Genomic DNA, 288,358 nt, shown 5'->3' with positions numbered 1-288,358 from the left:
AGAATATATTTTAAAACTATTCAAGGTATAAAGGCAATAATATACCCAATATTGCGTAAGAAAAAATTTAAGACATTTGGAATAAAAGTGTTTCTAAAGGAAAACTATGAATTATTTAGGACAAACCCTTCCAATTTATTTGATCCTTTTAGGAACTCTGTGCCTTTCATTTACTTAAAAGTTATTTTGTAACACTAAGTTGTAAATAACTGATATCAATGCAAAATAATTCCTGTGTATAGGTATGCAAACAAATTCTGTGGAAATTCACTTGCGTTCCCTCCTCAACTGCATTAGAAGTAAGTTTTGCATCTGTTTGCAGATTTATTCAGCATTCCAGATCTATAAATCACTCTTCTTTGGATTCTTCTTTGAACCAGTTGTAGCTTATTTCCAGTACTCTCATTTAAATAATGACTTAAATCTTTGATCTGTGTTCATTTTATTAATATGTGAGCCATAATTCTTACTTGAAAATTATTTTTTATCTTAGGTACATTCCAGAATTATATTTTCAAAATTATAATAAAACTAGACATTTAGATTTGAAGGTAGTAAAACAAAAAACATAAACAAAAAGTATTCATACACCTCAGTAAAGTTCTAATCACCAAAAACACACTGAGTAAGAAGGGAAGACAGAATTGGGATGCAAGAAGGAGCACTTTTGGATTTCTTCCTTTGATTTGTTTAAATCTGCCAACATGTTCCTTATCAGTGAACTGGAAATGAGCGATTGCTCTCAAGTAGATGCCTGAAAGGTTCAGAGATCAAAAGAACACTCATTTTGTTGTTGAACATGGCAAAACAGAATTGTAAGTAGAGGGCTGCAGACAAGACAACATGTCAAGAACTGGGAGGCAAGAAAAACTTGAAATTGAAAGAATCACATAAAGAGAACAAGGATAGAAAAAACAACATGTACTACTAAGTTCAAGCATCAAGGGAACATAAAAAATTAGATGGAGAGTTAGCATCTGGACATTCCATTCTTGTATTTTATTTTATTTTATTTTATTTTTGAGACAGAGTTTCACTCTTGTTGCCCAAGCTGGAGAGCAATGGCAAGATCATGGCTCACTGCAACCTCCGCCTCCTGGGTTCAAGCAATTCTCCTGCCTCAGCCTTCTGAGTAGCTGGGATTACAGGTGTGCACCATCATGCCTGGCTACTGTTTTGTATTTTTAGTAGAAACGGGGATTCACCATGTTAGCCAGGCTGTTCTTGAACTCCTGACCTCAGGTGATCTGCCCACCTCAGCCTCCCAAGGTGCTGGATTACAGGCATGAACCACCACGCCCGGCCCCATTCTTGCATTTTTAACTTGTTTCAGTTCAGTCTTCAGATGCAAATGAAGAATGAGCAATGGTATTAATATGCAGACATCAAACCATCTGAAGAAACATAAACTCTATCATGTTTCAAAGTTTATCTTTTTCTCTAAAGTTCCCTTCCACTTTCTAGAAATAAGTGAGCATTAGAAAATGGTCTGCCCTTTATTTCCTAAACCTGTGGTCTTCATATTAGACAGCAATTTACCTTTCCCAGAAGACTTTCTTATGGATACCCAAGGATGTAATTTAAAAATAATCAATTTCTGATTCCTCAACTTCCACTTATAGAAAGTGATTTGCCTGCGAATGTGTTTCCTGTAGGTTTTCCAGGTCTAATCCTCTTTCCTAAATTTTTTTTACTTAGGAAGGCATACCTTTTACTCAAACTAAATTTTAGCATTGTGTACGGACCCAGGGTTAAGCACCGCAAGCCTCAAAGAAAAGGGCACATTAAATTACTCAAACCATCTGATACGGTTTGGCTCTGTGTCCCCACCCAAATCTCATCTCAAATTGTACTCCCATAATTCTCAAGTGTTGTCGGAGAAACTCAGTGGGAGATAACTGAATCATGGGGATGGTGTCTCCCATACTGTTCTCATGGTAGTGAATAAGTCTCATAAGATCTGATGGTTTGATAAAGGGAAACCCGTTTCACTTGGCTCTCAGTCTCTCTCTTGCCACCACCATGTGATGTGCCTTTCACCTTCCAAAATGATTGTGAGGCCACCCCAGAGACATGGAACTGCAAGTCCAATAAATCTCTTTCTTTTGTAAATTTCCCAGTCTCAGGTATGTCTTTATCAGCAGCATGAAAATGGACTAATACAGTAAATTGGTTCCAGTAGAGTGGGGCATTGCTGAAAAGATACCTGAAAATGTGAGAGTGACTTTAGAACTGGGAAACAGGCAGAGGTTGGAGCAGTTTGAAGGGCTCAGAAGAAGACAAGAAAATGTGGGAAAGTTTGGAACTCCCTAGAGACTTATTGAATGGCTTTGACCAAAATGCTAATAATGATATGAACAATGAAATCCAGGCTGAAGTTGTCTCATATAGAGATGAGGAACTTGTTGAGAACTGGAGCAAAGGTGACTCTGGTTATCTTTTAGCAAAGAGACTGGCAGCATTTTATCCCTGCCCTAAAAATTTGTGGAGCTTTGAACTTGAGAGTGATGAATTAGGGTATTTGGCAGAATATATTTCTAAGCAGCAAAACATTCAAGAGGTGACTTGGGTGATGTTAAAGGCATTCAGTTTTAAAAGGGAAACAGAGCATAAAAATTCAGAAAATTTGCAGACTGGCAATTTGAAACAAAAGAAAATTCCATTTTCTAAGGAGAAATTAAAGCTGGCTGCAGAAATTTGCATAAGTCAGGGGAAGCCGAATGTTAATCACCAAGGCAATGGAGAAAATGTCTCCAAGTCATGTCAGAGACCTTGCAGCAGCCCCTCCCATCATAGGCCCAGAGGTTTAGGAGGAAAAAATGATTTTATGGGCTGGGCCCAGGGTCCCTCTGCTGTGCAGAGTCTAGGAACTTGGTGTCCTGTGTCCCAGCCACTCCAGCTGTAGCTAAAAGGGGCCAAGGTATAGCTCAGGCTGTTGCTTCAGAGGGTGGAGGCCGCAAGCCTTGGCAGCTTCTATGTGGTGTTGAGCCTGTGGGTGCAAAGAAGTCAAGAATTGAGGTTTGGGAACCTCCACCTAGATTTCAGAAGATGTATGGAAACACTTGGATGCCCAGGCAAAATTTTGCTGCAGGGGCTGGGCCCTCACAGAAAACCTCTCTAGGACAGTGCAGAAGGGAAATGTGGGGTGGGCACCCCTACACAGAGTCCCCACTGAAGCTCTGCCTAGTGGAGCTGTGAGAAGACTGCCACTGTCCTCCACACCCCAAAATGGTAGATCCACTGACAGCTTCCACCATGCTCCTGGAAAAGCCACAGACACTCAATGCCAGCCTGTGAAAGCAGCTGGGAGGAAGGCTGTTCCCTGCAAAGCACAGGGGTGGAGCTGCCCAAGACCATAGGAACTGACCTCTTGCATCAACATGACCTGACCTGAAGTTAAAGAAGACCATTTTAGAGCTTTAAGATTTGACTGCCCTGCTGAATTTCAGACTTGCATGGGGCCTTTAGTCCCTTTGTTTTGGCCAATTTCTCCTATTTGAAATGGCTATATCCACCCAATGCCTGTACCCCATTGTATCTAGGAAGTAACTAACTTGCTTTTGGTTTTACAGGCTTATAGGCAGAAAGGACTTGCCTTGTCTCGGATGAGACTTTGGACTGTGGACTTTTGAGTTAATGCTGAAATGAGTTAAGATTTTGGGAGACTGTTGGGAAGACATGATTGGTTTTGAAATGTGAGGACATGAGATTTGGGAGGGGCCAGGGGCAGAATAATATGGTTTAGCTCTGTGTCCCCACCCAAATTTCATCTTGAATTGTCTTCCCATAATCCCCATGTGTTATGAGAGGGACCCATGGGCAGTTTCCCCCATACCATTCTCATGGTAGTGAATAGGTCTCAAGAAACCTGATGGTTTGATAAGTGGAAACCCATTTCGCTTGGCTCTCATTCTCTCTTATGCCACCACCAGATGAGATGTGCCTTTCCCCTTCCACCATGATTTTGAGGCCTCCCCAGCCACGTGGAACTGTAAGTCCAGTAAACGTGTTTCTTTTGTAATTTGCCCAGTCTCAGGTAAGTCTTTATCAACAGTGTAAAAACGGACTAATACATCGTCATAAATTTTCCTGGTAGCTATCATTCCTGTCACATATGTATTTCTGTTAGGAATAAAGTATAGCTTTAAATCAACGTCATGATCTGTGAGGATATTCTCTTTAAGACTTCAAATATTATGGAATATACTTAATGCGAACTGTGGAAATAAAGAGACTGGCTTAGGAAGTCTTCTACTTCTAACTAAATTTTATTTTTCTTTTCTCATCCCAACATTCTTCCAACATATCTCATGTTACATTTTAAAATCTTCATTTGGCATTTTAAAATTCTACTTTCCTTGTAGTTTAGTTTTGATTGACTTTTTGAAGCAGTGGGCTGATACTTGAGTAAGACGTTTCTTATTGAGAAAACAACATACATTTGGATAATTTGGTTTCTGTTTTATAGTTGAATATCAGGACTGCATATGTCTGTGATGTCTGTGTGTAATATGACATTTTAAATGCCTTATTTTACTCTCTATTCTGGGTAGGACTTTTATTTCTAGAAGATGATATTTTAACACAAATACATTTAGTATTTTAAGCTTATCATTCAAGTTATAGTTCTTCCCAATATATCATTACAATTCTTTTAAAAAAACTACAACAATACATAATACTAAGCTTCTCTATAGTGCTAGCACATGGGGGATTGTTTTAACATCTATCAGACAAAAGATGAATTGTTAAAAATGGTTTTGTTAGGTATAAATGTTGATGCTTAAAACAGAGCAAATATGCTAATCAAAAGACAGCCACAATATATTTCATTTTCATCTATCATATTCCCCTGAATTCAGAGTTGTGAGGTATATAAAATCAGAAAGTTATACTCCAAAGGCATTGGTTTCTAAGGGCACTGATTCAGGTACCTGTGTTATCTGCACTTCATCCTTTCCTAGCACATCTCTACATCCATTTGTGATTCAAAATGCCCACAGAATATGGATAAGAAATTAGGAAATGAAAATCATGATTTTGGTGGCGGATTTTAAAAGTTGTTCATTTAACATTAAGACCAGGGTTGGGATAGGTATAGTCCTGATAATTAATGTTTCATGTTGAAGACCTTGGTTACTTAACTAGAGAAGCTTATGCTTAAATTGACCAAAATGCAGACAATAAAATTATGGAATAATCTTAAACCTGGGGAGCTAAATTCGATGATAATTTGTAGGCAAACTGAGCAAGTGTGAGAAACTTCAACCTGTACTCCAACTCTGAGTTTGAATGGGAAACTAATATCATCCAGAGAACAGTGAGTAGGGACAAACATCATTTTAAAAAATAAATAAATAACAAGTCTGAAAAATCTTGCCTTGAAAGATAATCAAAGGTAGGAAATCAAAACCAGCAATAGGTGGACTATGAAAACAAATTCAAACATTACGGAAATAGATTATGGATCATCTATATGGCTGAGAGGAAAAGGATATAATTCACCCTCATTTTGGTTGGAAAATCAGCCTCTGTCTCAACTAAAAAGGAGCAGAGATTTTGGTTTATTTGTTTTAGTTTTTACTAGTCAAGTGAATCAGTGAGAGCAAAGAAAAAAAATCTGTAACTGGTTGTGATAAATTAGTTGTAAGCATTACTGCACTTGGATAAGCCAAAAAGGCTCTAATTTACTTCTCTGAAGAAATATGGTGAAACCATTTATATATCCCAGATATTTACCTGGTGAAATATGTTGACATGTTTCAAATATATATTGTCAGCATTTTTAATATTTACTAAGTTAACATCACTTCTGTTTCTGACTATGGAAAAACTTTATCTTTTCTATAAGAGCATCATGAGATTCCTCCTTGCCTACAGATAACAAAGGATAGGTTAGGTTATGTCTGTTTATAACATAAATCTTACAATTTTAACGGGTTTATACAGAATTCAGTATGATAAAGGAGGAGATGAAAGAAACTACAACTCTAAGACTTATCTTGGATACCTACAAAGCAGAATAATGCAGAGACACAAAGCAAAGGCATGGAGAAGATGTTGTCTGTAATGTAAACAATAAAACAATGAAATTGGGAACGTGAGAAAAAATGTGGTGGATACAGAGAATAGAGAGAACTAAAGCTAAATGTCAAAATTTTACTTCTGGAAATGGCAGAATAGCTTCTGTCAAAGTAACTTTACTGCAGATAGCAATTATTAAATCTGAAAAAGCATTTTTCAAAGCAACAGTTTGAAAGCACTAGAGAAACCAAAATCAGGCCAAAACTAGAGAATAGTTGACTCTTTAAAGAACAGAACTGTGTGGGGTGAAATTAATGTTTATATGGCTTGCCACTGAAGTCACTGTGAGTCCACTGGCTGCAGAGTTGCTACAACTGAAAAAGAGACACACAGCTCCATGGATAAGAGGATGAAGTACACCACTACAGTGTCTGGAATGTGGTGTTTGGTAGGGAGGGGGAGGGTGGGCATAGAGAGAAAGAGACACCCAAGATATATCCCACAAAATTTCAATTCTAACTTTACCTAAATCCTTGGCTGGCCCCAGAACAGCACATGTGTGGTCAAGATGCCAAGAACACTAGCAAAATCAAATGTGGGAGGCCTGAAAGAATGACAGGAGAAACAAGTTTGGAATTTGAGTCTAGTTAAATTAACCATCTGTTTGAAGAGATATTAATACTCTTCAGAGGAAGATACATAAGCCTAAATTCTTTACACCATATCAAATATGGTACCAAGTATAGAAGAAAAGAATGGTAATATTGCAGAAAAACCAAGAGAATGAAAATCTTGGAAGCTGATAGAAAAAAATTAAATACATATTAAATGTGAAAGAAGCCATAGACACAATGGCTGACTTCTCATCAGAAGCAATAAAGGAATGATGACAAATGTAGAGGAGGAAAAATTTTGTTTCTCCCTCATCACTAGGTTCATGGCTGAGATCCCTATAATAACAAAAAAAGATTAACAAGAACAAAGATTATACATTTATTTAATATAAGTTTACTTGACTTGAGACACACTTTATAAGGAAATTAAGACCTAAAGAAACAGAAAAATCTGTGTATTTTATGCTAACTTTTATAAAGAAGTGGATAGTTGTGGAGAAGTATGGTTGGAGAAAGAGAATGTAAACTAATAGTAATAAACTGGGGAACACTTAGAAAAGCCTATTTGTTCATATTCTTCTCTATGTCCCTGTGTCTTCTGAAATAAAGACATTCCTTTCCTTTGCATAGAGGGTGGGTACCACTGCAGTGAGAGCTTTATAACCTGCTGCATGGTAGAAAGGCAGGAGGAAAGTGAGAGTGACCTTCCTGCTTCTAGGGTTTTCTTAAATACAATGGTTCCATATTTGGGGGTATCATGTCCTAAATCCCATTACAAAGAAAGCACATTTTTAAAGTGCCTAAATACATTTAAAAATAAATAAGTAAAACCTATCAACCAAGAATCTGGTAACCAAAAAAGTCTTCCAAGACCTGAAGGCCAAATAACAACAATTTTAGGTAAGTAAAAATTATATTAGTTATGAAGGACCTTGCACTTCAAGAAATGATAATGATGATCTGTAGGCTGAAGGGAAATGCCAACAAATGGAAACGAAGATCTACAGGAAGAAAGAAAGACCAGTAGAAATGATAAATATGTGGAAACATATATGCTTATCCAGTTAAATTTGTAGGTCATGTCAGGAAATCACACGCTTCTATATTCTCTTTGTAGGAAGAGGAAAAGCTAATGAAAAAGTTTGAAATAAATGATATGCAGAAATAAACTCTTGGGAACAGTGTTTCTCTGCATTGGTTGCTTAGTTGAAGTTGGAGAAATTTATGGTGTTGGTCAAAATTTTTCCAGGAGTACTCAGCAGCCTTGATACAGGCAGAAAGGTCAACAAGTAGAATTTTCCAGTAAGGGTGGGCAAAAGAAAATGAAATCACGAATACTGTCAAAAGAATAAGTAATGGACTGCAGAATCTAACTGGACAGTAAAGGAAAGAAAAACAGGAGAATTTTGATGGGGAAAAATGGAAAAGTGGTCAAGGAGTTCCTGTGAGGTCCAGAAACACAGTTAGTTGTTTGGCTAACCTCCATGCCCAATGAAAACATCTTCAGTGGTAGGCAGGTTTGGGTTAGAAAGAACTACGTGCCATAAACAAGATGACACATTTTCACAGTACAAGGGATAGGAACCAGGTCAGTAAACTACGATTAGAAAAAGAGATAGAATGAGGCATAATCTTCAAAGTGGGAAACTTAATCATGAGGGTACATGTGGAATGCTTAGTATGTAGCAGTTGGCACATGGAAGAATATTAATCTTGAGAACTCTAGTAAGGGGAAATAAGTAGTTTCCATCTCTCGGGGTTCTGAGCAAGTATTAATCTCAGCAGGGAGATTTTTGTTTTGGCTTTTTAAGTTGGAAAATGGGGATTCCTAGAAGGTATACTAAAAAGAATTCAAAGGGAAGAGAAAATTGGACATTAGTATCAGGATGAGAGTACAAGGGCTCACATCTTGAGTGGTGACCAATAATAACGGAGTTGTGAGACATGGTAGGTGCAGTTGTTCTTAAGAATCCTTCAAGATAGGCCGGGCGCGGTGGCTCACGCCTGTAATCCCAGCACTTTGGGAGGCCGAGGTGCGCAGAACACGAGGTCAGGAGAGAGAGACCATCCTGGCTAACACGGTGAAACCCCGTCTCTACTAAAAATACAGAAAATTAGATGGGCATGGTGGCACGCATCTGTAGTCCCAGCTACTCGGGAGGCTGAGGCAGGAGAATGGCATGAACCCGGGAGGCGGAGCTTGCAGTGAGCTGAGATCACACCACTACACTCCAGCCTGGGCGACAGAGCGAGACTCTGTCTCCAAAAAAAAAAAAAACATATCCATCACAATAAACCTATTGGGTAGAGGATTGCTGTCAGGGCATGGAGGTTCAAGGGTGTGAGCACTGGTCATTGCCAATACCAGTCTGGGCTCTTTGAACTGGAGCAGAGCCTTCGCTTGGCTGTATGCTTGAGAGAATATAGGAGTAAGGTCAAAGTGGTGATGATGGTAAGGACATTTTGGAAGGCTGTTGTGTGGATTTCAGTGTTAGGCAAAGCAGAGCCATCTGTTCAAACCTACTCCAAATACATGGAGACAATGCTATTATGATTGTGATAATGTCACAATCTACTTATTTTAGATCAAGGGAACATTTTTCTAACTCTTCTGCTTTATTTCTTACGTCTCTAGATAGAAACTGTCATTAATAGTAAGCTTGTGACTCAAAGTTTAGGACTTTTTCTGTAATGCTAAGAATTTAAAAGATTTTTTAAAAAATGAATGACATTCCCTCAGTGTTTTTCTGACTATTATCATTACTTATCATTACTTCTTTAATGTATCTCAGGAGTAATTTGCTAAACAGATACCACAAAATTGACCTCTGAGTCAGTTGTTGGTGGTTACTATTTTTCTTGATTCAGTCTCTGAATATGCTTCTTCATGGACTCTCCTCCCCTTTTTCCTTTCCCATCCTTTCCTTTTTTCATTTCTTATTTTTCTTTTTAGAAATTTTCTTTGTCTTTTTTTTCCCTGATTTTCTTCACCTTTCTCTTTCTAATTCTTTTGGGGGTATGTGTTTCACAATATCGTTTGGGCTAAAGTGTCAAGTAGCTCATGTTTTGAGGTTTATAAGTCCCTTGTACAGTAAATCGGAAACTCATGAAGATGGAAAAGGAGGAGTATTCTGATAAACTGGTGAGAACAATACTGAAAAATAAAGTCAGGGATAAAGAGTGACATATGGCAACACAGAACAAAAACATTAAAAATGAAGAATTCATTTTTAATTTCTATAAATGTGTATATTAAGTACCTCCTAAGAAACAGAAATCACTCTATAGATTGAGAGTAAAATAAAAACACTGCCATAAAGTGGCTAAGTATAATCCAAAATAGTAGGTATATTTATTTAGTCACAGTCCGCTTGGCATGTCTCCTTACCATATTGTATTATAAGTATTATTTCTTATCTAATTACTTGATTAACCACAGTTTATATCTTGATCTGTTCTTTATACTGAAACCTCCTAAAAGTTTATGTTGTTTGGCAAAGTCACAAAAGCCTACTAGGAGAAAAATGATTCTTTCAGCTGAACTAGCAGAAACGAGAGAAACTATTACCCCAGGGACAAAAGAAATAAAGTTAAAAGCCAGAGGGGAGTGAGCTTACTATATACAATATACCAAAAGGAATAACTATTTTGAATCTGACAACAGTGGGAATTATTGGTAGTCACTTTGTTGAAAGTTGAAACATAGATAAGCAGAGAGAAATACCCGTAGAAGATAAAGTTAACAGCTAATTTTTTTTATAATTTAGAAAATTTTCTGAAAATTACTTTCTATATATTAAAATTTTACGTAGCATATTTGTACACTCATTTGAGACTAAATTTTAGCTTCAAATATATTTCTCTACACTATTATAATTATTTGACATATATGACATTATTTTCATTATAATAGAATTGTAAAGCAAAAATACAGTTTTGATTTTGAAGGAGTTAAATTGAATACCAATACTCTGTTCATGATTTCCTAGAAATTTCAGTTACAAATTTCTGAATGGTACTTCATTAAATGATAATTTTAAAATTCAGAAATGTCATTGAACATACAGATTATATCATTGAAAGGGATTAAATATCTCTTTAAAATTCTTCTCCCATAATATGAATCTTCTGCCTGTTCTCTTCTCAGAAAATGGCAATATGAGATTTCTAATATTCAGACCAAAACCTTGAGAATCTTCTAAGACTTCTCTCATTGATTTACCTCTCATTTCAACATTTCGACAAGTTATTGAGAGTCCATCTCCTAAACATCTCTCAAATACATCTCAGTTGAAAATTTAATGATGAATTACGTTGGAGTATATAATTAAGGGCATGTCCTTGGTAATACATACTGTCAAAGTTCTTTTCTATCTTCTTCTACCTTTCCACATTGTCAAGTCTACTTTAACCCCACAGTGAACAAGTAACCACCCTATACTCTATTTATTATAAATATTTGTCATTCAATGAAAGCACATTTTCAAATTTATTGCAAATGTCGATGCTTGTGCCTATTCCTGTAGTATCTATTCCTCATGGTTTTGGCTTTCAAAATCTTAGACTTTTTTTTTTCAATTCTCCTTCATAAAGCTTTCCAGGATGGCAACAAATCCCTGCATACACCACGATATTCTGTGATTGGGGCATTTGGTATATGGCAATAAAGGAATGCACAGTGCCAACTAAGTCTAGGACAAATAGGAAGAGAGGGAGGACAAGAGATATGGAAAGGAAGAGAAATAGAGAGAAAATATGTAGAAGAAATGTTGGCTTCTTGATACAGTTCATTGAAGGTAAGGAGTTTCATCTATCTCTAGAAATAGTAAGTTGAATTATTGAGAATAAGCTCAAGGTCCATATCAGTTTTCAATTTATTTATTTATTTATTTTTTGAGATAGAATCTCCCTCTGTTGCCCAGACTGGAGTGCAGTGGTGCAATTTTGGCTCACCTCAACCTTCACCTCCTGCGTTCAAGTGATTCTCCTGCCTCAGCCTCCTGAGTAGCTGGGATTACAGGTGCACACCACCATGCCCGGCTAATTCTTGTATTTTTAGTAGAGACAGGATTTCACCATGTTGGCCAGGATGGTCTCGAACTCCTGACCTCAAGTGATCCACCTGCCTCAGCCTCCCAAAGTGCTGGGATTACAGGCATGAGCCACCGTGCCCAGCCTAAATTTATATTCTTATTGGATCATTCAACATTCATTTGCAATTATAAGTAGCATTATAGAGATATCCAGTGTAAACTTTACGCAGTTTCACACAGTAACAATTACAAAAAACTGTAGTACAGCTTCACAACAAGGATGTTGACATTGATAAAATCTACTGAACTTATTCACATTTCTAGTTTTGTATTCATTTGTGTCTGTGTGTGTGTGTGTGTGTGTGTGTGTGCATGAGTGTTTAGTTCTAAACAATTTTATTTCATGTGTAAGTTTTTGTACCCACTACCACAGTCAAGATATGGAACAATTCTAAAACCACAAGGATCCCTTCTGTTACCATTTAAAACCACATAAACCTCTCCAACCCACCCTTGTCCCTAACCCCTGGGCAGCCACTAACCTATTACCCATTTCTAAAATATCATAATTTCAAAACATTGTATAAATAGAATCATAAAGTATGTAACCTTTTAGAATCAGATTTTTCCACTCAGTATTGTCTGGATAATCATCTAAGTTGTCATGTATATCAATAATTTGTTCCTTTTTAATGCTAACTAGTACTAATATGATATATATTATGACAGTTTGTTTAACCATTAGTCAGTGAAGAACGTCTATACTGTTTATAGTTTTTGGCTATTACGAATAAAGCCACTATATACAGTCATATGCATGTTTTTGTGTCAACATAAGTTTTCATTTCTCTGGGATAAATCACCAAGATTAAAATATCTGGGTCATATGCTATTTGCATTTGAGTTATCCAAGAAACTGCAAACTTGTTTTCTATAGTGGTTGTAACATTTAACATTCCCATCAGCAATGTATGAGTAATTTAGTTTCCCTTTATCCTCACACATTTGGAATTGTCACTATTTATTTTTTTAGTCATTCTGTTAGGTATGTAATGATATTTAATTATGGTTTCAATTTGCATTTTACTAATGGCTAAGGATGTCATACCTCTGTTTATCTCCTTATGTGCCAACTGTACAGCCCCTTCAGTGAAATATCTATTTTTTTTTTTAGTTTTCAGAGTTCTTTATATATGCTACTTACCTATTCTTTGCCAGATATGTGGTTTGCAAATATTGTTTTCCAATCTCTTGCTTGTTATTTCATCTGCTTAACAGGGTCTATCACCAAGAAAACTATTTTTCATTTGGATGGAGTCTCAACTTACTAATTTTTTCTTTTATCAATCATGCCTTAAGATCAAGAACTGTTTGCCAGTTCTAGATCTCAAATATTTTCCCTAATGTTTATTTCTAATAGTTTTATACTTTTCCATTTTACATTTGTCTTTGTTATATTTTCGAATTAATTATTATAAAAAGGCTTAAGATTTATGTCGGGGGTTATTTTATTTTATTTTTTGCCCATGGATGTCCAGTTGTTCCAATACTATGTGTTGAAATGATGTTGAATTAAATTGAATCAGATTTCTCTGTTTGTTTTTTAGACCGTTGTCAAAAATTAGTTGAGAGTATTTGTGTGGGTCTAACTTCTAAGTTCTATATTCTATTCCAGTCTGTTTATACCTCCTCCAATAACACGCTGTCTTAACTACCATAGCTATATAGTAAAACACAGTATCAGGTAGAGTGCTTTTTCTCACTTTATGCTCCTTTGTCAAAATTATTTTAGCTTTTATAAGTTCTGTGCCTTTCCTTTCTTTTTTTTTTTTTTTTTTTTTTTGAGATGAAGTCTCGCTCTGTTGCCCAGGCTGGAGTGCAGTGTCGTGACCTTGGCTCACTGCCACCTCTGCCTCCCAGGTTCAAGTGATTCTCCTGCCTCACCCTCATGAGTAACTGAGATTGCTGCGTTCCACTGCTCCCAGCTAATTTTTTGTATTTTTTTTTAGTAGAGATAGGGTTTCATTATGTTGGCCAGGTTGGTCTTGAACTCCTGACTTCAGGTAATCCACCCATCTAGGCCTCCCAAAGTGCTAGGATTACAGGTGTGAGTCACCATGCCTGGCTGTCTTTCCATTTTATTTTTTGGACTAAGTTTGCTTGTATTTACTAAAAACTTTGCTGGAATCTTAAAAGAAAATCAATAGCTCAATTTTGAGTGAACCAATACTTTTGCCATGAAGAATATTCCAATGCATGAATGCAATATATCTTTCACCTAGTTTAGGTCTTCTTTGACTTACTGGTGTTTTATAAGCGGCATAGGGATGCTGTATATATTTGTATTAAGTATATACCTAAGTACTTTTTAAATTTTTTATTTGGAGTAACTGTTATTTTATTTTTAAAATTTTATTTATTAAAATAATTTCCACTTTTATTTTAGATTCGGGGAGGAACAAGCCTATGTAGTCTTCCTTCTATTGGTAGGTTCTGGTTTTGGAAACACTGGGATTGGGTCACTTTCTTCTGTTGGGTAACATGCAGGACACTTTGCTGCTATACTGTTTCTCTAGTTCCGTGGTACTAAATCAACTCACCTTCCTCTTACCAACTTTTCAAGCTCTCAAGCCCCCTTTTGTGTTATCTCTAAGGTTTTTAGTTATATTTTGCTGGGAGAAGCTGAGAAAAGTGAGTCTACATGAACTTGTCCAGATTCCCATATCATTTTAATTCCAGGAAAACGTCTGCCCTTGTCCAGAATTTAATATATGTCAAATAGGTTGCAATAAATTTATTTAAAATCTGCAAGAAAATATGTTTGGTTTTGTAGACTCAATAATGGACATGGCCTGTATATTTCAAAATGGAAAAGAAAATACCAGCTTTGTGTTTTTATTATTTTATAAACACCTCTTTGATTATAGCATTCACAGCTGAACCTAATAGATGGATGAGCAGGCTATTGCTTCTGTGAGTATCTAAATGGCAGTTAGTTCTGAAGTTTAGAAAATCAAGAATAGGCAGAACAGGACTCTACTTGAAGATTATTTGTAAATAGGGACCCCAACAAGGTGAAGAGTAATTATGAGAATGTAGATGAAAAAAATTGATATGATTTAGTCCATTTTTAAATGTCATAAACAGTGAAATGACCATTTTTATTTAATATTCATTTTAAAAAATATATTAGTTTGACAAATTTATTTTTTGTACATTGTGGAGGTTAAAAGCACATGTGTGCCCATTGTTTTAAATGGCAAGTTTTTCAATAATAATACAGAGGAAACTGAGGATGTCATCAAGATTTGAAAAATTAATGATACCTTGATAAAAGCAGTTGTGGCAAGTATAGCTCAGTAAATTAGGACCTCTTTACTGCCAGATACTAAATTTGAGAGTTGAAATCATTCACACAGCTCACTGTTCACATTATCAGGATGTCACTATTCCACTGATTTTATCAACATAACTTTACTGTTGCCCAACGGAAGTTGCAAATAAGTGTATTGTACATTCCAAGAACTTCTTGAAACATGCTATATTTAACAGAAATTATCAAATGCCAATTATACATCAAGACTCTGAACGCTCACCTCAAAAATTTCTATCTTCCTATGTCTGTCAATCCCTAAATCATTATATCACGATTCTTGCCCAATCTTAACAAAGCCATCTTTCATTGAATGACCTGTCTTGAACTACATTTAAATATCTTAAAAAGTATCCCAATTTTTTCCTCTTCTTTCTGAGATGTGAATAAGCATATTTTGCAATGGTGTTCTCCCTTTCTAGAGTAGGCAATAAACACAGATTTGTCTTTCCAAGGAATTGTATTGGTGATATTTGGTGTAGCAAACACTTGACAATTAATATTTAATAGTGGCTATAAATAACCATTCAAAAGGATTAGTAACTATACTTCCACTGTAGGAGTGTTTCTTATGCACACATGTACTCTAGAACCTGCCATGGATCATAGCAATATAATTTTTCCAGTGCTAACTGTGTAGCAGCCATCATGCTAAGTGATTTATAGGAATTATCTCAACTATCCAGTGAGATATGTACTGTTATCATCATCATCATCCACATTTTCAAAAAGTGGAAACTAAAACACAGAGAAGTTACACAACAATAGTAAGTTTATGTCGTGGGTAGCAGTGGCAGGACTTGGTCTGAGTGTGTCAGGTTCCAAAGCTTGTGTTGTTTCTTATTTATTTTCTACTGACATTCTTCTCTGTTTTATGTTATAGTTCTAAATGTTTGATTTTATTAAATCCTAGCCATTATCTCCATTTCACAGATGAGGTCTGGAAGGATTTAATTACATAGATGTAGTTTGAAAGACTACAAAGATGTAGTTTGAAAAAGATAGAATTTATGGGAGGGGCCAATATGGCAAACCAGAAGCAGATCCTGTGTATTGCTCTTCCAGAGAGGAAACAAAAGGGCCTGCAGAGGAACACTGACTCTCCAGGCCAATCATCCGAGAAACCATATTGGGATACATCACAGCAGCAGGGGACCACACAGAGCAGAGAGAATCTAAGCTGGGCATCAGTGTGTCTGGGCTCAGTGTGGAGCCGGGAGAACCTCTCCAACATGGGAAAGGGTGAATGAGTGAGAGCCACTAGGGGGATTCATGCTCTCAACAGAAACCTGTGCAAGACCGGAAACAGGAGAATCTCTCTGCCCCCAACTCCCACACCTCACCACTGCATTTCTAGACTGAGACAGAGAGCCACCCAGATGTTTTGCCTCTTGAGTACAAGGGGACCTCTACAAGCCTGGGGCCCCAGAGGAGACCAGTGCCATAGTCCAAATAGAGGCTGCAGTTGTGGAGCCTGGGAGTAGTAAGATTGCCCCATCCCCTCTTGCCAGACCGGAGTCAGTGCCAGCTTCTGGCCCAGTGGTCCCACTTGGCCTGAACTTGGCTGGCCACTCCACCTACCCTCACCACTGGTAGCCACATGGGCAACACTTGCTAGAGCTTCTAGCCAAACTGGCTGTTTCTATGTAAACTCAGCTGGAGGGCACAGTCTCCTGTTGTTCTGGGCAACACTGGGATGGCAGAGTTCACAATCCCACCTGCCTATGTCACTGGTAGTCAGGTGGGAAATAGATGTTAGAGCTTTCGGTCCAGTGGTCCCCACTTTTGTGAAAAGTTAGCCTGCGGATATAGCATCCTGTTGTCCCAGAAAACACCTGGATAGCAGAGCATGTGACCGCATTCTCTCCTGTAATTGACTACCAGGCAGGCAACACCTGCTAGACCTTCTGCTTCTGTGTAAACTCAGCTAAAGGATGCAGCTTCCTGTTGCCCTGAGAAATACCCAGAAGGCAAGGCAGGCATCCTCAGCCACCCCCATTTCTGGCAGCTAGGCAAGCCATGCCTGTTAGAGCTTCCAGCCCAGCAGACCTACTTCTGCCTGAATTTGCTGAGGGCCACAGCCTTCTGTTGCCCTGCAAACACCTGGATGGCAGAATGGACTTCTCCACCCACCCCAGCCTCCTATAGCCAGATGAATCACGCCCATTAGAGCTTCCAATCCAGCAGTTCTGCTTCTCCCTGAACTCTGTGGGCAGGCACAAATCTGTGTTTCCTCATGAAGCACATGGAACTGCCAACCTGAGAAGGATTCAGCTTGTCTGACAACTGAGGCACCTGCCTGAAGGTGCCCCATGGACCAAAGCACCCAAAAACAACAACGACAACAAAATAGGCACAGAGACAGTAATCAGAGGGGGCTCCTCCAAGACCTAGGAGTGAAATAGAATCCAAGCCAGTTAATCAAACCCAACTTATACCACAATTATACCCTCAGGGGCATCAAAGAAGAAAAAAAGAAAAAATCCATCCAAAGAATAGTGACTTCAGAGATTAAAGGAAAATCAGCCCACACAAATGAGAAAGAATCAGCACAAGAACTATGACAATTCAAAAACCCAGGGTGGCTTCTTAATGCCAGATCACCACACTAGTTCCTCAACAATGGTTCTTAACCAGGCACAAATGGCTAAAAATGCAAGAAATAGAATACAGAATGTAGATAGTAATGAAGATCATCGACATACAGGAGATAGTCAAAACTCATTCCAAGAACTCTAAGGATTAAAATAAAGCAATATGGGAGGTGATAGATGAAATGGCCATTATAAGAAAGAATCAAACATCTTATAGAGCTGAAAAATACAGTAGAAGAATTTCATAATGCAATTTCACGTATTAACAACAGATTTGACCAAGCTGAGAAAAGAATCTCAGAGCTTAAGACTGACTCTCTGAAGTAACTCAGTCACACAAAAATAAAGAAAAAAACAATAAATAATAAGCAAAACCTCTGAGAAATATGGGATTATGTAAAGAGACCAAATCTACAGCTCATTGGACTTCCTGAAAGAGAGGGAAAGAAATCAAGCAACTTGGAAAACATTTTAGGATATCATCCATAAACATTTCCCCAACCTCTCTAGAAAGGCCAACTTTCAAATTCAGGAAATGCAGAGAACCCTTGTGAAATACTGCACAAGAAAACCATCCCCAAGACACATAAGTCATCAGATTCTCTAAGGTCAAAATGAAAGAAAAAATGTTACATGCCGCTAGTGAGATGGGGCAGGTAACATACTTAGGGAACACCATCAAACTAACAGCAGACCTGTTAGCAGAAACCCTACAAGCCAAAAGATACTGGGGGCCTGTTCTTGGCATTCTTAAAGAAAAAAATTTTCAACCGATGATTTCATATCCAGCCAAACTAAGCTTCATAAGTGAAAGAGAAATAAGATCCTTTTCACACAAGCAAATTCTGCGGATATTTGTTACCACTAGGCCTGCCCTATGAAAGGTCCTGAAGGGAATGCTAAACATGAAAAAGAAGGACCATGTCTGGCCACTACAAAATCATCCTTAATTACATAGACCAGTGACACTATTAAGCACCCACACAAACAAGTCTGCATTAAGAACCAGCTAACGGCATAATTACAGGATGAAATCCACACCTATCAATGCTAACCTTAAATGTAAATGGACTAAACAATCCAATTATAAGGTACAGAGTGGCAAGCTGATGAATAAAATGGTATGCTGTCTTCAGGAGACCCATCTCACATGCAATGACTCCCCTAGCATCAAAGTAAACAGATGAAAAAATATTTACCAATCAAATGGAAACAGGAAACAGCAGGGGTGCTATTCTAATTTCAGAAAACACAGACTTTAAGCTGAGTGTGATGGCTCATGCCTGTAATCCCTGCACTTTGGGAGGCTGAGGCAGACAGATCACCTGAGGTCAGGACTTCGAGACCAGCTGGGACAACAGGGCAAAACCCCATCTCTACTAAAAATACAAAAATTAGCTAGGCATGGTGGGGTGCACCTGTAGTCCCAGCTACTCGGGAGGCTGAGGCAGGAGAAATGTTTGAACCTAGGAGACAGAGGCTGCAGTTACCTGAGATTTCCCCCCTGCACTCCAGCCTGGGCAACAGAGCAAGGCTCCATTTCAGAAAAAAAAAAAAAAAAGAAGAAGAAGAAGAAAGAAAAAGAAAACAAAGATCAAAAAAGATAAAGAATTATATAATGGTAAAGGGCTCAAGTCAATGAGAGGACCTAACTATCCTAAATATACATACACTGAACATAGGAGCACCCAGATTTATAAAGCAAGTTCTTAGAAAACTATGAAGAAATTTAAACTCCCACACATAATAGTGGGAGACTTTAACACCCCACTGACAGTATTAGACAGATCATCAAGGCTGAAAACTACCAAAGATTTTCAGGACCTGATCTCTGCACTTGACCAAATGGACCTAATAAGCAACTACAGAACTCTCCATGCAAAAACAACAGAATATACATTCTTCTCATCTGTACATGGCACATACTCTAAAATCAACCACACAATTGGGCATAAAACAATCCTCAGCAAATTCAAAAAAACCAAAATCTTACTAACCACATTCTCAGATCACAGTGCAATAAAAATGGAAATCAATCCTAAACAAGTCACTTAAAACTATACAATTACATGGAAATTAAACTATCTGCTCCTGAATGACTTCTAGGTACATAATGAAATTAAGGCAGAAATCAGGAAATTTTTTGAAACTAATGAAAACAACGATACAACATATCAGAATCTCTGAGACATAGTCAAAGCATTGTTAAGAGAGAAATTTATAGCATTAAGCATACAAATAAAAAAGTTAGAAAGACCTCAACTTAACAATCTAATATCACAATTAAAGGAACTAGAGAAACAAGAGCAAGCCAACCCCAGGCTAGCAGAAGACAAGAAATAACCAAAATTAGAGTTGAACTGAAAGACATTGAGATGTGAAAAACCATACAAAAGATCAGTGAATAGAGGAGCTCATTTTTTGAAAGAATTTATAGGACAGATATACTGCTTGCTAGACTAATAAATAAATAAACAAGTGAGGTGCCCAAGATGGTTGAGTAGAAGTAGCTAGTGTGTGTAGCTTTCACGGAAAGGAATGGAAAACATGAGTAAATATAGCATCTTCAACTGAAAAATCTATGTACTTACATTTGGATTTATCAAAGAAACAACTTGACCCAGAGATAATGGAGAAAAGCAAGGAGGACAATGGGCCACCTGTGAGTGATACAAAGCTAAGGAAGCGGTGAGTGAATATGCAAAACTATGCTGCTCCCATGGATCTTTGCAACCCTTGGGTCAGGAGATTCCCCTCACAAACCCACTTCACAAGGGCCTTCAGACTCCACACATACTATGTGGAGCTAAGTGGAGTCTCAGCAGAGCAGCTGCTCAGGCACATGCAGAGACTGGGGCTCTCCATGCTCCCCAGCAAAAGTAGCTGCAACTTTGACAAAGTGAGAGGTTAGACCTCAGTACATACTCTAGGAAAGAGTCTGAATCCAGGGGGCTGAGAAGACAGTCTGCAGGCCCAACTTCCATGGCACCTCACAGGATAAGACCCCCTGGCTTGGAATTCCAGCCAGCCACTGGTAGCACCATTGTATCTCCCTGGGATGGAGCTCCCAGTGGGAGGGGCTGGTCATCATCTTTGTTGTGTGGGCAACTTAGCCATTTCAGCCTTTGGACTTTAGAGAGTCCAAGCCAACCAGGGGAAGAGAGGACCCTCTAGCACAATACAGCTGCTCTATGAAAATGTGGTCGGACTGCCTTTTGAAGAGGGTCCCCAATCCCATTCCTCCTCACTGGGCAGGATCTCCCAACCACAGCCTCCAGCCACCACCATCAGTGTTCTCTAGTCAACAGAGATTTGAAACCTCCCTGGGATGAAGATATAGAGGGAGGAACACACTGACATAATTGCTGTTTGGGCAACTTAGCCGTTCCAGCTTTCAGACATTGGAGAGTCCAAGACAACTGGGGGGTGGAAGTAGTTCCCCAGCACAGCACAGCTGCCCTATGAAAATGTGGCCAGACTGCTGTTTTAAGCAGGTCCCCAATTCTGTTCCTCTTCACTGGGTGGGTTTTTCCAACCAGAGCCTCCAGCCACCACGAGAGCTATCAAGCCAGCAGCAACTCAACATCTCCCTGGACAGAGCCCCCAGAGGTAACTGAAAGCTTCTCTGACCCTTCTTCTACAGCAGAACTGTACTAACAGCTGCTCCTTTGTTAGTGGACTAACAAAGGAGCAAAAACCCTATGTGATTTATCCACACCTCCAACAAGCTGCAGTTGACCCAAGGAGAGGAGGCCAGTTTGTCTCCCATGGGTCACACACACACCCCCAATTGCTCATCACCAGACAGGAAATTCCTGCCTTGGGCCTGCAGCACAAACCTTCCATCCTGGGATGACTGCACTGAGCAAATGCTGACCTACATGTCTCTGGGATGGAGTCCCAGGAGATAAGCAAAAGACCCTGCACCACGACTACAATGAAGGTAGTCTCTTCCTCTGCTGCCTCCAAGTTTGGGAAGGAGCATAAACACTGAAATCACCCCAGAGCTGCAGTGGGCAGCCCAGGAGTTTTAAGCTAGCACTCAACAGGGAGAGGAACCCACACTTTCAAAGCATTGAGAGAGAACATAGCTGCAACTGTGAGGAAACATACAGGAGACACACAACTGAGCAAGAGTCTACCAACTGACCAATAAGCCTAAGTGCCACCTACTGGATCACACCAAAAGCTTCAACACCAAAAATATCACACCAACATATCTCTCTCTGAAACCAGAGACAGAATGTTAGCTCCAGATAAGGACCCTGCACAAAGCCTCAGCCCAGTTAAAGCATCCGGAAAAGATGTCTATTGACCGCATTCAATATACATTGCTGTTAAAGGAGTACCCACACACAAAGATGAGAAAGAACCAACATAACAACTCCACTAACTCACATGGCCAGAATGTTGTATGCCCTCCAAATGACCAGAGCAGTTCTCCAAGAAGAATTAAGTAGGCTAAACTGGCTGGAATGAATGAAATAGAATTCAGAATATGGATAGAAACAAAGATCATTGAGGTTCAGGAGGATGGCAAAACCCAATCCCAGAAATATAAGAATCACAATAAAGCTATACAGGAATTGAAGGACAAAATATTCAGTATATAAAAGAACTCTATGGGTCTGACAGAGCTGAATAACACAATACAAGAATTTCACAGTGCAATCACAAGTACTAACAACAGAATAAACCTAGCTGAGGAAAGAATCTTAGAACTTGAAGACTGGTTTTCTGAAATAAGACAATCACAGAAAAATAAAGAAAAAATAACAACCATATTTCAGAATATTGTCTATAAAAACTTCCATAACCTTGCTAGAGAAGTCAACAGTCAAATTCAGGAAACACAGAGAACTCCTGCAAGATTCTACACAAGAATATCATCCCCAAGACACATAATTGTCAGATTTTCCAAGGTTCAAATGAAAGAAGAAAATGTTAAAGGCAGCTAGAGAGAAAGGGCTGGTCACCTACAAGAGGAACACCATCAGGCTAACAGAAGACCTCTCAGCAGAAGCCCTACAAGCCAGAAGAGATTGAGGGCATATATTCAGCACTCTTAAAGAAAAAAAGTTTGCAACCAAGAATTTTATATCCAGCCAAACTAGGCTTCCTAAGCATAGGAGAAATAAGATACTGTTCACCTGGGCAAATCTTGAGGGATTTCATTACCACTTGATGTGCCTTAGAAGAGATCATGAATGGAGCACTAAATACAGAAAGGAAAGACTGCTATCAGCTAATACAAAAACACACGTAAACACACAGACTAGTGTCACTGTAAGACAACCCCACAAAAAAACCAACATAATAACCTGTTAACAACATAATGACAGGATCAAACTCACACATATCAATACTAACCTTGAATGCAAATAGGCTAAATGCCCCACTTAAAAGGCACACAGTGGCAAGATGAATAAAAAGCAAGACACAATGATATGCTGTCTTCAAGAGACCCAACCTCCATTCTTGACTTTTGTGTACCCACAGGCTCAACACCACATGGAAGCTGCCACGGCTTGGGGCTTGCAGCCTTTGAAGCCACTGCCCAAGCTGTACCTTGGCCCATTTTAGTCACAGTTGGAGCAGCTGGGACACAGGGCACCAAGTTCCTAGACTGCACAAAGCTGAGGAACCCTGGGCCCAGACCACAAACCATTTTTTCCTCCCAGACCTCCGAGCCTCTGATGAGAGGATTGCCACAAAGCTCTCTGACATGCCCTGGAGACATTTTCCCCATTGACTTGGTGATAAATTTTCGGCTTTTCATTACTTATGCAAATTTCTACTGCCGACTTGAATTTCTCCTCAGAAAATGGGATTTTCATTTCTATCACTTTGTCAGGTTGCAAATTTTCCAAACTTTTATGCTCTGTTTCCCTTTTAAAACTGAATGCTTTAACAGCATCAAAATCACCTCTTGAATGTTTTGTTGCTTAGACACTTATTCCACCAGATACCCTAAATCATCTCTGTCAAGTTCAAAGTTCCACAAATGTCTAGGGCAGAGTTAAAATGCCACCAGTCTCTTTGCAAAAACATAACAAGAGTCCCCTCTGCTACAGTTTCCAACAAGTTCCTTATCTCCATCTGAGACCATCTCAGCCTGGATTTCGTTGTTCATATCATTATCAGCATTTTGGTCAAAGCCATTTAACAAGTCTCTAAGGAGTTCCAAACTTTCCTACATTTTCCTGTCTTCTTCTGAGCCCTCCAAACTGTTCCAAACTCTGCCAGTTACCCAGTTCCAAAGTCACTTCCACATTTTCGAGTATCTTTTCAGCAGCACCGCAGTTCTGGTAACAATTTACTGTATTAGTTAGTTTTCATGCACTGATAATCAAGACATAGTCTAGACTTGATAATTTACAAAGAAAAAGAGGTTTAATGGACTTATAGTTCCATGTGGCCGGGGAGGTCTCACAATCATGGCAGAAGTTAAAAGGCACTCTTACATGGTGGTGACAAGAGAGAGAATGAGAATCAAGTGAAAAGGGTTTCCCCTTATAAAACCATCAGGTCTTGTGAGACTTATTCACTACCATGAGAACAGTACTGGGGAAACTGCCCCCATGATTCAATTATCTCCAACCAGGAGATAATTCCCTCCCACCTCATGTGGGAATTATAGGCACTACAATTCAAGATGAGATTTGAATGGGGACACAGACAAACTATATCAATACCCAAAGCAATTTACAGATTCAATGCTATTTCTATCAAACTACCAATGACATTCTTTGAAGAACTAGGAAAAAAAACTATTTTAAAATTCATACGGAATGAAAGAAGAAACTGGATAGTCAAAGCAATCCTAAGCAAAAAGAGCAAAGCTGGAGGCATCATGTTACCCAACTTCAAACTATACTACAGGGCTACAGTAACCAAAGCAGAATGGTATTGGTACAAATACAGGCACATGGACCAATGGAAGCCAATAGAGAGCCACAAAATAAGACCACACACCTACAACCACCTGATCTTCAACAAAGCTGACAAAAACAATCAACTGGAAAAGTATCCCTAATCAATAAATGTTGCTGGGATAACTGGCCAGCCATATGCAGAAGGCTGAAGCTGTACACCTTCTTTACACCATGTACAAAAATCAACTCAAGATGGATTAAAGACTTAAATTTGAAATCCAAACCTATAAAAACCCTGGAAGACAATCTAGGCAATAACTGTCCTAGACAAAGGAACGAGCAAAGATTTTATGACAAAGACACAAAAAACAATCACAACAGAGGCAAAAATTGACAAGTGGGATTTAATTATACTTAAGCATTCCTGCACAGCAAAATAAACTATCATCAGTGTAAACTGAAAACATACAGAATGGGAGAAATTATTTGCAAACTATGCATCTGACAAAGGTCTAATATCCAGCATTTATAAAGAACTTAAACAAATTTATAGGGGAAAAACAACCCCATTAAAAAGTGGGCAAAGGACATGAACAGACACTTTTCAAAAGAAGACATACCTGTGACCAAACAAGCATAAAAAAAAAAGCTCAGTATCATTGATCATTAGTAAATGCAAATCAAAACCACAATGAGGTACCACCTCTTACCAGTCAGAATAGCTATTATTAAAAGTCAAAAAATAACAGATGCTGGCAAGGTTGTAGAAAAAAAGGAACACTTTTACGCTGTTGGTGAGAGTATAAATTACTTCTACCATGTGGAAAGCAGTATGGTGATTCCTCAAAGAGCTTAAAAAAAATCTAAAATTTGCCCCAGCAATCCCATTACTGGGTATACAACTGAAATAATATAAATCATTTTACTGTAAAGACACATGCATGCCAATGTTTGTTGCAGCACTATTCACAATAGCAAAGACATGGAATCAACCTAATTGCTCATCAGTGACAGACTGGATGAAGAAAATGTGGTACATATACAGCATAGAATACTACACAGCCATAAAAAAGTACAAGATTTGCCAGGCACAGTGGCTCATGCCTGTAATCCCAGTACTTTGGGAGGCCTAGGTGGGTGGATTGTCTGAGCTCAGGAGTTCAAGATCAGCCTGGGCAACATGGTGATACCCCATCTGTACTAAAATACAAAAAATTAGCCAGGGGTGGTGGCATGCACCTGTAATCCCAGCTACTGGGGAGGCTGAGGCAGGAGAATCGCTGGAACTTGGGAAGCAGAGGTTGCAGTGAGCCGAAATCATGCCACTACACTTCAGCCTGGGTGACAGAGCAAGACTCTGTCTCCAAAATAAACAAAGTACAAGATCATGTCTTTTCTGGGAACAGGGATGGAGCTGGAGGCTATTATCCTCAGCAAACTAATTCAAGGACAGGAAACCAAATACCTCATGTTCTCACTTATAAATGGAAGCTAGATGGTGGAGGTTGGAGGGTGGGAGGAGGGAGAGGAGCAGAAAAGATAACCATTGGGTACTGGGTTTATTACCTGGATGATGAAATAATCTGTACAGCAAAACTTCCTAGTATGAGTTTACCTATGAAATGAACCTTCACATGTACCACCAAACCTATAATAAAAGTTTAAAAAAATAAAGTGATAGGAAAGACCCAAATAAATGCAACCAGATTTGATAAAAGGAGTGTATTAGTCCATTTTCATGCTGCTATAAGAAAACTGCTCAAGACTAGGTAATTTATAAAGGAAAGAGGTTTAATTGACTCACAGTTCTGCATGGCTGGGGAGGCCTCAGGAAACTTACAATCATGGCAGAAGGCAAAGGAGAAGCAGGCACCTTCTTTACAAGAGGGCAGGATGAAGTGAGTGCAAGCAGGGGAATTGTCAGATGCTTATAAAATCATCAGAACTGGTTAGAACTCACTATTGCGAGAACAGCATGGGGAAAACTGCCCCATGATCCAATTACCTCCACCTGGCCCCACCCTTGACACATGGGGATTATGGAGATTACAATCTGAAGTGAGATTTGGGTGAGGACACAGAGCCAAACTATATTAGGGTACATTCCCACTGACTCCACAGAAATAAAAAAATAATAATAATAATCCTCAGGGACTATTGTGAACACCTCTATTGCACACAAGCTAGAAAACCCAGAAGAAATCAATAAATTCCTGGAAACACACAAACTCTCAAGATTGAACTAGGAAGAGATTGAATCCCTGAAGAGACCAATAATGAGTTCAGAAATTGAATCAGTAATAAAAAGCCTACTAACAGAAAAAGCCCAGGACCAGATGAATTCACAGCCAAATTCTAACAGATGCATAAGGAAGAGCTGGTATCAATAATACTGAAACTATTCCAAACATTGAAGAGGAGGGACTCCTCCCTATCGCATTCTATGAGGCTGGCATCATCCTGATACCAAAACCTGGCAGAAACACAACAAAAAAAGGGAAAACTTCAGGCCAACATTCTTGATGAACAGAGATGCAAAGATCTCAAGAAACTATGAGCTGAATCCAACAGCACATCAAAAAACTAATCCACCACCATCTAGCAGGCTTTATCACTGGAAAGAATAGGATTTAAATTTTACAAAAAATTCACTAATTTTCCCAGACCCACACAAATAGCTAGGATTTGAAGCTAGGATTTTGAATTTTAAAGTCATGGATTTTTTCACTAACCACTAGTAAATGAATTAGATTTATTAACTTCTGAAGCATCCTAAATGGTGATTGAACAGTCATATGTCTTCTTCAGGAGCCTCTGAGTCAAAACAATGCTTTTCTATTTGAAAATGTAAAGTTGGTACTCTACACTCTGCTGCTTATACATGCATATATTTTTTAAAACTATTATAATAAAAACTTCTAGGTTTTCTTAATTATTCTTTAGTTATAGCCTTGTGCTCATATTTAAATGCACATCAAACACTGCTTTGCTTTTTCTTGATTTCTTAAATTTCAGAAAAGAACATAAAATGGTATTTAGTCATTCACAGAGGCAATGCCCCATTCATTAACCTATTGGGTGCAGCTAACAATGCTAATAGGATTGACTGTAAAATAGCTTAACTTGATATTTCTCTCTTCACATAGAAAATGTGAGCTTAGTAATAACCTTGTATGCCTCATTTAGCAGACTGGCCAGAGAATAGGAAGAGATTTATTAAAAAAATTTTACACGGTAACAGTGGAGGTGCCTAAACTAAAGATCTTCTGTTCAGCTCTTGTATTTTATATGCTATACTAGTCCCGCTTCTGCCATTCCAAATTATTTCAAGACTTCACATGTATTAAGAGAGACAAGTTCTTTCCTACAGTTTTTTTTTCTTAAAGCATAACCTCATGCTATCATATTCTTTTGATATGCTCTTTTCTTTGAGCTTGTCATGAGTCCACCTAGCATCTTTTTCTTCAATTTGGTGCACTTCAAAAATGGTAAAACATTAGTACGTTCTGAGTGGTGATCTTCCAAATTTAGACACATTCTAAAGAGTCCAAGATGGGTAAAGAAAAAAAGAGCAGAGAGAACACCTAAATGTCTTCTTTCCTTAGTAAAAAAAGACTGTTACTTTCTACCACAAAAATAAAGTTATAGATTCCACAGTGGCATAGATAAATATGGCAGAACTTTGTACTTTCTTCAAAAAGCATAATTTATACTAAAATAGGCACATAAGAAGTGGCCCACAGTGAAGTGAAAAGTGTGGGTCTTGACAGCCATGTGGCAAGTCTTCCAAGGGAAGCAATGCACTGCTTAACTCAGCAGAATTCCATGTGATGTCATTTTTCTTCAACAAAATGTCCTCTAAAGTTGATATATTCATCTGGTAATATATCCATCTAGATTTAAAGCAGAACAAAATTACTATGCTTCTGAAACAAAACATAAGTTTGGTGGACTTCCATTCCATTTTGAGTAGCTAGAGGTAAAAGACTTATATGAGCTATGCATGTCAGATAAAAGAACTGTTGTTAAGAAGAAGGCAAGTTTTAGAGTTTGGGATTTAGAATTAGAAACATTGGAGTTCAAGTGTCCATACCTTTACTTTTTTGAAAATTTTTTTTATTCAGCTCTGGAACAAAATGATTTAATAATGTAATAACACTTACATCATGGCATTCTAGTAATAGTACAATGAGGTAATGCACGTAAAGACACACAGACCATGCTAACCATTCGATAATCTACCTGTATTTAAAGTACAATGTACCTTGTCATAATTAATTACTAAATTATCATGAAATTCTTATAAGATACAATTACTTTTTCAGATAAAACAATTAAAAAATTAAGTGAGGAAGCTTGCCTTAGTAACAGCTTAAGCTTATGACAATTAAGAAATTAGGTTCTTTTTATTCAGCTGTCAAATAACACTGGAAGTTTTTATTTCCTACAGTTGATTTAACAATGATTCTAAACACTCTTCATCCAATGAATTGGTATTTCTTGATTATAAGGATGGACATTTTATTCACCTTTGAGGATATATAGCTTCTTAAAAAAAGTAAAAGTCGATACCTGTCTTCAGGCTTTGTATATTAGAGTTGAGATTAGACAACAGACACATGGAAAAAATCTGCGTGGTACAGTGGTAATGTACAGGACAAGTGAGATTAACTGTACAGCTGTGGAAGAGGGGAAATCATGCAGCAGAAATTGCCATTTGGGGTCTGGACTAGTCGCAGACCCATAATGTTTAGACTTATGATGAACTGCTAAAAGAGAGATGATGCAATTCATTCAGACAGATAACAAAGCAAGGCTGATTTTGGGGAAGACAATACATCGATTTTTTTTTTCTGTGCTTTTTGAGGCTCTAGCTCATTCTTGAAAAGACTTTCTTCAGTCAATAGGCATTTGGCTTTGCTTTATGGAGAATGAGGATTTGATATGATTTGAGCCTCTATCGAAAACATGAGAGATGAACCATAAAAATGTAAAAACAATGTAGAAAAAGGAAAGGTAGAGCCCTAAGATACAGCATAATGCCATACATACAGCAAATGATCAATACACATTTGTTAATAAAATAAGTGAGAGACAGGACTACCTAATGTTACTAGTATGCTCTAACAACTACTAATCTTGCTACCCCTACTGCTATTGCTACTGTTTTTACTATTACTATGTTCCTATTACCTGTTTTTCCTTGTCACTTAAAATGGAGAATCATTTTCCCTCCCTGAGCCTATATCTTTGTGGAAGAAAAAAACTAAATTCAGGGCAGACCTAAGTGGCTTAAGATAACTTTCCAGACATGCCTTTGGGCTATTTTTCCCTCCCAAAGACTAAGTAAGACCAAGACTAGGGAAAAAAAATGGGACCAAATGATCTTTAGTCACTGGAGACTAACAATATTCGCAAAAAGTATTTGACATTTGATATACAACAAAAATGATGGTAATAGCATCTAGAATAACTTGAATAGGAATGGGAGCACATGGGGGAGCCTCTATTCACCATCGAGGGGAATTGAACTAAACTAATAAGGCAAAGACAACATGACTTAGTATGTCAGGCCATGGACTGTGGGGCTGCCTTTCTGTGTTTGAATGTTGCTGTTTGAACTGTATGGGTTTGAATGCTGGTGTTGCTAATTATAAGATCTCTAACCTTGGGCAAGTCATCTGACCTTTCTGTGTATGCCTCACTTTCCTCATGTTTAATATGTAAATAATGACTCATGAAAGTATATAAAAAATTAAATGAGTTAATATACTTGGAAGTGTGTTAGCTGATGTTCTTTACACACTGCTTCATTTATCCTCAGAAGAACCCTATGAGATTCCCATTTTGCCCATCAAGATATAGGCTTAGAGATGTAGTGTAACTTGTTCAAACTTATTTATATAATAACAAAGAGCCAAGGCCAGCATTTGAAACTAGGGGCATATTTAAAGAGCAAATATAGAAAAAACAATACCAACAAATGCTGACTGTTGATCTCCCAAAAGACCACCAGAAAACCTTGTGGATAAAACAAAACTGAGTTTATTAGATTTGTGCAGAAAGGTAAAACTCCACTTTGCAGAGACTTACTTTAGATGTACTATATTTATAGGGTTTTAGAGCCTAGGCTATATGATTTTTAAGGTGTATCTTGACAAACAGGGAATTGATTGGACAGAGTTTATGACCTAACACCTTTGGGTTGGTGATTGCAATGAGGGAGTGTCATGAAATTATCAATGAGCAAGCTGTTAGCCATGATATATGAGCCATTAGCTAGTCCATAATCTTATCTTCTAGGAGCAGGTATTTCTTGGAGCAAACAGTTGGGATATTTTTGCTTGATTTTAGTACATTCCTTCACGCATAGAAAAGGAATTATGTTGACTTCAGTTCGCTGAAAGAAGAAGCAAAAATAACAGGAGGAGACCAGCTAAAAGAGTGCCACTAAAGGTCATCTGAAGAGACTTATGCTGATTTATAAATATCCAGCAACAAGATGGACAATATTGGACATAAAAATAAAGGTCTTACAGCACCATTTCTTTTTTATTATTATAAGACTTTATCTAGAGGCACAGGATATAAAAATGATTTGATTTTTGCTTTAATGTAAGAGTTCAACTCAAATTGAAACATGTAAAAATGAATGACTTACAAAAACCTTCAATAGCAGAATTCTGAAAGCCAATTTAATACTAACTTCTAAACTACCAGTACAGTACATAAAAGTCCATGTTTTTACCAGTCTTTCTTAATCTTATTATTTGATTCATCATTGCTGCCACTTCTTACTCTATTTCACATACAATGAACTTATTGTCAGGAGTAACATTGTTAAATATATTTAACTTTATATTTGAAATGCTTAGAAAACACCAATTAAAAGTATTTCCTTTTTGAGAAACTTAGACAAATGAACCCATTTGGAGACTTAATTAAAAATGTGCACTAATTACTCATGTCACTGAAGCACAACAACTTATCTCCATGAATGCACAAATGGATGAGGCCTGCACTGATATGGGCAACAGATGGGGGTGAAGGGAGTGAGATAGAAGAGGGGGTATATGCTGGATTCAACTGTGTTACTAAAAGTTATACAGAGAAATTTGAAATTGATAGAAGAGCTTTGATATGCATAAAACAACCAATGGTTTTTATTTATTTAGTAAGTTAGTGTTTGTGCATGTGTATGTATTTACGTATGCATTATGTTCAAAATATTGTATGTTAAATACTTGGCTGAGAGGGAAGCAGAGATAAAGATCTCTAACAATCTCTTTCCTCTAGGAGCTTACCATCTAGTGGGATCTTTTAAGTATGTGCACAAATAACGTTTAGAGAAAGTAGTGTTTGAAAAGCCCTGAATGAATTGCTCAGATAACTGTTTATTAGGAGTCCAAAGATCTAATAATAGGTAATTTCGAAGTTTAGGAAATACTGGGTAGAATTTCTATTGATGATACTTTTTAATGTTGTACCCCAGTACTTAGAATTTAATGCTGTCTATCCAGCAATGTACAAATAACAAATGTTATTAAATATGCTGCTATAAGTCCAGCGAATATAATCATGGAATAATCAGTAGTTCATGAACCTTACCACCAGATGAAAAAAAATCAGAAATTAATCAATAAGCCACACTAAATAAATAAGACATTGTTACTGTAGAAATTTCAATGAAGAAGAGAGACACACAGTGCCAGGAGGTATTGGTCGTTAACTTCATTTGGGAAATCAAGGAAGGATATCAGAAAGCAAGTGTTGATGAAGCTAGAATATGAAAGAAGAATAATAGAAATTAAGTCGGCTGGGGGAGTTAAAAGATGGGGAAGGTTGGAGATGAAAAGATGATTCCAGGAAGAATAAGGGAGTATGATGTGTTTCACAGGCATAGGAAATCCAGAAACCCAGAGTGGTCTAATCACAGTGAGCAACATCCCCAGCACCCCCCTCCCCCCCACACAAAAATGTTAAGACAACGAAGGAGAAAATGGTTGTGACAGGAACCCTTGGGTTTAATTTTTAACTTGCGTAAGTATTTTAAGCAGGGAATTATGTGATTGGATTTACATTTCACAAGATCACCCCAGCTGTAGTTTAGATAATTGATTGGAGAGTGTCATGAAGGAAGGGTACCTGTTAGAAAACTAGAGTATTTGCCCAGACTAGAGTAATTTGGACTGTAAGTGCTGGCAGTCGGAATGAAGGAAAGTCAACTTGTTTAAGACATGTTTAGGAGGAACTGGTGAGAGATTTGTTACGCCGGGGCAAGTGGAAAAAAAAAAACATACATGATGACTCTTATATTTCTGATTTGGATAGCAAGACAATAGTTCAAACACTCACTGCAGCAGGGGACCTGGTTTGAAGAAAGCTCATGAATTTGGTTTGAAAATACTGATTTTCAGGTATATTTGAGACATTAACTGAATGCTTAATGTAGACACAAATGCCTTTCTTGTCAAATTTGAAGATGGCATAAAAGCTTTAAAAGAGCATGGAATAAAAATCTTTTTAAAATTAGAAATAAATACTGACATCAAGTACAGCGAGGTTAGTTTTAATAGAGATATTCAAACTTATTTGTCTTAAAAGCAAGTTAATAAACACAAATTAGTGACGATATCAAGTATAAATATTGTAAAATTTAAATGGGAAATACACAAATAATTACTTCAATGATGTAAAACCTAATAACTAGTTGTTTAAACTGGTTTAGTTTCAGTTTTTAAGCTCTACTTGTGTTATTTTTATGTGCCTACATTTTACTCCTAATTAAATTATATCCCCATGACATATCTCTATTTTGAATATAAAAGTTTGTTAAGTACACAAGATTTTGAAAAATATTAAAAAGCTAGGTATGTAGTAGCTTGTATATTTACTTTTCATTAGTCTCTAAACAGCATACAGACATGCCTTTTAAAAATTATTTGGAAGAGTGACAAGTCGCCTTTATACTTGCATAGTGTATTTCATACTTGCCTTCTCAGCAGTTTTCAGCTAACAAAGCTTTGTGGTTCTGTTTGAAAGCTGGCTCCAGAATACTGATAGCATTTATTCTTATTCCTAGAATAAAATGTGGTACACAAATGGCCTTATTAGAAAATACTAGTCCACCCTGCTTTCTATATATTTATAGATGAGGTGTTCTTTTCAACTAATATTATGAGTAGATATAATACTTTTTCCTTTTCTGATTCATAATTTATGCACATAGGCTGATGAAATATACCCTTTACTTAAAAGCTACTGCAGTTCAGGTGAATGCACAGTTAGTCCCACATGCAGATAGAGTAGATATTTAACCTACCTGATATTAGAATAAAGATTTGGGGACAGCATATATATTCTAGAATGTATGCCTTAAACAATCCTACCCTATCACCACATGTGTTTAAAATTCTAAAGTAAGGTATTTAATTATTTGAGCAAAAACTTTAACAGTAGTAGCCTCCTGTTAAAGACTGGAATTTCCTTCATAATTTATTTAGAGTCATTGAGCTATTGTTAGTGATAAAGAATATAATCTAAAGCACAACCCTAGAATTTAGGGGTTCTGCCCTAGGCAGAACAACAATATGAGAGTTCAGAAAAGCCCTGGAGCACAGGAGAGAACTGGAAGAGGACTGATATGGCTTGCCTTTGGGTGCCCATACAAATCTCACTAGGAATTAGAATCTCCACTGGTTGTGGGAGTGTCCTGGTGGGAGATGATTGAGTCTTGGGGGTGGACTTGCCCCTTGCTGTTCTCCAGATAGAGTTCTCACGAGATCTGGTTGTTCGATAAGTGGTGCTCCCCACCCCCCCTCCAACCCCCTACCCTGTTTCTCTCCTGCCACCTTGGAAAGACATGCCTTGCTTCCTCTTTGCCTTCTACCATGATTGTAAGTTTCTTGAGGCCTCCCCAGTCATGCAGAACTGTGACTCAATTAAACCTCTTTTCTTCATAAATTACCCAGTCTCAAGTAGGTCTTTATAGCTGTGTGAAAATGGACTAATACAAGGACTATCTTCAGCAAGGGAAAAGACTCTGCTAAGAAATTTAAAAGGGCTTTAAAGGGCAAACTGCTGACACAAATTTTCCAAAGAAGTATTGCATTGAAGCATAAATCCAGTGTAATCTTCTAACAAACATCTTGGGAGCTGTATATTGCAGACTTTATGCTTTACATTCTCTTAAAAAAAATGCAACAAGACAGTATGAGTTTTTTTTTCAGTTGTAAAAATGTATAAGCCCATTTGATCCAAAAAAGACTTGAAGTGTGCAGTCATATATCAGCTGTACATTTGTATATTTTCTAAATATGAGAGGACCGTGCAATCTTTTTATTCAGCCCTCTCACATATATATATATATATATATGTGGATATATATATCCACCTTCCCCTCATATATATATGTGTGATATATATATGGACTATATATATGTATATGTCCATATATATCACATATATGATGTATATGTCCATATATATATCATATATATGATGTATATGTCCATATACATATCATATATATGATATATTGGATATATATGATACATATCATATATATGATATATTGGATATATATGATACATATCATATTCATATATATGATATGTATCATATATATGGAACATATATATCTATATATATGGAGAGAGAGTGAGAGAGGGAGAGAGTATGTATTTGTGATATTTAATTAGTTTTCTTGGAGATAAATCTTCTGCTTAAAAAATTGTCTTATTGTTCATGATAAACAAATTCAAGGTGTCTGAGCCTTTTTTATGATTTCGATGCCTGTATTTATATTAGTGTGTTAATCATAAGTGATTATCTAAGTGCCAGTGTTTAATTTTTAAAGTTGGGGAGACGATTTCTGTTTGGCCTTAGGTTAATATAGACAAGTTTCAAAATGACAGAAATTCTCCTGCACCCACTGTTGAACTCAAATTATGTTGTCAGTTATGAAGGCCAAAATTATATGTACAATTGCAAGCAATTTTCATAAAAAAGATTATGATTTCTGAAATTAGTTAATAAACTGAGGCTTTTATTTTACCTCACAATAGTGATAGGCAGTGCTTTGTTTCCAGTACTATCAAGACAAGGACTGAGGTACAATTAACATGCAAATGTACACCAAGCGAAGATGAAATGTGGTCAAGACATTCCGTATTAATAACAGTTTTTCAGTAGTTAAACTGGATAATAGCAGTGGGTTGTTTGAATTATAACCCAACACACCATAGTGTGTCTGAGGCATTAGAGCAGTATTGGTTAAGAAAATACAACATTGAGCTTGGTTTCTGTACTTGAGTTTGGATAGGTGACTTCACCTTTTCCTGTGTAAGCTTCCTCAGTGACAAATTGAGGAAATATATACGTTCTGCATAGAATTGTTATGAATACTAAATGAGTTAAAATGTGGTTAAACAGTGTCTGGAACATCATAAGCACTGAATAATGGCTAGACGTTATTAATACTAGTAGTAAAACCAACACATGCAAAATACTGTGCACCAAAAGAGTTCCCACAAGATACCCATGTTGTGGGTATTAATTTCAACAAAGTGATACCATCTGCAACATTAAGTTAATATTGCTGATATGAATGTAATTGGTTTAATAATTTCATTTATTAATATTTACAAGTATTATTATTAAATTTATTAGAATAGTGAGTAATTTATGGTAGTGACTTACTTCAAGTCCCAGGTGAGAAACTAATTAACTGTAGTTTACATCAAATTCACTTAACCATTGTACTCTATTTATTCTTTCACAAATTGAAATTTGAGCTAAATAATCTTTGAGGTAGCAGATCACAAAATGTGGTTCTTTGACCACCTGCATCAGCATAATCGAAATTACTTTGTAAAAATAGCGAGTTTATTTTTTTAATTAATTTTTTTTTTAATAAACAACAGAAATGTATTGCGCACTAATCTGGAAGTTGGGAAGTCCAAGATCAAGGGGCCAGCAGATTCAGTGTCTGGTGAGGAGACACTGTCTGCTTCAAATATGGTGGCTTCTTGCTTCATCTTCAAATGGCAGAAGCAGCAAACAGGTTCTCTCAAGCCTCTTACATATAGCGAGTTTCTTTTTAAACATTATGAATTAGAATTATAGGAGATAGCATACTGCAAACTTTATTTTTAACTAGTTTAATTTCAGGCTGACTGATGTTTAAAAATTACTTCCTTGAAATCAATTGCAGCTCCAAATTTATGTTTCTTCTTCAGTAGTTTGCTGTCTAACTCCAGGTTAAAGCTTATGATGACGAGCACTTTATTACCTCAGGAGAACACGAGGGAAATTTGCAGGCATCTTTAATTTTTTCATTTACTGAGCCAAAAATTGTGTTTCTATACTTTATATCCACTTAAGGCACTCATAAGTGAAATTGTTTTTTTTCTTTTAAAAATTTTTGTTTTATTTTTTTAAATAGAGATGGGGTTTCATTATGTTGCCCAGGCTGGTCTCAAATTCCTGGGCTCAAATGATCCACCTGCCTTGCCCTCCCAAAGTGCTGGGATTATAGGCATGAGCCACCACACCCAGCCAGAAGTGGAAATTTACAATAATGATGGCAAATAGAGCACTAACTGACATAAAGACAGTGTGACATTTTGTGTTCAAAACATTTATTCTAGATATTAATTAGAAAGCAACATTTTGGAATATATGCATTATATATGTAAAATAAAGCCATTGAATTAGAAGAACAAAAGCATGAATCCTTTCTAAAAGTTAAGTGGAATTTAGAGTCATATAGTGTGAGAGGATAGTAACTTGTTTTTACTCTTAATAAAATAAGAGCAGCTAACATTAATGAATGCTTTCTCTTTGAATTCCATTTAGTATAGGTCATAAATTGTTTTTATAAACATAAAAGATTATAAATAAGTAGTCTTTTAACCTATAATAAATCTTATACTCTTTAGGAGATTTATTCAAAATAAATGTGTGATGTCTACTACTTAATGTCAGCAAGAAATTTCTTTTACCTTAAAAGACTTCTGAATTACTCTTGAAAACACCATTTTATCCTCTAGAATATGAAACTAAGAAAGTGTATAGAGAAACTTAATTCATATGATATCAGTAACATGTTTTGAGTATCTCAGAGGAAATTTTTAATTTACGAAATAGCATTTTATGTAATTAATGTCATTATTGGTGGTTTTTAACATTTAAGTGTCTCTTTATGTTCAAAATATTATAAAATTAGATGAATTTAAAACACATTGAATATATTTATTTTAGGGAAAAGTGAATTCTCAGGATAATAACTTTATATATCTACATATTATTTTATGTGTATATCTATATTATTATCTATATATCTACATATTATCTACATAAAATTGATATTTATATCAATTTTCTATTTCATTCATCTTCATTTTAATAAGTATTTTTCATGTTTACTAGAAGTTATTAATTACATTTCCATTGTTATCCTCATATTTTAATGGGACAAATTTCAATATTGTCCCTAAAATATACATTTATATTGTTCATTATATTTGTAAAATTTTATGTTAATTAAATCAGTAAAAAAATTACTTATTATTGGTACTCAATTTAATGAGCTATTTATTCACGCAAAAATAAAAATTGTGTGCTCTTTCAGAAGAAACAATTTCATAGTATCAGTTCTCCCCCCATCCACTTGTGTAATATCTCTCATCCTAAGGGAGAATAACTTGAAAGAATGACCTCCATTATCTGAAATGTCAACCACTTGGAAAGTCGTGTGTTTCCCACCTTCTACAGTTATGACTCTTGACCCACTGGAGCTGTTAGAGGCCTCTAGACTATTTTGTAAATTCAGGTTTGAATGTTTATAAATGAGATAGGAAGTAAAAATATTCTGTGACAGCATAATCTTTGGACCTATAGTAAGATGGACTATTAATCTTAAAATAGGTTTTCCTCATTCCTGTTTGTGCTTTCCTGAAAAAATTATCTGAACGATACTATCATGTACTGTATTAGACAATAAGATTTGTTTCTTACCCTTGTAAATGGACAAAAAAAAAAAAAACCTCAGGGATTATAAATCAAACTTTTTAAGTCAGAAATTCAATACCTTTATTGTTTTTTACTTTTTAAAAAACACAGCATATAATTTGGATCATATTTCAAGTTATGGCATAATAACAGGTCTTACTATTTGCTCTGACGAAGCGTTTATAACCTGGTAATAGAATCACTGAAAGAGATGATTGCAAAAACTACCAAAGTTACAAAATATTTACATTTCTTGAGGTATTTAGGCTTTTGAGAGTTTAGTATGGTCATTAAACTTGGAAAGCCAAGACCAAACCAAGTTTTAGAGCTCCTCTCATGACACTTTCTCAAATACATTAAATATGACTTTGCTTAATACTTTTTTCTCAATCATAATATACTAACCCTTTCGGATGAATGAATGTTGCCATCTTTGCCTTCTAAAAATTATATGTTTATTTGAGACCCAAATAAGCAATATTGCATTGAAAATGTTGGCCCATATTATTCTCAGCAGGGTCTGAGGCAACATCTCGTAATCAAACATATTGGTATTTCTTTGGAAAATTATATCACTAATAAGACAATATGATATATCTATGAAGATTGTAGGAAATAGATCTATCTATTTGGATAGAACTATTTAAAAAATAACAACAACTCTAATTATCTGATATACATTTGAACCGGTGAAAATATTATTCTGGTGTCCAGTCACAGTATGTAATAACAAGGTAGGGGGTGTGGGGCGGGGATGATGCCTCAGTGGAAAAAAATTATATTGTCTTATTTTATATATAGTCAATATGATATAAATTATCACATATATCATATATGTCATATATCATATTGTTTTATTAGTCATACTGTGTGTGTGTGTGTGTGTGTATATATATATATATATATACACAATCTAATAATACACCCCTTCCTCTATTGGTTCAATGTAAATTCTACCACCAAATGAATTTGCCACAATCTTACCAAATTGATACTTTGGATTTTTAGAAATTTTGTGGTTTCTAATACTGAGAATAATGGATCATGGTGGTGGTATTCCAATATGGTGGTGGTATTCCAACATTTTAGGAATCTTGATCTTCCCTGCATAATAAATTTGCCTCCAGGGAGGAACTTTGACACTGTGGAGAGTCTAGATACTTCTTGGATTTCTATAAATAGTTGTACTTATTGGGCTGCACTTAAGCAGAAGGACATTCTCATTACACAGTGTCCCCCATATATCATAGTCCTAGGATTCTGGTTCTTTCTGTCAAAGTAAAACATTATTTTGGGTAGGGTACAGTGTCTCAACGCCTGTAATCACAGTACTTTGGAGGTGGAGGCAGGCAGATCATCGGAGGTCGGGAGTTCGAGAATAGCCTGACAAACATGGAGAAACCCTGTCTTTACTCAAAATATAAATTAGCCAGTCATGGTGATGCATGCCTGTAATTCCAGCTACTCGGGAGGCTGAGGCAAGAGAATCACTTGAACCCAGGAGGCGGAGGTTGCTGTGAGCTGAGATTACGCCATTGCACTCCAGCCTGGGAAACAAGAGTGAAACTCCGTTTCAAAAAACAAAAAATGTTATTTTTAACACAAGAAACATTTGATTTGCTCCTGCATCTCTAGTGACTCTAGCACAGAGAAGCAAAGCTTATTATTACAGTGCAGAATGAAGAGAAACTTGGAAAGTTCAAGTAAGTTAAACATGTTTCTATTGATTACAACACTACTGAGAGGAGGATGGGGTAGATAAAAACCAGAAAGTTGGAATTAGTTAAAAATTCTCGCTCTAATGATTGAGCCCTTTGGAAAAAGCAGTGGATACGTTACAAGTTGCATTTTAATAACATTCAAGCACAAAACTGTGAATGTACTATATATATGTTCAGAAAGAAAAACAATTGTAATGTTATTTAAATACTTCTTTTGATATAATCAGTAGATTTTCTAAGGAAAATTGCAAGAAATACCTTGCAGTTACCATGGGAGCAGAGTCAATATGTTTTGAATGCAATGACCTGAACTACTGAAAAAGAAAGAAAATATGTACCCCTGGTGCAGTTCGGGAACAGCGCTGTGCATGCAGCTTTCTGTGATTATGCACATATGGTAGCCACTAGCCACATGTTGGTGTAGAGCTTTTGAAATGTGGCTCCTGTGACTAGGGAACAGAGTTTTTCATTTAATTTTATTTCAGTTTAGGGGTAAATATATGTGGGCAGTAGCTACCCTACTGAACAGTGTAGCTATGGAATTTAACATGTACTAAACCTGTGAGCTTTTTTCCCTGCCATCTTAAGGTTGTAAAGATTGTAGGAAATAGATCTATCTATCCCTATCTATTTGGATAGACCTATTTAAAAAAATAGCAACAACTCTAATTATCTGATATACATTTGAACTGGTGAAAGTATTATTCTGGTGTCCAATCACAGTATGTAATAACAAGGTAGGGGAGGGGGTGGGGATGATGCCTTAGTGTAAATATAAATCTTAGTTACATAAGTCTAAAGTAAGTCAGTGCTCCTCAAACTTGAAAGTATGTAAGAACCAGATGAAGAACTTGTTAAAGCCCAGAGATTCTTATTTGGTAAGACCAGGATGGGACTCAACACTTTCATTTCTAACAAGCTCCAAGTGTTTCTGCTTGTGGTGATCCATAGACCAAACTTTTAATAGTACTTACTGGTTACTTAGTGTAGTTATCCTCAGTGTAGATTCTAGACTACAACCTTTACCAGAAGAATTACTTTGGAACTTGTCAGAAATGCAAATTATTACTATTAGGACTTACCCCAGATTTATTAAATCAGAAACTCTAGGGCTAAGCATAATGTTTTCACAAGACTTCCAGATGAATACGATGCATGCTAAAGTTTGAGAATCACACTGACTTGGTGGATTGGGATGTCCTAAGAAGCAAGAAAATGTGACTAATTACTTATTAATATAGCCAGAGCAGATAAAGTTACATTTCTTATATTGATTCTAATAAAAATCAATCCATTGCTTTGCATTGATTTATTAAACTATAACATAGTAGCAAAATGTAGAAATTTAATAGAAAAATTATGTTGTGATGAGATTTTGAGATTTCTGTCAATTACATAAAATGATTATAATATGAAATCTGCACTATAAACTATGAAGTAAATAATTTTAATATGCAGTGACTTATGACGTATTAACATACAGATGGTACACTTGAGGCTCTTTTCCAGGAGATTTCAATACAATCAACTTAGTTCTATCTTTTTTCTGCATTGTCAACATTGAAACATTTGCATCTGGAGAATGTGTAAATCTCAGAAAGATTTACTTTTACAGGGGAGATAGGTGATTCTCTATACCCAATATCCTGTTTTGGAAGAATTTATGGTATAATAAAAAAGATATTTGTTTTTCATCCCTAGTACAAAGCTCCTAAGAGGCTTGTAATTTGCTGAGTGATAAAGGTGATAAGAACATGTTTTGTTCTAAAGAGGCAAATACTGGCAGGTCCCTAGAGAGCTTCAGGATAGGAGCTGATTGCCAGAAAGACCAAACTTTAATTAGAAGCTTGGAACTTTTAGCTCCTCCTCCCATCCTTCAGGAAAGGGTGGAGGGGATGGAGAATGAGTTAATTATTAATGTCCACAATTATGCCTGTATAATGAAACCATAAAAAACAAAAAACCAAACCAAAAAAAGAAAAAAAAAACCCTTTAATCAAAAGGGTTTAGGAGCTTCTAAGTTGGTGAACACATCCACATGCTGAGAGGGTGGTACAGCCCAACTTCATAGAAAAGAGAATTGGGACCCTTCCAAATCTTATCCTATGTATCTCTTCATCCGGCTGTTCATTCGTATCCTTTATAATAAACTATAATGGAAAGTATAGCATTTTTCTAAATTGTGTGAGCAATCCTAGCAAATGATCTAACCTGACAGGTGGGTTTTGGGAACTTCCAACTTTGTAGCCAAGTAGGACAGAAGTTTATATTAACCTGGGGATAGGGAGCTGATACTTATGACTGGTGTCTGAAGTGAAGGCTGTCTCATGGGACTGTGCACTTAAATGTGTAGAGTCTGATGCTAAATCCGGGTATTTAGTGTCAGAATGAAATTGAATTGTAGGACATTCGGATGGTGTTGGAGAATAAGAGATTTGGTTGGTGTGGGAGAAAACTTCTCAGGACTGTTAAACAAACATGAACTAGCACTTAATGACTTGGCAAATTGTTATCCTATTTATATATCAATGAATATAAGAAATTTAGGAGATTAATTATTAGGAAAGCATGCTGTGGGAGACACGGCTAAGGGTGTAGCTGTGCAATTTTTTACTGAAGAAATTAGGCATATGAATAAAGGGTATATTTAATCATTTCAGTGGAAGTGAGAACTAAATGTGAGTTTTTCTAGGAACAACTGCAGGACCTTCTTGACTAATGGTGTGAATTCCTATGACATTCACAGGAGTTCTGTAAGGTTTCTGAGAGTGTTACATCATCAGGAACATAGTTTGGAATGAAAGAGAAATAGGGCAAAATGAAGGAAGACTATGAGACTTGGGGGACTCTATAGGCAGGGGGAAAAAAAAAAACTGTTGGAACTTCTCACCAGCAAACATGTGCTATCCTTCAAGAAAGAGGAAGAATTACTCCAACAGCAGAGCTTTGGGCCTAGAGAATAAAGCTGTAGCTAAAGAGATAAAGGCTGGGACACCCAGGAGCACAGAGGGCAGAGCCAGAGACCTAGAAATAGAGCCTCAAGTGATAGGGGATGATTCTTAGGCCTTGAAACCTAATGAAATTTTCCGTGTTGGATTTAGAACTTGCTTGGGATCAATAACCACTTTATTATTCCATGTTCTATTTTTAAAATGGAAATAGCTGTGACTGTTATATTAATCCTGTTGTACCATTTTGGAAGTAGACAATTTGGAAGTAGATAAATAAGCCTTTTGGAAGTAGATAATTTTTTCTGGCTTCATAGGTCCACAAATGTAATAGAAAAACTTTGCATGAGGATGGATCATATCCAAAGTCCTATCCATACCTGATTTAGATGAATTATATGATGAAATTTGGCACCTTTGAACTTATAATATTTAGATGAGATTTTGGATTTAGCATTAATGCTTTAAATAGGCTGAGTATTTCGGGGAAGTTGGGTTGGGGTGAATATACTGTGAATGTGGAACAGATGTGAATTTTGAGTAACAGAGGGCAGATTGTAATGGTCTAGATGGTGTCCTCCAAAATAAGATTATTACCTTATTTTGTAAATGACGTTTGCATGTGGGGATTAAATTACAGGTCTTGAGAAGAGAAGCTTATCCTGGTTTATGCAGTCAGACCCTAAATGCAATCATGTGTATCTTTATAAGATAGAGGGAGATTAGACTGAGAAATACAAAATGAAACAAATACAGAGAAGAGGAGGAGGTCATATGACTATGGATACAGAGATTGGAGTGATGTGGTCATAATCCAGGGAACACCTGGAGCCACCGGAAGCTGGAAAAGGCTAGAAAAGGATTCTCCCGCCAGGGGTTTTACAGGGAGTACAGAGGTGCCCACATTTTGATTTCAGACTTCTTAGCCTACAGAACTTTGAGAGAATAAATTTATCTTGTTTTAAGCCACCCAGTTTGTGTTAAGTAACACAAAGAAACTAATGCATTTAACAACTAAACAACTAAATCTAATTTTACCTCTCCAGAGAAAGCTGGCATACAGAGAACTAACTGGAAGATTCATATGTTTGCCTTTTCCTCTGTCTTTATCAGTGACATTTATCCTCCTTTTGCTGCTTATCAGGTGGTAGTAGAGGTAAAAGTTGCTATGTAAGTATAGAAGATCTTGTGTGCATAGCTAGGTATTACCTGCTAAGTTGAAACATCAATAAAAATGCTGACAGTATAATAAGATTTGAACTAATATTTTTATAATAACTCTTTCAAAATGAAAACCTCTCATAATGGCAAAAATAACTTTACCTTTAAAAAGCTAAAAGTATAATTATTTCTTTCTCATTTTTCAAGTTATTTTTGTTACCACAATTAACAAGTCAATCTTAATAAGTATAATCAGTCAAAAATAGATTCTAAAATTGAGTTGTTGACAATATTAAGGCAACATAGTGCATACAACAGTACATATTTTCTAAGTTGGGCATGTAGAACTATGAAAAGTTGTAGGGCCAAAACAATGATTCTCAAATGGGTTTAAAGTGATGGAGAAAATAATAGAGTTATCTGGCCTCTTTAATCTGCTTATGCCCTCTGAGTATCTCATAGATGCCCTTTGGGAAAACATACTTTTTGCCTTGAAGAAAATTACTGTCACTATGAGCTGTTTACTAGAGATTTTGTAATTTTCCTCTGGTATATTGCAATAGAAATCAAGTATTAGCTAGGGTTTAGTGTTCTGCTTATAAGTCAACATCATGTATGTAAAAATGTATGAAAAAGTATTCATCCTTATTTCTATAATATGTGTCTTTACACACACACACACACACACACACTTTATAAAAAATTTGCCATTCTTAGGTTTTACAAGACCAATACTAAAAAAGACTGCTTATTTCTTCCCTGGCAATTTGCCTGCATTTTTTAAGACAGGCATGTCAGTAATATAAGACTATGACTTCACTGTTACAACAGTTAAGGTTACTATGGTTTAGATATGGATTCAGGGTTTTTCTTTTTTTCTTTTTTTTCTTTTTTTTTTTTTTTTAAGACGGAGTTTCACTCTTGTTGCCCAGGCTGGAGTGCAATGGCATGATCTTGACTCACTGCAATGTCCGCCTCCCAGGTTCAAGCAATTCTCCTGCCTCAGCCTCCCAAGTAGCTTGGACTACAGGTGCCTACCACCACTCCCGGCTAATTTTTTGCATCTTTAGTAGAGACACGGTTTCTCCATGTTGGTCAGTTTGGTCTTGAACTCCCAACTTCAGGTGATCCACCCACCTTGGCCTCCCAAAGTGCTGGGATTATAGGCGTGAGCCACTGTGCCTGGCCAGATTCAGGGTTTTTCAATGAGTACTTCACAGAATCTTTAGGCATCTTGAGATGCCATTAGGTGTTCTGAGAGATCTTAAGACTAAAAGGAAATAATTTTGAACTGTGTGGTGCACAGTGTTAGAGTTCAGAGTGATAGACAACACCTCTACCAATTCTATTAGCATCTTTCAGTCCTATATAGCAGTGCACAGTAGGACACCATAATGATTTGGTTGAGCCTTTTGTGTATGTTCTCAGGTTTTGACATTAAATTGGGGTCAGGTAAGGGGGTGGGGGAACATTAAAAATCAGTGAGTACTTGTATTAGTCCATTATCATGCTGCTATGAAGAAATCCCTGAGACTGTGTAATTTATAAAGAGAAGAGGTTTAATTGACTCACAGTTCAGCATGGCTGGGGAAGCCTCAGGAAACTTACAATCATGAGGGAAAAGGAAGCAAACACGTCCTTCTTCACATGGCAGCAGCAAAGAGAATTGCCAAGCAAAAGGGGAAAAGCCCTTTATAAAATCGTCAGATCTCATGATTATTCACTATTATTAGAACACCATGGAGGTAACCACCTCCATGATTCAATTACCTCCCAAAAGGTCTGTCCCACAACACGTAGGGATTATAGGAAATACAATTCAATATTAGATTCGGGTGGGGACACAGACAAATCATATCAGTGCTCTATTGAGAAAGAGGAGGATAGTAGGCTGATAATGTCACCCTCTATGTATTTTTACCTCTTTAAGCCTTCTCTTAAGCACCACCTATTAAATTACAGGAGCAACTCCCACACGTATCATTGAAAATGCTTCATCTGAAAACAAAATTTTTATGCTCCATGAATCGGGAGTCCTCCTGATACTTTGCTATTATTGTTAAGTGCCGCAGAATATGAATAGTGTAGGTTGGAAGAGTTGTTAAGTTTTAACGTTTTTTGTTATTTTCTTTTTAAATTATTTATTGTCCATTTTTATGTTATTCATATTTCTGTTTACAAACATTTTTGCACGTCCATAATGGTGTTTCCTTAACTTGAAATGTGAGATGGAAGAGGATGATGTTAGACATGTTTCTACGGATATTTTGATAAGATTGGTAATACATGATTAAGATATTCAGTCATTTCAAAGTAATTGGCACCATAGCAACCAAGAAAAATACAAAAACTACAGCAACAGCAACAACAATGAAACTTGTCTTTAACATAAATGTTAATTATTAATTAGTTTTACATGAACTAATAATCCAAGCTGTTATATCCTGTTGCAAATAATTTCTAAATGAAGGAATACTTGCAACAAATTTGAAAATACACTTAAATAAACTACATTTGCCCAGCAAGTAGAGGTGCTATAAATGGTACTGGAATCATCAATAAATTCAATGACGTTTTTGTAAAAAAAAAAAGTCACATTCAATAAAAAGTCTCAAGAACCAAGTTATTTAGTAGCAGCAATTATTGACCAAAAAAGGAAAAGTTAAATAGTTGATGGGAACATAATTATGCCAGCTTGTAAAACTGTAGTGAAAAATGGTAGGTCAAGATGTAACTGGATAAATTGAAGACCCCACTGTCTAACAGTATGACAGACTGAAATATTGAAGGCACCTGAAGCTTGAAGACATTTCAGGGTAACAAATGGAAGAACAACAGTTTGTCCTTTTAGACTGATGAGTTAATTCATTTTAACATTAAATGTCAAACTCTAGCATTTGTAAAAGGTGTAAATGTTGGTGAAATTCATGAACAATGTTTCTCTGCTGCAAAGTACTATCTAAAACAAGAAAATGCCAAGATGTATTTAATGTTTTGTTTTCATATCTAGAAAATTCTGTTCAGGAGAAATTGTGTTGGCTTCTTTACCTATGTTATCCCATGAGTGGTTGGCTCTATGAGAGGTTTTGTCTATTGTATAAAATAAAATCTTGAAACTGTCATATAACACTTATTTATTCATAGAGAAATACTGGTGTCAAAAATACTTTAAGAGGAAATGAAAACTAAAGTGTCTGGATAACGGCACAAAATGATTTACTTTATTAAATGATCAGTTTACTTGAGAAAATTTTTTAAATATATAAAAACTTGGACAAAGAGTACATAAATCTTTTAAAACATAAACAAATCTGGATTCATAACAGAGGGAGAGCTCTCGGGAAAAACTTTGGAGCTGAAAGGTGAATTTCAGTGGTATATTTGTGGAAATACTAAACCAAATTTTGTCGAATTATTTGAAAATGATAAATGGTCACTCAAACTAACCTAATTAGCAGGCATTGTTTCTTCACTTGAACCAGTTGAATATGTCTCTGCCAAGTCCTATACTGACAAAATTTTTATGCACAAATGAAAACTATATCTTTGAAAAATCATGTTGGTGAAGAAAATCTTTATATGTTTCTACTTTGGGCTAGGCTTGAAAATGAAGTATATCAGTAAATTTCATCTCAATCCCACATTAATTTAAGGTGCTATTAACAGCTGGCCAGAAAAAATTTTATTTAGGAAAAACTTAATAATACAAGAGCCTCTACTGATATTATAAGGTTCTTAATAATATTACAAATCAGTTTTATCAATGTCTAGTTCTATTTGGGCTGCTATTAAAAAAAATACCACAGATTGGGTGGATTATAAGCAACAGAAATATATTTCTCACATTCCTGGAGGATGGGACATAAAGATTAAGGCCCTGGAAGATTCAGTGTCTGATGTGGCCCTATTTCTCATAAATGGTGTCTTCTCACTGAGTCTTTATATGGTGGAAGGTGTAAAGCAGCTGCCTTGGGCCTCTTTTATAAGAGCACTCATCTTATTCATGAGGGCTCCACCCTCATGACCTAATCACCCCCTAATGACCCCACCTACTAACAACATCAAATTGATGATTCAATTTTAACAGAAATTTTGGGAGAACACAAACATTGAGATCATAGTAATCAAACAGCACAATGCAACAATTGAAAATATAGGGAAAAAAATAGAAAATGGAAACAGATCATTAAGAAAACAGATTTAAAAATAATGTTAATTCATATAGTCAAAAATACAGAAAGATAGAGATTTGAAATCCGCCAAAGATAATCAAACAAATACTCTAAAACTGAAAAAATAAATTAATAAAATTAAAAGTCAGTGAACATTAATAGCACACTAAACAGAGCAGAAAAAAGTTAGGGAAGCAAAAGATAGTTTAGTAGAAAATACCAAATTGAAGTTCACAAAGAAAAAATAATTGAAAATGCAGAAAAAGTTATAAGAGCTATAAGGTATATGGAATAAAGTCTAATATTCAGGTATATTGGAGTTCCAGAAATAAAGAGGGAATAGGATAATCTCAAAAACAAAGAGAGAAAAATTTTTTAAATAAGAATTTATTTCAGGCATATATTAAAAAAGATATCATTACAAATTTGACTTAATCTACAAATTCAAAATAGGTTCAGCATTTGTATTAGTTTGTTTTCACATTGCTGCAAGGAAATACCCAAGATTTGGTAATTTATAAACAAAGGAGGTTTAATTGACTCACAGTTCTGCATACCTGGGGAGGCCTCAGAAAACTTATAATCATGGTGGAATGGGAAGGAGAAAGAAGTACCTTCTTCACAGGGTGGCAGGAAGTGCGTGACTACAGGAAAAACTGCCATTTATAAAACCATCAGATCTTGTGAGAATTCACTCACTATCAACAACATGGGGGAAACCGCTCTCATGATCCAATCACTTCAAACCAAATTTCTCCCCTGACATTTAGGGATTATGGGGATTACAATTCCAGATGAAATTTAGGTGGGGACACAGAGCAAAACTATATAAGCATTTAAAAATTTATCAATGTAATTATCTACATTAACATAGTATGGAAGGAAAATCATCATATGATTATACTAATAAATGCAAAAAAATTGTTAAAATTCACCAACTATTTAAAATTTTAAAAAATATCAAGCAGACTAAAAATAGAAGAGAGTTTACTTAATATGATATGGGTATCTACCAAAATCTTACAGCTAACATCCTATTTAATGGTGATACATTGTAAAATTTCCCTGTGAATCCAGGAATGAGATAGAGAAGATTTCTAACATCCTTTCTATTCAATATTTTATCGGGGAGAGTTTATTGATGAAAGAAAAATAAATAAATGGTATAGGTATTGCAAAGGAAGACATAACACTGTAATTATTCACAGAAAATTTTAGTATATATGAAATTCAAAAGAATATTAGACAATTAGAGTCAATATATGACTTTAGAAAGGTCAATGTATTAAATGTTGATGTAAAAAAGTTTTTTTCTTACAAACAATAACTAAGAAATACAATTTTAAAAAGATATTATCGAGTTATTGGGTGCAGCACACCAACATGGCACATGTATACATATGTAACTAACCTGCACGTTGTGCACATGTACCCTAAAACTTAAAGTATAATTTAAAAAGAGGTATTATTGATCAAAAAAGTAAACTGAGAAACTTGCTTAAGGCTTCTACCACAAAGAATATTAATTAGATAAATTAAGAAAGATTAATCAATGGAGAAGACTCTTTTGTACACTTGTCACTTCTTCTGAAATAATACTATAGATTCAATGCAATCTCAATAAAAATATCAGCACTGTATAATTGATGAGCCTATTTCAACTCATATAGAAATGAGATAACTAAGAATAAGGACAATTTTTAGGAAAAGAACATTGTTGGAAGATACAATTCCCAATTGTCATCAAAGCTTCTAGTAAAGTCTCACTTGTTAAAACAGGTGTATTAACTCAAGGATAAGCAAATAGACTAATAGTATGTAATAAATAGCACATAAACTGACTTGAGTAAGACAAAGATGTCTCTGCAATACAGTAGGGAAAAATGCTGAGTAATTGTATATCTGCATAGGAAAACAAACCTATTTACATCACATTGTACACAAAACCAGTTCCAGGTAGACTGAGATATATTTGACTGTTAAATAAATAATGCTTCTAGAAATAATATAATATCTATCACTTTGGGGGTAGAAAAAGAATTTTTAAACTAGCTACAGAAAGTACTAACCGTAAAAAAGATTGGTAATTGAACTCCATTAAAATTAGAAATTTGGTTTATCAAAAGAAACCATTAAAAGGGAGAAAATGCAAGTCACAGAGTGAGAAAAGATATATTTATATTCAACAAAGGACTTATATATAGAATAAACAAAGAATTCCTAAATAAATAAAAAAGAAAACACAAATTTTATAACATCTATAAAGTTTGAACTGGTCCTTACAAAAAGTAATCAAATGATCAATAAATCAATGTAAAGGATTTCAACATCAGTAGTTATGAGGTAAATAAAAACTAAAGCCTAAAATGAATGTCATAGCTTCATCACAGCAGTGGCAATAATTAATAATAATAATAAAAGATGATTTTAAGTGTTGGGGGAGATATGGAGCAAATAGAATGTTCATTCACTATTGGTTAGAATATAGATTGGTACAACTGATTTAGAAAACAGTTTTATAATATTTACTAAAGTTTAGCTTATAAATACTTAATGAGTTATTAAACGTAGACCAAGATTGTTCATGGCAGTTTTTCCAAAATCTTCAAACAATGCAAATGTCCACCAATAGAATGGTAAATTCTATGGGGCTCTACGAAGCATGGAAATCTCACAGACACAATGGTGAGTGAAAGAAGCAAGACACAAAATAATTTGTAACATTTTATGTCATTTATACAAAACTCAATTACAGGCAAAAAAAAATTATGATGAGAGAAATCAAAGTAACCACTCTCTTTGAGATATGGTAATAACTGGGAGGGGAGGAAATGGAGACTTCTGGGATGATGGTAAGATTCTATATCTTCATCTGAATTGTGACTATGTCAGTGCGTTATCACTGAGCTGTACAAATTATAATCTGTGTACTTCTCTGTATGTGTGTGATACTTCAATGGGAGCAAATTGAGATTAAAATAAATTGTGAGGCTGTAAGAAAAGAAGAAAATGGGCTGGGCGCGGTGGCTCACGCCTGTAATCCCAGCACTTTGGGAGGCCGAGGTGGGCGGATCACGAGGTCAGGAGATCGAGACCACGGTGAAACCCCATCTCTACTAAAAATACAAAAAATTAGCCGGGCGCAGTGGCGGGCGCCTGTGGTCCCAGCTACTCGGGAGGCTGAGGCAGGAGAATGGCGTGAACCCGGGAGGCGGAGCTTGCAGTGAGCCGAGATTGCACCACTGCACTCCAGCCTGGGCGACAGAGCGAGACTCCCTCTCAAAAAAAAAAAAAAAAAAAAAAAGAAAAGAAGAAAATGAAATAGTTCTATGTAGCTAAGATTGTATTTGTGTTTGATTTACTGTTTTATGTGCATATTAGATACTAAAACATACTTTATTTTGGACAAAAAAAGAACCAGTCAAAATTATTTCAAAAGAAAATTATTGTTTAAAAATATTATAATCCCATTTTTGTCAAATACATGTCTTTAATATGTACTAAATTAATTGTTCTTAGATTACTAAATAACTTTGTAATTAACTTTTATCTAAGTGCCAATTTGGGATATAGCAAATCTGTCTATCTTTGGACTCTGTTTTTCCATTGATTCATGAGGCTATGCATGTTCAGAAGTTCAATTATGTTATTCATTTTATTTTTAGGATAAATTTAGAATTAGCTTGACTATTTCCAGTAAGGCGTAAAAACAATATTGGCGTTGTACTGTGGTTATATTTTCAAATTAGACTTCATTGAATTAATATTGTTTTCCTAGCTAATGATAGAATGTGTATTACCATTTGTTCATCTTTTTGAAAATGTTCCACGATGGTGTTTAATAATTTTTTTATAGAGATTTTTTCTTATTTCTTACATGTTTGTTTCTTAATATTCTATCTTTTTCATTGCTTTAGTAGATGGGATATTTGATATTTCATGGTGTTTTCCTCCATAGACTATGGGAAAACCACTTTAAAAAATAAATGATCTGATAAGCAGCTACCTAAGCACATTCTCTTGTAGTATGAAAAGACTGTTGTTGTTTTTCTTGTGTTTCTAGTACCCAGTTTTACCATCTGTAAATTGTGATAATTTTATTTCTCTCTTTCCAAGTTTCTGACCTCTAATTTCTTGTTTCTTTTTTTTAATTGCAGTGGCCCACTCTGCTCATAAAAATAATACAAGCTTTATGAAGTTTTGATTAGGGATCCAGCATGATTTGCTCAGAATCTGAAGGGAGGGAGAATGGATGGTTGACTAAAAATAACAAATTTGGTGTTCATAGTCTGCAGTCTTCTTAAAAGACATTATATGGGGAGGAAGAGGGAAAAGGAGAACTACAACACTTATAACAATTATTATAGGGCCAGGTACAGTGTCTTACACCTGTAATCCCAGCACTTTGGGAGGCTGAAGTGGAAGGATCACCTGAGGCCAGGAGTTCAAGACCAGCTTGGACAACATAGCAAGACCCCATCTCTTAAAAAAACAAAAATTAAAGTTAGCAGGGCATGTTAATACATGCCTATAATCTTAGCTACTCAGGAGGCTGAGGTAGGAGGATCACTTTTGAGGATGAAGTGAGTTATAATTGTGACACCATACTCTAGCCTGGGTGATAGAGAACCTTTCTCTAAAATAAAAATTTTTAAAAATTATTATAACATTTTCCATAAGGAATTGAAGTAAATTCATTTATTATTATATATATTACATATAATACTCTATATGTATATTTATATACCCTAGGCTTCTAACAGATCATATCTGTTTTTGACAAATGGGAACAACATTCAAATAATCACTCAAATTCAAGGTGTGTATATTTATAATCTTTAAATACATAAGTCATCTTTTTAAGCTCATTTATAAGAGCTTACATACTAGTCAGTGAGTGGACAAGGGTTAGTGCAGAAAACTACACTTGGTTGGAGACGAATTTTGTCATAAAAACACGAAGGCAGAGCCCTAATTCCACTGTGCAGTACTTATTTGCCAGGGAAGGAAATAAAGATTGTCATCCAAGTCATTACCAATGATGAAATAACTTCTCCCTACCTCATATTCCACCAATAGTACCTTCTGGGTTTTCAAACATTTCCTTTTAAAAAGTTCTAGCAGCAAAGGGGGATTGAGGAATGGAAATCTCTAGAGGCTCTCCATGTATGTGAACTTTCTGTTAAGCGTTCTCTTTTCTGTAAAAGAACCTCAACATTTTTTCCTCTTTACTGTATCTTATCTATATTTGTTTGCATATAAATATAGTTTTAAAAATATTAAAATTACTTTCCTGAGAGATGTGCCAGTTTGTTTTGTGGCTTCCACGGAGAGAGGGCTGCCATTTGAGAAACACCTAACCTTTATGGTAGATTGTAATATTCCATATGTGACTCCCAAGCCCTGAGACAGTAGAGTGGCTGAGGCCAGTACAAACCATAGAGTGTCATTAGTATTTTCTAGCTTACATCTACATTTCCATCTTTTATTTCAATCTCTGAATAGAGCCAGGTGACTTACCATCAAAAATACATTTCAAGAAATCGTTGCACCCTGAACAGCACCATTCTGCAGTGTAATAAATGAAGCATGTTTGTATTTGCCGCATTGTCATATTTGTTAGAGCCAGTGGTGGTATATATGCCAGAATTACTTTGTATGAATAAATAAAAGCCTAAAAATTATGCACTTTTATAAGTTCTTGAATACTACATAGGATGAAAGGAGAAATAAATATGAACAATACTGGCTTTAAAAAAAACAGTCAGGCTCTAGCAACTATTTTGAAAGGCTAGCAACCTTACTTTTTATTCATTTCAATCCCCTTAGCTATTCTGAATTATTTAAATGATATATGTTTATACTATGTAGAACCCATTTGTGTGTTTATCCAGGGGCAAATTATAGAACAATGTGTTTCGTATAGAAGTCTACTTTGATGTTCTATTTTTCACACTAAAAAACTTGATGCAGCATAGGTCAATGGGCTGAAACTTGTGCCAGTTCTTTTTATTGCAACATTAAATTTGGAATCTTTCTCTGGAGTCGGCAGAAGGCAAGTAATGTATTAGAGTGTGCACAAAAGTTTTTTTCTCCTATGACAATTGTATTTCTGTTTTCTACACATGTCGTTACTCTTATTATTCTATTATTCTGTGACAAAACAACATGTAATTGTGTGTATGCACATTTGTATGTATGCATATGTATATCTGTGCATTGTGTATAATATAACTTATTAAATTGAAAGATATAAAATGGAATATAATAGTGTTTAAGAGAAATATTTATGGAGTAAAAGTAGATAGCTTAAACCCAGCTGTATCATTACCTGAGTGATTTTGAAGTTGTTATTTAACTCCCTCAAGCCTTAATTTCCCCATCTATAAAGTGATAAAACAAAAATTTCTATTCCATACAGCTGTTACCAGAATTAATCCAGGTGACCCATGTAAAATACTATGCAATTGCTACTTGCTAACTCCTATTATTACAATTAGCTTTCAATAAATATTTGAATACTGGCAATAGTTTTTTAAAGCCATTTAGTTATAATTATATCATCATCCTTCAGTTCCAAAATTTACTGTTATCTCAGGCAAGTTATTTACCCTCTCTGAGCCTCAGTTACTCATTCATAAATAATGATAATAATATTACCAATTTCATGTGGTGTCTCAAAGATAAACAAGATGAAACATGGAAAGTGTTCAGAACTGGGTGGCACATGCTAAATGCTCAATAAATATTTGTCAACATTATTATTATTGGCTTTTCTACTAATATTATATTTTAATTAAATGAACTAAGATTTAATATTTTACTTAATTTCTCTTGTTCTATCTTTTATGCTCCTTTCCAGTTTCAAGAAAATCTCTTATATAAAACTTCATTCTCTATAAATTATATATGTGTCATATTTTTTTTTCCTTAAATCAGTAACTAAACTTCCTTTGGAGACAATTAAATACAAAATACATATTTATCTTTATTTTCTACCTCAAGGCAAAGAAATCACCTTTTATATTATTTGATGATGAATGGCAAGGTTGTTTCTCCTCCTCTGGTACCCTCCACCAGGGCCATATTGTATAGTAGAGACACATCAGTCAAAATACACAGAAGACCATAGTTCTTAGCAAGGGCTAATAAAACATAAATTGCAAGCAGACTATTTGATAGTTATTGCACTTGTCAAACCAAACAAGCTATTGCTTGAGTGGTATGACTTAGTGGAAAGCCTTGCAAGTAAATCCCAGCACTTGTCTGACCCTGCTGGACTCACGAACTTTCTAATGGCAGCAACATTCCACTGCCTGAATAAAGTCATTGCATAGCATCAATGAGCACACCTCAGAGGCTCTAAGGACAACCCCGGCATAGCTAAAAAAAAATGGAATTATTGTCTAAAGATACAGAGGTTGCTGTTAGTACCTGACAAATCTATTCATACCTAACTTAATACAAAACAAATGTATCTTCAAGTGATAGTACCAAAGCCCATTTTATGTGTCACTTCAATCTCCAAAACTCGGCATATTACTACTTGTTATGTTTTATGGATCTTTCTCCACTATTACATCTTTCATACATAAGAAGGTATAATATTTAGGATTCTTATGCAAATTAAATAATGATTATGTTAGAACTTGTATTGCCTTCTAAACCAAAGCCAAGAGCTCTGAACATAGCAGCAAGTAATGTTTCCCTTCAACCTATTTATTTTTGGAGGGGAGAGTAGTAAAAGAAACATACAATTTTGTTTACCTGAAACTAATTTATCATGTTTCACTGTTTTTATGTTTATATTATTTCATAAAATAGTGTTTTCCTAGTATTTTTATGAGTTGCTTACTGTTTCACATTGTTATTGCATATTGCCCTAATAAGTACTTAAAGGGAAACATCCAGATTTCATGCAATGTACAGTTTAATTCAAATTGACAAATATTTTTTCAGAAATTAAGATTGTCAGAGGATGTGCCTGACTATGATGGTAGAGTTTGCAATTTCAATAATTTTTAATCATGTCTCTTCATGTTGTTAAATGTTGCTATGTGCTATCATTTATGATATATATTTTTCAACAAAATACATGGACAGCATATATTTTGGAAAATGAGTTAATTTGGGCAGTGTTTCCTTCTATTTTCTTTTGTTGTGTTCTTTTATATCTGAAGCACTTGCAAATTTCCTGTGTAAATATTGAAAAAAATTAGAAACTACACATGTGCAAATGAATAAAAGAAGCAGATGACAGTTACCCCGTTACTTGTAAATATAGTACCTTTGTTTCTTGGCAGGAGCAAGATGGCATATCTGTTCTTCCTACCTTCCACATTCCCTTGTCCATTTAGACACATTTCTTGACATCTATAAGTCTCAATATCTTCACCTGTGTAAAGAAAATAATACTTCCGTATTCTTAGGTTTGCCCTGAGTCTAAAATGAATGACGCATATAAAATGCATAACACAGGAGTCGGGGGAGGAGCCAAGATGGCCGAATAGGAACAGCTCCAGTCTACAGCTCCCAGCGTGAGCGACGCAGAAGATGGGTGATTTCTGCATTTCAATCTGAGGTACCGGGTTCATCTCACTAGGGAGTGCCAGACAGTGGGTGCAGGTCAGTGGGTGCGCACACCGTGCGCGAGCCAAAGGAGGGTGAGGCATTGCCTCACTCGGGAAGCACAAGGGGTCAGGGAGTTCCCTTTCCGAGTCAAAGAAAGGGGTGATGGACGGCACCTGGAAAATTGGGTCACTCCCACCCAAATACTGCGCTTTTCCGACGGGCTTAAAAAATGGCGCACCACGAGATTATATCCCGCACCTGGCTCGGAGGATCCTACGACCACGGAGTCTTGCTGATTGCTAGCACAGCAGTCTGAGATCAAACTGCAAGGCAGCAGCGAGGCTGGGGGAGGGGCGCCCGCCATTGCCCAGGCTTGCTTAGGTAAACAAAGCAGCCGGGAAGCTCGAACTGGGTGGAGCCCACCATAGCTCAAGGAGGCCTGCCTGCCTCTGTAGGCTCCACCTCTGGGGGCAGGGCACAGACAAACAAAGACAGCAGTAACCTCTGCAGACTTAAATATCCCTGTCTGACAGCTTTGAAGAGAGCAGTGGTTCTCCCAGTACGCAGCTGGAGATCTGAGAACGGGCAGACTGCCTCCTCCAGTGGGTCCCTAACCCCTGACCCTCGAGCAGCCTAACTGGGAGGCACCCCCCAGCAGGGGCACACTGACACCTCACAAGGCAGGGTACTCCAACAGACCTGCAGCTGAGGGTCCCGTCTGTTAGAAGGAAAACTAACAAACAGGACATCCACACCAAAAACCCATCTGTACATCACCATCATCAAAGACCAAAAGTAGATAAAACCACAAAGATGGGGAAAAAACAGAACAGAAAAACTGGAAACTCTAAAAAGCAGAGCGCCTCTCCTCCTCCAAAGGAACGCAGTTCCTCACCAGCAATGGAACAAAGCTGGACGGAAAATGACTTTGATGAGCTGAGAGAAGAAGTCTTCAGACGATCAAACTGCTCTGAGCTATGGGAGGACATTCAAACCAAAGGCAAGGAAGTTGAAAACTTTGAAAAAAATTTAGAAGAATGTATAACTAGAATAACCAATACAGAGAAGTGCTTAAAGGAGCTGATGGAGCTGAAAACCAAGGCTCGAGAACTACGTGAAGAATGCAGAAGCCTCAGGAGCCGATGTGATCAACTGGAAGAAAGGGTATCAGCAATGGAAGATGAAATGAATGAAATGAATGAAATGAAGCGAGAAGGGAAGTTTGGAGAAAAAATAAAAAGAAATGAGCAAAGCCTCCAAGAAATATGGGACTATGTGAAAAGACCAAATCTACATCTGATTGGTGTACCTGAAAGTGACGGGGAGAATGGAACCAAGTTGGAAAACACTCTGCAGGATATTATCCAGGAGAACTTCCCCAATCTAGCAAGGCAGGCCAATGTTCAGATTCAGGAAATACAGAGAATGCCACAAAGATACTCCTCGAGAAGAGCAACTCCAAGACACATAATTGTCAGATTCACCAAAGTTGAAATGAAGGAAAAAATGTTAAGGGCAGCCAGAGAGAAAGGTCGGGTTACCCTCAAAGGGAAGTCCATCAGACTAACAGCGGATCTCTCGGCAGAAACCCTACAAGCCAGAAGACGGTGGGGGCCAATATTCAACATTCTTAAAGAAAAGAATTTTCAACCCAGAATTTCATATCCAGCCAAACTAAGCTTCATAAGTGAAGGAGAAATAAAATACTTTACAGACAAGCAAATGCTGAGAGATTTTGTCACCACCAGGCCTGCCCTAAAAGAGCTCCTGAAGGAAGCGCTAAACATGGAAAGGAACAACCGGTACCAGCCACTGCAAAATCATGCCAAAATGTAAAGACCATCGAGGCTAGGAAGAAACTGCATCAACTAACGAGGAAAATAACCAGCTAACATCATAATGACAGGATCAAATTCACACATAACAATATTAACTTTAAATGTAAATGGACTAAATGCTCCAATTAAAAGACACAGACTGGCAAATTGGATAAAGAGTCAAGACCCATCAGTGTGCTGTATTCAGGAAACCCATCTCACGTGCAGAGACACACATAGGCTCAAAATAAAAGGATGGAGGAAGATCTACCAAGCAAATGGAAAACAAAAAAAGGCAGAGGTTGCAATCCTAGTCTCTGATAAAACAGACTTTAAACCAACAAAGATCAAAAGAGACAAAGAAGGCCATTACATAATGGTAAAGGGATCAATTCAGCAAGAAGAGCTAACTATCCTAAATATATATGCACCCAATACAGGAGCACCCAGATTCATAAAGCAAGTCCTGAGTGACCTACAAAGAGACTTAGACTCCCACACATTAATAATGGGAGACTTTAACACCCCACTGTCAACATTAGACTGATCAACAAGACAGAAAGTCAACAGGGATACCCAGGAATTGAACTCAGCTCTGCACCAAGCAGACCTAATAGACATCTACAGAACTCTCCACCCCAGATAAACAGAATATACATTTTTTTCAGCACCACACCACACCTATTCCAAAATTGACCACATACTTGGAAGTAAAGCTCTCCTCAGCAAATGTAAAAGAACAGATATTATAACAAACTATCTCTCAGACCACAGTGCAATCAAACTAGAACCCAGGATTAAGAAACTCACTCAAAACCGCTCAACTACATGGAAACTGAACAACCTGCTCCTGAATGACTACTGGGTACATAACGAAATGAAGGCAGAAATAAAGATGTTCTTTGAAACCAACGAGAACAAACACACAACATACCAGAATCTCTGGGACGCATTCAAAGCAGTGTGTAGAGGGAAATTTATAGCACTAAATGCCCACAAGAGAAAGCAGGAAAGATCCAAAATTGACACCCTAACATCACAATTAAAAGAACTAGAAAAGCAAGAGCAAACACATTCAAAACCTAGCAGAAGGCTAGAAATAACTAAAATTAGAGCAGAACTGAAGGAAATAGAGACACAAAAAACCCTTCAAAAAATTAAGAATCCAGGAGCTGGTTTTTTGAAAGGATCAACAAAATAGATAGACCACTAGCAAGACTAATAAAGAAAAAAAGAGAGAAGAATCAAATAGAAACAATAAAAAATGATAAAGGGGATATCACCACCGATCCAGCAGAAATACAAACTACCATCAGAGAATACTAGAAACACCTCTACGCAAATAAACTAGAAAATCTAGAAGAAATGGATAAATTCCTCGACACATACACTCTCCCAAGACTAAACCAGGAAGAAGTTGAATCTCTGAATAGACCAATAACAGGATCTGAAATTGTGGCAATAATCAATAGTTTAACCAACCAAAAAGAGTCCAGGACCAGATGGATTCACAGCCGAATTCTACCAGAGGTACAAGGAGGAACTGGTACCATTCCTTCTGAAAATATTCCAATCAATAGAAAAAGAGGGAATCCTCCCTAACTCATTTTATGAGGCCAGCATCATTCTGATACCAAAGACGGGCAGAGACACAACCAAAAAAGAGAATTTTAGACCAATATCCTTGATGAACATTGATGCAAAAATCCTCAATAAAATACTGGCAAACCGAATCCAGCAGCACATCAAAAAGCTTATCCACCATGATCAAGTGGGCTTCATCCCTGGGATGCAAGGCTGGTTCAACATACACAAATCAATAAATGTAATCCAGCATATAAACAGAGCCAAAGACAAAAACCACATGATTATCTCAATAGATACAGAAAAGCCTTTGACAAAATTCAACAACCCTTCATGCTAAAAACTCTCAATAAATTAGGTATTGATAGGACGTATTTCAAAATAATAAGAGCTATCTATGAGAAACCCACAGCCAATATCATACTGAATGGGCAAAAACTGGAAGCATTCCCTTTGAAAACTGGCACAAGACAGGGATGCCCTCTCTCACCACTCCTATTCAACATAGTGTTGGAAGTTCTGGCCAGGGCAATCAGGCAGGAGAAGGAAATAAAGGGTATTCAATTAGGAAAAGAGGAAGTCAAATTGTCCCTGTTTGCAGATGACATGATTGTATATCTAGAAAACCCCATTGTCTCAGCCCAAAATCTCCTTAAGCTGATAAGCAACTTCAGCAAAGTCTCAGGATACAAAATCAATGTACAAAAATCACAAGCATTCTTATACACCAACAACAGACAAACAGAGAGCCAAATCATGAGTGAACTCCCATTCACAATTGCTTCAAAGAGAATAAAATACCTAGGAATCCAACTTACAAGGGACACGAAGGACTTCTTCAAGGAGAACTACAAACCACTGCTCAAGGAAATAAAAGAGGATACAAACAAATGGAAGAACATTCCATGCTCATGGGTAGGAAGAATCAATATCGTGAAAATGGCCATACTGCCCAAGGTAATTTATGGATTCAATGCCATTCCCATCAAGCTACCAATGACTTTCTTCACAGAATTGGAATAAACTACTTTAAAGTTCATATGGAACCAAAAAAGAGCCCTCATCTGCAAGTCAATCTTAAGCCAAAAGAACAAAGCTGGAGGCATCACACTACCTGACTTCAAACTATACTACAAGGCTACAGTAACCAAAACAGCATGGTACTGGTACCAAAACAGAGATATAGATCAATGGAACAGAACAGAGCCCTCAGAAATAACGCCACACATCTACAACTATCTGATCTTTGACAAACCTGAGAAAAACAAGCAATGGGGAAAGGATTCCCTATTTAATAAATGGTGCTGGGAAAACTGGCTAGCCGTATGTAGAAAGCTGAAACTGGATCCCTTCCTTACACCTTATACAAAAATCAATTCAAGATGGATTAAAGACTTAAACGTTAGACCTAAAACCATAAAAACCCTAGAAGAAAACCTAGGCAATACCATTCAGGACATAGGCATGGGCAAGGACTTCATGTCTAAAACACCAAAAGCAATGGCAACAAAAGCCAAAATTGACAAATGGGATCTAATTAAACTAAAGAGCTTCTGTACAGCAAAAGAAACTACCATCAGAGTGAACAGGCAACCTACAACATGGGAGAAAATTTTCACAACCTACTCATCTGACAAAGGGCTAATATCCAGAATCTACAATGAACTCAAACAAATTTACAAGAAAAAAACAAACAACCCCATCAAAAAGTGGGCAAAGGATATGAACAGACACTTCTCAAAAGAAGACATTTATGCAGCCAAAAAACACATGCAAAAATGCTCATCATCACTGGCCATCAGAGAAATGCAAATCAAAACCACAATGACATACCATCTCACACCAGTTAGAATGGCAATCATTAAAAAGTCAGGAAACAACAGGTGCTGGAGAGGATGTGGAGAAATAGGAACACTTTTACACTGTTGGTGGGACTGTAAACTAGTTCAACCATTGTGGAAGTTAGTGTGGCGATTCCTCAGGGATCTAGAACTGGAAACACCATTTGACCCAGCCATCCCATTACTGGGTATATACCCAAAGGACTATAAATCATGCTGCTATAAAGACACATGCATACGTATGTTTATTGCGGCACTATTCACAATGGCAAAGACTTGGAACCAACCCAAATGTCCAACAATGATAGACTGGATTAAGAAAATGTGGCACATATACACCATGCAATACTATGCAGCCATAAAAAATGATGAGTTCATGTCTTTTGTAGGGACATGGATGAAATTGGAAATCATCATTCTCAGTAAACTATTGCAAGAACAAAAAACCAAACACCGCATATTGTCACTCATAGGTGGGAATTGAACAATGAGATCACATGGACACCGGAAGGGGAACATCACACTCTGGGGACTGTTGTGGGGTGGGGGGAAGGGGGAGGGATAGCATTGGGAGATATACCTAATGCTAGATGATGAGTTAGTGGGTGCAGCGTACCAGCGTGGCACATGTATACATATGTAACTTACCTGCACAATGCGCACATGTACCCTAAAACTTAAAGTATAATAATAAAAGAAAAAAAAAAAAGAAAAAGAAAAAAATAATGCATAACACAGAATAGATACTGGACAAATTTAATTCTTCTCTTCCTTTCTCCTTTGGTTGAAACTAGTAATTAACAGTCAAAAATGGATCTCTTAACTACACATTTAATTCGAGATGCAATTACAAGGATATGTTGGCTTCTGAATGAGAAATTGATGCTTGATGAAAGTGATTCTTACTGGAATGAATAGAAATGAATTGAAGATTAGAGACTTCACAGCTATGAATCTAATGTGAGCATATAGGTCTTTGCACAGACAAACTGCATGGCAGTTAGAGATTAAGATGCAAAAACTAGATTAAAAATAGATTTTAGAAATGCTTCGAAGTAAAATAATTATAGTTTTTATATGATAGAGAATAAGAAAAGAAAGGATTACCTTTTCATTCTAAATTTGATTAAATAAATAATACAGCTTACAACAGCATTGGCAAAATTATAATTAAGGACACTCAGATTGTCTCAAAAGTTACATTGGTTTTTAGAAGAGAAAGCTATGGATTCATATTATCCAGCAATAAAAGTGTTAGTATGAGTAAACTAAGAGTGACACATATACCTATTTCAAGCAGGTATAGTTATGAAATCAATTATGAAGTTCAGACAAAAGAGCAGTACATGGAATCATAATGTATGTTCCAAAAGGAAACACAGTATTTATGACTATTACTATACATAATAAGAGGTGGGGCAGAATAAGTTAGGATGGTAGAGGGATAACTAGCTGATACACAGCTCCTCCATCCCCTAAAATGGAAATTTTGCTTCAAAGTGACAGGCCAAGACCAATCCTTGGTAAAGGCCAAAAAGAAGGAAGGCCTCTGCGAGTTAATCATTTTGAGCTGACCCCAGTTGTTCTTCATGCTCCACTAATGCAGAGACAGGGCGACAGCATTTCTTTTCATTGATAATTGCTGACTGAGTTTGGAAATACTGAATTTGAGAAGAGAGGAGGAGAGGTAGGGAAAACAGCTTTTTATTCACTGCATAAATGCTGCCTATTCAGCTGTAGCAAGCAGGAAGTTGCCAGTGAGAGAGGAGAATCACTGGGTGCCTATTAAATTCAGTTTCTGCTCTTGATTCAGTTTTATCGCTTGGTAAACAAAGCTTGGGTTTAAATGATTTAGGGTTCATGAGTCCAGACCAAGTTTCTTCTACTCAAGGAGCTGGGTCAGTTTGTGACCAGCCTAACTAAAAATTCATAAATATAATTGTTTAATCTGTTGTGTAAATTGAGAGTCGCTCTGGATTTTTAATCCCCATTTACTTTTCATTCGGCAATGCTCTGCTGTCTCCAGCCTGAGAGGAATCTGACTCACACACAATGGGAAGCTCTAGATGTTTTTGCCTCTGAGACAATACTCAGTTTATTGTGGTTTCTCCATTCATCATTTTATGCTGCCCTTGACTGAAACTGGACTTGAACAGAACTCTCCTGAGTTACCTCTGAACAGAAAATCTTAGTCTAGTCACTATTTATTAATGCAGACAGTAATACATAATGAAATGCCATTAATTCACAGATGCAATATTGGTTTCTAATTTGAGGCATCACATATAATTATCAGTAGATTAGTTACTCAGATTCATAGCCTGGAGACTGTGGGGAAAATGTGCCTAATTCTACTACCTGAACTGTCAGAAAATAGAATGATGTCTATTTCTTATGAGGGCGACTAGGAAATCTCTGAAGCCTTCACATCGTTATAAATTTACGGCTCAGTCCGTAAAGAGAGCTCCAGAAAATCAGCTCTGCTGCTTGTTATTTCTCCACAGCTCTCATCTCAGACCGTGCTTGCAAAGAGCTTCATCTTAGAAAAAGCACTTTATTTCAGTGCAACAGTTAGAGGCCATTATCCTGCTGGATTTGGGGGTAAAGGGCATCAAAACATGGCAGCCGTATTTCTAAAGCCCTGACTTCGGAAAGTTTAAAGGAGTTCAACGTTTGATCAACCTTTTGGGGGGCATGCTTCTTATTCATGGCATGAATTGCTAACCTCTGACTTTGTGTTTGCTTAGCTAATATAAAGCATTTGCACCCCAGAGCAACCCTGGTTATGCTCACATCTATTGTTCAAGACTAGGTTCAGAAAGTGCTTTTCTATTCTGGGAAAGAGGAACAGGCATACTGAAGCTTCAGTTATATATTCACAAAGGCTGGCCTTTTTGCAAGGAAGTATAAATGTTTGTAGAAAACATTGTCTATCTTGGCTTTGAGGCAAACACAGTCAGCAGGGAAGTGTGGGGATGTCAGGTAAACATAATCAAGCCATTTGTGGGAAATATGAGAGGAGAAAGAGGGAGATTAATGAAGCCTGGATTCAGCCGAGTTGTTTCGCAGTCTATTTAGCTAGATTGTCTTTCTCTAATTGTTTTTCTCCCAGGATCTTAAAAAAGAGAGAGGCAATTTCAATATTATAAAGCTAAGCTTTATTATTAGCAACTTCAATTCTTTCACAAAGAAATATGTACAGTATTATGGTAGCAACCAGTAAAAATTCTAGTTAAGGATTTGTCAACAATTCCAGGATAGACTCTTGTTTTGGAGATTTCTATTTCAAAAGTTAAATATTTGCTTTAGGGTAAAATGGCTCAAATATTCTCATCCCAAGAGCATTTTCCTTTGCCCAACATTTTTTTTTAATCTTCAACAAAGTGATCTTTGTCAGTGCTTTTCTGAAGACTTTTGTTCATAATTTACATGAATGTTAATAGTGTGAAGACATAAAATTAAGATTCAACTTAGTCATTGAGAATAGAATTATAAACAGTAGTAATCATCTCAAATTCAAAATTATTTTTCTATTATGGTGGATCTAGCTGAATGTCAATCATCTATAAAAATGGAAAATAAGGATGGGTAAATTAAGTACCTAATATATTCCTAAACCTCATGTAAATTAATAATTTTCTTCATTTCTTCTTAGTGGTTCCTACCAACTATCAATCAGACCAATAAATAAACTTGAGCAACAATGGCACTATTTTTTATCAACTTTCAGAGACATATATACATTATTAAGCAGGAAAATGGTCATATAAGCAATAAAAAAGAAAGATAATTCAACAAAGATCTAGAATGAGACTTGTGACTCATAGACAGACTTTGAGGAAATTCATGGATCCCAGATATTCAACAGGTTTAGTGTATGTGCATGCATGTGTATGAATATGCCTATATAGGAATATGCATACTATGTATATACCATGTAAATGTGCTTATTTTTTCTGACAAAATCAATTTAAGTGTGAACTAATTTAAATAATTCCATTTATTAATTTATGAACAATTAATATATGACTGTACTATAGTAGAACTGCCCTAGCTCATCTTAGTATCTTCTGTTGAAGTATCTAGAACCTCTAGGAAAATCTAATATAGCCTGAAATGTTCTTTCAAATATATGCTTCATAGCTAAGCATTCATCATTTTATGCAAGAAAGAAAATGGTGAGGATAAGAATGTAAAACTTAATATATTAGGTAAAGCACTAGTGCACAAGAAGCCGGGAAGAGAAACATTCATAAAAATTGTAGTGAATGGAAACAAAAATGGGTGATACAAGAAATGCATGTCTTTGTCCCAACAATGTGACCCTGGGCAACTCACTGACTTTTCAGCTCTCTTTGACTTCATGTGTAAAATGAGGCTTCTTATGACTCTAACAATATATGATTGCATGATTTCTTTTCATCAGTGAACAGAGATATTCATTTTTTTCCTATCCAATTTTGGGTTAAGAGAACTTCAAAGAAAAGACTGATTTTACTTAAATTTCTTAGAAATGTTTGGGAAATTTTTAATCATTTTTATTGTAAATTCTAATGAAGGTTGGGATTATTTTTCTTTTCTTTGCCTAATTTTTGTCTTATTTTTTCCTTCCCCCATAATCACAAGAAAGCAAAACATAAAGAACTTTTTCTCTTTTTTTCTGCTAAGATGACTGGTAATCCATAAGTGGCTACAAATATCTGATAAATTTAGACACAAAGATATACTAGACCTGAAAGACCTGCCTGTTAGTCCTTAAAAGGTCAATACTGAAGCAGTACCAGAATATGTTGGAAAGTCAGTGGGGTGGTATTGGATGACATTATAGCAAGATTAAAAAAAAGATGAATGAATAGAAGCATTAAATAAAGCTGTGTTACTGTGGGCAAATACTTAATCTTTCTATTTTCTAAAATTCTAAAATGGGAACATTAACAGAATCTAAATAACAATGTTAACATGAAAACAAAAATTATAGAATAATTACATAATTTTTAGCTACTATTTTTGTTATTAATAACAAAGTCGACTCACAAATGATTATTTGAAGCACTGAAAGGTATTGAAAGAACAGACTTTGCAAGTATATACTGGAAGAGAACTAAAAAAAAAAGTTTGCTCTACTGGGAGCATCTTTGAAATAAGGATGTGCTACCTGTTCTTCTCTCCTCTCCTCATAATGTTATATATTAGGAAACTACTTCAGTGAGATATATTAGTTAATGCATATTTGTTATACAGCTCCATTACTTCATTAGTTATGTAATGATACTTCAGATGCTTTATATTATATGTGCATTCCAAAGCACATAACAATATGATAATATTTTTTTCTGAGCAAAGTATCATCTTCACACTGACTTAAAACAGTTTTTGCATTCTGTACGGTGGTGTTTTGAATGTTTCTTTGTTCATAATTATATTCCAGTCTAGATATGAATTTTAAGAAAATTTTCCAATATTTATGAAGGCACAGAGTATTGTAGCCTAACAGATCAATGATCTCAGCATTGTGAGTTATTTCAGCTCCACCACACAGCCTCTATTCAGCACTATTCTAAAACTCTTAAAGTAGGAGCCATAAAAAGTACATTAAATTTTTATCAAATGTTGATTCTGCTTTTAAGAATATATTTCAAGCAGTTTAGATATTTATGGTAGCTTATACTTTATTGAATTTATTTAATACATTTAATCAATTGGCAGAAAAATGTATATTATTCTCTGGGGTTTTCATGAAGAGTAGTCCTTAGTGTCATCATCATTATTGTATTATTTTCTTAAGAAACTATTCATTATCCTTTTCTTTCTGTTGTTAAATCAAAGAACACATCACACTAACACAATATTTTGTTTCCTTTACCTCAGTTTTGTTTCCTTTGTGCATTTTCCTCCTACAACTTCCTTTCATCTCTTTTAACTCTCTTTCTGACAGGATATGGCCCTAAGCTATATATCTATATAACATGTAGTATATATTATAACGAAATATGTATATACATAGTTATACATGCCAAAACACTCATTTAAACATACATAATGTGATTAAGCATTCAGCTATTTTACATTCTTACCAGTCAACACCTTGATGTCTACAACTTCACTAAATTATCTGTTGCTGCATAACTAATAACACTAAAATTAGGCAGCTTGAAACAAAAAATATTAAGTACCTCACATAGTTTCTAAGAGTCAGGAATTTAGCAGCAGCTTAGCTCTGTAGTTCTGGCCCCAAGTCTCTCTTAGGTCAGTCAATCTGTTAGCCCAGGCTGCATTTATCTAAAGGCTTGAGTAGGGCTGGAGAATCCATTTCTCAGTCTGCTCACATGGCTGTTGAGGGGAGACGTCAGGTCCACATCACGTGGACTGTTCATAGAGTTGTGCACCATATGGCTTGCTTCCATAGAGAGATTGAAAGACAGTGACCATTCTAGGGTTTTTATGGTTTTAGGTCTAAGGTTTAAGTCTTTAATCCACCTTGAATTAATTTTTGTATAAGGTGTAAGGAAGGGATCCAGTTTCAGCTTTCTACATATGGCTAGCCAGTTTTCCCAGCACCATTTATTAAATAGGGAATCCTTCCCCCATTGCTTGTTTTTCTCAGGTTTGTCAAAGATCAGATAGTTGTAGATATGCGGTGTTATTTCTGAGGGCTCTGTTCTGTTCCATTGATCTATATTTCTGTTTTGGTACCAGTACCATGCTGTTTTGGTTACTGTAGCCTTGTAGTATAGTTTGAAGTCAGGTAGCATGAGGCCTCCAGCTTTGTTCTAGGAATCACTTGGCGATGCGGGCTCTTTTTGGGTTCCATATGAACTTTAAAGTAGTTTATTCCAATTCTGTGAAGAAAGTCATTGGTAGCTTGATGGGGATGGCATTGAATGTATAAATTACCTTGGGCAGTATGGCCATTTTCACGATATTGATTCTTCCTACCTATGAGCATGGAATGTTCTTCCATTTGTTTGTATCCTCTTTTATTTTCTTGAGCAGTGGTTTGTAGTTCTCCTTGAAGAAGTCCTTCGTGTCCCTTGTAAGTTGGATTCCTAGGTATTTTATTCTCTTTGAAGCAATTATGAATGGGAGTTCACTCATGATTTGGCTCTCTGTTTGTCTGTTATTGGTGTATAAGAATGCTTGTGATTTTTGTACACTGATTTTGTATCCTGAGACTTTGCTGAAGTTGCTTATCAGCTTAAGGAGATTTTGGGCTGAGACAATGGGGTTTTCTAGATATACAATCATGTCATCTGCAAACAGGGACAATTTGACTTCCTCTTTTCCTAATTGAATACCCTTTATTTCCTTCTCCTGCCTAATTGCCCTGGCCAGAACTTCCAACACTATGTTGAATAGGAGTGGTGAGAGAGGGCATCCCTGTCTTGTGCCAGTTTTCAAAGGGAATGCTTCCAGTTTTTGCCCATTCAGTATGATATTGGCTGTGGGTTTCTCATAGATAGCTCTTATTATTTTGAGAAACATCCCATCAAATACCTCAGGACATAGGCATGGGCAAGGACTTTATGTCTAAAACACCAAAAGCAATGGCAACAAAAGACAAAATTGACAAATGGGATCTAATTAAACTAAAGAGCTTCTGCACAGCAAAAGAAACTACCATCAGAGTGAACAGGCAACCTACAAAATGGGAGAAAATTTTCGCAACCTACTCATCTGACAAAGGGCTAATATCCAGAATCTACAATGAACTCAAACAAATTTACAAGAAAAAAACAAACAACCCCATCAAAAAGTGGGCAAAGGATATGAACAGACACTTCTCAAAAGAAGACATTTATGCAGCCAAAAGACACATGTAAAAATGCTCATCATCACTGGCCATCAGAGAAATGCAAATTGAAACCACAATGACATACCATCTCACACCAGTTAGAATGGCAATCATTAAAAAGTCAGGAAACAACAGGTGCTGGAGAGGATGTGGAGAAATAGGAACACTTTTACACTGTTGGTGGGACTGTAAACTAGTTCAACCATTGTGGAAGTCAGTGTGGCGATTCCTTAGGGATCTAGAACTGGAAATACCATTTGACCCAGCCATCCTATTACTCGGTATATACCCAAAGGACCATAAATCATGCTGCTATAAAGACACATGCACACGTATGTTTATTGCGGCACTATTCACAATAGCAAAGACTTGGAACCAACCCAAATGTCCAAAAATGATAGATTGGATTAAGAAAACGTGGCACATATACACCATGGAATACTATGCAGCCATAAAAAATGATGAGTTCACATCCTTTGTAGGGACATGGATGAAATTGGAAATCTTCATTCTCAGTAAACTATCGCAAGGACAAAAAATGAAAACACCACATGTTCTCACTCATAGGTGGGAATTGAACAATGAGAACACATGGACACAGGAAGGGGAACATCACACTCTGGGGACTGTTGTGGGGCGGGGGCAGGGGGGAGGGATAGCATTAGGAGATATACCTAATGCTAAATGACAAGTTAATGGGTGCAGTACACCAACATAGCACATGTATACATATGTAACTAACCTGCACATTGTGCACATGTGCCCTAAAACTTAAAGTATAATAATAATAAAATAAAAAAAAGAAAAAAATAAAAAAAAAAAAGAAAGACTGTGACCATGATGGAAGCCATGGTATCTTTAGAATGTAATCTTGGAAACCACAAACCGTCATTTCTGCTGTGTTTTCTTGGTCCTATGGACAACTTATGTGGAAATGAACTACATAAGAATGTAAGCAGATGACAATTTAAGGTAATCATGAAGACTACTATAGCCAGCATTAAAACTAAATATTTGGATAACAACTGGGTTTTCATTAACATTTTCTGTCTCACAGTAATAAAACTTCTAATTTAGTAGTGTGTGTGTATGTAAGTTTTATTGAGATATAATTTGCATGAAATGTATTCTTTTAAAGTGCATAATTTGGTGTGCTTTGTTTTATGTTTTTGGTATATTCACAAAGTTATGCAGCCATTACTGCTATTTAATTCCAGACAATGTCATTACCTTAAAAGAAACTCTTTGACAATTAGCAGTCAATTACTGTCCTCTCTCCTTCCTACATTCCCTGAAAACTAGTATTCTATATTCTGTACCTATGGATATGGTTATCCTGGGCAATTAATATAAACTGAACTATATAATATGTGGCTTCTTGAGTTGATATCTTTCTTTCATTTAGCATAATTATTTCAAGGTTAATTTATGTTGTAGCATGTATAAGCACTTAATTCCTTTTTGTGGCTGAATAATATTCCATTGCAAGGATATAACACATTTTGTTTATTCATTCTTCAGGTGACAGACATTTGGACTATTTCTACTTTTTGAATATTATGGATAATATTGCTAAGAACATATGTGTAAGTTTATGTATAAGCCTATATTTTTATTCTTTTGTGTATATACCTAGGAGTAGATTTTCTGGGTCATTCCCCTGGTTTTAATACCCTCTCCCACTACCTGATCTTAAGAGAGTGAAAATATTTACTATTCTGAGGAACTGCCAAGATGTTTTCCAAAACAGCTGCACCATTTTACATTTTCACAAACAATGAATGAGTTTCAATTTCTCCACACTTTCACCAACACTTGTTGTTATATTTTTTATTTTAATCATTCCAGTTGATCTATCTTAGTGGGCATAAAGTGATACCTCATTGTGGTTTTGATTTGCATTTCACCTTAGTATATGTCTTTTCATAAACATGTAAACATCTCTGTTGGAATAGTATGCAGTCTTGGAAGGAAGGAAAGAAGGAAGGAAGGGAAGGAAAGAAAGGAGAAAAGGAAGGAAAAAGAAACGAAAGAGTACATACACCCACATACCTATATATATATGCTATATATATACATATATATTCAACAAGAAATCCTTTAAAAATTGAGGTGATTCACGTATTAAGTTTCCAAGTAATCAGCATCAGATTGGCATTGGTATTCAATGTATATTTATTGTTTTAAATTATATGTGTTAAATACAAGAAAAAAAAAGCTGTTATCATTAATCCTGAGTTATAAGCCAAAATCATAGTTGAACTCATCAGGTTCCAGTAGATTCCGTACCAACAGGAATCCACAGATAGATTCTTGTGTTGTTGTCCTGTTGTGTTGATTCCTGTCATGGTGCTACAAGACAGGGGTGGTAGTTTCAGATTTAAATAAGCCATGGTAAAACACTGGAGAAAAAGTATAGTCAGAAAGAACAGGAAGACCCTCTTAAGATCAAGTAGAGGGGGAGTATTTCAAAATCGAGAGAATAGGACTGTGGTTGCTTAATGTGTAGCAGTCTGTGGGAGCCACAGAGGCACATTTAGATCTACCCTCACAAAACAACTAGATTGTCAGATTTTCAGCTGTGAGGAGTTCAGTTAGCTGACACTCTCCAGTACCAGTGCCTTAAGGATGTGACATGGCATTTGCCCAAAGCAATGTGCCTCCCATTCTTTGCGGACAGACCTTGCCAGTGGCTGGGCATGGTAGAGATACAAAGCCTGGCCATTCTGGCCTCATTCAAGACTCCTGTTCTAGCAATCATTGTGCTTGAGCTTTGGGTTAGGCTAGCTGGGACTTTTTCAGAGCTGCAGTGAGGTGCAGCCTGAGACTTTTTCTACCTAAACTTCCATCATTACCCTTTTCTTTTGCAGGTGTCAGACCCGTAGCACTGTCTGAGAATTTCACCACCTACTCCTGCTAAAACTGTTCACCTTTATCTCTCACCAGTTTTCCTCCAATAAATTTCTTACAGTTCTAACTCTGTCTTGACATGTGTGCTAACTGCAGGACCCAACAGACACAAGAGCTGTCAGTTCTTCGATTTGAAGCCCTCTAAAAATGTGCTGTGTCTCCTGTGTGGACAGGGGAAAGAAGGGCTTTACAGTTACTTAAGAGTATGAGCACATCATAGAAAGTGTGCTTGAAATACTGCAGAACGCTTATATTTCTAACATCACCATATAATTTTATACCATTTTAAAACTTTCATGTAAATATTCTTAAATGTAATATACCCCCAAACAACAAAGAAAGTAGACTTTTCTTAAAGGCTCTGAGTCTCCTTTAAATTTTGTATTAATAACTAAAAATATAAATTATACACCTATAGGTTATTAAGAGCTGTGACACTCTTTTCTCACAATATCAATGTTTGTAGGCTGCTAATGTCTCACTTATTACAGGCATGCGTTTCTCTTCTGGTCCTGCATGTCTAAATGGAAATAAAATGTGTGTCTGCGCTATCACAAGTCTGAACACTCAAGAATTGAGTTTATTTTCTGTTGTTATTTCCATCCTCAACTCATGGGCTAGTTTTGACTATTGATTTCATTCACATTAACTCCTTCCTCTTTAAGTGTATTAAGTTTACTATAATAAAAAGATAATACATTAACACAAAAATGTATGTCTTTGTTAAGTTAATGATAGATGGATCCAGAAGCAGTGTGGTGAAGTAGTAGAAAGAACACAGGTTTCGGAATCTCATAAAATCTTATTATCCATGTGTCCATGAGTAAGGCAAGGCCTTTTACTGTTCTAGACGTCTCCTTTAGCATCTGACACATTTAATAACACTACAGATACTCCATAAGGCTGCTGTACAGATTAAACAATATAAATATTTACAAAATTTATCAGTATGTAGCACAACTCTTGGTACATAAGTAATAGACCTCTTTAACTTCCTTAAAAAACATGGAAATTCTTTGGAAGTTAAGCAGAGTTTTTATCAAACTGATATTTTTTAGCCAGCTGTGCTATAGCAGTTTTTCTGCAGGTTATGGCTATATGTGATTCATAAAACATGTTAAAAAAAACTTTTATTGAGAACACATGGACACAGAGAGAGGAACAATACACACTAGGGCCTGTTGAGAGGTTGGGGGGTGAAGGGAGGGAACTTAGAGGACAGGTCAATAGGTGCAGGAAACCACCATGGCACACGTATACCTATGTAACAAGCCTGCCCGTTCTGCAGATGTACCGTGTTTTTTTGTTATTGTTGTTATTTTTACAAGAAATAACAAGAAGAGAAAAACTTTAGATAAAATAAATATAGTAGAGTTTACTTGAACAAAGAACAACTCATGAATCAGAAGCTCACAGAAAGAGAAGAGGTTCAGAGAGATCTCCTGCAGCAGCATGGGCAGTGATACAATAAATGCGATACATCACATCTACAGAATGAAGGATGAAAACCATGTGATCATATGAATAGACCCACAAAAATAAATTGATAACATTCAACATTCCTTCATGATTAAAAATTCTAAACAAATTATGAATAAAAAGAACATACCTCAACACAATAAAGGTCATATATAACAAACCCACAGCTAACATTATAGTGAATAGAAAAAAGCTGAAAGCCTTTAAGAATTGGAACAAGATGGGGAAGCCTATTTTCACCATTCCTATTTGACTGGAGATCCTAGCCAGAGCAATTAGTCAAAAGAGAAAATAAAAGGCATTCAAATTGGAAAGGAGGAAGTCAAATTGTCCCTTTTCGCAGCCAACATGATCTTATATATAGGAAAACTTCAAGGCTCTGCCAAAAAAAAAAAAAAAAAATCTTAGAATGAAAAACAAATTCAGTAAAGTTGCAAGACCCAAAATCAATATAAAAAAATCAGTCATGTTTCTATATACCAATAATGAACTAGCTGAAAAAGAAATAAAGAAAGCAATTCCATTTACAATAGCTACAAAAAATAGTAAATTTAAGCCAGGAGGTGAATGACGTCTCAAGAAAAATAACAAAGCATCAATAAAAGAAATTGATGAGGACACAAACAAATGGAAAGACATCTCATGCCCATGGGTTTAAAGAATTAATATTCTTAAGGTAATCATATTACCCAAAGCAATTTACAGAGTCAATGCAATCCTTATCAAAACACCATTGATATTCTTCACAGAAATAGAAAAAAATCCTAAAATTTGTATCAAACCACAAAGAACCAAATAGCCAAAGCAATGTTAAGCAAAAAGAACAAAGCTGAAGGCATGACATGACCTGACTTCGAAATATACTACACAGCTGTAGGAACCCAAACAGCATAGTATTGGTTTAAAAACAAACACATAGACCAATGAACAAAATAGAGAACTTAGAAGTAAATTCACACATTTACAGCCAACTGATTTTTGACAAAGTTGCCTAGAATATAGTTTAGGGAAAAGATAGTCTCTTCAATAAATTATTCTGGGAAAACTGGATATATACATACAGAGGAATGAAACTAGACCCCTATATGTCAGCATATATAAAAATCAGTTCAATATTAATTAAAGACTTAAACATAAGACCGAAAACTCTAAAACTACTAGAAGAAAATATAGGAAAAATGCTTCAAGACATACATCTAGGCAAAAATTTTATGGTTAAGACTACAAAAGCACAGCCAACAAAAAACAAAAATAGACAAATGAGACTGTGTTAAATTGAAGAGCTTGGATGCAGCAAAATAAACGTTCAACAGAGCGAAGAGAAAAACTTTATAAAGGGAGAAAATATTTGTAAACTCTTATTTGACAAGGGACTAATATCCAGAATATATAAGAAACTCAAACTCAACAGCAAAAAATAATAACAATTCAATTAAATTGGGGGTAAAGTGTCTTTATAGACATTTCTCAAAACAAAACATGCAAATGGCCAACAAATGTATATCAAAATGTTCAATATCACTAATCATCAGGGAAATGCAAATCAAATCCACAATTTCACTCCGGTTAAAATAACTATTATAAAAAACAAACAAAAAATAACAAATGTTCACAATAGTGTAGAGATAAAAGAATGTTTATACATTGTTGGTGGAAATGTAAGTTAGTACAGTCATTATGGAAAATAATGTAGAGGTTTCTCAAAAAATCAAAAATAGAACTACCATTCAATTCTACAATCCCACCACTGGGTATTTATCCAAAGGAAAAGAAATCAATACATCAAAGGGATATCTGCACTCCCATGTTTATTGTAGCACTCTCAATAACACCTAAGATATGGAATCAACCTAAATGTCTATCAAGAGATGGATGGATAGAGAAGATATGGCATATATACACAGTGGAATACTATTCAGCCATAAAAAGAACAAAATGAATTCACAGCAAAATGTTATTCACAGCAAAATGAACGAGTCTAGAGGACTTTAAGTTAAATAAGTCTGTAACAGTAAGATAAGTACAGCATGTTCTTATTCATATGTGGAAGCCCAAAAAAATTGAGTTCATGGAAGTAGAAACTAGAATTGTGGGTATTAGAGGTTGGGAAGGGTCAGAGGGAGGAGAGGATTGGGAGAGGTTGGTTAATGGATACAAAATCAAAGCTACAGCGGAGGAGCCAAGATGGCTGAATAGGAACAGCTCCAGTCTACAGCTCCCAGCGTGAGCAACGCAGAAGACGGGTGATTTCTGCATTTCCATCTGAGGTACCGGGTTCATCTCACTAGGGAGTGCCAGACAGTGGGCGCAGGCCAGTGGGTGCGCACACCATGAGCGAGCCGAAGCAGGGCGAGGCATTGCCTCACCTGGGAAGCGCAAGGGGTCAGGGAGTTCCCTTTCCGAGTCAAAGAAAGGGGTGACGGACGCACCTGGAAAATCGGGTCACTCCCACCCGAATATTGCGCTTTTCAGACCGGCTTAAAAAACGGCGCACCACGAGACTATATCCCACACCTGGCTCGGAGGGTCCTACGCCCACGGAATCTCACTGATTGCTAGCGCAGCAGGCTGAGATCAAACTGCAAGGAGGCCGCGAGGCTGGGGGAGGGGCGCCCGCCATTGCCCAGGCTTGCTTAGGTAAACAAAGCAGCCAGGAAGCTCGAACTGGGTGGAGCCCACCACAGCTCAAGGAGGCTTACCTGCCTCTGTAGGCTCCACCTCTGGGGGCAGGGCACAGACAAACAAAAAGACAGCAGTAACCTCTGCAGACTAAAATGTCCCTGTCTGACAGCTTTGAAGAGAGCAGTGGTTCTCCCAGTACGCAGCTGGAGATCTGAGAATGGGCAGACTGCCTCCTCAAGTGGGTCCCTGACCCCTGACCCCTGAGCAGCCTAACTGGGAGGCACCCCCCAGCAGGGGCACACTGACACCTCACACCGCAGGGTATTCCAACAGACCTGCAGCTGAGGGTCCTGTGTGTTAGAAGGAAAACTAACAAACAGAAAGGACATCCACACCGAAAACCCATCTGTACATCACCATCATCAAAGACCAAAGGTAGATAAAACCACAAAGATGGGGAAAAAACAGAACAGAAAAACTGGAAACTCTAAAACGCAGAGCACCTCTCCTCCTCCAAAGGAACGCAGTTCCTCACCAGCAATGGAACAAAGCTGGATGGAGAATGATTTTGACGAGCTGAGAGAAGAAGGCTTCAGATGATCAAATTACTCTGAGCTACGGGAGGACATTAAAAACCAAAGGCAAAGAAGTTGAAAACTTTGAAAAAAATTTAGAAGAATGTATAACTAGAATAACCAATACAGAGAAGTGCTTAAATGAGCTGATGGAGCTGAAAACCAAGGCTCGAGAACTACGTGAAGAATGCAGAAGCCTCAGGAGCCGATGCGATCAACTGGAAGAAAGGGTATCAGCAATGGAAGAGGAAATGAATGAAATGAAGCGAGAAGGGAAGTCTAGAGAAAAAAGAATAAAAAGAAACGAGCAAAGCCTCCAAGAAATATGGGACTATCTGAAAAGACCAAATCTACGTCTGATTGGTGTACCTGAAAGTGACGGGGAGAATGGAACCAAGTTGGAAAACACTCTGCAGGATATTATACAGGAGAACTTCCCCAATCTAGCAAGGCAGGCCAACATTCAGATTCAGGAAATACAGAGAACGCCACAAAGATACTCCTCGAGAAGAGCAACTCCAAGACATATAATTGTCAGATTCACCAAAGTTGAAATGAAGGAAAAAATGTTAAGGGCAGCCAGAGAGAAAGGTTGGGTTACCCTCAAAGGGAAGCCCATCAGACTAACAGCGGATTTCTCGGCAGAAACCCTATAAGCCAGAAGAGAGTGGGGGCCAATATTCAACATTCTTAAAGAAAAGAATTTTCAACCCAGAATTTCATATCCAGCCAAACTAAGCTTCATAAGTGAAGGAGGAATAAAATACTTTACAGACAAGCAAATGCTGAGAGATTTTGTCACCACCAGGCCTGCCCTAAAAGAGCTCCTGAAGGAAGCGCTAAACATGGAAAGGAACAACCGGTACCAGCCACTGCAAAATCATGCCAAAATGTAAAGACCATCGAGACTAGGAAGAAACTGCATCAACTAATGAGCAAAATCACCAGCTAACATCATAATGACAGGATCAAATTCACACATAACAATATTAAATTTAAATGTAAATGGACTAAATTCTCCAATTAAAAGACACAGACTGGCAAATTGGATAAAGAGTCAAGACCCATCAGTGTGCTGTATTCAGGAAACCCATCTCACGTGCAGAGACACACATAGGCTCAAAATAAAAGGATGGAGGAAGATCTACCAAGCAAATGGAAAACAAAAAAAGGCAGAGGTTGCAATCCTAGTCTCTGATAAAACAGACTTTAAACCAACAAAGATCAAAAGAGACAAAGAAGGCCATTACATAATGGTAAAGGGATCAATTCAACAAGAGGAGCTAACTATCCTAAATATATATGCACCCAATACAGGAGCACCCAGATTCATAAAGCAAGTCCTGAGTGACCTACAAAGAGACTTAGACTCCCACACATTAATAATGGGAGACTTTAACACCCCACTGTCAACATTAGACAGATCAACGAGACAGAAAGTCAACAAGGATACCCAGGAATTGAACTCAGCTCTGCACCAAGCGGACCTAATAGACATCTACAGAACTCTCCACCCCAAATCAACAGAATATACATTTTTTTCAGCACCACACCACACCTATTCCAAAATTGACCACATAGTTGGAAGTAAAGCTCTCCTCAGCAAATGTAAAAGAACAGAAATTATAACAAACTATCTCTCAGACCACAGTGCAATCAAACTAGAACTCAGGATTAAAAATCTCACTCAAAGCCGCTCAACTACATGGAAACTGAACAACCTGCTCCTGAATGACTACTGGGTACATAACGAAATGAAGGCAGAAATAAAGATGTTCTTTGAAACCAATGAGAACAAACACACAACATACCAGAATCTCTGGGATGCATTCAAAGCAGTGTGTAGAGGGAAATTTATAGCACTAAATGCCCACAAGAGAAAGCAGGAAAGATCCAAAATTGACACCCTAACATCACAATTAAAAGAACTAGAAAAGCAAGAGCAAACACATTCAAAACCTAGCAGAAGGCAAGAAATAACTAAAATCAGAGCAGAACTGAAGGAAATAGAGACACAAAAAACCCTTCAAAAAATCAATGAATCCAGGAGCTGGTTTTTTGAAAGGATCAACAAAATTGATAGACCGCTAGCAAGACTAATAAAGAAAAAAAGAGAGAAGAATCAAATAGAAACAATAAAAAATGATAAAGGGGATATCACCACCGATCCAGCAGAAATACAAACTACCATCAGAGAATACTACAAACACCTCTACGCAAATAAACTAGAAAATCTAGAAGAAATGGATACATTCCTTGACACATACACTCTCCCAAGACTAAACCAGGAAGAAGTTGAATCTCTGAGTAGACCAATAACAGGAGCTGAAATTGTGGCAATAATCAATAGTTTACCAACCAAAAAGAGTCCAGGACCAGATGGATTCACAGCCGAATTCTACCAGAGGTACAAGGAGGAACTGGTACCATTCCTTCTGAAACTATTCCAATCAATAGAAAAAGAGGCAATCCTCCCTAACTCATTTTATGAGGCCAGCATCATACTGATACCAAAGCTGGGCAGAGAGACAACCAAAAAAGAGAATTTTAGACCAATATCGTTGATGAACATTGATGCAAAAATCCTCAATAAAATACTGGCAAACAGAATCCAGCAGCACATCAAAAAGCTTATCCACCATGATCAAGTGGGCTTCATCCCTGGGATGCAAGGCTGGGTCAATATACGCAAGTCAGTAAATGGAATCCAGCATATAAACAGAGTCAAAGACAAAAACCACATGATTATCTCAATAGATGCAGAAAAAGCCTTTGACAAAATTCAACAACCCTTCATGCTAAAAACTCTCAATAAATTAGGTATTGATGGGACATATTTCAAAATAATAAGAGCTATCTATGACAAACCCACAGCCAATATCATCCTGAATGGGCAAAAACTGGAAGCATTCCCTTTGAAAACTGGCACAAGACAGGGATGCCCTCTCTCACCACTCCTATTCAACATAGTGTTGGAAGTTCTGGCCAGGGCAATCAGGCAGGAGAAGGAAATAAAGGGTATTCAGTTAGGAAAAGAGGAAGTCCAATTGTCCCTGTTTGCAGATGACATGATTGTATATCTAGAAAACCCCATCATCTCAGCCCAAAATCTCCTTAAGCTGATAAGCAACTTCAGAAAAGTCTCAGGATATAAAATCAATGTACAAAAATCACAAGCATTCTTACACATCAATAACAGACAAACAGAGAGCCAAATTACGAGTGAACTCCCATTCACAACTGCTTCAAAGAGAATAAAATACCTAGGAATCCAATTTACAAGGGTTGTGAAGGACCTCTTCAAGGAAAACTACAAACCACTGCTCAATGAAATAAAAGAGGATACAAGCAAATGGAAGAACATTCCATGCTCATGGGTAGGAAGAATCAATATTGTGAAAATGGCCATACTGCCCCAGGTAATTTACAGATTCAATGCCATCCCTATTAAGCTACCAATGACTTTCTTCACAGAATTGGAAAAAAACTACTTTAAAGTTCATATGGAACCAAAAAAGAGCCCGCATCGCCAATTCAATCCTAAGCCAAAAGAACAAAGCTGGAGGCATCACACTACCTGACTTCAAACTATACTACAAGGCTACAGTAACCAAAACAGCATGGTACTGGTACCAAAACAGAGATATAGATCAATGGAACAGAACAGAGCCCTCAGAAATAACGCCGCATACCTACAACTATCTGATCTTTGACAAACCTGAGAAAAACAAGCAATGGGGAAAGGATTCCCTATTTAATAAATGGTGCTGGGAAAACTGGCTAGCCATATGTAGAAAGCTGAAACTGGATCCCTTTCTTACACCTTATACAAAAATCAATTCAAGATGGATTAAAGATTTAAACTTTAGACCTAAAACCATAAAAACCCTACAAGAAAACCTAGGCATTACCATTCAGGACATAGGCATGGGCAAGGACTTCATGTCCAAAACACCAAAAGCAATGGCAACAAAAGACAAAATTGACAAATGGGATCTAATTAAACTAAAGAGCTCCTGCACAGCAAAAGAAACTACCATCAGAGTGAACAGGCAACCTACAACATGGGAGAAAATTTTCGCAACCTACTCATCTGAAAAAAGGCTAATATCCAGAATCTACAATGAACTCAAACAAATTTACAAGAAAAAAACAAACAACCCCATCAAAAAGTGGGCGAAGGACATGAACAGACACTTCTCAAAAGAAGACATTTATGCAGCCAAAAAACATATGAAAAAATGCTCATCATCACTGGTCATCAGAGAAATGCAAATCAAAACCACTATGAGATATCATCTCACACCAGTTAGAATGGCAATCATTAAAAAGTCAGGAAACAACAGGTGCTGGAGAGGATGTGGAGAAATAGGAACACTTTTACACTGTTGGTGGGACTGTAAACTAGTTCAACCATTGTGGAAGTCAGTGTGGCGATTCCTCAGAGATCTAGAACTAGAAATACCATTTTACCCAGCCATCCCATTACTGGGTATATACCCAAAGGACTATAAATCATGCTGCTATAAAGACACATGCACACGTATGTTTATTGCGGCATTATTCACGATAGCAAAGACTTGGAACCAACCCAAATGTCCAACAATGATAGACTGGATTAAGAAAATGTGGCACATATACACCATGGAATACTATGCAGCCATAAAAAATGATGAGTTCATGTCCTTTGTAGGGACATGGATGAAATTGGAAACCATCATTCTCAGTAAACTATCGCAAGAACAAAAAACCAAACACTGCATATTCTCACTCATAGGTGGGAATTGAACAATGAGATCACATGGACACATGAAGGGGAATATCACACTCTGGGGACTGTTGTGGGGTGGGGGGAGGGGGGAGGGATAGCATTGGGAGATATACCTAATGCTAGATGACGAGTTAGTGGGTGCAGCGCACCAGAATGGCACAGGTATACATATGTAACTAACCTGCACAATGTGCACATGTACCCTAAAACTTAAAGTATAATAAAAAAAAAAAAGAAATAAATAAAAAAATAAATAAAGCTACATAGAAGGAATGAATTCTGGTATTCTGCAGCACTGTGGAGCGAATATGGGTAACTATAACTTATTGTACAATCTCAAAAGGCTAGAAGAGAGGATTTTGAATGTTCACAAAACAAAGAAATGATAGATGTTTGAGGTAATGGATATGCTAATTACCCTCATTGGATCATTACACATTGTACACCTGTATTGAAATATGACTTCATATTCCATAAATATGTACACTTATTACATGTCAACTAAAAATAAAGGGAAAAATTTTAAACGAAAAAAACAAAAAAAAAGATACTTCTGCAAGTAGGTCTCATAAGTTGCATTAACCAGATTAAAATTTTTATACAGTCCAGAGAAATGTCGATATACTTGAAAAACTTTTAAAAGAGAAAATAAGGTGATGATAATATTCAACTGAATGTAGAATTTTATTTATTTGTGATAAAAGCTATCCACCAAAACAATGTACTATTTGCAGAGAAACACAAGCACAGAGCATGTTGAAGCCCTCTAGCTTCTTTTGTCAGTTAAAAAATAAAATACATACACTTTCATAAACACGCACACATAAACACATAACTATACAGATACTTTAAGTGAAATGCACAAATTCCAGTAATCTAATTATGAAGGTACATTTACTTCTATTTAATGTTATAATGTATATACATTATGTTTTAAATTGACTTTTGGTATAAAATATTGTAAACATACAGAACTAGGGAGAATTTAAGATAATGAATATCTGTATGACAACTGTCAAACCATATTTATATATATATATTATGTGTGTCATGTATTTTTAACCAAGTAAAAACTAAATACATAAGTAAAACTACCTCTGGATCCCTAACTACATTCCTTACCTCTTCCCTTAGAGATAAGTTTTCATAAATTTGCTAACATTATTTTCATGGATGTGTTAATACTTGTGCATTCGTATATAATATATAACATAATTTTGATGTTTTTTTAATTTTGTATATATGAAACTATTTTCACCTGTAGCTGTAACTGATTAATTTTAACTCCAGTACAGTACATTGACTTAATATCACTCTGTGTATTTATCCTTTGTCTTATCAATGGATATATAAACTGTTTCCAAGTATTCATAATTACAAACAGTACTGCAATCAATACTCATATATTTCTTTATTTGAGCACATGCCTGAGAGCTCTTTAGGATAAACCTAGCAGTGGAATTGCTATGTAGTACGGGATATTGCATAGTTTTGTCAGTTTTGACATTCACCAGTAACACATCTGTTACCTGATTTGCACAGTCTCATTTGGTATTGTCAGTCTTTTAATTTTTTCAATTTGATGTACGTGAAGTATTATCTTACTTTAATTTGCATTTCCCTGATTATAAACTACTATAATGAGATGGGTCATCTTTTTATATTTTCATTATTATTCAGATTTTTTATTGGACTTTGTCTTAGATTTATCGACTTGAACTCACTCTTCTATACTCATCTAAGTCACTGGCCTAACATTGAAAGCCTAAGATAGAAATATATGACCAACTGCAATTTAAACCCAGGCATCCTGTAATTAAATACCTTGTTTACCATTTGTTCACATTTAATAAGTAGTATTGCCCATAGTATTAAAATAAATTTTGCATGCCAATTGTTAATAATATCATAATAAATAAATTCAATTTTAGCATGCCATAAAAAATAACAGAATTATTTAAAAATTTCCTAAGTAGATTCCAAAACTATACATTAAAGCAAAAATTGTTAATGAGGCTGGGCGCAGTGTCTCACGCCTGTAATCCCAGCACTTTTGGAGGCCGAGGTGGGCGGATCACAAGGTCAGGAAATCGAGACCATCATGGCTAAAATGGTGAAACCCCGTCTCTACTAAAAATACAAAAAATTAGCCGGGCGTGGTGGCGAGCGCCTGTAGTCCCAGCTACTTGGGAGGCTGAGGCAGGAGAATGGCGTGAGCCAGGGAGGTGGAGCTTGCAGTGAGCTGAGATCGCGCCACTGCACTCCAGCCTGGGTGACAGAGTGAGACTCTGTCTCAAAAATAAAAATAAAATAAAATAAAATAAAGTGTTAATGAATCAAAATATGAGAAATAATTATCTAAAACATTCTCAAAGGAAAAAAGCACTTGGCTTTACTTGTCTGCTTATTACCACAACCTTTTCTTCTCTATTAAAAAGAAAAAGGAAATTGTCAAGTGTTATTTAACTCTTGTTGAGACTTCTCCCTGGAGTTTAGAAAAATGGGTTATTGCATCATGTTTATTTTTTCTTTTCTATGTTTTACAAGCATTCTCTTGTACTTTGATTTTTTTATTCTGTAATAACACATTAAAATAAATTACAAAGTACAGTCCAATATACTTTATTTTGTTCCCATTTCTTCTGAATGATCTCTGTTTAGATGCCTCCTCACTATATTGCTTCATGTATTTCACCCTGTATGCCTGATGTCTCTTCTGATGGCTAATTTTTTCAGGCTTGTTTATAGTTACCAATTACACAAACAGACATTGTTTGAAGAGTTAAAAATCACAGCTCTCTCCACAGGGTCAAAAATGAATGTGCTTAGAATTAGGTTTCATTTTAATTATCAAATCATTAATATTGATGAGACAGCAGGCTCTTTTTATGATTCTAAAGCCAACATTGTGTTTGCTATTGGTTTTATTGAACAACTGCATGATGATGCTACTGATGAAAGAGGATGCAGACTTCAGAGCTGCTAAAAAAATTTGCTTTAAAAATTGAAAAACGCAGAAATCTGGATACACTCAATAGTTTTGAGTCCTGAGAGGATTGATAGCTAATATTAGTGTTAAAATATTATCATTAACATACCTCTTGTAGGATTGAAACATAAATAATGGTTGGTAGACTCAATACACTTACTGGAAAGTTAAGGTTGCCTATAAGCCATTATACTATATTGTCTCTGAAGTTACATAAGTAGAACTTCAGTTCTAGCATAAGAAAATATAAACCTGAGCTGTGTGCTGTCGGTTGTTCCTTTAGGTACACACACACACACACACACACACATAATTCATACGTACATTTTTTTTCTATAAAAAGGAAGTTCAATTGGATGCCATCACTGAGGCACTGAGGTATAGAAGACTGGCTAGTTCAAAACTCAGTGCTAGAAAAGGATATAAATTTACATAGGAAATGTTACAAATTGGTTACATGATTCTGAAAGCTCTCACCCCCTTTGAGGGTATTTAGGGATAAGAATTTGGGAAAATATGGTTTCTCTAGAGAGAGCTGGGCTATGCTATGAGTCTCCACCCCTAATCTCAGGAATAGAGTTGCCCGCCCTTTCCTTCAGTCTAAAGAGGAAGACTTCCATGAGATCTTTCAGAGTTTGGGATCTATTCTCTGAAGCAGGGTGGATGCAATGATCCAGGGCTGATGGCAGAAGTAAAGTAGAGGGGACCACGTTGCTTGGCAAGTCCTTCCAGAGTTTGTTGGACATGTGGGTTTTTCCCATGACTTGAGTTGTGCTCACAGGGCTTAAGAGTGGAACGGAGAGGGAGAAAATAAAGGGAAAAAGGATGAGAAAAGAAGAAAGAGGGAGTAAAATGGGGAGAGAGAGAGAGAGCATGAGACTCTAAGATTTTGTCCAGTAAGTTTGCCATTTGGAATCTGAATAAGCCTCTTCAGAGACAAGGTGAAGTTTTCCTGGGATTTCTATTTACATCAGAAGAAATAAATTTTGAGCTATGTGGTGGCCCTCCACTATATCACCTTAGTAAAACTGGATGTATGTTTCCTAGAATTCCCTTCTCTGTATAGTATTAGGCTATGTTGGCCACAGGAGAAATCTGAAAGGCATCGGGAAGGGAAAAGTAAAGCTTAACCATTGAACTCTGAAGGTCAGTAAAGAGATCAGACATTTTACAGCCATAGTTGCGGGTTTTCTAGCTCACCTAGTTAGCATGATGCCAAATCTGAACCCATAACTCTTCCACATCCCTTCAGATATTCTTTAGCTACTCCAAGTTCTTGGTCAAGTGTATGTGTGCAGCTCATGAGCCGAGTGCCATTTTTTCAACTGCAGGTGTGAACAGCAACAAAGTTGGAGGCAATGAGACTCTGACATGGGTCATTTTATTAGGCCATTCTCACACTGCTATAGAGAAATACCTGAGACTGGGTAATTTGTAAGAAAAGGAGTTTTATTGACTCACAGTTCTACAGGCTGTACAGGAAGCACAGTGGCATCTGCTTCTTGGGAGGCCTCAGGAAGCTTCTAATCATGGCAGAAGGCAAAAAGGGAGCAGGCACATTACATGGTGAAAGCAGGAGCAAGAGAGAGAGAGGCAGGAGGTGCCATACACTTTTAAACAACCAAATTTCACTAGAACTCACTCACTATGGTGAGGACAACACCAAGAGCATGGTATTAAACCATTCAAAAGAAGCCACCCCCATGATGCAATCACCTCCCATAGGCCTCATCTCCAACACTGGGGATTACATTTCAACATGAAATTTCTGTGGGGACACATGTACAAACTATATCAGGCATAGTTTGTCCTGAAGGTCCCACTTTGTCCATGCTAATCCAGTTTGTCTCTGCTTCCATCTGTATCCAGGTTTCCTTTTAGACTGCTTGTCTGGCTGACCTACAGTATCTACAGGTTCCTCATCAGATGCAGAGTAACTGACTGCTCTACTAGCTCCTCTAATTGTGAGATGCCTATGATGAATCCTTATTCTGTATCTCCCTTGGCAGTTTTGCTTCTCTGATCAAACTCAGGCCCATATAAGTTATAAGAGGAAGAGGGTACATCACTAAAAATTAAGAGACCCTCAACTATGGGTAGAAGGATTAAAGGGAATCCCCAAAGAAACCATAAGAGTGCCCTGCCCTCAGGCAGTCAGCTTTCTCCTTTAGCCAAGCCCAGAAAACAGTTTGATTGGCATAGTCTGTAACCACAGGAATCTAGGCTTTCCACCTACAACAGAGCCTGACTGGAGAAAAAGGCGTACCTGTCATTTTGCCTGAAATTGGATACTTTGATTTTTAATATACAGGTGTGGGCATCCATTGCACCGAAATAAGACTGATTTGTGACTTAAGGTGATAGCAGCTTGAATTAGCTAAGAGGAAGCAGAAAAAGCTATGGGCTGCCTAAATTTTTATCCCAGCTACAGGTGAAAAATGTGCCCCGCTAACAAAGTTAAATGTGCAGGAAGATAAGACACAAATGTGATTCGATTGCATCTACTACTTGTGTTTATTCACTACATTCATTGCACCACTATTTTTGCTTTATTTCCCAGGTATGTGTTTGCTTACTTCACTGTTCACATGTTCAACTTCTTCCTCTTTTCCAGTACTTTGTTGTACTTCTGTGTTTTCTGCTTTGCACTAACATCATCACCTATTTGTAAATGTCTCTTTAAGCAATTCTGATTCTATATTCAGCACCTGTTTCATTTTTGTTCAGTGACAAAACAAGCAAAGTTGCAGCATCAAAGAAAAATTACTAGTCGAAAGGTTTGAAATTGTTTCCCCCTAGAATGAGAGGGAAATAACCACAATCGTTTTTGGAAAGCAGCAGGGTATAAGGCTGATTAGAAAAAGACACCTGTTTGCAATTTAGCCACTGCAGGTCCATGAAAATTGTGCTTATGCAATATTACTGAGGACTTTTAGAGAACATAGCCTGATAGAGGATGAGAATTTATTTCCTAGTGAAGACTAAATCCCAAGGGAAAATGAGCTAAGAAAATGCCTAAGGGTGGGGGTTTTTTAAATTCACAATAAACATTATTATCCAGAGCATCAAGTAAAAGATAAAATGAATAACAATAGAAACAAATTATTGATATGAAAATAACACTAAAGGCATGCAAAACAACCTCATCTTTGGCCTGCTTATTTGCTATATAGACTGGTAAGTCTGATGGGATTCCATTCCCACTTTTAGTGACTGGTTTATGTTGGCTAAATTTTCTCTTTCTTTCAAAGAAATTATTTTGAATAGAAATTAATTAGAGAAGAAGGCACAGAAAAATGTTATGTGCAAGTGAAAAATAACTTTGAGAGGAATTAATGTTGGTTTTACTCCTATTGCTCATTTGGGCAGCCCAGTCCTGTCCTCTAGGGCAGTAATAATGACAGAGAAATAATCTAAGCCCATAGGTTGCTGTAGATACTCTAAGGCAAGGCAAACTTGAAAAGTTACCAGAAGAACAAGGTTCTCCGACTCAGTAAGACTCAATGAGCTGCCAGTGCTAATATTTGGCATAACATTGAATGCACAGTATTAGATAGATGAGGAAATCTATAAATAAAGGGAAAAGTGCTCATGTTCAGTAGCAGGTAAGAAAAGAGTAAGTTTAAGAGAAAATCAACAGGGCAGATACACTTTGGGGGTGGGGGAATCAAACAGAGAGTGAAAGAGGCAGAAATTGTAAACTATTCACAAAAAATTGAGTGGCTGTTATATACAGTGGAGGTTTATTCAAGAAAAGTTAAGTTTTCTATAAAGGCAGCAATGCCCATTCTCCACTCTTGTTACCCTGGCAACACAACTTCTTTCTTATAATAATGTCATTATAATAACAAAAAATGAACGAAAATGATATGAGAAGTGATTAGAGGGCAGGTCTAAATCCACCGTGGAAAATGCTCTGGAGAAGAATATGAAAGCTATTTGTTCCATAAAAGAGTGAAAGCGTGAGGAAGTTCACTGAATTGAACGAAGATAAGTTGAGTGGATTACCTTCAAATGCTTGCACTGACATACATGCCACACAGTTCTATGCTTGAATTGAGGCAAATGGAAATCCTGCCTGCTTGCCATGTATTTCAGAAGGCCACAGTCTAGTCTCTTTCCAGCAGTATTTCTGTGCATGGGGTGAGCTGTTCCTGGGTCCACTGGGATATATGTAGCCAAAACCCATGCATCACCTTCCAGACCATGGTACTGGTTCCAGTTCCCTGGAATTCCCTACTTGAATCACTCCAAGTCTGTTTTCACGGCCTACAAGTGTCCTCTTTAGGATAGATTACCCCATTGTTGTGGGTACTGCTAACCCCAAGTGTTGGCCAGGGGGAGGTTGTCTGTGGGAACTAGACAGATTTAGAAGTCCAGGCTGCAATGTTTAGCCCACAGTGTGGGATTGAGCCAGGGAGGAATGAGCAATGGGACACTGTGCAGTCCCATTAAAGCACTAAATTCTTTATTTCTAGGTAATTATGAGAAGCGGCTTTTTCAAAGTAAAAGATTAGATAGTATTGGCCAGGCGTGGTGGCTCACTCCTGTAATCCTGGAACTGTGGGAGGCCGAGGCGGGCAGATCGCGAGGTCAGGAGATTGAGACCATCCTGGCTAACATGGTGAAACCCCGTCTCTACTAAAAATACAAAAAATTAGCTGGCTGTGGTGGCACACACCTGTAGTCCCAGCTACTCAGGAGGCTGAAGCAGGAGAATTGCTTGAACCCAGGAGGCAGAGGTTGCAGTGAGCCAAGATTGTGCCACTGCACTCCAGCTTGGCAACAGAGTGAGACTCCGCCTCAAAAAAAAAAGAGATAAGTTAGTATTTAGCTCTTTGTTATTTTGAGTTTTATGTGATATTTAAATAGTTAGACATATGAAATATGAGCCACCATTTCTGCTATCATCCTGAACTTGCAAATGTTAAGCGTAGACCTGATGTTGCATGTCATAAATAATTACACTTTAGTTTGTGCTGATTATTTTTTTTTTCTGTAAGTGCTTTGAAGGCAAAGATGACAGTAACTGAAACACATTATGAATACTTTTGGAGTATGATTTGGATAATCTGTAAATACAGAATTAAAATGATTCATCTTAGTTTTATATATTCATGAAATTGCCAAAGGCCTTCTATGCATGCTCTCATCAAAGACCAAACTAAAGAAAAAAAGAGCAGATCAGAGACCAAGGGAGAATGTCTCTGCAAAGTTAGCAACATGGGCTTTTAACTATGTTAAAGAGTAAAGCACATGCGTTAGCATTATAATTCAGGCAAGGTACAGACTTTAAAACTACATTATGTTCATACAACACACTTATCGTGTTGGTAACTTTCTTATTTTTTGACTAAATATCTACTCATATTTTATAAATATTATAAATGGGATGAAATGGATGTGAAATGGATGTGAAAGGATTTTGAAATTCTATTATATGCATATAAACATTTTTATATATGTTAATTATAGAAGTAAAAATACATATCTATATATAATATACAGTGAAACTGTACTCTATAAATATTGACCTAATTATGGCAAACATTTAAGAAAACGCCTTTGTAATACATATTGCACCATTAGTATTGATTTTCAATAGATTATGTGGCAAATACTGTTAAGAAATGTCTAAGCACAAGCTGGAAGATCAAACCTATTTCTCCCTTACATTTGATTTTAGTATTTAGTATAATCTTTGCACAAGTTATTTGTGTATATGTGTAAGCTCTGACCTTTTAGAGTCAAGTTCCAAAGCATGGTGACAGTCACCAAAAATAACGTTGAGTAGCAGGTGACATACACTGTGCAGAAACCTGGAAATAAGCAATGAGCAAGAAGAGGAGATCCCTGCTTCAATGGAAATGGCAATCTAATCGGAGAAAGGTAATGAAGAAGCCCAGTGTGTCAGTAGACATGTATAATTTTACTTATTATAAGCACATTATATGAAAGGAAAATGGTTTAAACGGGCATATCATTAAGCAGTGGTTCTTAAGCTGTAGCCTGCATTAGAATCACCTGGAGGGACAGTTGAAACACAGATTACCAACCTAACTCCATGATTTTGCATATATAACTACTTCTCAAGTAATGTTGATGCTACGGGTCCCAGACCAAACTTTGAGAAGCACTGTCATGAGGAAATCTCACCTGAATTGAGAGATGGCAATTCTTACATTTGGATCCAGTACTCAAAACATCTTGACATCAGCAAGGGCTGAATAAATGTCTGTTGATTTAAATTATGTGCTTCCTGTAACATATCCTACTTACCTGGTATTTCATTCTTCTCATGACCATTTATTCAGTGGCAATACCAAATTTATTATGACAAACACAATCAACTGTGGCAGAAAATCAACAGGTGGAAGTTTTATGACCGGAGCTAAAACCTGAGCTTTTCTCTTTGATAACTGTTGCTTATAAAATTATATTTTAAGTAATAGGAAGTTCAGGAAATTTTCTGTGAGAGAATGAAGAATGGCAATTACTGTAAGTAGAAGCAATAAGAAACTGTAAAAGAAAAAAAGGCAAATTATACAAAAAAGTAAGTTAAATAAAATGTTCTGCCAAGAAGAATTGGTATGCAACCTGTCATTTAGTTTAAACTGGGAAAATTATATAAATGCAATCATTAGAAGTTACATGTATTTGAAACATAGTATGTCAAAATTGCATAGCTTGCATGCAAGCTACACCAAAGTAGTTAAATGCTGGTTAATTTGATAAATCACATTCTTAATATTTTGTTCCAAGCTACTCTGTTTTTGTGATCTGAAGAATAGAATTATATATTTTAAAACAAACTGAAAAATTAAGCATTATACAAATATAATACTGTATTGAGGCTTTATGGCTGTTCTTACTATAAAATAATTATACAGATGGAAATACAGAATTAAAATTCAATGTGTTTATACTTTTATAATAGTATTTACTTTATAGATATTTTAATATTAATAAAATGAATGATTATAACAAAGAAATTTTAGAGATAAAGTTGTACATGTGTTGATAAATTATTCATTATTTTCCCTCTAGGCTACAATTACACAATGCAAAAACACTATAATATTTGAGTAATGAAAGAAATGACCTTTGTATGCATATAAAAAAAGATATTCCTATATGTTTCCTTCAGGCTATTAAGTCAAATCAAAATTCTTCAGCCTGACGTTTTTGAGGATTCTGCCTGCATCTGTAAAAATCAAGTTGTTTATTTTTTAATCCTAAAAAGCAATTCTAAACAAATATGAGCTAATGCTTCTCAAACAAACTTTTGCTCAAAAGATGTTGGCTTAAGAATAAACTGAAAGTATTAAATGTGAGTTAGCTGGCAATTGATAGATTGATTTATCGTAATCACAATACGTAAACTAATGTCATTTGTGTCTGCACTGGATCACTGGATAATTTCTTTGTTTTTTTTTTTTTTTTGAGACGGGGTCTTGCCCTGTCACCCAGGCTGGAGTGCAATGGCGTAGTCTCAGCTCACTGCAACCTCCGCCTCCCAGGTTCAAGTGATTCTCTTGCCTCAGCCTCCCTAGTAGCTGGGATTATAGGCACACACCACCACACCCAGCTAATTTTGTGTATCTTTAGTAGAGATGGAGTTTTGCCATGTTGGCCAGGCTGGTCTTGAACTCCTGACCTCGTGATTCTCCCATCTCGGCCTCCCAAAGTGCTGAGATTACAGGAGTGAGCTACTGTGCCCAGCCTACACTGGATAATTAATTAGAAGCAAAATTGTAAATAATTTCTGTGATCTTCTATTTTCCATTGTTACATAAAATTATGGGGAAAAAAATGCTTGAACTAATAAACGCAGACTGTCTGATTCTGACTTGATTTGTCTTTTCTATATAACCGTACCCAGGGTAGTTAGGGTGAAGAACAATTAGAATTCATAAGAGTTAAATTACGATTAATTTTAACATAAGTAAGTGAAACTACCTTGGCAAAAATCATAACTGAGGAAATTACTACAGTGAAAGATATCTGACCTAACCAATTCTATTTTGTCCGTTCCAGGGCATAAGCTGAACTAACTTTGGGAGGAACTTAGTTTATAGTTTAACTTTGAAACAAAGACGGTAACAGCCCTTTCCCAGAACAAACCCCCTTCCTTTCTGGGGACTAGACTGCCTTTACAGGACTAATAAATTAGCCACAAGTTTAGAAAGTACGGTTTAGGAGCCAAGCACCCTCTGGCTGCAAGAGTCTGAAACTCTCCAAATTGCTCCTGGGAAAAACATCCCTGTTGTGTAAGTGCTTGAGATATTTTGCAGATCTGTATTCAAGGAATCAGCTGGCACCACCCAGATCAATAAACTGGCTCATCTGTCTTGTGGCCCCCACCCAGGAACTGACTCAGCACAAGAGCAGAGCTTCAGCTCCTTATGATTTTATCTCTGAGCCAGCCAATCCGTACTCCCAACTCACTGGCCCCCTACCCACCAAATTATCCTTAAAAACTCTGATCCCTGTATTCTCAGGGAGACTGATTTGAGTACTAATAAAACTCTGGTCTCCCATACAGTCGGCTCTGTGTGAATTAAACTCTTTCTCTATTGCAATTCCCCTGTCTTGATAAATTGCCTCTGTCTATGCAGAGAGCAAGGAGAACCCATTGGGCAGTTACATAAGTGTCCTGAAAAAAGAGCAGAACATACCCAAATCATTTAAATACTGGTTAGAAGACTCAGCTACACTGCCATCTCCAGAAAATTCCTTCTCCGCCCAATCTGCTGGGGGTAGAGTGCATTAAATGTCTCTCCATCATTCATTAGTACCCAGTCCTTGACTCTGCTGTAGTCTAGTTTACTACATGTTATTGATAATATTCATTTACTTGTCTGTCTACTCATTTGTACTGTGAACTCCTCAGAGACAATGAATGTGGCTTACTCACTTTTGTAACCCAACACTCAGCACAGCGCCTGGAAAAAAGTAAGTGTCATCATATTTTTGTTCAGTGAATAAATGAGGAATCTTAGTTTGTATTCACTTCCTAATTTTTAAAAAATGGTAGTTGACAAAAATGTACACTAAAAAGTTAAAAAGTGATCATTTTGAAAGAAAAAATATTAGAATGTTAGCAAGCAGAAAAAATATAAATTTTAGCAATTGCTAATTCTAGGTTAATGTTCAATTATTGGCATCTTACTGGCTACTTTAAATAAGAGAATGCTATTGGTAAGAATGAATCCTATGATAAATAAATGCAATTACTAATTTGAAGAGAAATATGGTTAAAGTTAGTGCCCAGAAAATATAACAAAAAAAACTCTGAAAATATTGTTAGTTCTAGGTAAAAATTGAGCTCTAAGATTGTCAGAAACTAAAGAGAGAAATATAATCAATTTTAATATTCAAAGTAATCATAAAAATGACATAATTTTTCTGATTTTCCAAAACTAAAATTCTAGAGGATTTTCCTTGATGTCTCCTTAAGGGAACACTGTGCTATAGGGCAGGGGTCCCCAACCACTGGGCCGCGGACTGGTACCAGTCTGTGGCCTAATAGGAACCAGGCCACACAACAGGGAGTGAGCAAGAGGTGAGCCACTGGCATTACTGCCTGAGCTCCACCTCCTGTCAGATCAGCGGCGGTGTTAGATTCTCTCACAAACCTGAACCCTATTGTGAGCTGTGCTTGCAAGGGATCATCTGGGTTGTACATTCCTTATGAGAATCTACCTAATGCCTGATAATCTGAGGTGGAACAGTTTCATCCCAAAACCATCCCATCCCTTCCCCCAGATCTGTGGAAAAATTATCTTCCTGTCAACCAGTCCCTGATACCAAAAAGGGTGGGGACAACTGATGTAGAAGGCAGTATGCTTTACAAATCCATATAATGATCATCAAGGCAAATTTAATATAATAGGTTCTACAGCCTTCCTCAATCCAAGTTGAATATATGATGCCATAGAAAATTCCAATAAAAGCAACTGTTCAAGATATAAAACATGGAAGTCCAAATGCAGTTCCCAGTCTGGCTTGCTACAAGAATAATGCTCTCAACATCAAGGGTGATATATGATTCAGCACATCCTCTAAGGGTAATACCATTAATGGCAATCATAGTTTTTATTTGTTCATTTTTATTTTTCTTAAAATTGAGGAAAAAAAGTATCATGTTATAAGACTTGATAGTCATTTTGTTGATTAAAGGTAGGCCCACATGTGTTGCAGGAAGTCAGGGACCCCAAACAGAGGGACCGGCTGAAGCGATGGCAGAAGAACATGGATTGTGAAGATTTCATGGACATTTATTAGTTCCCCAAATTAATACTTTTATAATTTCTTATGCCTGTCTTTACTGCAATCTCTAAACATAAATTGTAAAGATTTCATGGACACCTATCACTTCCCCAATCAATACCCTTGTGATTTCCTATGCCTGTCTTTACTTTAATCTCTTAATCCTGTCAGCTGAGGAGGATGCATGTCACCTCAGGACCCTGTAATAATTGCATTAACTGCACAAATTGTGCAGCATGTGTGTTTGAGTAATATGAAATCTGGGCACCTTGAAAAAAGAATAGGATAACAGCAATTGTTCAGGGAATAAGAGAGATAACCTTAAACTCTGACTGCCAGTGAGCTGGGTGGAACAGAGCCATATTTCTCTTCTTTCAAAAGCAAATGGGAGAAATATCACTGAATTCATTTTCTCAGCAAGAAATGTCCCTGAGAAAGAGAATGCGCGCTTGGGGGTAGGCCTATGAACGGCCCCCCTGGGCATAGCCATCTCTTATGGTAGAGACTGCAGGGGTGAAATAGACCTCAGTCTCCCACAGGGCTCCCAGGCTTATTAGGAAGAGGAAATTCCCGCCTAATAAATTTTGGTCAGACCGGTTGATCTCAAAAACCCTGTCTCCTGATAAGATGTTATCAATGACAGTGGTGCCCGAAACTTCATTAGCAATTTTAATTTTGCATCCGTCCTGTGGTCCTGTGATCTCACCCTGCCTCCACTTGCCTTGTGATATTCTATTACCTTGTAAAGTACTTGATGTCTGTGACCCACACCTATTTGCACACTCCCTCCCCTTTTGAAAATCCCTAATAAAAATTTGCTGTTTTTTGTGGCTTGTGGGGCATCACGGAACCTACCGACATGTGATGTCTCCCCTGGATGCCCAGCTTTAAAATTTCTCTCTTTTGTACTCTGTCCCTTTATTTCTCAAGCTGGCCAACGCTTAAGGAAAATAGAAAAGAACTTACGTGAATATCGGGGCCAATTCCCCAATACACATGCTTTAAAAATCAGCTACAGATTGCTGATATTTGGTAAGAAAATTAGTTTTCAAAACAAGAAATTTTGTCTTAAGAAGTGGCCACATCATCTTTGAATGAGGATAGCAGGAGAAAGTGTTCAGGGCCTGATATTTCCTTGGCAAATAATTCACGTCTGCTCCAACATAAAAAGAAATATATCATTGAGGTCTGGAAGATTTATATCATCCTGGATAGCCTCAATAATTGTAGCCTCAACCATTTTCATAGCAAATATTATCAATCATTCTCCAGGGCCTATAAAACATAGCATTTTATGCAATTTGACTTCCTAGTGAACCAGTAAAAGCTAAATTAGTTGTAAAATATACCCTGAGGTAACTAAACATGTTAGCATGCTGGATTCGGTTGTTGGAAATAAGCCAATTAGACATTGGAGAACATGTACCAAAAACTGATTTGAGTTTTATAGTTGATCCTGAGTTATCCCGTCAAACGACAATGTATAGCTACTAGACGACAACAACAATAAAGTCATGTCATCAACATGTTGCAGGATATGTATCTTTTGCTTTTCCATAGTAATAGTACATATTCATTCAGTTCATGTAAGAGCTGTGGTTATTAATCCAAAGTTAAAGAGAAAGAATGTCAAAAATTATGATTTTTGAGAAACTGGGTTTTGGTGTGTTTTTCAACGGCATATCACCAGCAGTTTCATAGGTAATAAAATTATGTATCTTTATATTACATTAATCTACATTGTTTACATTATAATTAAACAGAATTTAATATACTGCTTGAAAATTAAGTTTATACATGCAATGTTATAATGGTATAAATCACTTGAGGTCTATAATTTTAGACAAAAGTTAGTATAATCTATTTTGCTATTGTTCAACCATCCTATTCTTAGTGGATGTTTACATTTTGTCATGTGTCAGCAGAAAAAAATGGCAGAAATTTTCCTATGATTGACTATGAGAAGTAATACTAGCAAAGTGCAATATCTAAGTTGTACTTTTATCATTGTAGAAGAAAAAATAATGTAATCTTAGTACTGAATTATTTCAATAGTACAGAATGAGACAATTTTGCTAGATATTCACTTTCTTATGACTCCTTTTGATAATTTAGAGCACATAACATTCAGCAAAAAGGAATAAAAAAGTCTAGACTGACATCATTTTCTGCAATAAACTTAACAAATTGTACCAGTTGCTGCATATTATTCCTCATAAAAGAATATTTGGAGAGCTGAAGTTGTATAATACAGGCATAGATTACTCATGTTGATGATTTAGGAAACTCTCAAAATAGCTCATCATTTTCTAATCCTTTATACATTAATCCTGGACAGCTATATATAACCGACGAGTTTTGCTTAAGAACATTGGTACCAAGACAGTTAGTACTGAATAACATCCTGACTGGACCACATTCCAGACTTAGTAGGATGAGGGGAAGTAAGTAAATGGAAAACAGCATCTGCTCGGTCTCTTAAATGAAGCTGGTGTAACAGAGGTTTTTATAAAGAATGATAACATCACGGAAGCATTTAAACATAATTGGATTACTCTTGGTACAATTACCCCTATAAATGTGCTTTGAATCTTCCTATGACCTTCTACATCTAATTGGCAAAATTTAGTAAGAGGATAGAAAAGCAATAAATACAGGATGTTCATTTCAGTGTTTCAGCAGCATAATTGCTACTTATCAATAATAAGTACTGCTTTTCATCTTTTTGGACTTCATTTTTGAGTTGCTAAAATATTCTTATAATATTTATAACCTTTATGCATATATTCACACACATATATGAATAATATGTATTTCATTTGAATTTGTATCATTGAATAACAAATTAAATTACTTAGTACTTAAAGAAATAAGTATTATTTCTGTATCATTTGTCTCTAAAACCTTTAGTGCTTTTCATTAAATTAATGTAGAGATATTCTAAGATTCTGTTGTTAAGCTATTTAGGAGACCTAGTAGTAGAGCATGGCGGGAAATAAATACATCAATAAGGACTTTTAAGGTTAGGTGTTCCATGTGTTTTACTAATATGCTGTCTTTCCTCAGAATGGTGTTGATGCCTAGCACACATACCTTTCATATAAAAATCGAGATTAGAAAGACTTAGTTGAATTATAATGTCAAATACAGCCACGTACTGCATAATGACATTTCAGTCAAAAAGACAGACCACATATATGACAGGGGTCCCTTAATATTATAATGGAGCTGAAAATTCCTATCGCGTAGTGATTTTATAGCTGTCATAATGTCATAGTGCAATTCATTACTCACGTATTTGTGATGATGCTGGTATAAACAAACCTACGGAACTGCCAGCCATATAAAAGTATAGCACATTCAATTACATATAATACCTAATAATTGATAATGGTGATAAAGGACTATGTTACTAGTTTATGTATTTACTATACTATACATTTTATTGTTATTTTAGAATGTTTTCCTTCTACTTATTTTTTTAAAAAGTTAACTGCAAAACAGCCTCAGGCAGGTCTTGCAGGAGATATTCCAGAAGAAGGCATTGTTATCATAGTAGATGATACCTCCATGTGTATAATTGCCTCTGAAGACCAACAGTGGGATAAGATGTGAAAGTGAAAGACAGTGATTTGATGATCTTGACCCAGTGTAACCCTAGGCTAACATGTGTGTTTGAGTCTTAGATTTTAACAAGAAAATTTAACAAGTATAATCAAATGAAAAAAAATAAAAATAGAAAAATGCTTATAGAATACACATATAAAGAAAGAATTTTTTGTATTACTGTAGAATGTGTTTGTGTTTTAAGCTAAGTGTTATTACAGAACAGTCAGAAAGTTAAAAAAATTAAAAGTTTATGAAGTATAAAAGTTACAGTAAACAAAGGTTAATTTATTACGGAAGAAAAAATCCTTTTTTATAAATCCAGGATAGCCTAAGTGTACAAGTGTCTACAAAGTGTACAGTAGTTTTCAGTAATCTCCTAGGTCTTTACATTCACCCACTGACTCACCTAGAACAACCTCAAGTCCTACAAGCTCCATTCATGGTAAGTGCTCTATATAGGTGTACCATTTAAACGTCTTTTATACTATATTTTTACTGTGACTTTTCTATGTTTAGATACACAAATACCATTGTGTTATAATTGCCTCCAATATTCAATGGAGTAAAATGCTGTACAAATTTGTAACCTAGGAGCAATAGGCTAGGTGTACAGTAGCTTATACCATCTAGGTTTGTGTAAGTACACACAAAATCACCGAAGGACACATTTCTCAGAAATGTATCCTCATTGTTAAGCAATACATGACTGTATTAGAGATTCTTATTCATGCGCAAACTCAACAAGTAATAGCAAAGTTCATCAAATAGTCAAATAGTTCTTTGAATGTTATACTTAAATTAAAATTTAGAATATGACTGATTTGGCAAAATGTATGCCCATTTTTTAGTTTAATTTTTCAAATAAATAAAATTGCTCTATTTAGTAAAAATTACTCTGGGGACCAAAAAAAATCATCTGTGTAAATTGTTTGGTAAAGGTAGTTTTAATATTTGTTTGTTGGTTTGTTTTTTGAGACAGAGTCTCACACTGTCACCCAGGCTGGAGTGCAATGGCACAATTTCAGCTCACTACAACCTCTGCCTCCCAGATTGAAGCGATTCTCTTGCCTCAGCCTCCCGAGTAGCTGGGACTACAGGCGCCCACCACCACACCCGGCTAATTTTTTTTATTTTTAGTAGAGACGGGGTTTCACTATGTTGGCCAGGCTGGTCTCGAACTCCTGACCTCGTGATCAGCCCACCTCGGCCTCTGTATTCTGGAAAAAAATATTTTAGGTTCATATTCAACGAGAACAAGAACAATTAATACTGTACATCCCTGCTAAAGTATATTATTCTACTTTTGCTATTTTGATGCTTCTAGCAACTTTCTTTAACATTTGAAGTTATCTGATACTTAATAATCCTCTTTATGGAAATTCTACATGTCTTTTTTATTCACAATTTTATCTTTATATACAGCACTTTCAGCACTTACACAGAACATGCTCATGCAACAAAGAAGTTGATGCCATTACCACTATTAAAGGAAATATGAATTTCAGACACAGTTACAATGTCAATTACAGGCATGGTTAGAAACGGAATTTACATAGAAAACTGGGGATGGATATAAATAAATGGCCATTCATTCTTTGTGTAATTTTCTACACAAAAACAATAACAGACTCTATATGAAAACTATTGTGCTGAACTATAGATCTATTTTTTTTCTCCTTATATGTTAAAACATCCATATGGTTTTCTATCCTAGGCTTTGAAACAGTGACCACTGGGAAATGTGATATCTTAGCTGACAAATTATTAACATAGAGGATCTTAACGTGTTGTTGTGAATGAAATAATATTACATATTGTATAACTTTATAGCAGTAACATTATACATATAACAAAAGGTTCACTTGTATAAAACAGGGATACAGTGATTTTTCAGATATAGTGAAGCAGAAATTTTTTCAATGCACTGGAATATGCACATTTGAATTCTGTCTGAGTGAGCTTTCACATATAGTCAAGTTTTCTGCCAAGAACAAAACAGTATTTGTAATACAATGGCTATCCAATGTTTTAAAAACGATCTGATACATTTTTTACAAAAGAAAAGCTCAGTTTTCTTACTTATTCAGGCATGGACAAGATGAACTACTTTGAAATTTGTCATCATTGGACTATTGTCTGCTGAGCTAATTATTTCTATGAGCTTTACTTCTTTACAAAATGGCAGCAATACTAACACTAAAGCACTGTTATAAAAGCAATTAACACATGTGATTTAGAAAAGCTATTAAAATGTTTTTAAGCAATATTTATTTTGAATCCCTTAAATAGGTCAGAAGGTGCCACAAACAAAACTGATTTCAGGAAAAACTACCTTAATTAAAAAAAAAGGGAGAAAGGACAGTGTAGAGAAAAAATAGCACGAAGTCCCACACCGTATCTTTCTATGTAACAAGCCAATATGGCATCAGCATTGCATTACAATATAAAAAGTATAGAAATAAATATTAGAGAAGAGGGATTCCATATTATCTTAAAATAACTTCTAAGAATTGATATGGGCCATTTTCTCCTTGTTTTACAGGCAAATATTAAGTTTATCTATGTTTTTTAAATATTATATACCACATTCCATAAACCCAAAAATACTTGTTTTTTAATATATGAGAAGTTATTAAAACAACATAATACATTCAGAGGTAGCATGTTACTAAGAAAGTATCATTGGAAAAGCAAATATTTTCTTTGAAAATCGTTTATGTAACTGCTTTAGCAAGAGAGCTTGTATCTGTCAGGACAATCTAGAATATGCTGATAAAAAACAACCTAAAAATCTCAACAAAGGTTTATTTCATGTCCCACGTCTATCAGGGAAAACTGGGGCCCTGCTGCATTGCTGTTCTCAGTCTTGGAAACAGACTGACAGACTATCCACTAACTAAAACTGTCACTGTGGCAGAGAGAAAGAGAAGACAGTGAATTTATACTGTCCATAAAGCTCCACCAGGAAGTGATACACACTGGCAAAAGCAAGTCACATGGTGACATCTCACTTCAATACCACTGGGCATTGCAACTTAACAACTATTTGGGAAGAGAGGCAGAAATACTTGGTGTATAATGTTGATGACTAACACAAGAGGATTAAGAAATCATACTTGAGCGGCAAAATGTACTGCCATACCCATATGGTTAGTAGATTATAGGCTATATTATGTTACTATATACTGTAGGCTTAAGCAAAAAAGCGTACTGCTAGTTTGATACTATTTATAATTTATCATTGAAAAGTATTTGGGAAGGATCACAAAATAAGTCAAGAGAGACTAACAGTATTAAAATATTTCTTTAACAACAAAGACTTATTTTTTACTTAGTTTTCAATTAATGAACAAGGTGTTTTGCTCATCATAGTCATTCAGGTGCATTGACTGATGGAATCTCCATTACCTTGTATGTCTATCTGAATATCCATCTTTTCGGCTTGCCTCTTTGAGGGAAGAGAACATGGAACCTCACTTATTGAATCGTAAAAACTTCTGTCTCTGAGTGATAATTCTGATACCCCAGATAATAAATGCCCCACGTCTTGGTAAGTCTGGGCTACCTCCATTAGAACTTTGACTGGTGTAGGCTAAAGTCCCAGTAGTTGCCTTTGGAACAGTTTCACACATCTTACTCCCGTTATGATCATAGTCAAGTTAGAAACTAAAGGTCTTCTATACATGAACTACTGCTAAGTCAGATATTCCTTATCCAGTTATATTTTTGTCTTGAATGTAAACCTTTATATTGATCTATAGTCAATTGTTTTTGTTCGTTTCAACTAATTTTTCTAAGCAATTGAAAATTTTCTGTATTTGAATTCTGTCATCTTGCATATATATTATATATTCATGTATTAGTTTTCTATTGTGGCTATAACAAATTCTTATACACTTAATGGCTTAAAATAAGTATTATATGTATTATATATTCCTGTATTAGTTTTCTCTTGTGGCTATAACAAATTCTTATATACTTAATGGCTTAAAATAAGTATTATATGTATTATATATTCCTGTATTAGTTTTCTATTGTGGCTATAACAAATTCTTATACACTAAATGGCTTAAAATAACAGCAAAAAATATTTCACAGTTCTGTAGGTTAGATGTCAGACATGGATCTAACTGAGGTAAAATCAAGGTGTCTTTAGGGCTGTGTTCTTTTCTAGAGTTTCTAGAGGAGAACCTTTATTTGCATTTTCCAGAAAGAAAATGGCTTCTAGAAGCCATCCACATTCCTTTATTCGTACACTCTTTCATCTTCAAAGCCAGCAACATTGCATCTCCCAGACTTTTCTGCTGTCTCATCTCTCTGACCATAGCTGGAAAAGGCTCTGTTATCAACTCAACTGATTAAAATGAATCCAGTAGGATTTATCTTATAAAATTTCCCTAACCTTAATGTCCTTAAACATAATCTTTTTCTCATGTAACATAACATATCCAGGGTTCCAGAATTTAAAATGGAGATATTTTGGAGAACACATTATTCTATGTAATACAATTCCTTATTAATTCACAATTATGGATGAATGAATTTAATTAATTATATAAGCCAGATAATAATCAATTTCTGAGGCAATATCATGTGTCTGTATAAGTGCTAGACAAGTTTCTAGAATTACAGTCATCAGTTGAAATTGGCTCCCATTATAGACGTGTAGCAGTGACAGCTACAACTCTTAAAAAACTGTTACAGTGGCATAATGAAAATGTATAACGCATATTTATTGCTCATAGTTTGGTGAACAAAATAGATGTAGTCTCCACCTTCTTAGAGTTTATAATGCATGAAAGAGATAAACATTAAAAAAACATTTCAAAACTTACAAACCTGTAAATATACTATGAAGGAAAATGCAGAGGGCCATGAAAGTGAATAACAGGATGGGATCTGACTTAGTTTGGGTGGTTAGAAAATGTTCTCTGCTAAAGATGCCTTTAAACTGAAAGCAAAATATGAATAATTAGTTAGGGAAGGGAAGTTGGGGTGCTGAGGAGTATTCCACATAAATAAATAGGCTGAAGTAGAGCATTGAGTGGGAATGAGCTCAGTACTTTGTGGAACTTAAAAAATACCAGCTGGGTTGAATTGTGGTGAATGAAGAAGGCAGGTGGGAATGCATAAACCTAGGAAGTCACTAGTGGATTAGCAGCCTTGGAGAACACGTTAATCATAGCCAAAGTAAGAAGTCAAAAGAGAAATTTAGTTTTTTCATGTTAGTAAAGGAAAGGCATATGTGGATGATCTTAGAGAAGGATTGACTTTGGAGTATTTATCAGACACACAAGGAAAACAATGACATTCTAGATGGAATAAATAACATGCATAGAGGCAAAGACGCAAGAAACAGCAATTTTGTGCCATGGTAAAAATTTTATGAGCATGCTTTCTCAGTTGTAATTCATCTCTTCAATAAAAAGAAATGGAACATCAAAAAAATGAGTGAAGAGGCTGCATTACTATACTAGAGAAACCTGTATAAATTGACATTAATCCATTAATCTCCCTTCTTTATGTAAACTTATTTATCTATAATTGAATTTACTGAACTGAGCAGGAAATTTCAGAAAATAAGAGCCCCAAGTTTGAACTTTTGTTTTGCTAACATATTTAATCAACATATTTAATATCTTTGGATGCATTTTATAATTGTGTACAGTCTTACATATCTCTTGTGGTGATACTATATGTGGAATATTACCAATATGCAGTCCACGTTTACCTTTTTTGTTTTTGAACCTCTATAAACATTTATATTATATATGAAAAATACTGTGCATTTTTGAAAAATACAAAAAAAAACCAGTTCTTAATTTTACGAGTTCATAAGGAGTCAACCCTTAGATAAAAGAAACTACAAGGTTTAGATCAGGAATACTTTATAATTGGCTTAAACTATTATTGCAATCCATAATAATAAAAGGTTAAATATTATTAAAATTTTAACAGAGGTACTGGCCTCAGACAATGGGAAGAATTTGGGGTTTTTGAGGAAAGGGTGTTAGCAAAAATAAAGATCTAAAAGTGTAAAGGGATGGTCGTGAGTCTTCCACCGTGGCTGGAACACCAGGAGACTCTCATATTTATACAATTCATGAGGAGAGCTGGCTTCTAAATTTTCAGCCTTGCTCATAAAAATGACACGAATCAATTTACTCCCTCTCAGGAAGTTTGAACATGAAAAACTAAGAAAACATGCTATTTGGTGATGAAGAACAGACCCCCAAATCATATTATGAGAGGCAGATATAGGGACATAATAAGGTATAAAAGAATGTTAACAGAGAGAATGCAAAAAGAAGTGGTAGTAGAAGAAAACGTGGCTCTGAGATGTGGAGAAAATGGCTCAAATTCTTGATCTGCTAGAACCTATTTTCATTCACTTGAGAATTATCTATTTACTGTTTCAACATATAGGAGATCCTTGAGATCTTTGTATTTTTTCAACCCTTCTACTTTTATCTAAGATAGTTTGAATGGATTACTGTTGCAAGCAAACAAAAGCCTTGAATAGAACCAAAAAACTTTACTTAATGACATTTTCTCTCATTTCAAAAATTTGTCTTCATTTTTGTTTAGTTTAAGAATGTTGCATAATTATTCACCCAGCTTTGCCCTCTCAACCTGCCATGGTGGCAGACCAAAGGACAGGGACTTCTGAGAGTTCCACGGCCCTGCCTATGACTTGGGAAATCATACTTTCTAGTTAACAAAGGTCAAGCATAAATCCCAAGGCCACCACTGCAGCTGGCTTCCTCCTGCAAGCTTCATCTACTGGCTGGGAAGTCTACCTGCACAGTGCATTACAACATCTGCTGACACAATTGCCAGCACTCTTGAAAGAGAAAAGCTTTGTACAACCTCAGATACTACAATTGCCTATAACACCCCAGCTTCTCAGGAGGCCTTGAGCCCATTCACCCACCTAGTACATTACAATTACAGTAGACTTTCGAGAAAGCCATCATTAAGGCTATTTATAACTAAGGACGTCTCACAGAGTGACAGACTCTATGCCACTCTCCTCTAAGGGCTGGTGCTTGCACCTGCCATAGGAGTACAAGAGGCAGGCTAGCCTAATCCAGTTCTACCCAGCTTTGCCCCCATGTGCAGTTGAAAGTGGAACCAGTTCTCTGCAGACAAGTCCGTGGCCTGAGGCACCATAGAACTGCATGTAAACTAAGATCAACCATATACCATACTACTACCACCTTAGTCAACTCTTACCTGCAAGGACCACCTACTGGCCTGGAGGTTGAAATGCACAACCCAATAAAAAATCGGCTGACACAAATGCACAGTGCTTAGGAGCAAGATAAGTTTCTTGAGACCACCACCTCCCCATTTCTGTAGGAGGCGGAGAGCCTACTCACACACCCAGAATGCCACTACTACAGTTAGCATTTGAGAAAACCACAAACTTAGGCTATCTATAACCAAGAAATTCATACAAAGTTTTGGCTTCCTGAAAGCACACAGAAACAAAGCTAAATAACCTGACTTAACACATGTTACTGTTACACCCTTAAGAAGTAAAAAACTCTCATCTAGACAAAAGCAGATTAAAACATAAGAATGACAGTTCCACCAGGTAAGAGGGAACCAGCATAACAATTTCAGCAGTATGAGTAAATAGGGTGACTCGAAGAATCACATGACCTCCCTAGCAATGGATCCTAACCAAAATGAAAATCCTGAAATGCTAGATAGATAGTTCAAAATATGGATTGTTAGAAAGCTCAATGAGATCCAAGATAAATCTGAAAGCCAATGCAAAGAAATCAGAATATCAATTCAAGATTCAGATTAGAAATGTACCAAAGAGAGAGTTATTTTAAAGAAAAACCAAACAGAATTTCTGGAAATGAAAAAATTACAGGAGTAATTACAAAATACAATTGAAAGCTTCAAGAATTGACTAGACCAAGCAGAAGAAAGAATCTCAGAATATGAAGACAGTCTCTTGAATTAATCTCGTGAAATAAAAGCAAAGAAAAAAGAATTTTAAACATCAGAAAGGCCTTCTCATAGCAGGAGACTATGTGAAATGTCTGAACCTATGAGTTATAGGTATTCCTGAGGTAGAAAAAAAAGAAAAAGTCTGGAAAAACTATTTGAGAAAACAGATAAGGAAAATTCCCCTAGTCTAGCAAAAGAGCTAGACATACAGATACAAGAGGCTCAAAGACTTCTGAAAAATACATTGCAAGAAGGATCTCATCAAGACAGTCATCATACTGTCTGAGGTCAACATAAAGGAAAAAAAATCTTAAAATCAGCATGGTGAAAGCATCTAATTATCTATAAAATATTCCCATCAGATTAACATGGGCTTCTCAGCAGAAATTTTACAAGCCTGAAGAGATTGAGAAATTGTTTTCAAAGTGCTTAAGGAAAAAGAAACAAAACAAAACCTGTCAAACCCAAATTTTGTATCCTGTCAGAATAAGCTTCATAAATGAAGGGGAAAGAAAACTTTTCTCAGGTAAGCAAATGCTGACGGAATTTGTCAGCACTAGACTGACCCTACAAGAATTGCTCAAGGGAATTCTAAACATGGAAATGAAAAGTCGATTCTTACCAACACAAATACACACATACATATAAAACTAACAGGCAGTATAAGGCAATTAAACAAATAAGACTACAAAGCAGCTAGATAACAATTAACATTAAGACAGAAACAAAACCTCACATATCAATATTAACCTTGAACGTAAATTGATTAAATGCCCCACTTAAAACATGTAGACTGGCAGAATGGATTAAAACAAACAAACAAACAAGAAAACACAACATGATCCAACCAGATGATGCTTATGAGAAATCTACCTAAATCGTAAAGACACTTATAGACTGCAGATACAGGGGTGGAAAAAAATATTCCATGCCAATGAAAACCAAAAGTGAGCAGGGCTAGATATATTTATGTCAGATAAAACAAATTTTAAATCAATAACTGTAAAAAAAGACAAAGAAGGTCACTATATAATGATAAAGGATCAATTCAAAAAGAATATATACCTGTTTTAGATAAAACAGACTTCAGTAGCAGTAAAAAAAAAGACAAAGAACGTCACTATATAATGGTAAAAGAATCAGTTCAACAGGAAGATATATTTTTATCTGATAAAAACAGATTTCTAATCAATAAAAGTAAAAAAAAGACAAAGAAGATTACTGTGTAATGATAAAGGGATCAATTCAACAAGGTATAAAAATCTTGAATTTGCACACAACAAGAACTGGCACCAATCCTACTGAAACTGTTCTAACAAATAGAGGATAAAGGAATCCTACTTAACTCATTCTAGGAAGCCAGCATCACCCCAATATTAAGTCCAGGCAAGGACAAAACAAAAAAAAGAAAAGTACAGACCAATGTCCCTGATGAACCTATGTTCATCCTCAAGAAAATACTGGCAAAACTAATCTAACAGCACACTGGAAAGTTAATACACCCCAATCAAGTAGATTTTATTCTGGGGATGCAAGGGTGTTTCAATATACACAAGTCAATAAACATGGTTCATTACATAAGCAGAATTAAAAACAAAAATCATATGATCGTCTCAATAAATATAGAAAAAGCATTTGATAAAATTCAGCATCTCTTCATGATAAAACCCCCCAACAAGTTAATTAGTCATAGAAGGAACATACATGAATATAATAAAAGCCATATAAGACAAACTCATAGCCAACATCACACCGAATAGAGAAAAGTTGAAAGCTTTTTTTCTAAGAACTAGAAAAAGACAAAGATGCCCACTTCCACCACTCCTACTCAACAGAGTACTGTAAATCCTGGCCAGAAGAATCAGGCAAGAAAAAGAAAGAAATAGCACCAAATTAGAAAGGAGAAAATTAAATTATGTCTGTTTGCTGATGATATAATTTTGTACCTAGAAGTTCCTAGTCCTCCAAAAGACTCCTAGATTTAATAAATGAATTAATTAAGTTTCAGGATAAAAAATCAACATACACTATTAAATGCATCTTACACCAGTCATAATGGTTATTATTAAAAAGTCAAAATATAACAAATGTTGGCATGGATGTGGAGAAAAGGGAACACTTGTTCACTGTTGGTGGGAATGGAAATTAGTACAGCCTTTATGGTAAACAGAATGGCAATCTTTCTAAGAACTAAAAATGGAACTAACATTCCACCAAGCAATCCCACCACGGGGTATCTATCCAAAAGAAATAAAATTATATCAAAATATATCTACACTCATATGTTTCATCACAACACTATTCACAACAGCAAAGTCATAAAATCAACCTAAGTGTCCATGAATGGAATACTGAATAAAGAAAATGTGGTATTTATAATGGAATACAACTTAGTCATAAAAAAGAGCATGAGATCATGTCTTTTTGCAGCAACATTGATGGTAGTCACTATCTTAATTGAAACAACTCAGAAAAAGAGTCAAGTAATGCATCTTCTCACTTATAAGTGGGAGCTAAATAATGTGTACATATGGACAGAGGGAGCGGAAAAATAGACATTGGAGAATCAAAGGTGGGAAGGTGGGAGGAAATTGAGGGATGAGAAATTACCTAATAGGCACAATGTACACTATTCAGGTAATTGTTACACAAAAAACCCAGACTCCCATCACTACCCAAAATATATATGTAACAAAGCAGCACTTATACCCCCAAATCTATTAAAAAAAAAAAAAAAAACCATAAGAAAGCCAGGCACAGTGGCTCATGCTTGTAATCCCAACACTTTGGGAGGTCAAGGTAGGTGGATTGCTTGAGCCCAAGGGTTTGAGATGAACCTCAGTAACAAAGTGAGACTTTGTTTCTAAAAGTTTTTTCAAAGATTAAAAAAAAAAGAAAAAAATTCAAAGATGTACCAAGTTAATAATCTTCATTTATGTATTTAAAAGACAACCAAAGTATGCAAAGGTATTAAAAAGGTAATCATTATAAACAGTCATTTTTCATCAACATTCTTTAAACCAAACACTTGCTTTGTGATGTAATAATGCATCATAGATATTCCTTTAGGTCAATAATTAAATATTTAATTCAATATTTTTTAAAATCAGCGTAATATTCCAAATAATATTTATCTCACAATTTGTTCAACATTTTCCTCCCTTGAAATTAATGGAAATAAATGGTGAAATTCAAAGAAATTGAAATTATATATTAAAAGCTGGCTTTCAAAAAAGCACAATAAAAGAACCTCTAAGCAGCTCTGATTAAGGTCAAAAGACAGAGTACTAGTATAAATGGGAATGAGGCAAAAGATAGAGTCAAAGTTAAAAACGATTATGAAAATATTATTGCAAAAATTTTCAGAATCACAAAGAAAATGATGATACTGTAGAGAACTATTGAAGCAAAATCTACCTCTGTGAAGTAAAACACATCAAAAACTATACAAGGATCAGAAAACAAATTTAAAGACCTACAATTTAAATTTGCAAAGATTCCATGCGGCTTTAGAGTTAAGCTGATTCTCTTAACAATATGATAATTCCATTGTCATTTAAATTAGTTCAGAATAATAAAACATATGAAAATTTACAATACATTTTATGATGAGAGCATAACCTAAATACAATCACCTGATTCAGCAGAAAAGACTACTGACAATACATATTAGATGTGTAAATAATCCAAGAAAACACTGGAATTTCATATCGTATTTTTAGTGTTTAGCTCCTCTTTGTCCTGAAGAAATTTGCATTGAATGGAATATACCAACATGAAAAAGTTTATTTTCAGCTCTTATGTCTTCACAGAATGCCACGGTTTTTGGAATCTAACATAAATTTTAAAAACAACTATATGTTTTGTAGCTACATAGAAAATATAGAAGCAATAATTACTTCTGCACAAAGGGATCATTTCAGGTGGCAAAAAAGTAAAAGCTTTATATTTTTTCTTACTATTTTTTCCCAGTTGATGAAACCTGTTAATGTCTGATACAATTACAAACTCAGGGATTTGGGATTTTATGTCAAATTTTATGTAAAAAATGTGCATAAATTTTCTTATACAAAAAAAGCACCTGCTAAACTTGATATATAATGACATTCAGATAGAAATTAGCAAATGATAAAAAACTAAGGTGACAAGATTTGAAACTGCAGGAAGACCAGGACAGATAGTAAATTTTTACTCAATACTATTGGAGTACTTTAATACTAGAGCCACCCGGCATGTTAATTATTTTGTGGTAATTGTTTTACAGATGATTGTGATTTAGGTTAACTTTAGTAAATTATAGCTTATTCCTAATTATCAATTATTTTTTAAATGGAAGCTTAAATAGATATGCAGTCTTACTTTGAAATTTTATTATAATATTCTATAAAGTCTAACATCAGTTAAATACTTCTAAAGCATAGGTTTAATAAAGCTAATGACTTTTGCTTTTCCAGTCAGTTTACTTAAAGTATTACATTAGCAATTGTTTTAATTTTTCTTAGGAATCTCTTTTTTATGTTAGCATATATGTATGCATTTTATTTCATTTGATCTATTTAGTTGATACTATTGTTGAAAACCCCAGGATCCTTGTGGCCTTGACACATTTTAGTATTTAGAAGAGTTAAAGATAAATTATTTTTATTATTCTCTGTTCATTATTTTTGTTTGTGGCTTATTGGGTTTTATAAGAAAAATATCTTTAAATTATAAAATTCATATTTATTATATTCTATATCCCAAAGCCATTTGCATAATATAAATTGCTAAATAAGTTGTGAAATCAACAAGTTAAGAATGATACCTTTAATATTGTTTAAATGACTAAAGTAAAATCAGCTTTTACCTTATGATAAAATGTATAATTCCCCCAGTAAATATGATTTAAATGCAATTCATATTCTTAACTCTACCAGTGACATTGAATATTAAGACTCTAGAGCTTATAATAAAGGCACTCAAGTCATATTGATTACTTATAATGAGTCTCTTAAATTAATGGGTCACCTGCTGCTTCAGAAGCTAGTACAGATTTCAAAGTGGGTAAAAATGAGTGGTTTTAAGTTGATTTATAGGTCCTGAAATCAATGATGAAAACAATTATGGTAACAAAACTTTCAGCAAAATTATTTAACAAATACAATCAAACATTAAAATTATGAATATTTCTATAATGACTAGGTTGCTACATCATTTAGTGTTTGGTAACTGGGTTCATTAATAGCTATTTCATTCATAAAGATCTTTTTTTTAAATTTTTTCATTAGTGCTTCATTTTGTAATAGGTCAGGTGTCAATAGTCTGGCTTATTTAAATATAAGACAATGCAACTGACTTAAAAGCATGTGCACAACTGATTCATTTGCAGGTTTTTACTTTGTAATAACTCCAATACCAATAATAAAAATATAGCTTATAGAATTCCTCCATTTGATTCCTTCATTTGGATACCTACTCAGTTCAAGTCAGTGTTCAAAGCAATTGGATAGAGTGGTGAACCAGACAAGCAAGATGGAAAAAAACAGTTTCAACAGTTATAGACCAGATATTTTCAGATAATCATAAGTAATATAAAATTCCATTTGGATGGCTATAAACAGTTTTCAAATCATTTTCATGTATATTGATGTCATTGATATTCACAATAATGTTGATATTCACAATAATGTTGAGTGAACAATATTATTATAAAGTTATATCTGGAATTGTGGAATACAAAGGGGCTAGAGCCCTGACTTAAGACATGGAGAGGGGAGAAAATAAATTTGAACATTTAACCTTAACTATAGAATGGAAAAAATCAACTGAAACATATAAAAATAAACCCACTTTATAAAAGCCATAATTCTCATGCTCCAAATAAGCTGAGTGTATATATATATATATATATATAATACAGATTTCACACATATATATAAAAAACAGCTTATTGAGATATAATTCACAAACCATGAATTTCATTATTTAAAGTATACAATTCAGCATTTTTTTTGTATAGTCACAGGATTGTGCAGCCATCTCCCCCACCTAATATTATAAAGGTGTCATCATCCACACTTAGCATTCATTTCCCACATCTGCCTTGCCCCAGGCCCTGGTAACCATTAATCTACTTTTTGGACATTTCATATAAATAGAGTTATACAATATTTATTCTTCCGTGTTTGGCTTCTTTTACTTAGCATAATGTTCACAAGGTTTATCCATGTTGTAGAATGCATCAGTACTTAATTCCTGATACATTTATGGCTAAATAATATTCCATTGTATGAATATAAAATAATTTGTTATCCATTTATCAGTGATGGAGATCTGGGCCGTTTCCACTTGTTAACTATTATTTATGATGCTGATATGAGTATTTGTGCACAAGTTTTTACATGAACATAAATCTTCAATTTTCTTGGTGTATACCTAGGAGTAGAATTACTCAGTGATATGGTAACTCTGTTTAAATATTGAGCACCTTTTGAAGTGTTTTTCATAGGGGCAGCATGAATTCATATTCTCATCAGCAGTGCATAAGAGTTTCAATTTATCCACAACCTCATCAACATTTGTTATTCTCTGTCTTTTCTAGTATATCCATCCTACTAGGTATGAACAATAGCTCATTGTTGTTTTGATTTGCATTTCACAAAGGAACACCTTTTCATATGCTTATTGGCCATTTGTATACCTTCTTTGGAGGAAAATCTATTTAAGTTTTTTGGCCATTTAAAAAATTAAATAGTCTCTTTATTGTTGAATTGTAAATGTTCGTTATATATTCTGGATACAAGTTCCTCATCAGTTATATAATTTGAAAACATTTCCTCCCTATTTGTGGGTCATCTTTTCACTTTACTGATGACATCCTTGAAACATGCATTTTTTCATTATAATGAAGTTCAATTTATGTCTTTATTTGTTGCTTGTGCATTTGCTATTGTATCTAAGAAATCATTACTTTATCTAAGGTCACTATGATTCACCCCTATGTTTTCTTCTAAGAGTATTATAGTGTTAGTTCTTACATTTAAATCTATGAATGCTTTGAATTAATTTTTGCATATGGTATGAAGCAGGGGTCTGATTCAATTCTTTTGCAGTGGATATCCAGTGGTTCTATAACTATTAATTGAAAAGACTATTATCCCCATTAAATGTTCTTACACCCTTCTTGAATCACACTCCAGTTTTACAGACAAGTAAACAGAGGCTAAGAGAAGTAAAAATATTAGGAATATAATGTCATGTTAGTGATAGAGATAAGTTTTCAAGCTTGAATTGGCTGGCCACAAATCCTTGCATCATACCAGTGTTCTCGGCTCTGGATCCTGGATGGGTAAAGAAAAAAAAGCCATGTACTTTGAATTATTACAGCATCTTTGAATCTATGTTCCATCATTTAAGGTCTGTAGACTGAGTGTATAAGAGCAACTACCATAATATTAAAAACTCCTGATATTTTTTGACATTCAAAAGGAAACTGAGTGTGTGTGTGTGTGTGACTGTGGTATATTATATCATACTGTTTTATTTTCTTAAAGAAAGATTTAGACATTTCAGGAAATTACATTCTAAATAGTGAAACATTTGCCATATACTATATACATTCCTAATGACTTTACCCTTATTCAGAGTACTACTACAGAGGAGAACATGTTGGCAGACCTCAAACAGACACGTGTTTCAGTGAAGGGTTGTAAATGCTCTCAATAATTGGAGCTCATAAAATAATAAAATATAGTAATTCCAGTTTTATATTCCTGGTATATAGAAGTTAACAGTGTCCACACTACTTCCTTTGGCAAATGAAATATGACTACAAAGAACATGTGTAACTTCCACATAGAAGCCATTAAGAGACCTTGAATAACATGTTCCCTTCTCTCTGCCATGGTGACCAAGCATATTTCAGACAGAGGAAGCTTCATCCACCTGTGTCCCATTTTGTGGAAAACCTGAGATAAACATATAGTCAAAATGAGAAATGTATATCTGTGTATTTATTTGTTTTGATTCATTGATATTCATGGTTTGTTTTTATCACAAGATAACTTAGTCTTTCCTGCTTAATACCATAGCTTACAGTCTTTAGAAAGGCCTCAGATACTAGTATTTTACTTAACATTTAAACACTGTGTTAAACAAATATTCAACACCAACATATGCACTCCTATACTCATTCTTACAATATAGTCACATAAATTATGCATGATTTGGAAAGTTTACAGGTACTCTTAAGTTAAATTCTTAATTTGGAGGAGCATATTAATAAGTTATATGATATGAAATGATGTTCTTTATACAATGTGTTTATGAGGAAATGTGTTATTCAATACGAAAACATATGTTCATTACCTGGAATACAGACTTCTTCACACATTTGTTTCATCACACCTAGATATAGTTTATAAAACTGGAAAAAAGACGGCTAGTTTAAATTAAATAAAACTCACTATTAATAAATGCTATTTTCTCTACTAGATAAAGCAAATTACACCAGTGATTTTTTTCAATCAGATAACAACCACAGTCTCTTGATTTTATTTTCGTTACACATATCATATTCATATCCCAGAACATTCAGGCACAATTTCTATCACAATTTAACTAAGTTAACATCTCAGTATCTTCCTCCTCTTCTTGAGTCTTGTCTCCATTTTTTTTTTTTGTTTGCAAAAATTGGACTTTCATTATTCCAGGCTCTGTTAAATTTAAACATAAATCTCTGTTGACTGCAAGATCACTTTAAACTCTTTACCCCAGTGCCACTCTGTGTGGCTCCATAATGAGTCTTCAAAGTTCTTTTCCAGGATTATCTACTAAAAGTTTCCTCCAACCCTGTCAGCCTGGGGCACTCACCATCTTCAAATATGGCTGGCTCATTTGAACTTCTTATTCATACTCTGTTTCCTCCTTCATATTCATTTCCCTGAATGTTATCCATTGAAGTACTTATTATTTATACAGTAAATTATTATGTGTATGTGTGTATTAGTCAGGATTCTCTAGAGGGACAAAACTAATAGGATATATATATCCTATTAGTATTATACATGTGTATGTATATACATAAATATATATATATACATGTAAAAGGGAATACAGTAAGTATTAACTTACATGATCACAAGGCCCTACAATAGTCCATCTGCAGGCTGAGGAGCAAGGAAAGCCAGTCCAAGTCCCAAAACTGAAGAACTTGGAGTCCAATATTTGAGAGTAGGAAGCATCCAGCACAGGAGAAAGATGTAGGCTGGGAAGCTAGGCCAGTCTCACCTTTTCAAATTTTTCTGCCTGCTTTATATTTGCTGGAAGCTGATTAGATGGTGCCCACCAAATTAAGGATGGGTCTGCCTTCCCCAGCCCACTGACTCCAATGTTTATCTGCTTTGGCAACACCCTCACAGACACACCCAGGATTAATACTTTGCATTCTTTAATCCAAGCAAGTTGACACTCAGTATTAACCATCACAAGTCAACTTGAACCCATACACATCTCCAGAGATCATAAATAATCTTCAGATAAACACAATAATAGCATCATAATTATACCTAATATAATACAACTATCCTTCGTACAACCAAAACACACCAATCCCCAGCCCAAATACGATTACATAAAGTTAACAATACTTAAATGTTGATATGAAGTCAATAAATCTTATGTCACATGATAAAAGAAAAGGAAATAAAATGAAGACATTTTCTTAGTACAATTGTATACATACACAGACATGTTTTTAACAAAAGAAGGAGGAAACGCTAATGACAGTTACAGTCCTCATTTCTGCAGTTGGTCCCATGGTCATAGCTGGTATTGATGATTACCTTCTTCTACTACACATTCTATATTCCCTTTCCCTTCAGAAAGCACCTCAGCAGGTCATGTTTTTTTTTCCTGGTGGGGTGACCCAAACCTTCATTCCTGAGGGGTCTGGACAATTTGTAGTCCTGCCTGGATTGAGCTGTTGTAGTTTCCCATTCACCTTAATCACAGGGCATGGTAATACTAAGAGATGCCCTACTGGACCTCCTGTATTCCATGCATACTCTTCCTTACCTATGTTATGGAGTAGTAGACTGATTTTATCTTGATAGTCATGGTAATACTAAGAGATGCCCTACTGGACCTCCTGTATTCCATGCATACTCTTCCTTACCTATGTTATGGAGTAGTAGACTGATTTCATCTTGATAGTCAAGGTCAATCACCCCAGCCAACACTGTAACTCCCTTCTTAGCCTGTTGACTTAAAGGTAAGAGGAGCTCAAAGTGTCCAGGTGGCAATCTTAACTTCCATTTTAATGGAATCATTGTTGTGTCTCCTGGTGGCAGCATCCTCCCTCTGGAATTAAGAACTCTAGGCCAGCAGAACATAATGTCTTAGGAACATGAAGCAAAAATTTTGTTAGTGGATCACTAAGGGTGATGGTGAGTGGTGCCACTTTCACTTCCACCCCTTGATTCCTGGACCCATCAATCCTGGCTATGGGAGAAACAGGACCGTATATTGGACACTGATTCAGAGTATACATGGCCTTCTGTAGAACTTTACCCCAGCCCTGCAAAGTATTGTCACCTAGTTGGCATTGTAATTGTGACTTCAAAAGACCATTCCATCATTCTATCAATCCAGCTGTTTCAGGATGATGGGGAACATGGTAAGAGCAGTGAATTCCATGAGCATGAGCTCACTGCTGCACTTCTTTAGCTGTAAAGTGAGTGCCTTGGTCAGAGGCAATGCTGTGTGGAATAGCAAGATGGTGGATAGGGCATTCCATAAGTACATGGATGGTAGTCTTGACAGAAGCATTGCATGAAGGAGAGGCAAACCCATATCCAGAGTAAGCGTCTATTCCAGCGAGGAAAAGCCTCTGCCCTTTCCATGATGGAAGAAATCCAATATTATAAACCTGCCACCAGGTATCTGGCTGATCACCTCAAGGAATGGTGCCATATTGAAGGTTCAGTGTTGGTTTCTGATGCTGGCAAATTGGGCACTCAGCAGTGGCCAGAGTCAGGTCAGCCTTGGTGAGTGGAAGTCCACGTTGCTGAGCCCACGCATAACCTCCATCCCTGTCATCATGACCACTTTGTTCATGGACCCATTGGGCAGTGACAGAGGTGGCTAGGGAAGGAGGCTGAGTGGTGTCCACAAAACAGGCCATCCTGTCCACTTGATTATTAAAATCCTCCACTGATGAGGTCACCCATTGGTGAGCACTCACATGAAATACAAATATGTTCACAGTTTTTGACCACTCAGAGAAGTCCATCCACATACCTCTTCCCCGAATTTCTTTGTCACCAATTTTCCAATTATGCTTCTTCCAAGGCCCTGACCATCCAGCCAAACCACTGGCTACAGTCCATGAACCAGTATATAATCACACATCTGGCCATTTCTCCTTCCATGCAAAGTGCATAACCAGGTGCAGTGCTCAAAGTTCTGCCCACTGGGAAGATTTCCCTTCACTGCTGTCCTTCAGGGACGTCCTAGAAAGGGGCTGTGGTGCTGCAGCTGTCCACTTTTGGGTGGTGACTGCAGAACCATCTGTGAACCAGGCCATAGTCTTCTTTTCCTCTGTCAACAGATCATAGGGAACTCCCCATGAGGCCATCGGTGCAGGCTGGGGGAGAGAAGGCAGGGTGGCAGGAGTAGAGACCATGGGCATTTGAGCCACTTCCTCATGTAACTTATTTGAGCTTCAGGACCTGCTCGAGCCCAATCATGTATATACCACTTCCATTTGATGAGGGAATGCTGCTGTGCACAACCTACTCTATGGCTAGATGGGTCAGAAAGCATCCAGTTCATGATAGGCAGTTGAGGTTGCATGGTGACTTGATGACTCACAGTCAAATGCTGTTTCCACCAAAGCCCAGCAACAGGCCAGGAGCTGTCTCTCAAAAGGAGAGTAGTTATCTGCAGAAGATGGCAGGGCCTTGCTCCAAAATTTTAAAGGCCTCTGCTGTGTTTCACCTATGGGGGCCTCCCAGAGGCCCCAAACAGCATCCCTATCTTCCACTGTCACCTCAAGCACCATTGGATCTGCTGGGTCATATGGCCCAAGTGGCAGAGCAGCTTGCACAGCAACCTGGACCTGTTGCAGAGCCTTCTCCTGTTCTGGACCCCACTCAAAACTGGAAGCTTTTGGGGGCACTTGATAAATGGGCCAGAGTAACACACCCAAATGAGGAATGTGATGTCTCCAAAATCCAAACAGGCCCACTAGGGGTTGTGCCTCTTTCTTGGTTGTAGGAGGGGCCAAATGCAGCAACTTATCCTTCACCTTAGAAGGAATATCTCGACAGGCCCCACACCACTGGACCCCTAGAAATTTGACTGAGGTAGAAGGTCCCTGAATTTTAGTCAGATTTATTTCCCATCCTCTGGCATGCAAATGTGTCACTAATAAGTCTAGTGTGGTTGCTACATCTTGCTCACTGTATGCAATCAGCATAATGTTATCAATGTATGAAATGTCTGATCATTTTCCTTTCCCCAGTGCACAGCCACCCTGGTAAAAGGCCGGAGGTCTCCTTGGGGAAGAATGGAAGAAAGATTCACTGCATAAATTGTCAGTAATGTAGCAGGGTTCAGCTTTCCCTTCATTCAAATGGTTCTAGGTCTGTAAACTGGCTCAAGTCTGGAAATTGATTGAGGGGCCGTGATTCACTGTTTTTATAGGGCAAATGAGTCTTTTGTCCATTTGACCTAAAAGATTTCTGCTTATATAAATTAAGTAAAAATGCAGTAGGCTTCCTATCAATTTCACTTCTAGGAAGACCATAATTAATTAGCCAATGCCAGAACTCTATAAGAGTCAGACTATTCTGACTGTTGCTTTGCCTCTGCTGTCCATGATGGTAGCTATGCCCACCTTGCCTTTGATGGCTGAGTGCTGCCACTTGGCCCCTGCCACCTCAGGATCCAATTATTCCCATTGTGTTTAAATTTGTAGTTGAGTGACTGTGATTCCCACTGTTAGATCTGACACACAGAGAAGAGCAATTACAGGACTCTCCAATGATGCAGGTGCTGCCCTCACAAATCTATTTCACAAGGCATTGGTCAAGGGTATATATTCTGGACCCTCCCAGCTGGAATGAGTAGGTCTAAAGTGGCTAATCCACTCCACCATCCCAATCTCCCTAAGCCTATGCATCCCTTTTTCTACATTAAATCAAGGGAGATCCAGTATTTCCAGCTTGCTCACAGTGGGCCATGTTTTAATCCACATTTCAGCTAACCAAGCAAACAAACTATTAAAGTTGTAACATTAAAAGAATCCCTACTTAATGGGTCCAAATCAATAAATTCAGCCTGATTCAACTTTATGTTCCTCCCACAACTATCCCACACCCTTCATATCCATTCCCATGCATGTTCTCCAGATTTATTTATATAAATTATGAAACTCAAACAGTTATTTTTGAGTGTAGCACACCTCCTCATGGGTCACTCTCTCAACCTCACCTCTAAGGGCCAGCCGGGATTTTAGTCTAGTTATAGGTCTAGAAATAAACACGGGTGTTGGGAGTAGCTCCTGAGGAGAATCAGCATTATTTTGCTTGGCAATTGCCTCAGGGGAGGCCATCACTGTTGCCTCAGGCAGCTCAGGGTTTATCTCCTCAGACAAAGGTGGAAAGGCTGAGGGTAGCATGGATCATGGAGGAGATATTGCCTTGGGGATCGGGAAGCTGTTCCTTCTGGCAAAAAAGGTTAATCAGAGTTTACAAACTCAGTGTCCCCAGCTTCATCAGGGTGCTACCACATATCCCCATTCCAAGTTGCAGAGTCCCATTCTTTTCTAATCAATGCTCTCACTTTAACAGTAGACATCCGGAGAGGCTGTGTATGTACCTTTTGTTGCAGGTCAGCCACTCGCATGATAAGATCTTATGTTTGTTTTTCCACAGTTTCACCTCTTTCTCTACAGGAGATAAGACTCTCACTCAGGGCAATCTTAGCAGGTTTGAGGCTCAGTATCTGCTTCTGAAGCTGGGAGACAGAATCCCTGAGTTCATCATTTCTTTAAATCACTTTGTCCACTGAACTTAGGGGCAACCAGCCAGCTTCATTATGTTCCTTGGTTCTCCACATATGGTCAAAGGTATTATATATAGAGTCACTAAACTCCTTGACACTCAGGAGCAGTGAATCAGGGGTGTCAAATGTATTTATTTTGCATAACTCTTTAAACAGTTTACTCCAAGGACTATCAGTGTTCTCCATACTACTAGAAGTAGAGTCCTTAGCATTCTGGGGTCTAATCATATTAAGCACACAACTCCAGAAACCCAAAACCAACAAAAGAGCGTCATCCTTAATATTCTGTTTCTCTAGAACCACTCCTGGTAGCAAAACCTGTATTAGTCAGAGTTCTCTAGAGGGACAGAACTAATAGGATATATATATATATACACACACACATATATATATACACACACATATATATATACACACACACACACACACACACATAAACACACTCACGTATATATACATACATACATACATACATATATAAAGGGGAGTTTATTAAGTATTAACTTCCACAATCACAAGGGCCCACAATAGGCTGCCTGTAGGCTGAGGAGCAAGGAGAGCCAGTCCAAGTCCCAAAACTGAAGAACTTGGAGTCTGATGTTCGAGGGCAGGAAGCATCCCGCATGAGAGAAAGATGTAGGCTGGGAAGCTAGGCCAGTCTCGCCTTTTCCCATTTTTCTGCCTGCTTTATATTCACTGCAAGCTGACTAGATGGTGTTCACCAGATTAAGGGTGGGTCTGCCTTCCCCAGCCCACTGACTCAAATGTTAATCTCCTCTGGCAACATCCTCACAGACACACCCAGGATTAATACTTTGCATGCTTCAATCCAATCAAGTTGACACTCAGTATTAACCATCACAATGTGGTTTTAAAAGGTACATGGAAATATGCAACATTTTTTACCTTTTTCTTTTGCTCCCATTCCCCAAGGACTACCACTGTTTACTGAATTTGTTTTTTAATCTGTTGATTATGACCAGTACAACATTTTAAATAAAACATTAACTTATTAGGCTCATTCTACTGTAATAATTAATGCAAAATAAATGAATTTTTCATTGTTTTTGTTTTTCTTTTGTGACATGTTTGCATCTAACTTCTTATTCTTTCATTTGTTTCTATTTACTTTGTTTAAAATAAAAAGTGCATGTGTTCTTATGATAACTGAAACACTACAAAAATGATGTAAGACGTTAATAATCTTTTCTAACCTTCATTCCCACCCCTGTGGTGTAATCAGTCTAAGCAGATTGCTGTATTTCTTTGCCCATTTATCTCCAGTCATATGATACTATGAAACATATGTGCACATCCACAGGAGTGGCAGACATTGTTAGTCACTCATCCAATATTCATTTTTCTCTTCTACCTTACAAATAGAGCCCCTAATTCATAGTTATTTTTTTTAGGGAGAAAGTTTGCCAATGTGCCCTGTTAAAATATTTACCGTCATAGTTTTCCTTTCTGATAGGGATACAATGAGACACAATTCTTGGCAATGAGAAGAATGGAGATGTCACTCACTGGGTGGGCTTTTGGGAAAGTTTTTAAAGAGAAACAGGCTCAGCTGTCCCTTCTTAAGCTTGGTGAGCCTTGTCCTTTCTATCAGTTTGAAACATGACTATGAGAAGTGGGATGTGATGAGCCATATGCCTCTAGGACTAGTGGAACAAAAAATAGAACAAGGTTTGGGCACTGAACGTCTCAAGAAGCCACTGCACCACTCATCATACACTGCTTAATCTGCAAACTCTTATTTTGTTAGGAAAATAATATCCTTACCTTTGTTGTTTAATAGTAAATAACGGGCATTCTTCAAAGTCAATAACTCTACATCTGTTGTGTTACTTTGAGGAGTTTCACATCATCAGTAATATTGATATAGTACCACTTGTCTATTTCCTAACCCAGCTATTTAAAAGGTTGCTTCTAGCTTCTCACCTACAAACAATATTGCAGTAATCACCCACGTAGGTAAGTTCTTAAGTATTGGTGTTTTGTGATCATTACAACATAATCTCCCACGTGACTTTGCTCAAATTTTAATAAACATTTTCTGATTACTTTCCAAAGACGTGTAGAAATTCACACTGCCACAGTGTGAACTCATGAGGAAATGTATGAGTTTCAGTTCTCCAAATGCATATTGCCATTGAATATTATTTAATATCACAAAATTATTAATTTTTAAATAAAATTAATCAAGGACTCAAAAACTTATATGCCATCGTCATTATTTATATATTTGTTGTTCATCTGGGTTACCCTTTCTCTGGATTGGTTATTATATCCTTTAAATAACTTCCCTTTGATTTGTCTTTTTCTTAACAGTTTCTAAATTTATTTGTATGTTAGAGTTATTATCCCAATATATTTACTATATGTTGCAAATATTTCGTTCCAATCTATTGTTTGTCTTTTGATTTTTTAATGGAATGTTTTGCAATTAAAACATATATATACTTAAATAAAATACTTGCATATGTTTCTTGATTTGTCATCCTTATGTAAGACTAATTAATGCCTGGTCTTCAGGTACCAACACGACTTCCCTGCTCTCTTAGCAACTTCACTTCCAAAATTTAATTTTAAATAATGCACTTTTCCATCTTTTTCTTAGTTTGTCAACTACAATAAATTCATTGATTCCATACCACAAAGATTTTTTTAATTAGCACACTTTTATGTCTTTCCATCTTTTCCTATTGTTAACTACCTGAATTGTTGCTAGGAATATCATTATTTTTACAAGATCTAGTTTACATCACTGTCACAGGGACACCATCATAGCTGTGCAGGAACATAATCACTTTGGGTCTTCCGGAAATTCTGCAGAGTGTGGCAGCATTACAATTATAATATAATTTTATGTTATATTTACCATTATAAATAATAGCTCATGCTTTCAGTACATTTTTTAATACAAAGACTAAAAACAGATAAAGGTAGTTTGTACAGTATAGATAAATTTTATTCACTCTTCTTCCAGGCATTTCCTATTCTTAGGAACTTACTCTGATCTTATGTGGCAATAAAGCGACTACTTGAGATGCATGAATATTGAGAGAATGCTGCAGGCCACTTCATGGTTATCCACAGATATAATGGTTTATTTAAGATTTTCAGTGCTTTCTATAATAAACAATGTTTTGTATCTTTTTTCTTTATTTAGGGGACTGGATGCCTAGTTCCTAAGGACTGGCTATTGAATGCTCCTAGATCTTGAATCTACCTTTGGATAACTTGTCCTTTAGACTTTTCTATTATCAGAGACTCGGAATAATTTCCAGTCCATGGAGATGTCTTGAGTAAACTTTTGTCAAATTGGTGGACTATTCAAACATTGACATAATATTTGCAAAATTGTTAATAGCAGTGAGACAAGGGCATTAGCCCTTCAATCTTTCTTAAATACAAAGATTGATATCTGCCTAATACAGCAAAATAGAACCCAGCATGTTCATTAATCAAATCTATCAGCTTTATCTACAACCTTTATGTTGTAGAAAAATGAATCATAGATGATTAGAAAATATAATCTTGGCTGATATTTTTTATGATTTCTTTGGATTTAAAGTTAAAAGGCCTTGTATCTTTAGCCATTTCTTGTTCCAACTGTCATTTATTTAGGGAGCAAAACTGTATCTTTGCTGTGTAGAATTTTTTAAATGATGTTATTGTAGGGTGGAATATTTAATGTTGAGGTCCTGTTTGATGCCGAATAGATTAGCTAACTCTAGTTTTCTCTCTTCTAATGACAACTTTAATAAATAAGCACAAAAATTAATGCTTGGTTTGGTTTGATAATTATACTTTCTTAAACTAGATGTATTCATCTCTATTTGCCTCTAATTTTCCATCTCTTTTCCTTATGATTAGACTTACATTTTCTATGTGAAGCACAATGTAAATTGTATATTTTTTATTATAGTAATTATTACATTTATGTTAGCAGTGGCATTTACCACTCTACATTCATTTAACATAAGATGTTCTCCTTGAACTAAAGCCTAATGACAGTATAATTCAGTCTTTGCAATCAAGTGGTTCTTTTTCTTTTTTCAAAGAGTTGTTTTTAATGTAGTGGTGAAAGGTAAATGTAAGCTAACAATAGCCTCAGAGAATTAGGAGACCTCATTTATCAGGAAGGGAATGCTATATCAGATAATTTTTAATTTCTAAAAAAATGTGGCTTGCCAGTATTTACGATTCACATCCAGCAAATTGCAAATTGATATAATTGTGAAATAAATTCAGCAATTTTTAATCTAAATTTAGTAAATTTTTTTTTCTTTTTCCATCTCGGTTTTGCTGACATTTGTTTCTAGCATAGTTAGCATTGTTTTCTTTCTTTTTTAACTTTTTCTTCTTTTGGTTTCTACTCAGCAGCTATTATTTTTCTACTTTATACTTTTATCAAATCTCCTTTTTAAAAAAATCAGAAGCATAGGTATGAATTTTCAGAATTTTAGCAAGGTAAAGTGTTACTGGAAAGGGATTCCAATCCAGACCCCAAGAGAGGGTTCTTGGATTTTGCACAATAATGAATTCAGGGCGAGTCCCCAGTGCAAAGTGAAAGCAAGTTTATTAAGCAGGTAAAGTGGTGAAAGCACAGCTACCCCATAGACAGAGTAGGGCATTCCGAAAAGTAAGAGGAGGAACGCGTCCACCCTAGTACAATAATTTATATATAGGGTTAAAAAAAGGATCATGGGGAAATGTACTCCGCTACAAGGGTTTGTGATAAAGGATAAATGTTCTTAATCACTATATATTGCAAGAATCAATATTATTATCTTTAAAGCAAAATTAGAGATGCTTCTGTTCTCAAGATGTTGGGATATCAGGACACTCCCAAGTCTGGGTCTATTTAGTAAATGTTACCAATCTGTTCCCCTAACCATAAACTTCTAGAGGCTAGGAATACCGCACTTTCTGGGAATGCAGCCCAGCAAGTCCCAGCCTTATTTTTCCTAGCTCTCACTCAAGATGTAATCACTGTGATTTGAATGCCTCTGACAAAACAACAACTTTTATTTTGCTTTTTTGCACTTGGCAAGTTAAACCAAAATGAGAAATAGTTGACTTTCTGACCTTAGCCAACCAAACATTGCATAGAGACAACTGTCTGGTCATTCTAATTGGGGAATAGTAAAAGAAAAATAATCACAAGGCTTCAACTAACTCTATGCTAAATTGGGCAAGTTACTATTTAGCTTTTGAGCAAAAGTATTTGTATGAATGAATTAATACTGAGACAGGTAACCTGGCTGGTTTCTTGTTTTGAAGTGATTTAGAGCAAAAAGAACAAAAGCCCCTTACTCAAGCTGTAGCTCACCTAACTTCCAGCCAGTCAAGCATCAGCAAAAGACCCAAGAACTATTAACAGTAAGTTCCTGGTTTAGATGACTAACGACTTCCACAGGACCCTGCATGCACAGTCTGACTTAAACCTCAACTTGTAGTTACCTCTTACTCATCTTAATGCTAAAAGTCATGACCAGGGATGGAGATTTAAAATGTTAATATTATACGCAATGTATGAAGAATCATGTAAAGCCACTGCTCAAGTGCTAGAGAAATCCCGCCTATACATAGCCTGGTGAAACCTTTCCCTATAGAAAGACTTGTAAAACTAACCCACATACTATCTTCCAGGGAGCAACTTGCCTCGTCCTTTCACGGCGCTGACTTCCTTGTGCACAAGCTTTAAATAAACTTTTCTGTTTCTCTTTGCTGCTATGTCTGGTGGTCTCTCTTGATTTCTATCCTGGGGGATTATAAGAACCCAGGAGCACTGGTAACAATACCACTAAAATTTACTGAATTCTTGGAAAGTAGAATTAAAGAAGTAAAATAACTACATAAAAGTGCTTCATAAATTAGAAAATTCTTTTTATAGTTTAGGTATTAATATTATTATTAAGGTGATTGGATTATGCAGAAAAAAACAAATAATGACAAATATTTAGAAAACCAGCCTACACAGGCTGACCAGACTTCTTGTTCTGGTAAGACAGTGTAGTACAGTGACAGATGCACCGCAAGACTCCAGAATGAGGAAGTATGAAACAGTTCACCTGACAGATCCCAGGGCAGTAAAATGCTGTCATATTTTCTCTTGCAGTGAGTAGATTACTAAGATGGCAGTCTTTGAGTGCAGTAGAACCTGTGACTTGTGTCTAGCCAATAGAAGGTGGAAAAAGTAGTGAGATAGTCACTTGAATGATTAGATTATACATTCCATTTTTAGCTTACTTGAGTGAGAACTTCTATTGGCTTTGAAAAAAATAAGTAGCTATGTTTTTAATGACCCCTAAGCAGGCCACATAACAGGCAACAAAGTATAAGGGGGTTCCTAGGATCTGAGAGCATTTCCTGGTTGATAGCCAGCAAGGAAGTAACAATTTCAGTCAATGTAACAATAAGGAACTGAATTCAGCACAACAACCACATGAGTTTGGAAAAGAATCCGGAGTACCAGAAAAGAAAGCGGTCTGGCCTGTATTTAGATTGCCACCTTGGGACACCCTGAGCAGAGGACCTGAACTTTTGACTCCAAACCAGAGAGATAATGAATAGATGTGGTTTCAAGCTGCTAAGTTTTTCATCGGGTGTTATGATGCAACATAGAAACTAATACACCTAGTAGTGAAAGGATTCAATCTATCCAGTAAGACTAAAAGGTTTAACTCATATTTTATAGACAGGGAAGCATTTTTATCCAGAAAAAAAATCTTATAATGAGAGGGCTTGGGGCTAGTCTATAAAAACAAAAAGCAAAGCGAAAAACACAAAACACACAAGCAGTAAGAGAAATAGCAAATGAATTGCAATGTTATGTTGACAGTCTATATAGTTGACTTTGAAGGAATCTATTAAAGAGTTATTTAGTTGCTACTACAACATAAATTGCAAGCTTTTCTCTTAAAGGCTACCACCATTTAATGCAAAAAAAAAAAAAAATCCACTAGGAATAGAAAGCTAAGGAAACCAAACACGAATGGCTATTCTGCAGGATAATTTTATTAATCTTAGACCATGTTTTATTTAGGAAGGTCAACATTTATTATTATTACTTTAATTTTGCTTTAAAAGTATGAAATAAAAGTTTACACATTTCTTTAGAATCATCATAGGGTGTTACTTTTTTGTTGCTAGAAGTAGAGAAGTGTTTGCTAAGTTTCTTTATCAAATTAATGGAAATGTTTTCACATCAAAATACTCTGATCAGAATACTGTAGATTGAATATGTTCACAGCTTGCTTATATAATTATAAGAATATCTACAGAAAATATCTGAGTAATACATATACATGAAGTGGCATGAATAAAACAAATCAAGCCCTTTGAACTAGTTATTCTACAACTGGGAATCTGTCCTAAGGACAGATCTCAAATTTGCAGAGCTTTATTGCAAATACTGATTATTGCTCTATTATAGCAAAAAACTTCAATCAATCTAAATCTCTAAATGTAAAGAAGTTATTAACTCTACCAGACATTAAGGGGATTTGGCAAATAGTTTACAATTAGTGAGTTTCTCACATCTCTAAATCTAACTCCTCAGAGGAAGCTCTGGGAAAGAAATTAAGTCCACAACCCACTGCCTTTCCATTTCAGCACCCCTTGTTCTTTCCATGCCCTGCTTTGCCCTTGTCTACAGAGCTATCTCCTCCTATAAGAAAAGCTTGATTTAATGATTGTGAACATTTCTAAAGAACATAGCTAATTTTCAAATCGCATATGTGTAAGATTAGACCCTGAAAGTGAGAGTACATTGCATGTGAAAACTTCAAAAAGATCTGTGTGCTTTGGGAGGAGATTTTGTTCAAAGTTAAAGATTTCATTCTCTTCCCAAGTAGGCCAGAGAAAAGAAATCACAGTTACAGCTGCACATGGTAGCAGCTGAACAAATCCCTGGCATCGGAAAGTGAAAGTAAATGGTGTTACTTGCATGTTAGCCTGGGAACTGCAAAACATCTCAGGTGGTTATCTTTGAACGAGTGTCTGAGGGAACCTCCTTTCTTTCTTCATTCCAAAGTTACTATCTCTACGCCATAGCTCCAGTGAATTTCTATGTGTTGGAGTCTCTGAGAACAGCCCATACTCCCAGCTCCAAGCCATGAAAAGCATAAGCAGTGGATAAAAAATGAGGGAATCCATGCTCCCTGGATGAAGAGAAAAAGGATGAGAATTGTTCTCCTACAGTTTCACGTGTATTTCACCTATTAGGTTGATTAAGCAGTTGAGTACTCCAAGAAGACAGAAATAACTAAATAATTACATCTAGTAGACTTACTGCTTATTGATCAAGTAATGATGCATCTTCTTTCCAAAACATGGAAATAGACTCCAACTGATAAAATGCATCTGAAACACCATAAAAAATACCTGTGAAACTTATTATTTTCCTTGAAAGTAAAATCACTAATTTTTATATGAATAGCATAGCCCTTTAAATTTTTCTGTCATGAATAGCAAGCTTAATTCATAATATTTCATGCTTTCTAGCACTCTTGATGATTTTTCAAAATAAAAATTTAAGCCTTATAAATTATTTATTGGGAATTTAAGTATATACAAAATACTGGGAGAATGCTATTTGTGGTTACATGTAATATTTATGTATCAGATATGGATTTTTATATAATTTGAATCAAATGCATGTAACTTTTTTGCAAATTCAAAGCTAAACAATGCTATTCTGAGGCAAATTTTCAATATGTTAAAAAGAAGTCTATGCATTCATTGGTATTTACACTTGAGGAAAATTGGTCAGAAATAACTTAATGCACTCTATATAAGTGCGTCCCTCAAGTAAAAATAACTCTAGCTTTATTTAATCTAAATATAAATCATAAATACTTTGATCTCAAAGCGTTCAAATACTATTCCTTTTACATTTGCCATTGAGATGGTAAATACTATTTACCAACTGTTTCAGGAAAACATGTGGCTTATTCAAGTATTTATTGTAGGGATAAAAATTCTCTTTGCCATTTAAAATTTAGACAATAGGTCTAACTTGAACTGGTTGATTTACTCTTTCAAAGTTGAGAATTAACATATCCATTACATGTTTTCTAAAATTAATTCATTGGTTTATTTCTTCATTCAAGTATATATTTAGTCTGGCCTTATATGAAAGGGACAGTTTCAGAAACGTCTTGGTATCTGAAGAGGAATAATGTCTCTAGGTATACATATTTGATCCTCAATCTATTTATTAACTATATCCTTTTTGTATGGATAGGTGTATGGAATACTAAGTGGTCAATGATGTATTCTTGATTAAAAATTTAAAGAACATTTAAGTCTCTTTAGGATTTTGAATGTTCCCACCACTAAGAAATGATAAATGCTTGAAGCCATGTATATCCTAATTACCCTGATTTGATCATTACACATTTTATACATGTATCAAAATATTCTATACCCAATAAATATGTGCAATTATTACATGTCAAGTAAAAATTATTTTAAAAGGTAGCTTAACTGTGTGTTTTCCATTCCTAAATAGCTTTATTTAGGAAATGGTAACATCAATCAATGTACCATGTGATATTCGAGTCCCTTTTAAAAAAGAATAAAAGAGAGAGACTTATTTTTCTGGAATGTGATCTTAGAAGATTCCATATCGGAAACCCCATCAAAAAGAAGTCTAAGTGCTTAACATAATTTGCATTCATCCCTTTACTTGTTTATTATCTGACTTCCCACCAGAGGGCAGGGCGTTCTCAGTTTTGTTAATTGCCATACACCCTCCTGGCAGTTAGTAGGTGCTCAAAAAAAAAAAAAAAAAAAAAAAAAGGAATTGATTAATTATGCAATCCAACATTTCTGGATTCTATGTTAAATGATATGATTTAACTGTGCTCGTGCTCACATCCACACAGAACTTTACTGTTTATGACACGTATAACAGGAAATTCCTGTCTGCCTTATGAGTTTGTGCTGTTGATATGAACAGTTATCAAGTTGCTGTGAAGTTGAAACATGAGACAATTGCAAACACCTCAACTGACTCAGCAAAAACAAAACCTTTGTGAAAGCATTCTGGCTGCAACTTCTGGGTTTACAATCAACTAGGTTTTATCCACACTGTGATGTGTGAGCAGCAGGTGTCTGAAAGCATCAATTGTCCAGTCAGGCCCCTGTGAGGATGGCAAGAAGCTGTATGATTTCACAGAAACTTATAGTGAAGATGGTGCTAAAAGAACAGGGAGTCTGTTCAAAGGATGTCTTCTGTTTTTAATACATTCTATTAAAAAAAACTGCCATTTTAAAAATTGCTAGAATTTTATTGCAAACTACTGTTTCCATTAAAATTTCCTGTAAGGACACTGAAAGAATTTTAAGAAATTTTAAATGCAGTAGTGAACTACACATAGTCTTTTATGAGATTGTACTGACCAGAAAATAGCTGAGACAAGCAACATATGCATTTCACAATTTTAGCATTTCCTATGCATGTAGCCATGTAATCCTGTGTATTCTTCTCTGTATTTTGCCTATATGATAAGCATTGGATCAGAGACACTAAAAAAAATCATTGCTAAATGGGAAAATGTCAAACACTCACAACCAAAATTAATGAAAATTCTAATCTTGAAATATATGAAAAAATATAAATCATAATGAAACTATCAGATAGTTATATTGCTATATAAACATAAATACTTGCTATTAAAATAGTACTTGTGCTTATTATGTTCTCACATGTTCGAGTTGTTTGCCTTGAAATTAATATGCATACGTCTTAAAATTACATATGTGTGTAATTACATATAGAAGCTTTATATATATGTGTGTGCATAGATAGGTGGGTGTTCAAACTATATAACATCTTTTCAGGGAAAAAAACAATATCATCCATTTCACGATGTAATCATCACCATAATTTTGTCAGGTTTTTGTTTTAGTGGATTAGTTTATTTCGATATATCAAGATCATTGGAAAATCAGACATGTCAGTTTTATATGCTAACATCAAACGTGGCTAATAATGCTTGAAAAGACACATTTGGGAAAATTAAAGAAAATAGTATCCAAAGTTAATCAGGCTGCCATATCAATTACCCTAAAATAGTCTAAACTCTCCCTTAAAGCTCTCCCAAAGACTAAGCTACAATCAGGTTTTTTAAATTTTTTATTTGTTTATTTATTTATATCATTATGTGTTGCTGAGAGAGCAGTAATTACTTATAAGAGTTTTTCCATTAGCACACTCAGTGAGATTGTAAAAACCCTGAAGGTGAGGGAATAAGCTGAATTCGGTTTTGAAAGAAGATGATATTTCATGTAGAGAGAACAAGGAGCACAAGGGCCTGAAATCAAGCCTGTTGTGTTTGAAGTACAACCAGGGGACTAGGGAGCAGGAGCTGCTCAGCAAGATGGAAAGGGTAATGCACAGAAGAAAGAGGGACCAAATTACAGAGTTCTGCAGGCCATATATTCCAGGTAAGGTGGGGCAACAATAAGAGTTTTGAGCAGAGAGGTGATTATCTGCTTATTTGTTAAGAATAATCCAAAACTCAGTAAGGTGGAAGTTGGAAAATCAGTTAGGAGGTGTTGTTATAATCCAGATAAAAGATTTATTTCCAAATGTCTAGCCAGTTACTCAATAGCATTTGCTGAGAAAAAAGAAAAATCTGTATTTTCTCTATTGATATTTAATGCTTTCTTCCCTTCTAACTGGATAGGATTACTATAATAATAAAAATAGCTGGATACAGACATGTATACATAATCAGAAATACATCTAAATTTTATCACATATAAAAATAGTCTGTTAAGATATTGATTGTAATTGTGTTGAATTAAGAGATCGGTTTAGTGAAAATAGGCAGCTTTATAATATTGCGACTTGTCACCCAAGAATGAATCATAATCAATGCTCTCTTTTGTGATGAGCCACCACAAGAATGGCTAACCTTTTACAATAAATAACTAACTTGTTTTTGAAAGCTTACTATGTGACAGCCCTCATTCTTTTTTTTTTTCTTTTTTTTTTTCTTTTTTTTTTTTTTTGAGATGGAGTCTCACTCCGTCACCAAGGCTAGAGTGCAGTGGCACGATCTTGGCTCACTGCAACCTCCACCTCCTGAGTTCAAGCAATTCTCCTGCCTCATCCTCCCAAGTAGCTGGGATTACAGACACATGCCACCATGCCCACTAATTTTTCTGTAATTTTAGCAGAAACAGGGTTTCACCATGTTGGCCAGGCTGGTTTCGAACTCCTGACCTCAAATGATCCTCCCCACCTTGGCATCCCTAAGTGCTAGGATTATAGGCATAAGCCACCTGGCCCAGCCACAGCCATCATTCTAATCATTATATGCTTTAATTCGTTTAATGCTCACTCCAACCTTATAAGATAGCTACTATTACTATTATTTCCATTTTATAGATGAAACACTGAGACTTAGACAGATTAAGTGATTTGTCCAACACCGGACAAAATGCAGACAGACCAGAGCCTTCTGCCTCTCGTAGAGCATCTGTTTGGTCTTCTTTCTTACATCTTATCTGACATTTTGTTAATACATCTTCATTTTCTCTTTTTGTTCTGTCTTTTGTTATACAGTCTGTTGCCTCGGAAAAGTTATAATCTGTTATTATTCTCCTAGAAATAATCATTTTTTTACTTTAAATCATAACTTAAACTTTTTTTCTCTGCTTTAATAACTTTAGATAAAAGTATATGGTATTTTCCTTCTGTGGAAGGTGAGAAAATTGATGAATTAATGAACACTTTCTTCAACCTCTCTTCCCTCACTTTTAATGTGACTGGTGTGTTCTATGGTTTTTGTGGGTTTTTTTTATCACAGCCAGTAAAGATAGCTAATACTGGTTATTTTTATATCACATAGTATGTCTTCTCTGATAAATAAGTTGTATTATTCTTTTCTCAATAAAATCATCAGTTATTTAGTTATGCCTATATTTTAGTGTATGTACTTATCTCTTAATCCCTTCAGATCCTATCAGGTAATACGTTTTAGAAAAAAATTTTATAATCCCCAACTCAAGTTGCCTTAAATTTTTAGAAAATGCATCTTTCATAATTAGAAGCCTACAGATGGTATAGGACCCAAGACCAATGCAATGAACATCAGTCTCAATATCATTGAGGAGCAGATGTGAGGGTGATCTGGCCGTGACATCTGTCACCCCATTGATTGCCAGGGTTGACTCAGCTGATCTGGCTGGCTATGAGGGTGTTCCCTTCCTCTCTCACTGCTCCATGTATGTCCCTCCCAAAGCTGCACGGTTGGTTGAAGAGGACGACCATCCTCGATAGATGAGGACTGGTCTTTGGTCAAGTGTATACGAGTAGCTGCGCTCCCCTGCTAGAACCTCCAAACAAGCTCTCAGTATCATTGGGGACCAATGTAAACTTTAACCTCAGACTGACAGCAAATAGCTGGAGAGATTCCGGATACCACAGCAACATCCAAAGACAAGGAGACAAAGAGGAAAATAGCTAAGTGAAAAAGAGAGTTTCTCTTTCTTCATTCTTAGGTATAATGAAATTTTCTCAGAAACCATTAGCACACTTTCCCTCATGTAGTATTGGAAGTCCAATTTCCACTATTGAAATCTTACTGAGAAGAGAGATGAAATGAACATGTAGATTAGCTTAGATTATCTGGGTCTAGAATGCCTGAAATTCTATCAAAAATGCCCCTAAATACTGTCATCTCCACAAGTAAGCTATTTATTTGGAGTCATCTTTTGAACATCTAGAATGTTAATGAAGAACTATATTTCTTGTATTCTTCCACAAGGATACAAGATATTCTTGTAAAATAAATATATCTTAATATGTCTATAAATATGTCTTCCTGATGCTTTTATGTATGAAACACAACTACTTCCTGCATATGGAATTCAGAATTCAAAATATTTTCCTTCATGTCCAATGTCATATAGTTGGGATTGCACAGTATGCAGCTTTCTCAGATTGGCTTCTTTCACTTCCTAATATGCATTTAAGGGTCCTCCATGTCTTTTAATGATTGGATAGCTCATTTCCTTTTGTTCCCCAAAAATATTTTATTGTTTGGATATACTACCATTTATTTACCAGCCACTGAAAGACATCTTGGATTTTTTCAAGTTTTGGCAATTATCAATAAAGCAGTTATAAACATCCATTGAGATGGAGAAGAAACCCGTCTACGGGTCTACTGGGCCACTCCTCAAGAATGGAAATTAAGAAAAATCTTGAGGTCCCTCAAGGGAAATTCCAGACACCTAGCTAGCCTTGAGAAGTACATGAGCCATCTAATAAGCAAAAAGGTAATAATAGCTTAAAACAATAGCCAAGGAAGTGGAGCCACAAGATGTTTGGTTTTCTATAGAAACTAAAGATAACATCTTATCGTATGTCCCCAAGTTGTTTTACAGAAACCAAAGAACACAGATGGGGGGCACTGAAGGTTGAACTCTGACCACAATGATCTGTTCTAAATTTCTCCCTGAGGAACATGGAGAGAGTCATGCCCACAGGCCAGACTTTAACTTTCTGTTGACCTCAAGTTTTCAGACAAAGCGTTGCTTCCTTAACCAACTGCAAATCAGACAATCTTTGAATCCACCTATGACCTGTAAGTCCCTGCTTTAAGAAAGCCCACCTTTTTAAGCCAAACCAACATATAAACACTATGTATTAATTTATGATTTTGCCTGTAACTTCTGCTTTCCTGAAATTTACTCCATCCTTTAAAAACCCTTTCATGTTAGCCAACAGAGAGGTCAGGTCTCATGCAGAAGCTGCATGATTCTCTTGCTTGGCACTCTGCAAATAAATGCCCTCCTTTCTTTTACTGCACAACCTTGGTGTGGATGTTTCACTTTACTGCACTAGGCAAGCTGATCCAGGTTTGGTTCAGTAACACCATGTGCAGGTTTCTTGTGTGGACATAAGTTTCATCCCATTTAGGGAAACATCTAAGAGTGCGATTTTTGGCTTGTATAGTAAGAATATGTTTAGTATTGTAAGAAACTACCAACCCGTCTTTCTAAATGGCTGTACCATTTTGCATTTCCATGAGCAATGAAGGAGAGTTGCTGTTGACCCACATTCTCTCCAGCATTGGGAGTCCTCAGTGCTTTGGAATCTTACCATCCTAATAGGTGTATAGTGGTATTTTATTGACATTTTAATTTGAATTTCCTTAATAAACAAGTTGGGACATCTTTTTATATGCTTAGTTACCATCTGTACAACTTTTTTAGTGAGGTGTCTATTCAGGTCTTTGGTCAACTTTTTCATTGGGTTGTTTCTTTTCTTCTTGTAGACTTTAAGCATTCTTTGTATATTTTGAATAAATATACCTCATCATATATACCTTTATTAGATATGTCTTGCAGAAGACAGCCTGTGATTTGGCTTCTCAGTCTCTTTAATTAAAATGTCTTTAGCAGAGCATAAGTTTTTAATTTGAAAGAATTCCAGTTTATCAATTATTTATTTCATTAACAGTGTCTTTGATGTCGTATTTAAAAAGTCATTGCCATTTCCAAAGTCATCTAGATTTTCTCTGATGTTATCTTCTAGGAGTTTTATAGTTTTGCATCTTATAGTTAAATCTGTGATCTATCTTGAGTTCATTTTTGTGAAGAGTAAAAGGTCTGTGTCTAGATTCAGTTCTTTTCATATTGATGTCCAGTTTTTCCAGCACCATTTGCCGACAAGAATATCTCCTTCTCCATTGTTTTTGCCCCTTTCTCAATGATCTGTTGACTATGTTTATGTGGGTCTATTTCTTGGATCTAAGCAATATTGTTTAAAAGACAAATTTAAAAGACAAATTTTCAGGATGTTTTTATAATCTGCACAAACCTACATCCCCTTCTAGTTGAAAGGGATAAATGAAGTCTTACCTACTGAATCCCCCTTTTAAATAGAACAGTAAGTATGCCAAGAAAATTGTCTTGATAAACTATTTGTTTCGCTCAAATAGAACAGTAAGTATTCCAAGAAAATTACCTTGATAAACTATTTGTTTTTAAGTTGAAATAAGATATACAACACCCACAAGCACACTCACTCACAGTCACGGACACTTAACATTTCAGATTCTCATTCTTTCTCTAGAGCAAAACGAGATAATTTAATCAGCTGTGCAAAATTATCTAGTGCTCAGAATGTAATGTTCATGTTCGGTCTTATTTACCTCAAAAGGTAGTGCTCTGAGTAGTGCTAGGATGATCCTCAAATGGGTTCTACTCCCAAAGCTTGAACACAATTCTTAAAGTGTTGTTCATTTTTTAAAAATAACTGTTAGTATGCTGTTCTTCATCAATTAGAAAGTATGAAAACATTTTTAAATGTGCTGTCATCTTCACTATAACAGTTAGGTGGATCTCTGTATATCATGATTAATTTAGATTAAATGGAAATCGGAAATTTCCAATTTATATAAACTGGTGGATTGAACTACATTTTGGGCACCTGAATCATATAGGCTCAGTAATTTGAATTTTAATCAGTAAGAAATTTCTATTAGCCAATTTGAAATCATTTGGCTGAAAATCACCAACAATAATCATTATTAATAATAGTAAATTATCATTATTGTATCCTCAACAATTTGGCTTCAAGTGATTTTGACTAGAATTAGAATAAAGATAAAGACTGCTAAAAGTTTCTTGAATATCAAGTCTACAGGAGACAGGGAGACCAGGGAGTACACATTAATAGATAAAGTAGAAGAAATCCTATTTTTTAAGCGGGTCAATGCAGGTAAGACTAAAGAGGTAATTGTTTTAACCAATTTCCTAGGTTTTCTCTATATCCAATTCGGGAAGTTATTGATGTGGGGTTCAATGTTTAAGAGGGGGTCCCAAATACCTTCTGATTATACCATCATTTCATGCTCAAGCCTACCCTGGGTGATTCAGAGAAGAAAAGTAACATCAGGAGTGATATGTGAACCTGTAGGATTGTGGAGATTCTAGGACATAAGTGAGAGGGTGATTGGATAAAGATGAGAAAAAAATCCAAGTCTAATGTAATTTGCTAAACTATGGAAGCACAAATTTGGTAAAAGAGAATCTCATAGTATCCCATAACTACGTTCTTTTCAAATAAAATGAGGAGAGACACAAATTGATTAAAACAATTGCCTTCCTAATCTTACCTTTATTGAGCTACTTAAAAGTAGGCTTTCTTCTTTACTCTTTAATATGTAGCCTGATCATTCTGTTCCTTGTAGATCTGGTATTTAAGGAGCTCATGGCATTTGCTATCCTTATTCTAATTCTAGTCATAATCACTACCAGCCATGGTAATTGTACTTAATGTCTATCACTAGCCCTCACTGCAAAAACAAAACAAAACAAAACAAATCCTCAGTTTTAGAAATTCCTCTTTTTGTTATGATTCTGATTTCTCAGCCACTTTAGATGACCACAAAATTTAAAAGCAGAATCAATGCAAGTTTCTTCGCTTATCCCCTTCCCCATCAGGGGTGGCATCTTTTTCTGAGGTTGTTTGGCAGCTATGATATGTGACGGCATCTAAGCATCTGGCCTGTGGTTGGCATTTGGTGCTGTCTGATGCATCTAGTCATGTCTACAGCACAACCATTTTTCTCAAGTCCTCAAAAATCTGAAATTACTAGTTATAGGCAACTTTATATGGAGATAACAGTACTCCTTACTTGTAGTGGTGGCGTGTTAAATGAGTTCATATATAGGAAATTCTTATAATAATGACTATTATGCACAAAGTCTCCTGAGTTATAATCATCATCACCATCATTGTCATTATTATTTTAATTTCAACTCTTATTAAGCACATGTGATTTCTGTTCATAAATTTCCGTTCCTGCTACTCTTCTGTGAAGAAAATCCAGCATATCTGTTTGTGTTGGTGGGGAGAACAAGGAGGACAGTGGACAAAAAAGGCCAAGAAAACAAAAAGCAACATTTCATCTACTTTGACATGGAAACATGGTACTTAACTTGATTTTTTAAATATCTGGAGAAAACTGTCAAGAACTGTGAGTAATTTGAGATTTTATCCTATATACAAGCTAGCATGTTAGTCTCTTACAGTTTTATACATGTCAGAAGACACTAGAGGTAATGGACTGTATTATGCATAGCACAGCAGGCAGCCTGAGCTTTATGTTCTCAGTGGTCCCCTGTTGTTTTCCAAGTCCCACAGGGATGATACAGAGACAGGCATTTGTGAACAAATGCCATTGAGAATGATCTCCCAAAAGGACAACAACTGAAGTGGCATTTAGTTTATCTCTTTCCCTTAAGACACATTATGTTTTTAACATTGCAGGTAATTTATTAAGACATATTTAGATTTATTTTACTTTTATTTTACATTACCTTCATTAAAATATGATGATAAACCTTCAAAACTAACATGGTAGTTATAAAAATTATATCTATTGGTATGACATATGAAGTCCAAAATGATAGTTCCAATTACTAGGTAATTCTTCTTCAAGTCATAGTACAATAAGTCTAGCTTATTCCACAGTGTTATTCTGCCATGCTCAATACAAGGTTTCCAGATTTGCTACGTGGGTGATCTCCATTCTAACCAGCTGAAAATGAAAAAGATCTCAGTGGATCATATATGGGAGACGTTTATGTTGCATGGGAGGGAAAACTGTTTTCTCTCTACACTTTTTGAGTTCTGAGTTCTCCAGTAACAAACAACAGATTAACAAGAAAGGAAATAAGCAGAAGCTTATTAACATGTATACCTAATGTATACCCGAGAGATACCCAGAGAAGTGAGTACATTTTAAAGAGGTGCCTTAGAGTTCAGACTTCAACTGAAACAAAGAAAGAAAGGCCTTGGGGTGATAGTGCAACTATGGGAGGTGACCACGAAAAGCACATTAAACAAGGGTAAGATTTGTTGTGCAGATTTAAGTCTGTGCCTTCTACATTGACAAGCTTTTCTAATAATTTAGAGCCATTCATCTCTCCCTGGAGCAGAGTGGGAGGGTTCCCTTACAAATGGAAATTTCCTTTATAGGTGCAAATTTTTCTTACAAAAGGATAACTTCTACTCTAATTTCAGAGCTTCCCCTTGTCTGTAGTTTCTAAAAAAAAAAAAAAAAAATCAGCTCAAAATCATCCTTAAGCCAAAGATGCATATTTTGGGGTGGCATATTTTGGTATCCTATAATGGGCTTGAAAGTGGCAAACAACATTCTATCTGCAATCCATTGATTACCCTGTGGTCATATGATCATATCTAACTGCAAGGAAAGCTGGGAAATGTAGTTTAGTTTTGTGTTTAAGATGAGGAATTGATTTTAGTAGTTTGGGTCATAAATTTAGGTTTTTAAAAATCTGTCTCTAGAAGAAAATATCTAAAATATACATGGAATTTCATTTTGAATAGTTCTGTGTGCTTTGAGTAGATCCACTATGGTACAGAATTTATTTCAAATTACTTTCCCACAAACTGAATGTAATTTTGATGTGACACAAATGCATTATTTGTTAATCTTTTATGTCACATAGAAATTTAGGGGATTCAACAGAATGATTTAAATCCAACTCAAAAGAATGTTTATGAATGGAATGCCATAAAATAGCAAAAGTGAAAAAAAAAATGAGGGTATTGAAATGCTTGTATCCAAAGAAATCAAAACCATTTCAGGGATCAGGGATCTTCCTTAAATATTTTATTATATTTAGAAGAAAGTAAGAAATCTGGTTTATTTATAATGGCCCCTGGCTCAACTTATTTATCCCCACTGCATGCAGAGAAGAAAGGAAACAGTTTAGCAAGGTCATAAGCCCCGGCCACATGGAGAGAAATAAAAAGGGTGAATCAGCTTCTTATGAGTAAAATGTAACTTACTGGATGGCTTAGATCTTTGAACAATTTTATCAGAAATCCCTCCTTCCTTTTGAGGAACTAGAAAGCATACCAATATTGGGAATGAAGAATAGCTGTTTTTTTCTCTACTTATATCTATCTTACTCTCAATTGATTTTAATTTTTTTAACCACTTCATTTTAGTTTCTCATGTTTATAATCTCACTGTGATATTAGCATTGTTCAAATGTGCTTTGTGCAAGATCTCTGCTTTTATCTCTCTGTATATTCTCAGCATTATTCAGAAACCATTTTTCCTTGTTGCTATGTGCAGTTTCTAGGGTATTTTTTGCCATTAATTTTGTTTCTCAAAATAAACTCCACACTTTCTCTTTGAGAAGAAGCCTCACAGAATGAATAAACATTCTAAATCAAGCTAATATCAGAAGATTTTAGTCTTAAAAAGTGAACAGGTGTCATCATTCCTCTCAGTTATTATGTTTAATGATAATGTTGGAGATACCTTCTTTAAATATTTAGTTTAATATGCCACACAGAAATTTGGAGAAAGCTAAGAATTATATGTTTAATCTTCTTTTTACTCTCTCTGCTCAAAACCTGTTAGAGCATGCTGTTCCAACTACAACAAAAACAGATACCATTTATTTAGCACTTACTGTTAGGGGTTCAAGGCCAAGCACTCCTTTCTCTTCCACATCAGGGTTCTGGCTGAAGAAATATACACATGAGGGTCTCTAGCCAAATGGAAATCAAGTAGCAATTTTACTAATTTGTGTAAGCAACTTAAAATGCCAAATGCAGGCAATCTTTTGCATGTTGGGGTGAAGAAAGACCAAGAGCTTACATAAAGGTCTAAAATGGCATCAACTCTCACAAACCAACCCTCAATCTTGAATCTTCTTTACTGTGATGTGCTACAGGAAGAGCTGGATCTGAAAGGGCCCAGGTAGCCACGAGGAAGAAAACTGCAATATTGTCTAATGTGCAAACTACTCAAATTTACTTGTGAGGAAGCAAGAATTCCAGGATACTTTCTACATATATTTTACATAAGTTAATAAAAAAAGAAAGAAGATGTTAGAGATGAAAACAAGCTGGGGAGAGTTGTTGCCTTCGCTATTTTGTGGAGGTGTGTTTTATAAAATGGTGATTTTTTTAATGTAATGCATGATGGAATCTTTTGGGCATGGGATTTTCTTTGTAGAGTTATTTTAATAAGAAAATCAATGTCTTTAAAGGTCATGGGCATATTCAGACTTTCTGTTTCATCTTCTATCAGTTTTGGTAAATTGTATAACTTCATTTAACATTTTGGTGTAGGACAGTTCTCCAGGTGACAGACCCAGTTCTCCCCCATTTCCTCATCTGTAGTTCTCAAGAGAAACTGTAGTATGTGATGGGAATGCAATATTCTGAGACAAGAAGGGACGAGCTAGACCAGCCCAGGCTTTGTTCCAATCCCCACCTAGAAACAGGATGTCCCTCAACATGTTAGCCCAGCATGTCACATTGCCACTGGGGTATAAAATCTGGGGAAGCTGCTTTTTGGGTTTCCTCAGCTGTGGTGCGAATAGGGCACATCTAGAGGAGTCTCTATCCACCCTTCATAGCTTTCATAAGTCTTGTGGGGCTGGCTCACAATGAATCCCAGGCCCCTCTTGTCCCTTGCTGCCTGTTTATAACGATAAATCTGCTTCATGTAATTTACCACATATAAGCACTTTCTGTCTCACCAGAACCCCGATGACAATTTGGTAACCAGCACACAGTGAATTTATTTCACACTTAGTAGTACAGGTATGCTACCTAATAATAATTTGTCTAAAAAAATCTTTAGCTAACTGATAAATAATTGTTTCAATTAATGAGTATGGAATATCCTTTTTTTGTGTGTCCTCATTAATTTCTTGGTTTTTTTTTCCCCCTTTATCTTCTTATTCTCTGTAGTCTTCAGATTAGATAATTTCTTTTTCTTAAACTTTTAAGTTTAAGGGTACATGTGCAGGTTTGTTATATAGATAACTTGCAGGTCAAAGGGATTTGATGTACAAATTTTCTCATCACCCAGGTGATAAGCATAGTACCTGATAGGTAGTTTTTTGATTCTCACCCTACTGACACCCTCCATTCTGAAGTAAACTGTGGTGTGTATTGTTGCCTTCTTTGTGTACATATGTACTCAGTGTTTAGCTTCCACTTATAAGTGAGAAAACATAGTTTTGGTATTCTGTTCCTGGATTGGTTTACTTAGGATAATGGACTCCAGCTCTATCTATATCCTTGCAAAGGACACGAGTTTTTTCCTTTTTTATGGTGGCATAGTATTCCATGATGCATTTTCTTTATCCAGTCTACCACTGATGGTCATATAGGTTGATTCCATGACTTTGCTATTGTGAATAGTGCTGCCATGAACATATGCATGCATGAGTCTTTATGGTAGAACAATTTATATTCCTTTGGGTAAATACCCAATAATGACATTGCAGGCTTGAATGTTAGTTCTGTTTTAAATTCTTTGAGAAATCTTCAAACCGCTTTCTACAGTAGCTCAAATAATTGGCATTCCCACCAGCAGTGTACTTTCTAAGTCACCACAACCAATATCTAGTTTCTGTGGTTGTCTTATAAACTGTGCAATGGCTACTCAAGCCCAAAGGTACATGAATTTTTCGTTGTAGTTTTAACTTCCCTGAGCTATGCTGACCATGTCCTAATATAAGGTTAATAGTTATAAATGTTGGAAACTCATTCAACGTTGTTTTCTTCCATATTAAAATTTCTTCCATGGATTATCTCTTTTCTTTGATGCTTGCTGCTTTTGCTTTGCAGAAGCTTTTTAGCTTGCAGTCTTACACAAAAAAAGTTTGCCCAAACAAATGTCCTTGAGCATTTCCCCAAAGTTTTCTTCTGGTAGTTTCACAGTTTCAGGCTTTATATTTAAGTCTTTAATTCATTTTGATTTGACTTTTGTTTATGGAAGAGATAGAGGTCTAGTTCCATTCTTCTAAATACAGTTCTCCAGTTTTCCCAGCACCATTTATTGAAGAATGTGTCCTTTCCCCAATGTTCTTATCACCCTTGTTAAAAATGACTTGGGATGTGAATGTGTGGATTTATATCTGGATTTTCCATTCTCTTTCGTTGGTCTATGTGTTGTCTCTTTTTATGCCAGTACCATCCTGATTTGCTAATTATAGCTTTGTAGTACATTTTGAAGTCTGGTTGTATGATGCTTCCAGCTTTGTTCTTTTTGCACAGGATTGCTTTGGCTATTTGGGGTCTTTTGTGGTTTCATATAAATATCAGGGTTGTTATTATTTCTGTGGAGAATGTTGTTGGTGTTTTGATAGGGATTGCATTGCATCTGTAAGTTGCTTTGAGTTGTATTGTCATTTTTACAATATTAATTCTTCCAATCCAGGAGGATGGAATATCTTTTTATTTTTTGTGTCCTCTTCAATTACTTTTATCAGTGTTTTATAGTTTCCCTTGTATATATATTTCATTTCTTTGACTAAATTGGTCCCTAGGTGTTTTACATTCTTTGTAGCTATGTAAGTGGGATTGCTTTCTTGATTTCCTTTTTAGATTGTTCACTGTTGGCATATATAAATCCTACTGATTTTTGCATGCTGATCTTGTATCCTGAAAGTTTGATCAGTTTCTTTATCAGTTCTAACAGTGATTTGGTAGAGGTTTTTTGTTTTTGTTTTTTATTTTATTTTATTATTATTATACTTTAAGTTTTAGGGTACATGTGCACAATGTGCAGGTTACTTACATATGTATACATGTGCCATGTTGGTATGCTGCACCCATTAACTCATCATTTAGCATTAGGTGTATCTCCTAAGGCTATCTCTCCCCCCTCCCCCAACCCCACAACAGTCCCCAGAGTGTGATGTTCCCCTTCCTGTGTCCATGTGTTCTCATTGTTCAATTCCCACCTATGAGTGAGAACATGCGGTCTTTGGTTTTTTGTCCTTGCGATAGTTTACTGAGAATGATGATTTCCAACTTCATCCATGTCCCTACAAAAGACATGAACTCATCATTTTTTATGGTTGCATAGTATTCCATGGTGTATATGTGCCACATTTTCTTAATCCAGTCTATAATTCTTGGAAATTTGGGTTGATTCCAAGTCTTTGCTATTGTGAATAGTGCCGCAATAAACATACGTGTGCATGTGTCTTTATAACAGCATGAGTTATAGTCCTTTGGGTATATACCCAGTAATGGGATGGCTGGGTCAAATGGTATTTCCAGTTCTAGATCCCTGAGGAATCGCCACACTGACTTCCACAATGGTTGAACTAGTTTACAGTCCCACCAACAGTGTAAAAGTGTTCCTATTTCTCCACATCCTCTCCAGCACCTGTTGTTTCCTGACTTTTTAATGATTGCCATTCTAACTGGTGTGAGATGGTATCTCAGTGTGGTTTTGATTTGCATTTCTCTGATGGCCAGTGATGGTGAGCATTTTTTCATGTGGTTTTTGGCTGCACAAATGTCTTCTTTTGAGAAGTGTCTGTTCATGTCCTTCGCCCACTTTTTGATGGGGTTGTTTGTTTTTTTCTTGTAAATTTGTTTGAGTTCATTGTAGATTCTGGATATTAGCCCTTTGTCAGATGAGTAGGTTGTGAAAATTTTCTCCCATGTTGTAGGTTGCCTGTTCACTCTGATGGTAGTTTCTTTTGCTGTGCAGAAGCTCTTTAGTTTAATTAGATCCCATTTGTCAATTTTGGCTTTTGTTGCCATTGCTTTTGGTGTCTTAGACATGAAGTCCTTGCCCATGCCTATGTCCTGAATGGTATTACCTAGGTTTTCTTCCAGGGTTTTTATGGTTTTAGGTCTAACGTTTAAGTCTTTAATCCATCTTGAATTAATTTTTGTATAAGGTGTAAAGAAGGGATCCAGTTTCAGCTTTCTACACATGGCTAGCCAGTTTTCCCAGCACTATTTATTAAATAGGGAATCCTTTCCCCATTGCTTGTTTTTCTCAGGTTTGTCAAAGATCAGATAGTTGTAGATATGTGGCGTTATTTTTGAGGGCTCTGTTCTGTTCCATTGATCTATATCTCTGTTTTGGTACCAGTACCATGCTGTTTTGGTTACTGTAGCCTTGTAGTATAGTTTGAAGTCAGGTAGCATGAGGCCTCCAGCTTTGTCCTTTTGGCTTAGGATTGACTTGGCGATGTGGGCTCTTTTTTGGTTCCATATGAACTTTAAAGAAGTTTTTTCCAATTCTGTGAAGAAAGTCATTGGTAGCTTGATGGGGATGGCATTGAATCTATAAATTACCTTGGGCAGTATGGCCATTTTCACGATATTGATTCTTCCTACCCATGAGCATGGAATGTTCTTCCATTTCTTTGTATCCTCTTTTATTTCATGAGCAGTGGTTTGTATTCTCCTTGAAGAGGTCCTTCACGTCCCTTGTAAATTGGATTCCTAGGTATTTTATTCTCTTTGAAGCAATTGTGAATGGGAGTTCACTCATGATTTGACTGTTTGTCTGTTATTGGTGTATAAGAATGCTTGTGATTTTTGTACATTGATTTTGTATCCTGAGACTTTGCTGAAGTTGCTTATCAGCTTAAGGAGATTTTGGGCTGAGACAATGGGGTTTTCTAGATATACAATCATGTCATCTGCAAACAGGGACAATTTGACTTCCTCTTTTCCTAATTGAATACCCTTTATTTCCTTCTCCTGCCTAATTGCCCTGGCCAGAACTTCCAACACTATGTTGAATAGGAGTGGTGAGAGAGGGCATCCCTGTCTTGTGCCAGTTTTCAAAGGGAATGCTTCCAGTTTTTGCCCATTCAGTATGATATTGGCTATGGGTTTGTCATAAGTAGCTCTTATTATTTTGAGATATGTTCCATCAATACCTAATTTATTGAGAGTTTTTAGCATGAAGGGTTGTTGAATTTTGTCAAAGGCCTTTTCTGCATCTATTGAGATAATCATGTGGTTTTTGTCTTTGCTTCTGTTTATATACTAGATTACATTTATTGATTTGTGTATATTGAACCAGCCTTGCATCCCAAGGATGAAGCCCACTTGATCATGGTGGATAAGCTTTTTGATGTGCTGCTGCATTCAGTTTGCCAGTATTTTATTGAGGATTTTTGCATCAATGTTCATCAAGGACATTGGTCTAAAATTCTCTTTTTTGTTGTGTCTCTTTCAGCTTTAGTATCAGGATGATGCTGGCCTCATAAAATGAGTTAGGGAGGATTCCCTCTTTTTCTGTTGATTGGAATAGTTTCAGAAGGAATGGTACCAGTTCCTCCTTGTACCTCTGGTAGAATTCGGCTGTGAATCCATGTGGTCCTGGACTCTTTTTGGTTGGTAAGCTATTGATTATTGCCACAATTTCAGAGCCTGTTATTGGTCTATTCAGAGATTCAACTTCTTCCTGGTTTAGTCTTGGGAGAGTGTATGTGTCGAGGAATTTATCCATTTCTTCTAGATTTTCTAGTTTATTTGCGTAGAGGTGTTTCTAGTATTCTCTGATGGTAGTTTGTATTTCTGTGGGATCAGTGGTGATATCCCCTTTATCATTTTTTATTTTGTCTATTTGATTCTTCTCTCTTTTTTTCTTTATTAGTCTTGCTAGCAGTCTATCATTTTTCTAAGTATAAGATTATGTAGTCTGCAAACAAGACTAATTCAACCTCTTCCTTTCCAGTCTAAATGCTCTTTATCTCTTTCTCTTGCCTAATAGCAAACTATCCATCTGAGGAGGGATTAATAACCAGAATATCTAAAGAGCTTAAACAACCCAATAACAAAAGAACAAATAATCCAAGTTAAAAATGGGCAAATGCCCCATAAATATGTAAAAATATTATGCATAAATTGTTTAAAAGGAAAAAGATCTGAATAGATACTTCTCAAAAGAAGACATACAAATGGCCAAAAGTTATATGAAGAAATCCTCAACATAACTAATCATTAGAGAAATGCAAATCAAAATCACAATGCCATATCATCTCACCCCAGTTAAAATGGCTTTTTATCAGAAAGACAGGGAATAACAGATGTTGGCAAAGAGATGGAGAAAGGAGAACCCTTGTACACTCTTGGTAGGAATATAAATTAGTACAGCCACTATGGAAAACTGTATGGAGTTTCCTTAAATAAACTAAAAATAGAAATACCATATGATCCAGCAATTCCACTACTGGGTATATATCCAAAAGAAAAGAAATCAATATATCAAAGAGATATTTGCACCCTCATGTTTATTGCAGCACTATTCACAGTAGCCAAAATATGGAATCAACCTAGGTGTCCAATAAATAAAGAAAATGTGATATGTATACAAAATGGAATTTTATTCAGCCATGAAAAGAATTAAATTCTGTAATTTTCAGTAATGTGAATGAAACCGGAGGTCATTATGTTAAGTTAAATAAGCCAAGCTCAGAAAAACAAATATTCAATGTTCTCACTCATACACAGGAGCCAAATAAGTGAGTATCATGACAACAGAGAATAGACTGGTTGTTACCAGAGGCCAGGAAGGATAGTGGCGAGTTGGGGTTGATTAATGGGTGCGAATATACAGTTTGATGGAAGAAATAGGACCCAGTGATTTATAGCTCAGTAAAGTGACTATCGTTTACAATAATCTATTGTATACTACAAAATAGCATTATTCAAATATTTCTAGCATAAAGAAAAGACAAATATTTATGGTGATGCAAAACCCAATTACAGACATGATATTTATAAATTATATGGAAGTATTAAATTAGCACCTATTATAGATCAATATAAATAAATACAATAATAAAAGAAAATTCCTTCTATGATATATCTAATTTATTTTTGATCTTCTAGAGGTTGTTGTTCAGAGTTAATAGTATTTATCTCTGGGGTGCTTAATTTGTTATCACCTACTTGGCCCTCACAGAGGCAGAACATCAACAGTAGAAATTTTCCTTTATTTGGAGTTAAGTTTTATTCTTTGTCATGTATTGTCTGGTAATTATGATTGCTCTACTTTGTGCAAAGCTGTGTCCTAGACACCAAGCTCTAGGCAGTAGATAACATGCGTAATGCTTTTCCATCTGTTTGAAGCATATGATAAATAAAATCTATAATTACAAACCATGAAAAATTTTGTGCTTTATAGAAATACGTATGATGTTGAGATAGGGAATAGGCAAAATGAGGGAGCTAAGCTACGAAGATGCAAAGACATAAGAATGGTAATATGAACTTTGGAGACTCAGGGGAAATCATGGGAAGGGAGTGAGTGATAAAAGACTACACAGTGGGTACAGTGTACATTGCTGGGATGATGGGTGCACCAAATCTCAGAAACTGCCACTAAAGAACTTATTCATGGAACCAAACACCACCTTTCCCCAAAAACCTATTGAAATAAAAATAAAATAAAATAAAATAAAATAAAATAAAATAAAATAAAAATAAAATAAAATAAAAATAAAAATGAAAGAGGCAAAATGACAGGGTAGCAACTTCTGATTCCAGAATTTGGTTGAATATACTAACATGGAACTCCTCCCACTAACAAGCCTGGTAAACACAAATGGGAACTATAACTAGCATGCTAAACCCATGAGCTCATATCATAGCTATATAGAGAAGTAAAGCTGAACATAAAATTTAATGGCAAAAGGTTATTGGTAATGTGAATACCCAAGGAATGACAAGTAAAGTGTTCATGGGCCTATATGAGTCAGTGAGCTGTGACAGAGACCACAGTATAAAATGAAAGCTCTACTATGGCTGCCCCTTCCATAGAAAGCGTACTGAAAAAAAATCTATCCATTAACTCAAGAAAGTAGTAAGAACACTTTTTTTTCTTTAACATTTATTTTAAGTTCAGGGGTACATGTGCAGGATGTGCAGGTTTGTTGCACAGGTAAATGTGTGCCATGGTGGTTTGCTGCATAGATCATTCCATCACCTCAGTATTAAGCCCAGCATCCATTAGCTATTCTTTCTGATGCTCTCCCTCCCCACCCCAAAGAGGCCCCAGTATGTGTTGTTCCCCCCCAACCACATGTTCTCATCATTCAGCTTCCACTTATAAGTAAGAACATGTGGTGTTTTGTTTTCTGTTCCTGAATTAGTTTGCCGAGGGTAATGGCTTCCAACTCCATTCGTGTCCCTGCAAAGGACATGATCTCACTCCTTTTTATGTCTACATAGTATTCCACGGTGAATATATATTATATTTTCTTTATCCAGTCTATCATTGATGGGCATTTAGGTTGATTCCATGTCTTTGCTATTGTGAAAAGTGCTTCAATGAACATACACGTGCATGTATCATTATAATAGAACAATTTATATTTCTTTCGGTATATACCTAGTAATGGCATTGGTGGATCAATCAAGAAAATACTCCCATTCACAATAGCCACAAAAAAGGATAAAACAGAGGCAGAGGTATTTCTGCCTCTAGGTCTTTGAGGAATCACCACACTGTCTTCCACAATGGTTGAACTAGTTTATACTCCCACCAACAACTTAAAAGCATTCCTTTTACTCTGCAACTTTACCAGCATCTGTTGTTTTTTGACTTTTCAATAATAGCTATTCTGACTCGCATGAGATAGTATCTCACTGTGGTTTTGATGTGCATTTTTCTAATGTTCAGTGTTGCTGAGCTTTTTTATTTTTATTTTATTATTATTTTTTGAGACAGCGTCTCGCTTTGTCACCCACACTAGAGTGCAGTGGTGCAATCTTGGCTCACTGCAACCTCCACCTCCCAGGTTCAAGCGATGCTTCTGCCTCAGCCTCCTTGAGTAACTGGGACTAAAGATGTGTGCCACCACATCTGGCTAATTTTTGTATTTTTAGTAGGGACGGGGTTTTACCATATTGGCCAGGCTGGTCTTGAACTCCTGACCTTGTGATCTGTCCACCTCGGCCTCCCAAAGGAACTTTAAAAAAAAATTTTTTTTTGGCCGTATGTATGTCTTCTTTTGAGAAGTGTCTGTTCATGTCCTTTGCGCACTTTTTAATAACGTTGTTTGCTTTTCACTTGTAAATTTGTTTAAGTTCCTTGTAGACTCTGGATATTAGACCTTTGTCAGATGAATAGATTGCAAAAATTTTCTGCCATTCTATAGGTTGTCTTTTCACTCTGATAATAGTTTGTTTTGCTGTGAAGAAGCTCCTTAGTTTAATTAGATCAGATTTGTCAAAATTTGCCTTTTTTGCAATTGCTTTTGGCATTTTCATCATGAAATCTTTGCCTGTGCCTATGTTCTGAATGGAATTGCCTAGATTTTCGTCTAGAGTTTTCATAGTTTTGGGTTTTATGTTTAAGTCATTAAACTATCTTTAATTTTTGTGTATAGTGTAAGGAAGGGCCCAGTTTCAATATTTTGCTATGGCTAGCCAGTTCTCCTAGCCCCATTTTATAAAATAGGGAATCTTTTCCCCATTGCTTGTTTTTGTCAGGTGTGTTGAAGATCATATGGTTGTAGGTGTGCGGTCTTACTTCTGAGTTCTCTATTGTGTTCCATTGGTCTATGTGTCTGTTCTCCTACCAGTACCATGCTGTTTTTGTAGTTTGATAGAAACAGCATTGAATCTCTAACTTGCTTTGAGCAGAGTGGCCATTTAAATAATGTTGATTCTTCCTATCCATGAGTATGAAATGTTTGTCCATTTATTTGTATTGGATCTGATTTTGTTGAGCAGTGTTTTTTTCTTCTAGAGATGTTTTACCGCCCTAATTAGCTGAATTCCTGAGTATTTTATCCTTTTTGTGGCTATTGTAAATGGAAGTATTTTCTTGAATTGGCTTCCAGCTTGTCCATTGTTGGGATATAGAAATGCTACTGATTTTTGTCATTGATTTTGTATGCTGAAACACTGATACAGTTGCTTATCAGATCTAGGTGTCTTTGGGCAGGGACTATGGGGTTTTTTAGGAATAACATCATAATGTCTGCAAAGAGAGATAGTTTGACTTCCTTTCTTCCTATTTGAATGCCTTTTACTTATTTCTTTTGCCTGATTGCTTTGGTTAGGACTTTCAGCACAACGTTGAATAAAAGTGGTAAGAGTGGGTATCTTTGTCTTATTTTGGGTCTCAAGAAGAATGCTTCCAGCTTTTGCCCATACAGTTTGATGCCCATACAGTGGGTTTGTTATAGATGGCTCTTATTGTTTTGAGTTATGTCCCTTCAACGCCTAGTTTATTGAATGTTTTCCACACGAAAAGACGTTGAGTTTTATCAAAGACTTTTCTGTATCTATCAAGATGATTTTTTTTGCTTTAATTCTCTTAATATTACGAATCACATTTATTGTTTTGTACATGCTGATGCAAACTCTCATCCCAAAAGCTGACTTGATTATTGTGGATTAGATTTTTCATGTGCTGCTGAATTCCATTTGCTAGTATTTTGTTGAGAATTTTTGCATCTGTGTTCATCAGGGATATTGGCCTGAAGTTTTCTTTTTTTGGTCAAGTGTCAAATATCGTTCCAGAATACATTTCTTTGTTTACTGCCTCTACGATATATCTAATACTGTCAATAAGGTGTTGTAGTCTCCCACTATGATTGTATGGTTATCTAAGTCTTTTCGTGGATCTCTAAGAGCTTGTTTTATGAATCTGGGTGCTCCAATGTTGGGTGCATATATATTTAGGATAGTTATGTCTTCTTGCTGTATTGAACACTTTATCAATATGTATTGACCTTCTTTGTGCTGTTTGATTATTGTCAGTTTAAAGTCTGTTTTGACCGAAATAAGAACAACAACCCCTGATCTTTTTCATTTTCCATTTGCTCGATTGATTTTTCTCCATCCCTTTACTTTGAGCCTATGTGTTATTGCATGTGAGATTAATGTCTTGAAGACAGCAGAAGGATAGGTCTTGCTTCTTTATTCAACTTACTACTCTACACCTTTTAAGTGAGGCATTTAGCCATATACATTCATTGGTAGTATTGATATGTGCGGATTTGATCTTGGCATTGTGTCATTAGTTGGTTATTATGTTCACTTGACTGTGTAGTTGCTTTATAGTGTCAATGGTCTATGTACTTAAGTATGTTTATGTGGTGACAGTAAGTCTCAGTCTTTTGTTTCCATGTTTAGCACTCCATTAAGGGATTCTTTTAATGCCAATCTCATGGTAATAAATACCCTTAGTATTTGCTTTCAGAAAATAATTTTATTTCTCCCTCACTTATTAAGTTTAGTTCGGCTTGGTATGAAATTCTTGCTTGGAATTTCTTTTCTTTATGAATGCTGGATATAGGCCTCCAATCTCATGTGGCTTGTAAGATTTCTGCTGAAGGGTCTGCTGTTAGTCTGATGAGGTTGCTTTTGTAGGTGACCTACCCCGTCTGTCTAGCTGCCTTTAACATTTTTCTTTCACTTTGACCTTGAAAAATCTTATGACTCTGTGTCTTGGGGACTGTCATCTTTTATAGCACCTCACCAGGGTTCTTTGCATTTTCTGAATTTGAATATTGACCTCTCTGACAAGGTTGGGGAAATGTTGGTGGACCATATTCTCAAGTATGTTTTCCATGTGGCTTGCTCTCTCTTCTTCTCTTTCAAGGATGCCAATAAGTCATAGGTTTGGTCTCTTTACATACTACCATATTTCTTGGAGGTTTTGTTCCTTTTTTATTCTTTTTTCTTTACTTTTGTCTGACTGAGTTGATTTGAATAACTTGTCTTCAAGCTTTGAGATTCTTTCCTCATCTTAATCTATTCTCCCATTAATTCTTCTGGTTGTCTTTTGAAATACTTGTAGTGAGTTTTTCAGCTCTATCAGAACAGCTTGGTACTTTCTTAAAATGGCTGTTTTGTCATTCAACACTCGTATCTTCTTACTGAATTCTTTAGATTTCTTGGATTGGGTTTTACCTTTCTCCTGAATCTCAGTGATCTCTGTTGTCACCAAGATTCTGAATTCTATGTCTGTCATTACAGCCATTCCAGTCTGGTTAAGAACCACTGATGCGGAGCTAGCGTAGTCATTTGGAGGTAAGAAGAAATGAACTTTTTGAGTTGCCAGAATTCTTGTGTTAGCAGTATATAGTTTCTATTATGCCTATTAAAACATTATTTATTATACCTATATATCTGATTCATGTTATTTACCTCCTAGAAAATTCTTTACCCTATACCACACCTAATTGTAGGGAAGATACATCTAATGTTCATTTTTCATTTTTCTAAAGGCTCCTCAATTGTAAACTGCCAAAACTTAAATAATGTTTCAATTTTTTAGGCAATACATTATAGTGGTTTAAGATTCAGTAAGGTAATGATTTCAGATTACAGTGATTTAGTCATTTACACATAGAAACATATATTGGATTATTAAGTATTTTCTGTGACTATTTATGATATCACTATTTTAAAGGAACATTAAGAAGCCATTGATTCACGTGCCTCCTTAAAGATTGTTCATTATATTTTCATCCATTCATTCAACACTTATCAAGAACCAACAATGTAGTACCATAAATGCTATGACACATACGAATCAGTATCTATCTTTCCTTTTTTTGAGACGGAGTCTCGCTCTGTTGCCCAGGTTGGAGTGCAGTGGCGCTATCTCGGCTCATTGCAAGCTCCATCTCCTAGGTTCCCACCATTCTCCTGCCTCAGCCACCCGAGGAGCTGGGACTGCAGGTGTCTGCCACCACGCCCAGCTAATTTTTTTGTATTTTTAGTAGAGACAGGGTTTCACCATGTTAGCCAGGATGGTCTTGATCTCCTGACCTCGTGATCCGCCCGCCTCAGCCTCCCAAAGTGCTGGGATTACAGGCATGAGCCACCACGCCCGGCCGAATCAGTATCTATCTTTAAAAAGCTTACAATTTAGTATGAGAAACATGAATTGTGACAACTGCTTGGGTAGTTGTATGCAGAATACTAAAATACTTAATATTAAAGAAATATATTTTATTTAGATTGGGAGAGGTAAAGGTCAGAGAGTCAGGTTTCATTTAAACATTAGTGGTAAAGCATATAGATGAAAAAATAGATTTAATGCACTGATCTGTTTTTAATTATGTCCTCCTTACTGTTAGTAAAAAATTTTTAAAAAGTTAATAAAAAATTAAACACCTTCCAATCTTCTTCAATTGTTTCTAACCACATTTTGCAGACACTGGCATGTTGACAAGTAAAAAAGTCACAAAGTAAGGCATGGGGATTATCTTCTGATTTCATTATGTATCAAAAATATTTATTACAATCACTCATAAGAGAAATGTCTGGAAAAGGAGAAGAGAATTACTCAAGTACATGTGAGACTACTTATCAACAAAAAGTACTAGCAATGGAAATTTTCAGATTATCACATTGTTGATCTTTATTCCTTTGGATTACTTTGATAGAAAAAAATACTATGAGATCACAAAAACTATTTATATAAGGTAACTTCAATATACCAGTGATATGCTGAATCTTCAAGAGGCCATTCCAATATTCTATCAGGCCTTCTGTTTCAGGTATCTGGAGAATACAGGAAGATCAGTTAATTCTTTGAACATGGGTCCATTACTTCACTTTATTTGTTCTAAAGGGAGTTCTTGGATCAGAAGTAATGCTATGTGAAATAGCATGATGGTATATAAGATATTCTGTAAATGCATGGATGGGAGTTTGGCAAAAACATTGGGAATGCAAATCCATATCCAGTGTGTCTATACAAGTCAGCACAAAGCACTGACTGCCATGATAGAAATGGTTAATATATAATCAACCAATCAACCTGCCACCAGGTAGCAGGCTGATCACCCCAGGGAGTAGTGCCATACTGAGGATTCAGCATTCGCCTCTGCTGCTCCCAGATTGGGCATTCAGCAGTGGCTGTATCAAGGCCATCCTTGGTGAAAGTCCATGTTGCTAAGCCTATGCATAAACTCCACATCTTCCTCCAGGGCCATTTTTTGTAATGAGTCAATAAGATAATAACAGGATTAGGATTAGCCAGGGAAATAGAGTCATTCTATTTACTTGATTATTAACATTATTATTAAGTTACATTATTAACATTTTCCTCTATGGGGGTCACCTTCTGATGAATATTTACATAATATACAAATATAACACATTCTTTGCCCATTTAGAGAGATTTATCTATATATTCACTTTCCCAACTTCTGCATTACCTATTTTCCAATCATATTCCTTTCCATGTCCCTGAACACCCAGCCAAACCTTTGGCTAACTAGTGTCTACAGACCATGAATCAATAGACACTCAGAACTCTGGAATTTCTGCTTCAAGGGAAAACAAAACACAAAGTACACTGCTCTAAATTCTGCCCTCTGGGATAATTTTTCTTCACCATTGTACTTTAAGGATGTCCCATAAAGGTGCTAAATGCTGTGGTTTTTGGATGGTGACTACTTATTGTGCTAAGCCATCTGAAAACCAGGCCAGAGTTTTCTCAACATCGGTTGACTGACGAACAGTCAACTGTTCAAAGAGTCCTTCTCATCAAGCCATAGGTGTGGGGAGAGAGAGAGAAAGTAACGTAGCAAGAGTAAGGGCATTTGCCAACTTCTTCATTTAACTTATGCCTTCAGGGCCTGCTTAAACTGAGATATTTCTGTATCTCTCTATCTATCTATCTATCTATCTAGATTAGATTAGAGAGACAGAGAGAGAGAGAGATAATCTAACCCACCAAGCCATATATCTATATATGATGGATTGCTCGTGTCGCTTTTCCAGTTGGTGGCCTATAGATAACTGTTTAGTCTCTACTAATGCTCAGTAGCAAGCCAAAAGCTGTTTCTCAAAAGGAAAGTAGTTATCCATAGAGTATAGAATGACTGTGCTCCAAAATACTAAGGGTCTGTACTGTGATTCATAAACACTCCAAACAACATCCCTATCTGCCACTGACACTCTAAACACCATTGGATCTGATCATTGTATGGCCTAAGTGGCCCATCAGTTTGCATGGCAGCCTGTGTCTTTTGTAGAGCCTTCTCTTGTTCTGGACTTCACTCAAAACTAGCAGCTCTTTTTGGTTACTCACTGAAGGGACCAGAATATCATACCCAAAGGAGGAACATGTCACCTATAAAATCCAAAGAAAACTGCTAAGCTTTGTGCCTCTGTTTTGGTTGCCAGAGGGGCCAGGTGCAACAACTTATCCTTCATCTCAAAAGGAATAGATCAACATATTCTACCTCACTGGGTCCCTAGAAAGTTAACAGAGGTTGAAAGGCCATGACTTTTGTAGAATTATTTCCCATCCTTTAATACACAAGTGTTTTACCAATATGTCTTGAATATTTGCTACATTTTGTTTGCTAGGTCTGATTAGCATATCATCAATATAATAGACCAAGATAATATTTGGTGGGAAGGAAAGGTGATCAAGGTCCCTGTGGACTAAATAATAACATAGGGATAGAGAGCTGAAATACCCCTGAGGTAGGACAGTGAAATTGTCCTGCTGAAAGCAGGCTGCTTCTGGTGGTCTTCACTTACAGGTGTCAAGCAAAAAAACATTTGTCAGCACAGAGATACCAGGGGATGTGTTAATTTGCTCAACTGATGAAAGCACAACTTGGAATAGAAACTTGAATTGGAATCACCACATAATTAAGTTTAAGATAATACACTGTCATTCTCTAAGAACCCTCTGTTTTCTGCAGATACCAAATCAGTAAGTTGAATAGGAATATGGTGGGAATCACTATCCATTCATCCATCAAGTTTATTACAGTGGCACTAATGTTTGCAATCCCTCCGTGAATGTGCTATTGCTTTGGGTTTACTATTTTTACAGGAAAAGTTAGTTCAAGTAACTTCTGCTTGGGGTTCCCACCATAATAACCCTCACTCCACAGGTCAGAACAACAATGTGGGTATTCTACAGTTGCTGAACATGTCTTTTCCAATTATGCATTCTGGAAATGGGGAAATTACCACAGTAAGGGGTCAGGGACATGCTGAGTCCACTGTGAGATGAACTTTAGCTAAAACTCCATTGATCATCTGACCTCTGTTAAGTCCTTACTCCAACTGATAGACCATAGTGACATTTTGTGTCTTCTGGAACTAGTGCCAGTTCAAAGTCAATGTCAAGTAATTCCTGAAAAGTATGATAATTTCCTTTCTCTCAATGTATAGTAACCCTGCTAAATGGCCATAACTCACTTTGGGGGCAGGCTAAGATAAACAGTACAATTTTGGCTGTGTAGCAGGGTCTTTCCTCAAGGAAACCATGAAGAATCCTTGAATGAAGAACCTTACATTCAAGGGGTTCTTATCTATAAACTGGCATAAGTCTGGGAATTGATCGAGAGGCAGAGACTCTGTTCTGGTGATTCAAGTTAGACGTCTGTTCACTCAACTAAAAACTCTTCTGCTTACATGAATCAAGTAAGGATTTAGTTGACCATCAAACTATTTATTACCTTTCTAAGGACTCCATGATCAACTAGCCAAGGCTATAGGTTTCTGGATTGCTTTGGCTCTGCTCTCTGCTAGGGTAACTACAACTACCTTGTCTTGGGCAACCACGTATCAACACTTAGCCCCTTCCACTCCAGAATCCCATTTTCCCCTTTGCATTTAGGGTTGCCAGTTTGATGGTAGCATTTTACACTTGAATTTATGATTGGCATAGAAGAGTAATCCAGGATTCTGGGCCTTCCCTCAAAAATTTATTTCTCACATTTGCAGTGAAAGGTGTGTTCTATGAACCCTCCTAGTGTAGATTAACATTTCTTGACATGATTAATCTACACTAACATTCCAATCTCTCTAAGCCCTCTGGATATCCTACTCTATAGTATTCCAAATCATTTCTGACATTTCAGCTTCTTTTAGTAGAGCTATCTTTGGGTCCATATTTTAGCCAATAAGCCAAAAAATTGTTATAGCCATTCCCAATACCTTGAGTAAAAACACTGTCCAGAATCTCTGCTTAGTGGGCCTTTATTAATCAATTAGACCTAATCTGACTTTATGTTCTTTCCATCACTATCCACACCCTTATGATCTATACCCATACATGTTCTTCAGATTTCTGCCTGTATAAATTCAGAATAATCATGCCGTTCTTTTAGTGTGTAGAACATCTATTCATGGGTTACACTTTGTGCTGTACCCTTTGGAGCCTACTAAAACCTAGTCTAATTATGATTCTAGAACGAAGAGGGGAGACTGGAGTAGCACTTGTCTAGAATCAACAGTGGCTTGCAGGCGATTAACTCAGAAAGGTAATATGGTTTAGCTGTGCCCCCGCCAAATCTCAACTTGAATTGTATCTCCCAGGATTCCCACGTGTTGTGGGAGGGACCCAGCGGGAGGTAATTGAATCACGGGGGCAAGTCTTTCCCATACTATTCTCATGATAGTGAATGAGTCTCACAAGGTCTGATGGGTTTATCAGGGGTTTCCGCTTTTGCTTCTTCTTCATTTTCTCTTGCCACTGCCACATAAGAAATGCCTTTCTGTCACCCAGGCTGGAGTGCGGTGGAGTGATCTTGGCTCACTGCAACCTCCGCCCCTTGGGTTCAAGTGATTCTCCTGCCGCAACCTCCTGAGTTGCTGGGATTACAGGTGCATACCACCACACCCAGCTAAATTTTGTATTTTTAGTAGAGACGGGGTTTCACCATGTTAGTCAGGCTGGTCTCAAACTCCTGACCTCGTGATCTGCCCACCTTGACCTCCCAAAGTGTTGGGAATACAGACATGAGCCACCGTGCCCGAGAATATCCCTACTTTAACAGAAGACACCCTGGGAGGTAAGGAATTCAATTTGCTTTGTAATCCCACCCTTCAAGAGACAGTCTTGAGTTTGGTTTTCTAAAATCTCAGTCCTATGATTACAAAACATAAAGGTTTCTTTCAAGGAAAATATAGAAGCTTTCAGGTCATTCAAACTCAGCTTGAGATGGGAATTTGACATCATGAGCGCATCCTTATCTCCCCCTACTTTTTCCAGTGCTATGAGGACCAGCCGTCTCATATCATTGTACTCTTCAACTTGACTACTATAAAGTATCAACTATTAATACATTGTCACCCAGTGACTTCTCTTCTATATGTATTTGATTAGGGGTATGCAAAGGTAATATTTTGCGTATTTCTATTGCCACATCATGTCATGGATGACCAGTGCCCTCTTTACCACTGAAAATAGAGGCATTAGTACCTTTAGATCTAATCAGATTAGAGTAGCAATTCAACAAAACCCAGAACCTATTCAGAAAACATAATCCGTAATATTCCTTAATCCTTAATTTATTAATATTCATAACCTCTGTTGAATCCTGACTAATATCATGGTACCAGAAGTAGGAAACAGCATATAGCATATACATATATATATATTTTTTTAACAGAGAAACAGAACCAGTTGTATGTATACAATATAACATATTGAATATATTATATATAAATAATATATAAATAACATATAATAATATATTCAATATATTATATGTTGAATATATGATATATATTCAACAAAAATATATTATGTTGAATATATATGATATAATATTATGTTGAATATTCTGATATATATATATATAACATGACCAGTTTTACATATATACCTATATCTATTATTTATAATAAATAATTATACATAAACAGAAACTGGTTCTGTTTCTGTGTTGAACATATATTATTTTGGCTTATACAATTGTGGGGTATTGCAAAGCCATTCTAAAATATCTAAGGCTGGTTGTTGGGAAGGGCAGGCTAGAACTATTGGTCACGAGTGGAAGCTGATCTCCATAGGCAGACTTTTTTCTTCTTCAAGGAAGCCTACATCTATTTCCAAGGCCTTTCAACTGATTGACTTTGGTAAAGTCCCTTACTTAGTCATTGATTATGGATTATAGTCACATTTCCAAAATACCTTCACAGTAAGGATTAGATAAGTGTTTATTGAGAAACTGTTTACCCTAACATAACACATAAACTGATCATCATAATAGGGATCAAGTTTATTATTTCAAATACTGGTAAATCTAGAAAAATAATAAAGCATAAATCTTGCTATTTCCTTAATAACTATATCACTGGGTATCCAAATAATAAATGAGGGAAATGTATAACAGAATCTAGAAGTTTGTTGTTCCCAGCTCTATGGTGTCTGTCCATGTATCACCGTATGAATTATTCAGATCCAATTTGAAAAAGTATATCATCTAACAAATGATCAAGAAATGATAGAAGATAATATCACCATGCAGTCACCCCAGTGAGTTAATGGATCTAGGCATTGAGCATAAATAAAAATGAGAGAAAACTAGACATTGTCTGTAGTTGAAAAAAAACATACCACCATTTATAACCTTTCCAGAGGTTTGGACATGAGTCTCATCAGGCCTCTATACCCAGCTGCCAATTTGCTTAAAATACAGAGAGAGGAAAAAGGAAAATTTTAAACCATACTCTGCATACAGAATCCAGACTGTATAAAATTTTTCATATCAAATAGTCTAAGTTTATCAACAGATGAATTATAAAAAACTAAAAAATGGATGGGGGTCTGTATGCTAAAAATAATCATAAAAGCTATATCAATCTTTTTAAAGAACAAACATATTGTTTAAATACGCACACTTGGGTGATACTCTGAAAAAATAGCTGTTTACATGGTAGATTATTTTTTATAATTAAATGCTTCAGAATATCAACTACAACATTCTACATTTTCATGACTCTCTTAAGGAACCAGATTTTCTCTTGTTTGGTGCATAAGATCCATGTAAATTAGAATTTTTGCTACATGGATTCTTGATACTGGGAGGAAACACCAGCATGTAAGTTATTATCAGGAGATCTCATAATTTTTATGTCTATTTCTTGGTACGTTTAACATCATTTCTTTTCTTTTTTCTTCTAATTAGCAGAACCATTCATCTTTGTGGAACTTGCTCTTTTGTCTTCAAATACAACTGAAACTAGTACTCTCCATTCACAGTCTTGTGCCCATTTTGCAGGCTTGGCAAGTCAAGGTGTATAAACCCATGGCTACAGTAACTGATACAGAAAAGAGAAAGAGATTCACTTGCTCAACAGATACTTGTGACAAAATTAGACCAATCAGAGTTCTTCCAAGGGCATTTTTCCACTAAAATAGAATGCCATTTTCCCACTGGCATTGATAGGCTATTAGGATGTGAGTCGGGTTCTGCCAGTAGCCTTTTCACCAAGCATGTGGACAGAGAGTTTAAGCACGAGAGAAACATAGCCTTGACATTATTAATTTCATGAATTCAGCAGTGCCTAAACTATGGACGATAGACTTCCCAGTTATAGAAGCCAGAAAATTTTGTTTGGTATTATTACTTGTATCTAAAAGATTTTCAGTAACATATTTAAGTATATTTGCAGATTTCTAGGACATTAAACAACATGGAAACTACGGATATCATAAGCTAAGACTACATCATTGCTAAAGACTCTAAGACATGAATTTTATGCAATGTGAGAGAATAGAATTGGAAGAAGATTTGAGAACATATCTTCATATGAAAGCACAGATGCATTTTAAAAATGTGTTTTATTTGGTCAGAAATGTGTCTAGTAAGATGTTTAGAGTCAATAAAATTTCTTCAAATTCTACAAGTTGAATTAAGCTTTGTATAATCCCCATTACTCTGTGGCCCTAGCCATAGATAGTTTGATTTCTATGTGCCTGATGGACAACTAGATGAAAGCATCTTACTGGTAGCTGGAAATGTAGAATTCAGGCCAAGGAATAAGTTTAAAGAAAGGAAAAGGTGAGTTCATTTTGAGGAGAAAATTGCATGTAATTATTTATCCAAAGATTGTATTGCAGTGCCTGGAAAAAAGTGAGAACTACACTAATAATACAAGGGTGATTATGAGCCAATCAGCAGAAAGTCATTTGTGATTAGGAATTCAGAACCATTAAATTTATATCTTAAAATTACTTCAAATTTTATCTGCTATATGCGTCTGTACTTTTGCTTACATAGTAACTATTTTAAAGTTAATATGTATAAGGCCATAATCACTAGGATATATGAATATATGTGTGCATGCATATGTACATTTTTTACAAAGATTAGAATGCTGGTAGTTTATTTGAAGGTAGTTATTATTTCCTAAGCAAGTTAGTTTCTCTGACATTTAATATCCTTTTATATAAAATTAATAAGTTGAATCATATCATGCAAGTTAGACATATTAAACATGCAAAAGAATGCCAAAGCTTGTATTTTAACTATGAAATAGCATGTGCATACTTGGAGAAATACTCTAAGCAAAAATCATCATTGCCTCTTGTGAACACTGTTTGAGTGAAGGAAATAACTCATCGAACAAGAAAAGCAATTGTATTTTGAAAAAATACATATAAATAATAAAAATATACTACATGGTTTATTTCACCACAAAGGACAGAAGATGCAAGTACAAAGCCTGGAAAATATATTTTGTGTATAGTATTTTTATACATTAAAAAAACAGGCACAGTGTCTCATTCCTGTAATCCCAGCACTTGGAAGGCTGAGGTGGGTGGATTGCTGGAGACTAAAAGTTCGAGACCAGCCTTGGCAACATGGAGAAACACTGTCTCTACAAAAAAAAACAAAAAATTAGTAGAGAATGGTGGTGTTTGCCTGTAATTCCAGCTACTTGGGAGCCTGAGACAGGAGGATCAATGGAGCCAGGGGAGACTGAGGCTTCAGTGAGCTGTGACTGTGCCACTCCACTGGGTGGAGAGTGGGTAATAGAGTAGGACCCTGTCTCAAAACAAAGCAAAACAAAAAAGGAAAGAAAAGAAAGAAACCAATAAAGTCCCTGAGCCATTTCCTCTAACTAAAAAGCATCATTTATCAAGAACTTGCTATAGGTTAGGATTTTTTTTTTTTTTTAGACAGAGTCTCACTCTTGCCCAGGTTGGAGTGCAATGGCAAAATCGGCTCGCTGCAACCTCCACCTCCCAGATTGAAGAGATTTTCCTGCCTCAGCCTCCAGAGTAGCTGGGATTATAGGCACTTGCCACCACGCCCAGCTAATTTTTGTACTTTTTAGTAGAGATGGGGTTTCACCAGGTTGGCCAGGCTGGTCTCTAACTCCTGACCTCAGGTGATCCACCCACCTCGGCCTCCCAAAATGCTGGGATTACAGGCAAGGCGTGAGGGCCGTGCCCAGCCGGCAAGGATTTTTAAACACTGTTTTTAACAACAATCTGACTTGTTGGGTAGTAGAGTAGAAAAATGGGGCACTAAAAGATCAGTATACTTCTCCAGGATCAAATAACTTCGAGGGGATTGAATCAATTCAGAACCAGATATGTTTGTTTCAGAGTCCTACAAACTTCCATTATGTCAAATTTTCTCATTAAGGTAATAGCAATCTTAATAATATAATGCTGATAGTAACAACAGTACTAACAATTTAAGTAGTACCAGATACTATCTAAAATGCTTTATATATGTTGTGCCATTTATTTTTTATAGCATTCTTATAAGGAATGCGGTACTAATCGTGCCATTTAGCAGATGAGCACACTGAAGGAACTTACTCCAAATCATACAGTGACAGGACCTGTTCACTGCCTGTCTAAATAAATTATATTAGCTCTCAGATAGCAAAGAAAATAAAATCAACCATTCCTGTGTTTAGTGGAATCCATCAGAAAATATTCATTGAAGCTTCAAATTTGTCTTTTCTTATTTAGCTTAAAAATTACTTATCAAATACAGTTTTTGTTATGAATATTGTATTGGGATGCTATATATGTAAATATATCTAAAATTTTATTTTAAAAACCTTTATAAAGAAGACATTTCAAATTTGCTAAGTGGTTAAAAAAAGGTAAAATATTTTTAAAGTTTATGCTAAAACTAACCCCTTTAGCTTATTTTATTTATGAGAGCTTTTTCATGAGCATTATCTCACCAAGGCAATGCATTTGGAATTTTAAATTTTGTATTGTAAATTACAGGATTTGATTTTAAAAGGAAAACAAAAATATTTACACATTTTTAAAAATATTACTTTGTTAAATCTATAGTACTTTTAGCATATTGGAATAGCTATAATTCATAAGAAAGGTGAAAAATAAATATTGATAAGGCACTTAGTAATATATAACACTATGATAGTTTCAGAAGGGCTGCTTTGCAAGCACTCTAATACATGGAAAATTTCCAAGAAGTGTTCTGCAGTCTAATAATTATCATCCCAGATGCCGGATTGTGTCTGCGTGGGACGAGCTGAATGTGCTGTCACATCCGACAAAGTTGCCAATCTTAAACCAACTGTGACTACTCTCTGTACATTTCTCTCTCCGGGGCATTAAAAAAATCTTAATTAGCTTTTGTTTCCAAGCAGGGCGTCATTTTTCATGATGTTACTTTCATTTTTTTAGGATTATTACAATCAAATTGACCTTGACATTTCATCTACTACAATAAGTGTATATATTTATGCAATATCTAAATTCAAGTTATTAACAAGATAAAATCAGAGGTTTATTAAAAATACAAATGTCCCTTTAATATTGAAGCATGAGTTTGTTACATGCAATTTGGAATCATGTTTATATATTACACATTTATCAAAAAAGCTAACCTACTATTGGAGACTTGTTGATGACTTAAAAATGTTAATAATACAAATAGAAAAAAAGGTGTACATGATGTTATGAACCTATATTGATGATATAATCCATGCATAAATGCATATTTCCAGAATGGCAAAAAATACTTAAATAAAGTATATGTTCCAATTAGTTTAGAAAAAATTTAGAAAAGCTATAGTATAATATATTCTAAAGTTCTTTGAGTTCCCAAGAGGGAAAACATTATACTAGTATAACATATTCAGATATTGCTCAGAGCCTGGTATTTTTGAGTAATTTAACCTAAATGCATTTTCATTATAAAGTGCAACTCATTTGAAATTTGTCACACAACTAACTTCAATTTGAGTATGTATCTTCACTTAGAGTTCAAGATCAGGTAAAATACCTCACAGCAAATGAAAGGAAAGGACCAATTGTCATTTACCTTTATAGATATTAATAGTGCGTTTAACAAGTAACAATATGCATCCTGCATTTAGCAAAGATGCTGCTTACTAATGACATCTCACTGCTTCACACAGCAGGGACACTCATTCTATTTGGGCATAACGACTGAGCTAACATCAGTTTTTAAGAATGTATATTATCATCATTCATTACAGTACTACACTGAAGCTTCTCTGGGAGGCAATAAAGAACAAAATGTATATTTTTAAAGACCATCATTTTCCCCCTAAATGCTTGAATTAAGCTGCAGTCTTTGGTGTTCAGAGAGTTGAGTTACGTCCTAAAGCAATGCTTCTTTTAGAGTACATCATGCCTGCAGATTGGGCTCTGATTAGCCTCTGAGTTTTCTAATACAGTCTATTGATTTTCTGCTACTGTGGCTGCCATTGGATTTTGTGTGCTGGCACAGGGGTTCTGTCTTTTGCATAAGAGAATGATGAATGGTTGTCTGTGAGGATCCAAGCACATACTTATTTCCTCTTCAATAAGGACACCCGTCAATATCATTTAAGTAAAGAAAAACACTGAGACAACCCGGCATGCCTACGAAACAATTTGGATTTTCTTCATATTCATTGTTAATTCTAACTAAACTATGCACATTCTCCAGAAAATTGGAAAGTGTATTCAGTAGTCTTAAATTCCTTTACCTTTAAGGTAGGGAAAAAATAAACTTTGTTTCTAAAGGTAAAAAATGCATTTATATGAAATTATACTAGGAAAGAAATTTCATTTTTTATTAGCCACAACACTGATTTAAAATGCAGACTAGCACTAAGTAATAAACCAGTATGCTGAACTCATTTTAAAAATTCTCATTTTAAATGAGTGCACAAATTATAATCATGTGGAACTTCCTTACCTTTACACTACAAAAAGTTAATTTCTATGCTGACACTGATTTTGTTTTTCCAGTAAAGATACCAGATTGTCTTAGATCAGGTTCACTACAAGCAGAGTCTCAGAAATGCATTTTTGTGCAACTGATGTATTGAAGTGGTTTGGGATGACACCTGTAAAAAGTGAGGGAAGAAAAATAGGTCAGGGGAAAGCTAAGCACAGGTGGAGATGCAGGTAAAGTATGGCCTCAGCCTCATATTCCAGAGAATCCAGGAGTGGAAATGGTACCACTCAACTGTCCCATCTGGAAGCAAGGGACCAGTCTTTTTCTCATGGTTGGCAGTAAGTCATTAAGGCTGCCTGCAAGGTGGAAGAGAAGCACTGTTTCCCCAATATTTCTGTGCTGGACAGTTCCTATCAGCCAAGGGCAATACTTAGGGGAAGGGACAGCTGTGGGCTGCCAGCAGCCAGAACTTAGCAGCTGAGGAATGGGTGGATCAATTCTCAGGGGAATCTGGGAAAGGCAGCAATGGTGCTTGCTCTGCAGGTCAAATTCAGAGCCAACATTCTGATCTGGCTTGTTCCCACATAGAGGCAAAAGATTGAACATAGCATCCATTCAGTTTAAAGTGAGGACCTGCAGAATTGACATACAGTCTGCTTACCAAAGTAAGGAGCCATTTGAAATTGTGGTTTAACATGTAAACTGACCAGCAAAAGCAAGAATTTGTTTTTCACAATTTGTAAATAAAAAATCACAGGGTATATTGCATTAATTGAATCCACATTTTTATACCTGTTTCAATGGTTTTGGTAATTTGAATATTCAGTACACTGCAAATATGAAATAATATAATTGCTATATTCCTGTTATAAATTTTTACTTTTCTAAAGAACTACCATAAAATACATTGCAGTTCTGTTTAATTGTTCTACAGGAAACGAGAATACAAAATAATCCACTTCTATTATTCTCAATTTCATTTAGGAGATGAAAAAGTGAATAAAAAAAAGTAATAAGTATGACAGTAACTGAAAGTTAGTCACATTTTTTAGAAATTTACAAAATTCTTTATGGAACAATGAGTTTATAGCTTTGAAAGTTGGAACTATCATTCTATAATATCACAGTCCTGAAATGGTACATGAATCTGGGTTATCCCACACACGAAATCATCCTTAGAATAAAACTAAATTATATTTTAAGGAAGAGGTAGGGATCTACTTCTAAAACAGTCCAGATACTGTGTTTAGAATGCAGATGTATTTATTTGGAGGTATCATTTTGTTTCATGGATAGCTTTTTTTTTCTGAAAACCTAACCCTATTCATTATTTTCCCCGATAACTAGAATTTTTAGTTTGCTTTTATTTATGGCTATAAAAATATTTGGTGTTTTTCTTTGTTCAACTTCTCAAATTACTAGAGTAAGTCTTTTGCATAAGGTATTTTAAAATGTTATTGATATCAAATACCAGAATACTAAATTGCTGGTTATTTTATATGATAGATTCTGGAATGATTTCAAGTCATAACAGGCTCGTGGATAATCCTGTGCTTTTAAATTTTTCTTCCAGCAGATGACTGAAGTATATAAATTAATATCAATCTTGTTTTGGCTTCTTGGTATTAATGCTACACAGGAATCTCTATATTGATTACAAGTCATACGAAGTTAGACTGATATGCTTCTTTCCATCTTCTTTCCAAAAATGAATTATGCCAGAAATTCAAGGTTAATGAAGCAAGCTCATTATAATACACCTCTTCTGGGCATTCCTTTCACTTTAGTTAAGTAATTGAAGAAATTAGACAGGTGGAAGCAGACAACGTGATACAGGCATACACATCCTTAGGCTGAGCACATGTGAAATTACATGAGTAGGTTAGGAGAAAAAGTTCCTATTATGGTCATATCAGCCTACCCAATGCAATAGTCCTTACAACCTAAAACGAATCTTACAGTAACACCAAGAATTTGTTAATCCAAAATTCAGTTTCAATTCCTAATTGAAATAGAAATATCAATGTCTGCTGAATGGACTATCAAATCTTGCAAACTTAAATATGGTAGGGCATCAACTAGTCAAGCTTACTCCTTGTCAGTTAGTAGAACCATATTGTCAGAATAGCATACTGTGTTTTGTGAATTCTTAAAGGATCAATGCAAACTTCATAGAAAAGTAATGTTTGTTTGTTGCTAATTGAGATACACTGTCCTTGTGTAACTTGGAAATAATTTAGCAATATTAATCAAGTTAAAAAGGATTATACATACTCTGTTGTATATCATAGAACATAGACTGAGATCACTTAATATAACAGCTGGGCAATCTTGGTCAAGTTACTTAAACTCAATCTGCCTTAGATACCTCATATTTAATATAAACAGCACACTCCACTTGGAGATAATAGATGTTAAACTCTTAGTACATAAAGAAGTGTACCTGGCACATTGCTATTAATACCTAGCAACTCCATTTTTAGTAATAATCCTAAAAAGTAATTAAGGATGTATACAAATGTTTTGCCATAAGAATTTTTAATGTAATATTATTTGTGATAGTGGAAAATATATGAATAATCTTCAAGTCATAACACTGAGGTTTGAAAGATTAAGTTATTAGGATGGAACTTTACACTGACATGGAAAATACTATCATGAAAATGCTTTAATGTATTAACATTATATCACTGAGATAAATTAAAATAGCATATGAAGTATTACTTTAATTTTATTAAAATTAAAAATGTATGCATACAGATACATTAAACAATTCTGCTAAGTGTAAACACAAAGTTAAGTTGGATTCTCAGAATGGAGATGTATGGGTAATCTTATCTTTTCATTTTAGCATATTAATCTTCTGGATGTTTTAAAAGAAATTGCAATTTCTTTTTAAGAAAAGAGTAAATTACTTTAAATTTTAAAAACATCTCTCAAAAATTATATAAAAGTCTCTAACCTACTAAGTGATCTTATAGAGTTCCATGTCTACATAGTACTAGTACCTTTTAAAATATACAAATGATGTATACCCAGTAACATTTGTGCTGCTTCTATATGAGGAAAATGCTTTCCACAGAAAGTCTTCTGCTTTCAAATGTAATACCGTAAAACTTTGCAGGAGATATTATCCCCATTATTAACCTAAGATAATAGTGATAAATTATTAACTGACTATACTTAGGTCTTGAGGCAATAAAAATACCACTCTTGCTACATTCAGCAATCTAGAAAAACAGACACCTGAAAAAGCCTTTAGCTGAGGCTAATAGAAATGGTTCCTATCATGTAGCCTAAAATGTTCGTAATAATGGCCTTTTCTTGGCAGAATGAGCAATGATCTTCAAGAGTACTTCAACTATTTTTTAACTTATAGATACATATCTTCAATGATCAACTCATGAATTTTTCATGCACTTTGTGCAATACCATAAAAGAATATTGTTTTACAAGAAAGAGTTTTATTGCCCATAGAAAAATTTTGTGATGTGTCCTAGAAGTAGGAATTCAAGCACACATTCATAATATTACTAGAATAAATTGAAAAGGCAGTTAATACTGCATGCAGTCAAAAGTGGACTTGGCATTAGTTGTTTATAGAGAAGAAAACTTGAAGCATGGCTACAAGTTAATGGCAGGGAATATTATTAAAAGAAATGATTTCATACTGGAAAACAGAAATAAAAAAGAAATCCATCTATAAGAAATGTAATGAAGTTTACCAGAATGCTGTATCAGAAAGGGCACTGGTTGACACAATTAGCCCTTATATAATATAAAGCAAGGCTTATAATAATCTCAGCTTCATCTGTTATTTCATTCATTCATTCATTTACTTATTTATAGTAGATTATTTTCAGATTAAAAAAACAGCTCAAAGTTGGCTAGAACCAAAGAACTTATGTCACCAGGAGTTGCTACTAACTCTTCAGCATATAGATCTGGGAAGCAAATAAAGAGCACTAATGCTGTAGTTTCCTTAAAAATGAAATTGGATAAAGCCCAAAAAAGGAACAGGGGAAAGTGAAACCAAAATTCCAATGCCTACTGATTGATTTAAAGGGAAATGTGTTCTGTCGAAAATGCAAATGTCAGGTAATTTCTTGAAGTTTAAAATGTTTTACTGTTCTTAGTTTCCTCCATCCCAAACTGTGACTATGTTTGTCTAGCTGACAAATGCACACAGTACATTCAGACGCCAAATACCTGGAAGCACATGTCAGGCGTGATTATCACCAGCCTATGCTACATGCCAATTTATCCCACAGGGGCTCTGGGATTATGTGCGTATTATTACCCTGCAGTGCCAACAAATCATGTGTAGCACACAAATAAAAATGAAGCCCTCCCCAGCACACATTTCAATATAAGACTTTGTTTTTAGTTGATATACCTTGTATTTTAGAAATAGGTTTATATTTATCTAACAAAAAATTTAAAAAATAAGAAGCATGTATCTGAGAATATAGCATTCTGGGACTAATTCCCAGAAATTACATTATAAAACTGAAAATCTGTTTAAAAACTGTATTTTCCAGACAGTCAAATGGGCAAAAATATCAGCTTGTTAATCATTCACTCAATAAATTTCAGAACAGGAACATCACTAACCATCTTTTAATGATTATCATCTAATATTTTAGTACCTACTTACTGCCCTTCTACTGAAACATGTGCCTTCCTTCACGCAAGTACACACACCTGGAAGAACCCTTTTTTGCATTAAGTGATTCTTTTAATGAATAAATCACGAACTTTTTATTCTTCATGAAGTTTTTCTTCAATTGAATAATATTATGAATGTTTTCCTATTACCACTTACTTTGGTTTTCAAAACTCATATTTCACATTTTGCTAAAATTGCATATTATGTAAATATAATGGGTTTCACTTTATGGATTTATGTTTGTGATAGTTAAATCCCTAAGTTATCAAAATATTTATAAATACTCATTTATTAAAATTTATATTTTAATTTGTAGGGTCTGAAATAAAGATTGTTGACATGGAAATAAAATAGTAGATTTTTCTGAAATATTTACAACAATCTTTACTCAATTTACTTGAACATCAAGAAATTTAACAAATAAGTGCTAAACTTAAAAGTATCAGAGAAAGCAAAGAGAAAGGAATCAAACCATCAATTAGCAATCCCTCTGTCATCTTATTATTATTGATCTTTTATTCTATCAAGTTAAATTTCTATCCTCACATTTCATGTAGCTATAAGTATTTAACATCTATTAGCATCATCTTCTTTATCTGTTAAATGGATTATGTAATAGGGTTGCTAGAATACTAAATTAGACAGGCTATGTGAAACAGCAAGTATATTGTAGACTTTAATTAATGCTGGTCAGCATTTTTTTATATTTCCTCTTCTTTATATCAGCCCTATATTCTGTATCCCCCTCCCTGAAACATATGACCCTACATGCAATTTTATAAAGTCTATGTATTTGTTTAAAGTGTAGATTTGTGGACTCTTCTGCAGATTCATTTTCCTGGGTATTAGTCAGTGGTGCTACTGATGAATATACAGCCATACTACATTTAAAAATCGTATTTTAAAATATTTATTTTTTAATTTATGTAATTCCAATTTATTTTGAAATATATAATTCACGTGTGTGTGTGTGTGTGTGTGTGTGTGCATGCACGCCCCTGCTTACCTTGTGACTAGCTGCAAACAACCAGATGGGCTTTGTCTGAATGTAAACAACTCCAAATGCATCTCTCTCCATGGCTTGAGAGTTCTTAGCACCTGTGGGAAATGACACATTCAGCAGATAATAGACAAAGTTTTTACTTTGTATCTAGTGGCGTTAAATGTATCTGTAAGTGAAACTGACCTATCAAAACTATGGTACAACTATAAAAGGCAACCCATATTTTCAAAACTACAATAATGTCCTCTTTCTTTAGACAAAAGTCAATATGTAAATACTGTCGTATCAGTCAATTAAAAGAAAAAACAATAATTACATAATTTCAATTCTTTTCCAATGTCACATTTTCCCTCAAGATAAGTACAACAGGCACATAAAAATATGGTCATAATTATTACCTTTCTGACTCTGGAGAATTTACTTAAACTCCTCAGGGTCCCGGTTTCCTATTCTGCAGTTTGTAATAACACAATAGCATGTTTGGTTTTATGATTATTAAATGAAATAATGTTTTAGTACTTAGAAGATTGTTAATATGTAATAAATGTTAAATGTCAGTAAGGGGAAAATATAAAAATAACATGAATAAAATAGCCTAGTATCATCAAGTTTAATAATATAATGTAGCTATATGATTATTATAAAGTCACTAAAATGTTGTTTAGAAAATGGCTGCTAAAATTTCCATCTGTTTGTCTATTTTTTATTTTCTTAAATATTGAAACTGTAGCCAGAAATTGGAAGAAGCAGTTTTGTTTGATTATAGGCTATGGCTATGGCTATATATATATAATTGCTTGACTTCTTATTGGGAATGACAAAAATTTACCTGCTGAGATCCTAAGGACAGTATTGTGCTCCTTGATCATAAGATACATCCTGTTCTGAGTGCACATGAAGGAGCCTGGTTTTCTCTTTTGTTGGAAACTCAGGCACTTGGTTGGGGGTTTGCAGCAAAACACCTTGGACAAAAGGGTGTGCTACATAGTAAAATAAAAGTTATAACACTTGCTCTTTACCAAGACTTTCCTATGTGTCCATCTGCCTTCTTGAATATTTCAGCCAATTTAATGTTTATGAGTTCTGTTATAATTTCCTATTTTATAAGTGAGAAAACTAAGGTAAATTAGCTTGGTAAAGGGTAAACTCATTAAGAGATTGTATTAGACTGTTCTCAGGCTGCTGATAAAGACATACTCCAGACTGGGCAATTTACAAAAGAAAGAGGTTAATAGACTTAGAGTTCCACATGGCTGGGGAGGCCTCACAATCATGGCAGAAGGCAGGGAGGAACAAGTCACATCTCACATGGATGGCAGCAGGCAAAGAGAGAGAAAGCTCATGCAGGGAAACTCCTCTTTATTAAACGATCAGATCTCATGAGACTTATTCACTATCAGGTGAACAGAATGGGAAATACTTCCCCCCTGATTCAGTTATCTCCCACTGGGTCCCTTCCACAACACATGAGAATTCAAGATCAGATTTGGGTGGAGATACAGCCAAACCATATTATTCCACCTCTGGCCCCTCCCAGGTCTCACATCCTCACATTTCAAAACCAATCATGACTTCCCAACAATCTCCCAAAGTCTCAACTCATTTCAGCATTTACTCAAAAGTCCACAATCCAAAGCTTCACTGAAGACAAGGCAAGTCCCTTCCATCTATGAGCCTGTAAAATCAGAAGCAAGTTAGTTATTTCCTAGATACAATCAGGTACAGGCATTGGATAAATACAGCTAATCAAAATGGGATAAATTGGCAGAACAAAGGGGCTACAGGCCACATGAAAGTCTGAAATCCAGCAGGGCAGTCAAATCTTAAAGATCAAAAATTATCTCATTTAACTCTGTGCCTCACATCCAGGTCATGCTGATGCAAGAGGTCAGTTCCCATGATCTTGGTCAGCTCTGCCCTTGTGGCTTTTCAGGGTACAGCCTCCCACCTGGCTGCTTTCATGGGCTGGCACTGAGTGTCTGCAGCTTCTCCAGATGCACAGTGCAAGCTTTCAGTGGATCTACCATTCTGGGGTGTGGAGGACAGTGGCCTTCTCACAGATCCACTAGGTGGGTACTCTGTGTGGGGGCTCCCACCCAACATTTCCCTTCTGCACTGCCCTAGCAGAGGTTCTCCATGATAGCACTGTCCCTGCAACAAACTTCTGGTGGGCATCCAGTCATTTCCATGGATTTTCTGAAATCTAGGCAGAGGTTCCTGAACCTCAATTCTTGACTTTGCTGTACCTACAGGTTCAACACCACATGGAAGCTGACAAGGCTTGGGGCTTCCAGCCTCTGAAGCAACAGCTCGAGCTGTAACTTGGCTCTTTTTAGTCATGGCTGGAGCTGCTGGGATGCAGGGCACCAAGTCCCTAGACTGCACACAGCAGAGGGACCCTGGACCTGGCCCACAAAACCATTTTTTCCTCCTAAACCTCTGGGCCTTTGATGGGAGGGGCTACCATAAAGATCTCTGACATGCCCTGGAGACATTTTCCCCACTGTCTTGGTGATTCGGTTTCCCATTACTTATGCAAATTTCTGCAGCTGGCTTGAATTTCTCCTCAGAAAATTGGATTTTCTTTTCTATCGCATTGGCAGACTGCAGATTTTCTAAACTTTTATGCTCTGTTCCCTTTTAAAACTGAATGTCTTTAACAGCAACCAAGTCACCTCTTTAATGCTTTGCTGCTTAGAACTTTCTTCCACCAGATACCCTAAATCATCTCTCTCAAGTTCAAAGTTCCATAAATCTCTAGGGCAGGGGCAAAATGCCACTAGCCTCTTTGCTAAACCATAACAAGAGTCACCTTTGCTACAGTTCCCAACAAGTTTTTTATCTCCATCTGAGACCATCTCAGGCTGGATTTAATTGTCCATATCACTATCAGCATTTTTGGCAAAGCCATTCAACAAGTCTCTACAAAGTTCCAAACTTTCCCACATTTTTCTATCTTCTTTTGGACCTTGCAAACCATTCCAACCTCTGCCTGTTATCCAGTTTCAAAGTTGCTTCCAAATTTTGGGGTATCTTTTCATCAGCACCCACTCCTGGTACTAGTTTACTGTACTCGTCTGTTCTCATGCTGCTGCATGCTCAATTTGTAAATTGAGACTCTGCAATTTACAAAAGAAAGAGGTTTAATGGACTTACAGTTCCATATGGCTTGGGAGACCTCACAATCATGGTGGAAGGCAGGGAAGAGCAAGTCATGTCTTACATGGATGGCAGCAGGCAAAGAGAGAGCAACCTCATGCAGGGGAACTCTTCTTTATACAATTATCAGATCTCATGAGACTTATTCACTATCAGGAGAACAGCACAGGAAAGACATCCCCCATGACTCAATTATCTCCCACCAGGTTCTTCCCATGACACATGGGAATTCAAGATAAGATTGGGGTAGGGACACAGCAAAACCATATCAGAGATCAAGTCTAGAATGGGAACAAATCTAGTTAATTCAAAGTCTGTCTCATCCACCACTTCATAGACTAGTTGCTCACTCTCTGCTAACTTTAATATCATACTACTTTTCTATATATCAGATAATAGTCTTATTTATCAATCACATTAGTTCAGTTATTTTCATATAAACATTATATTCTTCTTTATTCTCTATTCCCCTAATCAACTTTATTTACATATCTAATATGTGTTCTTAATTTGTTTTTTAATTGTGCTTTTTACGTGTGAATTCTTTATGAGGGTATTTAGTACCGCATGATACATAATCTCTATGAAACAGCTCATTCAAACACATTTGAACAGCTACATGGTAACATTTCTCAAAAACATTTATAGCATGATAGAGATCTGTTAATCCCTAACCTGAGAACACTATTTCATGTTGAATATGTAAGTACTTTCAGCAAGGTTGTTTCAAGGGAAGTGTTTTGTTGTTGTTGTTGTTGTTGTTGTTGTTGTTGTTTTTGGAGATGGAGTCTCACTCTGTCACCCAGGCTGGAGTGCAGTGGCACAATCTCGGCTCACTGCAACCTCCACCTCCCAGGTTCAAGTCATTCTCCTGCCTCAGCCTCCCAAGTAGCTGGGATTACAGGCATGCACCACCACACCCAGCTAATTTTTGTATTTGTAATTAGAAACATATACAATTAGAAAAATTGTATATGTTTCTGTAATAACATATAATAATTATTTTGTGATAGCATCCAAAAGCAAAATATTCCAAATCTATTACAGAAAATTATCTTTAATTTTTTTTTTCCATAGACACAAGGTCTCATTGTTTCCCAAGCTGGTCTCAAACTCTGGGCTTAAGTAATCCTCTTGCCTTGGCCTCCCAAAGTGTTGGGATTACAGGTGTGAACCACTATGTCAGCTCAGAAAATTATCTTATCTTTGATGTTAGTCAATTGTAGAATCAGAAATTAAATAAAATAATTTCAATTATTCCTTGAAGTTGTTTCTCTAGAATTAAAACTTGCCTAACTCTAAGGAAACAAGATAAAATTTTTGTGCCTTTACTCTATTATCCTTCATTCACTAATGCAGTAATTACTGAGTGTCTACTAATATGTTTGGCACGGTTAACCCACATTTTCTCAGTATATTTTAATAACAAATAGGTTAAAAAGTAACAAGTCAATTTAGAAATAAATGTTAATTTAATAATCAGAAAAACATATTGGGCTCAATTAGAGACAGAAACAAACTAAAGCAAATTCAACATTTTTATAGGTTCAAGATGTTAATGATTATTCTATGACAATTTTAAAATACATTAAAATGCCACTTGCTGAATTATTATGGCTTGTGTGAGGATTACTCCAAATAGTCCATTGTGTTCTATTTTTATAAGGTCAGTGATTGGAACCCAAAATTAAGAAGGGCAATATCTACATGATATTACAGTGCACCAAATATTAATACTGCATTTTACTAACAAAATATCTTTATTATTCTAAATATCAGCAGCTATTTATAAGATGAGTAAATGTTGCATTCTGAAAAATAAAAATAGAAATAGTAATTGCCAGTAGCTAATTGCTGAATAAAACTATTAAAACTCTGATTATATGTTGAGAAAGAAAAACTTAAATTTCACACTACCAGATGTTAATTTATCATCCTAGTATTAGATTCAATATTGGACACGGTAAAAGATGAAAAATTACAAAACAAATTTTAAGTGAATTCAACAAATTAAATATTATCTTTGGAAGATCATGAAAAGTTATTTTATATAATTTGATTTGACTAGAAAGTGTTTATTTTGTCACACAACTGCAATATAAAATTGCTAAAGAAACAAATTATATACCAATGATTATTCTACAACTCATTTTTGATGTTTGGAGCATCAAGAGGATTAAAATATTTTCACATGTGTGTATTTCATCTCTCAAAACATAGTGAAACTGTAAGTTCATTGAAGCCACAAGTAATGTATAATGCTGTACTATTTATACACTAGCTACTCCTACCCTCATACCAGTTTCTGGCTTATCACTAAATCCTCGTTGACCTACATTTTTCCTGCTTTGAACTATCACATGTTACATCAGTTAACTGTAGTAATTATTTAGCTGCTTATCTATGTTGACATGGAATTTGATCAGACTAAATTATAACAATGCCAAGAGGCAAATCAAATGACCCTGGAGGCCCCTTATCTCCAGTTTTGATAACCAACAAGAAACCCTTTAGCAGATCTACAGCCACTCACTGAAGAGCTGGCTGATACTAGAGGGTTAGACCTGGAGATTCAACTTTTTTTTTAAACAAGATTTTGATAAAGACTTTGACAAGTTCTAGTTATTTCACCTTCATTGCAACATTTTCTGCCTGTCATTTCCTTTATTAGGATGTTTCTTCCCCAAAAGCTCTTTCTGTGGAACATCCAGTACAGCCATAGCTACTTTAAGTCAATCTGGTCTAATGAGAGCCCATAGATAACATGTGCCCTGACACTTTCTTACTCGTAAGTTTTCCCTCAATATGCCCGATTTTCCATTTACCCATGACGGAATAGTAGGAAGTTATGTGTGTACCTGTGCCTTATTTGCATGACAATGGATGTGGAGGCCTATTACTATAAATTTAATATGTCAGAACACCTCACTTAAATGGTAAAGGCAAAGGGGACAAAGCCCTAAATAGCTAATATCTGCACGTATGCCTTTTTTTGGAGGGTTTGGGAATAGGTAGGAATGGTAGGATAAAATACACCTTGATGAATTTCTTCAAAATGCTGCAATAGCACTTTATTGAGAATAGACTAAGAACCCTTTGGAATCACTGATTTAATGTCTTTAAGCTAGAAAAGTAGCACTGAAAACTTAAACAACTGTAAATCCCAACAATTCAAGACAGAATGTTAATATGCTAGCACAGATCCTTTAAGATTCTTTTTACATTTGTATATAGTTTAGTAGAGCATGTTATCCATACACTTTTACAACTTGTTCTCAGTAAATATATATATATTTGTTTGTTTTGTTTTGAGATGGATTTTTGCTCTTGTTGTTCAGGCCGGAGTGCAATGGCGTGATCTCAGCTCACTGCAACCTCTGTCTCGCAGGTTCAAGTGATTAACCTCAGCCTCCAAAGTAGCTAGGATTACAGGTGCCCATCACCATGCCCAGATAAATTTTGTATTTTTAGTAGAAACAAGGCTTCACCATGTTGGCCAGGCTGGTCTTGAACTCCTGACCTCTGTTGATCCACCTGCTTCGGCCTCCCAAAGTGCTGGGATTACAGGCATGAGTCACTGCGCCTGGCCTCAGTAAATATATTATAAACATGATTCTCCTCTTATCATAAACATTATTATCACAGAGAGAATACCTAGCATAGAGGTCATTTATTTCTCAAAAATGTTAGCACAGTCTAGCAAAGACACATATAATAATTGGCATTTTATGTTATAGAATAATCAACAAAGTATCTCACTTTGTCTCTTATTCCTCATATCATTTATTTAAATGAACCATATTTGAGAACAAAATGGATTGATTTTAAAGGCTCCTATAACTATCTCTTTGATGAGCATTTACACAAGAAAACACAGATTAATTTAGTTCCCCAAAGAGGAGAAGTATTTTTTTAATTGCTAGAGTCTCTTTTGAGACCAAAGGCCACTGTACAACTAGTCTAAACTGCTATAGAGATTTGACAAAGGAGTCCACAGTCTTATATAATCATCTCTTGACGTGATTTTCAACATCACATTTCCTTCTAGTACAGAAATTAAATAAATCTACCCATCAATTTAGGTGACGATTACAGCTAGAAACTCAAGGGTATATATAAGCTATTTGCTGATTCTCTTTCAAAGGCAGTGATTAAATTCAAATACTATAATAGGACACTCAGAGGCCTCCAAGACCTGGTCCCACTGTCACTCCCATTTATGTTCTTCACGACAATTACATATGAAATGTGTTCAATTATTTCAATACTGCTATGCTTTTGCTCAGATTTTCCTTCCTTCAGGAATGCCTTGTTTTTTTTTTTCCTATAACTTTCTCTGGCCAGCAATGATCTACCCAGCATCCAAGACCCAGGGCAAAAGCTGTCTTTTCTCTGAAGCTTCCACGGAGCTCTTCTGACTCATCACTGCACTTCATATGCTGATACAGAGTTTCCCATATTCCACCTTCTATGATAGATGTTAAGGCTTATATTTCATTCCCTTTACTTGATTGGCAGTATCTGGGTGTCATATATCAGCACCTCACAGCATCAACTTCAACATTTTATATGTAGTGCTGCTAATCCTTATTTACTCAGTTGAATGTGTCTAATCATTAGATGGCAAGAAACTTGAGTGATTGCTATGATTCTAAAATTTTAAGTAAAATATATGTGATAATTGGATGACTATATTCAAAATATGAGACCAACTTTACTCCTTTTATTTCAGTGGGGGTTTTTATTAAGAAAATGAAACTATAAAAAAACGGACAATTATGTTGCTTTATTAAAAACAATGGCATTATTTTTCTATGGATAACTAGAATATCACAAACAAATAAAATCCAGATGTTTTCCCCAAATCTCATTTTAATCTCTTCTCCTTTTAGATCATGGGATTAGGGTCTCTTCTACTGTCATTTCCTGGTATACTTAACAAAAAGTCCCCATAAACACAAACATTTCCAAGAGAGTGCCAGTTTCAAAGCCAATAAATTTGAATCCAGGGATGGTGTGAAAGTGAGGTATAAAACACGGAGTGATCAGGTCTGGTCTTGTTTCTTCCCTCTGCTAATTCTAGGATTTGGGCAGGTTACTTACCCTGGTTCAACTGCAGCTGGCTCATCAAAAATGAGCGGAGAGAATCTTACTCCATAGGGTTATTGTGAGAATGAAAATAGAATATAAGTGATCAAAATACGTAAGCATAGTTATATTATTTATTCTTCACTTTTATAGGTCTTCCTAGCTATCTTCTAAAAGACAAACATTGGCAGAACCAAAGCCTGACTTTCTCTAACTGATGACAATCTTTAGCCCAGTCATGTTTCAGGCAGATAAACATACTTTTAGCTTACAACCTTTTCTTCAATTGAAAATTTATTTATTAAGTTAGAAAGTTTTCTTTTGGAAAATAATATGTTAAAAAAAAAAAACATGAGCAACAGTGCTGGTCGTATACTTTATTCCAACATCCATTGGTTCATTTTTCCACCTCCTAGGAAGTTAATGAGTTTCACACAGGGTCGGAAAGAGTGATAAAACACAGAGGAACATTTTCTCTAATTCTATTATTTGCGTAAGAATTCTTCTACAATGCACGCCAGAAATAAAATAATTAGGCGCATGCTTGTCTGCAATCTAGGGGATAATGTAAGTGTGTTATTTAGCATAGAGGTAATGGCAAACTGAAGCTTTCCAATTATATAAAAAATGCTGACATATCAATTCTGTTGCCTCATACATATCATTAGATTTGTGCTTGACTGAATAGCATGAAGTCATCTTCATATGTCTTGAGAAATACACCTTCAATTAATGGCACTATACACAATCTATTCAAGAGTTTTCTTGAGAATTAATAATGATTTTTTATGGGTTTGTGTTTGGTAAATGATGCTATAAATGAACTCAGACCAGAGCAATTACTAAACAGAAGAAAACATGAATCTGTCCTTTCTTAGGATTATGACATAAAAAATTAAATGATGTTCTAATCATTTAATAGCATCAATTGAATTTCAGATAATGCTAGTCTCTCTGACTAGGGTCTATAATTTAAAAAGTTTTCTATGCAGAAAATGTGCTTACCAGTATTTTATTCTTTAAGTCTCCTTAATAATTTTTCAAGAATTTCTGTCTTTTGTCCTGTGTTCTACAGATTTTTCTACTAATGCTAATTTTGCAGTCACATTTATAAAAATTTCAAATTCTCTATTTTTACTTTAATCAGTAAACACAAAAAGTTATTCCTGCACGTTTGAAACCAAGAGGGATACTCTGAAAGTAAAGAAAGTCTTTCTCATGCATATACTCTTGCTCCCTCCAGCTTGTGCTTGCCATCTCTTCTCCATTTCTCTCCCTCTCTCTCCCCTCTCTTGCTCTCACTTTAGCTCTTACTCTCTGTCTCTCTCATTAACGCTTCTAAATCATCAATAGAGTTGCTGAGACCAAGTGAGATTCTTGTGTGTTAGGGATATGATTGGCAAGGAATGGGAAAGGGAGGATATAAGGGTGTGAACCTACAATCAGATTAAATCAGGGCTTTCCTGTTACTACACCGATCTAAGAAACCACTGCAGCCAAGTTACAGAAATCAGGCACAACATTTAAGACAAGGCCGTATTTCTTTTTAAAGAATAAACCATTAATGCAGAGCCAAATTTCTTTAGCTTTTTTAAAAAATTAAAGTATTTTCTGAATGGAAACTTCAATTGGTTGAAATGTAGAAGTATCAGGCAATTGATACTTTATATTTTTTTCTTGCAGGATATGAATTTGTTTTACTTTGGCAAAATGAATACAAAGATTAACATTCCTTGTCAATATTGTCAGAGTGAGGGAAAATGGAACCAAAATCTGTTATGTTATCAGTATTAACCAAGAACAATAACTTACACTTTAGTTCAAAATTCAATAAAATTCATGTTACGTCTTTAAGAAGTACAACTTGTGAGGTTAAGATTTCTTTATAAATTTTTTCATACTGTGTTAGTTAAAGTAAGATCATCCCTTTCCCTTTTATTTTCTTTTTCCTTTTCAATAATGATGAATTCCTTTTTTCTTTTCTTTCTTTTTCTTTTTTTTTTTTTTTTCGTTTGAGACGGAGTCTCACTCTGTGGCCCAGGCTGGAGTGCAGTGGAGCCATCTCGGCTCACTGCAAGCTCCACCCCCCGTGTTCACGGCCATTCTCCTGCCTCAGCCTCCTGAGTAGCTGGGACTACAGGCACCCGCCACCACGCCCGGCTAATTTTTTGTATTTTTAGTAGAGACGGGGTTTCACCACGTTAGCCAGGATGGTCTCACTCTCCTGACCTCGTGACCCACCTGCCTCGGCCTCCCAAAGTGCTGGGATTACAGGCGTGAGCCACCGCACCCGGCTGAATTCCTTTTTCTAAATTACTTAGGTTAAAAGAATTTCCTAGATGGTCTATGAAGTAATGCTCAAACAACTTACAAATTTCACTAATTGCTAAACCATGACATAAACATCAGATAGAAACATTTATATAATTATGCTCACATACATCTCTTCGTTAAGAATTTTATGCAGTTGCTCAAATGTGTAAATCATTAATAATTCCTTTATTAATATACATTTCATTGTTTCTGCCACAAGGCAGTGTAGATTAACATAAGCACGTGTGTGTGTGTGTGTGTGTGTGTGTGTGTTTATCTTCTGTCCCTCAGAAAAACAGTCTTATACATAATGGAAACACTTGATAAAAGATGTATCTCTACAAGATATACAATTAAAAATTATAATTTGATTCTAGATTAATTAGGTGAAATGGAATTTTTTAGTAAATATTTAGCTCATGTACTAAAAGGAGAGTGTAGTGAACAAAATAGTGTAAACAGCTGCCTACTTTTGAGGAATTTTCCAAATCTTCTAAGGGTATTTTTTTATCTTAAGGATCAAAAGCTGGTTGAAATTATATACTTTTAATCAGTAAGCCATTTTTATAAACACTGGCTAATTTTCATGAGTCTTCAGCAAATTAAAATAAAATAATTAAAGAAGTATTATCCTTCTGTAACTCATATTCAGTTACTTATGTAAGATAATAAAATGCTTTTCCACGGAGTGGAGGAAAAAGTCCTCAAAGGAGATCACTCCTAATTGCCTTTTAGGATCATACCAACACTTGTAGCTACTGCCATCCTTCTGTCTCAGAAATGGAATTCTTTGTTTTGTAAATGGATCTCCGATAACTTACCAAATTTCTCACAGCTTGGGAAATTTTCTTATGTAATGATTATAATGTCTTATCAGACTGAAGGGTCTTTTTTTGCCCCCAATGCTTATGAAATGAGAGTGTTTAAGGATTATTTTATGGGTTCTGAATGACTCTACACACTCTCTGACCAGCCAGGTCTCGGGAAGAGGTCCCATTCTGGAAGATCCTCAAAACAGAGCATGTTTGCTCATAGCAGTAGAAGAGTTTTCTCTAAGAAGCTCATTAATTTCTAAGCTAAATAACAAAGGAGAGTAAATAGTGTTTCTCAATCTATAATTCCAGAGTTTCACTTAAGTCAGTTTCAAAGTAGGCATGAATGCTTGAGGAGACTTCAAAATTGTCAAAGTGTTATTCTCAAAGAGTTAAAAAGTGGAACGCTCACACAAATACAAAAATTTTTAAACTCTTTGTATTAGTTTTCTCTTGCTGCTGTAATAGATTACCACAAATTTAGTGGCTTAAAACAACTCAAACTAATTATCTGACATCTCTGTAGGACAGAAGTCCAACATGGGTCTCACATGGATAAAATCACAAAGTCAGCAAAGCTGCATTCTTTTCTGGAGATTCTAGGGGAAGATCCATTTCCTATTCTTTTCGGCTGCTGGCAGAATTCGGTTTCCCTTAGTGGTAGTACTGAGGTCCTGGGGATTTTCTGTTGCTATTGGCTGTTAAGTAGAGGCCACCATTTACACCATGAGGTCTCTCTTTGGTTATTGTTCTTAGCTCCCTATATCTCAGAACCAGCAAGGGAGCGCTGAGTCCTTCCCATGGCAGTATTTCTCTGACACGCTGTCTGCTGTCAAATCTTTCTCTCGGACTACAGCTAGGAATGGTTCTCTGCTTTTAGGGACTCATGTGGTTAGCTTGGACCTACCTGTTTTATCCAGGATAATCTCATATCTTAAATTCTATAATTATATAAACACATCTGCAAAGTCCCTTTTTCCGTGTAATAATGTATTCGCAAATTACAGGGAATAGAGTGTGAACATTTGTGGGAGGAGCGTTATTCTGCATACCACACTTATTAATAAGCTAAATAGCCCAATAGTAGAACTAATTCAGAGGGAAATAGAGACTCATATAAAATCAATGAGACAAAAATAATGCTGAAACAAATTTACATGGATAGATACAAAACAAGTTAATGCATTACAAGGCAATTACACTGTATCATTTGGATTTATCTCTTCTAGTGGAGAAAATTTACTTAATCTTTCATAAATGGAAATTATTTGCTACCTATCAATGAATTATAAATTAATATATAGATGTAGAATGTAGGTCCTAATCAATAGTAAATAGGTCAAAGAAAACTATATTTCTTGTAGTCAAACTTCATAGGATTTATTTTCTACTTAGTTACAAGGCTTTTTTGTCTTTTGAAAAGCAAATGGATGATTTGCTTTTAAAATCAATGGATGATTACCAATTTATTTGGAATAACTCTAAAAACTAATATTCCTGGTTAAGTAGCAGATGTCAAACAGGAAAATAACCTATTCATGTTAACAGTAATCTATTTGATAAATTATCTTGAATAAGAATAGATTTGTATATATAAATAATATGTATATGCATATAATATGTATATCCACAATGTATTTTTACTTGTGTATACATATACATATATATATATAATGTAGGGATATTTGTGTCCCTGTACATCAATATTAAATATATTTATGTTTGTATTTGCTAAGGACTCTACAAAGAAAAACAAATCAAAATTACTACATGCAATTCACAGGGAATTTCTTTCTCAGTCTTCTTCCATAAGACATTTTGAAAGTAATCATTGTAAATTCTTAGAAATATCAATTTAATTCAATGTACATTTATTGAAGTCATACTATTAAATATGAATTATATCAGACACAATGAATATTAGAAAATGAGTAACATATCGCCTCGGGTCTCAAAGGACATGTAGTCTCATGGTTGAGATGAATACATAATCAAATAGCTCTAATATAATCTGAAAACTGCTCAATAGGAAGATATATGAAATATTCCTTAAAAGTGGAGAGTCATTCCTGGCTGTGGCCAGAGGGAAAGATTTGACAACACAGAGTTTATCAGAGAAATATTGCAATGGGAAAAACTCAATACCCCCTTGTTGGTTCTGCAATGTAGGAGGCTAACAGCAAGAATCAAATATTTTGAAAATGAAAATGCATAATTAAATAGTTTTCCTTGGGAGAGAGTTTCATAGGAAACTGAGGAAATGAAGATACACTTGATATCACTTTTAAAATATCAGTAGGGATGGGACAGGTTAAAAAGATGTATGGGTCATACAGAGAGACAGTAAGATTTCAGTATGATACCAGTGGAAAGGGTATGTCTGGTGGTGACTGGGATGAGACAGGAAAGGTAGGCCAGAGGCTTGCTCTGAAGAGACACACTTTGCACAGTCGGGCAGATGGAGCTAAACAAATACCAGCTCTTCTCTTATTTATTATGTGTCCTTGACAAGGTAATTAACTTTTCTAATCTTGAATAAATTGTATTAAAATATCTCCATCAGAGCATTGTCATAAGCTACCATTGTTTCTCATATACCATGATTTAATGTGTAGACTTTTTTCCCATAAGTAATGGAAATTCACCTGAAAATTTTTAAAAAGCCATCGTGGCAGCAGAGTAGACAGAAGATGGACTGGGATGTCAAGAGGTCGAATGTAGAGAGGCCATATCAATCATTCACGTAACACATGATGGGGGCTGAAAATCGGATGGTGGGCTGGAGAGAGGAGGTAGTTGCTACAGGAATTTGGAGGTACAGGCCTGACTAGAATGGTAACATGGTTTTTTATTGACATGCGATGAAAGGATAAAGAAGATATGAGCTATAATATTAAGGTCCCTGATTTAGACAACTTATTAATGGTGATATTATTTAAGAGAATGGGAGGTACGGAAGAAATACTAGTAGATCAGTAGGAAAGATTTTTAAGTTTTTAAAGTCTTGTTTTTGTTAGAAATAAAACTGTAAAATAAATTACTTCTTCTGTAATTGTCTTCCTGAATTTTTTTCCCTTTTCTAATAAATAGAAACTGCTGTATAGTGAACTAGAATGTGACTTAATTGTATAATTTAATGTAACCCAAAGACATGTAATGTGTTTAGCTCTATGACATTGTAATACTTTGTGGAATCTTCATCTCACTATTTTTGTATTGTAAAAGCCTTGCCACATTATCGCAGGTCTTTACTTTTTACTTACTCCATTGAAAAGGCTGCCTGTAAAGCTATCAGACATGAACCAAAATACCTTGAGAACAGAGACATTTTCTTTTATTTGCCTTGAAATCTGCTCACTGTTTTGTTGCTGTGGTCACAGTAAATGTTCACATATATTATGCCACAAAATTATCCTATATCTTTAAATGCAGACATTTCTTAAACTCTTATTGCTAAGTTAATTAACTTCCAGTTTGGTTGACAAGAGCTAATGCAACAGACTGTTGATATTCACAAGGGCCCTAAGAAATTGCATTCCAAGATTATAATCTATTGTGCCTCCAACGGAAAAAACAAAATTCAAAGCAGGAAGCCTGATCTAACCTTCTGGCTCATTTGAGTCAGTCAACTATAACTAATTAAGAAGGTTTGCTTTCAGGAGGCCTGGACCCATTTTGGATGTTGGGCCTTACCCAATAGCCACCTGGTCTCAAGCAGCAAAGCTAGGAGAGGGTGAAGTAACATTCCCTTCCCTGAGGCCTGACCAACACACACTGTGCTAATCACATTTTGCTTGTGCCCATCGACCCTGTCTCTTACCTATGTCATCATTCTGCCAGTTACTGCCTCCTGCTAAGTTTCCTACTGCGTAGTTTGACTCTAGACAGTTCGTTCTGAGTGTAGGGCAGGGAGAAATTAGGTGAACAGTTTTCATTATCATCAGCAGCAGTTGTGTGTCATGCTGAAAATATCCACAGTAAATTATTAGGAGCACAAGGGAAAAGGAAAGAGAAAGAGAAAGACCGAATGTTAAAAGCCTCCGAGGTAATCTGTGCAAAAGATAGTAAAGAGAGAACAGCTCCCTACCCTAAGAGCATCTGCCTGAGGAGCTGGGACCCAGGTCCCCACACTGTATAGTATTACAGATGTTCTGAAACATCTTGTACTAATTCTGACTCATTAGGCTAATTTTCTTTTCAAGAGGATATAAGGCAATGGAAAAACTCATTTCAATTTTGCACATACTTGTTTTACACAAGTCATTTAAACAGAAATCATGTAGTTATAAAAGACTAACTTTTAAGTCAGGGTTTAGAAACACATCACTGAAGGAAAAGCCAAGAACTCCTTGGTCAGTGTACAAATAAACCTTTTATAAGGTTACCCAAAGGGCATTTTAAAGGTAGGGAGAATTTAACATGTGTATTTAAAGAATAATATTGTTTTGCCTTTAAATTAAATTAGATCTTTCCCACCTACAGATATTTAAGAATAATATTTTATTTCTTAATCTTGAAAAACAATAGAACCACCAGAACCAATTATTCAAATGACAGAAACTTTAAATATATATTTTATTAACTATGTATTAGTATGAAATTAAATTATATAGTTGAAGTAATATGTATTTGTACCAAAAAGCCTGACATCTTGAATTGTGCACTCTGATACCTCATTCAATCTCCTTATGGAGGAAGATGGTTCCAGCATACAGGAGGCAGGCTAAAACTGTTATTACTATTAACATTACTTCCCATCATGATTTCTTTTTTTTGGTCCTAAATGTAGAAAATCAATTATGTAATGAATCAATATGTAATGAAGTTCTAAGATAGTAATCCTAGTATTTTCAAACTTCATCAAATGAAACATTTGAAATAAAAAAACTGGTATAAATATATTGAATAAAGAATTTAAGAAATTTTCATTTGTTTTAAACTTGCTTATATATTAAATGTTTCTACAAATACATAAATAATAATAGGAACTTCCACTTTCATCAGTGTGACAAGAGTCCAGATCAAGAATTGATCTTTTGTCAGGAGACTTCCTGAGGTAAGAATTGAAGCAGAGCACCAGAGCAGGCTTAGATGGATACTGGTTACCCACACTTACCCTTCCTTAAGGAATTTTGCTGCCAGGTATTCTGGTGTTTTGGAGTTCGTGCAGGGCAGTGGGGTGCAATGATGCAGTATGGCCCTAATTTGTTCATGCTTCCCAGTACCCACGATCCTTGGAAGTGCTTGTGCACACTGACTCTGGGCTTCACCCTGTGATTTTCTTTGGGCAATGGGAACAGTAGCGAAGATGATTTAAATGGACTTGAAGCATACTTGTAAATTGGAACTTGCCCTCTTGCTGCTTTTAAAGTCTGTAAACTCTTGTCACCAGGTAAACAAGCTCCATCTGTCCTTGTAGATGACGACAGGCCACTGAGAGAGAAGCCCCAGTTATCCCAGCTGTCATATCTGAGGCCATTAGAAATTACTTAGTCATTGTTGACCTACCAGCTTACTGCAGAAACTTGAATGAGTAAAGCTGACATTAGCCAATTCTAGACCAAATTAAAACAACCACCCTGCTGAGATTAACCCAAATTTCTGACCTGTGGATTCATTAGCTAAATAAATGTGTGAATGTAGTTTTAACAAAACTAATGTGATTTGTTATGTAGCAAGAACTAACTAACGTAGACAGCATGGCAAACTGGGGAAACTCCTACATATAATGGTACTCTGGTAATAATAATTCTGTGAATGATGGTCATAACAACAATAAAAATAATAAAGCCTCATCATCTAAAGGAAAAATATCCCATATCTTTGGCATGGTACATTAGGTTTTCCATGATCTAAACTCTGCCATGATCTATAAACTCTTTCCACGATCTAAAATAAAATTAGTTTATTTTAAAATAAAATTAGTTTATTATTTTATTTTAAAATAAAATTAGTTTATTTTACTTTAAAATAAAATTAGTTTATTTTAAAATAAAATTAGTTTATCTTCCTAATTTCTGCACAATCTCCCATTATGCAGTCTAATTTCAAGTGTAAAAATTCATATTCATCAAGGCAGAAATAAAAGTTTATCTATAAACAACAGCCTCACACTTCTGCTCTGCTTCACTAAATTCCAAAAGGTGATTGAGCATTATTGATGTTTTTCAGGAAGGTTCTTGACAAAAATTCTATACTCAGATAAGTTACCAGAAATAGATGAAAGCAGAGAAAAATATACCTATCTTTCTTGAAAACATACCTCCAATAACAATTTCAGCCAACTGAAACATGAATTAAAACAAAAAAATATAGAAATGGTAAAATTACAGAATTAAATAAATAATGGAGAAAGTTGAAACATTACATGCTTAATAAACATAATATGGAATAAGAATTTGATGCACAAGCTAAAATTAATTATGTATATTCATATACAGATGTCCCTGACTTATTATGGTAATATGGTTTGGCTCTGTGCCTCACTCAAATCTCATGTTGAATTGTAATCCCCAGGTGTCAGGGGAGGGACCCAGTGGGAGGTGATTGGATCATGGGGGTGGTTTTCCCCATGCTGTTCTTGAGTTAGTGAGTTCCCATGAGATCTGATGGTTTAAAAGTATGTAGCAGTCCCTCCCTGGCTCTCTGTCTCTCCTGCCGCTACATATGACATGCTTTGTTTCCCCTTCACCTTCCACCATGATTGTAAGTTTCCTGAGGCCTCCCAACCCATGCAGAACTGTGAGTCAATTAAACCTCTTATTACCCAGTCTCAGGTTGTTCTTTATAGTAGTCAGGTCATTCTTTATAGCGGTGTGGAAACAGACTAATACAGATGGTTTGACTCATAATTTTTGACTTTAGGATGGTTTGAAAAAATATATATTCATTACACTCCTTGACCTCAACTCTGGATGATACTTTCAATTTATAATGAGTTTATGCAGTCATAACTCCATCATAAGTTGAGGATTATGTGTACATACATACTCATGTATAGATAATATATATAATGTAGTATGTGCAACATTATATAATATTATATATGTAATTAAAATTAAACTATTATCATTGTGGAGAATGGGAAGTAGGAGAGGGAAAAATGAACATCTGTCATAAAAGAATCAAAAACTAACCTTGTTAACGGATAACTAAAAATAAAATCCTAAGCCCCTCAACTCAGTAAACAGACACACTCCTTGGTCAAAACTGAGTTCCCTGCCATGACCGGATAAGACGTCAGATGCCTTGTTATGCTCCCGCTCTTTTGCAGTTTAGATACAACTGACCAGCATTAAAGTTAAAATACAGACCATAAGACTGACAGAATGGGCTTTTTATAACTATAAGATACCAAATTATAAACAATATCTAAAGTCATGCTAGGCAAGAGTTAAGCCACACATCCCTACACTTAGAATAAACTATGTTCTAATTACCACCAGGATTTTGTTATTTTCTCCTTTTTTTCTAGCAGCTAAACAATCATTGCCCTTGAGATAAGCAACGTTTAACAGTTGCAGAATGCCAACCACCAGACACTAACTGAGGCTCCCTGTTTCACAAGCCATAACTATATAGCTTTGATTGACAACAGACTGATTTCTGTAACTTTCTCTTGGTAAGAGACCACCAACCATGAACTGATTGTGGCTAACTTACAGAGGCTATGTATCCGAGTGACTTCACTCATATCCCTGCTTCACCTTTTAATGTATAGGGTCCAACTGTAATATATTTAAATGTTAAGTCTCCACCTCAAAGCGAGCATTGGATACATGTTAGCATGTTTCTTATGACCCATGCTTGAGACTTCCCATTTATAAATATTCATAGTTCCTCCTGTATCCTCTTGAGTATGTATACTTGCCCAACTCATTCACCGTAAATTCCTGTTTCATCCCTTCCTCCCTCTAAGACCTTGCTTTCAATTTTCAGCTGGAGGATGTGCTTCCCACCTGCAGGTGATAATCCCCTTCTTAAGCAATAAAACTCTCTTTTCTAAATTTATAAATTGAGTGAATTGTTTTTCTGTTAACTTAGATAATTAGAGAAAAATTGGCTAAATCATTTATTTGAAAAAATACCAAATGTAACTACAGGTGGAATTAAAAGCTGGGTAAAACGCAAAGTGAGATAACAGCATTTTTAAAGCATCCAGAAAAGTAGATTGTCTGCAAATTGATGAAAGAAATTTAGCCTGACTATGAGCTCTACCATGTAAACAATGTAAGCTAGATACAAGGGACAAAATACATTCAAATTGTTAGGACATGGTAATTGTCAGCTAAGAATTGAACACCCAAAGATCTTTCAAGTACTATGGCTAAATAAGAAATTGCCAGATAAACAAAAGGTGAGATAACTTACTATGCTTCCTTACTACTAAAGATGTAAGTACCTCAACCGGAAGTAAATGACCCAACAGGCATATCTAAGGTTCTGAACGTATGGTGAAGCACAAAGTGGTGGTTATCTGTGTGGAAAAGTGAAGGAGGGGTATTACAGGAGAGGATCTGAGAGGGCAAAGAGTGTATTGCTATGAGACTGGGAAAGGTCTATTTTTCAAGTTGGATGATGGTTTCAAAGTTTGATTTTATAAGTTTCTGATTGAAAAGTTACATGTAACTTACGTGTATTTCTTGTGGCAAATACTACACCAATTTTTAAAGAATTAAAAAAAGAAAAGAAGAAAATTTCAATTGACTGATTTGTTTGATCTATATTATTTTGTAGGGAACAAAAAGCTGTACAACAAAAGGAGATAGATGCAATTCATGAAGTATTTTGAATTCTGGGCACTAAAAATTTATAGTTGGGCTAGGCATAATTTTCTATAGATAATTTATAAATTTTAAAGGAATTTAGGGATATTGCTTACCAAAATGATTCAACCCTATTTCTCAATTTCCCCTCATCTTTCAGTGTAACATCATTCTTCCAAATCTTCAAATTTTTTTTCTCTGTAACTTCATAACAAGTTCATCATTAAACATTATTCAGATCCAACCTTACCTCTTTATTTTATTCCAAATGCCCATGGTTTCATCAGATCTACCATAAAATGTTTCAATAATGTTAGCTTATCTACTCAGATACATTTTGCAAACTACAAAGAAAAGAAACACCACAAGGTTTTCATCAATTATTCCAACCCATAAAAACCCACATATACTTTCTGTCATGTACTTTAAAACATTAAATCGGAACTCGTATTAGTCTAAACCATTTGGCTACAATCTGAAACTCAGTGTTTTGTGTTTTTTGTTGTTGTTACGTAAGTGAAGGTTTAACATTCATCAATTCACACAACTGAAGAGTCCAGGCCATCTGACTCAGGGTACAGCTTTATCCATGTGCTCAAATCACAACATCACTAAACTGTGTCCTTTCACTTCTATTTTCAGCTATCTTATGTTTTGACTTCTCTCTAAGGAATAATTTCACCATAAAATGACAAATATGTTTAGAATTAATCCATGTCTAACATTATACTAGTTTAACAACCCTTGTGAGAAGAACTCCCTGCTTTTATCAAATTAAGGAAAAGTCTCAGACCAGATTCCCACTTACATAGCTTGGGGCATGAAACCATCCTTTAAAGAGGCCAGGACCAGGTTACATATATAGTCCTTAGAGCAGAATGGGGAATATGGTGAATTTCATTCTAACAATGTACATAGTAAGAAAGGGGTTATTTTCCACTCTTACATTAAAGTAATGATAGTAGAGGAAGGGAAAATAAACACTGAGCAGATGAGAAGAAAATATGTTTAATCCAGTAGATAACTCTTTTTTCTAAATTTTGAGAAACTTATGAAGTACAACTTTACATTAATTAATGCAATCGTATTTCCTCCTAATTGTTATCATAAGTTCTCTATCCCATTAAAGCAATCTCTTTAATGAATTACACAGGTGTCTCGCCCATAGCCACCACTATGTCAGGCCAATTATAACTTACTTGCCTGGAAGGTCCCCTAATCTCTCTGCCTAAACTCGGCCTTGCTGACTGTAACTCTCCATACTATACATGATATTGTATGCAAAACTACTTATCACACAGTAAATACTCAGCAATTACTTTCTTTCTTTCCTTCCACTATTTCATCTCCCTTCTTTCTCTCCTCCCCCACTTCTGTTTCATTCAAATTTTCTTTCTTATTTTCCAAGACTTCCTGTAATATAACCTCATTTTAATGACTCCATATAGCTTATTAAACAACATATATTTATTAATAAGTGAACTCTTTTTGCTTGTGTTAACTGAATCAGACAATTAGCACTTTATCCTTTGCAAATCTGACTTTCATGGCTTCACTGTAACCTCTAAACTGGTTAGGACTTTAAGTGAAATATTTTATTTTGTACATTGTGTAAAAATTAGCATAGTAGTGAGTGGCAATAAACAATCAGAAAGACAGCTAAAATAGAACAGAGAATAAGTAATTGTTTCAATTCTATCACTCACAAGCTGTGTAATTTTGAGCAAATTAGTTACATTCTCTAAAACTATATTTTCTCATCTCGCAAATGAGGATGTAGAGATCTGCCCTGCCTATACTACGCATTTATTTTATCAATTAAATAAGATGATGCATGAGAAAGTGTTACTAACAATGAAGAACTAATGACCAATTATTACGATAGCTATTCAAAACACTTCCTGGAGTTGGACACTGGTATGCAGAGAGTGTCACATTGTCACAATAGCCTACATATAAAAATCACAATTACATCAAATGTGCTGAAGGACATTGTTAGGTTGAAGGGCAGAGAAAAACAGCGCTTTGTTTGTTCCCCAGGTACAAGAGGGGTATGAGTAAATAGTTTGTTTATAAACCTGAGACTATAAAAAAATGTCCAAATACCAATTTCACTCACAATATAGCACAGCCCCCTGAAATGTAACCCCAATGGCAAATGCCATCACAATGATTTTATAACTTATTCTGAGTTAGCCTGCAGATATGATTATTTTGCTACTGAAGGGATGACAGAATGAAATATTAGAAAGAATGTTTAAAATGTAGGACAGAAATATGGGAAATACTTGCTACGACTATATATATCCTAAATATGTTTTTTATATTCTGTGGAAACTATTGCTGCTGCTGCTTCTAATACCAGAGAAGGTAAGTCAGTGTCTGTCCTGAGTGGTGCCTTTTATACCTATGGCTACCTAGAGAGAGAAAATCCTTTGGGAAATATTCAGGAATCTTCTGTTATTTGCTAATCTTGCTCCCTATGAATTTGAAGTGGCTAGTCATAAAACTACTGAGCAGGAGTCACTTGTTTTATGCAAGTGCTCTGCTTAAGACAAAACAGACCATAGAGACAGAGTTTCGCTCTTGTTGCCCAGGCTGGAGTGCAATGGCATGATATCAGCTCACCACAACCTCCGCCTCCCAGGTTCAAGCAATTCTCCTGCCTCAGCCTCCCGAGTAGCTGGGATTACAGGCATGCGCCACCCTCGGCTAATTTTGTATTTTTAGTAGAGACGGGGTATCTCCTTGTTGGTCAGGCTGGTCTCGAACTCCTGACCTCAGGTGATCCACCCACCTCAGCCTCCCAAAGTGCTGGGATTACAGGCATGAGCCACTGTGCCTGAAATACTACAGGCTCATTTTCATAGCGTAAGAGACTCCCCCAACACCCCTCCCCCCAAATAACTCTTCTTAGCTCTACCACTTTTAATGTTACTTTATTTTTTTAACTTTGCTACTGACAACCTTGTTGCTAATTACTATTTCTGTCCTCCTGTACCCCCAGTTCCCCATGCTCTAGGCTAGGCCTAAACCTGTTTATGATTTATGAGTAAGTAATCAGCATGAATTCTTCTTTTGAACATATTGCTTCAGCATTAACTGCTATAATGTATATATCCCTTATATACTCTCTATTAAGCGTCACTATAGTTTGTTCACTGTTCTTTTATACCAGCTATACCGCGTATGATTTCAGTCCCCATCTAGACAAGGGCAAGTAAGCATGGCCGTCTCTTCTTTAAGTTTCTTTGAAACATGCTGGGAAAACTTGACCTGCTGATTTGCAGCCCTTTTCTCTCTGACAAACCTCACTCGCTACCTTTTCATATTACCATGCCAACTGCACATTCCAGACTCAGTAGAAAAGCTCCTTAGGATGGCCCTAAGGTGTTGGCACTGCAGGTATAAATCTGTGCTTAGTCTCCTCTCCATCATTCTGTTCCTCCTGCTGCAGCCCACTTTTCAAATGAACTGGAACATAGCTTTCCACCGGGCATGACTCGAGGGTGGGCAGGTGAGAGGCTAGGTATGTGACAAGGACAGCACAAAGTCACGTTAGACTGCTCTGTGGCAAAGAGGAATTAATCCAACAAAGTCATGTCAAAATATTGTATTTTCAATAATTGTAATAAAATAATATTAGCTGCTCCATTATGACTACCATCTATTGATTGCCTACCATTTAAGAGATGCCATATTAGTTTCAAATGTATAGTATTTTGCCAACTTTCACAATACCGTAGGAAGGTATTATTGCCTCAGCCTTATAAATGAGTAAACAGAGTACTGTTAACTTACCAAAATTAAATCACTAATATGTAAGCATGGTTTAAGAATTATTCCAGGGTCATTTCACTCCAAAATTTTGCTGCTTGTTTTTGTAAGCAGAAATAAACAAGTATGCTGTAGGACTAAGTGAGTCCTATCTATCTATCTATCTATCTATCTATCTATCTATCTATCTATCTATCGATATCTATATAGATATATATGTGTGTGTATATATAATATGTATATATCTGTGTGTGCATAAAGAAAAAGAGGTACATGGGCTTGTATATGTGTATGTGTGTGTGTATAAATTGGGAGAGCAAAATACAGATGAAATAAGAGATGACGGAGAATTATTTCAAAGTATTTTTTCTTATATAATGTGTTGACAATCATACATTTTTATGTTACTTTTAACCCAGCTATAGGAATTAATGAGCCCTAAGAATTAAGGAATATGACTTCATAATGTATTTCCATGTTTCATCAATTGTATTAGATGGAAGGATAAGACTAGAAGGCTCTCCAAATCAGGTCGTTCATGCCCAGAATTGCTCTTGGAAATGTACAGCTGTCTAAAAAATGACATCCAATCACTTCAATACAATGCTGATACCCCTATAGCAAAAATTCACAAACATGCTGCTAATACATTGGAAACATCTGGCTGAAAGTTTTATTAAATGTTACTTTCCAATAGACAATTACAACAATTGAATTATGCTATATTGAATTGTTGCAGAATGAGGTGAACATGGGTCTAGGAAATTGAAAATCTGAGTTAAGTCTGAAATTTCCCTCCTATTACCAATAGGACTATGAGCAAACAGACTAAATTATCACAGCCATAGTGATTTTATTTATAAAGTAGAATGATATTTGTACATTTGTACAATTGTGAGGATGAAATGAGATAATGTGTATAAAGCACTCTACTAATGTTTGTATACTATTATTATCATTATGCTCTTTAAAACATAAAACAACATTGCATTGCAATTTTCCTACTGGTTCTGTTCTATACATAGATTGAAATAGAACTTCTTATTGTGAATTATAATGAAAAAAGTTGAGTAATTGTGAGTATAAATGTGAATAATAGTTTTTCAAGAGAATACTGGAAATAGCAAAGTTTCTGAAAAAACCCATTATATTTAAGCATATTAATGCAATTATAAGTAATTATAGAAGATTTTAACAAACATTGTTTTTTGGCTTGTTATATATATTAAATAACCAAAGAACAAAATAGAAAATTGAATTCCATAAAGAAGTCACTTCATAAATTATTCAATTTGAATGGTTTAAGCTGATTTAAGAATGGTACTCCTAGGTACCTCAATTAAGACAGCAGCCTAAGGTCAGTTTCAGAGTAAGCATGGAAATGTGAACCGTTTTGTTGCTTGCAACAGACTAGTATCTGAAAGTGACTTTTAGGAAATACAATTTTGTACAAACTCACGGAGCTGGCTTGATGTCAGTTATTATTCATTTTCATTTTCCAGTGTGCTTGATTTCTACCACAGCAGCAAAAATGTAAGTCAAAGAAAGGGCTGACCAAGTAATTACTGGTATTGAAATGTGGATTAATAGAGATGAAAATCTCATTTATATTAGTCACAGATACATTTAGGATAAACAGACAGACTTAAAAATAAACTATGTGAAGGAAATTTATAAAATGGGAACTTTTCATTGAACGCTAACAAAGGATTAAGAATTCACTTAAATAAAGCCTCTCACATTAAATATGCATTTTTATCTATAAAAAAATACTAAAACGACTTCCTTGCTCTTTAATATTGATGTAAAAGAATGTGTTATTTTTTTTTCTTCCACCACTTACCTTATGGTAAAATTTACTATTTTTATCTGTAGATAAACTTCAACAATCTAAATTGACCATATTTTAGTATTTAAACAATCTCCAAACAAAACCAAAACAATAAAATTGTATCACACAGAAAGTCATTGCAGAAATTTTATTATTTAAAATTACCTGGTGAAAATATCCTGTTTTAACTGGTATGAAAAAATGCTTCAAAGTCTATCTCACTAGTTCAGATAAATTTTACATATTATTTTAAACGGCAGATAAATTTTGTATATTGTGTCATTAACACATAAATATTTGGGCAAAGTTTTAGCTTATATTCATTTGCTCTTTGAATTTTTCTCACAAAAATGATAAGCAGGAGCAGCAAGATTTCACTGCACCTAAGCAATAGCTTCTGGGGAGAGGCTCAAGTTGGATGTTCATGAATAAAAATCTCTATTCAGAGAAATGTTTACCTTTTAAGATTATCAAACTGAAAATAATCTGAAGATAATAACATCTTTTTTTGTAATGCCACCAAAATTTTCTCTTGAAACATCAAATCTAGTTATGGAATACTCATTAGTAAAATCATTCAGTGGTACTTTGTGATAAGTAGGGTGAAGCTTGGTATTCTGATCATGATATAAAACACTGTGCATGTCCGAATCACTTGGAGAGCTTGTTCAAACACAGATTTCTAAGCCTACTAAGTAGCAATGAGATGTGGTTTAGTAGTATTTCTAACAATTTCTCAGGATGCTGATGGTGCTGGCCCAGGAGCTTAAGACTAGCCTAGACAACATAGTGAGACCTTGTCTATACATTTTTTTTTTTTAAATTCACCAGGCACGATGGCAAACACCTGTAATCCCAGGGACTTTGGAGGCTAAGGTGGAAAGATTGCTTAAACCCAGTAGTTCAAGATTGCAGTGGGCTATGATTGCACCACTACACTCCAGCCTGGGTGACAAAGTGAGACCCTGTCTCTGAAAAAAAAAAAAAAGAGAATTGTTCTATTGTTCCAGCTACTTGTATTTCCTGACCAACTCAACTGCATCGTGTTTGTTGTCTCTCTAATTATTCCTTATGCCACTTTCTCTGCCCAGAAGAAATACATTTTGTCTTCCACATGCCTAACTCTGAATTGTTATTCAAAACAGAACTCAAGAAAACCTTTTTCTTTTTCTTACTTTTTTTACTCCTTAGTCCTTTAGGCTGAGTTAGAAGCCTCTCTTCTGTGCTCTCATAGAATCCTGTGCATGTGTCCATTATTTTACATAGCACAATATATGGTAATTGCTTGTTTTGTAACCTTTCCACCAGGTTGTGAATGTCTTGAGGGCAGAGACCATGTATAGTTAATATTTGCATCTCTAAAATCATTATGATATGGGGCATTCCAAAAAATTTACATTGATTTGAAATGCTCTCTTGTGCTTCTTCTACATACAAACTTTAAAAAATGATCAACAAATACAGTTAGCAAGAAAGAATTGAGGGCAAAGAATATGCCAGACAAACTCAAGAGGAAGATGATGGTAGAGATAGGTCACATTGGAGTGTCAAGTAAGTGCAAAGTCAAGCTTTCTGACAGGTGCTACCTAGAGGAAGGCTAGTTTAAGAGAAGGTCAAGGACAGACTAAAATTAGGCGAAGGTGATTCCTTTGTGTAGGTCTTGATATGTAGGCATAGCCTTCAATGTCAGATTCTGAAATACAGCTTCTTGCTTTGAGAATATAAACTTCTTTACCAATTACAATATATTAAAATTGCTTTTTAATTACAAAAGAATTTTGTTTTATTTTAGCTCTTATTCAAGGATTTGGATACTACTGTAGTTTAATAGCCTCAAAATAGTACTCACACAGCCACATGATTTCTTTTTCCTATATAGATACTACCTGTCTCATAGCTGGATTGATCTTAAGTGTTCTCAAACTTCAGAAATGCTCAAAGTATTATATTTCATTTCTAGAATAATGGAAAGATTGCAATCCCCCATTATTTATATTTTAATCTGCAGTTTTGTCATTTTACATTGGAAGGTAAAGGGGAAGTTTGCAGAAAATGCTGCAGGCAGTTCTGCATACCACATTTCTGTATGAAAAATAAAGTTCATGCAAGGTAAAAGAGACAGGGAAAAGAGTCAAGGAAATAAAAACCTTGGGAGTTATTAAGTTGAGCCATTTTCAATTTATAAGACATAGATAACAACAACTAGAATGTAGAAAAATAAATATTTTTATTAAGTATACTTGGAGCTTCAGATTCAAAAATACCACCAAATCTCTCTGGGGAATTTGATTGCCAGGCTGCACTTTTGTCGAAGACAATTAGGGCTCACAAGAAAGCAATGCGATGATCAATAAGACTTTATGGGTTGTACTTACTATATAATGATATCCTGGGAAAACCTAGGGCAAACTGATGGTTCTCATGGCTGATGGAGCTCATGGGCCCTTTAGCATCTCTCTACAACCTTTTCTGCATTTATTTCTAGTGGCCGTTTTAAGGCTGTGTGTATGCACTATCCATTTAGCCCAGGAAGTCTGGGGCTCACAGAGAATCAAGCCAGTAGTCAGGAGGACTGCTACAGGAATGTGGAGATGAAGAATCAATGTACATTGGAAGCTTTGTTATTTGTGTCAGAGAATTAGAATGTACCACTGGCTCTTGAGGCTGAAGGTATTTATGCACATGGGTAAGGATATGTTCTTAGTTGTGCCCCATCTACACTCACAAACCCTTAAGAAGGAGCTGGCTGTTCCTTTCCAGTACCTTTTTCAAGCTGAGAAAACAAAGATGAAGATTAGGCAATGAGTGTGTGTGTTGGCGGTGGCAGGGGAGTTGAGAGAGTTTGGGAAAATTGGGAGGAGCACACAAAGAGAAAGCAAAATATCGTAAAAGGAAAAAATAAGGTCTTTTAGCTTCTATAGGCCTTCAGAGAGGAGGTTCTCTGTGCTGCTCATCATTAAAATGTTACTATATCAATAATTTGAAAAAAATCGCAACTTTATATTTTTAAGCTAAGTTCTATTTTTATTGAACAAACCTACCATTTTTAATCAGCTGCTAACATTTGCATTTAATATTCTACGCTATGATTTGAAACTAGCCTCAATTCATTCAGCTAAAATGAATCAAAGGAAAGGGGAAAAAAGCATGCTTAAAAGGATTAAATTGCTGTAACTGAAAAAGAACATTAGGACTGAAAATGTCAAGGAATGGGTTGGAATTTTTTAAATTTGTCATATTAAAACACTCTGTTTTTAGCCATATACATCATTCTATATGTATATTATAGGCTGGTTATTCTTAGTATTGTTCCTACTTTTTTTTTCTTTTTGCATCAGCAGGCTATTAGAAGGACTGCTCTGAAAATATACTTGAGTGCTTTTTTTGGTAATGGAGACCAATATAATTTTTGAATCAAATTGCACAATGTTCCTCAGGACAAAGAGGTAAGAAAGAGGGAGAAAAGAATTATATGTCAAAATATAGTGAGGACAAATTCATGCAAAACTCAAAAGGAGATTTTTTTTCTTTAAGTCTTAATTCTAGAAAATTCCAAGTACTATCATTCAATTCAACCTTTGAGAGGGCATCTGTCTTACTCTTCATTTGTGCTGAATTTGTCCTAATGCCTTTGCCAGTAACAGACAGATAGATTGATGGCATCGTCACTAACTTCAATTCAGGAGTTGGTCCAAGAGATCCCACATCCCATTAATGACTAAAAATTAGGGTCAACCTTTAAAAGCAAAAGCCATGTCTCCATATTCTTTTGTTTTATTTCTTCCCTTAAGGTCAGAAAGTTTAACTCTCTTCTATACCCCTTAACAACTCCTTCAGAAATTCTTTTCTGCTGATTGACAAGAGATGGTGACATAAGATAAATTATCTGTTTTGGTTTTCTGTCTTTTTTTTCTTTTTGTTCTATATTCACTGATCTTTTCTCTGCAGTTTTCACTTGTCTCATCTTTTTGCCATAATTGTTTAATGCCTCAATTTAGTTACACTTTTCATACTGTGCTCGAAAGATGACATGGCTCATCTTGAAAAAGCAGCAATTATTGTGCAGGACACAGTTGCATAGTCTGGAACAATTTCAGAAAAATAAAATGAAAATATTTATGAGCACATATAATAAGTAGGAAAGGCACTGCAGTGGGTGCATTTGAGGATACCAAGAAATATAAGCATTTCCTGCTCTTAAAATGCTTAAATCTATCCATTTGGGAACTCAAGCCATAATTACAAAACTTAAATATCAGAAATAGATTTAAATGGAAGTGAATGCACCATTAGGATAGGAAGCAACCTGAAGTAAGTGATTAATTACTAAAAATGTGGTGAGCACATTAGGCATTCAGAGGACAGAAATATCATTTCATTTTGGAATGGTGAGAGAAAGACTCATGATTTAATAGTCTGATATCATAGAACAGATTTGGGTAGGCTGTGGTGGTAAGCCTTAGAGAGTGAAGGCCAATGAGGGGGTTAGCAGAAATACTGTAAGGTTATTCAAGCAAGACACATGATAAGGGAAAATCTCCAGACGGAGCAAATAATTGCAGTTTTGTGGATAGTGAACATTCAGTTTTGGAGAGAGAAGAAAAGTTACATACCAACATATCAAGAATCTGGGAACTATCTCCCAGCCAATGGGGAGTCAGAGGCATGGTTTCTGATCAAGAAAGTGACATGATCACAGCAGTGTTTTCTGAAGATTAATCAGATATCATTATGTGTTGGACTACTTGGAATAATAAGGCTGCTCACTGAATTAGAAAAAAAGGATACTGAAGGAGGGAGGGACATGTGTTTGGTATTAGGGCTTTGTAAAAGCACTGAATGCACCAGAGATTCTCCTGAGGGGCTGAGAAGAGGGAAGAACATTCCTTCCTCTTTATACCATGGTAAGCTTCTGCAACTTATGAAATACTCGAGTATGTATGAAAACAAAAATAGTTAAGATCTGCTGAGTTAAAGAGTGATATCTTCATATCATAATTCATTTATATTTAACTTTTAACAAGTGGAGACTAAGGGATAGCACAACCAATAACCCATTCCCATCCACACCTCACTCCCTATGTAAACACACACATGCACAACATTGAACCCCTAGTTCAAGATGTCAAGAAGAGGTGATGTTGTTTTAACTCCCTTCCCAAAGAAATCTGAAAATAGGAACAAATAGGCATGAATGATTGAAACAAGGGGAGATGTCTTTCACACACATGCCAGAAACTTACAGCACTCTTTACAAGAAAAAGAAAAGAACACGCAAAAGTGCATGAGGGGGCTCATTACATTGAGAGTAACTACACATAAAGCAACATTTTATTCCAGCTAAAACCAATAGTTCACCAGACTCCAAGGAGTTGGAGCTGGATCTAAGACATGGCATGGTTGAGTCTGTGGTGCAGAAGCCTACGTGTGGCAGCCACAACACACAGTTGGCAAAGATTACCTATTGAGTAAGAGGCTGGGAGAAGGGGAACAGCATTAACTGCTGCTGTGACTTTCCCCTAATGCGGAAATTGAGTCAGATCAATTCTTCCCCACAATAGTTGTCTCATTACTACGAGCAATGGGATATCTGTGTGATGTTGACTAAATAACTGTGTGCTAAACATTTTTTCAGGCCTTGGCCTTAACAGGGAAATGCAAAACTAGTCACAGCTCTTGCTCTTCTGAAACTTATAATCCAGAAGGAAAAATTATAATATATTAACTAATCACACAAATAAATGTGTAATTTAAAAGTACTATAAGCAGTATGAAGAAAATAAGAGGCATCCCTGACAGTGTATGTATGTGTGTGCACATGCATCATGAGAAAATGATATGTTTAGAAAACATCCCTGAAAAATAGGCATTTTCGTTCAGATATAAGAATGAGTAGGTATTAACTAGGTAAATGAAACTGAAGATGAGACACCTGGGGAAAAGGGAAAAGCATGCGCTAAGGCACATAGGGAGGAGAACTGAAGACTTGAGAATGCAAAAAGACTGCAGATTTGGCTAGAAAAGCACACGAGGGCAAAAACGTGGCATGGGAGGAAGCCACCATGGTGGGCATAGTGAACAGGAAGTTAACAAGATGGGCACTGACTACAGTAAGACCTCAAAAGATTTTATATTTACCCTATGCTGTGCTCTGAATATTTGTGTCCCTCTGAAATTTATATGTTGAAATTTTAACCTTCAAGGTCATGGTATTAAGAGGTGGGGATTTGGGAAGGTGATTAAGTCATGAGGTTAGAACCCATATTAATGGGATTAGTGCCCCCATAAAAGAGACCCCAGAGAGCTTCTTTGCCCCTTCCACCACGTGAGGACACAGCATAAAGATGACTGTATATATAACAGGAAGCAGGCCCTCACAAACACAGTATCTGCTGGTACTTTGGCCTAAAAATCCCCAGCCTCAAGAAACACGAGAAATAAATTTCTGTTGTTTATAAGCCACCTAGTCTATGGCAGTTTGTTTATAAGCCACCCAGTCTCTAGGAGGCTGAATTGAATGAGATACCTAAGAAATTGGTAGCCAGTAAAGGATTTTAAAGCGGGGGACATTTTGAAGTAATTGCTCCGACTAGGGTTTGGGTAATAGACTAGAGGCAGGCAAGTGTGCTTGCAGGACTGTCATTCTAGAAGCCACGGCAGAAGCCGAGGTGAGCGATGACATGCTGCTGGAAATACAAAGATGAGCTCAGAAGCTACTTAAGAGAAATATTCAACATTGATAATTGGCGGATTATATATTGGAGGTAATATAAAAAGATATTTCAAGAGTGAATTATCAGTTCTTACTTGCACAATAGAGTTGGAGGGATGATTCACAGATGAAAGACATCATGGAATAGAAAGGACAAGGCCTTTTCAAGAAGGGGTTGGAGAAGCTTATGGCTTCAGTTTGGACTTACTACATATGAAAGTGCCTGTGAAACAACACAGTGTTGAATAGCTCTATCAGGCACGAAGAATAAATCTGGGCTCAACATACAAAATTGAAAATTACTTATATTTTTGATGGTATACATAAACATGGGGAATATGGTATCACTGAAGCAAAGGAAAATAAAAATAGGACTAAACTCTGAAAAACTCTGGCATTTAACATTACAGATGGGAGCATGAATCTACAAAGTATATTTAGAAAAGAGATGGGAGAAAAACTAGAAGAGTGTGATGTTTCAACTCAAAGGAATACAAAATATAAAGGTAGAAGGATTTGTCAATAATGGCAACTGTGCTTAAGGAGTCCAGTAAGAGAAGGAATTAAGGATCCAGAAATCAGCCCCATGATAATATTTCGTGACTAAAATTTAAAAATTATTATTATATAGTAACACTGATAGTTTAGTAGTACTAAGTTTAATAAATTTTATTACATGTATAGATTCATGTAACTATCTCCACAATCATAAAATGCAACCATTTCAATACCCCCAAACTTCTTTATGCTCCCTCTTCATAATTATATCCTCCTCTCAAGTCCAAACCCTCACATTGATCTCTTCTCTATCACTATAGTTTTGTCACTTCCAGAATGTCACATAAATAGAATCATATAATATATAACATTTTGAAACTTGTTCCTTTCATTCAACATAAGGCTATTGAGATTCATCCAAATTTTTGTGTTGTTCATATCAAAATTTGTTTAATTTTATTACTGAGTAATGTTCCATTGTACAAATGTACCACAGTTTAAATGTCTATTCATCTATTGAAAGTCAGCTGGTTTGTTTCCCAGTTGTTAGTGATTATAAATAGAATTCCTATAAACATTCATGTACAGATATTTGAGTGAAAAGAAGTTTTTATTTCTCTAGAGAAATATCAAGAATAGGATCATAGGGTTATATGGTAAGCATATGTATAACTGCATAAGAAGTGGCAATACTTTTCCAGAGTAGTTGTACCATTTTGCCCCCCAACAACAATACGTGAGAATTCTAGTTGTTCCACATCCCTGCCAGCACTTTGCAGTACGGATATCTATCTATCTATTTATCTCTCTATATATCTATGTACATTGTTGTCCTTTATATGGGTATGTCATGGTCTCTTATGAATTTAATTTGTACTTCTCTACTGACTAATGACACTGAAGATAACCATCTTATCAATCATCTAGATATATTCTTTATATTCTTTGGTGAAGTGTCTATTCAATTATTTTGCCTATTTCTAATTAGAATTTTATTTTCTTAAATGTGAGTCTTGAAAGTTCTTTATACATTTAGGATGCGATTCATTATAATATATGTGATGTGCAAATATTTTCTTCCAGACTATAGCTTGTCTTCTCAGTTTTGTGAAAGTATTCTTAACAGAGCAAAAGTTTTAATTTTTATGAAGTTCAATTTATCTTTCAGAGAAAGAGTGTGTGTGTGCGTGTGTGTGTGTGCACGCACGTGTGTGCGCGTTATAATTTTGGCATCATGTCTAAGAACTTTTTGCCTAAGTACAGTTCAGGAATATCTTCTCTTATGTTTTCTACTAAAAGTTTTATACTTAAGTAATTTACATTTAGATATATGATGCATTTTTTGTTAAACTGTATGTTTGATTTAAGCTGTAATTTTGTTTTTGCATATGGATTTCCAAATGTGATCTATAGTACTGTCGAAAATAATATTTTTTCTCCAGTAAGCCATGAAAATAAAGTACCAATGTAGTCACAAAATGCTTATAACAGATTTCAATCCCTTAGATTTTCCCCCATAAAATAGCAACATATACTGTTATGCAATACCTCATTTAGATTTGAATAAGTTTTATAATTATTGATATGTTTCAAAGACAAACCTTTGCTTTCCTTTGCTTTATTTGGACTAGTTTTTATTATACACTGAATATATATAAAATATTATTTAGTATATGGGTAATATATCAAGAAAAAAACTAAAATGAGGCAGTAACTAGAAAGATTCCAAATTGTTCTATACCTAGGATAAACCAACAATGGTACATACCTACAATGGAATACTATTTAGCACTAAAAAGGAACAAACTACTATTGATCCATGCAACAATATAGGTAAATCCCAATTACATTATGCTAAGTGAAAGAAGTCAGAATCAAAATGCTACATGTTTTATGACTTCATTTAAAGTTTATTCTATATAAGGTGAAACTCTAGAGATGGATTATAAATCAGCAGTTGACAAGAGTTTGTAGTTAGGGGAGGGTATGGCTCCAAAGGGGTAGCACAAGGAAATTTGCAGGGATGGGATGGTATAAATCTGTATCGCATCTTGGCTGTGTTAATGGTTTCATAACTCTATGCGTTAGTCAAAACATTAGTCTTTTTTAACTAAAGGCAAAAGGAGTAAATTTTACTATATCCAAATTAAAAATACACTTTAATAAAATAAGCACGTGTGTATTTTCTCTCACATTTGAAAAATAGAATGTTTTTAATGTATTGGAAGACCTCTATAGATTCCCCACATCCCATAGTTAAACACTATCCTGTGTTCTGAAATTATGATTCCCTTGATTTTCCTTAGTGTTTCTCCTTATATGAGTATATCCTTAAACAATATAGAGGAAGGCAGACCAAGACGGCTGAATAGACCCTTTCACCAATCATCCTTCTTGCAGGAACACCTATTTAACCACTATCTACGTTTAAAAAGCATTTTCTTAAAAGGCAAAAATCAGGTGAACAATCACAGTACCTGGTTTTAACTTCCTATCACTAAAAGAAAGATTGAAGAGAGTAGGAAACACAGTCTTGAATTGGTGATGCCAACTCTCTCTCATCCCCCTGGCAGCAGCTGCATAGCACAGAGAATCTGTGTGCTTGGGGAGAGAGACCACAGCAACTGTGGGACCCTGCATTGAACTCAGTGTTGCTCTGTCACACTGGAAAGCAAAACTGGGCAAACTCAGCTGACACCCATGCCCTAGGGGGAATTTAGACCAGCCCTAGCCAGAGAGGAACCACCCACGCCAGTGATCAGCCTCGCCACCATGGGCTAATATGCTCTGGGGTTCTAAATAAACTTGAAAGCAGTGGCTATTTGAAAACAATCCTATGGTTTTTGTCCTTTATTCTATTGATATGCTGTATCCCATTGATTGATTTGCATATGTTGAACCATCCTTGCATCACAGTAATAAATAACAGTCATGATGAATCACCTTTTTAATGTATTTTTTAATTCAGTTTGTTAGTATTTTGTTGAGGTTTTTTGCATCAATATTCATTAGAGATATTGGCCTGTAGTTTTCTCTTCTTTTCTTTTTCCTTTTTTTTTTTTTTGATGTGTCTTTGTCTGGTGTTGGTATCGGGGTAATATTGACCTCATAGAATGAGTTTGGAAGTATTCCCTCCTTCTCAATTTTTTGGAATAGTTTGAGTAGGATTGGTATTAGTTCTTCTTTAAATGTTTGGTAGAATTCAGCGGTGAAGTCATCACATCCCAAACTTTTCTTTACTGGGAGACTTTTTCTTACAGCTTTGATCTCATTACTTCTAATTGGTCTGTTCATGTTTTGGATTTCTTCCTGGTTCTATCTTGGTAAGTTGTATGTGTCTGGAAATTTGTCCATTTCTTCTAGATTTTCCAATTTATTGTCATATAGTTGGTCATAGTATCCACTAATGATTGTTTGAATGTCTGCACTGTCAATTATCATGTCTCCTTTTTTGTCTCTGATTTTTTGATTTGAATCATTTCTCTTTTTTTCCTGAATAGTCTGGTTAAAGTTTTGTCAATTTTGTTTATCTTTTCAAACAACCAACTTTTTGTTTCATTGATCTTTTGTTTTGTGTTACTTTTTTTTCACTTATTTCTGCCCTGATTTTGTTACTTGTTTTTGTCTACTAATTTTAGGTTTGATGTGTTCTTGCTTTTCTAGTTTTTCAAGGTGCACATTAGATTGCATCAATGGTTGCTCAAGTCCCTTATTTGCATATAATATGCATATATCCTCCCATGTACTTTATATCATCTCTATATTACTTATAATATTGAATAAAATGTTAATGCCATGTAAGCAGTTATTTTCTGTATTGTTTTAAAATTTGGATTACTTTTATTGTTGTATCATTATTTTTTATTGTTTTTGTTTTTCAGAATACTTTTTTATCTATGGTTGGTTGAGCCCAAAGTTGTGGAACTCACAGATATGCAGGGCCAAAGGTATTTTGGTAGATTTTTAGTATAAGGCACATGCATATGCCAAGGAGAGAAGTTATGAATACTGTCTGAAGCTCATGCCTCATTATAATAACCTCCTAAAAGACATTTCTTCCCTCCCTTGCCTTGACATTCTCTCTACTGATTATACTGAAGCCAGAGTTATTTTTCTGTAACCTGGTATTGTTCATGTCATTAACCTGACTAAAAACCTTTAATAGTGGCCCTTAGGGTTAAGTTTAAAATTTTTTAACAAGATTTACAGGGTCTATCAAGACTGACTTTTCTTCCTCTTATCAGCCTTATCTCTGTCAGAACCTACTCACGCTCTTCATTCCATCCATTCTTTGAGATTCTAAACAATATTCCCCAATATCATGTTCTGTTCTTTGCTTTGAGGCCATAGCTGTGAGCTGGAATTTCATATTAATGTACTACAGATGGATGACACCGTGGCCTGAACCACCTCTCTGTACAGTTTACTCTGTCCTTTCAACCTGATCCTTGAAATACCACTTTGGTTTCATAAATGTATTCCTGCTGGGCCTCTAGGTGTTAAAATTTGGTGAGTTTTATAGAAGGCACTTATGATGGGCTGGGCAATTTTACCAGAATCACTTGATGTATCATCACCAGATGCCTCACTGCTACTTAGGCACAATAACATGCCAGGCACCTCTTTTGAAAGAATATCTGCTGCAGATGGGATGGATTTGCTCTAGAACCCTGGGAGTCTGTGAATCTGTCATGGTGACTTGTCATAGGCTCAACACAAAATGTTTTTCTGCACAGAAACTCAAGTACCATGGATTCTGATGGGTGCTGTGGCCTGAGTCACAGTGCTGCTTGTACCTTTTCCTGAAAAACTTAAAGTAACTGGCGTATTCAATTGGAAGACAAGACTGCCCTAATCATTCTGAACACCTTATCACCTTATGCCATTCAACCAATGGGCAAAATAAATAAATAAATACATAAAATAAAGAATGATTTGACTAGCTGGAGTAATTGTTCTCAATTATCAAGAGGAAATTGTGTTGCTGCTATACAACATAGACAAGAAAAACTGTATCTGGAACCCAAAAGATTTTCTGAGGGTTGAGATTGTGTTTAGTGCTTCACTGTCAGCTCAGGTTCTGGCAGAGAGGAAAGGAAATGTGTTATGGGGAGCAGAAAAATGAAACCATAAATATTATAGCTTTGTGATCAATTACAGAAATGAAGACTATAATATGTTTGCATATTTTTCTTTGCTTGTTGAATGTGTTTAATTCTATTAACTAGCCATGTTCCTTTTTCTCTCTCTCTTTACATTTTTATTTTATACATAAGTTGTAGGAGAATAACTTTGACATTTAGTCTTAGATAACAGAAGTTTCAGGAATTTCTGATGTAATAGGATAATGGCTACAATGACTGTGCAACTTAGTATCTGGGGAAATGGCTAAAACAATTTCATTCCTAAGGACAGCCATATCTTCTTGTCAGGTGGAAAGATAAAGTTGTTTCTTTATGTTGTGTGATAAAGTTGTCATACAGAAGTTCAAATATATATAGCAGGGCGCATATAAAAGTACCTAAAAGAGGTTTCTCTTTCACTTATTAATGTATTCCTTCGCAGCTCCTAATCTACTCTTTGTTATCTACACCTACATGACAATAATGGGGATTGTGCTTGTAAGCATTTCCTTTTCCTTCAAGTACAACTTTTTTTTTTTCCTTCTTTTTTTTTTTTTTTTTTTTGAGACGGAGTCTCCCTCTGTCGCTAGGCTGGAGTGCAGTGCCGCGATCTTGGCTCACTGCAACCTCAGCCTCCCGGGTTCAAGCGATTTTCCTGCCTCAGCCTCCTGAGTAGCTGGGACAATAGGTGCATGCCACCATGCCCAGCTAATTTTTGTATTTTTAGTAGAGACGGGGTTTCACCATGTTGGCCAGGTTGTTCTCGATCTCTTGACCTCATGGTCCACCCACCTCAGCCTCCCAACGTGCTGGGATTACAGGCACGAGCCACCATGCCCAGCCTCCTGCAAGTACAACTTTAAACTTTCATAGTAAAGAGTTCAAGAAGGACATTGCAAGAGAAAAAGGTATTTCTTTCTGGTCATGAGGTCCTTTCTTTCACTTCTTTTTTCTCCTATTGCATTCGCCATAGAAGCATGGGGCTGGGGGGAGGAATATCAAGTGATATTCTGCCCCAGCTGGGTACCCAGAGTGTGCAGTCCCTCAGTGAGACTGAGTCCCTAACCCCAGCAGATTGGTGACCAACTCATGGTGGCCCATTCATGCAGACAGTATACAACACAGACTTTGTGCTATGCTGCCCAAGAACAGGGTGTGATTCCTTCTACACATTACTCTACCAGCCCCTATACATCTGCACTCTGGGAAGTTATTTTCTGCTTGACAATCCCTGCCACAGTTTCCTGCACACCTGTACCCCTCATAGCTGTGCCAGTCTCAGCCAACTTGTTCTCCTGAAACCTATTTCTTACTGGCCAGTTTGTTCAATAGTTCCCTTTTTGCTACCTTAGTCCATATACCATCAAAGGTATTTACTGTTTAATCCATGACTGAAAAAACACAGGCCTGGGACAACCCAGTGAAGTTCTCCACCATCCAGTTGGATGCAACTACACCTTCTCCACTAAGGTCTGAATCCTAGCTTTGGAAGGCGGCTCCCTTCCGAATTTGCTCATTCCATTGTTGTGGTCTTTCAGCTTTAGGACATTATTTGGAATTCTCTTTACCCTTTATATTTGCTCCCTAGTCATAGTTAATAATTTTTATATTAAACTTTCCCTGTTCAAATTGTGACTTCTATCTCCTAATATAGCTCTACTGTTACAGATTCAACTGAATTTGAAAAATATAGACATGCAGTATTATAAATACAGTGCTCTTTTGCAATATACAATATCCTAGGAGGACAGAAGATTGTATAATACAGGGAAAGTAAGTAAGGCAGATGTGAAGGAAACTCAGAGAATTAATACCATAGAAAGTGCGAGTGGAAAAATTAGCTCCAGCAAAATAAAATGGGATTTAGTCTTTCACATTTCCTCTTATACTCAATATTCAAGTCATTATCCGTTCCCATCAATTCTTTATCCAAACTATAGTTTGAATCCTTTTTTCTTCTTTCCATCTCTGCTACCCTTTGAAACCAATCAGGCATCATCTTTCCTTTTCATGCCAATTAAGCCTTCTAACCAATCAAACCAGTTCCCTCTTGCATTCATACAAACTGTTCTTTACATAGGAAATTATTTTGTTTTCTTCATAACATATTATAAACATTAAAATAATTTTACTGAAATTTTTATTTTCTTATATGTTGTTTTGTTATTGCTGTCTTATTTTTAGTTTCTAAACTCTATAAAGGATTGAGTCAGTCTTGTTCATCATATCTGTAGCTTTGCCAGAATGTTGGCATATACAGTATAGACAAAACACATATTTGGTAAATGGGTGAATGAATGACAGGGAATTAGAGGTCTATTTTTGATGAGTTCTTTGTATTGATGTGTAAATCTTCCAAATATTTTAATGCATTGAAAATGAAAAGGAACTGTCCCTATAACATTGGTGCCTACAGAGTAATAGGACAAGATGCCACATACTAGAATAATTTTTGGACAAGACAATACAATGAGTATTATTGTTTGAGGGAATAAAATTGTATGGCAGTTTGAAGAAAGAGAAATTATTAAGAAAGTTTCATAATTAAAAAAAAGATATTGCAAGTAGAAATTGTAAGAATGAGTAGAATGCCAGAAGGTAAGGAATCTACGCAGAGAATAGGATTAGAAAAGATGAGGGATGCAAAAAATTAAGGGTACATCTTAGGAAGGGTAGGTCTAAATTAGCTGACTATAGGTTATATTAGGAATGAAACATGTAGTTTTCAAAAAATAGGCAAAGGAGGATTAGAGAGGGAAGTATATAGCAACTTTGGTTGACATCTGTCATTCTTTGTGGTATCTAGCTACTGAACCTTTTCCTGTGTGTGTGAAATCCACCAACTTTTGAAGCAAAGCACACATCCAACTTTAGAAGTAGAAATTGCTAGATAATTGCTTTCTATGTTTGTCTTTTACATTGAGTTCAGGCAGAGGATATAGGGCAATCAGATAAGCACATTCAAACTTTTGAATCTGAAGGGAATGACCAACTAGATAGATATGGTTGCAATGGGGTCAGCTAAACTTATTTTCTAAAGTTGTCCATGGGTATAGCTTCATTAAAAGCATCCACTTTTTAAGTATTGATGATAGCAGGGAAACATTCTTAATATCTGTAATAAATCAGTTTAGCAGCATAATTTTGAATATTTTTCCCCAAAAGGCATGACTTCTAGATATGTTTCTCAAGCCCTGCCGTAGGTTGTGGGTTTCTCAATATCCTTCTAATGAAATCCATTTCTGCCAAATCATTCAGGTTTCCGGTTCCTATTACTTATACCTAAGAATCTATTACTTGTACCTAAGAACCTTGACTGGTATACTAGACTAAGAAGTTCAAATTTTGTACAGTTGAAATCAACAATAATTGAAATAATTTTAACTGGAAAGTATGTTGATTAGAGATGTGAATTAGAAAGATTAACCTAGAAACAATTTGTAATCATCACAGAAGCCAAGAAAGTCTTGAGGTAGTAAGACAAGAACACGCTAGAAGGCAAAATGTATAGTCAATTCACAGAAAAAGCAATGCAAATTACTTATAAGCATACAAATAGATGTTCAATCTTATTTACAAAAAACAAAATGCAAATTAAAACAATAAGAGAATAGATTGGAAAATATTAAGGAATGATAACATAAAAGTTACGAGAATGTGGGGAAATAGCATCTTCATACAATACTAGTTAACAAATACCTTGCTTTAGCTAATTTGGAGATAATTTAGAAATCTGTGCACTTGCATGTTTTTTTGAACAATACACATAAAACCATGATATAGAGAAAATGGGCTATTTGTGGTGGAAGAGAACTTTAAATTTAATTATAATTTATTTGTATTATGAGTAAAAATTATTTTGATAACCAAAAAAATAAGAGAAAAATGTTGAGGCCATAACTGAACAGAAGAACACCTTGAATTGGAAAAATAAAGAATTTTTAGAAAATGACAATATCAAGATACAACTCAGACTCCAAGAGAAAATTACTCTAGAAAATGATTGGATATATGAATTAAAGAATAGAGACAAGTAAAATGATTTTTAGGCATGTAGAGCCCAGGTGATTGGAAAAAATAGGATTGTCATAAACAAACAAGAGAAATTAGAAAAAGAAATGTATTGTAATTGATAAAATGAATACTGTTTAGAATGTGCTATGTTTAAGGGATCTATTAGAATGTTCAGCTAGATATCCCAATGGGCCATTATAGTTTGCAGACTAGATAAGTTAAGAGATATCACGGTTCAGATTTAGGAAGTAGGTGTGATTGTATCTGTGGGATTACCAAAGAAGAGAGACCAGATGAGAAAAGAAGTGTGACTTTCAAACCTAGGGACAGTGGAAAAACAGGAAGAGTCAGTAAAGAAATGGGCAGGAGCAGCTTGTGTGTAAAGAAGCAGAATACAATACCTTTATTGGTCACAGGGATGATAGTTTTAAAAAGACAGTCAGCTGTGTGGATAGTTACAGAGAACAGATAAAGTTTCCTATTGAGAAAGGGCCACTTGATTTTGTGATTGGATGGCTATCTTTCAGTTAAGCTGTAGTAGATACCTGATTGCAAACAATCTCAATGTACAAGTCAATGAAATTAGCAAGAAACACTTTTTTGAGAGGTTAGTCACAAAAAGAAAAGGAGAGAGAAAGGAAGGTAACTCAAAGATTATGAGCATTAAAATAAAACTCCGCAAAGACTAAATGGCCTATCTCTTGTGCATGTGTTAGATATGGTGCTCTGCATTCAAATGTTAGTCTGTTTTTGGCAATAAGTAAACACACAGGAAGCCATGTGGAAGATAGATTTTAATAGATGGGAAATAGTACTACTTGTTGTTTGCTTAACTGAATCACTGTACTCTAAAATTCTAAATCTCGAGATGCTTGAGAGTAGTCCTGAGTGACACGGGTTAGATGCTTCTTCCACTATGAGTGAACCAGAAACCAAAGAGCGGTAGAGAGTTGGACATTCCAGTGAGAGTCCTCAGCAGGGAAATAGTAAATCTAAAGTATAAATCCTCATTTTCTCTTTGTAATATGTGTACCCTTACTGGAGCTGTGGTTATGTCTTCTAGCTTGCTCTCAGTTGTGCTACAATAAATTAAGAGAAGGGTTCTGTGTTTTCCTTTGGTTGAAATATTGGCAGAGAAGCATTACTCTGCTGAGTTCTGCATCTTGGGCAAGTACTATAGTTTAACTCCATAGCTGCCCTTTCCTCCAGTCAATTTGCCCACCAGTGATTAATATCTAAGATACTTCCAAAAGAGAAAGTGATACAGGAGGTAGAAAGAAACTATTTAGGCAGAAAGTGAGGGCAAAGAGTCCTCAGCAGAACTTCCCTTCTAACAAAAAGCGGCCCAAGAAATCACTTATTTTCTAACAGAAAGCAGCCTGGAAGATCAAGCTGCAAACAAAGATAAGGAGGTCTGTAACAAAGAGCTGTTCTCTTTCTTTCTCCTATTAAATTTCTGCTCCAAACCTCACCCTTGGTGTGTCCGCATCCTTGATTTCCTTGACCGTGAGACCAAGAACTCTGGGTGTCACTCCAAACAATGAGGCTGCTTCAAAAGGACTCTTAGAAACAAGGGTTGAGGCCAGGCGTGGTGGCTCAAGTCTGTAATCCTAGCACTTTGGGAGGCCGAGGCAGTGAGATCACCTGAGGTCGGGAGTTCAAGACCAAACTGGCCAAGATGATGAAACCCCATCTCTACTGAAAATAAAAAATAAAAAAATAGCCAGGCATAGTGGTGTGTGCCTGTAATCCCAGCTACTTGGGAGGCTGAGGAAGGAGAATTGCTTGAATGTGGGAGGCGGAGGTTGTAGTGAGCTGAGATTGCGTGACTACACCCCAGCATGGGTGAACATAGCAAGACTCCATCTCATAAAAAAAAAAAAAGAAAGAAAAAGAAAAGAAAAGAAATAAGGGTTGAGACTCTGAAGGCTAAAAACCTCTCCTCCATATGAAAAATCCTCCCACTATTGCCTTGGAATACTTGAATTTGCTGTCTTTTATATTCTTGACTGGTACCTACAGAATTGTAAAAAATCTGAGAAATTTTACGAGTGTAGGGAGATCTAATATATTTATTGACAACTAAAGAAACCACTAGAAAAACACTGGAGGGGATATGCTGAATTTAAGAAGGCAGTAAACTTTTATTTTTAAGTGAGAAAATTTTTCTGTAATTTTTATTTCCAAACAGGTAAGATAATATTTTTAACTATGTTTAACCATTTTGAAGACATCAAAAGATAGTCACCTGATAATTAGAGTTATAGTATATGAAATTTACTGGTAAAGAGTTTTGTACTAAGATTTATTAAGGGGGCATTAATATTTTCCTAATTCAGTAATATATTACTTACAGAGTTTACAGATTTGATCAGCGTCATCAAACAACTGGACAATTCCTTAGAAGAAAAAGTAATCTATCAGATCAGTCAATTGTAGCCCTATCAATCAAAAAACTGGCAATTTGCCTGAATTCTCAATGTCTCCTTTTGACATTTTACAGGCATAGCCACTTTCAATAACATTTTATACTTATTCAAGAAAACAGTTTTACTACAATTTATAGTTCCTAATTCTAACCACTTCCCACAAGAATACCTGAAATCAAATCAGATAAGAATAAAGAGGATTTCCTTTTTAAAAAATATTTATTTTCTAACTAATGACTCCTTGTATACAGGAAATAGCTATTTAAAATGCCATCTTTATGAATATTCAATTTAATTCAGATAAAGTTTTCCCATTAGGACAAGTGAAGAGAATGCTGACTATACCATAAGAAACACATAAAAACTACTTTTTGAGGGATACCATATGTAAAGAGTGAACGTTAACAAGCAGTTGGTTAGCTAGTATTTTTTTCCTGTCAAACTGATATACTTCTTATATCTCATGTATTTAGTATTCTCATGTGGTCCTTAAAATGACTGCAGCAAGAAAGCTTTGAATGCTAATTTACCAAAGACAGGAATACACATTTATATCTACGGCACTTTAAAAGTACATTATCTCCCCCTATACTGACACATTATAATGATGTCAAGGTCCTGAAAAAAGAGCATGGCATTAACAAGATGGAAGGCTAACTTAATGGAAGTTCCATTGATAAAATGCCATCCTCACAAAGCTAGTAATTGTTCTTTAGCTATTATACTCTTACTAAAGAAGCAATATATCAGATGCCTGCTTATCTGGACATAACTCTAAAAGATTCCGAGACACTGTAAGTTGTATATCACTAAACTGGGAACATTAAAAGCAACTAACTTATTCATTAATTATTGTGTCTTACTGACTAGGGTCAAGAATTATGACAGACAATTTAATCATTAAAAATCTCGTGTAGTGATTTGAAAATGTTGTTTTCTTTTAAAATGAAATACATTCCTAAAAAAATAAAATAAAAAAATCTACCTTCCATGCACAGATAATAATCATATAGTGTAGGACTGCAAAGTTCTTAAGATTATAATTATGTTTGTGTTTTATTATAAGTTTCTATTTCCTCAAATGGAGCTAAATGTAATTATGCAGCATAAAATTATAGAAGCTCATCATAATGGCAAACAAATTAGCTTCCATATGAACATATTTCACTTCAAATTTAAATTAAAGCTTTAAAATTGAAAAAATGTAATTTTGACATTTTAATTTACATTATCTACATTACCATTATTCAGGTTCTTGTAGACCATCTTGCTGTTACTCTCCTTCCCTGGGTGGGTCACTGAGCTACTGAGGCTAGCTTTCATGCTATCATTTGTTCCAAAAATCTTGTCCATGGTTATTTTATTCAGTGACAAAGAACTATATATTGTAGAATCCTAGAAACTAAGATTTGCTCAATATGGTAAAAATGTCTCTATGTTCCCTGTGTCCCCCTACACACACCCTAAATTTAGAATTCGCTGCTGAGTATCCCATAGTAGATTGTATGATTTCTGAGAATTCACAGTCATTCACCACAACAAGTCATTCCGTCAAGGAGGGGAGAAAGGGAAGAATCATAAAATGATCAAATTTACTTGAATCTCCTGGACCAATGAGCTCTTCTTTAGCCACTTTACTAGTATTTATTCATTTCATAACTATTGTTCAAACTTCTATATAACACAGTAGGAGACGCACAAATGCAATTTGTCTTAGATAGTTTATCTGATAAGTGAACCCTGAGTCGAAGGTCTAAGGAAAATAAACTGTGGGGAGCAGAAAGGAAGGGAAAGAACCAAGCAAAGCTGCAATTTCAGGTGAAGAAGCAGCCTCAGCCTGTCCCTACTGCTGGAGGCTCTGGAGTGGTCACTTTTCAGACAAGGGAACTTGTATTTCCTCCCTTCTTCTCCCAAGAACCACTTAGTCACTGGCTTCTGGCCTGGCTACATCTGGGGAAAGTAGAGTCCCAGGCATTTGCAAGAGAACCATGGCAACTTCAAACACCCAGGACATTTTCTGAAGGTCTCAGAAACACACATAGACACCAGGGGATCATTCCCATAGCTCTGCTAAAGGAATATCTTTAGATATCAGGAGGGGGCACACATGGTGTCAGCTATATGATTCTAATAAGAAACAGTACTTCTCCTAAGAGGATTTTATAGTGGGTTTAAATTTGAGGAGTAAGCCAAAACATAAAAAGCTCTTTTTTGTTTCTTTGTTTGTTTGTAGTTAGGACTACTGCTGAACTAAAACAAGCTGATCCCACAAAAGGCAAGCCTATACCTAGTGGCTTACAAATGGATGATATCTGGCCTGTGGCAAACTCTGTTTCATACTTGCTAACACTTGTCCTTAACATTACCCAAATATATTTTCCTTTTTTAAGATTTCTCCATAAATGTATATGGATAAGAGCCATTTTGGAACCATATATGCAAAACCCATACGGCTAAAGGCTGCTAAAAGCCTTGAAGATTATCCTGAGAAGTTCTGCAGTTAGTTTTATATTCACTGCACTCAGTGTTATTTTTGTAATTATAAAATTAAGGGAGAGTAAATGGAAACAGTTAAAAGGCATTATGACTACCTCTTAATTAGTACGTTTTAAATGAATTTGAATCTTTGCAATTAGATCCCAGGTTATTTCAGTAATTTCATGGGAAATAAATGACAAAAGAAGAAATGTTCTCTGATATTTGAGGTTTTTTTTTTTTCAAAAGCTGTTCAAATAGAAGTTTTATCCAACTATCTAAGCATCCATCTGCTGGACATATAATAATTGAGATTATATGCAATCACAGCAGAGATCCACTGTAAGACATTAAGTTATTTACTAGTCTCTATATCTTGACTTCTGTCCTGATTACATTAAAATACTACAGTGTAAAAGGCACTTTAATAAAAGCTTGGTGGTATTTGTACTCAGGCCAAACAATTCTCTTAAGACCATAAAGTCTTTAAAGAAACATTTCGAGGAACTGGGAAAGTTTACTTTTCTCTTACATATGGAAATATAGAAGAGGTTAAGGGTGACATTAGCATACACAAAACATGCCCTCATTTTTAGAATAATGAAGCTTAATTATGATAAAGAAATTTCTATGCTGAAATATTTGAATATCTAGAAAGTTATTTACCCTATGGAATTTTCTTTTGTAGTTTTAAAACAAAGTACCAGTTGAATTCAGGTTTAGTCACTATTAATGCATGTGTTTACAGCTAGCTATCAGAAAGCAAGAGTTTTCTTACAAAGATGAGTGGCAAGAAAGTTTGAGTATTGAGTATTGTAGGGTAAATGCACCTGATAGCAATAACGTACGCATACCTTTAGAATGATCTTGTGCGGCAGATGCACTTGAACATGTGTTCTGAGATAGGGAATCCTGGAATGGCCAACCCATAGATTCATTCCTTGTCTATGAGGAACATCTGAGCCCCTGTCCTGTCCTATGGAACATGGGTTGTACAGAGGATTCAGGTTCTGAGTTTTGGGTTAAATTAAGGTTGCCAAGTAGAGGAGGAAGAGGTTAGGGGGAAGAAGTTAAGTGAAAATGCTATATAAACTGCATGATGATTGCAAGTGGTTGTGGTTCTGCTGCCCAGCTCGCCACTGGACTGTAGGAAGGCATATATGTTATCCAGCCTGCCGCCACCGAACTGTTTCTGTACATAAGGGGTTTTCCCGTCCAGCCTACCGACACTAGTCTCTCTCTCCTGTATGTACACCCCTTACAAAACCCCACGTCTTGTTTGCTGGCTCTGGGTCTCTTCTTTGGCCTCTTGTACCTCTTGAACCCAGTGCCTTCCCTATTGAGGTTAACTGGGGTTCAGCACAACTAATATATATAGCATTTTTACATATACTAGCAATATATTAAAAAGGTGGATTGAATTGATCCCTCAGGCAGTTCTCATCATTAACACAGTGAATGACGATGTCTGGGAAAAGCAACCTATAGTCATCCTATAATGCTTATTTCATTTCAGAGCCAATAAACCCAATTTCTGAAATCACGGTGCTATATCATTCATTCGCTAAAATTTAAACAGCTTTGTAAGATAAAATGTGCAGGCCCCCACCCCACCCAGTTTACCTAAGTGTGTGAAAGTGAAGTGGGTAATGAGAGCAATTAGATATACAACCTGAACAATGCCATTAGGCTCATTGTAGAGTTGTTTTGCTGTGCATCTCATTTACATAAAAATAGACCTACAAGCAACATCACCAAATAATATTGGTGATTATATGCAAATTATTAAGTAGGCAATAACTGGGCTCACTTCATATTAGGATCTTACAGAAAGCAAGCAACCTAGACCTGGAGCTGAGAGTTCTTCAAACCGTTCTTGAGCTTAGCAGAAAGCAAATCAACTAACTCTTTAAACTTACAAATACTTAATTCTTTTATGCAGCACTTCTCTCTACATTTTGCAAAATACCACAGCAGGCAAGTGATTGAGATTCAAACGTTTTACTCCTTCGAAGATGTTCTGATTTTTAGGAACACTAAGGTGATGTAAATAACCTCTCCTTATGTTTATTGATTTATTCCCTTTTAAAACAACTGCACTATGCTAATCATTCCATGTAATTATCACTCCCTCTGTAATTATGCATATCTTGCTCCCAAAACCTTGACATCTTCACTGAATGAAATATTAGGCTGAGGCAGTATAAAAGGAAGGCTATTGTTAATAAACATTCTAAGGTGAATGTATAGGCTTTTATATAACTTTTAATATATACAATGAGCCATAATAAACTCTAATTAATGTTAGATAGAGGAGTGATTAGAAATCGTAGATATTTAAACAATTTTGACCTATAAAAATTTTGACAATTTCCTATATGCCAATGCAAGTCGTGTTTGACACTCTCTAGGAAACAAAACTGGCCAGTCTCACTGTATCTAGGCTTCTCAGTGTCCTCGGTCTGTTTAGAATATAGACCTAATAATATTATTTTCATTATTATTATTATTAACAATAGCAATGCTTTATGGAATGCTATGCTGTGCTTGATACTGCCCAAGAGCTTTAAATAGATTTTCTAATTTTATTCTTAATACATTCATACTGACAGACTAAATATACAACTGAACAATCATCAGATCATATATGAAATAGAACTGTGACCCACAAACTCTGCAGCAACCAGCCCAGGAAGCAAACAACAACTTTAACAACAATTGGATACAATCAGAATTTGATAAAGGGATTTCAGCTTAACTATTTTTTTTGTCCTACTTACAACTCAGGATCAATCAGAAACAGTTAATCTTTTTAAATCAGTTACATAAGTTCCCCTGCTTCTAGTTAGTCCACTGTCAGCTTCCTCATGCCAATGCCTCCAATCAAGGCATGTCTGAAGCCTTCCTCATTTTCACTATAGAACTTTCCTAACTCTCTACCTGCCTTGACTCTCAAAGGCAAGTGATGGTGGCTGACACTCATTCTCTAAACAAGCTCTGAATAAAAAGAGTCTCTTTGCTCTCTTCAGGGTGCTTATCTTTGAAGATAAGGTAATAGTTTACTCTAAAGGCAAATCAGCCCCATAGTTTCATTATGACTCCTAGGATTCTGTCTCAGTGATGCAAAAGGAGGCAATGCTTCAGAAGCCCTTGGCTGTTTTTTGCAATCCGACTGCCCTGCACTAGTAGGATCCAGGAGGTGTTGCTCACATGTAATCAAAGCCTCCTCTAAAGCTCTATGGTTCCCCTGCTCTGTTGCCTGCTGCTCTTGCTGACTTTCTGCTGATAGCTCACAGCTTACGCCCTGCACATCAGTCAGAGGCCCATCCTCCTCACTTCACCCAGCAGGGAATCAGCCAATGCTTCTGTAATATTGACAAATAAAATACAGGACTCCAGTTAAGGTTAAATCTTAATTTCAGATAAGCAATTCATTGTTTTTAGTATATTCCATGCAATATTTGAGATACACTAAATAAGGATTCATTGTTTATCTGAAACTTAAATTTAACAGGTTAATCAGAGTATATACTCTCTTTCTGTGTGTGTATATATAGTGTATATCTATTACACATGTATAAGTATATACATATGTTTTGGTGTATATATATGTGTACAAATTTCTTAGTATATCAATGTATATATAAGTATATACATACGTTATAAGTATATACATATTTCAGTGTACAATTTTGTAGATATATGTACACTAAAATATGTATATACTTCTATTACACTAAAATGTATATGAAAATATATTTATACTAAAATATATATACATAGTGTAATAATTTTTTAGGACAATTGTATCCTATGCAATATCTGGAACATACTTATACTAGAAGAAGAATTATTCATTATTTAACTGAAATTCAAATTTAACCCAAAGTTCTTTTGGGTTTTTTGGGGTTTTGCTTTTTTGCTAAATCCACAACCCCTATTCCTGTGTGTGATTATGTGAAAGATACAGTACATAGCACACATTTTTGCCAACCACCCTCTTTTTCCTAGTGTGTACAAATATCCCAGGAGAGAACAGACCTACCAATGGTAGAAGGGGTTGGAGTGAGAAAGGGTTACAAACATAGCTTCACAGTGCAACTGGAATCTAGTCCCTTCTGTATGCTCTGGTACATTTTGTCAGATGTTTCTATCACTCATCCCATAGAAAGTCTAGTTGTTCATTTTACTCTGGCTTCCATCATGGGTGCCGCATTTCTCAAAAATGTCTATCTGTGCCTGATTCCCCAACTGTGGATCACGTTCAATTTTTTTTTTTCATTGAGCTCATAGACCATGTTTCTGCGTTCTGATTTAAGTATGGCTGACCATTCTATGACATTTGAAACAAAGAGAATCTCTATGGAAAATTACTCTTTAACTCCATGAAGTGATCTTAATTTAGTTCTAATCTAGCTGTAACAAAAAAACATACCAAAGAAGGAAAGGAACGGATGGTAATTGGGCCCATGGTCAAGGATTTCCTATTGCATGGGCAGTAGAGTAAAAATGGGTTGTTAAGGCAAAATAAAAAAAACACGTGAGCATGTGTGTGTGTGTGTGCGTGTGTGTGTGTGCGTGCATGTGTAAGTGGGGTGAAGAGATGCACAATTATGGAGAAAATTAATAACAGGTTTTTCTACCCAATAACAGTTTTGTTGTAAAGTTAGAATAACAGCTAAGCCAGCTAAATCATGATAGGCACCAGATATTGTAATAGAGAAGTTTGTACTTTATTTTGTGATTATGAGGCTTAATTGTAGATTTAAAATGGTGGTTGAGAAGCAGACCATCATAATAATGCTTTAGGAAGTGTATTCACTTCTCCTATGTAGGATAGGTTGAAGTAGAGAGGGATTTCCATAGCAGGGAGACCACTTGGAAAGCTGTCATCATAATACAGAAGAAATTATGAACACCAAAACATAGTTAGGAATGATACAGAAGGAAATAAGACACAAAATGAGAAAGTAAAAGTTGACACTCAGCTTGGAGCCTGGGTAACTTGGAGAATACTGGCATTATTTATAAGATTTAGAGAGACAGAAAAAGGCGCTTGTTTTGGAAAGATAATGACTTTTTGAAAAAAGAAGCATGGCGAATCTTTGACGTTTCAGGAGGGAGTCATCTGAATTGAAGTGTTCTATCAGCAGTATAGGACATGGAGACAGTATAAAAGACACCAGAGCTACAGTTAAGAATTACAGGTGATCTAAAATTTTGTGATCAAGATGTCTGTTTTCCACTGATAAGTAAAGAACTGGGGATAAAGTACTAAATCTTTGGAAATATCCATACATATGGGGGCAAAGCAGGAGAATCAATTAAATGGTCCGGAGATGATGCAGTCAGTGCTGCTTCTGTGTGTACAAGATCTGTGCTGGAATACAGTACACATGCTTGTAAGGGCCTTAACCCCTAGGTCACGGTTAGGGTTAGGACACCAGTTCTCAGATTCAAAAACCTAATTTATCCCAAGTGGAAGAAGTAAAGAAGCCAAACAGTTAAATATTAATAAAACATTAATAAAAAACATTTATGACCTCACTAGTAACAGGTTTCTTAACTATACGGCAAACAACACTGTAAGAGGAAATAGTAATAATTTTAATTACATTAAAAATAAACCATATGGAAAGTAAGACCATTCTTCGAAAGATATCAAAGATATTTTCACAACAAACCCCCAATCTGGAAGATACATACACACATAAAATTGACAGAGTAGTATCCATAACATACTTATTAGCATACTTACTAATTAAGAAAAAGATAACTGAATTTAAAAATGGGATATATAATAAATGTAATTTTTCAGAAGCAAAAGAAAAACAACAGATAACTTTAAAATTAAGAGATAAAAATTAAATCTAAGTTCAGATATTATTTTACACTCATGAGATTGACCAAAGTAGAAGTTTGACAGTGTAAAGGATTACTGAAGATGAAATGCAATGAAAATAATTATATACTGCTGGTGAAAATACAATCTAGTAATTCACTTCTTAAGAACAGATACTAGGAAATTCTTGTACACATGAACCAGAGGACATGTATAAGAATGTTTTCAGGCCTGGTGCAGTGGCTCACACCTGTAGTTCTAGCACTTTTGGAGGCCAAAGTAGGTGGAGTGCTTGAGCCCAGGAGTTTGAGACAAGCCAGGGCAAAATAGTAAAACCCTGTCTCTACAAAAATAGAATGAAAAAATGTTTTCAGCAGTATTACTTATAGTACAAAAGTCTGAAAATCACTCAAACATCTAGTAAGTTTAGAAAAAAATTGTTATACACATTGCTGGGAGATTATTATAGGTCTTGCTTTTCTGTACACTTTGCGAAGGAGACGCTGAAAACCCTTTTTTCTGGACTATAATTTCAAGAACCTTCGTATAGTCAGCAGCTTTGAAATATACAGTGTCTCATCCTGGAGCAAAGGGCAGATTTGCTTATAGCCATGAAAGAGATATGTACTGCCTTCCCCGAGAGCAAAAGGCCGATCTGTTTATTGTGGAGTAAAATGATGTCTCCCTGTCCAGGTTAAAGCAGGCATGCTGGTTTCCCATTATAAAAGATTTGTGTTTCATAATTTCAGGGTTTCCTTCTGGTAGTACAATCCACTATGCATGCAGGTGCCTATGGCCCTCTTCTTGTCACCCTCTGGAAATTGAAGCTCAGAGTACCAGAAAAATACATTAACACACACGTTGCTTATTACACCATGAGTAATAAAGTTCTTTGTCTCTGACCCAGGAGTTTTGTGTATTCTAGGAGCATTCATGAACTGAGATATGCCAACTGATTACAAGTAGGCTAAAATCTCAGACCTTTCAGACTTCTTGATAGCTGAACAATAAATTAAGTAATAAGATATAATCTACTCTAGGTATATTCATCTACATGGATGAATCATAAAACACTTGATTGAGCCAAAAAATTAAGGCAAAGTCACTGATATGATTGTTATGATGATGCCAGAAACACCTTTGCCTAACGTGCTAACTTTAAAACTGATTGCACAGTGCATTTCCTCTGAATTTTTCATGTTTGATTCCTCTGTTTCATTAACTTCCCACATCAAAATCATCAGCAATTGCCCTTGCTTCCATCTTGAGAATGTGTCCTGACTATGATCACTTTTTACCACCTCTTCCTTGATTACTTTAATCCAAACTACCATTTTTATTTTACCTGAAATTCTGCAATAATCTCTTAAGCTATCTCCATCTTCTGTTCTTGATCACAGCCTGTCTATCCCCACACAGCAGCCAGTGAGGTCCTTTTTAACTATAGTGTTGTCATGCCACTCCTTTTTCCCATGAAGTCCAGGAGCTGTCCCTGGCACTATTGTCATACTAGACCCCTGTTGACTCGGTATGTACAGTACCATGTTGGAGAGGCCAAAGAAGGGACCTGGAGCCAGTGAACAAGACATAGGGTTTAATAAGTAGACTTACACACAGGGCAATCCAGTGGTGGTGGGCTGGACAGTAGAACTGCTACTGTTAATAAAACGCATGCAGGTAATATCACATTTTCACTTAGCACTCTCCCTCCTTACCTCCACCTGGCAACCTTCACTTAACCCAAAACAAAAAGCTTTGAACTCTATATAGCTGGGATTCTGCTGGATAGGCCATGGATGCAAATACTCCAGTTGTCTACTACCGGATTCCTTAGCTCACTACTGTCAATTTGAAATCATCAGATATTTTTAATATCTCCTCCTCTGACCATTAGTTTTTGTTGTTACTGTTGTGTTGTCTGTTTTATTTTTGTTATTGTTCTTCCTTTAAAGCAAACTCCTATTAACATTATTTGATTATTATTAAATATGATTACTTAGCTTGAACAACTTACACAATTTAGCCAAATTTTATGAAGAATTCAAATTGCTTCTTAGAGGTATATGAGTTTAACCAAAAAATACCTGCGTTCCTTATAGATTTTCAAATTTGAACAGGCTTAATTCACCTTCCGAAGAAACTGCTGTGAATTCAGCATAACAATCTAACCTCCTTTTTCAGGCTCCCAGGTTAACTAGAGCTAAGTGAACTAATAAGATGGGAGGGACTTCTCCCACTTTCCTCCTGTACCCAGTCTACCTTAGACTTCTCTGTATTTCCTTTTTCACTTTCTGTTTTTCCTTCTCTCTGCCTCCATGAGTTAGTGATCATCAACTGTCAGAGAAGTTAAGTGCCAGGATTTTTCACAAATGCAACAAAGTGCAGGTACAAGCTTTGCCTCTGGGACCACAGAGATCCAAAATGTATTTGAGACAGATACCAAAATTAGAAATGGAGACCAACAAATATCTGTGATTGTAGGTGAGATAACACAGATCAGGAAACATAAGTGAGCCAGAAAACAGGTAAATAAACAGATACAGGGCCTGACCAGAGGTCATGCCTGAATTGCTTCCCTTTTTTGTTCCTCACCCAATACAAAGTCAGCATGCAAACAAAAATCCTTAGTACTTGATTTTTTATTTCCAACAATATTGTAAATTTCTATAAAAATATGAAGTAATGATGATAGCATTGTTAAAACACTTGTAATTGGCTTAGGGTTATCAGAGAGCACAGAAAAATTGAAAATCTACTGTAGCAGTAATACACAAAAATGTTTCTACATGTATGTACTGAATTGCCTTGAACTCTGTCATTGTGTCTACAACGGAAATATTATTCATGGTGTTACAGATGTCCTCAGAGTGCTTTTACTCCATGGAGGAAATTGTGCTCATATCTTATCAGCAGAAAATAGTATTTATGTAAAAATATAAGACTGTTACATTGAATGTGTTTCTTGCTTTGCTTTGACATTCAGGGAACTTCAAGCCAAATTTCATTGTCATTTAATGGTAAGTGAGAGATACTAATGTTATTGATCTCAGTGTGTTTATCTTGCCTTTATATTCTTTCTAGAATAAATTGAAAATAAATTCAGAAGTAACAGTTTAGAAATTTATTACAGATATATTTTATAGTTCTACCACTGAGATATAACCAATTTTTCTTTCAGTATTTTAGCACATGAGTGTCTTTCATTCAAATACATAGGCCATTCATTGGTATAAATTATCAAGGGTGGTATTTAATTCCCAACTGAGTCTAATTTTTAAATTCTCCCATCTTAAATAATCAAAAAATAGGGTGATACCTCCAACTCCAATGCTCAGTATTCTGTCCAATTGCTCCCTCTTTCTGCCCCATTTCGACTCTGCTCTTATAAATTTCACTCTCTAAGTGCATTTCCAGATTGAGAGTTCTGGTATCCAAGGCTTAGACGACCTTATTTATTATCATTTTATCCCACAGCATCTCTGATAACAAGCATAGGTTTCTCCAGTATTGTCCACGGTACAGAGTCATAATCATCATCTTCAAACACTTTATCAAGTTTTGGCACAGCCCGGGGTGAAAACAACAATGTTAAAAGGAACATGTGAAAGGTCAAGAGAAAAGAAAGATCTTTAAGATACTAAAAAATGGTTGAAATTTGTGCTGGTGACACTGGAAGAATAGCACACCAGACTCTAGTACAGTTGTAGAGAGTTAAAGTTAACTAGTTTATGCCCATAAGCATTCTTAGCATATAGGGAAAAGAAAAGAAAGGGGAAACACATATTTAAGTAAGTTTGAACCTAACACTGCACTTCTGGACATGCTATCCATTTCTGGAGGATTGCTGTGGTTAGTAAATTCAAGAGTCAGTTCTGACTTCTGGAAACCAAAGTGTTACTCAAGATTTAATCAAGTCTTTCCTGCAAAGAGAGGTTTTCCATAAATTGGAGGTTGTTGGTATGGGAGAAAGAAGAAAATGAGGCCGGGCGCGGTGGCTCACGCCTGTAATCCCAGCACTTTGGGAGGCCGAGGCGGGTGGATCACGAGGTCAGGAGATCGAGACCATCCTGGCTAACACAGTGAAACCCCGTCTCTACTAAAAATACTAAAAATTAGCCGGGCATGGTGGCGGGCGCCTGTAGTCCCAGCTACCCGGGAGGCTGAGGCAGGAGAATGGCGTGAACCCAGGAGGCGGAGCTTGCAGTGAGCCGAGATCGCGCCACTGCACTCCAGCCTGGGCGACAGAGCGAGACTCCGTCTCAAAAAAAAAAAAAAAAAAAAAAAAGAAGAAAATGAAGAACTTGGTGAAGGGCTGAGAGATTTCGAAAGACAGAAATCTGCAACTGTCGAATAAACTTTTAAAAATCTTCTACCAGATTGATAGAGTTAAGATATTAATAATAGTATTCATACCTTGGCCTCACATAATTTGTATTAAAGATGGAGCTTTGTTTTAATGACTGGCTTTAGTCACTTCATTTCTTCTGAAGTTTCATGACTTGGTTATTAATTCAGTTTTTAAAATATGAATAGTAAAAATGGTCACTTTGCTGAATATGTCATTTTATATTGTCTATTAAATATACAAGATCAGCTATAAAGAAATGCTGCAAGCACAGGGTGTGAAAAGATATAGAAGAGTCCTAGTAACAGATTGCAATTATTTTAAACCTTTTCGTGAAGATTTTACATGTTGACAAAGCAGTAATTACTGAAGCTATGTGTACAAGGTGAAGTGCATATGGAGTGGGACCAGTGAGAAAGAAGTTCAGGTGTGAAATCTCTCAGGCATTGAATTATTGCGTACTAGGCAGGTCGTGGTGCTATGCGGGAAGAACAAATGAACACATTTTCAAAGCACAGCTGCCCCTCATTTGGATGCTGACTGGATGCCTTCTGTCTCCTGGGTTTCTTTGTCCTTTGAAATATAATTTCTGGTCTTTTCTTCACTACATTAAGTAAGATTTGCATAAAGTCACAAACCAAAAAAGGAAATTTCTATGTTTTAAATATGTAACTTTTATATAAACAAGATATCCACTAGCTTCAAGTTTTTAACCTCAAATCAATTCAATAGTTTAGTTTTTAAGGTCTAGAATAAAATAAAAGCTAAAATGATTGCAAGAGAACCTATAAACATTTTAAATGCATTTTAACTGAGTTGTCCATGAAATTCTGCCTGACTCATTCCTTGCTAGAAACCTTGGTAGGACCCTCTGTAGAGGCAAGAGAAAACCATTCCTGTGCAGGAAACTTCTGTAGAGGCAGTATACTGGTCTGTTTTCACACTGCTATAAAGATATTACCCGAGACTGGCTAATTTATAAAGTAAAGAGATTTAATTGACTCACAGTTCTGCACTGCTGAGGAGGCCTCAGGAAACTTACAATCATGGCTGAAGGGGAAACAGGCACATCTTACATGGTGGCAGGCAAAGGAGGAACTGTCAAACACTTATAAAGCCATCAGGTCTCTTGAGAACTCACTATCATGAGAGCAGCATGGGGGAATTCACCTCCTTGATCCAATCACCTCCCACCAGGTCCCTCCCTTGACACCTGGGGATTAGTGGATTACAGTTTGAGATGCGATTTAGGTGGGGACACAGAGCCAAACCATATCAGTCAGTAGAGTGTAGAGCTTAAAAGCTCAGTTGGATCCTAGCTTCAGTACTTAAAAGCAAACTGAGGTAAACTGTCTCTCAGTTTCCTCCTCAGCAAAATCAAAGGTAGAAAAAGTACCATATTATAGTATCCCTTTATTATAGGTATGTAGTAAAAATTGGGAAAGATGTCTGCCTAATAATCTGTACTACTTAAGTGTTTACTATTATTTTATTGCTTTCTTCCAAGATTGATATGTCTTTGAAATGGAAAAAATTATATGACCAGATTTATTCCAATCTATATTATCATATTTAAGAATAAAAATCATTCTGCTATTTTCTTAACTAAAGAATGCATAATTGCAATACAGTTGTGAAAGAAACTTACATTTCTTTGCAAAAACCTCAAAAATGGATTAAGTACAACAGTGTTTATGTAACCAAGTAAATAAACCAGAAAATAAATATAGAAAATCAAAAGACAGTATGCTTCAGTAAATGCAGAGCTCTTATTTTTAATATAACACAATATTAATTTTTTAAATTAGATATTAGGGTTTCAGGATTTAAATGATTTGAGTTAAATTATATACTTGGTATTCTTTTTCCTAAAGAACAAGTTTGAACCTCCTGACTACAGAATTAGTTCATCCAGTTATGACTTATTTTGTTTAATATGGTGGTAATAATATGGCAGTATATTTCCCATCTTAGGTTATTGTCCTACATGTAATTTACATTCTTATTTAGTCAATTTTTAAAAATATATTAGGAAATTTCACACATGAGCATAAAAATTCCATTAAATTATATATAATATTCTACAGGTGTAGGTATCTGAGAATACCAAATATTTATTTATTGAGAAGTATTCCAATTCTTTAATAGTGTGTAATAAACCACTCAAACTTAGTGATATAGCACAAAAATCGAATCTGTGTGTCAGGACTCTCCAAAGAATTCAGTGGGTTGGCTCATCTCTGTTCCATAATCTTTGAGATCTTAGCTGGAAAGACTGAAAGAGCTCGGAACATCTCAGAGAACTAGGGATCAGTATCATTGGAGGCTTCTTCACTCACATGTCTGATGCCTGGGCCAACATAACATGGAAGTTGGCTCAGCTGAGACTGTTGAATGTAATATGCCTACACCCCTTCATATAACTTAGGCTACTCGAAACATGGTGGTTGAGTTCCAAGAGAGCATCTAAAAAGGGAATGTCCAGAAAGCAAGGGTTCCAAGAGAGGAAGGCAGAAAGAAGCTGCGAGACTTTCTCTGACCTAACTTTGGAAGTATTCAGTGTCATATTTGCCCCATTCTATTGGTAACAAGTGAGTTTGGATGGCCAGGCAAGATGCAGGGCTGCAAAGGGAAGCAATCTGAGTCACCTGTTGGGGGAGTGGTAAGGTCACATGGCAGAAGAGCCTGTGGGATGACTGAAATTGGTGCAGCTATCTTTGCATAAAGAAAACCTGCCACAGGGATCATATAATCCATCAGGTTACTAGGTTAGTTTTAGGTTGCATGATGTACACAGAATTTTAACACAGGTACACAAAAATAACAAGGTTAATATAAAAGAATTCATCTGTATCCAAAAAGTAGAAAACATATTTTCAAAAGGCTTCTGTGAAGAGCATCTCACAAAAGTTATGAAACTTAAAATTCATTCATGATACCTATTAATTATAAGAAATGATACCAGTGAAATAGAAGCATCTTTAAAAATATTTTAAATATAGTAAAGGCTGCAGTACTATGAATTGAGCTATATTTTGTAAGCCATTTTTGATATGCAATAAATATTAACATACATGAATTATGATTATTTACAAATAAATTGTATTTAAGTGAACATGATAACATCAGTGTTTGCTGGAAACTCAAATTATTTTGGAGAAATTAAATTTATAAATAAGTAAATATAAAACAGAACAGGAAATACTTCAATTAGATGTGTCATCCAAGCACTTTCAGAAGAAAACGATTAAAATTACCAGGCAAGCATGACCAAAGTTACAAGTTGAAAGCTATAAAAGCCTACATAAAAACTAATATTATTTCATTAGCCTAAGTCAGTTATAGAAAAATAGACATTTATATAGGATATATATGTACATTTCACTATCTCAGATAAATGAATGATGTCAGGTAAAAATACTAATAATTTTTTTCTCCAGCCTTCTTCTTCTTTATAAAGACCAACGATGAATATCAGTTTTGTATGAGTTTTGAATCCATCCAAAAAACAGTTTTTGAATGTGTACTTGCTAGTTTCTGAGCAAAAAAATGAATAATTTCTGTTATTTTGTTTTAAAGAAATTAAGTGAAATAATTTGCTATTTCATTTGAGATTAAAAACACAAGCTGAATGTGCACTGGGCACAACTCCTTCTTCACTTCTGTTTCCTCACAAGAGAAAAATATTCATTTCAATTAATTTCTGCAGCTAATAGCTAAAAACAGAAAGAAGAGAAAGGACTTTGCAAAATAAATACTTTTTTCTCCTTTTAAATTCATTTTTTATGTTTTCAATATACACATATTCCTGATATGTTTTCAACATATTTCTGATATATTTTCAAATAGCTATGTTATGGATTTCAACATTTGAGAAACAATGTCTACAATCTCAATCAAATGTTAATATTTCCACTACTGATCATTTTTTAAGTAATATAATTTCTCAATTGTTGTGTTCCTACCTTATGACACCATGAAAATGTGTTTAAGAAAGACACTGAGAGGAAACAAAAACTTTATGCCAACTTGTGTTGTTTTTTTTTTCTGGTTTAGGAGATTTGTATTATTTACTTATTGATTTAAATTGGCACATTGTAATTGTACATATTTATGTGTTATAATTTGATATTTCAATACATATACATGTTGTATGATCATATCAGATTACTTAGTATACCCATTACCTCATGCTTTATCATTGATTTGTGGTAAGAATATTCAAAGCCTCTCTTCTAGTTGTTTTGTAATATACAATAACTTGCTGTTATCCACCATCCTGCTGTGTAATAGAACACCAGAATTTATTCCACCTATTTAACTGTAACTTTGTATCCGTTGACATAAATCTCTCCATTGTCCCTTCCTCAGTCTCTGGTAACCACTGTTCTAACTCTGCTTTTATGATATCAACTCTTTTGTCATTGTTGTTGTTGTTTGTTTGTTTGTTATATTCCACGTGAGTGAGATCATGTGGTATTTGTCTTTCTGTGTCTGGTTTATTTCACTTAACATGATGTCCTGAAGGTCCATCCAAAAATGACAGGATTTTATTATTTCTTCATTGCCGAATAGTATTCCATTAGGTATATATACTACACTTTCATCTAGTGTTGAACACTTAGTTTGAAGGGTTGATTTAATATCTTGGCTGTTGTAAATAGTGTTGCAATAAACATGGGAGTGCAGATCTCTTCAACATATTCATTTCATTTCCTTTGGATGTATACACAATATTGTTGAATCATATTAGTTCTAATTTCAATTTTTTGTGGAATCCCCATTCTGTTTTCCATAGTGGCTATATTAATTTACAATCTCACCAACAGTGTCGACTTGGTTTAATTCTTCCTAATGGATGCCCCCTAAGAGCAACTGCATATTTTTCTTGTTTTTATGTAATCCACTTATAATCATTAATCTGCTCTGGATATATTGCACAGAATTTTCTCTTAAAAGTAGCAAATGAATCTTGGTGTCTAATATGGGTGTTAATGATTGACTGATACAATGTAATCCTGGGAAGGAATTTTCTAGTGCTGTCTCATTAACCAGATGACCTCCAGACATTGTCAGCACAACGTAGCCGAGGTGATTGATCACCAGAGAACAGAGGTTAGTGACTCTCCCCCAGGTATTAATGTATAGCATCTTCACTTACCCCCCTCTCAGGCTTTTCCAGTAAAAGATTGATTTATTATGCAGCTTCAATGGGGATTTGTCAAACTCTTAATCAAGGAATCCTATATTGCCACAAGTAAATCAATGACACTTTCTGGTAAAATGACATTTATGGCACATGAAAACATTACTGTATATGCAGGTACTATTCAGTAACAGCAAAATATATTCAGCCAGTGAGGCAGAGATGGACCAATGAAAGGGAAAAAACAATACACCCATTTGTTAACAAACAGATGCTATTGTAAAGAGTGCTTTTTGTTGTCTCCCGTGATGAATAAACACAATTCAAAGCTCTTGGGTTCTCAGTAAAAGGAAGATAGAGGTGAAATGGCTAAGGAAGAAATATACCCTAAAGAGTGAATGTTTGAGGTGTATATATAGAGAATACGACGTGAAACAAAATTTCAGAGCCTGATTGTTTTTGATGATCCCTCCTGTTTAAATGCAAGTGACCCCAAAGACAAAGTGACTAGCAGGTGCTTTGTTGATTTCATTATATACTGTACTTTTGCTTGAATTCAATAAGCAATGTTATATTTTATGAAAGCGACTAGAATTCTCATTTTCTGCCAAACTATATACTAAATAATGTGGCTTCAGAAAAAAATGTAACTAATTCAAATTAAAGATATAAAAGTCGGGTTACCAACTAAAGTAGATAAAAACCTCTCTGTCTGCCCTTTGATTCTAGGAGTATATTCCTCACTTCTGAAAATATGTTTTAAACTATATTCTCTTTAATGGATTGCATTGTATTCCCTAAAAGAAGACATGTTGGAATTCTAATTCCCAGTAACTCAAAATGCAAACTTATTTGGAAATACAATCTTTGCAGATTTAACTAAGTTAAGACATGGTAATTAGGCTGGACCCTAATCCAATATGATGGTCATCCTTATAAAAATGGAAAATTTGGACAGACACAAAGAGGGAACGTGGAGCAAAGATGGCCATGTGATGACAGAGGCAGAGACTGGACTTTGGCAGCTGCAAGCCAAGGAATGTCAAGAATTGCTGTCCATCACCAGAAGTTAGGAAGAGGCAAGGAAGGATTTTGCTCAGAGACTCAGGGGGAGCACGGCCTTGCTAATTCTGGACTTTTAGTTCTCAAAAATGTAAAAAAAAACAAAAAAACACAAATTTCTGTTGTTTTAAGTCACCTATTTCATGCTACTTTGTTATGGTTGCTCTAGAAAACTAATGCCTTCTCTGTATCATGTATCCAGGCCAGCATTTTCCTGAACTGAGAAGATAGTTGCCACCTAGACTGGCTCGACATAGGCGGGTACTACTTCATGAGTCTGGAGAAATGGAAGACTCATTGCACTGAGCCTAGAAGTTTCATGCCATAGACAAGGCTATTTGTGTGTGAGCACCAAATGGATGAAACAAACACTGTAAGTTACTCTGTAAGAAGAAAATAGTCTCACCTCAATGAGGTGAGATGGTAAGAACATTATGTTAAACCAGTGAATATTGGCATGCCAAGCTTGTCATGAATAACCCAGACTTACATATCAAGGGCAACAACCTACATTTAAAGTAGAAAGGACCATTTCCCTTTACAAGAAACATTTTATTGTAATGTTCCTTTAAAGGATCCTCACTATTTTAGAAGAATAATTTGTTTTGAGGAATGGCAAGGACATCTGAGAATGACTTGTAGGATTTTATTCTTTAATATTTAATTCTTAAATATCTTATAAATATGTATATGATGACCATATGACATGGCCTCTTCTTGAAATAATGTATGTTAATCAAAATCTCCTACATATGATATAGGTTATATTTAGAGTTATCAGTACTAGCTTTTTATAGTTCCTAATGAATCTCTAGCAACTGCTACACTTTTGCTCCTAATATCACTTCACATCTAAATAATCTTATATTTAAGAATTTGCAAGTCTTTTTGCATCCAAGTACTTAGACCATTAATTTGTATACAACTACATGAATATGTAAAGATCCATTCAAACTAGAAATCAAGTGAATTAGATTTTCTCACGATACAAATTGAAATAAATACCATATCAAAATGAGATGTTTTTATTTGGAAAGAATAGACTAATATGGGGGAAGAAGCAAATCAACATTGTATTAGTGACTTACTCTAAACTTATTAACAATAAATATAACTGTTAACACAACAAAAAATTTATAAAATCAATCATTTTAAAGAAATTCCTACTTAATTCAATGTGAATTTCAGTGGATCTCATTTAAGCTAAGCCAACAATATCATCAAATAATCCAATTTAATTTTAACTATTATTTTAAAATTAAAACGTAGTTCACCCTATCACACACACACATACACTCACACATAATGTAAGAAAACAAGTAATAAAATGGACAGACTTTTCACAAGAAAAGTATGCTTTCAGATGCATATGAGAGAATGAACTAGAAGAAACTCGGTCTCCAATTTAGAGCCCATAAAATGACCTTATTGATTTGCCTTGGGACAATCTCCTTCCAACACAGGTTTCTTTTCATTGAATGGATGTCCTTTGAAGTCAATTAAACTTGGGCATGGCACTCCTAAGACTACAAGCACTTTTATAGCTGAAGGCAAAAAGTATTTGACGAGTGACATGGAAATCACACTCCTGATATGAAGCACTATTTTCAACCTTCAAGTATGTGGGAAATACAAAGTAAGTGTATTTGATATTTAAAATTGAGCTGTTTCAGAGCTTTGGAGAATAAATATACAAATTTAGCTGAGCTTTTCTTAACTTTTTTTAAGTGCAGGCCTACAGAACTTTATTCTGTTCCCAGTTGCCAGTTTTCTTATAAATGTGCGGCCTTGCCTACTATAGCGATCATGTGAGAGATTCAAGAGCAGATCAAAGACAATTCAACAACCACAGATGCTGGGAATGGCTAAATGTGGGTAATCTGGGTCATCTGTCAAAACGGGAAACTTAGATTTGGCTCAGTTATTTCAGAAATATTTGATTGATACCAGGTTATTCCCATTTGATACATTTCTAAATCTAGTGGTGAATCTAAACTAGTAATTCAGAATAGCCCTTTGTGGTAGCACAGTCATTATTTTTCTTACATAATAATTTTGAGGAAAATCCTTATTCTGAGAAAGCTAGAAAATCTTTTTAAACATTCACCCAGGTTCACAATATGTAATTCATAATTAAAGGTTAAAAAGAGAAAAATTAATTTATACATGTTAACTTAGTTATATAAAACATAATGGTCTAAAGGCTTTACTTTAATACTTCCATTGCTATAAATTTCATAGGAACAGAAAGATTCTTTTACTTCCATTTATTTGTGAAAATCAGTATTTACCTATTTCCTTTAACTGTGAATAATACTCTCCCATTTCCTCTATGAAATGAAAGCTACAGATAGTAAATTGCATATTCACTTTGGCTAATGGTCTAACTCTGTTCATGCTGTGTTGCTTTTTCTCTTAGTAATGCTATCTTACATCCCTATGCTAATATTTAGTTTGAGAGTGAATTTTAAAAAGAATTACCTGGGAGTTATAAATCTTAAGAATCTATGAGAAAATAATTCACTAATGAATTTACTTATTGTTATGGAAGTACTTGGTTTTTCTCCATGTTCATATTAAATAAGAAAATATCATAAAAATCTTAGATACCCTCAAATGCATCAATATATAAATCTGAGAGTTCAGTTTAGAGTTAAAATTATCTGTAGAAAATAATGCAGGGGCTCACAAATTTCTTCTAATTGTGATCTCATATTTATTGTTATTGCCTTTATTTTTTTCCTAACATTGAAAAATGTGATCTATTCATCTACCCAGCCATCTTAGCAGATTTTCTATTATATATATTACAAAGGCATTTATTTCCACATCTCAGGTAGAAGACAGTAATTAGAATGTTGGTAACTCAAGTAATATTTGAGAGCATTTAGATGTTACATCAAAAACATCTGCATTAAACGAAATGAGTTTCATTTACATAGAGGCTTTCCCTGCTGAATACCATTTTCCCATATCCCCCTGATGGCTGCCTATGATGTCATCAATCCTTGCTTTAATTGGGTCATCCTATTCTGGAGTTCTCATAGCTATTTCCACACTATATCATGCAATTCCAAAGCCTTCACCACTGTTCAAAGTTCTGTGGTGGTTCAACTGAAATAAGCTTATTTTCTTTTCACTCTTTTTAGAACTGCTGACTTAACAGCATGTGTTTTAAATTTCTCTTTTAACCAGTACCTGCTAGTGCCTTGGTATCCAAAGTGTTTGGTTTGAACGACTGTATCAGCATCACCTGGAATCCTACTGGAAATGCAGAATCTCCAGCTTCATTACAGACTACCGAATCAGAATTTGCATTTTAACAAGATCCCTGGGTGATTTTTATGCATTTGAACGTTGAGAAGCAATGTTCTTGTGCACCAAGTCACCCTCCCTTTATAACCCCATTACCTTGTTCCTATCTAGCAAAAGCAAAAATAAAATTGGATCTAACAAATCACGTGCGAGGGAGAGAGGTAGAGATCTGCTCTTCAATATGTAAATGAACACATTTATTTGTTGTCTCGCTTCTCTGTCCTACCCTCTATTACATTTGTACTGTTCATATCCAGTTTCTCTCTACTCATGTTGCCAGGCAGGCCATCTCCTTCCTCTGCTACAGACCCCTCACTTAATCCAGATTGTAACTCCTTCATTCCGCACCATTAGCAAACATGCTTCTTTTAGCTAATAATCTTTTAAACATTCATTCAATTTTCTCCTCCATTTCATCCTTCCATCTCTCTGGGTTATTGTGGGATTTTAGTAATTTTTCAGTTATTCTTCTATTACATTAATTAAGCCTTAGGACCTACAGGTTTAATACTCTTTACTCAGTGTGTCATTTTGAATCAAAAATGCTTTCCATATCCTATTCAAACAAGTCTAACCTTGTCTCTGTCTCCCAGTTCTCCAGCTTCAACTTAACTCAGCTTCTCAACAATATTTTACTCAGTTGTCATCTCCTTCCTTCCCCAGATTTTTCTCATAGCACATTGGCCAAGGTTTAAGAGTCTTCCAACTTCTAAATATTGGTTAACTCTGGGCTTTTCTATTTTCTCTCTCCAGCCCCTCCGTAGGTGATCCATCCAAGGTTGTGGCTTTAAATATGACCCATATCCTCAAGACAATATTTTCTTTCCTATCTATCTTCTAAATGTCTCCTAAACACCAAACTTTTTTATTAAACTACATACTAGACACCTCCGCATTGATTTTGTGCTATTTGGATTTTTTAAAAAATTTATATATAAGTGATACCTAGATCACTAGCTAAATGATTAAGACATTAAATTCATGTTTACAGCTCCAGAAATGAAAACTCAACCAATTTCCTAAAGAACAGTAACACATCATATCATCAACTCATAAACATCTGAGGATAGAAGTGAGTTTCCAGGAACTGCACAGACACCAAATATATAATGATGTGATCTGAGTCTGAAAGCATTCAGTGAGGCCTGCTGTTTATAATATGGCCTCACTGGCTCAGGGTCTAAACAGAACATATATGGAAATAAAGTTTTGACTCCTTCCTCTATACTCAATCTATCTCTTCATTAGTCTTCTCCAGCTCAGTAATTGGTAAACTACATACCCAATTATTCAAATAAAACCCAAAGTTCATAATTAATTTATTCCTTTCCTTGAGTCCAAGCATTCAGGTCATCACCAAGTCTTTGATACATATCTTCAATGTGCTCATTTTTTTGTCTATAACTCTAATTCAAGCTACCATAACCTTTTTTCCTAGGATTATTTTCACAACTTCTTAATTGGTTTCCCTGCTTCTAACCTTACACCCTAAAACCCAGTGTTCACACAGTGATCATTATAAAACATAATTCAGCCTACACTATTTTTTTTTATTTACCTGCATGGGACAGTCCAATGACTTTTCAAATACTTTATCTGCATTTATGATATAATTTTACATATTTCCTAGACTACTTTTCCTACACTCACTATACTCTACAATATAGGCTTCCTTTCTCTTCATTCAAATTGATAAGCTCTCCTGCCTCATGATCTTAACATCCTGTTTCCCCCTGGCTTTCTGTGTGATTGGCTCCTCTCATCATTCTGTTTTCTATCCTAACACCACCCCCTTACCTTGCAAATAAAGTACCTTATTTACCCAATTTGCTCTTTTTAAATTGCTCTCTTTATTCTAGAAATTTTTGATACTTAAAATTAACCTATTATTTGGTATATAAAACAAGAACAGTGATTTTTATATCTTAATGGGCATATTTCCCCACCTCCTAAAACAGCATATCAGAATATCTACTGTTTAATATATATTTGGTGAATGAATGAAAAGAGAGAAAGACAACCTGTTCTTATAGAGCTTATTGTCTACTAGATTAAGAATCAAAGTAAAGGTTCAAGTAAAATGTTACATGAATACAAGATCATTATTATTTTCTTTGGAATTATTATTATCTTTATCTTCATTTCAGAAATGAAGTAAATGCAGAAAGACATTATTCTTACTCCTTTCAAGCTGTTATAACAAAATACCATAAACGATGTAGCTTACAAACAACAGACATATATTTTTCACAGTTCTGGGTACCAGGAAGTCCAAGATCAAGGCAAAGGCAGATTCAGTGTCTGGTGAGGACACACTTTCTGGGTCAGAGGTGGTGATTTCCTGCATGTCTTCACATGGTGGAAGGAGCCAGTTAGCTCTCTGGGGCTTCTTTTATTTAAGTACTAATCCTATTCATGAAAGCTCCACCCTCATTACCTAATCAACTCTGAAAGACCCCACCACCTTCTAATACTATCACATTAGAGATTAGGTTTCAATATATGCACTTTTGAGGAGAATACAAGCATTCAGACCATAGCATACTTACACTTAGGGAAGACTATATGAACTCTCAGGAATTTACAAATACTGCTTTTAAAAATGTGATCCTCGGCCCTTGAACTATTAACGTGAATAAGGTTCAAGACTGGAAACAGTATGCTATGGTATAATGTCAAATACTTCAATAGGAGTCTGAGAAATTGGATTCATTCTTATTCTACTACTTTCTAATTGTGGCAACTTGAGTGAATCTTTTCACTTATTTGATGTCTATACATTTTGCTACCAGTTATGGGGATAATCCCTGTCTAATGAACTAAGGTTGTTATAAAGGTTAACCTGACATAATGTATATATGTATAGATAGATGAATTAATGGGCCACAGACAGAGAGACTGGGAAGGCTGCACAAGGCTTGGCAGAATGCGAGTCATATACTGGAGATTAATAATGTCTTTTTGTATTCACTTCATCTCAGATTATAAAAATAATATCTCTAGCTTTACTGATTTTGTAATACTCTTCCCCAAACATCTTTCATTATTATGCACTCTTAGTATATTGTGACTTCTTCCCATCCACTAATGGTTAGTATTAAGAGTAGAGGCAGAGATTGTGAGCATAACTTATAATACATACATATCAAATGTAATAATGTAATCAAAACATGCAGGTAGAAATGAGTGTGTAGATAAACATATTTTGGGCTGAGTACTGTAAAATTCTGTAAGAGTAGTCACTGACTAATAAAAAATAACATCTCTCTTATAAAGAAAAAAAGGAAAGTATAGAAAATTATAAAGAAGCAAAATATGCTATCCATAATTCAACTATCCAAACAAATCACACAATTAGAAAATTTATTCCTGGTCTTTTCATGTATGTTTTTACTATATTTGAGATCATTCAATAAAAGTAATTCTATATCATTTTTCTTCATCCAACATATGTTAATGTAGCTATTTCAATAACTGCTTTTTGGCAATAATATTAATTGTTAGTATCATTGGATTTTTTGGAATTTATATAGTTAAGTGATACCTATAACACTAGCTAAATAATTAAGACACATTAAATTCATGTTCACAGCTCCAGAAACAAAGACTCAACCAATTTCCTAAAGAATAGTAACATCATATCATCAACTCATAAATGTCTAAGGATAGAAGTGCCCTTCCAGGAACTGCATAGACGCCAAATATATAATGATGTGAGCTGAGTCTGAAAGCATTCAGTGAGCCCTGCTGTTTATAATATGGCCTCACTGGCCCAGGGCCTAAAAGCAATCACCTCATAAGTCAAAATTTTAACGAATTATTTTAAAAGTTACCTACTCAAGTAGTTTGGTCTGCCCTCAGCTTTGAATTAAATATATGATCCTGGGGTTGCCTCAAGGTTTGGAATAAAGCTGATAAAATTTATTTTACAGTTTTAGTACCCAAATAGTATTGAATTTCTAGGAAATCTAAAATCATGAAAAAATAAGCAAATGAAAGTTAACCTTTCTTCCTGAATAGTTTGGTGGTATTTAAGCACACAAAAGAACTTCAGCAATGTCTATGAAAAGATATTTTGAAATAATGGAGCTGGTTTACGAGGGATATCTATTCCTACAAAGTAGAGATTAACATATTTAATTAAAATAGTCCAGAGAACACAGTCTAACATTTGTTCTAAAATAAGATGAACATTTTCACAATTATTATGCACTCACCACTTTTTCCCTACTGCCTTGTCTTATTTTTCCTTCTCTGATCTCAAAACTCCAATCATGCAGGCATATATCAAATGCTCTGTATTAACCTTTTATAAATTCACACTATTGGTTCTATTGAACTAAAACATTTATATACATATATATATTCATACCTATCTGTATATCCATCTAGAAATTTTTTAAAGCAGGTGAATTAATTCAATTACATTTAATCATTGCTAACATCAGCATGACATATTCAAAGGCATATCACTTTTTAAATTAATACTGAAATTTCATTGCATAAGACTAACAAAGAGATGCATGGAAAAAAATGTCTTGAAAAAATTGTCTTAGTGTGAATTACGGTAAAGAAATGGTGGGCTACAGTAATAATAGAGGATATAAATCTTAATTACAGCCATTCCATTTTAAAATTGAGATGGTATGAGATAAGGGAAACAGAATCTACATCTGCTCATGGATACTCTACTCCTAGGTCAGCTCCCATTCTTGGGAAAACATAGAGATAACTGATAGAAAAAGAAGAACGCCTATGTTGTGAACTCGTATGTGAAGTTTCTACTGTCACACAATAGAATAACTGGTTCTGAGTAGGGTCAAGTTGTAAGAAAATAAACTAAGATAGAAACTAAGTTGCATGAACTGGGCCAATATAAGAGGTTGCAAGAGGAAGGACTGAGATGCAAATTAGGTTCCATAATAATCCAAAGTCAAGCCTTCCATTCACTGGATCTAGGATAATGTGTTAACTTTAAATCTTGGAAGGACAGATAAAGCATTGTCATGCCTTCTAATTCTAATAAATTGAGCCCAGAAACTGGGATGCTCCAAAAACTTTAGGTGGGAAACAGAAACAGAATTGAGAAGTTAGTGCAGGTGAAGGTGGAGATGACAATGTAACATTGAAGACATAAATGAAAGTTTCTAATACTTGAAAGTCCTTAACTAGGACCAACTACTCTTAAAGCTGCAAAACTTGGTCAGGCTCTCAAAGCTGTTGTAATTGCTCCTTATAGTTTTTCACTGCCAATAAATATGCTGAATCATATAAGGAGGTCACAGGATTCCCATGTTTACTCCTAATAAGAAGAAAAAAAGGAGCTATTTCTAATTTTTGATCAGGAATTAACCATTTTTTTTTCATTGACAGAGAGGGGTATAAAATTACCATTAAAAGAAGACTGGATTAATCCATTCTTGCATTACTATAAATACCTGACACTGAGTAATTTAAAAAGAAAAGGGATTTAATTGGCTTACAGTCCCACAGGTTAAACAGGAAGCATGATCTTGCATCTGCCCAGCTTCTAGGGAGGCCTCAGGAAACTTATCATCATGGTGGAAAAGAAGGGGGCCACTTTATATGGTGGGAGAAGGAGGAAGAGGGGGTGAGGTGCCTCACATTTTTAGACTACCAAATCTCACAAGAACTCACTCACTGTCATGAGTACAGTACTAAGGGGGATGGTGCTAAACCATTCATGGGAAATCCATTCCCATGATTCAATCACCTCCCACCAGGCCCCACTTCCAACACTGAGGATTACAATTTGACTTGAGATTTGGTAGGGACACAGATCCAAAGCATATCATTCTGCCACTGCCCCATACAATCACACCTTTCCAATAGTTCCCCAAAGTCTTAATTCATTCCAGCATTAATTCAAAATTTCAAAGTCCAAAGTCTTATCTGAGACAAGGCAAATCCTTTCCATGTATGAGCCTGTTAAATAAAAACAAGTTACTTACTTCCAATATACAATGGAGGTATAGGCATTTGGTAAATACTCCAGTTACAAAAGGGAAAAATTGGCCAAAACAAAGGATCTATGGGCCTCATGCAAGTCTGAAACCCAGCAGCACAGCCATTACATCTTATAACTCCAAAATAATATCCTTTGACTCTATCCATGTCTCACATCCAGGGCACACTGGTGTGAGGAGTGAGCTCCCAAGGCCCTGGAAAGCTCTGCCCTTGTGGCTTTGCAGGATTTAGCCCCCACAGCTGCTCTCATGAGCTGGGGTTGAGTGTCTGCAGCTTTTCCAGACACAGGGTGAAAGTTGTCAGTGGATATACCTTCACGGGGCCTGGAGGATGGTGGCCCTCTTCTCACAGCTGCACTAGACAGTGCCCAAGTAGGGACTCTGTATGGAGAATCCAATCCCACATCTCCCTTCCCAACTGCCCTAGTAGAGGTTCTTTGTGAGGGCTCTGCCCCTGCATCAGGCTTCTGCCTGGACATGCAGGCTTTTTCATACATCCTCTGCAATCTAGGTGAAGGTTCCCAAACCCCAACTCTTGCACTCTGTGCACCTGCAGGCTTAATACCACATGGAAACCACCAAGACTTACAGCTTGCACCCTCCAAGGCAGCAACATGAGCTTTATCTGGGGGCCCTTGAGCCATGGCTGGAGCTGGAACAGCTGGGATGCAGAGAACAGTGTGCCGAGGCTGTGCAGGGAAGCATGGCCCTGGGCCTGGCCTCCAAAACCTTCAGTTTTTCTAGGCCACAGGACCTGTGATGGGAGGGACTGTCACACAGGTCTCTGAAATGCTTTTGAGGCCTTTTCTCCATTGTCTTGGCTGTTAGCACTTGGCTCCTTTTTGCTTATGCAAATTTCTGCAGTCTGTTTGAATTCCTCCTCTGAAAATGGGATTTTCTTTTCTACCACATGAGCAGACTGCAAATTTTCTAAACTTTTATACTCTGCTTCTCCTTTAAAAATAAGTTCCAACTTTAGGTCATTTCTTTGCTCACACATATGAGCATAGATGGTTAGAAGCAGCCAGGCTACTTCATGGACACTTTACTGTTTAAAAATTTCTTCCATGAGATACCCTAAACTGAGATACCCTAAATCATCATTCCCAAGTTCAAAGTTCCATTGATCCCTAGCGCAGGGGCACAGTGAAGCCAAATTCTTTGCTAAGACATAGCAAAGGTGACCTTTGCTCCAATTCCCAATGAGTTTTTTATTTCCATTTGAGACCTCATCAGCCTGGTCTTCACTGCCCATATCACTATCAGCATTTTGGTCATAACCATTTAACCATTTTCTATGATGTTTCAAACTTTCCCTCATGTTCTTGTCTTTTTCTGAACCTTCCAAACTCTTTCAACTTCTGCCAGTTACCCAATTTAAAAGTGGCTTCAACATTTCAGATATCTTTGCAGCAATGCCCCTTTCCTTGGTACCAATTTTCTGTATTAGTCTGTTCTCACATTGCTATAAAGAAATACCTGAGACTGGGTAATTTATAAAGAAAAGAGGTTTAATTGGCTCATCATTCCAGAAGCTGTACGGAAAACATGCTGGCATCTGCTCAGCTTCTGGGGATGCCTCAGGAAACTTACAATCATGATAGAGGTGAAGGGGGAGCAGACACTTCACATGGTGAAAGCAGGAGGAAGACAGAGAGCAGGCAGGTACTACACACTTTAAAACAACCAGATCTAATAAGAATTCACTCACTGTCATGAGGACAGTACCAAGGGGGATGGTGCTAAACCATGCATGAAAAATACCACCCTGTGATCCAATCACCTCCCACCAGGCCCCACCACCAACACTTGGGATGACAATTCAACTTGATTTTTGGTGGGGACACAGATCCAAACCATATCAGAGACCTTTGGTGGAAGAGCATGGAGTAGAATAAATTACTAGGTTATAGTTATATACTTGAAATTATAAAATTGAGAATCATAGGATATCTAAATTTCACATATTTATATAAGATACTTCTTAGTAAGGGTTTTATTTTAGAACAGTTTAGATTTATGAAATTATTGTGAAGATAGCCCAGACGATTCCCATATACCCTACACTCAGTTTTCTCTTAGTATTAACATCTTACATTAGTTTGGTACATTTGTTATACTTAATGACCAATTATTGTTACATTAAATTAATTAAAGTTTTAGTCTTATTTAGATTTCCTTAGTTTGAACTTAATGTCGTTATTCTATTCCAGGATCCCACCCAGGATACCACATTACATTTTGTATTCATGTCTCCTTAAGTGCCTCTTGGCTTTGACAATTTTTTAGACATTACTTGCTTTTGGAGACCTTGAGAGTTTTAATAAGTAAAGGTTAGGTTTTTGCAGAATGTTTCTCTCGTTTGAGATTTGTTTTTTTTCCATGATTAGACGGGGTTATGCTTCTGTTTTGTTTTTTTGAGGAAAGGCCACAGATGTTATATGCCACTCTCATGATATCATATGAAGGTTACATACTATCAATATGATTTATCACTGTTGATACTGATTTTGATTACCTGTCTGAGGTAGCATTTGTCAAGTTTGCCTACTCTAAAATTTTTTTCCCTATTTCTACACTTTATTCTTTGGAAGGAAGTCACTATCCAAAGCTCACACAGAGGGAATGAGGAGTTATGCTTTACCTAATCAAAAGTGGAGTATCTACATGAATTATTTTAAATTCTTCTGCATGTGAGGTTTATCTACTCTTCCCATTTGTTCATTTATTGAAGAATTGTTGTATATCAGCATGAACTCAGGTATATTTGTTTTATACATTGTGTTATAATCCAACATTATTTATTTTGTTGCTTACATTGTTCCAGCTTCAGTCACTGATAGTTCTTCCAGTTGGTTCCTGTCTCTCTTTGGCATATTTGTTTCCATCATTCTATCATTCTGGGATTTTTGAAAGTTTGTTTTTGTTTTTGTTTTTGTTTGTTTATTTGTGAACACTTTCTCATGTTCTGGTACTACAAAATTTTGCAGACTCCTTCTGTGTATTTTCTGTCCCAGTCATAGAATCAACTGTAACTTCAACAAGTCCTGTTTCCTTATATCTGGGTACTACTGGTTTTTGTTATTTTTAGCACCAACCAGCTGCAGAGCAAGGGAATATGTGTGTATATACTAACCAGTGTATTTACACATTTTTATGATTATTTTCATATGTAACCATCTGTATCTCTGTTAAGCAAAACATGAGTTTGTACTTATATCTCCAACTCTAATCCATTAACACATGGATAGTTTTAGCTTCCTGCCCTTGCATATTGGTAACTTCTCATGCCAACAGTAACAAATCTGGCATCCATAATCCACCATACATTTAATTATTCAATTCTCATATAAAAGAATAGTAGGATTAGACTTTTAAACCTGTATCCCTGCAGGAAACAACTTTATCAACTAGAGTACAGTACTTACATAGCTTTCCAAAATTACAGAAATCAGTACTTTCCTCCTTACACTCACTTCGTTGAGGTTGGATCATACATTTGGAATACAGTTAAATTGTTTTGTCACATTTTGTATTCCATCAGGAGATTCAATGACCTCCTACAGGAATTTATTAAGCCTTTGCATATAATGAGGTGAATGCATTGTGCTGTAATTTCTATCGGTTTTGACAAATGCATAGTGTCATGTATCTACCATTACAGTATTATACATAATAGTGTCACTGTCCTAAAATATTTTATATTTTTCACTGATTTAATACTTTCCTCATCCTCTACGCCACAGCCCTGGAAACAACTGATTTTTTTTTTTTTTACCATCTCTATGGTTTTGACTTTTCCAAAATGTCAAATAATTTTTATTATAGTATATGTAGCATTTCCAGATTAGATTCTTTCACATAGTAACTAGTTAAGATTCATCCACGTCTTTTCATGCTTTGATAGTCACTTCTTTTTATCACTGAATAATACTCCAACTTGTATGTAGTTTCTTTATCCATTCACTTTTGAAAACCATCTTGGTTGCTTCTAGTCTTTGTTGATTAAAAATAGAGCTGCTGTAACCATCCATGTGTATATTTTTGCAAGGACATAATTTTTTGCTTCAGTTAGGTAAATATGTAAGACCAAGAGTGCTAGATTGTACAGCAAGAGTTTAGCTTTCCCAGAAAATGTCAAACTATTCTTCAAAGGAGCTATGTCGTTTTGGATTCTCAAAGGCAATGATTGAGAGTTTCCGGTTGCTCTGCATGCTTGCTAGCAATTTGCATTGCCAGATTTTTAGATTTTAGCTATTGTAATAGACGTGCAGTGGTATTTCTTTAGTTTTTCTTTGAAATTTTGTTTAATTTGAAATTCCCTAATGAGAAATGATACTAACTATCGTTTTGTATGGTTATTTGCTATTTGTATATCTTCTTTGGTGATGTTTTTTGCCCACTATTAAATTATATTGCATATTTTATTTTTGCTCTGTTTAATAATTCTCTGTACATTTTAGACACAAATCTATTATCTGATATGTGTTTTTAAAGTATTTTCATGCAGTCTGTCATAGAGTATTTCTTAGAGAATTTGAAAATTTTAATAATGTTCAACTTTTTGTTTTCATAGATTGTGCTTTTGGTGTTGTATCTAAAAGGTTCTCCCCAGGAAAATAATCACACTGATTTTATTGTAGATTTTCTTCAGAAGTTTATAGTTTTGAATATTATATTGAAGGCTAATAACCATTTTGAGTTAATTTTTGTGAAATGTATAAGATCTAGGTCTGAATTCACTCTCTTTCTCTCTCTGCATAATACTATTGTCAATGACTATTTGTTAAAAGAGTGCCTTTTCTCTATTGAATTGCCTGTGCTCTTTTATCAAAGATAATCTGACTGTATATGTATTTGTATGTGCAAGCTTTCTATTCTATTCATTGACCTATGTGTTTATACTTTCCACAAAACCATCCTGTCTTCACTGCTATTTTATAGTAAGTGTTGAAATAATAAATCTTTTTAGTAAGTACAGTAAATAAAATGTAAGTGTCAGTTTCCCAACTTTGTTCTTCTTCTTCAACACTGTTTTGGCTATTCTAGGTTTTTTGCCTTTCCATAGAAACTGCTTAGTCATTTTGCTCATAGCTACAAAATAGCTTATTGGGCTTTTGATCATGGTGTATTGAATCTGTAGATCAAGTTGAAAGCACTGACATATAAACAATATTTAGTTTTCCAATCCATGAACATAGAATATCTCTCTATTGTCTTGGACCTTCTTTGATTTCTTTGTCTGATAATATGAGTTTTACAGTTTTCTGTACAGGTATCCTTTGCATATTTTGTTAGATTTATATCTTAGCATATCATTTTTTAGTGTTACAGTAAATGTCATTTTTTTGTTTTATTTTTAAATTTCAAATCCTAATTGTTCATTTCTGGTATACAGGAAAGTAATAACTTTTGTGGATTGAAATTTTATCCAGAGACCTTCCTATATTTGCTTATTAGTTCAAATAGAGTTTTTTAATCAGTGCTCTGGGAATTTCTATATATACAATTATGCTATTGGTGAACAAAGACAGTTTTGTTTATTTCTTCCCAATCTTTTAACCTTTTATATTTTTCTTGTCTTGTTGCACTAGCTAGGACTTCCAGTATGGCATTCCATAGGAATGGTGACAGATGACATCCTGGCCTTGCTCCTGATGCTGGCAGAAGTGACCAGTTTCCCATCATTTAAGTATGTTAGTTGCAGATTTTTTGTAGGTGTTCCTTATAGAGCTGAGAAAACACACCTATTCTTAATCTACTCAGAATTTTCATTATGAATTGGTTTGAATTTTGTCAAATGCTTTTTATGCATAAATTTATAAAATCATATGATTTTTCTTTTTTAGCCCATGGATTTGATAGATTACATTCATTGAGCTTCAAAGGTTTAAAAAGCCTCACAATAACTGAAAAAATATCACTGGATTGCAAAGTATAATTCTCTATACACTATTGGATTTAATTTGCTAATATTTTGTCGCAACATTTGTGTTTATGTTCACTAGAGATAGTAGATCTTGGTTTTCCTTTTTTTTTTTTATATGGACTTTATCTTGGTTTGGTTAATGCTAAACTCAAAGAATAAGGTAGGAAGTATTACCTCTGCTTATATTTTCTGGAAGAGATTGTAGAGAATTATATCATTTCCCCCTCATCTGTCACCCTTTAATTGCATGGAAGAATTCACCAATGAAGCCATTGGAGTCTGATGCTTTCTGTTTTGGAAGCCTATTAATCATTGGTTCAATTTTTAAGAAACAAAGACCCATTTAGTTTATCTATTTCTATGTATGTGACTTTTGGTAGTTTGTGTTTTTCAAGAAAACGAAAAATTTCACTTAAGATAGGAAATAGTTAAAAATGTTTATACAATTTTTTAACGTAGAGTTATTTGTAGTATTTTTTTATCATTTTAATGTTGATGGTATCAGTAGTCATGATCACTTTTTAATTTTTGATATTGATAATTTGTGTTTTTTATTTTTCTTGATTAGCCTGGCTATAGGTTTATCAATTTTATTAAAACTTTAAAGACCCAACTTTTGGTTTTGGTGATTTTTCTCTTTAGTTTTCCTGGTTTCAATTTCATTTACTTCTCCTCCAAATTTTATTATATATTTTATTTTTTAGAATTTAGAATTAAAATGTATTTCTTTTTTCAGTTTTCTAAATGAGAAACTTAGGTTATTGATTTTAGATCTTCCACTATTTTCTAATGTGTGTAATGCTATAAATTTCCCTGTGCATACATAAATTTTGGTAAGTTGTGTTTTCATTTAGTTCAATACATTTAAAATTTTTCTTTAGCTTTGTTTTTTCTATGTTTATTGTTTAATTTTTGAAGTGTATTATTTAGAAGTGTATTTAATTTCCACATATTTGTGAATTTCCAAAATCCTTCTGTTATTGAATTCTATGTCATTCTATGGTGAAATCTGTATTATTTTAATTTTTTAACTTATTGAGTCTTGCTTTATGGCCTACAATATCATCTGTCTTGGTAAATATTCCAGGAGATCTTGAGAAGGATAGGTATTCTGCTCTTGTTACATGGAGTAATCTATAAATGATAATTAGATTAACCAGAATGACAGTGTTGTTCAGGTCAACTATATCCTAACTGATTTTCTGCTAGCTTGATCTACAAATTCCTGAAAGACGTTGAAATTTTTAACTATAATAGTTGATTTATCTATTTCTGCCTTCATTTCTATCAATCTTTGCCTTATACATTTTGAGACTCTGTTGATAGATGGACACACAGGAAAAATATGCCTTCTTGAGGGATTGATCCTTTTATCATTATATAATGACCCTCTTTATCTCTGATAATTTTACTTGCTCTGAAATCGTTGTATGAAGTTAATAAAGCTATTTCAGCTTTCTTTTGATTAGTCTTCACACAGTATACCTTTTCCTATCCCTTTACTTGTGTCTTGGTGGTTGTTTTGTTGTGTGTGTGTGTGTGTGTGCGCGCACGCACATGAGTTTACTCTCCTCTCACTGTCTCTTTTATTTGGTGTGTTTAGATGTCTCACATTTAAAGTAGCTACTGATATAGTTGGGATAATTAATTATCCATCTACCATTTTTAACTGTTGTCTATTTATTGCATTTGTTTCTTGCTTCTTCCCACCTGCCACCATTTTTCTTCCTTCTCTGATTTTGATAATCTTATATTATTTCATTTTGTCTCCACTTTTAGTACAGCAATTATACATCCTTTAAAAAAATTTTAGTGGGTGCCCTCAAGTTTTTAATACATTTTAACTCACCATATTCACCTATAAATAGTACTATAGCACTCCACAGATAGTGCAGATATTTTATAATTGAATATTCTCAATTCCATCTTCCTGTTCCTTATGACATTGCTTTCATTCATTTCAATTATTCATAATTTATAATCACATAATTATTACTATTATATTTAGCAAACAGTTATCAATTCAGAATAAGAAAACACTTAACATTCTTCCATTATTTAAGTAGATTTGAGTTTCTGACCTATATAACTTTCCTTTCCTTGGTTAACATTTTTTTGTCTGTTTTTACAGAGACAGGGCCCTGCTATGTTGCCCAGGCTGGTCTTGAACTCCTGGCTTCATGTAATCCTCCCACCTCAGCCTCCCAAATTGCTGACATTACAGGCATGAGCCACTGTGTCCAGCCGAACAACTTTTTTTTTTTTTTTTTAACATTTCTTGCAGAGCACATCTACTGGCAACAAATACCTTCAGCTTTTGTCTGAAAAGTCTTTATTTCTCTTTCACGTTTGAAGGATAATCCCACTGGATATGAAATTCTAGGTTAGTATTTGTATTGTTCTCTTTTTCAAAGACTTGAAACATTGCACACCACTATTCTTGCTTCCATGATTTCTAATGAGAAGTGTTCTATAATCTTATTTTATTTCTATATAGGTGAGTTATTCTCCCTTTTACTTTGGTTTCTTTCAAAATTTAAAAAATTTACATTTAAAGCAGTTATTGATACAGTTGGATTGTTTAATTAGTCTACCATTTGTTTTAAACTCTTTTCTATTCATCGCATTTGTTCCTTGCTTCCTCTCCCCACCCCCATTTTTCTCCCTTCCCTGATGTGAGCATTTTATATTATTCTATTTTATCTCCTCTTTTAGCACATACATTATAATTCATTTGAAATGTGTTTTTCCCCTTTTACTCTGGGGTCTTTCAAAATATTCCACATATCTTTGGTATTCTGCAGTTTCAATATTATATGCTTAGGTATAATTTTTTGGTATTTATCCTGAACTTCCTGGACTTTCTGTCATTACTTTTGGAAAATTCTGACCTATTATGACATCCAATGTTTTCTTCTCTGTTTTCTCTTTCTTCTCCTTTTGATCTCCTACCCTTTTAATCTACTTATGTGTATGAGACAATTTCAAAATTGTACTACTGTTGTCAGATATTCCTATTTGATTTCTAATTATTTTTCTCTTTGCATTTTAGTTTGCAAAATTTCTTCTGACTTATCCTGACCTCTGTGATATGTTCCTCAGATATTACCTGTCTGCTGATGAGACCACAAACGGCAGTAGCTATTTCTAGAGGTGTTTTTGATTTCTAGAATTTTCTCTTGAGTCTTTCAGTCTCTCTGCTTACAATATCCATCTGTTATTGCATGTTGTCTACTTCTTCCATTACAGCCTGCTATGGTCTGAATGTTTGTTACTCCCTCACGCCCCCTCACTGCTGCCAAAGTTATGTTTACACCTAACCACCAATGTGATGGTATCAGGAAGTGGAGACTTTGGGAGGTTATTAGGTCATGAGGGCAGAATCCTGATGAACAGGATTAGTGTCCTTTTAAGAGAGGCTCTGAAGAGTTGCCTTGTTCTTTCCGTCATGTGAGGATGCAGCCTGGAGGCACCGTCTATGAACCAGGAAGAGGTTCACCAGATTCCAAATCTGGCAGTGCCTTAATGTTGGACTTCTCAACATCTAGAACAGTGAGAGATAAATTTCTGTTGTTTATAAGCCACCCAGCTTAAGGTATTTTGTCATAGCATCATGAAGGGACTAAGAGCCTTTATCATATCAATCATTGTTGTTTTAAATTCCCTATTTTCTAACACCCTCATGTGTCATATCAGAGTCTTATTATGAGCATTGCATTATCTCCTCAGTCTATGTTATCTTGTTTTTCAATATGCCTAGTAATAGTTTTTTTGAAACCTGGACATGTATTGACTATAAAAAATGAAGTAAACAGATGTTTACTGTGAAGATTTATGTTAATCTGGCTACGAATTGGGCTGTGGTTAATGTTTACTATAATTTTAGTTGCCAGAGACTTTGTCTTCCTCTAATTTTTCCGTTCCCTCTTGTCTGTGTGTTTTCCCAAGTATCACTCCTTATGAAGAATTTGTTTCTTGCAGCTCTTTCGGCTATGATCCACTGCTATTATGCCTGAGACTTGTTGATGTGATAGTAATACATGGATGATAGAATTCTAATATTGTAAGATTATGTCTAAGTGTTTAAAGGCTGAGACATAATCTTACAATATTATAATTATTTTCTGGTCTTTAAAAAAATGATAAATTTTTCTCCTGTTGGGTAGCTTTTTTTTTCTTCACCTTCTAGGCAAGAGAGGAAGACTAGAGCAATCTGGAGTGGCACAAATGCCTTGACCCACCTGGAATAATCCTCTAACAAAGTACGTTGCCCTGAAACACAAGGATTTGTTATGGAGAGTGTGCTGAGTGTAATTCAAAAGAGCTATTCTTCCCTACCAACTGCCGGAACCATGAGGGGATCCTTCTTTGATATTCACCACAAGGACCTAGTGAGATGTCTAGAGGTAAATCCCATAAAAGCTTTGGGGTCCTCTAAGACTACAGCCCCCGGGTACACAGAAAGTTTATATTCTTGCACTAGTGTACACTAAACAAATTTAAGTTAGCAGTGCATTATTGGAATAGATATGTGTATTGATGATTTTTACTTTCCTCTACTTATCAAAAATTATCTTCTTTTCTTCATTTAAATTTATAAATAACAAATCTTCAATAAAGACATAAGGACTCTTAAACTCAACTGTTTCTCATACACAGTTACAACATATGATATATTCTGCTTGTTTTTTAAAACCATAGTTGCACATTATAATGTCTGGCATATTTTCCATTTAATATTGTACCTTCGGGAGTAGGTGAGGCCAGTAATATTATAATAACCTCTGTTGCTATACTTTGTTCTTAAGATTGCAAAAAAAAAAAAGGAAAAATAAAAAACCTTTGTAAATATAGTGACTAGGTTTTTTTTGATGAACAATATACTCGTATAGAAGAATTAATAGGGTAAATATAACTTTTTTAACTACATAAAGATATTTTATAACCAACAATTGAATGTCTTCAGAGCTATTTTGCAATCTCTTTAATCAACCAGTCTCTGAACCAAAATTTTGTAAAATGAATTGACTTCTACATTATATCAATATTGATTTTTACAGTACAAATATAATAATCTTAGTTGTAAAACTGAATATAGTCAAAAAAATGCTATAAATAAGCCAACTATCTTTTTCTTTCTTCTGGGTATATTAAATTGCTAAGCCTTACTGAAGTACAAATTATTGAACATGTAAGTATTGACATTTTCGGTGGGTGTAAAATATTCATTATACAGGACTTTCAACATTTTTACAGAATTAAAATTTTTACAAATAAAAATGAGCTAGGAGTGGGAGAATTAGTATTGGGACTAGGATGGCCTGTGCTGGTCTGTAGGCATCATGGCTCCTTGAAATAGGCAACAAATTAGACACTTCTTCACTGGAACCAAACTCCTTCATAGCAGGGTCTGAACCACATGCCTCATATCTATCCCCTACAGTTGCAATTGTACAGTGGTGGTATGTATTCTTTGAGACATAGATTTATTCATGATGATCATGTGAATGAAACATTCACTTCTCTTTTCTTAGTGATTTTGTTAAAACATCTATACGGCAGTGTAATTAATGCACGCAAAACTGCACACATTTAAAGTGTTCTGACATTTGTATATACCTGTAGAGCTATTAATACAATCAAGATAACAAACATACTTGCCACCACCCAAAAGTTTTCTTGTGTCTCTTTGTAACTCCTCATTGCAGTCTCACTCTCCCAAACCCCAGGGAACAATGCATTTGCTTTCTGTCACTAGAGATAAGTTTCCATGTTACAGAGTTTTATATAAAGGGCATCATGCAGTATGTACTCTTTCATGTTGCTTGGCTTCTTTGACTCACCATAGCTATCCTAGATTCATCCATGTTGTTAGAGGTATCAGTAGTTCATTCTTTTAATTTCTGAGTAGCAATTCAACACATAGACACACCACAATTTGATTACACATTTGTAGGTGAACATTTGAGTTGTTTTTAGCTTTTGTCTATTACAAATAAAGCTGCTGTAAACATTCACATACAATTTTTTTTCATGAAAATATGGTATTATTTCTCTTTGGTAAATACTTAGTGAAATAACTGAGCATGTGGAAAGAGGATATTTAACTTTTTAAGAAATTGCAAAAATGTTTTCCAAAGTGGTATAATATTTTACATACTCACCCAACAGTTTGTGAGCATTTCATTTGACTCAAATCCTTATAACACTTGATATGGCCATTTTAATTTTAGACATTCTAATATGTATGAGGCAGCATCAAATTATGATTTCAGTTGACATTTCCTTAATGACTAATGATATTGAGAATTTTTTTCATAGGCTTATTTGCCATCTGTGTATCTTCTTTAATGAAATATCCATGTAAATCTATTGCCATTTTTAGGGGGTTGTTGGTTGTTTTATTATTGAATTTAAAAGTTCTTTACATATTCTGGATATAAGCCCTTTATCAGATATGCATTTGCAAACATTTTCTATAGTCTTGTCTTTTCATTCTCTTAAAGTATTAACTTTTTAACTATAAATTTCTGTCCAGAATTTTTTAAATGTACATAACTAAAAACCCCATGATATTAACTTAATGTTTATTTATCAAATAGGAATGATATTAACATCCTCCTCTCTTGTGATTTACATTAATTATCAATTATGCTTATGGTCCAAGTACTCAAATATTCCTAATCCCTCTACTTGTAAAATTTTTTTGTAAAATAAATACCCGAAATATAATCTTCATGAAATATCATTTGAAACAAATCAGATATAAGTATTTATTGAATAAGTTTTCTGAAAGAGATGCTGCCAAGTCTGAGTTTGCTTTATTAGATGATTTAAAGTATCTTATGCCCAGCCCCACTACCAATGTCACCAAAAATGTTAAGAATTAAATTTAGGGGGAAAAAAATCAGCTTCTCATTGTTTATAATGAAGCATGCTATCTTGATGAGTTTTTAATAAAAATAATTCTTATGAGTGATTAATTATTAATAATTCCTAAGTGGCTAGTAATCAGTAATTATTAATCATTCTTCAGGGAGACATGAAAAGGCAACAGAATATATTTATTTATTTAGACTTATGCTTTCCGTATTTCTATTTCTATATATTTATTTATCTTTACACTTACAACGCTTATGAATCCTGTTGATCGTCCTTTCTCTTGTTGGATAAAGTGTACTTTCATAAAGTCAAGAGATTTACTGAAGGGTATTTAAAACAAATGCCTATTGTGTGCCAAGAGATACTTTATCTCCATAAAGCTTCTATTTCTAAAGTGGTAAAAATGGAACAGAAGTCCTTCAGGTTCTGCCTTTTTGCTGAATGCACTGATGCTGAATAGTTTGCTACAAATATTTTAAATGTTATTTCCTGGCCTTTTGAAATAAAAACAATGACATTTAGAATGCAGCCAAATAGTATTAATCTGAATTCTCTGCCTCCAAGTTATATTGGCAATTTATCTCCAGCAGAGTTTCATAGTTAAGGTGACATCACCCAAAATGTCACTCTAGAGAGAGAGTCAGTGACCCTGTTCTTGTAGATAAAAATCCAAACAATGTAACGGGATATATTTCAAATTACAACATGGTGTATCCTAAACGACTCTCAGATTCCAAAGTGTAAGATGATATACAAGCTTCATGCACCCAAAGTCTTTGATTTTCACATTTCATTTATATATAGCATTAACTCACTAATTCATCTTTTCCAACAAACAGCTATTAAACACCTACTATATTTTAGTCACTTGTTTAGTTAATCAACAATAAAAATTCACTGCTTTCATAAATCTTAAAGTCTATTAAGAATGGCAAGCAATGAAAAAGAAAATAAACACATTATTGGAAGTTAAGTCATAAAGAGGAAGAAAACAGCAGAAAAGAGAAGACAAAGAGTGCTGCGTTTAGAGGTGGTATGAAATTTTCAACAGAGGGTCAGACAAGGTATCATTAAGAAGGTAACATTTTTTATTTTGTTAACCCCAAACACTTGTATAATACTATCTGCCAGTCACTGTTCCAATTCCTTTTCTAGTATTAACTCATTTTATCCTCATGACAACTCTATGAAGAAGGTATTATTATTAGCTGTATCTTGCAGAAAATGCAACAGAAAAACAGAAAGGTTAACAATTTGCCCAAGATCCACAAAGCTGGAAGGGAGCTGAAGCATCTCCTGAACTCAGCCTGGCTCTAGGCTCCATGCTCTTAGCCATTATACCATCCTGCCTGTCTCTTCTTTGAACAAAGATGTGCAGAAAGTAAGAAGAGGGAGGGCAAGCCATATTGTTATTGGAGGAAATGTAGACTAGACATAGAGAAGCGACAAGGTCCTGAATTGTTTGAAAACCAGCATATGTGGCTGACATAGAATGCAGATGAAGGAAGAGAAGAGGGAGATCAGGTCTGAAAAGGCAAGAGGTCACATAAAAATATTGCTTTTTTACTTTGAGAGAAATGAGGAACCAGTGGAAAGATCTGAGCAGCAATGACATGCTGTGTCTTCTTGTAACAGGAATATTGTGTCTCCTGTGTTGAAAATAGGCTGTGGACTATAGGAAAGCAGGACCAAATCCTGGAAATTCCGTATGAAGAATTTGTAATAATGATGAGAGAATATTCCTTGGATCAGGTGAAAATGTTGAAGGTAATGGAAGGGGTCAGATTCTGATGTATTTTGAGTCTGGCCAACAGATTGGTGGTTGATTAGTGTGGGGTATAAAAATAGAGAGAAAACCAGGATGAAACCAAGGATATTGGCCTGAATAAACAGAAGAATAAAGCTGCCATTATTTGAAATGGCAAGACTGCAATAGAAGCAGATTATGGATGGAGGCAGCTTTGAACATGTTAAATGTGATGCCTGCTTGAGAAGTCAAGTAGGCAATTGGATACATGAGTCTGGAGTTCCGGGAAGTGATCCATGCCGAGATATATAAGTTTGGGATCATCAGTGTAGTTAATATCTAAAGGCATGAAACTAGATGAAATAACCAAACCAGTTACTCTGGAGAGAAGAAGAGTGTTTCAGGAATAAGCTAGGTTAATACATGAGCCTTAATATGCTAGGTATTAAATGTAATGTGTCACACATGAAACAGCGAGAAAATCAATGAAGGGGTAGAAGCTAAACTGTTTTCTTTTTAAAATCCTGAGTTATTAACACATGTAGAAAATGCTGGCATACAAATATATATGTTGCATAACACAGAAGACTTTAAAAGTCTAAAATCCATTTGAACTTCATCTGGATAAAGGTTTATATTTTATCAGAATTCCAGATTCTCAAAATTGCTATGACATAATCAAAACTAACATCCTCCATTTCATTTAACTTCTATAAATGGTCCACCCTTGAAGAGTCCTTGGATAGTTTGATACACAAAAGCTAGCTAATGTTGACACAAGTAACATATAAATAGGGTAATAAGATAACTTTTACTGTATTTATTATTAAGCACAAGTACAGAAAAAGAACAGTAAAGAAAGGAAGGAGGGGGAAGGGAGAAAGAGAGAGAGAGAAAGAGAAAATAAGAAAGGCAGCAAAATGGATAGATGAAAACAGCCAAATTCCCCCAATGTCTATATATACAAAATTTAAATGGTAAATTTTACAAGGAGCACCTGGATTCCCTAATCACCCTTCCCCCAATCATGTGAGTAATAATCACAGCCAAAACACAATTTCTGATCATCTGATAATAGGAAATAACTAACTATCTTGACCCGTGGAATTAAAGCTTTCTGAGAGTTGATTTTGTGAAGGAATTGGGCTTTGGAAGCTCATGAAAAGCAGATGGATTCTGGGAAGGAATTAAGTGTCTGCTGGTAGGAGGGTGATGGGTTGTTTCATTAATAAAATGTGACCAGCAGGAGGATGTTAATGAATATACGCCCCCAGAACTTGCATATAAAATTAATTATATGAAAAAAAACTTGTGTATGTTAATGAACAGAGGTATTTTACAAAAGGAAAGGCCAAAATTGAGGAAAAAGTCATTACTTAATGTATGGTTTTTAAAAATCAGTTTATGCTATTTGCAGTGTGGCATTGCATTTTATTGAGCTTGTAGTCTGAAGATAAGTGAAAATGTAACTAATTAACATGACTTAACATCACATATTCCATGCATTAGAATACTGACCCCACATTTAGAAATTTTTGACAGTTATTTATTTTATTTACATAACATAGTTTCTTCTCAGTTTATCAGGTAATAAGTACTAAATCTTTAAAAATGTGAACTAATTTTGTTTATGTTACAAAATTAACTCTTACGTATTTTTTAAACTAGAAACTCTAGATGAACCAAAAGAACATTAAAAACTATCATAATTCTACTGTCCAGAGATTATCACTGTTAACTCGTTCTCTTCCCACATCTTTTCTTTCATACAAAATATTCATTTACATGCATCATCTAAAATGAATTTCAGGAGAGTGCTTCAAATATCTGGAGACACCAAAGTGTCTCAAACAAAACAGTGTTCACTTTCAGTGTAGCACAACTACAGGGTCTCTTTTCCTCATTTCAAAACCATATACATATATTTTTTTACATGTCGTTGAAGCTAAGACATGTCAATGCGAAGAATCCTGTAAAAGTAACTTTTTGGGCATGTCTCAGCATTTGCCTTTATCATTTTGCATTTACAGTTAGTGAAGTAAAGTGTCAAGAGTTTTCTGCATATTCAGCAGTTCTCTGGGATCTCCAGTTGGTTGGCTGCTCTACTCCTCCCTGCAACAGAATCAGCCATGCAGCCACTCCTGTAATGTATGGTGCATTGCCATATGTGGCCATCCGGCTCATGATTGCCATGCATCCCCTGACATCCTAATGCAGGAAATAGGAGCGTCCCTGGATGAGTGACATTCAATTATCCAAGAAAGAAATTCTTAAAGGACCACATGATACAAAGATAAATCACCTTGGCTGACAGCTCCATTACAAAACTGACATATGGAGAAGAGAAGTAGCCCACTGGGCTAAAGGTATTCTCTCAGCCACTCCCTAAGCAATTGTGATGTTTGAGCAAGGAAAGAGCCTCAGCCAGATGATTTGGGCAAGGCCCAAGAGTCACATCATAAGAGGATTAGATTTCCCCTACAATGTCAAGCACCACGTTTCAGACATCAATTATTTGCTAAAAATATAAAAATAAAAAAGATCCTGGAGAAGCCCCTGACAAGTAAATGTAATAATTATTATTATGATATGGTCCCTGACTAGGCTATCCAAAGCTACCACCCCCACCTAGCACCTAACTACCATCATTAATCTAGAATAGACTGGTGTTTCCTTTACTTTTTATACTTCATTTGGCACAATCCATGTTTGTTTCATTCTGTTATTATATCTCTACCAACCAGCACAATGTCTGGCACTCAGAAGGCATGAATAAGTATCAGTAAATAAATTAATACGTGAGAAGTATGACTGCCTTATGGGCTGAATACAAACCAACTGCCCCATGTTCTTACCCACAAGGCAAAGGGGTGTAGGCTGCTGCTTCTCTAAATTGATGCTGTAGCAAAAACTAAGCTCTTTGGCTTGCACTGTACTCTCCCCACACCCCCAACTATTTCCACACTATCTCCTGGCATTAGCAAGACAATGAGCTAAGTAAGACTTTTGCTTTTGTCAAAAGAGATACTAATAGTATTAAAATCATAGGGTTATTGTGGGGTTTCAATTAGACAATGCAAATAAAACACAAAGCACTGTGTCTGGCCTAAAATAAGAGTTCTGTAAACAGTCGCTATTTGGCTGTTGGCCCACTGATGTTAGAACTCTGGGCCAGTACAATTGTCCGAGAGAAAAATATTGTTTGATTCCTCATAGGAAAGCCAGAGCATTTTGGAAGCTCCCTCCTTCACATTCATTCTGTAAGTTATGCAGCTACTTTAGAAGGACAGGTCAAAGAGGAAAAATCCTTCTGAAATGCTACCTCCTACCTTTGTTACTATGGGTAAATCATAGAATTTGAATTTAAAAGGAACTTAATGATAATCAATATAGCCTCCCATTTCATATTTGAATCCTCTCTATAATATTCTCCACAAAGTGTATTCAGCTCCCACAGCCACTTGTGAGAGGCCTGTTCCCAAATACATTCAGGAAAGGTCCACAGGGAAGAACAACGCAAAGTTGCCCATATTTTATTTGTAACACTATACATTTGACAATATGAAATTCTACACTGCATGTCACAATGCACAGTCTGCCATGGAGGGCTTACATTTCTGAAATAATCATGTTCCCATTTTGATTCCAGTAAGAGGAAATGTAATGAAAATGTCAAAAGAGGTTACTAAACGATTTAGGCACATTTTCAATTCCTGTGTTGCATTTTTAATAGTTACATTAAAAGTGAATACTGTAGGGACTCTCTCATACACACATAGGGAAAATGAGGTATTCTGGAGATACAGCTTTGATATAAGTAAAAGCTTTAAAGAGACAGCTATTTAATTATGCATTAATATAAATGTTGAATAAGAGATGTTCGGTAATGAAAAGAGACCCTATTACAGATTATATCCTACTCACCCTATTAATGTTTAGTTCCTGTTACTGGTTGTTGGGATCACCAAGGCTGGACAGACCAGAAGAACATAATTAAATGAGCTAGTTTCTCGGGAGATGGGAGGTTTAAAGGAAATTGATGTCTGTATAGCAAAAGTTAGCCATTGATATAAAATGGCCAGAGGTTCACAGTGAAGGATTGTGTTGTTTTATTGCTTGATATGTCAAAAACACTGTAGGTAGAATAAACACACACACACACATACACACACACTACTATCTTGTAGAAAAGGAGTTTGAAACTGTCAGTAATGTGGTAAAAGTTAATTCAATTACAAGGGTGCTAGATAAAATTCCCTGGATATTGCAAAAGGGTCCTAGTCAGAAGTGCAGGCAAGCTTCTTTATGAACTGAGATATCTAAAATACATTTAACAAACGGCTACATCATGCTTTGTACTCTAGAATGCCACAGTGCAAGTTGTATTGTGTTATTTTTTATCACCATCATATTTATAAAGAAAAGTTTAAATAAAACATCAAAGCAACCTTTAAAGTTAGAAGTAACAGAAAGGCAGGATTTGGAGTGTGTATGACACAGGTGAAGACTTTGAATGTGATCTCCACACGTTTTCTTCATAGCTCAAGTAGGTACTTCCTTAACAGAGATTATATTATAAAATGGAACTCAGGAGATACTAAAGGCAATAGGTCTTTCCTTTCTTCCTTAAGTTTTACAATCTTTGAAGAGACTTAAGTACCTATAAAGGACCACATCTTGAGACCCTTTCATCTATTTCCTAGACCAGTGGACTCCTGAATTTGGTGTGAGCATAAAATAAGAAAATAATCCAAAAAATTAAAATTTCTATAATTTGGCAAGATCATAGGATTCAAATTTAACTCTGATTTAAGGAATAAAGGTATAAATAATTATTGTACTCCCAAGTTGGTGAGCTGACATATATATCAGCTACAGGTGTAGAAAACCAGTTTCTACTCCAGATGCACTTGCTAAACTAGTTGGAAAGGCAAGATTTACATGGCAAATGATAGGATCGAGATATTATGGTTTGGTATCTAAAGATGAAATGCTACATCTAAGTCTGAGTAGACCTGCTTTTGTAACAAAATTAGGTATACAAATTATGTATTCAATGTTTTCACATGTTCTTTATAACCATTCATGGCTCAGTGGTTCTTATACTTTCCATTTATGAACAAAACCAGAGTACCCCTTGCCTGAGTCATTCCATTGCTCTCTCACCATTGAAATATACTTGTCGCCTATTCTCTCCCAACTTTATTCTTCAGAGACGACAGATACATAATTTGATAAAAATCATTCTGAAGCATTATTTGCATTTCAGCACTTGGATTTCAACAAGGTATTTCATTGACCTAATTTAAAGAGAGACATCTAAGGGAGGTAATCTCAGCACTGTGGCAGGACACTAGGCAAGGCTGGGGGCAGACAGATCAAAATTTGTGTGATCACATAGATGAAGTCCAGGTTGGGGTCAAAGTTGTCTGGGATCCAGTGCTACTGTTTGTTCTGAGTCACAGATCCCTCATCTTAAAAAACAAAAAAGTTGAAGGTGATTTTTTTCTAATACTTATCATTCAATAATTTTATTTTGTTTCCCACAACTAAGGTATCTATTCAATATCAGTCTTCTTTTCACACATACACACACACACACACACAGATACACACTTTCTCTCTCTCCCTTCTCAATTTGCCCCCCTCAACATGTCCATCTCCAACTAAATAAGAGCTAATATATTCATTAATTAGAATATGTGAATATTCAAATAAAATAGAAACAAAGCTTCTGTCCTCATTAAGGGCTATTTTCCCAGGCTTGCATGTCAAAAGATCAAAATACAAACCAAAGACTAGAATTGTCATAATTATGTTTTATTTATTTCTGAAATTTTTGTACTAAGAAAGCTATTTTCACAATTATTCAAATTAGTGGAATAAATCTCTTGCAGTACTAGGGATGATTTTACAAATAGTCCAACCTTATAAGTAGAGTGGAAAGTGGTGTGAATACACTTAATAAGGAGAAGAAAGCCTTTGGTATAGATCGGAGCTAAACAAGCCATACGCCAAAGCTGGTAAGCAAACTGATTTTAGAATAACACGGTGAAGGGTGGTGTTAGGCAGAAATATAAAGTTGGTAAAATCTGTCCTTGGTATCTTCCTTCTTACTCACCTTTCAGTGTACTTTTCAGCCCAGGTAATCCTGGTTATCCCTGCTTTAGATTGCTTTTATTTATATTGTACTTGATGGATCTTTGGGACAACTCTATTCATCTAAGCTCATTTTCTGGGGAGATGCATGGTATAGCAACAAATCTGACTTGGAAGAGGAAACTGAACATGAATGTCTCTGCCGCATTCTGTCTCCCTTCAAGAGTAGCACTCCCCCTAGACAGGTGGGTGTCTTCTGCTGTTTGTCTGCTGATACAGGAAGAGCACACCTGTGTCGGACCAGGCTAACTTCTAAGACGCACGTTTGGAGACATTTTTTACTAGACCCCTATCAACCTTCAAAGATAAGGTAGAATAATTACCCTTACTGCTAGCTGGCTAGTGATTGCATGCTTTGTAGACCCAAAATCCCCCAGATGAATCATCCCAAGGGCTGAACGAAGGGAGTGGGAAGGAGGTAATAGTTGGGAACCAATTTGACTACAGATTCTAATCATGTTCTCCAGTCTAGTACTTACAGAAATGCAGCTAATATTTAGTTTTCCATTTACGTCACTCTTTTGTTCACTTATCTATCACTTCTTAACTGCAGGGTGTGGCGATGTGGTAGGAGAGAGGGTGTTTGATTAAGTGTCACCTTAATCCCTAATGTGGTCAACAATCTGTTATTAGCTGGTAAATATTTTAGCTGACACCATCTAAGGTATATATTTTTCTCATGATAACCTGTATTATCTTGAAAGTCCACTGAAAGCCTATAATGGTGGTGATGGTGTTTATTATTAATTAACATGAGAGATTCCATCTGTGGACCTTTACATATACTCATTCTAATTCTTACAACAATCTTAGAAGGTGGAAATTATTGTCTCTACAGAAAAACAGGATCAGGTAAAAGCACTTAGATAATAATTAGCTGAGCTAGCATTTAAACTAAAATACATACCTCAAAGTTTATCATCTTTTCTGAACAGCACATTGCAATTAGGAGAGATAAACTGTATATACAAATTACAATTTAATCCAGACTTTCATACCCACCATTGAGAAATGCAAATACTAACCTGAATATAAACATAAATAGTAAGAATATAAATCAGGAATACCTGAAATCACCTTAACTCGTATTCTTATTTTTCCTTCAGAGTATTTATCACAATTTATAATTAAATATTTCCATGGTTATTTAATGTTTATTTCCCCAAATGAAATACATGCTCCACATGGACAGGAATCATTTCTAGTTTCTTCACCATTGCATCCTTAGCACTCAGCTCAGAGTCTGGCTCACATTAAATAATCAATATTTGTTGAACAAACAAAAAATACTCAGCCATATTCTCACTTTTAGCTACTCCACTCTTTTCCAATGGAAAAAAAATTATATACATGGACCAATTAAGCCTTCCTCCAGAATCTTTTTTGGATATATAGGGAGAGCATAACTTAACTGCAATTGAAAATCCAGCATAAAGTCACAGAGGAACAGAGACAATTTCCAGAATTCACTTCAATATGCCCCGCCTTCATAACTATTCTGAATCCTTTCTTCCAACATTCTCCAATGCTTTTTTGTACCACATGCCTTGCTATCCCAGACTACTGTGTCTTTTCAGAATACGACCCTTATGACCAGGTTTAGGTGACTATGTGAATTTGTCTTCTGCTTGGAATGTTTACCTCACCATTATCAATTTGTCAAAATGCAATCTTTATTTAAGGTGCAGCATTTACATGAAGATGTCAGCTGCTCTTTCCAGTCAAAGATAATTCATCTGACCTCCTATTAAACATCCTTAAATCTATATTATAGTATTTATCATGGACTATCTGGCATTAAAATTCACTTTATACAATTCTCTCCCTAACAGAATTCAGAGCTCTTTTGTTCCAGATGTTATATTCTCTCGGTTCTTGGTACTGTATCTTTGGCAAGGAAAATAGTCAATTAATGCCTATTAAACGGCATTCTATTTCTTTATTTATAGTATGAAGATAATGACTAGCTTAAACATTGTGGGATGCTTCAAAATGCCAGAATCATGAAATACTGTCAATAGTTGAAATGACAACTTGTTCCATCAAGAGCTTATTTGTTTTGTCAGTCGTTTTTAAAAATGTGTGTTCTAGCAATTATTGTTGAAAAAAATAACAGTGTAGAATGATACAAAAATAGGTTTCAATAATAGATGCTGATCAGATGATTATTTATAAAATTGTTTCTAAACTTGTGTTATATATTAGAAATATAATTTTAAATCAATTGAATTCTGACAAAAGAATATGCATCTTATAAGTATCATAACAGATTTACCTTTTACTATATTAGCAAGCACGTTTCCAATAAATTTATTATTTTTTAACATCAAATAAAATAGGAAAAAATTCTGCCGTTTGCAGCCAGAGTGGCCTGTCACAATTGCTGAAATAGAAGATTTGTTTAAGCTTCGTAGAAATGACAGCAAAACAGGGAAGAAAATAATATGGAAAAATGGGGTTTGTGAACTCTCTGGAGATTTTCTACCATGCATAGACTTTTGGGGGTAGTAAGGAATCTCACGAATCTAATTTTCACTGGTTATTTCATTCCAACATAGGTAAATTACCTGTCTATTACAGTTTTTATTGTTTCCTTATGACACCACTGCTTCATTCTCACACCATTGTGTTTCTCATAACCCCCTTTCACCAATTAAGTAATAAATGGAGTCAGATTCTCCCAGTACCCAACCCTAAATTAGTTATCTTTGGAAGCTATATTAAAATTGTAACTCAAAATATAAGCACCATTTTCAGAAGCTGCTTAATTATTATACAAACACTGAGTAAATCTGACTCAACACATCTTAAATAATTGGTGCCATATATTAAGTGTTGGCTGAGTGCAACTTTCAAAAAACAAATTACTAAGTTGTCATACATCAAGATAGAGTTAGGTTTCCTATTAGTGAAGGTACAGACTGTTCTTATGCCAAACACAAAAGCTGCATCTTCAGTCAAAGTAGACAAAGGAGTGTGCACACATATGGGTGAACTAAATATGAAGTTGTATAAAAAATTACAGGTATTTATCAGAGATTTGATATTGAATGTCAAACGACCATTTCTGAGAAATTATAAAATCATTTCAGTGTGCAAGAAAAATATTTACCTAGAGGAGGTAGGTAAATTAAGAAGATAGTTTAATCTTTAAGAAAAGGTGGGATGGAACAAGTTGCTTTGGGGATGTCCATGTAATAGCTGTGGTTATTTTCCCTGTTTATTTCACATACCCTTTTCCGATAGGTATCATTCTCCAAGGGTGGTTCACAGATTCTTGAGGATTTCTGAGACATGTTCAAGTGTTTGCAAGGTCAAAGCTGTTCTCATAATAGTGCTAAGATGTTGTGTGACTTTTTCATCATGATGATATTTGCACTAATTACAAAAAGCAATAGAGGATAGAATTGGTGGTTCCTTAGCTTGAATCAAGGGAATGGCACTGAACTATGTTAGTTTAAACCATTGTATTTTCTACTGACATGCACTCATGGGGAAAAGAATTCCACTTTCACTTAAGGTTGTTAAAATAGTAAAAAGTATTAAGTTTATTAAATTACTAATTATATTAAATCTACAATCTTGAGTACTGTCCTTTTTTTGAGGGAACCAAGTGTTTAGCGTATACATCACACTTTTAATGCAGTAAAAAAGTTATAAGATTTTAATAAAGGATGTGAAGTTCTCTCATTTATACTCGTTCTTATACAGGGGTCATAAAAAGAAATTAAAGAAGTCAAAATATGGTTCGGTATAAGGAAGGAATGTTCTCATGGGCATTGGTTTTCAGAGGTTGAAGAAAGTGAGGTTCTCAACTCCAGAAGTATTCTAGGACAGGCTAGATCATATTTTGGAGGGGTGCTACAGGCTCCCTGGCATAAAGGAAATAACACACTGCCTGAACTTGGAATGAATAAACTACAGTCATTCCTGCATTGAATTTCTTAGCAACTTGCTTTCCCCCAGGTCCATAAATTTGGTCACATAGTCAACTGAATAAAAGCTAAGATTCTCAGAACTGATTGAAGCTAGCATACGTATTTTGCATGACTAGATCAAATATAAACAGGTGAAAAAAGAAAAGAAAGGATAAGAGAAGGGAGGAGAAGAGAGGGGAAGAGAAAGAATAATAAAAGATCATTTACTCTAAGAATCCAGGTTTGTTTTTATGTCCAATGAGGTCCAAGTTACAGCTGGGCTTGAAATCCACCAAACTCACAAATTTTCTCAAAGGCTGCAGGGTGGGAGCCATTCAGATGTCCTCCCTGAGCCTGAACATACAGCAAATGCAGCTGCACAAGGTCCCTGGAATCTACAAAGTGATCAGAGTAAGGAAGTTTCCATCTAAGCTGCAATGTCTCATTTTCATCGACCACTTGTTTTCTGAATGGATAGCTGTAATCCAGCTAATTTTGGTCATCCTCTATGTGAAGTTTGGCCTTCAGCTTCTCCATTTCCTTCTCATATCATAACAGTGTCCTGTTTATTTGGTTTTTGTTTTCGTTTTGGGTGTATTTACCCTTCCTCTTTCTTTTCTTCAATAGGTAATAGGATTAAGAGTAATCTTTGCAGTTTATTATTTCTATTCTGCTGCAAATGGTAAACACGAGTTCCCTAATGGTCTTAGAGTTGTCTACCATCACTATTTTCATGGATCTGTTCAGCATTAGGATTTTCTGAGGTTTCTGTCTCTTTATGTAAATGAAAACATCCCCATTTTGCAACATATAGTAATTTAATATTCTGCCAGCTTCCAGTGAAATGCCTTTCCTCACTGGCATTGAGAAATGCCAGTGAGTCTTCCTCAGAAAGAAACAAACCATAGTGAGAAACCTGGCCAGTGTGTGCCTTAGGGACTCACTCCTGAGTGACTTGACATGCATTACATAGACTGATTTGGCTCACACTGCGTGGTTTTCACCATGTTGCAGTGGCAGATGCAAATCTTCAAGGACAGGCCCACCATTGTCTAGGTGATTTGAAGGCTCTCACTAAGAATTTCTTATTCCTCATCTGGCTTCTACCCAGAATTCCACTGGAATCTATTCTGGCCAGGGTTACTTTTGTTTTCCCTGATGATAAAGCAAGTGTTCACTGTCCAGTCCTTATCTGACTGCAGGGAAACTGGACAACACTGACCATTCCAGTGGGGTCCTTTCCATCACTCTGTGACCCCTCTTTCACAGTCTCCACAGGCTTTTCTCCTATATTTAAATCCCATGTTCCTTACTTTTTCTCCTAGTCCCTCTTCTCTTCCTACTCCACACCATTACTCTGTTGATCTCATTCACTCCAGGGATTTGCATTTCACAGATCTGCAGATAAAGATCTGACCTCTTCTCTGTGTGCTTTATACAAGTTTACACCATATTTCCCCAAGATCTCTTACAAGCAAACCAAATTCACCTTACAAAAAACAAACCTATGTCCTCTCCTCTGCCTCCACCCCTCCCCAAATCTGCTCCAGCTCCAGTGCTTCTGATCTCAAACACTGGAGCCAAAAAGTCAAAGCCAAAAAGGAGAGAAACATCTTTGACATGCTGTCTTCCTCATTCCTGCATTCAATCACCTAGGTCCTGACAAATTCAACTCCTAAATATCTCTCAAAGTTGCTGTCCTATCCCACTCTAGGCTATCATCGTTTCCCGTGTAAGTCATAGCAACAGCTTTCCAACTGATCTCCCCAAGAAGAAAACTTTTCCTGCCCTTCAAAACTCTCTCCATATCTCAGCCCATAGAATACTATCTTGTCTCAAGGAAAAGCAACTGTGCAATTGTGTATCTTGCAAACTAAACTGGCCACCCTTTCATGGAATACCATTTTTGTTGGAAATAACTGATAAACTATGGCTATTCAGATTTGGATATCTGACAGAAATATTCTTGAAAGTAAGTCTGTCACATTAAGGAAAACAAATAATAGTAAGTACTTTTTGCCAATGATAAACTTTGAAATTTTGAGTAAAAATTATAATTTTGGAACAATTGTATCAGCCCACATGAACTTGACAGCTTTGGTGTGGTACTAACAAATATGATTTGTTATTGTTAATACTGGTGTTATCACATAATGGAATACTACCCAAATATTAGACAGATTTGCATAACCCAGAGAAGTAATCTTTTCTAAATGACCAATACATGATATTCCAAATATGTTCAAAGTGAAGATAAACCAATGGATTTTACAAAACAAAATATGACATATTATTTCTTTCATATGGTTGCAGATACCACATTGTAACTTAGATTTAAGAAACTACCCTGTGTTGAGTTTGGTATGGTATTAAAGAAGACTACCTTCAAGTAATATGAAACATCTATTCACATATTTTCCTTTTCAAGTACATACATATGAGAGATTTGATTTCTTTATATGCTTTGAGCAAAAAACAAAACATTTCACAACAAATTGAATGCAGAAGCAGCTATGAGAATCCAGACGTCCTCCATTAAGTTAGACTTTAAAGAGGTTTGGATAATGGTAAAGTAATGCCACTCTTAATTGTTTTTTTGTTTTGGAAAAGAAGATTTTATTTTTTAAAAATTATTTATTATACTATAAAATTATTAGTGTTATATTTAAATGAAATAATGTATAAATAATTTAAAGCTTCTTAGCTTTCATGTCTAATATGGTAAATTTTAACAAGTATAATCCACACAAAAAACAGCACTTTGGTGTCCTCAATAATTCTTAAATATACAAAGAACTTGTAGGACAATAAAAAGTTTCAAAACAATTGTCTTATGTATAATGTGTGATGCAGTGCTGAATAAACACTTGTTACCTATTGATTAATTTATTGTTACATCATCAGTTTAATCTTCTCTGTGATTTAATTCCAAATAGTAGTTCCATTATATAAAAATTAGTTTTTATAAATTTTATTTTTCAGATAAAATTAGTTGAAAAATAAACTATTTTTCTAAAAAGGTTTTCTAAATTTTATTTTCTAATTTCAAAGATATACATCTTTAACCCACTAATTCTACCTCTAGGAATTTACCATAAGACAATAATTGAACAAGTGTGTGAAAGATATGTTTTGGAATATCTTCATTGTAGTGTTTTTATGGTAACAAAAATGTGGAAATAAATATTGATCTATAATGAGTTATTTAAATATGGGATAGTGCATCCATATGAGGGCCTATTAAGAGTCACTAAAACATTGTATGTATATTGTATGTATTTTGAATGTATATTGAAACAAGTATGTATTTATGACACATAAACTGGAAAGCATTGATAGGTAAACTATAAAAATAGAAAAGTATAAAGATATAACTGAACTCAAAAAGAAGAGGAATATTTTCATGTTCCCAAACAAATGCCGAATATGGAGCAAGCCTGAAGCTGTGGGCTGACTGGGTTTTGGTTCATGTTGAGATAAAGGGAATAAAAGTGCCCCATGCTCCATAGGATCATCAAAGCAAGGCTTCATGCTTGAACCCAGGATCTGAGTGAGGGTCTTCCATTTATAAAAGGATTATGGAAGTAAAAAAGAGAAAACCATCTTCCAACAGCCGCCTGGGGTTTCAGGTTCATTGAAGCTGCACGTAGAGGGAGACAGGAAGACAGAAACAATAAACTTGAGAGAAGAATTGAGCTAATTCTTTTACTAGGTGGCTGCATTCTCTGATAACCATCTCTGAATAGAAATATAAAAATTGATTCTTGACAGAAAATCCTTAAAGGTGGAAGTGGAGGTAACTACAGAGCTGACAGACAGGACTGAATCTATAGAGAATACAAGAATGAAAGATGGGGGAGATGGGGAAGGAGAGGGACAGAAGAAATAGAGATAGAAGAGAGAAAGAAAGTTTCCTCATCAGAATTAGTAAATAAATGAAAATAAATTTTAAAAAATCAGGAAAATACATGCTAAGAAAGACAGTTAATAATGATAATAATTGAAAGATAAATTGACAGAAGACAAAAATTCTTTAAAAATCAGAAACAGGACTATGAAATGTACATGCTTGGGATTCTAAAAGAAATAAATGTTTTATAATCTGAATTTAAGTGTATAAATATTTTAACTAACCTGATTAATAATTTCCATTATCTAATAAGTTGACATAGTCTTTCTTCCACAATTACCCTTTTGGGTATGTGCCCAATATAGCCAAGAAGAAGTTTTTTGTTTTTTGTTTGAGACAGAGTTTCGCTCTCGTTGCCCAGGCTGGAGTGCAATGGCACAATCTTGGCTCACAGCAACCTCCACTTCCTGGGTTCAAGTGATTCTCCTGCCTCAGCCTCCCCAGTAGCTGGGATTACAGGCATGCGCCACCACGCCCAACTAATTTTGTATTTTTAGTAGAGACGGGGTTTCTCCATGTTGGTCAGGCTGGTCTCAAACTCCCGAACTCAGGTGATACGCCCACCTCGGCCTCCCAAAGTGCTGGGATTACAGGCATGAGCCACTGTGCCCAGACGCCAAGAAGTTTGGTATGTGTATATGATATAAATGAATGACCTACAGCATTTTTTGTTAAACACACACACAACAACAGTAATAACTACACTGAAACAAGCTAAATTTTCCTAGGAGAACACTTAAATAAATGGTGGCATATTTCTACAATGGTACATAATTGTAGTGAAATTAAATGTAGTAGATATCAAAAGTACAAAAATAGACTAAAATTCAAAAACAGAATAAAAAGCTAAAAGCCAGGTGCATAATAATACCTACAATATAAAGTACTTACGTAAATTTTAAAAATATGTAAAACAATAACTACATATGGATATGTACCTATGTAGTAAACATGACAAAAAGATAGCCATCATCTTCAGAATTATGATTAACACTGGAAAAAGGAGACTAGAAGTAGGAAAGAGTACACAAAAGCTTTAATTGTTTTATTATTTAAAAAATCTGAACTACTGTAGCAAAATGTTACCAGTTTTGCTTCACATATATCTTTCTGTATATGTAAAATATAACATGTTAGTAATTATGCGTAAAATAATTACATTTTAGGATAGTTCATTAGAAAAGTGTTATCTTCATTTGCTATTGTGTCTATAAGGGATATAAATTAATTGGCTAATAAAAACAGGAAAAATAATATAATTGTTTAAATATATTACATAATATTCTAAAGCATATTGAAGTTGTTAACAACCTGACATATATGGAGAAATAATAAAGATAAATATTTAATGTAATAATTAAAGAAAGTCTTTCACATTTAAATTTATTTTAATGATTATTTCTCAGATGAAATTATGTAAGTAGGATTTTACCAATTTTGCCCAACTGGTAAATATTTATCAACAATGTTGTTACTGTTTAAAGGGAAACTTTAAAGGTTGACAAGTAAACTCTTATCGAATATCTTTTTTTCTTTTTTTGACAGGATCTTGCTTTGTCACCCAGGCTGGAGTGCAGTGGCACCATCATAGTTCACGACTGCCTCAAACTCAGGGGCTCAAGCGATCCTCCCGCCTTTGCCTCCTGAGTAGCTGAGACCACAAGTGTGTGCCACGGTACCTGGCTAATTTCTTTATTTTTTTGTGGAGATGGGGGTCTCATTATGTTCCACAGGCTGGTCTCAAACTCCTGGCCTCAACTGATCCTTTCCTCTAAGCCTTCCAAAGCGCTGGGGTTAGGGATATGAGCCACTGCACCCAGTCTGATATTTATAATTTTAAAAATATGTACATATATAACATCTTTAAATTTAAAGACTTAAAACTGCATTCTTCTTAAAATTTTCTCAAAGCGAATGGTAGGAATAGCATAACTTATGATGGGTTATAGACACTTTTTTTAATTTTAGATACATTTGCTTAATGCTACACTTCACTAAAACATGCGAAGTCCATTTAGGAGGAATAACTTCACTCATCAATTGAAAACATTAACTAATGATTAAAGTGTCAATGGAAAGATTGCTTTGATACTAGTAATATAAGCAGAAGTGTAATTTCTTAAATTTACAATCAGTTTTTCTGCTTCAAAGATAAATATATTGCTATGACATATACATTTTATTTACTTACATAAGAACTTTATGTATGTTCAGAAAATCTTCTTTTCTTTAATTATACTGAGCAGCCAGTCATAGAGATTTGTAGACTAGCTTTGAAGGCCTAACCAAAGTAAACAAAATGAAAACAATGATGTCTAATATATCTGCTTACATCCTATCCAAACTCTGAAAAACTGCTTTGAAAAAGTAATTAAAAGGATACATAATAGGTAGCTTAAACTAATTTAATGAGTCCACAGTACTATTTGGTAAAACAATATGCTGTATTAGAAAAAGTAATACAAGTAATATCATTCACTATCTGAATTAATTCGTCAACATTGTGTTTAGACTTGTTATTGTCTAGAAAATGCTGTTCCTATCTAAAAAAAAAAAAAAGAAAGAAACTGAGATGCTGACATAAATCAGGTTTCCTGAAAACAGACTCTGAAATGGGGACTTTTGTGCAGAAGGTGCTCTTGGAAGGTTGATCTTCATGAAGCCAGAAGGGCAAGACTAAGCAGAGGGAAAAGCTTGTCTACACTGTGATTGCAAGTGAGAGTTGATTGCAGGGAGATCTGGCGCTAGAATGGCCCTTTAGAACTTCCATTCATTCCTAATTGAAATGAATGGTGAAGCCTTTACATCCTTGCAGCAGCTCGTGACTGACCATGAGTCCTCCTCTAGGAAGGACATGGAGATAGGTGAGGCAGTTTCCTGATACTGAGGGCAATCCTCAATGAGAGACGGAGCTGAGAGCTGGCAGTAGCCTATATTGTTAACAGCTGGACATGGCTAGAGTAGCCTGGAGAAGAGAATGGAGGTTGAGCACCGTGGTATCCATTAGGGGTATCCACAAAGTCAAGTCTGTATTGATTTACTAATTTCTAATATACATATGCCTACTTCTATATATACTGGAGATGTATGAATTAAACTAATGTTCTTCACACAGTATTTCTAAAGGATCAAAATCAGTATAGACAATAGCCAGCAGGAAAGATGAGAGCTAAATTACAAAATATGGAGATTTTTACTGAAACTGAAAATTAAATTTAAAGGTAAGAAGAAAACTGAAACAATATAGCTTCTTGTCATCTGAAAGGAAAATAATTTGCTTTCAGGGAAAATAAAATTTGCTGGTTTTAAACATAGACATAATTTATCACATGAAAAAGACACTGAATAACAATGTCTTTGTATCTGCAGAAAATGCAGAAAGTGCTGTCCTTCAGCTACTGCTTATATTGGTAAAATTGGAAAGCTGATGAGAGAATCAACTGCTACAAATCACTGCTAAGGAGAAGTAAGCCCATGTGTATTGTTTTCTAGTGCTCTAACTTGAACCTACCTACAGAAATGAACTGGTACCATGTTTTTTTAGATGGATATTTATGAGAAGCACTTGCCTCAACCATATTTTGCCTGGAGCTAAATAAAATAGTCATTTCAAGATTGAGCTCTCAGACAAGTGCCCGGCACATACATATTCTATGTTGATGATTGAAAATCTACCAGATGGTCTGGCAGCAAGGTTACAGTCTATTATGGAAATTAAGGAGGAGTTGAATTATATTTTTGCCCACTTGGAGGATCATCCCCTGTCCACATGGAGGTGAACAGTAGGGGACCTATGGGTAGAACCAATTTTTAAAAAGAGCTTTTAATTTCCATCAGCTGAAGACTTTTCTCTGTTTTATCTTAAAAGCCATATCAGCTAGACTGGTATTGACTCCCCAGGAGGCCAACTTAAGAAGAATTTTAAGGCAGTTTCAGAATTCTGTGGCAAAACAAACAAACAAAAAAAAACCAGTCAGACTTATTAGGGAAATGTGCCATGAACAAGAGAACAGGCAGGCTATTTATCTACGTACCAAGATTTACTCCCACAGAGATTTGCACCATACAGTTGGGAAGACTCTGGCTTAGATCATTTTTGGAAGACGTAAATCTCAATTGGCTTCTCTAGAATGTATGATTGTTTCACTGCCTTGTTTTGAGCCCACGAGCTACAAAATGCACTCCTGAAAGACTCTTGATGAAATTATTTACCGTGGCTCATGTACAGTTATGCTACACCAAATGCAAATTTAGTTTTATTCTAGCTGCTCCAGAGTTGATAGTCTCTGGGAGTTACGTCCAACTTGTTTGGCTGCTTAAGAAACATTCTGACTTCTGATAGTGTAATGATGTCATTTATAAAGAAGGAAATGTCTGATTTGCTTATTTCTAATGGCAAGACGATAGGGTATGTAGCTTCTGTCAAATTATTTTAAAATGTTAAATGAGTATATTCAGGTACATGTGGATATGTATGGGGGGGAATATATCCCCATTTTATCCCATTTACTATGATAATTTGATCTCAGCAAGGTCTTTTTATCTACCCTCTCCCCTTTTTAAAATAGTGGCTTCCCATCACTACTACTCTAACATTACATATTGAGCTTCCCCATCTCATATTTCCAAATAACACTAATTATCATGTTTAATACAGTGTGTAATTCACACATATATTTTATCCATTGGCTTTTCTTTCCCCATGAGAATATTTGTTCCTTAAGGGCAGAGATTTTCATGTTTTAATTTCTTCTACATACCAGGGTCTTGAATGGTGACACTATACAGAGTAAAAACTCAATAAATAAGCAGGTGTTGAATAAGTTAATGAACACATCCACCAATAGATGTTGTCTACCCATTCTGAGTCTATAATTATACTGATATATACTGATTTAAAGAATAAATAAGATTTTCATTTATGTGGGAATCACATGACTTGGCCCAGACATTGATTCTTACAATGAGGAATGGGAAGAGGGCAATGATAGATCAAAACAGACTAGTCTTAAAGTACATGGTTGTTCTTAACTGCTTTTTTAAGATGAAATAGTATATTTGAGGAGACCATTCATTCTATAGTTCACTGCAGCTGTACCTCCCTTAAGTTCAATCCTGACAAATATTGCTGTTTTCTTTAAAAACCTTCAAAGATTATCAAAATCCATACTCCTTGGTTGGTCTGAAATTCATTGATTTCTCCCTCCCTGACATTTGCTTCTAACCAAACGTTACAACCTCATTTCTACTGCCACTACGTTTTACCCTATATTCTATTAATACTAATTCTCTTCTATATTCCAGTACAAATGAACTATACTAAAATAAAAATCTCTGATGACCAAACACTATTAAAGCTTTAACTGGAACTTAGCAAGGATGTTGAGTTAGCCTCATCCTTTCAGATTCTGAAATTTTCAATGTGAGCTGGTTTGTTTGAGAAAACAGAACTGGAGAAAACGGTTATATTCGTTATTTTGAGTTAAGCTTAATTGAGTCCACAGTTACTGGTATTGCATGTTACAACTGTATAATACCTGAAAAATCCTGTTAAAAAAAGAAAAAAATGGGCCGGGCGCGGTGGCTCACGCCTGTAATCCCAGCACTTTGGGAGGCCGAGGTGGGCAGATCACGAGGTCAGGAGATCAAGACCATCCTGGCTAACACGGTGAAAACCCTGTCTCTACTAAAAATACAATAAAATTAGCTGGACGTGGTGGCAGGCGCCTGTAGTCCCAGCTACTCGGGAGGCTGAGGCAGGAGAATGGCGGGAACCCGGGAGGCGGAGCTTGCAGTGAGCCCAGATCGCGCCACTGCACTCCAGCCTGGGAGACAGAGCGAGACTCCGTCTCAAAAAAAAAAAAAAAAAAAAAAAGAAAAGAAAAGAAAAGAAAAGAAAAGAAAAGAAAAGAAAAGAAAAGAAAAGAAAAGAAAAGAAAAGAAAAGAAAAGAAAAGAAAAGATGCATAAGGTTCCTTGGTCAGACCACATAATAAAATTCTGAAATTCTTGTATTACAAAGAAGAATTTGACAACTGGTAAAAATGTATTTGTTTATGTTTGTCTCCCAACTCACTTCCTGAACAACAGATTGTAAGATCTATGAGTAGAGCACCATGATCTGTTTTCTTCACTATTAAATACCCAAAACCCAGCATTGTGTTTTGATATGGATATTTATTAAATCATTGTAACTATAGAATTAAGGTGGAAACTTTAGTTTAAAAGGCAATTTCCAATCATTTATTGTGTACTTTCCATGGGTTTTAATGAAAAAATTTGAGTGTGTCCACCAGTTTATTAAAGCTGGTAATTGGCTGCCTTCAGAGCTCACAGCATGGTCCATGTGAAAAGCATGAGTGGAGGCAAACCATATATTGGAGACCATGGTTTTCAATTTCCAACTGCTCTCACATAGAATCACGGAGAACCTATAAAGGTAACAATTATGTGTATTCATTCTTAGAGGTTGTCATTGTGGCTGGCTTTTTTTTTTCCTTTTCATGAAATAGAAAAGAGTAAAGGAAAGAGGTCAGGCATATTAAAGTCAGCGAGATGTTAGAGTAGGTTTGGGTCTTAATAGCAAATTCTGTTCCAGTCCTGGCATGTTTAGAGTGTGAAAGAGCATTAAGAATTTTTGCACTGACATTCCTATTGTCATTAACATGTGAAAATGTCAATTTATAGCCATTAGGTAAAAGTACTATACTTATAAAATGAAAATTAAGCTACCTACAATAGTAATAGAAAAATACATTTTTAAAAAGGTCAAACTACACAAATAAAGTATTTAAAAGCAACTAGCAAAGCAGCATCTGAGAAAGTAGTGATAATTATAACTCAGTGCTTACCATGTACTAGAGAACTTTCTAAACACTTCACATATATAAACAAATCCTATGACATCCTTGTAAGGCAGATTCTGGGATTATATTCATTCAGCTAAAAAACACACACACACACACACACACCCCTGAGACCTATGTAGGTCAAATAATTTGTCCAAGGTTTTAGAGCCAATATGTGCCATAGCCTGAACTTTAACCAAGGCAGTATGGCATGTAGCCTGTATTTTAACCACTGTAAACCAAAGTCTTCCAAACTGGCAGTCTTTGTTAAACAAGATAAAAGACTGATGTCCCTGTCTGCAATGATCCATGTCCGCTTTCCTATCATTATCTCTTTCTAACTCTATGCCTACAAATAAATACATAGATTAATTGATGTGGTATTTGTTAGTGTGGCCCAGAGTCCACCTACTTCGGAATCCCCTGAAGAATGCAGATTCCTGAGCATCATCCCACACCTAACTAAGCAGAATATATGGGGGTGGGTCCTGAAATCTATGTTTAAAATTAATCCCTTCTATTTGTATAGAGGTCAAAACCAGGAAGTCTAAGCATTAATGGATACATACACACTTGTTTACTTATTCCAATAAATATTAATTATCTATTATATACATTCATGTTAAATACACCAAAAGGAAAATCTGTGGGATGACCAAAACAGAGCTCCAGAAAGTGGTCACATCCGGTAGGGAGAGAGCATGATACCACAGGGATGAATACAGAGGGCCTTGGATGTCATGTTCTGCCCTTAAGCCGGGCATGGATAAACAGGTATTCATTTTGTTTTTACTAAAACCATTTACAGTTAAAAGTATGTGATTCAATAGACACCCAAGTAACTTTCACACAGACTAAAGTTTGAGAGCTTCTTTCTAGGTGAATGCAGGAAGATTCTATTAGGGAAAAAGCATGGCACGCCCTAATTGTCTCTGTTTAGACAATCAGCAGATTCATTTGGCAAATAGACATGTTCATGTAGGCAACTTCAATCTGAAAACATTCCCTTTTGTCCTAAATGTATATCCCTGAATAATGATGTGATAGTTTAGTTATACATTCATTCAAAAATGTTAATAAAATGATACTATGTTCCAGGCACTGTCCTGGCCAATGAGAACAATGCTAGCAAGACTGGTAAGTCCTTGAAATTAACTTTTAAATCATATTTATATACTATGATTGTACAGTATATAGCAAATGAGTTATTTTTATAAAACATGAAGGATTTTTGAGGTCCAAATGATTGAATAGATTCTATATTTTATATGCAGACATTATTCTATACATTACAATAAAATTAGCTTATCTCCTGAAGTTATTACATTTGTTATGTAATTTTATTTTATTTACACAGTACCGTGTCTCCCATGACCCAACAAGTAATGTTTTCAGAAATCACTTCAACTCTCTTTGAAGTGAAGGCTTATCTCAAGTGAAATACTGCTGTTGCTTCACAGTGGCATCGTAACATAGGACTGGAAATAAGAAGAGCTTCATTTCAAATAAACACATAATACATTCATTAAAATGGGTGATATGCTATGTATAATATCCTCTTATGGCAACATTTGTGTTAATGGTGCAAAATACAAAAAAAAAACAGAAGAAACAGAAATAATCTACAAGGCCTAGAGCAAGCAGATTTGGAACTTCTTATGTTAATGCATTTAAAGTCTTAACTAAACTTTGTATTAAAAATGCCTAAGTAGTATCTCTATAAAGAATCAAAACCTCCATAAAACATGTGACAAAGTATCTGAAAAAGCAAAAAGAAAAAAAAAGCAAAGGTAAAGGAGTATAAAATATCCCCACTCCCATAAAAATTAAGAATATTGCATCACTTTAGAAGAAACATTACTAATATAGTCAATAGATAGATAACAGAGATAGAGATCTATCTACCTTTATAAAATGTGCTAGTCACTTTCACATACATCAATTTATGTAATCCTAATTATAAAAACCTATTAAGGGAACTCAAGTATAAACTTCTATAGCATTGGATAGGAAACATGTCCCTTCACTGATTTATCATGAATCAAGAATATTTCTTACAAATCAACCTGGGTAACAATTGCACTAAAATTTCAGAATTCCAAAAAAGAATATTTCTTACAAATCATGTGCCAAGCACGTAGGGCTACCGAAGCATTTTATTTTTCATATAATTTGTAGACCTTCTATATTCTTTGTCATTAGATTCTGCACACTTTCATGTGTTGGTAAATGATAAATTTCACATGTATAATATAGAATTCCAACTTGGCATTTTCTACATACTGACTGCAAACACAGTTGCTCACAAAATTTGATACTCTAGAATCGGTGCACAATAGCTGTGGAATAATTTTGTGGGTAAAGCTAAAAATAGCAAATGCTGTTGAAGATGCTTAAATTTCTTTCTTAAAAAGTTGTTTTCAAACTATTAATTTTATTTAAAACAATAAATGCATATATAGGTACATGTCGATATGTAATGATTTATTCATTAATTTTTATAGAAAGTTCTGGGGCAATTAGACAATGGAAAAGATATCATTTTCACTGATGCTTGAAATTAAAGGAACTCATTTTGGATGAGAAAATAAAGTCGATTTATCAAATATTTAAGAATATTGCATCATTTTAGAAGAAACATTACTAATATAGCCAATAAATAGATAATATAGAAATAGAGATGTATATAATATGCTAGTCATTTTCATATACATCAATTCATGTAATCCTTGCAATAATTCTGTGTCATTAATATTATGTTCATTTTATATACAAAGAAACTAAGGCCAAGAACAGAAAGTTTACACAATTAGCTAATGAAGTTTCTTCTAGATGCAGACACAAGATTTTGTTTTGGATGTAGCTAGATCTGGAGAGAAGACACTCAGAAAAATCTAATACATAAATTATTGAAAGAGATAATTAGTTCTTCCCATAAAAATGATTTTATTAATTATCATGATAAGTGTCAAATTACCAAACTCATTCTATGACATATCATGGGAGAGTGATGTTACAGATTATGGATTTATATAATGCCAAGCAAATTATTCCAACAGAATCTCCACTTTGCCTTTTGACCCTAGTTATCTAGAACTCTGGGATGAGAAAAGGGTTCTGCCAGATCAAAAGCAGGATAAAAAGAGAAAGCAATATTTTCTACAGAGATCTTTTTACACAACGTGAGTTAAAATCTCTAAGACTAGAGCAGGTATCACACTGAGGACAGCAAAACAATTTTAAGATAAACCATCATAAAAGGACTTCATTTCCTAAACACTTCTTTTCCAAAGGGAGTCATTGGCCAGTTCAGTACAGAAATATCTCAAGCCTATTTGTGAAACATAAACCCTCAAGAGTCACCTACACATTTATTACTACCATTCTCTTGATTAGATGATATGCCTTAATAATCCTCTCTCACAATAAAAAACTTCAGCTTTTTATATAGTATAAACATTTCATATAGATTAAAATTATGATAGCTATTAAGCCTTTCAAAAGTATTATGCAGATTCTCTTTCAACTATAACAGTATTTCACACAGCCAGGAGCAATGAAAGATGGGATTGTCTTAAGGAAAGAACACAACATTATTATTATTATTTTACCGATAGATAAAAGTAGGCTGTGAATGTCATTCCATTTTGTAGTCAAGGTTAACAGTATTCTAGCTAGTGAGCAACCTATTGGGCCATTCACTTGGCATTATTGAGAACTAAAAACATTCATGAGTGTCAACTAATACAAATTAATTATCTAAGTAAGTCTAACATTGTAAAAGCACACAAGTGATTCTTTTTTTCTCAACCACTATTTGTCTGTGACTTTTAATGTAAGAAGACAGTGTGCAGACTCTTTAGATTTTTCAGCTGAAATGACCAGATGTTCAGATAAATATGTTTTATTATTTTTAGGACAATGTAATGTGCTTTTCTTCCAACTGAAATGTCATTATGACATTACTATTTTTTAATATTTAGTTGTGGGACCACTTATATAAAAAAATTGATTTATAATAAGAATCCAGAGTACACATTATTTTTAAGGTGCTATTGAAATATAAAATGCTTTCTACACAGCAGCACCCCTTTATATTTTTTTCCCTTCTTGTATACCCTCCAAACTCCGACCCCCTTCTTTATTCCTGGTAAGTTTACATTTATGAATATGTGTGCTTATCTTGGAGTAGGTCATCTAGTTTTACATTCTTTTAAACTAGTTGCAACAAAGTCATTGTTTCTTTGTGAAGTCCCCCATTCTAAGGAAGATTCTGTGCACATAGCAGTTCTTTTCTTAGGATAAAGCCTAATCAAAATATTGGCTATACTTTGCTATTACAAAGTTTCCTCCTAGAAATGGGGACCTTGAGTTTCCTCCTAAATCTTTCAAAGCTCTAAAAATAAATATATTTTAGTTTATAAGAAGAGTAACGTTGATTTCACTCAGGAATATGTAACAATTATCAATAAAGAGATAATTTAAATATTTTTCTGCAATGGTGTGTTGGTGAGTGTAGAATGGTAAGAAATGCCTTCTTTGCTGAATATCTTGAGACCAGGACCCAGTCTGTGTTTAGGAACTTGTTTTGACAGAAGCGATCATTTCTAGAGTCTTTCCCAGATCCCATCAAAACACATATCTATGCCCTGTGGTTTAAGATAGGTCCAGAGGAAGTGTTTCATTTGCCTACAATTAGCAGACAACACTATCTCAGCTGGTATAAGCAATACAGAATATTTTATTTCTAAAATATTCCAGAAGTTTCCTCATTTTTCCATTTACTCCTCTTACTAAAGTTGTGGCTTACAGCAGGGGTCCTCAAATCCCTGGCTGCAGACCAGTATCAGTCCAGTGCGTGGCCTCTAAGAAACCCGGCAGCACGGCAGGAGGCGAGCGGCTAGTGAGCCACCATTACCTCCTGAGCTCCGCCTCCTGTCAGATCCGTGGGACATTAGATTCTCATAGAAGCACGAATGCTATTGTGAACTGCACATGCGAGGGATCTAGGTTGCACGCTCCTTATGAGAATGATGATCTGAGGTGGGACAGTTTCATCCCAAAGCCATCCCCGGTAACTAAACCCCCCAAAAAGGTTGGGGAGCGCTGGCTTAGAGATAGGAATTGACACCATCAGAGGGCTCAACAATGTCTTCAAGGACAGATTTTCTTCCATATCTCTATTCTGTGGCCCTTAGTCTCAGCCTCATTTCAAGCCTGTTTCCTCTCTGGGTGGCAACATGGCTACCGCAGTTGGAGATACAAACATTCTATGGTAGAAGAAAGGTTGTTTATATCTTTATCCTGCTTTACCAGTGATTGAAATTTTACCAAGGACTAATCACAAGAGAGTTTTCCTCATATTCCGTAGATCATACTGAGTCACCGAGCCACACCTAAGCCAATCTGTCAGAAGGGGAAGGAGACCACCATGGCTGGCTACAAGTCATCAGGTTATCTTAGTCACTTGGGAAAGATTTTGAGATTGGAAGAAAATCAGGACTCTCCCAGCATGGTGGACGTAAATGTTGTTGAGTAGGCAACAACTGCTATTACATGTCAATTCATTTACCCAAGAGATATTCATGCCCTTCCTTTCACACACATGTCTAAAATCTGGTTTGGATGGAGAAAACCAAAGAACAAAAGGGAGGGGAAGGACTCATGAGGTCCTGCAGGATGGCAAGCTAGTAAGAAGGCACAGACTATCAATGTTGCTCGTACTTTGGCATACCCTGGGAAATGATTAATTGGCAATTTGATTCATTTTGGTACCATAGAAGAAATAATTTACCATTAACTCCCTGGTGCTCTGAAGGAGTTAATTTTCATCTCATGGATGAACACTTTATTCCCAGAGAGCATCTTACTCACTCTGTCTGTTCATGGAAAGAGACTCAATTCAAGGAAATACAGAACTATTTGGAAAGAACATTTTACTGAATTAAACACTATCTGTGCTCACTCATGTGATGCTGATTAGCTCATTGTATTCTTTTAGTCTGTTTGCCAAGAAGCACAAGAAAAAGGAATATGTACTACCAATTTAATTACATAGGTAGCCAATAATATTTATTAAGCACCTACTGTTTGCAGAGAACTATCCATGGAATGACGATAGTCCCAAAAGAGCTAGACAATATTAATGCAGAGACAAGTCAGATAGAAGCCAATAAAACTCTGGCTTTTTCAGTCTGTCTGCAAAATTAAGGCAGCAACACCTTATAAGCACATATTTCATTGCAAAACTGGTAGATAGCATGCAGTAAAGAGAGAAGCAAATAATTAACTCGTCATCAGTTGTAAACTTTACTCAGTAAAATCTTAAAGGTGTTTTCCTTTTTTTTTTTGACGGAGTCTCGCTCTGTCGCCCAGGCTGGAGTGCAGTGGTGTATCTCAGCTCACTGCAACCTCCACCTCCCGGGTTCAAGCGATTCTCCTGCCTCAGCTTGCCGAGTAGCTGGGACTACAGGCGCGTGCCACCACGCCCAACTAATTTTTGTATTTTTAGTAAAGAACGGGGTTTCACCATGTTTGCCAGGATGGTCTCGATCTCTTGACCTCGTGATCCGCCCACCTCGGCCTCCCAAAGTGTTGGGATTACTGGCGTGAGCCACCGCGCCTGGCCAGTGTTTTTCTTTTTAACACTTCTAGCATCCTGGCTCACTTCACCCCAGTTTATTCCTCTCAAAGCTAGCTCACTCCATTTTTTTTTTAACTCACAGATGATACTCATTATTTGTCTATATAGTTACATGTTTATTTCATATTCTTTCATATATCAACATCTTAAATGTTGTTCAGATTTAATAATATCTCATTTTTGATTTTTAAAAGAAGGATAATAAGAAAAGGGATGGTAAAGAATGTTAGTATAACCAAAATTTGATACATTAATAATACCATTTTATTTTAGATAAATGCATCAGATACTGTATTGTAGAAAAACATTCAATAGTATTTTAAATAGAATACTATCAATTTTACTCACAATTTTAGGGGAAATAATCAAATATTATTTTACATATTTCTCATTCCTTGGATGAGAAATTGTATTTTCTCAATATAATACACAAAATAATAGTTTATGAGGACATATGATCAAGTCAACCATCTTTGATTCAAATATTAATATTGTTCTAGCAACAAGAGGTGACAACTTCAGTGTAATGGAAAATTTTGTTTGTTTTTCAGGTTAAATCAACATAAGAAATCTAGTTTAATATAACATTCCCCGATGCTGTAAGACTGCTGAATGCTCTACCATGTGCCATTGCTTGGTGCCATTAGACATTCCTGGGGATTGGCACAGGACCCATTTGCATTCTACAGAGTAAAATGCTGAGAAAGAATTTATGGAGATTGAAATGTGAGCTAAATTGAGAGCATAATTCCAAGCAGATAATTTCAGTTAATTAAAACTGGTAGTACAGGTTCCATATAAATGGGTGCTGGTAATTTCCAGAATATATGAGGACATCTACTGAACTATTCATTTT

This window comes from Gorilla gorilla, chromosome 3 (genome assembly GCF_029281585.2).
Source record: "Gorilla gorilla gorilla isolate KB3781 chromosome 3, NHGRI_mGorGor1-v2.1_pri, whole genome shotgun sequence".
Lineage (NCBI taxonomy): Eukaryota > Metazoa > Chordata > Mammalia > Primates > Hominidae > Gorilla > Gorilla gorilla.
This window is presented reverse-complemented; position numbering follows the sequence as displayed.